Source organism: Vanessa tameamea, chromosome 12 (genome assembly GCF_037043105.1).
Source record: "Vanessa tameamea isolate UH-Manoa-2023 chromosome 12, ilVanTame1 primary haplotype, whole genome shotgun sequence".
Taxonomy (NCBI): Eukaryota; Metazoa; Arthropoda; class Insecta; order Lepidoptera; family Nymphalidae; genus Vanessa; species Vanessa tameamea.
The window spans coordinates 12,258,223-12,546,580 of NC_087320.1; the positions used below are offsets into that span (position 1 = coordinate 12,258,223).

At 32.2% G+C, this 288,358-nt stretch overlaps 7 protein-coding genes and 1 long non-coding RNA gene across 13 annotated transcripts in view; 2 read left to right on the forward strand and 6 right to left on the reverse strand.

The window, feature by feature from the left end:
• The first annotated feature begins 275 nt into the window (after positions 1-275).
• Positions 276-147,277, forward strand: LOC113402344 (neuropeptide SIFamide receptor-like). The gene is made up of 3 exons (XM_026642566.2): positions 276-950; positions 64,069-64,168; positions 146,218-147,277. The coding sequence occupies exons 1-3, from the start codon at positions 434-436 to the stop codon at positions 146,984-146,986; spliced, it is 1,386 nt and encodes a 461-aa protein (XP_026498351.1). The 5' UTR covers positions 276-433; the 3' UTR covers positions 146,987-147,277.
• On the reverse strand, positions 85,662-88,037 carry LOC135193549 (uncharacterized). Its single transcript, XR_010309295.1, has 2 exons — positions 87,907-88,037; positions 85,662-85,909 (listed from the first exon to the last, which is right to left on the reverse strand). It is a non-coding gene; the product is annotated as an uncharacterized LOC135193549 (long non-coding RNA).
• LOC113402345 (cuticle protein 38-like) lies at positions 96,442-97,702 on the reverse strand. The gene is made up of 2 exons (XM_026642567.2): positions 97,611-97,702; positions 96,442-96,963 (listed from the first exon to the last, which is right to left on the reverse strand). Exons 1-2 carry the CDS (start codon positions 97,620-97,622, stop codon positions 96,493-96,495), a joined length of 483 nt encoding a protein of 160 aa, XP_026498352.2. The 5' UTR covers positions 97,623-97,702; the 3' UTR covers positions 96,442-96,492.
• LOC113397797 (uncharacterized) lies at positions 121,750-122,445 on the reverse strand. Its single transcript, XM_064216510.1, has 2 exons — positions 122,414-122,445; positions 121,750-122,225 (listed from the first exon to the last, which is right to left on the reverse strand). The coding sequence occupies exons 1-2, from the start codon at positions 122,423-122,425 to the stop codon at positions 121,779-121,781; spliced, it is 459 nt and encodes a 152-aa protein (XP_064072580.1). The 5' UTR covers positions 122,426-122,445; the 3' UTR covers positions 121,750-121,778.
• LOC135193537 (uncharacterized) lies at positions 125,136-125,836 on the reverse strand. Its single transcript, XM_064216443.1, has 2 exons — positions 125,778-125,836; positions 125,136-125,615 (listed from the first exon to the last, which is right to left on the reverse strand). The coding sequence occupies exons 1-2, from the start codon at positions 125,787-125,789 to the stop codon at positions 125,169-125,171; spliced, it is 459 nt and encodes a 152-aa protein (XP_064072513.1). The 5' UTR covers positions 125,790-125,836; the 3' UTR covers positions 125,136-125,168.
• On the reverse strand, positions 128,537-129,261 carry LOC113402347 (uncharacterized). Its single transcript, XM_026642570.2, has 2 exons — positions 129,221-129,261; positions 128,537-129,016 (listed from the first exon to the last, which is right to left on the reverse strand). Exons 1-2 carry the CDS (start codon positions 129,230-129,232, stop codon positions 128,570-128,572), a joined length of 459 nt encoding a protein of 152 aa, XP_026498355.2. The 5' UTR covers positions 129,233-129,261; the 3' UTR covers positions 128,537-128,569.
• Positions 147,278-191,860: 44,583 nt separating the features above from the next.
• Positions 191,861-288,358, reverse strand: part of LOC113402342 (cadherin-89D) — a 113,904-nt gene continuing 17,406 nt past the window's right edge. Inside the window, exons 1-22 of one of the 6 annotated variants that reach the window (XM_026642561.2) lie at positions 237,319-237,452; positions 229,485-229,635; positions 213,681-213,780; positions 205,732-205,918; positions 201,302-201,410; positions 200,706-200,908; positions 200,218-200,346; positions 199,812-200,004; positions 199,453-199,611; positions 199,202-199,335; positions 198,473-199,076; positions 198,182-198,340; positions 197,922-198,102; positions 197,691-197,851; positions 195,453-197,602; positions 195,173-195,382; positions 194,912-195,081; positions 194,502-194,570; positions 194,209-194,412; positions 193,356-193,667; positions 192,954-193,031; positions 191,862-192,732 (exon numbers count right to left, since the gene is read on the reverse strand). In XM_026642561.2, the coding sequence (XP_026498346.2) occupies positions 192,234-192,732; positions 192,954-193,031; positions 193,356-193,667; positions 194,209-194,412; positions 194,502-194,570; positions 194,912-195,081; positions 195,173-195,382; positions 195,453-197,602; positions 197,691-197,851; positions 197,922-198,102; positions 198,182-198,340; positions 198,473-199,076; positions 199,202-199,335; positions 199,453-199,611; positions 199,812-200,004; positions 200,218-200,346; positions 200,706-200,908; positions 201,302-201,410; positions 205,732-205,918; positions 213,681-213,780; positions 229,485-229,542 (6,069 nt within the window). In that variant the 5' untranslated portion in view covers positions 229,543-229,635; positions 237,319-237,452 and the 3' untranslated portion in view covers positions 191,862-192,233. Of the gene's footprint in view, positions 192,733-192,953; positions 193,071-193,355; positions 193,668-193,739; positions 193,949-194,208; positions 194,413-194,501; positions 194,571-194,911; positions 195,082-195,172; positions 195,383-195,452; positions 197,603-197,690; positions 197,852-197,921; positions 198,103-198,181; positions 198,341-198,472; positions 199,077-199,201; positions 199,336-199,452; positions 199,612-199,811; positions 200,005-200,217; positions 200,347-200,705; positions 200,909-201,301; positions 201,411-205,731; positions 205,919-213,680; positions 213,781-229,484; positions 229,637-237,318; positions 237,453-288,358 lie in introns of those variants that run through there. The other 5 variants (XM_026642560.2, XM_026642563.2, XM_026642562.2 and 2 more) reach the window with 5 other exon arrangements.
• On the forward strand, positions 259,433-261,142 carry LOC113402340 (uncharacterized). Its single transcript, XM_026642557.2, has 3 exons — positions 259,433-259,524; positions 259,991-260,276; positions 260,468-261,142. The coding sequence occupies exons 1-3, from the start codon at positions 259,495-259,497 to the stop codon at positions 261,139-261,141; spliced, it is 990 nt and encodes a 329-aa protein (XP_026498342.2). The 5' UTR covers positions 259,433-259,494; the 3' UTR covers position 261,142.

Below are 288,358 nucleotides of genomic sequence, written 5' to 3' on the forward strand. Positions count from 1 at the left end.
CGACTATCGTATAAATAAAATTAAAACTTAAATTTAATGAAACTTTGATTAAAATGCATGAAATGCTTACCTTTTCCCGGATGCATTTGACCTGACCTTCCCAATTGCCATTACCAATTTAACTATATGAAAATACACATTTTTGTATCTTATTTTCATCCGAATAAGGCTTTATAAAACGGCAACGGATTGCGTGGAATAGGCACCAAAAATGCACATGCGCCGGAACAGCGAGCCTACGCTGTAGAGGCTCTACGCTCAGACGGCGCGCGACCGCCACACTAGACACGCGTAGACCCGCTACGATCTAGCGCGATACAACTTCGGAACTTTTAATACTTTTCTAACTATCGAATTATTTTATGTGCTGTGTAAATTTATTTGCAAGCGTTTGATGTGATTAGAAGGTAGTTTAGAATGACTTAAAGTAACAATGGCTCCTTTAAGAGTATTAAGTGATTTTTCGGACGATTTTCAAAACTCTTCAACTCAACATCCAGGGGAGCGACATCATTTCAGGCACAGGAACCACTCGCGGGACCACGCAAGGAATCATTTCGTAGATGTCATATCGAACTCTATAATGGAGGTGATAAATACGAGGTTCGTGCCGGAGAACAGCGTACTGCCTGACATGGAGCCGCTGTCCACTCACATGGATGAAAGGCACCCGTTACGGATGAACATAACGATGAATAGATCTGACTTTGGCGCGATTGACAATGAATTTATGTATAGACACAGTGGTGCGATGACTGCAGTTTACTGTGTGGCATATCTTCTAGTGTTTATCGTCGGCCTAGTCGGGAACTGCTTCGTGATCGCTGTGGTGTACCGCTCCCCTCGGATGCGAACTGTGACCAATTTTTTCATAGTGAATCTGGCTGTTGCTGATATATTAGTGATCGTTTTCTGCTTACCCGCCACTCTAATGTCCAACATATTTGTCCGTGAGTACCTACTTTTTATATATTTAACAGGTTATGATAAGGTTCTAATGTAACACAAATCAACTTAACCTTATCATATCTTGCATAATTAGTATTTAATTTATTTGTATGAGCAGAGCTGATTGAGTTAAAAGGTAAGTAATAAAGTTATTTTATATTAACAATAATATAATGTCATTGAAAATCGTGTTTGATAATCAATATTAGTTTAAAGCTATTTTAGTTTGGAACCTTAAGTAAGACTTAGGGCATTTTATAATATAATATTCATCAACCTGTTACATTTACAAAAAAATCTGTCCAATTTTTAATAAGAGAGGTATTCACTCGTAAAAATTTAAATTAACTTTTAAATTTTCAAGAAAAAAAAAAATTAAATTAACATGGTTATTTTCATTACTATAAGTATTTAAAACGGGATATTTACCATGTTTTTTATTTTTATTTGGTCGAGCTCGATATTTCGACATTATCTACGAATGTTTGTTGTGTTCACGAGACTCGTGAACAAGACATTCGTAGAATAAAAAACACGGTAAATATCCCGTTATAAATACTGATAGTAAAAAAAATATTGTGATGAAGATTCGCTGTATTAAAATATTATGAATAATGTGTCACATAAATATTCATGTTCAATGTATAGTTTCATAAATTATAGCGATCATAACGTTCGCATTATATAAAAAAATGTGAAAAATAAGAACAGAAAGAGGAAAAAGATTATCGGGAATGATATCGATAAATCAGCGCAGTTTAGGGAAGGCTATAATTTTCACTAGACTACATACGAATGCTTATGTTAATCTGGTTGACTTGAAAATTATTTATTTTCTGTGTGGTTGATAACTGATTGTTGGTTGATTATTATAGAATAAAATTGTTTTGATAAAATAAGGGCATGTAAAGTATATTTTATGTCGAATAATCAATTTTAATTTCTGTCTGTGGGATATTTCCTAATAAAATCTCGCAAGTGTTCATACCTATTTATAACAACCTTTGGTCTGAGATATTTATTTCGCCGTTGGTATTTTTTTGACAAAAAGCAAGTGTTTTTTTTTTTCATTGAAGATATTAAAATTGATTATATATGTTTTCATAAATTTGTCTATTAAATGTGAGGGGAGGTTGAATGGAAGTTTTCTATTCTTATTGGCCAGTTGCTTATATTAGGTCCTTACATTTGAAATAAGCGTGTTGCGATATTATACATGTATAATGAGGAAAAAACAAATGAATGACTGTTTTCAGAATTCAAATGTACCAGCTCAAATGTCATACAATATGACGGATGTGACTATTTTGGGAGTCATGACCCCTATGACACCCACTTTTGGACCGCTCTTGGTCTCTTTGAATGTTAATGTTTGAAAATTCAATATATACTAATATAACATTTGGACTCTTTGTATGTTTAAACGTTATAGTACCAAGAATGATCATGTGAGTGTTTTACTTTATACAGAGAATGAAGATTCACTAATATTATAAACGCGAAAGTAACTCTGTCTTTTTTTTTCAATATATTATAGATAGATTGTAATACCACGCCAACATACATATAATATTGACACTGTAAGAAATATTACCGTTCCTTATATAGTCCATGAGCAACAAACTTTGGGCGTTAAGAAGCTATATCCCTTGTGGCTGTAGTTATACTGACTCACTACTGACACAAACCGGAACACAACAATTCTAAGTATTGCTGTTTGGCGGTAAAATATGTGATAAAGTAACCCAAGCGCACTTCTCTAAGGTCTTACCACCGAGTGAACGGGCGGACTTAAATATAGTAAAAGTGAATTGAAGTTCACCATTTTTGTTGAAACATCAGACATAAAATCACTCTACTGTCCGTTATTCGTAGCCGTCTAATCTGTAAGTAACTTCTGAATTACAAACATACTATCCGTAAGAATAACGACTCGTTTCTTAAATTAATAATAAGTCATAAGTAAGTGAGAGCCGAGATAGCCCAGTGGTTGAACTCGTGCATCTTAACCCATAATTGCGGGTTCGAACCCAGGCAAGTACCACTGAATTTTCATGTGCCTAATTTGTGTTTATAATTCATCTCGTATTAGGCGGTGAAGGAAAACATCGTGAGGAAGCCTACAGGCTGTTACTGTTGATAAGTAAGTACGTGATTGCGTCAGAGGATGTAATACAGTACGTGTATAATGTCCGTGGGCGACTGAAAGCGATCCGTAATTTAATAGCCAGTGTTGCCACGCACACTATTATGACTATTTGAAGTAATTTGTCCTCGTAGCTTACAATGTTTCAGGTATTAATAGAACCCACACAATGTATATGTAATTATACCCGTCACCCTTATCGACACGCAATAAAGAACATTAAACGATATAGACATTTTTGTTTATATGCGATTTATGACGGTCTAATTTATTGCTTTTAGATTTCTTTTAAATTTAATGATTATTATTAGAATCCATGTAATCAATTTGTAATAAATATATATTTATATTATTCTTTTTAAAAATGAAAAAGTAATACCGACTTCGATAGCAAATAGCAATAAAAACACCGCTATCGCAGTTGAATTGCTTGCATTTATTGAAGAGTTCCGTTGTCTGTCTCCGCAACTCATCACCAGATGAAATTTAAATGGAACCAAATATAAACATCCACATAGAGAACCTCCTTTTTTATTTGTTTGAAAATTTAAGTCGACGTGCTTTAAATAAAACTTAACACTATACTTATGAATACTGAACCAAAGTAAGAAAAATCAGTCAAAGTCGTTTCTTAACCGAATTAAGTTAAACGCAAACATAAATATATATGATTATTATATGAAGGTTATTATATATGATTCTACCTTTTGTTTTTTTTTTATTTACTAGTTACATTATAAATGTAATATTTTTTGTGTATATCTGTAAAAACGCCACCGCAGAAAAAAAATGTTCACCCGCTATCATGCATTTATATTTATAATAATTTATAAAAAATATACTTAAATAACTCAAATTCCTTTATTCAATATGCAAGTATTACACTTACTTATTGATAGTCAAATTAAACTCTACCACCGGTTCGGAAAAGAAAACACCCCGACCGGAGAAGAACCGGCGAAAGAAACTCAGACCCTCAAGAAAGTTATTCTTTATATCCTGGGAAAAAGAAAATTTTGGAGGGTTGAAGAAAACATTCTTGAAACCTACATCTATGGTGGTACCACAGCCTACTTGGTGGTATAGCTTTGTCACTTTGTGTCATACGTTTATAATAATTATATTCGATCGCCGAACAGCATTATTCAGTATCTTTGAGTCAGAATAACTCCTGTAGTTACCTGATTCACGAGGGACATAAAACTTTAGCTCCCAAAATTGGTGGCGCAGAAGGAATGGTTAATATTTCTTAGGTGGACATCAGGCGGCCCATATGCCCGTTCGCCTAAAAACTATTTTTACTTGTCCGTTTCATTCTTATACTGGTATAAGTTTTACTTTTATTGTTAGTTTAAGCAATACAGAAGGCGATGTCCTCATTATATGTAATATTTCATTTCATTTACTTTATATAGGTGTACAAGCTTTGAGTAGATCGCCGTCGAACATAAGGGTTGCCACATTTAGGCGTTAGCAATTCAACCTGAATAGTATTTCATACAATTACATTATTCCACAAATATGTTTTTTTTTTGTATTTCACAAATTTGTTACTGCCATCCTCGAGCATTCATTTTTTGATGGATCAGGGCGCAACCGTAGTTAGCGAAAGCGATCACGTGAGGCCTACCGAAAAGACGGAGAGGTTACCGCTGGTTTTTCAGTAGGTATTCCGGTGTACAAGGGCACACTAGGGCTAGTCAGCGAGACATAAATAAAGAAGGTATATTTTATGTGTCTTTCCTTGCAATCTGTGGGAATGATTTTTTGAAAAGAGACGGAAATATATAAAAAATAAACCAAGGAAGCGCGCGCTTTGATTTACCCATGGGTGCACCCGGTGCTAGAGATATTTGTCACATGGTACCAAACCATTTACGGAGAGCTTAAGATGTTAAAATGCTTATTATCAAGGTGATATACGACTGTAAGGTTAGTTCGCGTTTATTGTACCGATTTTGATTGAGTGTCACGTCTAATAAGTACAGACGAGAGTCGAATACCGTTAATTAAAGTGAACTTAGTACTCATCATTGAATTATAAAAAAAATACCAATTCAAATTCGTATTAAAATTACCACAATTTCAAAAAGAAACTGATGAATTTAATTTATCTATGGTAATTTTATTTTCCTTTCAATAGTTGAAAATATTTGTGTCAACCCTGTAAATATTTTGGCAGCATCACTTGTTACCATTTATAACAAGGGAAATTATTTGTTACTAAAACTTTTGCTCACGATATAGTTTCAGGAGCAGGATTCGATCGTAACAGAGTAATAGCACGTCGCACTTGCATACGTTACATTTGAATTATGTATACAGATATGTTAGAGCTAGAATATCTCTCTGTTTTTTGTAAAGATTATCTATTAAAAATTTTGTTGTAAAATTCCACTGGTGAGTCTCGACAGGAAGACCGATTCGTATGTCGTAACGGCAAACATAGGCAATGTGTAATATTATAATAATAATAAAACAATATTTATTCTAACAAAGAAAGTTTATTTTGGCGATATTTTAGTTTATAAATTTTGGTAAAGGCTCGCTTTGGATTTTTAAGAATTAATTTAAAAAGGTTTTAATCGTTAAAAAATAATTTTCTGAGAATCCTGAGAGGTCAGTTTTTAACTTGTAATATTCGGCATAATCCACGTGTTCTAGCCATTGCACTATCGTCTCATAGTGAAGATTAAAATTTAATTGTCACATAGTATAGGACATTGACATTACAAAATACACCGATGTACTTCTGCAATTGTTCCTATTAATAATTCTTCTGTTTCTGCAGGCACTAACGACCCGAAAAAGAAAGTTATCAGAATTTTTACATCGTAAATTTGTCGCATAATATTTGACCCATATACAAGAAAGTATTAATCGCCAAGGGACCGAAATATCTTTATTAAAAGTTTCAAAATGCGACGAGACATTTCCATTAATGATATCGTACTGAAACGAATTAAAAGAGCACGACTTTGAAACTAAATCTAAATATAACCTATTTGATAATTTAAGAGCCGTGGTGGCTAAGTGATTGGGATACGTGGTTTTAAATCTAAGATCACAGGTTTAAAATCTTCATGTATTTTATGTAAATTTTCCACCTGTTTCTACTGCTACGCAGCCCCAATGCGGGTGACATTAGAATGGCTTGTTGGATTGAGCTCCAAACCTTTTCAATAGGATAGAAGGTCTTAGGCCTTAGGCCAGCTGTGGAACGTTTACAAGCTGTAACTATAAAATATAAAGCTACTAATTCGCCGGCGTACAGTTATACTCTCCTTTTATTTTTAAATCTTAATATACCAGCAATTTTTCGAACTCTTAATCGTAGTGGTCTACAATTTAAATTTATCATATTGTAAAATATTTTATTGCAGATAGTAATATCAGATAGGTATATAAAATAAGTTAAAGATTTTTTTCCGTCTGTTTTATAAATAGAAATATCCTCAACGGTTACTATAAATACATTCCGTTTAAAACACTTAAAACAATTGAGCCGTACGAAATATTCAACATTAATTAGAGATACGTAACTACCAGTACCTCTAACTAAAACCACTTGGAATAGTTTACGATAGTTCAGTTTAGTTTCTTGTCTGTTTGGCAACTTCGTGTTTGTCGACAAATCGCTTTAACGATACCTGAGTCGAATTGTTTAACTTTCGATCGCGATTTCATGAAAATACGTCAGTAATTTACTGTAACATTAAATAAAACGTTTTCTAAGTGCGGTTACGCTTACGTATAAAATTAACAGTCTGATATTCCACTGAAAGACAGAGGACTCATCTTCTCTTAAGCAGTTTTCTAACACCAATTACTATTTTTTTTTTGTTGTCGCTGGAAAATGTAATTTCGAAACCCCAAATGAAATTGAGGGGTATGTGCCAAGAATAAATGGAACCTTAATCTCTGTGAGGATCGCATTTTCGCACCAAAGTATTATATTTCTTAAATCTTTGACAATAATAAATTTCGCAACAGGAAATCATTTTGAAAGGATATGTTTACCATTATGTGCCTTGTAATAATCGACGCGTATAATTTAGGTGAAACCGTATGTATATACATATATATATATGTTAGTATGTGCTTGAGTTTATTAGACTTCGTCACCGTAAGACGGTTCACCATTAAAAATGGCACATGATAAACGTACTATAACTATTGAACTGTTTTGTAGCTCAATGTTACTTGACGCTGTAGCACATCAGCTTCTATACCGTTGAACCAGTCATCCCAACACTGATTATCAGGTTTTAGTGGTACTTCAAAATAATATAAATCTATCCTGTTCTAATGTTTTAATAGTAGCATATATTTTCTTTCTTTCGGGTATTTGATAAGTTTCGGCAACGTGGCAAGAATACTAGGACCGAGTTATATTTAAAATATTACTTAATTTATCAGTCTGGCGCACTATCGTCATAGTAAGTTTATGTATTGTAACTTATCTTCTGTCACGCTCTGTAAGAAATATGCGAAGGAAAGAGATCCATCGCTTTACGTTTACGTGAGCGTCTGTGTCATATTTTAGTTTAGTTATTTTATTTTAGAATTAATTTCACTCGTTCTTTTATGATTTGTTGTAGTTATTTTTTTAACTCGCAAAAAGTGATGCTGCAGTATCATCTGTAATTAGCAGGATACCCAATTCCTCACTAACTTACAGAAGTATCGTGTCTTTGGTTGCATTGCAAATGTAATAAATATGCTATGATAGATTCCAGACCGATACAAATATATATAAATAAATAGTAAACAACAATTGTCGAAAAAAAATCCAAAAGAAATATCTCACTGATTTAATTTTGCTGGTTTTTCTCAGGTCTGTTACTTTCCAAACTTGAAGATTTTCACAACCAATATATTAGTGTAATGCTTTCTATGTAGAACAAAGATTTTGTTTTTTTTTTAATATTTAAAAATATACACGCTTCTGTTGATTTAAGCTCTGTTAACTCACTTAGAAACAATGTACGTAGACTTTCAGAAGATCTAGTAGCGATAGACGTTCTTTTCGTCTTTACGTTATCATTTTGTCTATCGCAGCAATATATTGCAGTTTTGCTATTAAATTCTGTAAAACTTAAGTTTGTTTCATTTCAGTATACGTTTGCAGTTTGGGAGGAAACATAAGGGTAGTGACCGCTGGTTTTGATAATAATCATCGTCTACGCAATGAAAATCTCTATTAAAGCTAGAAATTATCTTGTGTACTAAATTAAACTATTTTCGATAAATGTTTATATTTCAATTTGATATTATATTTGTTGAAATAAACTGAGATAAGTATCGTTTTTAATTCAAGTAAACATTAAGGTATAGAAAACTATAGAGTAATCTTCAATGTATACGCTTTTTCAATAGAATCCCAAATAAACCTTTTAAAATTATTTAATTGCTGAATTCAAGGAATAGTTAAGGGACTTTTTTATGATAAATATGCTAAAGGTAGGCGGACAGACATATGTGCCACCTGATGGTAAGCCGTAACCACCATCCGTAGACACAGGCGCTTTAAGCAATTAAAATTCCTTACATCAGCAATGGGCCACCAACGTTGGGAACTAACATGCTATGACCTAATGTGCCTGTTGTAAGAGGGGCTCGTTCACCCTTTAAACTGGAATACAAAAATACAAAGTATCGCTGTTTGGTGAAGGAATTTCCGAATAGTGAGTGGTACCTACCCTGCCTACGAGCCTGCACAAAGTCCTACCACCATTTAAAGATTGTAAGTTAGACGACATAAAATTAAATTTATGACTTCTTAGAGATAATAACACACCTTAGGAATGAAACGATCGCCTCCAGGCTGTTTCAAATATAAATATGAAACATTGATGGATAAAATTTCAAATTCTCGCAAGTGTGATTTACACTCGACCAAAGATGGACCAAAAGACTAACAACACTAACTAAACACCCATCTTATTGCTGTTAAAATGATTTTTACGAGCGATATCGTCTAGCCAACCACATCATCAATTTGACGGCAACATGCGGATTTATCAAATAAACCTTTAATTAAAACGTTTCGCGCTTTTCTGGAAACATTCAGAGTTTATCTTGTCTATAAATTTACAGACAGCAATAAGATAAAATTTTAAATAGCCTGTTAATATGATTGCGATGTTTTAATAAATTAAATGATATATACGTAAAATTTGTCCTATTATTGTTTGTGTAGCGTTTTTGTTACATTTCAAAAAAATCTTCATTGTTTTCTTTAAGAGCTGAATGCAATACATGGCATGGCATGGCATGTTGAAAATGTAAATAAAAAAGGGGTTCCCTTACCGATGAATGTCCATATAGCATTCTAAGTTCTACCTATGATAATAGACTATGGTGGTATGGGTTATGAGTTATCAGTAGTTGGCTTTATAGCCGTTTGGGTGGGACCCAATCATCATTTATTCTAGTCAGTGTCGAGAATTCACAAAATATTTTAGGTGTCGTTGTTCACAGCAAATCAACAGTAAAAGAATTAGCTTATATTTTATAGTGTCAGTGTCTATGAGCAAGAGTGAACACATAACATCAGGTGACAGGTTTGCTTCTGTCATCATAAAAAAATATCCAACAAGAAACCCAAAAATGTAACATATTTCTGGAATAGAAGATATATTTTGTCTTTATGAATTTTGAGTGAGGAGGGAGTCGTGATAATATGCAGGAAGTAGGATATGTGTTCAGGTTGAAATCACTCACCATGACGTACAAAACTAAGTCGTTTACCTTTCGAATGTCATAAAAATATTCGAAAACAAATATTTTATTTGTTCATCGACTTTTCGTCATAATAAACCCATAATTTTAATCTGGTATAAAGTAATTACTAATTAATACTCGTTTTTAAGTTCTTGCATTGAGATTAGCCAGATAAAACTTTAATGCTAGAATCTTTGTGCAACGTTTTAACAATTATTTTGTACTAGAAAACATAGGTTCAGTATAGTTCAGTATACTACGAGTATGTATTTTTCACCGATTACTTGTGTTTGCTCTTAAAGAGGTATATTTGATCAATTTTATTACGGAACCCATTACATGCACAAAGTGTTACGTCAGGTCGTTGACCTTAAATTCTGTTGATGTATACTTACACTTGACAGTAAATCTAGTAATGAACGAACTTTACTGATAATGAATTAAAACGACAAAAGTGTCAATAACCTCAGGTGTGTGAGATCTACGAACGGGAAAAGGAGCTTTATATGATTGCAATAAAAACAAAAATAGAACATTACCGTCTACAGTCTTAAGAAGTTATAGAACTGTTAAAGAAATAATTGAGTTTGGACAGTCTAAAACTTATTTATAGAGCGATGTTCTGTGCTTTATTGAATACATTGTTATCAATTTAAGTTTCCGTTCGATTAAAAAAAAAACTTACTTTGATTCAATTGTATGTTATATTGTTACTATTTTTTTAGGTATTTTAATTTTTGGTAGGCATTTTATTGCTAGCAGCTAGATAGCTGACTTAAAAAAAAATGCGTGAATTTGAACACAGATCGTAGTTTGATATTCAGTTAAAATTAACATTGTAAGGAAACATTAAAAATGGTCCATGCATGTTCGTTAAATTGAATTGGTAAAGTGCCATAAGCTTCGTTTTCTACTACTGTTGATAGGAGATGTTGATTTTACCTAGACACGACATTAAGACATAAAGTTATATATTATTGTTACAATGTTTATCAGATATTTAATCAATATAAAGGCGCAGCAGTGGGAAATTTAGAGGCTGCTAATGTATGTATGATTTTGAAATCTTCAAAATTGTGCTCTAAAATTCAGTGGTGCCTGCCTGGGTTTGAACCCGAAATTGTCGGTTAAGATCGGTTCTAACCACTGGGCCATCTCGGCTCTTTTTATTTATTAAATATATTGATCTCCATCTCTAGCGGGATTTATTTATTCTTTTCTTAAGAAATTACAGTAACACCCCACGTTACTTTACTTTGGTTGACTACCCCACAATAATGGCGGCGTTCAACATGACCGCCATCATCGATACGACGCTTCACCAGACCGACTAACTGTCAAATCTTGTTTCCCCGTAATTTAAAAGATTCCGCTTGCGATGCGCCGTCAAATATATTTCACACGATATATTTGAAAAAATTCGATTTAAAAGTACGAAGACGATTTATCCACATCATTATTTCTGTTTCGGTGAAGGTAGTTTTTAAGCTTATCCAGATATGTCAGGTTCGATTTAGGTAAAGTTTTTATACAGTCTAACTTTCATCAGACGAATCAATAATATTTATGTTGAATATATTTTGTATTCCAAATTTTTACATTTTGACGTGTAAGTTTTATGACGCCGTTGGATAAGTGTAACTTTGTTTTAAAACAGCTCAATTTAAAATGTTTAACAAAAAATATTTATTGATTAGTCATATTCAAAAAAATTATCACGACTTCAACTTGAAAGACATTATGGTATATCTATAATATAATTCAAGGTGCTTGAACTTATCAATTTATAAACTCGAAACTCGTAACTTTGATGTGTTATTTTTAGTTGAATACATATAATTGTTGAATTGGTTATGCATGAATATGAAACCAAATATTTTCGAACAATATATTTGAATATAATAACCATACATATATACTGTATATATATTTGATATAAAAGGTACTATTAGTTATTATTCGCTGAGATTAATCTAAAGTCCATAGACTTGAAGATTTAGGACCTACATTCGTAATTTTGAGGTGAAAGTGAGATGAAAAAAAGATTATTATAAATATTCCCTGTAACTTTCATCTTTAGGTTTACTCACAATATTCTTCTCCAACGCAGAACGATGATGAATGAAATACAAATGAACCAAATATAAAATTTGTGGTACTTGTCCTGAATTTGATCTGGGATCTTTGGTCAAAATACACATAATCCAAGAACTACTGACGAAATATTAAAGGTAACTTTAACTGTCCTTGGTTTATAAATAGACAATTTTTTTTAAATAAAATTAATTAAGTACTTGAAGATTTCAAAATCATACATACATTAGCAGCCTGTAAATTTCCCACTGCTGGACCTGGACCATCTCGGCTCTTTTTATTTATTTCAAAATCAACCTGTTCTATTCTGTAAGCCATTGTGACTCAAACATTTGTTTTTATTTGATTCTCCAATTCTCGCTTCAACACTTCGAAATTTGATATTATGTTTGTTTTAAGTTGATCCATTCCATACAGCTTTGAGTATAACACCATTATTTGCCAAAAAATATTGATTCGATATTCTACCTTGATGTATTTAGTTAAAGTTTAATTTAGTTTAGAATGTTTTGTGAACATACATATGTATATTTTAAGTTCTTTTAAGTATTGAATAACAATCAATTGGTTTCTGGATAACAATAACTGTAGCCATCGACGTATCTTTTCAACACAAACTTGCTATCACTGCTCTAAGAAACCATACGCATCGCATACGAAACCGGAAAATATAACCAATTTACCATTTAAAATATTGAAAAATGTTGTTGAGACAAAATTTATCAATAAGTCTTATTATTCATTAAAATAATACTTTTTGGATAAAGACGCCTTGATTTAGACTCGGGTTTCAACACAGAAATTACTAAACAATATTTATGAACACATCATTGTAAATCCAGTTATTTAAAAAAGGAATTATTCGAGTTTCGTTTCTTCGCGCTGAGGGCTGTTCTGAAACGGTGGTAGATATGAAATATTGACGATTCAAAAATGCTTTTCTATAAAGTTTACTGCCAAAAAAAAGGAAAGGAACTAAGCAGTAATGTCCTTTGTTGCTGTAATTAACTTTAAAACTTAACGATACCATGTAGGGTTGGCTAGCGGTATAGACTTTTGTCTTGCCTTGAAAAGAAAACCTCAGGACCAATGATAAACCAGTGATACAAAATTTAGCGGGGCATTTTTTTTTATTCAGTAACCGGAAGAAACACTTGACAGAGAAACACATTCGATTGAAAATAGTATGTATGTAGGTAGATATTGTATGTGTTTGTGCGCACACTTACGGGTATATCTTTTGCACAATGGGCGTGTTTGGCCACCGTGGCCGCAATCTGGTCTAAGGTCATCGTTATCACAGTAAGCTCGTAAATATCAACGGCTCGATGTGATTAGCATACATATAGTTTAGGGACTAACGTGACAAAGGAACCTTTTGTGCCAAAATAATAAACTGGAGCGAAGTTACGGTTTTGTACTAGTTAACAAAAAATGCAAATTCAATACCATAATTTTTTTATTGAGAACGTAAGATTTGAAACAATCGAATATTTTCAAGTTAAAAGTAATAATATCAATAAAAATTGGTTGAATTTTATTTTGAAAAACAAATTTCTAAAACAAACTCAATTGTCCAAAGGAAACAATAAATATATTCAATTATATCCTTCTACTTAAGTATTCTACGATTAATCAGAACAATTTGTCTTCTTGTTATCCTAGCAACAAATTGTTTCCGAAAACTGAGAGAGAAAAATAAGACTAGGGATAACTGCGAGTTATCAGCGCGGCGCAATCTTGGATACCTAATCCGTTGAATATTATCTCCAATTAGATTCTTAAATTAAATACTCTTTATATATGCGTTTTAATCATTGAACAAAATTCGTTGACAAACATAGCAGCAATTTTTTGAATATTTTTATTGATTCGATTACAAAATTTCGACATTTTGAAATTTAAAGTAGTTGATAGTTGCAATTTATACTAATATTATAAATGTGTAAATAACTCTGTCTGTCCGTAACGCTTTTACGGCCAAACCATTAAAATGATTTTGATGGAATTTGGTAAGAAGCAAGCTTGACTCCCGAGGAAGGACATCGGCTACTTATTTATCGCTAACACCTGACGACCAACTAAAACGCGAACGAAGCCGCGGTCGACCACAAGTACTACAGTACTTAACGATTCCGTTGGTCTGGTGGGAAAAAAGAGTGTAATGTGTTATCAAAGTTGGTAGCATTGCGTTGCCAATGTCTTCAGGCAGTGGAGACCAAATACCATCAGGTCAATTCCAGATTTAAACATTTATATAAAAAAATAGATTTTACCTGTTCTTTGGATGTGTGTTATCATATCAGACACATTATCATTATCTGGTATTATTAGGTGTTTGAAAAGCTAATTTAAAAGTCTTATTAATGTAATTGAAAATTGTAATCAGGATTGAAATAAATAATACCGGTTTTGTAATAGAAGCGATCTTGTGAATGGATATAGATAAAATAGATTGTTGGAACACAGGACAGCGTTTTATGCTCCAATCGAATCGCTTCCAAGAAATATCACACGTTATTCCCCTCTTTTATTGTTTCATTGAATGAGAATCTCTCGGACGATAACATATTTGTAAGCAAATGGTAATTTTTTTCGATATCATTAAGGGCAATTACACATAATAAACAAATGTGTCTTAATTATTTTATTTTTTAGAAAATCCGTCAATTAATTGGTCCATATTTATTTTTTTGTTTTCCCAGTAAATGTGACGTTGGTTTATTATGGAAAACTTAATTTTTTTTTTATTTTATAATATTGAAAATATCTCAATTTAACTTCAATAATTATAACATAACGTCTTCCTTCCCCTTTCCCTTAACTCTTCTGTGAAATATAATGCACAAGTGCGTGCACAAACGCTACATTATTGTCTAAGTCTGATATAATCCCATTAGACGGTATTTTAAATGACTTTAAGTGCTTTACGGGGGATGGGAGTATTACACAGAACTAATTAACTCAAGGTTGTTATTAAAAAATCTGTGATTCGAAAATCGAACCCGTTACATGAATATAAAATCTAAAACCTAAAAGTTAGGCGCAATTTTTTTTTCCGCTTGTAAATGCAATTGTGTGCTAAAGGATATTACAACACTAATGACTTTTTAGTTGACTGCACACCTTGGGAATGAAATGATCGCCTCCAGGCTGTTTCAAATAACTAAAATATAATTATTATTGTACATGCAAAATTGAAAAAAATATATCCCGCTGAGTTTCTTTCGCCGGTTCTTCTTAGGTCCGAGGTGTTAAATTCCGAAACGGTGGTAGATTTTTGACTATCAATAAGCAAGTGTAAACACTTCTAAATTGAATAAAGATTTTTGACTTTGACTTTGAAAAATCAGCCCTAGAGCTATGAGCAAATCTGTTCAGTGATGCTGTCATGCGAAGCGGCTGCCCATTGGAGGCACTACATCTGTTGCTCAGAGCTACTGCCGGTCTTCTATTTCTAAGATATGATGACGTTTTAGTTGTTTCACATATTTGTCCATGGTGATTTGGCGAGCGAGGTCGTTGGGGTGACGGATTAATCGCTCTTTGTATTTAGTTGCCAAACTTCGAATTTCAGCTTTAATTGTTTTCATTTCAAGGTGCTCGTGAACTTCACTGTTGGTGATGTACCATGGTACCCTTGCAATTGCTCTCAGAATCTTGTTCTGTTGGCGCTGAAGAATATTTATGTTGGATTCGCTTGCACTGCCCCATACTTGCAGACCATATGTCCAAATGGGCTTTAGGATTACTTTATATATAAGCAGTTTGTTGTCTGAAACTCCTGTTTCTTACATTTGATGTGGTGCCTCCAGGTTAGTCTGTGATTAATGTGTAAGCCAAGATATCTTACGTGGTCACTGTGGGTTAGAATACATTGGCCCAATTTAACAGGTGGGCAATCTCCTCCTCTCATGGAAATGTCATCTGTATTGACTTTGCAGCACTGGTCTTTATTTTCCATTTTTCGAGCCAACCGTTTACTTTGTTAAGGGCTTTCTGCAAGTTCTCTGATGCCAGTTTTGGATCTTTGTTACTTGCCAATATAGCAGTGTCGTCTGCGAATGTTGCTGTGGTTATCCCTAATGATAGCGATAGGTCAGCAGGGTATATTGTGTAGAGTATGGGGCGAGAACAGATCCTTGTGGTACCCCAGCATTAATTTCTTTGAAGCCAGAAGTGGCATCACCTTCTTTTACATAAAATATGCGATCATCGAGGTAAGATTTGAATAATGCAAAGTATGAGTGGGAAATATTTTGCTTAATCTTACATAACAGGCCATCGTGCCAAACCTTATCAAATGCCTGCTGGATGTCCAAAAATACTGACTAACAGTATTCCTTTTGTTCTAAGGACTTTCTTATTACGTCACATACTCTGTGGGCTTGTTCGACTGTACTATGGTGTTCTCTAAACCCGAATTGGTGATCTGGTATCACTTTGCGCTCCAAGAGGCTTGGCATTATTCTGCGAAGTATCATCTTCTCCAATACCATGGATAAAGTAGGCTGATTGGTCGATAGGATGTTTTTTCGGTCATTGGTTTTCCAGTCTTGTAAATCATGATGATTTTCGAGACTTTCCACGCACTCGGAAAGTATCCTACTCGTAGTATGGCATTGAAGATGATGGTGATGAAGAAAATAGAAAAACAGGCAAATTAATACAAAACAGTTATCAGAATGACTTATCAAAAGTAAGCACTTCAAGATGAAAAAGGATTTAAGAATATTTACTTACCTTAATTTAATTTATAAATGCGTAAGTTTATTTGAAACAATTTCACGGTTTAAGTTATCTACGGATTATCTTGAGATTTTGCATACACATTATCAGGGATACGGGTAGGGAGGAAGGATATAAGGTACCTAAAATGTGTCCTCCCTTACACGGTGTTGTCGTGGGCGGAAATTGCTTAAAAATAAAAACCTTCTCATAAAAGTACGGAAATTATCTACTGTTGGACTAAGGTTTTCACGATGTTTTTCTTCACCGCCGAAACCGTGATGAATTATAACCACAAATTCGTACTTTGTAAAATCATAACGCAGATATTTAACCCACGGTCTTTGCTTAAAATCCACGTTTTTTATCCACTCCGCAATCTCGATTGAGCTTCTTATAAACAGTGGCAATAATCAGAAAAAAACGTCGTAAAGATAACGCGGTCGCTAGCCCTCCGACGCATACAATTACACCCTGGAAGCCTTTTTAACGTTTCAACTGAATATTTAAGTAAATTGAAATTGGAAAATTTCGTGGCCTTTGTTTTGATTAGTTAATTGAGAAATTGAAGGAGATTATTGAATCTTATAATATTGAGCTTTTATAAACATCTTACCGTTTCTACGTTGGGTTATCGTGTAACGTTACAAAGTCTTGTCATGGAAATTACCGTGTACTTTGTGCAAAGACTTTCTTTCCTCCGAGAGGAGGCTCTTGGAGGAGGAGCTTGTCTTCGTGCAAGCTCGTCCGTCCGTAGGTACCAGACACTTAACATATATTCTACCGCCAAGCAGCAAACAAGACCACAACAATTAAGTAGAGTATTGATGTGTTCTAATTAAAAGGGACCAATTTAACAGCCTTGGAGACGCAGTAACGATGTAAAGAATGATTAATTTATTACAATGACAATATCTATAGGGGGTGGCGACTATTTACCATAAGGTGGCCCATTTGAAAGACCACCCTGTTTCAATAACAATGAAGCATTCGAATATTACTCTTTATGTGAATGCTAAGCTCCTCCGTTATAAGTCATAATATAAATTTGAATCGATTTAATGTAAGTGTTACTTTAAGTGTTACGAGATATATAAAAAACCTCTTTGTATCATAATCAGTTACAAATAATACAAGAACTATCCTCGGCTATTTCTTATCGACGCGTCATAATCGAACGGTTCGGAGCGCTTATGGATATTTAAATCAGCTATTTATCTTAAATGCAATATATCTTAGACGGCGATCGTCTGCACTTTATGGAGGAGCACCAAATGTGGAAGTGAAATTTTGAGTATGGAAGAAAAATAATTTATCGTAAGTGGTGGTTTAATATGAAAATATTTAAGTTGTCTGTTTCATTTTATTTAAGCAAATCACAAAGATTATCACTGATCTGCTTACTGGGCCACCAAGTCGAAATCACGAGAAACTAAAATAGTTTCATTAATTTACTACAAACACCAGATTACGAACCATATTTGTGTATAAGTAGATTATAACCCACTAAAACGGTAACCCAAGTGAAATCTTACAATTGTCAATTTTGATTCCATTTCCGTTAATTTTATCGCAAAAAAACAACAATATTAATCAAAATTAAATGTTTTATCTATATCTACTAATAAAATAAATGTGAAAGTTACTGTGTCCGAGCTACACAAACGATTTAATAGATAGAAGAAACTTTAATTTACAGACAAATACACGTCCCTAGATACTAATCAAAATCCTCAATGTCACTTCATTTAAATTAACTGTTCAACTAGTTTTAATTACTTGTTATAGTTACTTTAGTAACGTAATTCGTAGTGCTACTTGTAGATCCTAATGTCCATTTGATGGGATTCAATTAATTACCGCTGTTACAAAAACGGTCACATTCTTGACACACTTATCAAATTTATCATTACCGAAGTTTCTTCATGTAATGTGTGTTATGTACGATTGTATTTTACTATAATGTATAGTCTTTCTTTGATTTGGTGTGATCTTATTTTGCCAAGACTTACATAGTTATTGTTAATGTGTTTGGTATTCTGACCACAACTGTTTATCAGGGTAGACGTAATAGATGACGTCCATATATATCTGATGGCAGTTTGAAAATAAAATATTTTAAAGAAATTTGTAATGATTATGATGGTGATCATCAAAATTTGATGATTAATAGTTTTGATGATGATGATGTTCAGCATGATGATTATCGTGATACTGCAAAGGAAAATGATAATAATCATTTTTGTATAGAAGAGTATTTTGTATTCATGTGAATGTAAGACGATGACCGACAAAAATTGAGAATTATGTGAAAAATGAAATGTTGTAAAACATAGCGATAGAAATTGATAATTGGATAATTGGAATAGAAAAACATACTGTACACACTCAAGACTATAAATTACCTGCTACGTGAGCCCAAAATTTATCTTTTAATCTTAGGCGGAAATCATTCTAAATTGCTATAAACATTACCATTGGATACATTACAATTGGATTGTGTAGAAATGTCAAAGTTCAAACATAATCATTCTATGCATAAAAAAATATATTTTAATAAAGTTTACAAAGGCCATAAAGGTTTCGTGGATAAATTGTTATTGCTTTTTAATCTATTTTTTTATTGTATAGGTAGATGGACGGGTAAATGGGCCACCTGATGTTAAGTGATGATAAGTCATGGGTGCCGTAAGAAAAGTTAACGATTTCTTACAATGCCAATGCGCCATCAAACTGAGATGTTATGTTCCCTGTGTCTGTTACACTGGCTCAATCATACTTCAAACGGAAACGCAACAATACTAAGTATTAATGTTGGATGGTACATCAATAATAAATATTGGACAACATCACATGCATGTGTTATGAAAAATCAGAAGTAACGACGGTACCACTAACACCCAGACCCAAGACAACATAGAAAACTAATGAACTTTTTCTACATCGACTCGGGCGGGAATCGAACCCATGAAAACTGGTGTAAACACTACTCGACCACGGAGGTCATGCTTGCAAAACCCTCTACCAAGAAGTAAAGCAATTTGAAACTATTAACATGTTTTTTTCAAATATCTATAAATGGTATCTGTCTTTTTTTTGGAAGAAAAACATTAGTAATAATCTTAATCACTGACCTTTATGAAATCCTATCTAATATTTTTCCCATCAAGGGACAGAAACTTTGTAAATTGACACAGTTCCCAAGACACTAGATTCTGTTAACGTCTCTTTTGTGGTTCGTCGATACTTGAGAAAGAAGGCGCAGTTTCTATGAGACTTTTTCTTAAATATTTGATCAATCGGACAATTCACAAAGAACGTACCACTGGGTTAATCGAGCTGAAGTATTTGTTTTGTTACCTTCAACTGCTTCGTCCGCGTACGGGTGGGGTCACGTAATGTACTTGGTATCTTATCCTTTCCTGTATCCTTGAAAATGATTGACGTGACATTAAAGCGTTACAAATTAGCCAACTCTATTCTTCTAGCTATTTACTATTCAAAAATATTTTATAATGATTTGATCAACTATTGTTATGGGTTATATTCAGGAACAAAATTTATCTATCTATGCCATCTACTGGTACCAATAGATGGTATATGGTTTATTATTTCGCCGGTTATTCTGATGTCGGGTGTTTATCCGACCAATCGATAAGTGTAATAATATAGAATATTAATCAAAGCTTTGACTTTGACTGTTACAAACATAATTGATTGCTTAAAGGACATCCATTTGGGAGATGCTACCAACACCGCGGACATCGATAACCGCATTGGGTTGTCGAGACAGTAGGACAACATTATTTTCACTAGATCGATACCATTTCAAATATAAAATGTAGTTATACTTCAAAAAACATTTTCCAGATCTATTTTGCCAATGATCACAAGATATTTTCTAAAATCCCGGCAATTGATATTTTTGAATAAGAAATACTAATGATGCAAATTTCTGAAGATCCAACACACTAGCTTTGCAAATTTAACATATCCAATTTACTAGAGACAGTAGAATAAGTGATATTAAGCGGTGTCCCGAAAGAAAGATCTAAATCACAAAATTTACCATATCTAGCGCAAGACACGTAATTAATTTTCGGTGAATTGTGTTTTATTACATTATTTCCCGGAAGTGTTTCATACATGACCCGCATGACGCTTTCCAGGACGTTATTTTAGGTTACCTTAATAACTTAGTGGGACAAGTTTGATGGGCATTTGTTGCGAAAATATTAATAGTTTCTCCCTAACAAATCGAGGGTGTTGTGACCTAGAAATAAAAATATTAAATGTCTTTTGTGGTGAATGAACTCGGTAATAAGGTTTTGTGTATTTACCGAGTGACCAAGGAACGTATAATATTTGTTATATCATAGACATTTATTTAAAAAGTCAATTTTAATTTCACTAAATGATCACAAAAGATATTTTTGAATCAGACATCCATCATGCTGAACATAAATTTGCCCCCAAGCTAATCGTAAACCCAAACCTAAAGGTACAGGTCCTCTAAAAATTAAATTAATCATTGCTTTATATAATAAGTAATACGTTTAGTTTTAGACATTTTTTAACCCAAGCAATAAAAATAAATATTGTTATCAGTGAGAAAATGTTTTTTTTTTCATGGATTAGGGCATTATTTTACCAATTAAATTATGTATAAAAATAATGAGCGCCGTTATTTGAAGAGATGTAACGATTAAGATACAAAGGAAAATAAGGTGCGGTATTGACAATTCAGATAATAGCCGGCATATAACACCTAACTTAATTAGTCAAACTGCTCGTATTACGGCTACAGATTATGAGGTCGCATTGGTTCAAATCTTGGCTCAAGCTAATAAAAGTTTATAGAATGATTCTGTCAACAAATATTTAAGCTAGCAGGCGTTATTACGTTTGCTCGACATTTTGTATTTAAATAACTATGAGTACTCTTGAATGAGCCACTGAAGATGGTAGGTGGTCACCATCGCCTTTATATAGACATCGACACTTTAAAAATGTTAAGCAATGCTTACATATTATCATTAAGCCTCCAAGCCAAAATATGTCAATACTAATTCTTCGAATGAGGCCGTAGAATATATTATGAGAGGATACCCTAACAATAATAACGATTCACTATAATATTTCGTGTACAGTTGGCTCATTAGGGTTGTCCGCTCGGTCAAAATTCGATTAAAAAGAAATTTAATACTCTTAAAAATAGTATTCTTAAAAAAATCTTACGTTCCAAATTCAAATCTGTGTCAAAACTTAACGGACACTCTCTAAATATAAACTGCTCTGAATATATTCAGTGTAATTTATATCTATTGTAATGTTATGTGAATAAATGTTATTCTATAATTTGACGACCTCCGTGGTCGAGTAGTGTGTACACCGGTTTTCATGGGTACGCCGCTCCGAGGTCCCGGGTTCGATTCCCGGCCGAGTCGATGTAGAAAAAGTTCATTGGTTTTCTATGTTGCCTCGGGTCTGGGTGTTTGTGGTACCGTCGTTACTTCTGATTTTCCATAACACGAGTGCTTTACCTACTTACATTGGGATCAGAGTAATGTATGTGATGTTGTCCAATATTTAAAAAAAAAAAAAAGAGTACATTTTATGTTGAGCTTAACAAAATTATAAGACTTGATAAATGCTTTTATTCAAATAGTGCTAGAATATATATATGAATTTATTAGATATATTAGAACTGTCGTGTAAAGAAGAAATTTTATTAACATTGTGTATTTCCTTATCAAAGATATATTTAACCCTTTGACACATCGACCACACAATTCATCAATCTAATCGAGTAAATGAATCTTATCAGTCGTGAATCCTTTATTAACGACATTACGTAGCAAGTCCCAAAACTACAGACTTATATAGTTTGATCTATTAATATATAACTGTACTCTGTTATATATGTATATAACTTTGATGTAGAAATGTAGACTTAATATCGATGAGATCGTTTATACCAAATTGTATCATTTATTGCGGATTCTTTTTTTTTATTTTATTACCTAAGTTTTTTTTTTTTTTATTATTTATTACATTTTTTTTAGCAACTAATGGATAAAATGAAGTATATTTTACATAGATATATAGTAATACATATATTAATATAGAATATGATTTTGATGATGATGAGTCCTCCCTGACCGATTTTGATCACTGTGTATGCGCACGAGACATTATTAAAATATTTATATAAGCGCTGTGTACTCTAGAATTCCTCATTCTCACATACCCAATGGAACGGCAAATCTGGCAAAGATCCTCTTACACTGACTAAAAAAATAACTTGATCTTCTTGTCTTAAAATAACTTTTGAACTATAATCCACCACACGGTTTCACTCCAATTTTGGTTATATATTTATATGGCAGAGTTTCAACTGACTCATGCGAGCTTCATAAAAATAATCTTAACAGACAAATGATGAATTATACCACACAAATATTACATTAAATTTGAACTGGAACGGTTGGATCCCTGATCTTTAGTTAAGATTTACTTGTTCTTTTCTTTGAGACATCACGTATTAACTTCAAACAGTTCCAAATATTTATAAAATATAATTAAGTTTCCTAATATTAATTAAAGAATTCGTTGCAACGACAGCCTCGAGTCTGCGCTGCCTTTAATTGTATTATACTAAATCATCTGCGGGAAGACGAGATAAATAATTAAACCAGATAGTACACACACGTGTGTGACTCGGGAGATTACTTTTTAGGGTTTCTGTAGTCAAAATGCGACCCCAAAACTATTATAATTCCGTCCTTTCGCTTAAGCTGTCGTTGAACCAAGATGGCGATGCTGTTGCCAACCTTTTTTTTGTATTATAATTAAAATTAAAGTATCCTTAATTTTCACCTTCCCAAGACTATTTTTTAGAAACATTTTTAATTTTGAAAAGTCAATTTAGTGTCTAATTATTATAACCGAATCGTTTAAAAGAATATCACGACGTGAACTAATAATTTTACTGTAATAAAAAAAAAATCTCTCGCGTTTTTTTCCAGAAAAACTAGGAAAAATATGTTTTTTAAAGTAGGCATATAAAACAATAGTTGATGTCTTTTATTTATTTTATGATATTTATTATATTTAGTCTGCGATGTATCGACGTCTCGATTGTGAAGCAAAACATTACGAAATCTTAACCCTCAGAGTAAATTCTGAAACATTTTTATGCGCCATAAATTTTTTTATACATTATCACATCAAGGTCTTTGACAATCAACTAAAATATTGTATTATATTTTTGTATATATTTTATGACATAAAGTTAATTATATTAAAGCGATGAGAAAATCGTCGGTCGCTTTTGTAAAGCAAAAGCAAAAGGACTAACAATAATTAGTAAAATGAATCAGAATTAACTTAGTTCCATATAAAACAGTTATTAATGTATCTTCAAAATGAGCCAGATAGACTTTTTATTAACTGTTACCTTATGTAAAAGATGCCGTAGATTTTATATTCTGTAAACCATATTTATTATAAATTTAAAATCTTAAATAATATTTTATAAGATAACAAAAATAACTAGGCAACAATGATTCAATGCATTTTTAATAAAGGACAATATTGAGATAACGGTTAAAGTACAGTTAGCCTCAAAATTTTTGTAGTCCTGTCACCAAGTAAATCCATAATCGAATTTAAGCAGTGTCATATTATAAGGTAGAGGTTCTCACTCGGCTATATTTCCAGACGAGTTCTTTTTAAAATAATAAAAACACCATGTTTTTGTTATGAATGATATTTATTTGTGAAAAACTGAAACGTAGGAATACTTCGTAGTAGCTATTAGTCGTTGATCGGGAGTTTCAAACTTGGCACATACGTACATATCAATTATAATGTTGGTGAAATTAGATGGACATCATCATCAATAAACTGATGATAAACCAAAAATTGCGGTTTATTTTATGGTATAGCTTGGACGGATGAGCAAATGGGCCACCTGATGGTTAAGTGGTCATCACGTCCACAAAAAATGGTACTATAAGAAATATTAATCATACCTCGCCAAAGCGCCACCAACCTTGGAAACTGTTATGCTCAGATGATGCTCACTCATTCTTCAAGCCGGAACATAACAATATTGAGTACTGTTGTTTGGCGGTAGAATATCTGATATCTGGTACATACCCAGACGGGCTTGCACAAAGACCTACCACCAAGTAGTATTATTAAATATATATGTAGTTTTAAGGCCGAGTGTACCATTTTATCTACATAATTGAGTTCACCAGTCTCGAGATTATAAAGCCAGACTTAAAAAGAGTTCGAATCACAACAGTACACAGGTTCGCATTCCCGTTCAAGTGGACGAGGCTATCTCGAACTCTGAAACACGATTCATTTAATCTCTGAACCCTTTTGAATAAGCTTTATTGAAAATTCGCTTTTAACACCGAGTTCTTTCAGAGAACAATATTGATTTTATTGTTACGTCTACGTGAATGGACGGAGTGTATGATACAAATTATTTCTTGCGACTTCGCTTGGATTGAATTAAGTTGAAACTATAAGTAGCATATTGTAATATCAAGGAGTCTTGTGAGTTAAAATATGAATTTTTCATTGTATTTATAACTACAGTCACAAGGGACATACCATCTCAGTTCCCGAGGTTGGTGGCGCATTGGTGACGTAAGGAATGGTTATTTGTTTTACGGCGCTAATGTCTATGTGCAGTGGTGATTACTTACCACCGGCTGGCCTACTTGCCAATCCGCCAAACTATGCCATAAGTAAAATAGATAAATTATGAAGATTCCTGTAAATCCTCAATAAAATGCTCATAAACACAAACATATATTTAAAGGAGCGTCAAAAGGGGCCCCATTGAGGTCCCGGGCTTCGCCATCCATAGTGGGCGTTGTAACGGCAGGACTTTGATAATAAAAAAAGGCACACTCGTATTGTATAGTCTTATTATTTCACCGTTTTACAATTTCACACAAAAGGTACACAATCAACACTTTACTATAACTAGATTAGAGCCAATAGTTTAGCACGTGTGCACCTCGTGCGGCAGCTGTCAAACGAATGCCGGCCGCTATTCCTCGAGGCGACACCCACTACTCTATTCGGAGTTACCCGCTCATATTTTTAATAACATCACATAATCAACTAAAACTAAAACATTATTAAAAAAATCGTAAATAATAATTTCGTAATTTTTATCATGAAAATTAATCAAAAATCAGCGCGCCGTCACGGCCGTCCTGCATTATCACACGTCCTCGTGTGTCCCATCTGTAAGCCAAAGACATAGTTTTGTTTTTTTTTTTTATTATTATTTTTTTTTATAGCACACTCCGTTCGGTCACCCTGACTCTTCAAGTAACTTCCTTTGTTAATCTTATACAACAACTCACAGTGATTACAAATATTTGCGTCCAGATACAACAAAATCTTTCGTAAATTAAATAAAAAGTACACATAGCATAGGGACCTACAAATGTCTCATACGTTATTCAATGCCACACAGGCCATTTGCTGCCACACAGGCTAGTCGTTGCCACACAGGCTAGTCGTTGCCACACAGGCTAGTCGTTGCCACACAGGCTAGTCGTTGCCACACAGGCTAGTCGTTGCCACACAGGCTAGTCGTTGCCACACAGGCTAGTCGTTGCCACACAGGCTAGTCTTTGCCACACAGGCTAGTCAATGTCACATAGATCAAAAATACAATTGAAAGAAAATGTAATTACTTACTATGGCCGTCATCGGCACATTCTGTCTCAATTTGGTTGGTTGGGATTTCTAGTCCGCCACTTAACTCTAATGGAACATAACATTCAGGCATTGCACGCACACGATCGTGCGCATACTTATACGTCCTATTAGAGTTAAGGGCCCGCAGTAAATACCGGTCACCATCCAACAGCTCAACTACCTTATAGGGGCCTTTAAATTTTGGGTCAAGCTTGGTTTGGTTACGCTCGTGATTTTCAAGAAGCACATAATCACCTACTTGAAATTTTTTTAAAATAGCTTTACTTTTATCAAACCTTACTTTCTCCGAGGAAGCGTTAATTTCTATTGCTTGTGCCGATTGCTCTCTAATATGATTTAAATCTATTTCTATGTCATCGGTTTCTAATGACATTAAATTTAGGGGCCTAGCAACCTTTCCTATTAACAATTCCAAAGGACTTGCCTTTGTAACCCTATTTATAGTACAGTTAATGGCCAGCTGAATTTCAGGCAACGCATCTTGCCATGACTTATTATTATCTACCTCAACAGCAGTTAACATATTCTTTAATGTGGACATGACTCGCTCTACCTGCCCGTTTGCGCGGCTTGTGGCGGTAGCTATAAGATGTAGGTTAATGTTATGTGTATTGCAAAAGTCCCTAAACTCTTTTCCAGCAAAGCATCGACCCTGATCAGCTATGACGCGTGTAGGAGCACCAAACAAGGAGACATTGTATTTTAATGCCGAAATGGCACTGTTTGCGTCTATGTTGCGTGTATGATGTAATATCACGTACTTGGTAAAAGCATCTACTGATACAAAAACATACTCTTTTGCGTCTTTCTTACCGCTTAATTTACCCGTTGCATCCATGTGAATGGTATGCCATGGGATTGGAGTTTTAGGGATTGGATGTAGTTCAGCTTGAACTTTTCCCGAGTTAGACTTTGCAATTCTGCAAGTTATACAGTTTTCTACAAATTTTCGTACGTACTTGTTCATATTTGGGAACCAATAGTGGCAATAGGCCTTTTCCAATGTTTTCTCCCACCCTAGGTGCATGATATTTTCGTGAACATGATTAATTATAGCCCACTGAAATTCCCTAGGCACTATTGGCAACCAATAGCTCTTGTTATTCCTGTCAATTTTGCGATAAAGAAGACCGCGCCTAATTTCGTACGTTTTAGCGATATCACTACTAAGCTCATTTGCTTGAAGTTTTGTCATTATAGAATTAATTTCATTATCCTTTTGTTGTTCAGCCTGTAACCAATGGTCTGAAATCACAGTCAAATGGATACGTTTTTGTTCAGCTTTGACGGCTGAACGCACTGTGTTTGGCAACGGGTTACGGGAAAAGAAATCTACGTGACTCATTTGTTTCCCCAGTCTATATTCGACATCAAAGTCAAACGCTTGCAGGAAACACCACCATCTATGAACACGAGGTGTAAGGTCAACCTTCGACTTAGAAGCCTTGACAGCATTGCAATCAGTAACAACAATAAACCTTCTACCCTGCAAATAGTGACGGAAATGCTTGACAGCGTTCACCACTGCAAGCGTTTCCAGCTCGTATGAGTGGTATTTCGATTCAGCGCTGGAGGTTCGGCGACTGTAGTATTCGACTACATGCAGCTTGCCATCAACTCGCTGCATAAGTATTGCACCATAGCCTTCAGCGCTGGCATCTGTATGTAGCTCCGTTGGGAGTTTAGGATCAAAGATCATCAATACAGGTTTATCAGTCAAAATGTCTATTATATCCTGACGAACCTTCTCGAGTTGGGGATTCCAATTGATTTTACCTTTTCCCGAGGTAAGCCCATAAAGAGGAGCTGCCTTTTGAGAGAACCCAGGTACGAATTGCCTAAAGTAGGAAGCTAAACCAATGAATTGTCGAAGTTGAGTGACATTTTGAGGTGGTGGTAGCTCAGTAAGGGCTCGAATTTTACGAGGATTTGGTCTTATTTCACCGGCCGACACCTCATAACCCAAAAATTCAACCCTGGTTTTAAGAAAACTACATTTTTTTATATTTAGCGAAAATCCAGAATCAGTTAACGCTTTAAGAACTAGCTGTAATCGTTCGATGCCCTCGCCTACTGTTCGTGATGGAATGATGACGTCATCAATGTATACTACAGCAAATGACTCAGTTAATGCCCCAAGGGCTTTATTAATGGCACGTTGATACACTGAAGGTGCATTGCGAAGCCCAAAAGGCATTGACAGATACTCAAACTGGCCATCCGGTGTAACAAACGCGGTACGTTCTATGGAATTTTCTTGGACAGGAATTTGATGGTAGCCGCTAGCCATATCTAAAGAAGTAAAATAGTTTGCACCCACTAAACGCTGTATTTGATCCAAAATAAGTGGCAGAGGATATCTATCAGGCACCGTATTGCTGTTCAGTTCCCTATAATCTACGCAGAGCCTATCGCTCCCGTCCTTCTTCTTAACTAGGATAATTGGACTCGCGAAGGGGGAAGAACTCTCGCGTATGATACCAGCTGATAAAAGTTCTTTGACTTGACGGCGTACTTCCTGTCTTTCGTCTGGACTCAACCTATAGGGTCTACGTTGAACCGTGAGATTAGGGTCAATTAGTTTAATGACCAGCTGACCAGTACTAACCCTACCAGTGGGTGTACCCTCAACTAAATAACTAGAATGATTTTTCAGTAAGATTATTAATTGCTCTTTCTCACGATCGGATACGTCGCACTCTATAGTCTCGAATTTGTCTACCTTTTTACCTATGTCACAAATAGAAACTACCCTGTTCTTTTTAAGAATAAGATTGTTTTCAGAAATCTCTATTGAAAACCCTAATGCAAGCAGATCCCTTCCAATCATTATATCGTTGGAAATACACGAATCGGGCACCACGTGAAACAGTATCTGCACTGAATAACCCTGAATTGAAACTGTAGCGAGAATTTGGATATTGCAATTAAGGCAAGCGTTACCTATACCCAATAATGTTACTGCATTATATTGTCTTTTACCTGGAAACCTATCTGACAGAACTTGTTTTATCAAAGAGCATTCGGCACCCGAGTCAAAATAAAATGAAAACATCTCACCGGTTTCATCTATGAGCTTATCCATAGCTGGTTGGATGGAACAGACATTCACTCGCCGTTCGGTCCGTACATCGCTGCCCTTAACATCCACACTGGGACAGCGCGGCGCGATGTGGCCTCGTTCACCACACTTGAAGCAGGTCGGAGTGATTGTCTTCTTCTGCGCGCCAGCTTCCTTCGACTGTTGGGAGGAGGTTGTATCTGATATCTCAAGTCGCGTATTAGTATTACTGTCACGACTACTGTTGCCTCTACAATCACTAGACACGTGACCCATCTTGCCACAATTTTAGCATCGCCGCGTATTCTCCATACGTGGCTTCTTCGCTTCTACAGGCGTAGTAGTCTTCTCATTAGGCGGAGGCCCTCTTTTTCTAAAGCTAAAAGCCATGAGCTCTTGTTGTAATTTATTACGAGTGTCAATCTCAGTAGTAAATGTTATTCTTTGCAATCGCGGCTCAATTTTTGAAGCATGTGCTAGAGTAATCGCGATCGCAATCTGCTCTTTCGACAAAGACTTCCACTGCGCTAATAAAGTACTCATAAATCGTCCGGCATATGCAGACAAACACTCGCCTTCCTTTGGAGTACTATTCAGTAATCGCCATAAACTCGCAGCTGGAGTCTCAACAGTGTCAAATCTTGCCAAGAACAGATTTTTTAATTGCGGCCATGTAATTCCCGAAAAACTAGATTGGGCTAGCCATGGTGACGCCGATCCCTTGAGTGCCTTGCTCATAGTGATTATCAAATCACTGCCAGAAATAGGTTTTTCTTGTAAACATATGTCCACCGTCTCACACCAAGCGCGAGCGTCGTGCTCTGGAGTATCAGGATTAAACTCAGGCAACGTAATCATGCTGGATACACGTGGTTCTCGTATAGCACGAATTAACTCCATCATGTTTTGTTGCTGCATTTCAAAAAGACTTTTCCAACGTTCACACTCATTTACTTGTGAAATATTATTGCACTGGCCTGTATTCTGTTCCTGATTCGTCACAGGTAATCCCACTTCTGATAAAGGAGCGTCAAAAGGGGCCCCATTGAGGTCCCGGGCTTCGCCATCCATAGTGGGCGTTGTAACGGCAGGACTTTGATAATAAAAAAAGGCACACTCGTATTGTATAGTCTTATTATTTCACCGTTTTACAATTTCACACAAAAGGTACACAATCAACACTTTACTATAACTAGATTAGAGCCAATAGTTTAGCACGTGTGCACCTCGTGCGGCAGCTGTCAAACGAATGCCGGCCGCTATTCCTCGAGGCGACACCCACTACTCTATTCGGAGTTACCCGCTCATATTTTTAATAACATCACATAATCAACTAAAACTAAAACATTATTAAAAAAATCGTAAATAATAATTTCGTAATTTTTATCATGAAAATTAATCAAAAATCAGCGCGCCGTCATATTTATAATGCATACGTGTGAATAAAGCCTAGTATACTTGTTAAGAAGTTTCAGAAACTACTGGCCCGATTTGAAGAATTCGGAGTTAGTTAGCCCATTTATTGAGGAAGGCTATAGCCATAGTTTCCACACTACTTACACGCTACAATCAATCGGAGGGAGATTTAGAGATCAATAGGAGGAGGGTATCAATGAAAAATGTTGCAAAAAAGAGAAAAAAATAATCCGTTTGAGAGTTTTCGTTGCGTGCGTTGCTGCTGGTTAAAGTTTCATAAATTTTATGTATGGCAGAATTGTTCTCCTTTAATGTAATTTGATTTTGTAATAATTAATTAAACTAAACAATTATAGTTACCTACATAATAAGATTATAAGACCAGCTGGGTCTACTTTTACGTAACTTTCTAAAGTCCCACTCTACTGATAGCGTGATATACCTGAAACAGATCCTTAATTTACTTAGACCTTACAAACATTTTTAACATCTCCGCGAAAGAAGTCGCTGGCAAAAGTTAGTAGTTTCATATTATAACTTCTTTCGTACGACAAATTATATGCGCATACTTCAGTAACGCACGCAAACAGATTCATATTTACATAATTCATGCATGTATAAACGCTTATTATTTAACACAAAAGGAACTTTCAACTAATACATAAACTAGGTGTATTCATACGACATATCACAAGTAGTTTAACCCTAACCCTCTCGCAGCACTCGACTTGTCACACGAGCGTGGGTGACGATTGTTACGAAGTTTTAATTCGTTTTAAAATTGAATTCAGCCTTCTACTGTGGACTAAAAGCCTTCGTTTTTGTACATCACTTTGAACTTCACGTTGTTTTGTTAACTGAGGTCAAATATAATTTTGTTTTGAAGATAATTAGCGTAAAGAAATGTTTGCGTATAATATAATCTAAAAATATAAAACAGTATTTAATGGACCCACTGCTGGGCAAAAGCCTCTTTTCCTATTGAGCTGGTGGGATATCTCTCGACGCTGCTCCAATAAAATATTTTGTCGTTTGGGTCGATACATGCAGGCACCATCGCGATGTTTTTTTTGCGCATGAGATGATTTATTACCACAAATTAAATAAAGCAAAACTCAGTTCAGTTTGTGGTAAGGCTTTATCTTGCACAAATCTACCCATCTGGTACCACTCATCATACTGTAACTAACTAACAAATCGTCACAAAATTTTGCAAACATGTTATAGTACGAGACAACTTAGATGTAGCATCGGTAAAATTCGTAAAACCGATCACATCCGAATTAAGAGCGCTATAATCTTTATTTTTTTTTGTTGTGTAAATATTTTTTTTGGCAAACGTAATAATTTTTAATGTTCATATAACTAAAAAAATTTGTCAAATTGTCGATTGATTTTTTTTTTATTTTTCGATGCTACCTATAAATTGTGTTGTACCATACCAGGGGTATAGAGAAGAGTACCTAAAATATGACCCTTCTCCCCCCTATATGCGGGCAAAGGCGCGGGCGATTAGTTGTGTATTGTTTGAACCTTATCATTATCTTAACTATATTTATATATAGGGTATTCCTGGAAAAAGTTTAGGTGCTACTAAATCACTATGAGTCAAAAAGAGAAATTTCATTTGTTTATAAAAAAAAACCTAAGAATCAATTTTCATAATGGTATCGTGTAATATTAATTCCAGAAGTTAATAACGAATATTTTGTACGGTGTTAGTATCTCCAGATTAATCTGCAAGTTCTCAATGCCAAGTATTATTTTTTCTTTTCTCACTCTACCCTTTGTTGTGGCGACTTTTAGACAGCAATTCGTAAGCAAGATGCTGGCTAGCTTGGACGATTGTTTGTTTTTACTATACAATAACTTGGGTAGTTCTTGTGAATTTTAAAGGTCATGATTATATTAGCGTGTTCTATGTTTCTGTTCTCAAAAACAATGATGGAATTTTGTTTTTAAAACTAGCTTCAATTAACATTTTTCATTTGTTAGTATTCGGTCAAATTTTGATTTTTTTACCAGTTGAGTACCAAATAACCTGTTGTAATTTAGGATACGTATATGACTACAACGAAATTTCAATAATATGGTACCATGGAGGTGACTGCTTCGTTGGTCTAGGGGTTTGATATAAGGTCACAGATAACGAGGTTCTGTGTTCAAAGCCAGGCCTATAAAAAATCTTGGATTTAAATGTTAATAAATGTTAGTTTGATAAAATTATTAATATAATATAAATGTGTTTATTATCCATACATATTCATAATTCAGGGCAGCATGTGACGTAAACTTTGTGTTGGTTAAGGTCGAAAACTTTTAAGGAAATTTGGGTCAGTAGGCAGTTACCAGTAATTCTACTAACAAACCACAATCCTTTGAATAGTGTTTTGTTTTGCAGTGAGTGGAACCAGTGTAGATATAAACACGGTTTAGGTTGTACCTTATTTACTTTTGAAAGGCCTTTGTACTTTTTTTATGTCAAATTTACCATATTTGAGTAGTGACAGCCCGGTTACAATCCGTGAGTCTTAACCGATGATTTTGGGTTCAAATACGGGGCTAGCACCAGAATTTATGTATTTAATTTATAAAACATCCCGTGCTTAGAAATGAATGAAAACCTCGTCAGGAAACCTGCATGTGGTGGATGCGAATCTGCAACGTGTATCCACCGACCTGCATTGGACTAGCGTGGTGGAGTAGCTCAAAACTTTCTCTTCAAAAAGGCAGAGAAGACCTTTGGCCACAGTGGGATAGAACTTTTTTTATTATTTTTTTCATTTTAATGAATCAATCATATTTTGTAACAGTCATTCAAACAAATAAACGTTCGCAATAATATTACAAAGAAAACAATGCGTACGAAACAAAATCCATAAAACCGTAATATAAGAAATTATCATGAATTCACACACGCGTAACAATTCCGAAAGAAACCGAGTCGTTCAGTGAACAGCTGTTATGTGGGAAGGGAAAACATGAAGAGAAATTTAAATTCTATTCAAGTTGATAAAACGAAATATTGCTTGTGTAATACAAGCGCAAGACTGGTAACGCGGCCGCTAAGAGCCACGCCGTCTGCTGAGCTAGGAAGACATACAAACATCTAGACAGGTCAACTATAGTACTATTAAAACATTTACGTAGTAAATAATTTACGCCGATCCTAAAAAGAATTATACGACTCTGTAACTATTATACAATCTAGTACTATTAGCAAATTATTTATTTTGCACATATGCTTTCGCAATCAATGTATTTGAACGGCTATTCTACTCATCACATAACTCTTTATCGATAGCCCACTCTGTATTCAGGGGCGCGGTAGACGTCGCGTCGCTTTGACGTAGAGATTTTTTTTACCTTTTGAAACCTGCGCTTTTGATTCACAGAGAGTATTTCATAGCGGGAGGTAGTTTTAACAAATATACTAACCAAGGCCGTCGGTTTAAGGTCGAGTTTACACTTCAGACTTTCAATGAAAATATGCTATTTTTCATTATTTTTAATAAGTCTAGATTGGGTGACATGACATAGTAGACAAAACACGTGGATAATAATAATGTAGGTAACAGGTTGAAATCTGGCATGCGATATATTTTTTAATTAGACCTGTGTATGGAAATATATATTTCTATAGATTATTTAACTTTAAAGTACTGTTGTGTTTTACGTCATTTTAGGGTCTGCAATCAGAAAAAAAAAAGTTTGGTAATGTCTATGGGCCCAACTACGTACAGCTTAGTAGCTAGTATTTGAGGTGAGTTAGTATTTGAGGTAGTCCTCAAATACTAACTTTAATTATATAGGGGGAAATTGCCAAGTCTGGCGGTTTTTTTTTTTTAAACAAAATGTAATAACATGTCTTAGCGAGTTATTGATAAGTTCATAAAAATAAGGCCCTAAGTCGTATATTAAACGTAGAAGGATTTAATAATACTGATAGATTTGCTACTAATACAATATTTGCCAAAACCATAGATAATTTGACGTATTGGGTATTTTGTTGCAAATTTGCAAAAAATTTTGCGTATTTTTTATCTCGTTAATCAATATCACACACACACGCACACACACTAAAACTAATAATATAGTTAAAAGACTCGATCATCCGAAGGTAAATTAAAAACGTTATTGAATAATATTGCTTTGTGAAATGCATAATGTTCTTTAATCGAAAAAAATGCAACCACCTTCCTTCCTCCTCGCCGGGTATTGAATATCGTTGACTTATTGAGAACAAGGACTTCCATTCGCTTTTCAAAGGATTGTTTATTGAATTTGTTTTCTTGTTTTATTCACAATAATACAAGTATTCTCTTTCTTGTTTAGTTTAAATAACAAAACGTCTATTGAACATAATATCACTTACCTTATAAAGTCATCTGAGCATTGATTGCACCACGATTTAAACCTAAGATTTGACATTTAAGGGTTGACATTTTAGTAAGTACCACTTAATAATTATGTGGTTTAATTCATCTCGTGCTTCATGATGAACGAAAGTATCACTAAGAAAAATGAATGGATGTATGTTATGTTGGATGAATTTTCGCCATTATATTCACCAACTCGCATTAGTATGTTTGAATACGCTCAAAATTGTGTCCTTGTAAGAGACTAGGGCTATTCTTACCACAATTATATGGCTTGTATTGTAGAAGATATCTTAAAAATATTGGATTGAATTCCCAGGATCAGCAAACAGGTTAATGAGTTGATGATAATCGTACACATAGATAATGCCAAACTGTCCCAACCATAACCAATCAAGATGTTATGCTCCATGTGCCAACCGTTAAGTTGTGTTGTTTGGTAGTAGAATATAGGATGTACCTGGTACCTGTCATCTTCTAATTTTTTTTACTAATCCATCATGTCATTTATATATATATATATATATTTATATATACAGTAGTTATACAAAATCGTTGCTACAAATAAATCCCCAATGGTAAAAACAAAACAATAAACCCAATCAAAGTTGTGATCAAACATATATTGGTATTAGTTTGTTTCCAACTAACCAACATTGGTGGCCCCAACTGCATAGCTGGGTCGGTTGAATGACCCCATGCCCTACTTATAGTAACATCGACCGTTGCAGTTGCAAATAAAATCGATTTAACGAGATATAATTTTGATGATTCAAATGTTCGTTGCATGGCGACACACTGATTTAGTATTATTAGGTCAAATTATTTATATTCGAAGGTTTTGCTTAATCGATGATCTATATTATTCGATTTTGTTAGCTTCACTAAGACAGTATTAGTAATACGTATACCATTTTTAAATTTAAAAATCTTGTTATTCTTAAATCAGTTTTCTCTGAAGATTAAAAAAATATTGGCAACTTGTGCTAAACATAAGTGTATTTAATTGTTATATCTGTTCTAAGTGATAAATTAATCCTCTCTTCAAACGTTTTTTGTTAATTTGCGGTTTTATAAAAGGGACAAATTTAACGCTACCCGGCTTATATTGATTGCAAAATGTTTATTGGGGATAATACTTTTATTTTGCAAAGTATTTATTTATTTCAATAATAATATTTCGTAGTTTTACTGTTGTTGTCAATAAGGTATTTAAAACATGTATAGTAGGGTACACATGTTTTAAATACCTTATTGACAACTTCTACCTATTATTGTTATCCTAGGAGATATTTTGTAATTTACAGAGTAATATGCTAATCGGTTATATTAACGGCTGTTGTTTAGTTTCTGTGATTATATATCCAGCGCAGATACATACTATTTTTTACGTAAAACTACTTTAAATTCGTTAAATAAGAGTGAAATTTCAAGGTAATTATGGTGCAAGGTTCCACTTTGAAATGCACTCTATTTTGTATATATTATAACTTTCATAAAGCGTTATCATAGAATAATTTTAATGTATAAAGTTAAAATTTATACAAAAACTTTTCTACTCGAGCTGATGGAAAAATATTTTTTTGACTGATTGACTATTTAAGGAGTTATGTACGAAATGCTTGAAGTGAATACTCGCTATATGGAAAATGTTTTCTCTTTAACAAATGTTTTTAGAACCTTTCGCTCTCCGGTGGTTTAATCCGAATGGATTTAAAGTAGCGTGATCATCCATCTACCAAATGTGTAAACTCGTCGAAAGTAGAAATATATTCGTATTGAAATTGTGGAAACATTTCGATCCTCTTCAGCAACTTCAAGCATTATTCGATGTTTTTTGTTTTATTTTATATACGCAGGTGGACTGTCAAATAGGCCATCTGATGGTAAGTGGTCACCACTGCCCATATACATTGGTATTGTAAGAGACATTAATCATTCCTGATATCATTAATGCGCCGCCAACCTTAGAAACTACGATATAGCTTCTTAGTTTCTAAGGTTGGTATATTATGCCTGTAGCTACACTGGCTCTGCCACTCTTGAAACTGGAACACAAAAGTAATAATTATTACTGTGATGGTCCCGGATTAGAATAGGATCTCCCCAACTCTACCCGTGGGTGTCGTAAGAGGCGACTAAGGGTATTTAAGGCCCACTGCATATCACCTGCACTTTGGGCTACCCGCACGGTGGCGGGTAAACCACCACGACAGCATTCCCAGGGAGGGTTGGTGTCAGGCAGGCGGCCGACCGTAAAATTTAAAAAAACCATACGAGTGATAGGACTAGGGCGTACCCCACAGGCGACGCGCAGGGGCAGCACCCGGCTCCTGTGGGAAATGGACAAGGGTTGTCGAAACGGAACGGGCGGGTGCGATGGAAGAAGCGAGCTGGAAGTGTGAGATAGTTAACTAACACTCTTGCACTATAATATTTTCTATGGCGTTGATCTATCCTACCCATTGGGCCTCTTGGTCGAAATATAGTGAAAAGATATATATATTTATTTATGCATCAAAATTAGCAAGTATTGTAACTGATAATAGAATAATTTTATCGACAGACACAATCGTGTCAAGCCCGTCTGTTCTTCTTGGTAGCGCATGACCGATATACACGTATAACCACTGATACGACTTGGGAACCTTCAAGAAAAGAGCGTACTCCTTCTTGAAAGGCCGGCAACGCACCTGCAAGCCCCCCGGTGTCGCAGATGTCCATGGGCGGTGGTAGTCACTTTCCATCGGATGAGCCTTCTGCTCGTCTGCAACCTATCACATAACAAAAGAAAATAAGTTTATTTAACTTATCCTATACTTTTATTTTACCGTGAAATTCTAGTAGAGGTCTGAATAATTTAACCGAAATTCAAACGACAATTTTTTTTTCACTTGTATTATTTTTAGGTGAAAAGTACTGAGGCTTCAATATAATATTTTTAGGTGAAAAGTACTGAGGCTTCAATTTAATATTTATGGAACTGTGTCGATTATTTTTAGGTTTCTTTTAGTTATTTTCAATTTATATTACTATAATAACATTGAATATATGACTCAGTGGGTCGTACAAAAAAGTCTATATCGAAGAATGTAGATTCAAATCCGGGTAAGCACCAGTAAATGTTTAAGTACCTTTTTAATGTTTGTGATTGATATTGTGCTTGGTTTTGAAGGAAAACTGCATTTTTTGCAAAAATTATCTGCCATAGAGGTGATTTTTAAAATGTGACGTAAATTTGATATATTTTTTAAAAGTATACGATAAAAAATATTCTTACATATATAGATTTTTCTTGGCAGTAGGGCTTAGGAGTGAGCCAGTGTTACTACAGGCAAACGAGACTTAACATCATAGTTTCCACGGCTGGTGGCGGATTGTCCAAAGTCTGATGGCAGTGGTGATCATTTATCAGCAGATGGCAAAAGAAACTAAGTTTTATATATTATATAAAACTTTTTTGATCGTTTTTCAACCTTTTCATGACAAAAACATGATTCAACCCTATTATTATCAGTCATCTAATCACAATACAATAATAGCGGAAAAAAGTATATAGCCATTTATACTCTTATACTTTTCCGGTGACGGATGGGTAGATTTTCCGCTCAAAGGATTGCAATTTCGTAACACGGAAGTTCTGCTAGAATTCTTGAAAACATTCCACGCGATCATAATATGAAAATTAAATTGTAAAATATTTCATGAAGTACTACCAGCTCTTAATCGTACAAGTAAAATTTATAAAACGTACTCAATTAACGAAAAAATCTAAAAATTCTTATTCTTTCTTCTATTAGCTGTCCGTTGGTCTGTCGAGACAAACGATTTTAACAATATAGATTTTACCAAAGTAAATTTAAGTGTATAATAATTATTTTTTAATTAATATCTCCGATGGGATTTCTAAAATTTATGATGATAACGTAAAAAAAAATCCCTGGCACTATTTTGCATCAAGCTGATCTCAAGATGGTATCCATAACCCGGTCATTCTCGTAGATAAGAATCATCGGTCAGCGGGTTAAGAGGATCTTATGTTATCGTTGCTAAGGGTGTAAGACGACAAGGTATTGGAGGCAGTATTTTGTTTTCAGTCGATAATTTTAACATGAGATTTAAAGTCGAGTTTAAATCTAACCTCATCCCGTGTCTTTAAATATGACTAAGATATTTTATTAAACTTGTTTTAAAGTATTTCCAAGGAATGGTAAAAAGGTTTTCGTTAGGTTATGCTGCTATCGCAAGAGTCTGCCAAAAAAGTTTATTCTTGCTGCGTGTTCAATGGAACAATGATAGACAGATAGAGTAAATAATCTTAGGGACTATATAAATGCAAAGTATGTTTGGATTTTAGTAGATAAACATGCAAAAGGGCTGAAGCTATTCGAATGAAACTTATCAAGAAGTTAGAGTATGGTCTCAAATTAGACATTCTTCGACTTCTACTAAAAGCCTGTAAATGTATATTGCTGGTCTTTTTGAGAAAAGACGAAAGAGGAAACGCTGCTCTAATGCGAGTTGGTTGATACATTTATGACAGAATTTCATCCTAGATGAAGCGAATCATAAATATAAATTAAGCCCATTGAAACCAAGTGATTTTTGGCCGGAATTGAAGTCAAAATCTTTGATTTTTTAAATTAATAAGTAGGCGGACCGGCAAATGGGCCACCTGATGTTAAGTGGTCACCACCGCCCATAGACATCGGCGCTGTTAGAAATATTAACCATCTCTTACTTCGCCAATGCGCCACAAAACCTTGGGAATTACATGTTATGTCCCCGATACAAGGGATAGTTGTATTCTACTTATAATATTGTCGATTTTGTGATAAATACATTTTAAAAGTCACTAGATAGTTGATGAGTAAGATATTATGAAGATAATTATATTATACGATTTGATTGTTACCTGAACGTTGTCGTCTCAACGATTCTTATTGTTCTCATTTTAACAACGTGTTTTATTACAGAAAGCATTATTGTTATTTATTTCCAAATATGATATTAATGTATTAAATCGTTTTTGAAACAATATTTTATACATTTCCTAAATAGCTTCGGAATTGTATAAGATTTGTATACAATTCCTAGATTTAATACATTTCCGGTAACATATATATATATTTAAAGCATTTTACATGAAATAATAACAATGTTTGAATTATATTTTCAACGAAAATGCGAACCTATCTAGTCATTTTATCTAATAAATAATGATATGAAATCTTCCCTGTCTCGATATAAATATACTCGTATATAAAAGTATGGACATTGGCCAATAAAAATATCTCTGCCATTACGCGACATCCTCGGTTGCGTATTTTTTATTTAATGGGTGTTTTTATTATATTTTTCAATTTAGCTTTTACTGACAAACAGATCAATGACCTTTATATAACAATAATTGAGATCGAATAATAATAGCTATTTTGATCATAAGTTTTCATTCACAATTAAAATAAACAACTATTTAAAGTTTATTTTGTTCTAACTTAATTGTTATTTTGATATATTTTTATTTATTCAAGTTTTCAATGTAAATAAATCATACAACGGTGTTTTTGAACTGTGTGAAATGTAAGTATTACTATTATAATTAATTAATTGCCTGTTCACTAGTAGTTAGCAGTCGAAAAAATCTAGTGGATAGTATTACACATACGAGTATCAGAAATACGTTAACCCATTGGTCCTGCGTTTGAACTCTCTATTGTGAGACTAGAGGGATCACTTGTGTTTGAGTACACACTTGAGTACTGCAGTAATATTGTCCTGCGGTTGAGAATTAGCTGCCACAGCCGAAACAAGTCAGAAAGAGATCATAATTTTTATAAACAAGATATTTTGTTTTAATTGTTCGTCCATTTCAATCTGTACCACCCTATTTTTGTAATTTGGTGAGTCATAAAATTGAAAATTGCAAGGAAAAATATTTAATGCTTCATGTTACGTACTCTGCGAGCCGAGATGGCCAAGTGTTTAGAACAGGTGCATCTTAACCGATGATTGTGGTTTCAAACCCAGGCAAACACCACTGAATTTTCATGTGCTTAATTCATCTCGTGCTCGGCGGTAAAGGAAAATATCATAAGGAAACCTGCATGTATCTAATTTCAACGAAATTCTAATACATGTGTATCCACCAACCCGTATGGGAGCAAAGTGGTGGAATATGGTCAAATCCTTCTCTTCGAAGGGAGAGGAGGCCTTAGCCCAGCGATGGGAAATTTACAGGCTGTTGCTGTAAATTACCCTCTGCTGTATATACTCTGTTTTTTGTTTACATATTGTTTAATTTTAATATTACATAAAATATATAAAGATGCACAGGTGCTCTTTAAAATATTATAATCTGTAAGAGTATTTTTTCACAACTAATCTTTTAAAACATTTCATACAAGAGCCCGTTTCATTTTTTAAATGTATAGAAATTCAGTCTATTGATTTCAGCTTTCACAAAATATCTATTGACGTTTCATTCATCAAACGTTTGTTATTCTACTTTACAAATATAACTGGCAGCTGTAGATCTGTTTGTTCATTAAATATGGCGTCGTTTTGTAAGATTTGTTTTATAAACTCTGTATCAATAAAAATAATTATTCATAACTCGCAATTTCGCAAATGACGAAAATGTTTTACAAAAAATTAAATTAGTGAAGCTTTCCGTAGGTTAAGCGCTAATTAAAAATAAATTAAAAAAGTATAATATCTTTGCTCTTTTTCTTCAGTTTTTTGTTTTATTTCATGTAATTAGGTAGACTGGAAAATAATCCACCTGTGGTCACCACTGCCCATAGACAATAGCTGTAAGAAACATTTGTTAAACCTGATATCATCGATGCGCTACCAACCTTAGAAACTAAGATGTTATCATCATAATGTCTGTAGCTATACTGGCTCACTCCTCCTTGAAACCGGAACACGATCATATCAAGTATTGCTGCGTTGCGGTAGAGTATGTGATGATTGGGTTTAAGTTCAACTCTTTTGTTGGTGATTTGTGATGATTGTAAACATATTTTTTTTTTTTTTTACTTTTCAAAATTGATTGAGGCAACAGTATAATCAAAGCGAATAAAAATAAATGAAGTGTGCTTAATATGTGGCTTCGTGGGACTCCCGGCAGATGTGGAACATCGAAATTGGTGTTATGACAATTTGTAATTGTAGAAAACTAATAGACCATTAATTACGAGGTAAAAAAATTGTTTCGTTTGTAAATTATTATTGTATATTTTTTTCTTGTTATTATAATTGTATATGCAACAAAATATTTATTATACGGAGAGCGAGCATGATGGCATAAAATCAGTCATGCAGTTTGTTGTCACGGTGTAAAATAGAGGATTATTATTTTTAAGCCATTAAAATTAAATCGAATCAAATCAGAAAAAAACGTCGTAATATAAATAAATAAAAATATTTAATCTAATTTCGTAATTACATCGGATCTCTCATCACACGTGCTTCAGTACATATTTTTTTACACTGTTTGACGAACGTTCAAGCCGATCGTAATTTTATTCGGAAAAATAAGGGTTTAAAAAGGCTTTGATAATGAGTCTAACTCACGTCCAGTGCTTATCTACTAAAGAATGACGTAAGTGTGTATCACTACTGATCCCCGTGAATGATTTGGGTGGGACCTTAGGATATTTTTGAAAACATACGCGGTAAAATTACGGTCGGTGTTTTTTTTCATATTACTATAATGTTGGGCTTAGCATTATAGTATTATAAATTTTTTACCCGTGATGTTAAAATGTCGAATCTAAAGCTTGCGAGCTGAGACCTGATGTCAGAATTTTTATGTGCTTAATTCGTGTTTAAAATTCATCTCGTTATCAACGGTGAAGCAAAATGTCTTGAGGTAAACTCCATATGGTAGATGATGTCAGATGCATGTACGTACATATATCCACATCAAGCCAGTCTGAATGCCTTCCCATGGTGATAATGACGGAACACTGAGTGCATATGTGTTTGTCCCCACTTGTACACTTGTCAATTTTTTGGGTAACTGTCATTTCCTTGAACTTAGACACCGTTGGCATAATTCCATTGGATGACAACATATACTACTTAATTAATTATTTATCAAATTTAAATATTTTGCAATATAAGTTAAGGTATAAAAATATCATTTTTATGGAAAATCTTATGAGATTTATTAACATAGTACTGTCCTGTGTGTTTTCAAATTATCTATGGTTCAAAGAACGCACCTATGTCGCTCGGTCAGGCCCCGGACATTAAGTATAATCTAGGTATAATCAGGGCCCTAGATACATTTACATAGGCGTCCATTATAGGCTGTAAGTGTAAAGAAATCCTTTTATATAAATATAAATAAAAATACAGATATCGTTCAATATTGCTTTTAATTTTTTAATTCAATTTTTTTATAAATACCTCTTAACATGTTACGTAGAAGAGAAAGAAGGAAAAAGTAGTTATTAGATATAAACTTAATAGAAAGTTTTATTATTTATTTTCAAAAAACTTATATCTAAGATTACTGTAAAGCAATGCGTTAGCTAAGTTGACTACCAAAACATTATTGTAATAATACCTCAGTTTACATTTAAATTTAACAATATAAATCAATTTATAAAATCCCATAACAAATTAAAAATAATATCAATAATTCAAAGTGAAAATAATAAAAAATTAAAATACACAAAATAACATTCAATGACGACTTCCGTGGTCGAGTAGTGCGTACACCGGTTTTTATGGGTACGCCACTCCGGGGTTCGATTCCCGGCCGAGTCGACGTATAAAAAAGTTCATTAGTTTTCTATGTTGTCGTGGGTCTGGGTGTTTGTGGTACCATCGTTACTTCTGATTTTCCATAACACAAGTGCTTTAGCTACTTACATTGGGATCAGAGTAATGTATGTGATGTTGTCCAATATTTATTATTATTAGAACATTCAATAAACAATAACAATATAAAATATTTATATTGTATTTAAAAAAAATGTGTGTTGATGAATTTCCGAAATATAATATTAGTGGAGTTACAAGCACGCTTTTTTTATATTATTTTAACCATTCGTTCAACGGTGTTCGTCATTTTCCATCAGGTGAGCCCGAACCAGCCCGTGTATATGTTTTTTTTATTGTACATATTTTTGTTACCAGGCAGCCTCAAAATTTAAATTTAAGGATGTTTTTATCATTTCAATATAAATTTCTGCCTGCAAAGAAGTTGTATGATCCCAGATATCTTAATTATTTCGGAATGTCTTCAAGATAGGGTGCTATTTGTGTATTTGGGATTCTGGATTCCTTTATCGGTCTGATTGCTATTCGGCCAGTCTCTTCATTATCGGATCATCAATATTGATTGCCATTTTCAGGCTGCAATCCAAAATATCCTTGGTAGATGCCATTTGTGCCCATTTCACCAGTGTACTTTTTATAAACAAACACAAAGACAAAATCCATTGCAGGCACAATAACAAATTAGCACCAAATATTTGCAGCCGATGTCTATGTAATAAGCTATGTAAATCGAATTTATATAAACTACACACTCGTAAACATCTCAGTCCACACCTAAAGTCTGACCTATATCAATTCGTCTAGAAAAAGGTTATGGCTTCTTAGAACTTAAGTGCCATTTTACTGTCGGTCGAATGGCACACGCGTGTTTTTTATACAGATTTTCTTTCTAAAATTTTTGTCCAGCTAAGAGAGACCTTATTTAAGAATGAAAATTTAGTAGATGGCATATATTTTTTTAACAAAGCTTAAAGCCTCAACTCGAAAATTTTACCTAATTTTATAAGAAGATTTTATTACTCGGTAACTTCGAGATCTTTCGAATTATGACCATACCATATCAAATTGCAAGTAAAAGTAGAACTTAGAGTTTAGGCTTCCAGTCTGTTTAAGAAGTTTTGGAGATTATCCTGCTAAAATACGTCATGTCGTAGTTTTCCTTAACCTTTGCCAAAGAGATATTTTATAAACAACTAACATAAATATTTCATCAAGTGTTTATGATTCCCGTATTCTATTAACAATTAAAACACGTCACTAATGTCAGTCCTGGAATACCTTTTTTGTATTTCATGTACGTATTGTATTGTCCCTGTTATTACACCGTATGTACATATGTAATGTAAATTAAGAACAGACTACGAACAGAATAATGTTATTAATAATCTCCAAGAGATTTTTCCTGTCCTTTCTGCCTTAATTCTGGAATTACTGTGAGCTTAACTGTCCCTTTCATGCTTTACGTAATAATAACCATTGTTACAATTATAAGCCAACCAGTTTCCATCCGCAGTTTCATTTGCCTGAGGGAGAGAGACCTAGATATCCTATGTCCTTTTCTGTACGATGGAACTTTGATTTTACAAACAAACTCATTTGTTTTTCAAATATATATTAGTAAAATATTAAAATACACAGACGGAAAATAAATAACCTTTTTAAAAATGACATAAAAATACCCTTGAACCTTTAAACGATCTAAATTAATACAAAACAGCCATAAACACACTCTTTCTTAAACACACACATACATAGCTACACACATACAGTACACACTAGCTTCACACGCATGTAATTCTATAAAATAAGTTATACCTATCATTGATCTACCTGTTATTTTATATTTTTTCTTTTACTAAAATTATGTTATCTGCCTATAATTATATGACTTTTTATTAACTTATCTAACTCTAAACATAGTCTTGTATATGCTGTTGTTTGTAAATTAGAAATAAATAAATAACTAGAATCTAAAATTAATTCGGTACTTAATTATATTATTGTCATAACAATTATTGAAATAAATAATCTTGTAAGAGATATACAGTCGATAATAATAATAATTCTACCGACAGCTAGCTGAGTTGGCGTCGCTGGCAATAAATCAGATGGCTGTCTCAAAATTATAGTGATTGCTGAATTTCATTCACTTAAGATCTACACTTTCTTAGAATCAGACACGGGTCTGAATGCAGACGATTTATAAACACTCTTGTAACTATTTAATATATATCTATTAAAACGAATAAAAAAATATCGTACACATGAAACTTATATCAACCGAAAAATATAGCGGATTTATGGCGAAATTTGTCGAATTGACCCAAACAAAAAATGGGCAATTCTTTCGATTGGGGAATACCATCAACTTATTATTTAAGTTAAATACTTATTCATTTCATAAGAATAAAAAGTATACAACACCTCGCCTTATGGCCTTCCCTGGTGAGGCCTGCTTCACATTTGTGCCCAGAGGATCGGAATTGCGATTCAACGGGGAAATGCTACTGGCATTCGACGCGGTCATTATTTGTGACAGTAACTATTTTTAATTCTTATTTATAGATAGAAGTTAATATTAATAATTCTTATGTAAATAAAAAAAAAACAAAATAGTATTTATCAATTACGTGACCAAATCATAGTAAAGAACAAATTTTATATTGTAATATAACGATTTATTTCAGGCAACGTTTGCGATGAAATGAACGTAAACTTCGACAAAAAAACTAATATACTTCTTGTTCAGTTAGATTGTGTTCATTATCACCCAAAGAAAAAAAAAGAGTTTTCCAGTACAGTTGTGTAATGGAAGAAATGTTTAAAATAATAATAATGAAATAGAAACGAATACATAAATACATACATATATACATATCATATAGACATATATTTATTTTTTAAGAATATTTTTAATACTAAATGCTATCGTTTGAGATACAGTGTACACGATATAGATATAGATATAGTGTACACGAAATTGTACGTAATATCGATTACACAAGTTTAGACAAGTAACAGTCGCTCGCCTTATTAAAATATTATCTGCTTAGTTAGGTACTTAAAACAATGTAGGTAGGCCCTTATAAAAACTATGCTTACATTTTTGCTCTTTACTATCAAAAGCAGATAAATTTTCGTGGACCCCCATTAACATCTTATGGACCCCCATTTTTTATTCACGCCTACGTAGACCCCCACCACGTCTACCGTGGACCCCTGGGGGTCCACTTTGGGAATCACTGGCTTAGACAATGTAGGTCTTCTTAATTTCATCTTTTATTTTCAGTAAGAATCTTAATCGGATAATATTTGTTTTGTTTCATCGTACGTTTAATGCAGACGTCGTAAAAAAATCATAACGTTAAACTTACGCTGTTTTAATATGATTTTCTTCGTCTGTGCATGTAAGTTGTTTTATATTGGATTTTTATGCAAAATTTATCATAAAATACGAATACTTTTGGTAATCATCGAGATTTCGACATTTGAAACTTTCACTGGTTAAATTATTACACTAGTAAAATACCACGATACATATTTATAAATTATATTTTGATGAAAGAAACCTAAGTGATAAATAAAAAAAAATGCAAAATTATAAACTTTCTTTAACAACATAATTAAATGACTTATTTAGCAACACTTAAAGTAGCATCAATGTAGGTGGGTATATATTTGTATCAAAAACTGACAGATTTTAATAATAGAATACATATCTATAATTATTTGCAATTTAAAATAAACGTGTTTATACACGTAAGAGCTTAAGAAACTCCTATCGATAAATTAAAAAAAAAAATAACGAGATATAATATAGAATCAAGAAGATTGCTCTTTGTAATCAACATTTTAAAATTTAAAATTGTTCTTCATATTTTAAGAAAACCTAGAAGTATCTTAAATTGTTGAATATCACATAAAACATTAAAATGTCATTATTATAACCCTATTCGTGTATTCGGCACACATCAGTAAAGCTTCCAGTCAGCGAGAGTTTTTCCGACATCTCGTAATATTTCTGCCTATTTAAAAAACCCTAATAAATTATACATCTGAACCTTTCTCATGAATCACTGCGTCCATTGGTAAAAACCTTATAAAATCCATTTGGTTTAACGGGTTCAAACAGACTGATAGACGGACTTTATTTTATAATGTAGTGATATTCATTAATTTCATTTGTTTTTTTATTATTATTATTAAATATTTGTTAACCGTTGTGATACCTTGAATTAGAGTTAGCTGAATGACATCATGACATGCTTACAGTGTAAAGTCATTGTTCAGCGTTATACGGATGGAGGCTGAGACTGACACGGCTTAATTCACTTTATTGTGTCCGCAAATCCTTGACAAATTAATATCAAGTAATATTACAGGATCGTTTCTGTTTATAAGTCATTGTGTAATTAAAGTGGAACATTTGTTTATAAAAGCGGAATCAGTTATTGTTTATTTTAAAAACTTTTTTAAATTCATCCGTAGTATGAGAGCGTTAAATATTGCATTTGCATTTTGGGCGGTTTCACCAAGCCGATTGAGCTGATTTGTCCATCTATTCTTTACAGATGATATGACAATTAATTATTCATACCATAATAAATAGACTCGTTAAATTAAAAAAAAAAATACTCTTTGGAAAGGTATAAATTGAGTGCAGTATAATAGTTTTTAAGAAATCCTTATTTATAAATAAAATAAATCAGTTCAGGTAAAACAGTGTTTACAAACGCGTGCTTTAAGTTATTGCAACCAATATAGTAAATAGAAGAGCAAGAAGAGGAATATTTATGGGCTGGTATTGACATTGCTTTATAGCTTGTCTGTCTGCAGCTTAACAATAATAAATCATCGCTGCCATCTCCGCCAAATCTCACAAGCATGTTCGATCTAAAAGTCTGAAACCTAAAAAATATGAAAAGTCAGATAGACGTCAAGTTAAATCTCGTAGATAATGATTCTGAAACCGAGGCAATAACTCTCCGAGCACTCACATTGAAATCTCGTCGTAAAAACTGTTTTGTAAACAATAAAACGAAATAAGGGGCTCATAACTCTAAAAATACTTTATTAAGATCCCTCTGAATCTGCCCCTTATAATGAGAGATGCTGCAGTACCCATCATAAATGTATTTTCAATGAAGCTTTGCTGATATTGGATCGGTTATAAATAATATTGTCTTTATGATAAAAAACGGAGATCAATAGATTGCCGATCGTCTGGGGTAGGCTATATTATTATTAGTTTGGTTCCAATCAGGATTCACTATTTGTTTCGTAAAAAATTTAAAACTCATAAAAAATACCTTTGATAGATATTACACAATAAAAGATTTTATTAAAAATAAAAAATTGTGGACTTAGTATTAATTGACTTCTAGGCAGGATATATAAAAAAATAATTGCTTACTGACATGCTCTGTAATTAAAATGGTGGAAAAGAGTAACTACTGAGTTTCTTGCCGGTTCTTTTCAGGGTAACTTTTTATCGACCGATGAAATTAAAAAATGAGAGGTGTTGTGGTACACCCGGTTGGAACGTTGCTTTTGCTATATATTATGTATTGTTAAAAAAACAGACACAATAAAAAAAAATACAACTCGGGAGAATAATTAAATCAGTATAACAAAATCTGAAATTAATAAAAAAGAGGTTCAAATAATATTATATAAAACTGAATACAATAGAAATAGACGAAGATAAAGAGAAAGAGAGGAAAAGGCTACCTAGAGTGGCTCATTTCCACCAGTTGAGTGAACTGTAACCCAAATTAAAGAACTCCGATCCAAAAATAGGCAACAAGCTATGTATCGTATAATAAATGCTAAACATGAATAAGGTCCAGGCGAACGAAGACAAGAGAAAATTCCAAACGGACAAACAATTATACGGAACTTAACCACGAGTACTTTATCTCTTCTCAAATCTAAGCGCGAAGGACACGTTATTTAGTACAAACATAAAAAAACCCTTTCGATAGTAAACAGGATGTCTATAAAGACGCGTGTTTTATTGGAACGACGTACGTAAAGCAGCATATCGTCTAAATATATCCATGTTTGGAGCTATTTCGGTCTCTGGGACGATTTAGCGAGATAATATGAAACGTTAGAATAATAAAAGCAATATACAGCTAGTATGTTACTGGTTATAAAGGCTTTGGTTAATGAGATGAGGCGGTGAAAAGGAATAATCTTACAGAATATATTCTTTATATTGAATAGAAATGTATAGCGTCAGAGCCGAGATTTGTTGCCCATTTGTTAGAATACGTCTTTAACACATATTGCAAGTTCATATGCTTGATTTTCATTTATCGTGATCGGTTTTGAAGGAGAACATCGTGAGGAAACCTGCGTGCATAATCTGCTTAAGATCTATGCATCAAATTTTATCAACTTTGTCTTAAAATATACGTGGAAAAAAGGCCACCACAATATGCATTATGGTAAGTCACCACAACACTTAGACATTTCTATAATAAAGGCAGGTGTCCACCTGTCTTTATTAGACGGGCAAATCGGCTAGAGATTGGCGCTGTAAGAACCATTTTTTTCATTGAGCATGCATCACCAACCTTGAGAATTTTGATGTTATGTTCCTTGTGAACTGAGCCGACTCCAAATAAAATTGGGATAAGAGTTCCTTGAGCTTATAGTTACATTGACTCGCTTACCTTTTCAATTGGAACATAACAGTTACGTATTGCTGCTTTGTCGAGAATATGTGATCAGTTGGTGGTACTTTACTACATGGATAAGTCTCACCACCAAGTAAAATTTGGAGTAAAGTGGTGTTATAAGCTATAAACTCTGTCCTCAAAGTCGAGGCCTTAGCACAGCTCTGACATTTACTGGTCGTTACTTTACTACATAGAAATAGGTTAAGAACATACATAAAAAATCCGTATTTGGAAATCGGTTACGGAATTTAAATGGAAAAAATGCCTACATTGAAAATGTTTGACGTAAATAATTATGATGATATTAAACATTTTAAAACGGTTATTATATTTTGTTGGTTTTTTTAAAAGAAAGAAGTTATTTGAAAGTAAAAATACATATTAAAAATATACATATGTTTGAGATATAGAGAAGGCCAAGACAAAGAAATTAAAATTAGCTTATTAAATGATAATAATCATTTACAGAGCATGCTGATATATTTGGGTACGGTAGTTCCCCCGCAAAGACGAGCCAAGCAAAGTCACATATTTTTAGTAACGTTAAGAGTTTCTGAAGTTAGGCCTTGAGGAGTTTTGACGTGTAGAGTTAGAAGCTTGGCTCTACACGAGATCTGATATATTTTTGACAGTGTGAGTTATATGGTTTCGTTTTGGCAACATTTTACATGACAATGATTTCGTTAGGATTACATTGGTAGATAACAACTACTGAGAGAAACAAAGATGATCCCTGGTTGTTGGTTGGACCCTTTACCATAATACAATATATGACCACAACTAAAAAATACATTTTATATTATTATATTCCACTATTAATGATAACATAAATTATTCCTGATCGCTTTATAAGTTTAATTACTTTATTATTTGAAATCTGTGTCTTTTAATTTACCCCACAATCTTATGCACGTTATTTCCAAGTCATTAGAAGAGAATTCGAACAGATTGAACCGCAATGTAGAATTCCTGAAATAATACGAGATCGAGATTCCAATCACTGCACACGACCTTCATAATGCATTAATTGATGCGAAATAGAAAAGCCGAGCGTATCTGACAAAATACCAATTATTTTTTATAACCTAACTAATATTATTAATATTAGTAATTATGTTTATTTGTTTAGTATATTAAATTTATTACCTGACTCCCTCTCTTACTAATTCGGAAACTAGTATTTCATCAATGTTTATTTGACATGAGCTTTAAATTTTTTAAATAGGCCGAGTTAATAATAACTCTGGAATGTATTACAGACCCAAAACCGTGCCCCAAGAAGGATATTTCAACCTTTTCTCCTCGTGTCTATACAATGTTTATCTAGAGATCTACATTATTGTGAATATACATAATATAGTTGTAAACATACTGTGTACCAACTGTAAGTATACCCAATTTATTAAAAACATCCCGAAGGGACTCTCGAGCTCCAAGATTATAAATTGATTACAGGCTCACATTAGTAACGGTTGAAACGAAATAACGTAAATGGAAATTACATTTGACGATAACAACGACAAAATCGCTTAAGTTACATCCGCCACGATTATAAACCTGTGCGTATATAATTAATCTAATATCCTCTATAAAATGACGCAGAATCCCTTCAAAGGTTTATTATCATAGGATGGCACGCAACCTTCGGAATACTTAACAGTCCCGTCCATGCGGAAGGGTCTATCCCAACATATTTCCTATCAAGGACACTGTGTAATTTATCACGAACTTCAAGGATTCGCATTCAATCGGTGCATATTATATGACCTTGGTTATTGCTGGGTCATTCTGGTTATTGAAAGTTAATCGAGTGAATATAATATTTTAGAATTTCTGCTAAACTAGTCTTAGAACTGAGATAGTCCAGTGGCTGGAGGTTGCGGATACAAGTCCAGGCAAGCACCACCGAATTATCATTTGATTCATTTGTGTTTTTATATTGTACTATTTGAAGCCTATGTGTATCAATGATGGCAGATCACATACACATCCACGAAACCGAATTGGTGCAATGTGTTGGAATAAACTCCAAGCCTTCTCCTCAAGGTGGCCCAGAAGTGATAACATATTTTTTTATTTATTAGGATTCGTATTAAATTGTTTGTTTTTGATGAAATTAGGAATTGATTAAGTTGCTTTATAATGAAAAAACATGGAATTGCTGTTTGTAAATTTCCATGCAGAATATACATATAAATAATTAGTTTATGTTAATACGTTTAATAGAGTATCTTCTGAGTTTCTTGGCGGTTCGTCTCGGTGTAATCTACATATCAAACGGGTGGTACCTTTTCGTTTAATTAATCTTGTAAATTATTCAGAAGTGTTTTTAAGAAGCGATTTAAATAAATAATATTGAGATTTCAATATCTTTACGCGAATAGGAAAAGATAAATGAGTTTAGTACTTTTTCTCTTCTGTTTGTTGACCGATTCATTTTGTTGGTTTATTTGGTAAAATTATTGACAAGTTACAAAAATCTATTCTGTATAATCGTGCTAATTCATATAATTATATAATTCTCAAGTATTTTTCAAGCCTAGCATTATTAATACTGTACTAATCTCTTTATTTCTGTACAAAAAGTTCAAGTAAAATACAAATATATTTTAAAAATTTAACATTACTTATTTTAGTTTCACTTGAATTGCTTGCGCATAGAAACATGATAAATAAATACGTATTGGTATTTCTGATTCCAACATGTGTAACACAAATCAAAAATATTATTGCGATATGAGTCAATTGAATAATTAAGTATTTTACAAATCTATTTTGTCTGTCTGGAAAATTTTATCCATTAGTACAGCGATCACTCAACAAGTTTCCTAGATAAAATAAATGAAGATCTAAATGCAGAATTCGCTTACTCAGCCATGATACATCTGTACTTTGTAAAGATTCATTAAAGATTACGAAGTCTTCTTAAGACCGAAATAATTAATTCTGTCTAAGTGAAGTCCTCTCGGGGACTTTTGTGACGTACAATTTGACAATCGTTGAAAGAAAAAGTTGTCGAGCTTAATAACTACCTTGATAACATTTTAGTGTTTAAGTCGAAAAGTGAAATTTAATTATTTAGATAAAATATGAATTGGTAACTTTTTTAATCGAATTATTTAAATGTTATGTATTAAATTTAAAGAAAATTGTTTAAGATTGTTCATTATCAACAGAACATCGTATCAAAAACCTAATCTTAGTATATTTTTTTATTTATTAATAGCATGGTGTGGTATACACATTTAGCACATAGTTTTAATTATGGAATGAACATTTTATTTTTTTAACATTTAAAAGTTGTATTGGTTGGTACATTGTTCCTTTTTTTAAAAAGTTATGAGCTATAAAAGAAAAAAATGGCAATGAAATTAATTATACAACCATCAACTTTAATTTTTGATTTAATCTTATAACAAGCTTTACTTTAAGAGGAAAGAAGAAATATTATTAAATCCTCAAAGATGCATTATTAATAAAAAAACATTATTGTTTTAAAAAAAAATCATAATATAAGCTTTATTTGAAACAAAACGATACTAACTTACAATATTTTATAGATTTCTTTCAAGAAATATTATATGTACTATTCGCTACAAGAAAACGGTTGCAATTAAAAAACAACTTTAAACTTTTGTTTCTACGCTCATTTTTACACGAACATCTGTGATATCAAAACAATGAAATTGATATTTGATCTCGTTTATTGCATTTCTATCTAGATATGATATTTTATTTTTTATATTTATAGTTTCTCTGCATCAACGTGTTCATGTGTTTGTCTCTTGTACTATACGAGTATATAAGAATTAATATTTATTTTAATATATTAATATGAAGACTATGCTTTATATACCATTTAAGCATCATATTATATTCTAAAGCGCGAGTGAGCCAGTGTAACTGTAGGCGCAAGAGACATAACATCTTAGCTCCTAAGGTTGGTGGTGCATTGGTGTGATGTAAAGATTGGTTGATATTTTGACAGTACTAATTTCTATGAACGGTGTAACCCCTTACCGACATATAGCCTTAATGCCCGTTTGTCTACTTATTACGTATACATGACAAGTACACAGTACTTACGTTTGTTCATTGGATACGAAGATAATACTTATATTGACGTGGCAAATACTAGGAGGTTGCCTCGAAATTTAAGACGAATTGTTCTTAATGTATCTCACGTTCGACCTAAAGGCGCGACCAATTTGGTAGACCTTTGATTTAGGATAAAGTTTAAGTCAGGAAATTGTTAAATTACATTTCTGACATCTGGAATTGAGCTTCTGTAAACGTGTTCGTCATTTTTCATACGTTAACAAGTTGGACCCCTATCATTTGGTATTACATAATCAGCCTGTAAATTTCCCACTGCTCCTCTCCCGTTGAGGAGAAGGTATGGAGCATATTCCACCACGCTGCTCCAATGCGGGTTGGTGGAATGCATATGTGGCAGAATTTCGTTGAAATTAGACACATGCAGGTTTCCTCACGATGTTTTCCTTCACCGCCGAACACGAGATGAATTATAAACAAATTAAGCACATGTAAATTCAGTGGTGCCTGCCTGGGTTTGAACCCGAAATCATCGGTTAAGATGCACGCATTTGGTATTTATGAGTAAAATAACTGACCTCTAAATGTTCCTTTACCAGGCAAAGGAGGCCTCTTCTGTCAAAGAAAGGGTTTGGAGTGTTTTTTGTACTACACTATAGTTCTATTCACTTACGAAGGCGTTTAATTAAATTATTATCGGCGTGCATATTTAGTATTAGTGAGTGATGCTCGTGCTAACAAGATGTCGTAGTGTGCCTAAGACGAATAACAGTAAAGCAAAGATAAGAGCAAAACAATCAAATTAGATTATATTTGTTAAGTTTATTATATTAAAATTGCCGATAATTTGACGTGGCTCCTCCACGTTCAATTTGACGGTGAGGGACATGACTTCATTAGTGAATAAATCTGTAGTGTATTTTGACTATTTAAGACTTTTGAAGGATTTAATTCATTTTGTATAATATGTTCGGAGATGTTTTGGAATTAAATTTGGATTTGTTCAAAATAGGAAATCCAAATAGATTAAGCCTTGACTTCTTTTAAAAGACGCTGACTTCAATATTTTTTTTAAATAAATTTATAATTTGAGTATATACAGCTACACTACAACATCAGATTTTACATCCATGACTGATATTTATTTAATTTTAGAACGCAACGTTGGACTCCGTTTTATTTGTCTCAATTTATTTTACAACTGTTCATATTTGAGAGCTTCTCTTGTAATAACTTGCGATTTCTTTATATTAGAATCTTCATTCGTGCTGGGCGTGTCCGTCTGTTCAGACTGCTTTATCGGTTTCGACAACCGTCTGCAAAGTTGTACGTATTTTAAACTTTGTCGAGTGTAGATTATTTTATTGCGGGAAATCTGTTGCGAGAATTTCATCTAGTGATTTAATTGATGATCTTGAAGTGTTTTAATGTTTGATGAAATATTAATATAAAAAATAATAAATGTAGGAACTTGCTGCAAATGTTCTCCTCTTGCCGGCTTGCTAGAACGACGCTCCTCCAAATGGTAGTATATGGTATGCGACACAGGCTAAGTTCCTTGCGATGGTATTCTACACAACCGAACAAGATATGCATAAAATTTAAGTACGAAGATTCAGTGGCGCTCGGTCGCGTTTAAATACTTCGATTGATATTCAAAATTAACTTGTACTTTTTGGTAACTTCTAGTAATCTATAAATTTTCCTCTTAAAACATATTTATCTGATAATGACTTCTATGATCTATCTGATGATGATTGGACCACCAATTAATAAAAGACGTTTTTTCCACGTGACTACTATTTCCTTAAAATGGAAATGATATTTATGAAAGCGAAAAAAGATTATACGACATATTTCAATATAGCTAACATTATAGTTCATTATGTTTCTTGTGACAAATGATCTCGACGTGATAAGCACATATTACAAGAGGAGCCCTTAATTTGACATAATAGAATCTGCTTACTGTCCTGATTTTATCATAAATATATAACCGATGATGGGGCTGATCCAGTTAATATTTAAATAATCTTTGATATTTTGTTGAGTGTGTGTAATTAATGTACATTTTGGTTAAAATTTTTTTTGTCTTACTCTCAATTTAGCCCTTTCGTATATAGAAAAATGTATTACGTATTAAATATATTTTTTTTAAATAATATATGTAAAATTACTTATTATTTGTCCTGTTAACAAAATGTTTAAACATCAGAGAGTAGAGATACCTTTGGTTGCTTAAATATCTTGTGCTTGTTTAAATGCCAAATGTGACCAAAATTGATCCAATGATGAAAATAGAAACTGTGCATCCTCTATATTACAAAATCACCTAAACCTTATTCTGTAAAGTATTGCATGCATTATTACAAAAGTAGAATATAACGCTTGAAGCTACGCATAGAATGCATCCATGAGAGAGCTAGAGGACTCTCATATGCGTTGAATATAAAAGAGGAATAAAATAATATAAAATTCGTTTTCTCACATTTAATCGCTGTCAATAAGAACGTACAACAATTTTCCCGTTGACCTTGTACACGGAGAATCCTTGCAGTGACTGACAAGCTTGCATTGTTACGGAACGGGAACATATTGGATTTTTCGGTCCATTTGCCGACGGGAATGAGGTCTACTTTGAATGTACTTGTATTTTCTTTTATTACATTTTAACTCAAACGTTGTGTGAATTTATTTTACTTATTCGTTTCTATTTTTGAGTTGTTGGTTTATTTAAGATTATATTTAATGGCGTCGGTAGGCGGACTTATTGGCCACCCGATGGTCACCATTTCCCAGATCAGCGCCGTAGGCAATTTCAACCATTTCTTGCATAATCAATGCGCCACCAAACTTGAGAATTGAGATTTTACATCCCATCCCATTTTACGTCCCATGGGCCTGTAATTATACTGGTTTACTAGCTACTTATGAGTGGTATCTACTTAAATAGGTTTGCAAAAAGCCCTACCTCTAAGTAAAAACCTCTAAGTATAGGTAACAATGACAAGAATATAAGAAATGTTAGTGTAGCATAAGCCTGATGGCTAGCTTGGAAGTGGCCAGGAAAACTGAGTTTTAAGACTAGATACCTAATACCGTGGCAGATCTTGCATGCCAAAGCATGTATTAGTACGTACTCGAAACTTATTCCTTTAAACAGTCACATGATATTTGAATACTATATGTGCGAGTAGACGAAATGTTGAGATGTTAGAGAACTTTTTGTTTTTTATGATATCGGTAGGCGGACGAGCAAATAGGTCACCTGATGGTAAGTGGTCACTACCGCCCATAGACAATGGCGCTGTAAGAAATATTAACCATTCCTTACATCATCAATGCGCCACTGACCTCGGAAACTAAGATGTTATGTCCCTTGTGCCTGTAGTTACACTGGCTGGCTCACCCTTCAAGCCGGAACACAACAATACTAAGTACTACTGTTTGGCGGTAGAATATGTGATGTGTGGGTGGTACCTACCAAGACGGGCTGGCCCAAATCCCTACCAACAAATGTCGATACAAATCATCCAAAGAATTGTATTTATAATACATATTATTTAAGTGAACAACTGAATTGTAGGTATCAATACATATTATTTAAGTGAACAACTGAATTGTATGTATCAATACACATTATTTAAGTAATCAACCAACTTAGAACATTGTTGCTGTAAGTTTTTCAGTTGAGAACATTTGTCATAAAAGGAAAGGTTCGATATTAATATTTTCAATCTTACATTTGTTATCTGCGTGATTTAGCAAAAAATATCTCCAAGGAAACCGGGTTACATGATTTTAATTTTAGATCAGTATTTATTTATTAGCTAATTTGAATAGAGCGATCCATCTCACCCGAATACAGATGCTGGTCATTCAAAGAATATGCTTAACACGGTGACGTAGTCATTATTTATATTGAATTTAAGATATGTGTGTCAGTACATTCTTGAAGGTGGATGAGATAATATCGTGAATAGATTTATTATTTAAGGTCTACTTAACAATAAAACAAAACAAAAGAAAAAATATTTACAACACCTTTAATCCAGTAAACCATACATTTAATGGAAATATTACCTTCAAAGTAACAATCTCGAAACTTTATGAGCTATTTCAGTAACATCAAAGGTTCGTTATAACGATTTGATAGGCTTTGTAACTTTATCAACCACTTATCGCTCTGGTAACGATCATCTAATACCTGATAATAATACCTGATGTGGTAGGTAGTGTGGTAGGTACTAATCTTAATATATATGCCGTATTAGTATTAGTAATGTTTGCAATATATTTTTTTAAGTATAAAATATGTTGCGGATTTTCAAATGGGACATCTGATTATTGTCTGATGACTGATCGTGTTGTCAATGCCTTACAAATATTGGGAACTATGATGTAAGATTAAAAAAAATCTGTCAAAAACGTGTGTATCCTAAAAAATATTAGAATATTAACGAATTAATAGAAAACGGTCGCCTGTACTGTTAACATTTATATCTGTAAAAGAAATCCTGTATAGTTCCTTTCGCTAGTTCTCCTCAAGTCTGAGATGTTTCTTTCCAAGTCAGTGGTAGAATTTAGATAATTTAGAAAGTGTTATCTTTCTTCTTATAAATAAAGAATATTAAATTCTGTATTCCAATTATTATTTTTTTCATGATATTGTACTAATATTTTAAAGAGGTAAATTTTATTGTTTTGTTTTTCTTATTCTGAATCTGATTAATCTGACTTTATACTTTTATATGCGACGTAAGTTATTAAATAGGTTAGAAAACTTACTAACATGTTGTAGGTACATATATGATTTGAGATATTACTTAATATGCTGATTCGGGAAGTAAATTTTCGGTCCAGTCACTTTTGGAACAGAGGTTTTCTGTAATAATAAACTCGAAACTGACCGCAGAACACGTGCGAGAAATGTTAGAATTATATATGCGACATTATGATAGATGTATTAATTATTAAATGTATAGAATACAAGTATCAAAATGGCGATATTTTGAAAAATTCTTACAATGTTGCACTGCTGATACAAAAATTACATGTCTCTAAAATATCAACTAAAAAGTCAACTCAAGTATCTCATGATAGTGACCCTGTTCCTTGTTCATGTTCATCCATTATTATTCTCATCAATAATACTCAAGCGATAGCTTAAAGCAATTATATTATATCTTCAGACATAATTCAGCTACCGAGTCATGTCTTACGAATGTTTAAAACACAACAAGTACATCGTAACAATCTGTCTTGTATAAACAGCGCTGCCCTAATTCCTCTGACCCACTTTCCTACACCTGGACCAGGCAGGACTTCTATCTAGACTATAATATAACTTGTTTTCAAAACTATAACTAAATTTATGCTTTATTATATTGAATAACAGTGAAGTATATTGTTCTACAGTCTCGTTATAGAATCTGAAGTTCTTCAATTAATAGATCATTATTATTTGTAATTATTAAAATTATTATTGTAAAGTTAAATGGTCTTAGGAGGCATATTATTCAACATAAGATTGATATAGATGATAAAAAGCGTGGAGCTAATACTTGTTGACTTTCGGGCAGGATATATTATATAAATCTGATAGCATAATTTTGTATTTTAAATGTGAAAAATGTGACTTTTTCTTGCCGGTTGATTCCGTAGAATCAATATTCCGTACCAGTGATAACTTTACGTTTAAAATTCTATAAAGTGACGATTTAAAAGTGCCTGTAAGATCCTGCTTGAACAAAGTATAATTTGATTTTGATGTAAATAGAGATTTAGGTTTACTAAAGTATTTTTCAACGAGTAAAGGTTGTAGTTAACATCAATGACCTAAATAATATTAACGGCGAGTGGTCACCGTTGCTAGCTGCGATTGGTGTGGTATTAAATATCTCCAATAACTTACATAAGCTTAAAGCTTAGTGCTTAAATATTTGGTTTATATTTACTAGTTTATAAAACTGTTTTATTATACTAATGTTTATTTTATCGTTTTTATTGTAAGTACTTACCATGTCAAGTATATATACTTTTAACACAATTTTCTGACATAAAAAGGAATAGCCTATAAATTTCCCACTGTTGGGCAAAGTCTTGAAACTTATTTCACCACGCTGCTCCTATGGACTCGCACTATACCACAAGAAACTCAAATAAGACACATGTATACGTCTGTACGGGCTTGAACCCATAATCTTCGGTCACGATTCACGAGTTCTATCCATTGGACCATATTTACGTATTCTATAAAAGAGATATAGATTATAAGATGCTAGAGGTAAATCAAACATTCTTCATTTAAGAAACTGCTGTAAAATATTATAAGAAAGTTTAAAAATATGATAAACTATTAATTATCAAAGTATTCGTTTTGTAAGACTCGTTTAGATATATCATTTTCCTCATTATAAATATAATTTGCAGATTTATTTTGTAATATTAATAATATATTGTTTTATTATCAATATATAAAAATCTTATCAAAATATCTTATCAGAATACATAAGAGAATCAAATATCAAACGAGAATTTCATCAATACGGATACTTGGGAGAATCTTAAAAAATGTAAAGTACTTTCGGAGGGTTCTTTCATGGCGTCCTTGGATTTTTCCCATGCCTTTAGCAGGTGGATGCTTCATTAAAATTCGCCCTAAAAACCCGGAGATCCAACCTTCGATCCCGGTTCAAGTTATACTGGTGAAGTGATAAGATTTATATAAATTGGGTTGCTTTGATAAAACTGCAAAGAGATGACGTGAAGTTTTAAGAAAATCAACGCCAACATATGTTTTTGATAAAAAATCTATTAGCAAGACGCAAACGAGACTACGTCATTAGCCTGTATGCTCATCACGAGACTTTAACAATTGAAAGTTATGCAAAATATATGTAACTTAAACCGATAGCCGTCATTGCATTCAAAATTACATACTCTGAAATAACAAACTATTTTATTATCTGGTAAAATATATTTGAAGTAATCGGTTCGGTTTGGTGCTGTTCAAATAAAGTATATATTAAGATTTAGATTTTTTGGAATCTAGAAATGTGACGTAGTGGTATTGGTCTATTAACAAATTTATAATAATCACACGTACATAGCTAAACATAAGTTACACAGCCCAATTTGAGTTAAGTGAACAATCTTGTGCTCCGTTCTCATTTACTTTCTGTACACATACGTTAGTGAATATTAATTATTTAAAACTACCCTCAAAAGGTACGAGGTTCCTATTTTAATAATTTACGTAGGTTTTGTTACGTTCTTATTAAAATATTTACATGAAACGTTTTTAGAATTGTGCGTTCTTACGGGTCGGAATTATTGGAAAACTTTCGTTATATGTATTAAACGAAAATCGTTGCAATTTGAATTATTTTCGGAACAATCACAGATCAAAACTCTTACCTATTTCGAAATTATAACAGTCTAATAAAATTATCTCCACCTCTAAAATGAGATAGACTACATGTAAAATATTTTTACTTTATAGAAAATAGAATACAAAAAAAATCTATTCCAAAAGAGAAAATGGATTTGGAAAGCATTCGCGAAATATTTTCTAATTCATAATTCCATACATTTCCATGCACCTTAGCATAATCGTGAGCGGGTCAAGGACTGATTATGTGGGTTATGAAGAAGCCGAGTCAAAAACAGAGTTCATTAATGTAAAATCAGTTCCTTCCTAAACGTCTAAATCGATACACTAAGCCGATGCAACACTTCCTCGACCCGCACCAAGCGATACGAGACTCTAACCCAAGACGTTAAAATTCATTTTTAATTGGTCATAGCGCTGTCATTTCCGTCTTTCGTATTGTAATGCGTTTTATACCAGGACAAGGTTAGGTGGGAATGAGATGGAGCTATAAAAATTCGTATCGGTGTGAAAGAGAGCGAGATGTAGGAATGCAAGGCTGAAGGTTCGCAGGTACAGTGACCTGACCTAGTTCGAGGTGCAGGGCATGGTGTAAATATTGATTCAGCGGTACAACCTGTTGCTAAGGTGGAGTCTTTGGGATCTTTTTGGTGCTGCAGGACTTTACGTCTCATTTCATACAAATATAGAATAATAAAGCATATTTACGATCAGTATCTGAAAAACAAAATTAAAATTTGACTCAGTATCTTAATTTTAAAATGTAATGGTCTTAACTTTGTACTTCTTATTTGACTTTGAGGACATTTAAATACTGAATCAATAATATGAAACTTGTTCAGCTTACGACGGTAATTAGATATATTTTCCTTTTAAAATTAGTGGGCAGATAGGATAACTAATCCCGTATTATAACCGTGGTTTCGTTAATTAATAAACTTTAACTTTGCGAACAAACTACTAATATTAACATTGCGTTTTGTATCTTTTATTTATATTTAGCAGAGGACATAGTCATTGTGTTATTTGTGTTGTATAATATAGGTAAATGATAAAAGTATATTTATGATATATATATTTTTTTATAATTCCTCCTTTCCCTTTCATAAACTAGTTGTCTTGCTTTTCAGCGAAAGCCTGTCTTATATTTTCTTTTCCAAGTTATTTCCGCAATGTTTCATCTATCGTCCATCCCATCTCTGACCTTGAGTCTTGTTCCTTTTTTCTCTTTCCATCGGATCCTTAACTCACGTATCTCTGTCTTTTTTATAAATGATCCACTTACTTCTATTTGAGTTTTTTATTGATACAATATGAGAAAACTCCAGTATTATTTATCATTTTCGTTTAGTCGTACGAAGTTGGGAAAACATTTATCATAATTTTAAAATATCTTATAAATTCAATCAAAATATTCTATATTTAAGTAGGCTCATAAGAACTCTTTTGAGTGGTCATGTTAAGTGTTGAATTAAATGAAAAGATACAACTGGTTCGGAAAGTAGTTTCTACGAAAAGAACCGGCTAGAAACTCAGTATATAGGGATATATACGTGCATTGTGTATTGGATTATTTTTTTTCAATAATATGTAGACTCTGCTTAGTCATAATTTATTCGAATGCTAAACATAAATACTTTGTATCAATCGTATTCCTGCTTGAAGTATCAGTTAGCCAGTGTCTACAAGGAACATAACATCTTATATCTCAAATATACTAAGGGCGTCAATAATATCACCATCAACCCTGTCCTTTTGTTAAACTACGTACCAATAAAATATATATTGTGGTATTTAAAAAAACAATTGAATGTTTACACTGTAGCTAGAATAGCTGATATTATTGAATGTGTAAATGATACGATTCTATTTTACAGCATGGGTGCTCGGCTGGCTGATGTGCAAGACAGTGCCCTACGTGCAAGGACTGTCCGTGGCGGCGTCCGTCTATAGTTTGGTCGCAGTATCACTTGATAGGTGAGTTTAGTTAATAATTTGCTCTAATTAATTTATTAATGTGAAAGATAATATTGACGCTTAATTTAGCCTCATATACATTGGGAGCGTAGTGATTCTGGTAGTATTCGTGCCAATATTTTACTTATTGATTGAGTTTGTTTATATATGTATGTCAATCTTTATATATAGTTCTACTATGGCAGAGTGGTTAGAAAACGTGCATAGTAACTGATGATTATCAGTTCAGATCCGGGAAAGCGGAAAATTTTCATGTGTGATTTATCGATTTGTGTTTTTGTGTTTATTATTCATCTCGTGCTTGACGGCGTAGGAAAATATCGTGAGGAAACCTACATGTGGCATACGAAAATCTGCCTCGTATATCAAACAATTCCCAATGTTAATAGAACTTGTCTATATACATACATATATTATATTCGTTGTTCAACACTTTAGTGGATTCTGTAACAGATGGAAAATAATTGATGTCAAATTGTTCAGGTAGCGAGAATTGTAATGTCATTAAACTTCTTTACCTCGTTCCACCTTAAGGTTAATGAGACAGTAACCCTTTATTGGACATCTATACTGTTTTCGTTAACTTAAAAGTTTTTAAGCATTAAGTTTCTGGTTGGCTTAAATAAAGTTGAAATATATGAAGGAATAAAGTTCGTCTGTGACCGGGTCAGTGCTAAACACCGACCTCCCCGGGCTAGACTGGAATAGTAAAGCTTTCCTCTGGGTAGGTGGTGGTTCTACTTTTCATAAACTTTAATTTCATAGTTGCGCTTATCCAGATAACTTGTGATCTTTGGTTTAAAAGTAGCATTAAAATTAATGTCTTCGGTCGATATAATTGAATACGTACATGGACTTGTGCAATATACAGTTATCGATAACATAATTGTATCAAATTGTAAAATCAATTGTAGCAAATAGTAACAAATAATTACAAATGAAAAAATACCGAACGTTGAAAAATTGAGCAATTGCTAGGCAGTAGTGTTGCGGCCAATGTTCACTAAGCAGCCGAACCGAACCCACGACATGCTCACCCAGGCCAGACCACTCTACCCCGCGCCACCAGATGGCCGTGTGTTTCGCTTCCGGTGATAAAATACCGAGGACTCCTAACAATGTCCGTATAACAGTTGAGATATTAATTGGAAACAATAACTATATTTACATTATTGTTTTCAGTACATTTATTATTACATATAAATTACTCCAAAGGGTAAAAACCAGAGCTAACAAATTTAATATATTCACGACCTTTCGGGAACCAAGCGTAACGTAACCTTTTAGTCCCTAACCATTTTGAACTTGACCTACATATATACAGAAATCCAGTAATTTTTGGCAAGAGGCTCAAACGTTCATTCGGGACGGTTTAATTGGAGTGGTATTTTATTTATAAGGCTGTGTTGCGAGAGGTTGGAAGATATATAAAATACTACTGTGTTGTGTGTGTTATATTTTGTTTAATAATAACACGTAAAAGGTAAAACTGCTTTTAAAGTAGTGGTCGTTATATTATATTGTTTATCGACAAACGCTTGACATGTTTCGACGTGATCGAGGCGTCCGCATCATAAGTACAGGAATTGTATTCTTCCTGAATGATGTCAAATATTACTCGATAAGGAACGTTAGTAAAATTTGAATATATAATTATAATACAAACAAGAATTCATAAATTAATTCTTTAACAATTTCATATTTGAAAATGGAACAGAATATTTACTAAGTGCAATTCTGTAAGAATTCACTTCTTATCTCACTCCTGAAATGTTGAAAACCTATTTACGGTAATACGAGATTTTGATACGTGTGTCCTATAAATGTTATCATTATAGTCAATGTCACATATCACATTCTGACATTCCACGCCCGTGTTCTGCGGTGAGTTTCGAGTCTCCTCTTAAATAATAGCTCTACTATACACAGTTCATTTTACTTGTGAAATATTTACAAACAGTGTATAGGTAAGATGCGCTATAAGGAATCGATCGCTTATATATTTCTTAAAAAAAAAATTATACCTCGGAAAATCTGGCAAGAGTACATAGTTACATACTTTCAAAACCAAAATTAATGTATGCACACATTTTTACTTATGAATGGCGTTATGTCAAATCGTAGACATTCCTACATCGCGATGGCAAGATTCGCTAATTTATTTATATAGCACTATGGAAAGATTCAAATAGTTTTATTCGTAAACATTAGTGTCTTGCAGCATCCTTAGGATCGAGTGAACTAGTTGTTCATTTATTTTATTCAAGTAGGCTTTTACAAGCACTTTTGAATCGTCATTTTAGAAACTACATTAAGTGAAGCTACCGCCGGTTCGGAATGTAGATCCGAGAAGATCCGGCAAGAAACTCAGTAGTTACTCTTTTCCAACATTTAAAATACAAAGGTATGTTAGTTAAATTCAATTACATATGTATAAAATATATCCTGCCTGGAAGTCAACAAGTATTAGTTTCATAAATTAAATATAATCAACTATACATCATTGTATATATCAAAAGGTAATATACAAACTCTTAAAACGTAGAATTCGAACTCCATAATTTTACATATATTTTGTAATAGTTCACTTCAATGTGTCAAATACTTAAGCAGAACATTAATAGTCCTAGTTTATCTTACTAAGTCTTACCTGTACCTCTTCAAGGCTGTCCTGTTTCATCCCGCCTTGACCCGTGTGATGGGACCTCATTATATTAAAAACCCCATAATGCGATGAAGCCTCGCCGAAGGTCTTGCGTGCCAAAAATTTATCAATTCTGTTGTGAGAATGGTGACAAATTGCTATGGTGGTCGTAATTTATAAATTACTGGCTACGTTACGTTAGAAACTTACCAAAATATAACTATAACTGTTGTACAAATTTACTTTGTGTTTAATATTTTGAGAATTAAATAATTAGGCTTTAATCTGAATGATCATAAGTCGGTGACAGGCGACTGCATATCTGATGATGATGAAGAATTTCTGATGAGTGGGTGGTACATACACAGACGGGTTTGCACAGAGCCTTTCCCACAAGTGAAGCTATTTAATTAGTAACATCACTTTAGTTCCGCGTGGGAGATAATTAACTTATCATTAAACACTCTCACGCGAGTTAAAATGAGTCCCGAGAACGACAATTTACTACGTACTTATAAGCATTGCCTATTCGCTTCATATTGACGTTGGAATATAAATGTTATTTCTTTACAACTTGAAATAAAATTGCTCCTTGAAGAACTCCCGATGTATTTGTCTTGGATGAAAATCCGTATCGTTTTCTGTAATTAAAGCCTCGTTTATAAATACTTTATTTACTAATATTGCTATACTGATATCGAGTTTCAGACATGGTTTGTTTGTTTAAATGAGCTGATTTTCGAAATCTAAAAGATCTGAAAACAAATGTATTTCATATGAGAATAATAATTGTATTACAAGTTGTCACCTGCGACTTCACTCGTTTTAAGGGGTCGGTCGTCTGGTATTCGTCTAAAAAATTTCATGCTTCCTTCGTACAAAATATCATCAAATACGGTTAAGTGGTCAAGTCGTCAAAGATTGACAGACAGACAGACAGACAGAAACGCTTTCGCAATTATAATATTTGTATAGATTATTTATTCACAGACGTGCTGTCCATGCTGTTGTTACAGCACGTTATTAATAATTGTTGTTGTTATTTAAAATCTTATTTTAACGTGCCATTTACTTAGCATGTGAATTTTATTGACTGGTTGCATCAAAATCTGTATTGAGAATGCTTATAAACAATATAACGTCACGCTATGGTCGATGGGAAGCTGAGCAAAATACCCCTCTAACCGAAGATTAGACAAAGAAATCTTAATACAATCAAATCAATTTTATTCAAGTAAACTTCACAATGAAGTGATTTGGAATCGTCGATATTAAAATACTACCACCGTTTCGGAAAGCAGCCTTCAGCGAGAAGAAACGGCAAGAAACTCGCATAGTTGCTCTTTTCAAATAAACAGATTTACAATGCTGTTTTTTTACAATAATTGGTGTCCTGTGATGGAACCCGAGCCTAAATCCAGGCGTTTTTTTTCTAAAAAGTACTCTTTTAATGAATAATAAGACTTATTTATTAATTTAGTCTTAATAAACTTTTTAAATTTCGTAAATGGTAAATTGCTTACATTTCCCGGTATCTTATTATATATGCGTATACTATTGCCCAAAAACGTTCTCTGTACCGTATGCAAACGGAAAGTAGGGGTTACAAGTTTATTCTTATTTCTTGTATTAATAGTATGTATATCAGCTTTTATGGAATACTTTTGTATATTCTTCTGTATAAACATTATATTATCATAAATATATTGTGAAGCAGCCGTTAATACACCTATTTCTTTAAATTTTTCGCGTATCTCAATCAAAAATGGTTTTAAATTTAATGATTACACAATAAGAAATTAATTTAATTATAAATAATATTGTTTTTTTTTTTAATAAAATAGGACCAATATTATTATATTTTTAGTGAGTAGGAATATTTTAATCTTACCACGTTGAATGTATATTATATGTTTATTTAACGTCTTTAATAAGTTGACTACTTAGTTATGAAAAATGATGTGTAAAATTATTTCTTCCATAAAACAAGGGGGAGTAATGAAAATCTGTCGACGTGATGTGAATTAATTTCGAACTTCAATCTTGCAGAGTGCATTAAGCTTTATGTTAATACTATATCTTCTAGACTAGACTGCAAGTGTAATAATCTGCTGCAATCATGTTTTTTTTAACTCTCCCGTTTTTATATCTATTAAATTTATTTATTTAGTTATATAAGTCGGTTGTTTCGCCCGTATGCGTGGACGGCCGTCGACGTGTGTTTGGATATTGAAAATTTCATTTAAATCCGTGCGAACTAGATATATAAAAACTTTCACATTTGCAATATTAGTGGGTCGTGAATAAGCATATTATATAATACATACTACAATTCAATCACCACAATATATCGCCATGACGCGACGGTTGCTGATAAATAATCTCTAGACATCTTCACACCTACAATTGTACAGGTTTAAAAAAGACATTTAAGCAATTTTTTTACTATATACTTAATAGTTTCTTTTTTCTGAGTAAATCCTAATCGTTACAATTTTTCAATTACTAGCATTATATATGTATGTTTTAAGTAAACGTAACTAATACTATCTAATTAGCCTTTTATAAGCATAAAACTATGATCTATTTTTAATGTTATATTGCTTTTACCATTATTATGAGCGCCAGATAAATAAATAAACAAAAATAACAAACACCGTAATATTATATCTATGACGAGGAAACCTTTAATGAATATAGTCGTAGTATACAAAGTTATTAAAAATATATATAAACACTCATACATCATACACGTGACTCCTATGGTTAATAAATCATTGACTGTGTACTCCTTTAGCTATAGTGATCACTAGGCTAAAAAAATAAATAAGAATATCATGTAAACTTTTATAGTATAAGGGTCACGTGCATTCAAATTGTCAAAATTGGTTGTATTGTATTGTCAATACAGCTACTGTTGACATCAAAGTAATTAGGTTTTTTTTAAAGTTAAATTGTTTTATTTTTTATTTTAGTTAGATATTAAATCATAATTATAATATTATAACAATAGTTATTAGGCGCTTAAACATTAATAGAAAAATTTCGCAGCCAACGAGTAAACTCATCGCTTTGCTTTTCTGTCAAATTTTATAATATCTAGGCAGCAATCATTTCATTCTCAATGTGTCTTATATGATTGCATTATATAATACAATTTATTTTTTAATATAGCAACAGAGGCATGCTGGGAACCTTTTGTTAAGACGTACACATGGCCCCACAAGACTTACTCAATACAATTCTGTACTTCGATCGGTATCTATTAAAAGTTAAAACACAATGACAGCCTTATAAGGACGTCAAATGACTGTTTTACTCGAAGCTTATCATCGTCGTGTTCGTCCTGCTTGATTGTAGGTCAAGCCGGGTACTGGCCTCGAGGTTTCACTCCTTGCCCGGGCCTTTCTTACTTTACTTAAGTATAAACTAGATGGCATTAGTAGTATATTTTCTCACTACAGGTAAGTCAATCGGATTGATAAGATTTCAACAGGCTATTGCGTGTATCAGACACTGTTCCCAGTTTACTAATCTTCTTCTAAACTACATACAATACAATATCACGATTGGATAAATGAGTTAAGACATATGTACAATCAATCAATATGGCGTATTCTATACGAGCACATTTCGATATTCAGATCATTTCAAATATATATATAAATAACGCTCACTTGCTGCTGTCGTTTGCATCAATTATTCGTTAAGTAGGTATTTTAAATACTACCCTCTTTAAGGAGAATAAACCTAACTTGACACATTCGTAAAAACAATTATTAAAAGCTTATAAAGTGTTCGTGAATAAGGTAAAATTTTATTACAAATGCATTGACGAACTTTGTTGAATTATTAATTTGTATAAATGTCCCAGCACTAATCATATATAGCAATGTAGTAGTATTAATTAATTCTCTTTGAAAAACAATATCATTTCGAATTCAAAGCACACTGTAATCAACTATTTATCCAAAGTAAATATTCAACTTCAATTCTCGCCACGTATGCGATTAAATCGTTTTCTCCAAATTATTTGGCTATTTACTTTTCAATATATTGAAACTATTGTGTGTCTGATTGTCCACGGTCTTCGTTGTATCGGTAATAGTTTCGGTAATAATTAATTTAGATTCCAAGTCGAAGGGTGAGAGTTTTAATAGTAGTATTAAAAACGGTACTTTTTTATGAAATAAAGAGGAAGTTTGAAAGTGGCACCGATAACTGAGAAGTTATGTGGAAGCCGGCTGTCATTTTTTGGGCATGTTATGCGGATGAATAAGGACCATGTTGTGAGGAAGGTCTTGAGCATGGACGGGGATGGATGTAGAAGAAGGGGACGACCAAAGAAACGATTGATGGATTGTGTGAAAGACGATATGGCTGGTAAAATGTTACTTGTGAGATGACGTCAGACAGAGACGTATGGAAGAAGAAGACATGCTGCGACAAGGGCAGGAGGATGATGATGATTATGATGCCTTAAAAATGTTACAGTATAAATTACAATGTTACCATATAATTTATCATACATAACAAATCTACCCAGAATGGTTTTATATAACGGGCTATTGTGTTTTCTTAGTGGTAGCTTTGTGTAAGCCCGTCGGTGTAGTACCTACCACACAGTTAGTATTGTTGTGTTCTGGTTTTAACGGCTTAATTTAAGCTTACAGCTACATATGGAACATCACTTCTTCGCTTCGATGTTTGGTGGAGCATCGATGTAAGTAATGGTTAATATTTTTTACAGTTCTGATGTCTAAGGGCAGTGTCTATTTACCCTTAGAAAAAAGGAACAAACAGAAAATATATATTTAATTCAATGTTATTACTAAATAAACTATAAATGTTATTTACCGTCATTATAATGGTTATAAATGATACCGTTTCCGATACATATAGAAATTTCTGCGACAAATAACTTAAATGTGACTGTGAACACAGAAAATTAGCTCCCTCTTGAGGCTTCGACTTTATATCCTCCACACTGATTCAATGATGGTATGTTATATGTATCCACACATATAGATGAAATGGCTCAGTGGTTTGAACGCGAGCACCTGAACCGATTATTGCGGGTCCAAACCCAGGCAAGCACCACTCAATTTTCATGTGCTTAATTTTTTTTATAATTCATCTCGTGCTCGGCGTTGAAGGAAAACATCGTGAATGAACTTGCATGTGTCTAATTTCAACGAAATTCTCGGAGCAGCGTCGTGGAATATACTCCACACCTTCTCCTCAAAGGGTGATGAGGCCTTAGCCCAGCAGTGGGAAATATACAGGCTGTTAATGTATATAGATAAATTATGCAATACTACGTGAGTTCGTGGTTCAAAGACGATTTAAACACACACTAATCACATAATAAAATGCAACAATTAAATTGTTTTGTTTGTTTACATAATAAAAAATGACATGATTAAAACCTAATATTTATGTTAGGCTAGTAATATTTATGCGTGTGTTTCGTACATGTTTACATGAGATGTTTTCATATTAACGTCGGTATTTTGATACAAATTCTCGGCGTTGTTTCGATCAAAATTCCTGAGCATAGAGTAATTGTATGCATAAATTGATTCTGGTTTATAACTACGCATGTTGAATAGTTTAAAAATTTGTGTTGACAACATTTTCAACATTATTTTAGATCACTTATGTGTGGTGGTAGGACTCTATACAAGCCCGTCTGGGTAGGTACCACTTATTATCAGATATTTTGCCAAACAGCAATACTGTTGTCCCGGTTTGAAGGGACATTAAGTCTTATTTCCCAAGATTACTTATCACATTGACTATGTAAGGGAGGGTTGTTAGATTTTAGTGGTTAGTTCAGATCCTAAATATTTTCCTGGAATCCTGAAAATTCTCACTAGCATCCATGAGCTTTGTAATTGACAGTGCTATCAGATCCTCACCTTGAAAAAGGAGGGACAGACAATAACAAGTAATTTTAGATATAAAGTTTTGAATAAATAATAAAACTAATTTAGCTGTAGTAATAGTATTATACCGAGCAATACCACCGGAACGGCTATTCCAGCTATTTTCTTTCAAAATTACTCAAAATCTTGACAGTATTTTTAATTGTAACACGTTGCAACGTTTTAAATATAGCAAATAACTTGATAGCTAATTTACGAAATGTTCGTGCGAATCTTCATAAAAGGCGTGTTTTGTAAAAGATCATAAAATTAATGCATTGATTGTAATTTAAATGGTTTATATGCAATACGATCTATATATATAAAAAGGAAATACCGCTCACTGGTTAATTACTAAATCTCAGAATCTGTAACACCTAAAAACTTGAAAGTTATGGTATAAAAACGGATTTTACGAAACTCCACCCCTAAGGAGGTAAAAAGGGGCTTGGAAGATTGTGTTTTATAATATACGCGCGGGTAAAGCCGCAGGTTCATCTAGTATACTAATAATATATTTAATTTTAAATAAACGTTTACCTATAACATGGCCTCACTCAATTCATGTTAATTCCTTCGAGGCTCAAAAATATCTCAAATATTTTTTTATTTTTGTTTTAAAAGTTATTCGGGTAAAACAAAAACTTTTAGAACTTACCAAAACAACCCTACTTAAGAAACTTTAAATTGTCTGTAAGCAATAACATCATATCCAATTCTAATTTTATCAAAATCTTCCGACCTAAATATATTCCGAATTGCTACCTGTTTTCCATAAGCAAACAGGTTGCTCCAATTGTTAATAGTAGCGTTTGTGGGAAGAAATAACATTGTTTCAATTTGGCCTTGAATTCGTTGATATTGAATATAAGGCATATATTAATATAAATAAACCTGAACTGAGAAGGCACGGCTATTAGAGCGAGTGATCCCTAAGCGGAGTTTTCGGGTTAAAAAAAGGGCGGAAACCGCAAATCACGTGACACCAATTATGTGTATTTAATCTCGAGATAAAAATACATCTCATTTGTGATAAATGCGGCTTGCATTGAAGCAGTGCTGTGGAATAAACTCTAAGATTCAGAATTTTTATTTTTTATGTTAATTAGTTAGACAAACTGGCAGGTGGGCGTCATGAATTTGAGACTGACAAATAACTTTTATTTCTAGTAATATTGTACATTTTTTTAACTAAATAATTTATTTCATCTTACAAATAAGAAACAAAGTTTTCCTGTAAATATCTGGTAAAGAAATACGAGCAATATTTTTAAACATTTTGAGTCATAAAATAATTCAAATCTGAATGATGTTGTTTTGTTTCGTTGTTAGAAACTTAAAATTACCTAAATCAAGATGAAAAAGGATATAAAAATTACAGCTTCCTGCGACTTTCCAGACGGTTTGGTCCTTTCTAAGTTTTCGTAAGATATTTTTTTGTTATATATGTTACTGTAAAATCTCGAACTACAGTAAATCTTAAGATTTTCCAGTAAAACCTAAGAACTTTGGGATTCGAACTTTTACCATCATTCACTTGGTAAATCTTAGGATTTACATGTTAGGTTAGGTTAGGTTGGAATGTTGAAAGTCCGAAAAAAGTCCCTTTATAATAAATACTTACATTTACCAACTCCTGTCGGTAAATCTTAGGTTTCACTGGAAAATCTTAAGATTTACCTTAGTTCGAGCTTTTACAGTAACATATATACGGATACGAATACAAAATACTCATTTAGTTTTTCGTTGAGGTAAACCTTTATTTAGATTAAGTCGCGCAAACTCATATATACTCCTCTAGGCAAAAATTACACAATAATTGACGCATTTAAATTATAAAAAACACGAATTAAGATTGAATTATGCGAAATTGTCTCGACCAGTCCGAGAACCAAGAAAAAGATTAGAGTAGATAAATTTTAATGAATGCCTTTTCATCTCAATTCAATCAGAGTCTTTTGATGGCAAAAGACAATTTTAAGTGAGATGTTTCCTTATTTACAATCGAAAGCGCCTGTTACTTTTCTGACTCTAAGTTGCGTAATTATATTATTGCTTTTAAAATCTTTATTAACGATCGTTATTGTTATTATTCATGTGACCAAACATTTTAATTTCTATTAAATGATGTTACAATAGACTAAGATTAAAATAGTTGCATTTTATTAACTTTAGCTCACAAAACAAACATCGTATTCATACGATAACTATACTACAATAATATCCGATTGATATTATGAAATTTCCAAAATAAAATTATTAAAAAAAAACTATCTATTTTATTTAATAATGTAATCTATTTTTCTTATTTCCTCAGATATAAAACCTAATTGTTAGATTAATTCGTATATGCAGCTATCATTCAATCATACACCCATTAAATTAAATTGTAGGTGGGGCGTTTGCAAGCTCCACTTGCAACGTGACCGACATATGAGTTACTGATATTCGAGTACACCATAAGTGACACTTGAGTCATGAACTTATAAACTTGAGGGTTAACTTCATAAGTCACGAACATTTGAGATAAGAACATATTTATTGGTACATCAAACGGTCCACGTGAATCTATGTATATAACCCGCTGGCATAAAATAAAAGAATTATCAAACATTTATCAAAATTCAATCACTTGTCAAAATTTCTATATTAATTTAAATTCATTATACTTTGTACGGGGATTGTGGCAAGATCTTCAACTGATTATATTATATATCAATTGAAAGAAATATAGGTACAACCCACTCATATCTCTCCATCACAAAACATCAATCAAACTCAAAAATATAGTTCATTAAAATATCTCCCAAACACTTTTGATTTGCCATTTTACAAGTCAAATTGTTAAAACTACCAATAGTACTGCTGAAAGGATATTCTTCTCATATACTTCGCTAGAAAATTTAAATAATCCTTACATCGACGACAATGATATCGACAATGTTAAGGCATCGGCTAACGCGGTTATAAAACGGATTATCTTTGTATTTTAGTGTCTTTTAAAACTTCATTTCCCTTTTAATTTATATAATGAAATGAATATTTGATACAATATTGAGATTCATCCGAGAAACAGAAAGAAACTCAGTAATTACTCTCATCAATTATAATTCTAAATGTAATAATCGTACTTTGTACTGTTGTGTTTCAGATTAAAGGCTGAGTGATAATGTAATTACAGACACAAGAAACATAAATAGTTAAACATTTTAACGATGCTCTTACATACAAATCACCTTGAAGCGTTTAAACGAAAAACATTCCCATCAATGTTTTCTCGAAATATTGATGGAATACATAAAATTGTTTAAATTGTGCGTATTTTCCTAAATGGAATTGAAACGCCTTACATATTTATCTACATTTGCAAGAATTTATCTTCCGAGCTTATGTTAATTGATTTATTTATTTGTGCCAAGCGTGTTTACTTTGTCGAATTCAAGGTTTCTTGGATTGAATACGTTTGGGTATTGTTATTACCCCCATTATCCCTGAGATAGCTTTTGTTACATCCTACCCCAACCTTGGACCAAGACGGTCAGTATTGTTTGTCTGATTTGGTTAGTATTGAAAGTCATTTATCTGGATCAGGTCAGCCAATTGAATAATTTCAGATATAGCCAATAATACGCCATTAATATATGAAGGTGCAGATATATGGTTCAGTATATATATTTAAATATATATACCTCAGCAATCAGTACATTGTTAATCACTTAACTATTGTTTTTCGAGCGTAAGTTTATGTTTTTAAAAAATGATCAATTCGACTCGAAAACTAAGAGTAAGATATTTAGTTAATTAAGATATTTCAGTCTTGGCTTTTCACTAATATAAAATATAATAAAGATAATGGTATTCTATTTTCTAAATATCCAGCTTTCCATAGACAAACTATGTAGGCTAATGTAAGTCCATTATTTGAGTGAAGAACCCTTGAGAAACCTAGACCAAACAGAAAATAAGGATAATTTTATGATATACTAATAATTTTCTCATATAAATCAAAGCGATGTCATTGACATCGCTCAGCTGTGCCCGGAATATGAAATGGGGCAGAATGCAAGCGAGATAAATCTTGTCTAATGTGACTTGTGATGTATTACCAGAAATATTTAATTCGTATTTCTTGTAACATGTCGTGTCGTGTATTAATATCCTCCACAGTTCACTTTTTCAATGATTTATCTGTGATAGAATATTGTTACAAATTGGTATAGTTTTATAATTTTATAAAATGAAAAATTAACCTCAAGACTCTGTTCTCACTCTCATTACGAAACAAAGGTCTCAAACTAATAATTAAGCTATTATTTCTTCATTTTTACTTAAGATACGTAGAAGTATAAATGACGACAATTTTGAAAGAGTCGATTCATTGCTGGTTAAAGATGAAAACGTACAGTGCCCCATTTTTAATAACAAACCGAGAAATGCAGTGTACATTAGGAAATAAATGTCTCCTCTAAATTTCAAGTCGCTATGGGCGTTGATAGACAGTAATTTAAAGATTGCCTTATATATAGATGACATAATGAATTCAATTACAACATATTTGTTTAGAAAATAAATCACATTTATTTATCAATCAACAAACATACGCCATGCACACATTTCCCATATAATTTAATGATGATGGACAGCGATCAAGGGCGCGTGTTTCACGATGGGCACTATTGGTGCGTGTTTTATGACGGGTACAATTGGTGCGGCGTGCACGATGGGCGCAGCGTGCACGATTGGTGCGTGGTGTACGATTGGTGCATGGTGCACAACCGCGGAGTGGGATACCGCGGCCACGGGATGAGCGATAACCGGATGTGCGATCGGCACAATTGGCGCGATCACGCCGCCGTATGCGACCGCAATGGTTGCGAGGAAGACTGTCTGTAGAAAAATATTAATTATGTAAAACACTGGTAATAATAAACTTCTACTATTAAGATACAAATTTACCCCAAAATAGCAGAATGTTTATTTAAAATTACAAATATTGACACTTTTAAAATAAATTAAGGATTTCAGTTGACATAGTTACGTCTCGGTATAATATTTTGTGAGAATCATAGTCCTTTTACGTAAAAAGTATATTGGCTATATGACAACTGTTCCTAAAAGTAATTACATAACGATGTATGTCAAACATTATGTGATTTGATTCGACCAAGTTAGATAAAGTATAATTTGAAGTATTTCATTAAATTTGATAATTAATTATTCAATTTACTCGAAATTAACGAAGTTGATTAGCATACATGCATTATTTTTTACTTATCAACTCAAAATAAACGAAGGTGATTAGCATACATACGTTTTAGTATGTAAAAACAAGTTAGTTGAAATATCTACATTGGATCTGGATTAAAATATTAGTGATTCATTTCATAACTAACTTTAAAAAAGTCGTCCTTGAAAAAAAATGTAAGCATCACATATTTATTGTTAAAATAATAATATCTATAATTATATTATATACAAAATAAAATAATGATCAAGTAAAATTAAAAATCAATAATAATAGTCGTAATAAAGTATCGACGTTCAACTTACCAGTTTAAGCATTTTGTATTGTTTATCAAAAGCAACTGTACCGCCGAAGTGAGTCGACTGTGTGTATAGATCGCTTAGGTTTTAGTCCTTTTATAGGTCCTAGACTGTATTCTCTAGGCTAAATACCTACTTGTAATAAATCCTTACACCGTTGTTAAGCAACTTGCAACCTGAGTGTGGGACTGAAAACACTTTATACAGACTGATCAAATTCAAACGATATATATATTTTATTAAATTTAATAAGTGGAGTATATTTAATTTTTGTTTACTATATTTCGTATATTTTATTTTAATTTAGTATATGTTATAGTATAGCGAATATCATCATCATTAACTGTAAGATGTACATATAAGGGAATATTTCATAGCACACTATGTCAAATTGTTATGATTTTTAAATGATTTCATATTTCATAATAATAATTCGATCAATTAAATTTCATAGTAAAACACTATTAAAATGTTATTTAGATTTATATAAAAATCTTAGTCAAAAGGCTTTCGATAGTATAGCAAAAAGTGAGTGTTGATTCAATAAGTAGTGAGTATTGAAAAAAAAATAAGCCTTATACAATCGTAGTAATTCAATTGACCCTCGTGCCTTCTTACAATGGCTCACTCAATCATACCGTATATAAAACACATTCGTTTTTGACGGTGGAATAATTGATGAATACGTGATACTAAGACGAGAGCATGTATACCGCAAGCTTTACATAACGCAATCAAGCTGTGACTATTCAGCTGTACAGCCATGCAAAGCTGGGGCGGGTCAATAGTGTATACATGAATATCGTATTTTGTGCAAAGGTTCATTCGCCCGGTTAAATCTTCTTATCGTAAATACGTTTTAGTCTGACGATGTATCACGTCAAATCCAAAAAAAATGTATAATGTCATTGATGTTGCCTTTAAGAAAAAATTCTTTATTTAAACTATAAAAAAAAAACAATATTTAGAACATGAATTTATTAAAAATAAATAGAATTTATCTAATACTTTTTAACTAATGCTTTAAAACGTATTTCATTACTTTTTTTGTCAAACAATTGTTAAAATAAGCACGCTGTATACACAGAGACGATTTGGTCCGAGATCGAATCGCATTGTTTTGAAACTTAATGGTTTTCCTATTTTTATTAGGTATGTTCTATTTAATAAGAATTTTATCGAAATGTTCTTATATTTTTAATAATTGTCAAATAACCTATATCTTTAAAAAAAAACTTAGATACATAAACATTGAGAGCAATATTTCTACGAAGATTTTTATTGTAAGCACGTTTCTCTAGAATCGAACGATTGACGTTACAAACGAAAATTTTATTAACCAGAACTCAATTCATAGAATTTATAATAAACACGCTGTATAAAGTAACTTAAAAGAATAAGTCAATTCTAAGATCAGATCGTCGTACAAATAAATTGTTACCGATAGACATTACCGTCGCCTTCTCCGAGGTTAAGTCTAATCTAAGTATCATTGTTAATGATAGAATAGCTGGAGTTACTTTCAAACCAATTTGTACCGAAATGCAGGAAAACTACCGATTCTGTTGAACATGTATTATTATTTGCTTGTTTATCCCAGTTTTTGAAAAATACTATGACTGTATTTTATTCCTTGGGCATTTGTCAGATTAATATATTTTACCACCACAATAGACATGAATTGAGAAGGTCAAGTTGGCTTAGCGGCTGGAACGGAAAAACGAGGATTCCGTTGTGAGCACCATTGAATTTTCTTGTGCTACTGTTTTAGATCAAAGAGTAAAGTTAGAGTAGCCACCAATTCGCGCAAGCCAGACAAGCGCAATGGAAGTGTCCATTGCGCGACTCTAGTGCGAGTTGACCAAACTAAACTACCTTTTCCATAAAAGAAGAGGGGGCTTCTTCAATGCTTTTTACTTATACGTGGATAGTTGGGCGCTTAAATGCTGTAACAATACCCGCGTATTGATATAAGTTATTCTACTTTGCTGGAAGCATATGCGTTAAAATCACGAAACAAATGCTAGAACACTATTAGGAATAGGGCTGCCATTTTGCAGGTATCATCTCCGTCTTATTTCATCATAAAAATAAACTAAATACGAAGATCTTAATAAAATTCCTAACAAGGTTACGTGGTATTACAAGTTAGCAGTAATTATCTCTACGAAGTCTCAGAGCCTTCACCTTGCATAGTTCATCTTATTAAGATCAAGTAAGGAAGTCAGGAATTGACTGTTCCACATAGATGGTCATTGTGACCTTATTGCCTTAGTATATTTTTACAACCAATGTCGTTGATTATCTTTTTGTTTATATATTTTTGGAAGGTAGACGGAAAAATGAGTTAGGTGGAAAATGCTCATCTTTGACCATAGACAAAGACACTGAGAAATATAAGCCCCTAGTAACACTACTAATGTGCAGCCATCCGTTGGATATAAGATGTTTCATCATAAGAGCCTGTAATCAAACTAACCTACTGGCTCACTGATAGCTTTTGTTATACGAAGTAATAACTTCAATAAATCCACCAAAATGCGAAAAATTCTACACATAAAAACCCAATTTTTTTTTTTCAATTCTTACAATCTGACATCTGGAAAACTCGAACCTTATAGTATGCAGCCGGAGAAGCCATCAAAGCAATTACATTTTTTTTATGTAACATTGTCGCTGTAAGAATTGTTAATCTTCCCTTACATCTCCTATGCGCTACCAACCTTGAGAGCTAAATGTTAAGTTTCTTGTGCCAGTAGTTGCATTGGCTCATTCCCTGTCGTATTATTGTTTGGTGCCAATAGTTGCACTGGCTCATTCACTCATTAAACCGAATTGCTGTTTGGTAGCAGAATATGTGACATATGGATGACCTACCCAGATAGGCCCGAACGCAAAGTAAATAACTAATCTATGTAGAAAATTCTTAAAAATTTACACAAATCTTAAGCTTTAACTTAAACCAATATTTTTATACTTTGTTAAGTTATCAAAATGTATTCGTTTACGAAATTTTAATACATTTATTTGCTAATAAAAATACAAGATACGATGAGCTGGACGATACATCATCACAACAAGAAAACCTAATGAAATGTCAGTGTACATAATACTTGATCGAAGTTATGAATTTTCTTTTATTTAATATATTTTATTAGGCGTCTTATGTGTCAATTCTAGCCTTTTGCACTCCTTCCTTGTATTATCAACATATATCAACTAATATTTCTTGCTGCGAATAAAATTATATAATATTCTTAAAATAGCATTCATCGGAAAATCTAAGAAGGATCAGTGTTAAGGCTGTTAGAACATGATTAAAGTGTGGTGGAGTTATAAAATGATCTCTAACTTATGGATAATTATCCTCATTTTAATAATGATTTAAAAATATATATAAAAATAGAAACGTTTTACCATTTAAGATTAATGATAAGGTTTTAAGTGCCTTATTATTTTTTTTATTTAATAAACTGTCTTGACTAAAATATTAATGGAAAAAATATACTTTATAAAAAAAATACCATGATCGGTTCATTTCTTTTAAATGAAATTCGATGATTTAACTTTGAGTAGAGTATTAAATATGTATTTTTTTTAGATAAGATAATAATATTTTAATGATTTCTATCTTTTTGTTGTTAAATTTTTATTTGAAAATATCAATAGAACTTTTAATTCGCCACGCAAGTTTCTATATACAATAATTAATAAGATCACTCAATAGTGTTGCCGTTGAAATTTATGAACACGATAGAAATCATAACATCAATAGCTTAATTAATAAATATGTCCTCTTAAATATTTTCAGCGAATCTTGACAATTTTGCGACGGTTTAATAGCTATTTTACGCCGCGTTTAATCGTGTTAAACGCACTGGCTAAGCAACTGTGTCACTTATAGCCGCAAAAAAGTTAGAAAGGCTTAGATATTGAATGATATATTGAAGACCTTGTCTTTAATCAAACCAAGACTGAGATAATAAAAGCTATATTTTTAGGCTACGTTTCCACTAATTTTGTGTATATGCGTTGGAAAATTGGCCGTAGAGCTTTGCATATTCTACCTCTAAACAGCAAAGCTTAGTTTTGTTGTACTCCTGTTTGAAGATTGAGTGAGAGGTACGAAGGACATATTCTTTTAGTTTCTAAGATTGAAGGTGCCTTGGTGATGTAAGGAATGGTTAATATTTCTTACAGCGCCAATGTCTAAGGGCCACTTACTATCAAAATCAAAATGTCCTCTAATTGAAGTATATTTTAACAAGTACTTTTGAATCGTGATTTTACAAAACGCTAGTAAACGTAAAGCTACCACTGTTTCGGAATGTAGATTCTACCGAGAAAAACCGCCAAGAAACTCAGTACTTTCTCCCCCTGTATTTAAAATACAAAATTATGTCAGTTAAACACAATTATGTACAGATCAAGGGCCGCTTTTGCTCGTCTGTTAATAGATATCAATTTTAACTATACTTATATATACAATGTACATACACGTTTACGTAAACACAAACACATATATTAAGGTAGATGCTTTGAGGTAGGATAGTGGCCAACAAAACATGGACAGATAGACCACGCTCCAATGCAGTTTGTTGACACATGTGATAGAATTTCATTGAAATTAGACACGTGAAAATTTTCTCATGATGTATGCCTGCATCGCTGAGCATTAAATTTATTAAAGACACAAATTAAGTACAACATTCACATGTCCTAACCCTTGGGCCGTCTCGGCTCTTATATATTTAATATTCAGTTCTTGAAACCAACTAAAACAAAATATCGAATATTATTTTATGTTATACTCGTTTATACTTGTTGTAAATTTTAGAAGCAACAGTTTACGAAACCGCTATGCAGAAGTGGTAAATCTCAAAATTTGATTTGAAAGGATTCCATTAGACAGCGTGTACTTGCCTAATTGTTTGAGGGCATCGAACTTTTGCGTTTAACGGTCTAAATGCGTTTCAGATGTTGACAGGGATCCTAGGGTATGATCACACTAAAATATTATCATGATATCTGTCTTAACGCAATCAGTACCGTTCATTTTTTTTTATTATATTCTAGAAAGACAATCAGTAACTTGAAAACTTCTAATAGATAATATTGTGATATATTAGAATTTATTAACGTTAACAATGCACAGTCAGTCATCCTATGATGGGAGTCATCTCGTCTCTGATACTTTATAATGGATAACTTGGTGTAAGCTCGAGTAAGTATAACCCAATAATTATATATTCTATCACCAAACAGCAATGGTTAGCATTGCTCTGTTCCAGTTTCGAGGGTGAGTGAGCCAAACACTATTGGCATAAGAGACATAACATCTTAGTTCCCATAGTTCGTGATATGAAAAATGATGAATATTTCTTATATATGGACAATGGTGACTATTTATTATGATGTGAATCATTTGATATATGACATAAAAAATTATGGTTGGCTTAGATAAAACCAGCCAGGAGTAAATTGAAAAATTAAATTATACAAACTTGTAATAACTACATTCGAATCTCATATAGTATATTATGATGGTAAGTTTATTTTGTTATCAAAGTCTTGGGCAAGTAACTAAATTTGTCCTATGTGAATCAAGCTTTATCGTATTCAAATGAATCCTTTCCCGAATGCAACTGTACTGTTAACAATCTCCGAATGGTGGTTAGGTACTAGTAGCTATATATTTATCGTGTTAATGTAATTATTTGTCTGTAAACATACACATATAGTATATTTGAAATATTTTATTTGATATATATTAACAGACAAGATTTAACAACTTTATAAAGCAGTATTTTCAACTAACCATAAACAATAGAGTAAAGGATTAAAAGATATCATCATTATAAACACATTGATCATCATCATCATCATTGGCATCATCATAAATAGTATAAAGACTAAACACAGCTTTGGATCAGCAGAATAAAAAGTATTTATCAAATGTTTCACCTGACGCTATGGTAAAGTTTTTATAAATACTTAGAATAAATATACAAAAAAAATACTTCAGTTTTTTGGCTTTTCATTTGCTTATTTGAAACTACTAATATTTCATATAATAGTCAACATATAACTTTATGTTAATAATTAAGAACTACATAAAATACCTACTGTATCTATATACGATTGAAACATTTCTCTCATATTGAACGGAAAACTAATTCGAAGTGTTCACGTTATTTTAATGTTGAAAAGTTTAATAACATTTTGAACTGGAATTAGTAACTTATTTGCAGCTCTGAATGTTACTCGTTCGGATGAATGGACGATACAAAGTGAATGTGTAAACAGAATGCTTCCGCATTCATTCTAACTCTGTGAACTAATTTAACTTTTGTCCTTTCACAATTATAACCGGGTAATTATTTACACAGGACTGGATTTAGGGATGGATACGCTGGGCTTAAGCCACGGGGTCTAGTTAATAATGCTATTCTGTAAAAAGAAACTCGATACTCACTGCAGAACATGGACATGAAATGTCAGAATTTTTGACTGAATTGAAACGGGAATTGTATGAAATAAATAAACGCATCAACACGGCGTATCATCGTGCGTCGATCGAGATTTAACGAATGAGATATGAAAATAATTGTTACAGAATCGCGCTGCTGATACGTATACCAATTTAATTTTAGTTTTCATCTCGTTCAAAAATAATTCAAGTGATTCCAATTTCGTTGCCTCCAGACGTATAAACCTTCAAATCGAACCCTGTATTACAAAAACTATACGATGCCGAAATTCTTGTATTCAAATCAATTACAAATAGGAAGACCACCTCTTCTGTAAATAAAAGTTGAACATACTTAAAATGGACTACTAGTTTAAATCAAAATATTTTTTTCAAATCCAACTGGTAATACCTGACTTTAGTACGTACAAACAAACAAAGACACACTTTAACATGTAACCTATTTTCGTTTCCTTTATGTAAAGATGTATATTGTGCATATGAATGAGCAATAACTAAACAGTTCATCACTATTTTCTCCTCTGCCTGTCAACTGATTTTTGTTTGTTTGGAAGGTAAAGACAAGTTTTAGCGTTGTTAATAAAAAAACTGACAATAACAGTAGAAAATTTATATACAAAAATAATTATCGTTATTTATTTTAAATATGAGATAAATACAACACAGTTTTTCTTAACACTAATTTTACTCAGTTATTAAGGCATCTGCAGCTGAATTAGAACTGTGCCTCAGCTGTCAGCGCCTCATGACACACACAGTAATTTATCAGAATTAGTGAATCAAAAACAGCTATATAATTTTCAAATACGGGTCGAATTTTGACCGTTATAAGCATAGAAAATAAAACTTTCACATTAATTATAATATATAAGAAAAAAAAAAAACAAATTTAATTAACATTTTTATTAACCATGTACATGATAGTGAGATTTTAATTTATAATGTACCACGGGACTGTGGACGATCGGCACCGTGTGTACTTGGTGGTACGCGTGTACCGGGACACTGTGCACCACTGGTACTGGATGTACATAGGGATGGTGGATTACAGGACTGTGCACAAGTGGCGCCGAGTGCACCGAGAAGTGGAGTCCAGGTGACGGTGCTGCCAGTGCTAAGGAAATTGTGACGATTATCTGTAAATCAAATAAATAAATATATTTTACTAACTAACTACTTGTTTAAATAGATATGATTGTGTGTTTGATTGCATGTTACTAAATTACTCAATGTGTATATATTTATCTAAATAATAATTAAAAAAAAACACAAAGCTATCTGTTACGAGATAGGGTACTTTTGTAATTACTAATATATTATATGTATTACCACAGCTTGTAACAGCTGTATATACGAGTATAATGCTTGTATTACACAAGTATACTAATACTCAAAAAAAAAAATCAAAGTCAAAATATACTTTATTCGAGTAGGCTTTTACAAGCACTTTTAAATCATTCATTCATTTAACAAACTATATTACGTAAAGCTGCCACCGGTTCAGAATGTAGATTCTATCGAGAAAAACCGGCAAGAAACTCAGTAGTTACTCTTTTTCAACATTTAAGAATACAGTCTTGTTAGTTAAATACAATTATGTATGTATGTATGTAGTAATACTATGCCAGAAAAAAATACACGATTTCCAATAATTTACAATAAACTGTGCAAAATCGGCTCAATCGGAATCGATTCGTAAACGCATAGAATACCACTAACCGGACTGTATAAAAAAAAAATTTGAACACGTAGAGAATCATTCTGGTATTGCCTGGAATTGCTGATTTAAATGTAATATAAATTCAATTAAAACAAATTTTAATTTACTGAAGTAAAGTCTTACACTAATTATTGAAATGTCTTATTATTACGAGATTCTATTCATTGTAAATCTACCATTGGTTAATTAGCACCACGTGGGGACGTTTTATAAAGTAACGAAATGAGGACTTATTTTAAATTTACATAGAATTTTTTTATAATAAAAAAATGAAATCTGCTGTCTAAGTTTTCTACGTATTCATAGTTTTATATGCGTAGTGTTTTTTTGTCACATTTTAAATTAATTTAAGGATAAAAATGATTTGTCTCATGCTCTGAAAATATTTTATTTAAGATAAGTATTCTTGACCGAATTTTTGCTCATGGCGGTCAATCTCAAAGTCTAGACATCAGAGTTGGAGATATTATATTGTAAGTTTGTGCGTAAACACAGATTCGCTTTATATTCCCTGATTGTTATCTGATAGGTTTCTACACGACCGGGAGATCAGGCGCAGGACTGACGGCTTTAATTGCTTTCCGAGGCACAGAAAATCTTAAAACTTCTTTACTCAGGGTTGTTATTGTAAAATACAGGATAAAATAATGAAAAAATAAATTTTTGACGGAAAAACTTAAAATTCATTAGTCTTAGTCCGTATTCGAACCCAGGTTTCACCATAGTTTATTTTAGTTACTTCCGCAATATGACGTCCTATAGCATTCTACTCTGGGTATATACTACGAGTATTATGAACAAGCATAAGCTGGTTACGAATGTTACCGAGATAGGGTTAAGAATTCTTTTGTTGAGCAAAGTTTACGATTTTACAAAATGATCCCGGAAAATTAAAAATAAATATATTTAGGAACAATTGTTTGGTAAAGGATATTATTAAAACTAATTACTTCTTATATAATAACACACATCGGAAAACGCAATCGCCTTGAGGCGCTTTTCAAACAGCAGTACGAAAAGTGACATTGAAAATACATTTGTTAAAAAAAATAATCTTAAAAAAAGAAAAGTCCCGTTGAGTTTCTTTTGCCCTTTTTTCTCGCTTCTGAGGACTTTCCGTACCGGTAGATTATTTTCTTAACAATCGATAAGTAGATATTGAATAAAGATTTTTGCCTTTGACTTTTATAAGCTAGGCTTTTTTGGACCTCGCTGGAAATACATCATAACCTATCTACTAGACTTAGAGACCGACAATATATTTTACATAGAGTTAAAACAATTGTAATGTGCTCTATATTAAAAGGGAAAAATATTAATTGATTATCGTGTTTCCATATTTATTTATTATATTTAGACAGTATTATGTTAAATTATTAGTACTGTGAATATAAAGTGAAATCTTTGACTTACGATGAAAAGATGTCGCGACATCTTGAAGGGTCAGCTTCGTATAAGCATGCTAGGTGCAAACGAGTTATATATACTGCCCTTATTGTTTTAAAACGTAGAGTTGCGAAAACGAGATGCTTTTTATATTTACCATAGACCTACAAACTAAAAGAAATGGATAATGTAAAAAATTAGCTATTATTATTATTTTTTATCATGTGTCGTCGTATTATTTTATTTTATAATACTTTCTGTACATTTAAATGTATGTGTTTCTTCAATGTTTAACTAATCACGTGATGATTTCGCCGTAATAGTTTGCTCCGTGTGGAATCATTAGTGTTATTATTATTTAAAAACTGATAAATTAAAATAGAATATTATGACTCTAATAAAAATACAATTACAATAATTAAATTAAATTTATCAAAATATATTTGTTAAAAGCCCGTCCGTAGGTTTCGCACAGGTAAAGATCATATGTTAAGTAGCGAATAAGGCTGTGTTTACAACAAAGTGATTTTAAATGGAAACTTAAATTAATAAAAAGTACCCACCATGACTAATTTTAATATAAAATATATTGTTCAAAGGGATTTTTTTTTTTAAATTATTTTTATTATATAATACATCGATATATATAGTTTGTTAATAAGCTAAAAAATAAAATAAAAATACCCAACATAACAGAATCTTATCGATTAGTAGCGATATTTCTTCGAGACAGCATTTGTGATCGTAAATTGAAATCCACCATCACCCTGGTGATACATTTATTTATATAGGATAGTCATAATAAACCAATAATAATACCAAATATACAAAATACACAGGCAATAACATTGAGTTCGCTCACTATGACGTCACTTACTATTACAAATAAATACGGATATCAAAGCAATTGGCAATAATTGTTTACGTAAAAGGATAAATAGTTTAACATAATTAATTAATTATTTGCTTATTACCTTATAGTATTAGGTTTCGTAAGCGATGAATTGAATTTATTGATTGTTCTTGTAAGCTTTATCGGATTTCGAATACATGTAATATATTTGCAATTATTGATATTCGAATGTTAATGATGTAGTTACTACAGTATAGTATACCTAGTATATATATATATTAAATTATTATCATAATACGAATATTGTATGGGCTTTTTAAATATAATTAACTAAGAAACTATTTTCACTGTCAGTATTAAAATAAACATCTAAATAGGTTGGCGGATAAGAAAATTAAACGCCTGGTTATGAAATATTAACCATTTCTTACATCGTCAATACACTGCCAATCCTGGGAACTAAGATGTGATGTTCCTTACGTCTTGTGCGGTGAGTGGGTGGTACCTATTTAGGCGAGCTTGCACAAAGCCCTATCACCAATTTCAAAAATAACCGTAAAGTCTAAATGGGCCAATATGGCTCGAATAGATAAAGTCGCAGATTTCAATCAGACTGGGCAATCGTCGTCTTAATGTTACGCCTACTTGTAAACATATGATTTCGTGGTAGCTTTGAAACGAGGTATATTTATTTTAAATTTCATATTATTCGATTTTTATTTAAAAATCATTCACATTTAATAGCGTCATTGTGATCCTAGACCTGAGTCCTTTCCTAAGTGTAATATTTTAAATATACGTTTATAATTGTATCCTTAACTTTGAAAATACTGTATAAAAAAACCAGCCTAGCCTAAGTACTTTTCCATGACTCAAACTATGTCCAAAACAAATTTCGTCTAAATCAGATCAGCGTTTTTAGCGTGAAGAGGTAACAGACAGGGCTACTTTCGAATTGATAACTGTATAGATTATATTAAAACCTCCGAAATGCGCTCCGTTTTTTAGTATAAGTTTTTTATATACTGATTAAAAAATATCAGTGTGATATTACCAAACATCCTTTTATTACTTACTTTACTTTATTCGATTATAAGTGAGATTCGAGATGACTTAGCGGATGATGATATATTTCACATAAAAAAAAATATATATTCAAGCATATTATAACAATTACCACAACTTTCATCCCTGCTTATTACGTCAAATAATGTTTAACGTCAAATTGACGTATTTTATATTATATTAATCAACAGTAAGAGATTACATCAATGATCTAAGACAAGATAGAGTTATGGTGTCACACGCTAAAGTCAATGTCAGATAAGGTTAGTTAGAATGCGGTCACGATCGCGTTTAATAAATTGACATTTCATTTTATAACTGGTAATATTGATTAAACTAATGCATAGATATGTCATCGTTATAAAGTAAATTTATTTATTGCAATATTGATTTCGTGAGTGCACTTTGATATGTGTATAAATATAAATTTGTTTGATAGTAAACAATTTAGTTCTGTAAGAATTTCATAAGGAAAAAATCATTAAATTATATAGTGGAATTTGGGTTAGCGACATATTATACGGTTGTAATACCCTAGTTTGGGGGCTCGGATTTCTTACAATGTAATGCTGAGTTTCACCAATAAATATTTATCATTGTTATTCTATGTAATATTATATCTAACAGTACAACGAATAGGATTGGTCTTATTGTTGTATGTTACAAAGGATTTGTTTACATACTGTGTGTTTATACCAGTAGCGTTGTACCTTAATATAATTAAACGTTGTTCTCTAACCTAAATGATTCGTGTATCGATATACTTATGGAACGAAAATACCGGAATGCCGTGAGATGTAGCATCTGAGCTCTCTCGGTCGGCTACCTTTCCATCGGATTACGAGAATGATATTATAAAGTGTGAACTGTGCTTGCGCATACCTTAAAGGGCTATCGAGGATAACATCATCATCGACATATTATCAGCGCAATGATGTTGGATTAGTAATATGATTTAACTATAATGAATTACAAATCGTTTGAACCATTTAATAGTTTCTTAGACTAATCCTTATTCGCCATTTACTCTATACTGTTACAAGGTGTTTACACGTATCTATATATGATCAAAACTATTTATATCTGTAATAATGTCAAAGACAAGGTCCAATTCGTTTCATTTATGGTAATCGATAATGGTACATGGTTAAATTACGCCTGCCACTTTGTGGATACATTTATACGTAACAAAATATTTGCTTTAATTTTGTTTCAGGCGCTAACTACAAGCTTACGCATACAAATTTATATTCATATTATTTTATGTTCAATTGAATTGACTATAAAATGTTTATAATTGTATATATATTTTAAATTGTAAAATTAAAATAAAACTCTTGTATATATTCGTTGAATTAGTAGATATAAATAAAAAAAGTGTGATTAATTAAAAAAAAAGCTATCTAATTTTATTGATAGATAAGAGTAACTATCGATGGTAAATTAAAATTTATTGTATATACGTATAATTGGAGGTTAAAATTGAGAAGTGCTTGTGATTATTACTGAATTGGATGAAATATTATAATTGACGTCGAAGTGACGAAATATGGAATATATGAATTAATATAAGACTTAAATATATCGAATACAAGAGATCCATAATGTTGTAGCAGATATATATAATAGCGCGAAACTTTTCACTGTAATTGAATCCATTGGGATACTTAATATATAGGTCAGGAATATTTTACAAACCCAAGGGAATCTCTAATCAGGCTCGGTTAGTTTGCCCAATAACCTAAATTCGCAGGATTAGAATTCTAGGTCAGATGAAATCTAGACTATGAGAGAAACAAGTAAAGATAGGAACACACTTAAAAATATTTATTTATTCATGAATAGACTCAAAAATACTGATATATTAAGTATAATTATTAAAAATGTTTTGTTAAATATTGTTAAATGGTAACACAAAGTTTACTGGAATACTAAGAGCGTAAGTAATGAAACAATGCAGTTGATGGAAAGCAATAAACGTATAAGTGTAAAATAAATAAAAACATAGAGTTTCATTGTTAAAATATAATGTCTTTTAATTACTATAATAATATAGTGTACACGCCTCGTACTCATAAGGGGGGCAAAGAGGGTATTACGCCGTTCCCCGTCACGGCACACAAGGCGGTCTTACACCCAGAGCACACCAGTAAAGTGTTCACATCAAAAAGGCAAAGAAACTTAAAATCAACGAGTAATCATAACGATAGATCATTTATGTAACAACATAGAGTTATTAAAACATAGATAGTTCTTTATTAACTTGCAATATAATATGTCGAATACAAATAAGCAAAAATTCGACGTAAGAGTTAATTAAGTATTACAGCTAATTACCTGCCTTTGCTAACATTTAAGTATATGTTAGTGTCTATCTTATGCATGTTAATAAATCTAACATAAGAATTGATAACATCAAGTGCTTAAATATATACAAATATGAATTAAAAATGGTTACTGTATAAATCTTGACAGCGTGGAATTGTGGCAAGAATGCTATCAGCATTTCCCCGTTGAATCGCAATACCGATATTCTGGGCCAAAAACGCACCAGCCCTCCTGTCACCAGTGGAGGCAATAAGGCGAGGTGTTATACTTTTGATGAAGCGTTTTCCACCACTACTCCAAGGGCCAAATGTTTCGACAGCAAATGGGATAAAGAATATGCATGTACATTGGTTCAGTCACGAGGCATAATATATTATAGTTTATGGTTATCACTTGAAAATCACTCGTGCATGACGTCATATTTTGAAACATTAATCACATCATTAGGTCAAAGATTTAATCGCTGTTATTCATATTGAGGTGCTGATTAGACCTTATTCTTTTTATTAATCTGTGCACGTTCAATTCGCAATACATCTTAAGCGCCATTGTTACTTTTTAAGCAGTAAAGGTGTATGTAGTAGATAAGGGGGATGATAAAAGCCCACGTGCGATACGGCCAAGGGGGAGTGGTGCAATATTGGCGCTGGATGGATGATCGGTGTGTGGTGTATGATCGGTGTGTGGATCTTGAGAAGCGGCGTATGATGGAACCACAGTCCATAGTGCGCGTAGTGTACGGGAGCTGCATTCGCCGCCGTCAAAAGTGACAAAATAGCCACCTGTTAAAATACATAGAATATAAGTTAAGTTTTATACATATTATTATTATAATAGCAAAGTTAAGTGGTCTGCACTTCCTCTGTTGATCTTTGTACTTAATATTCATCTAATTTCAACATATAGTCATATTTCATTATCTTGTGATAATTTGGCGTTGTAAGAAATATTTAACATTAGCTACAACAGTATTGCGCGAACCTGTTATGTTTCTTGTGTCTGTCGTTACATAGGCTCCCTCGCCCATCAAAGCGGAACACAACAACAACAACAACAACATACAACATGTGCAGCGTGTAAATTTCCCAATTCTAGGTTGAGGCCTCCTCTCCGTTTTCAGGAGAATGTTAGGTGGATTCACATGTAGCAGAATTTCGTTGAAATTAGACACATGCAGGTTTCCTCACGATGTTTTCCTTCACCGCCGAGCACGAGACGAATTATAAACACAAATTAAGCACATGAAAATTCAGTGGTGCTTCCCTGCGTTTGAACCCGCACTCATCGGTTAAGATGTACGCGTTCTAACCGCTGGGCTATCTTGGCTCACTGGACCATCTTGGCTCTAAACACGGAACGCTCTAAACGCAGAACACAACAATACTGAGTATTACTGTTTGCCGGTAGAATATGTCCTGGTGTCTACCCACGCGTGCATACACATAGCCCTACCTACTTACAAGGAAAATATTATTCTTATATATAAATATATATAGATACATTTTCTCTTAAAAATAAATAGATAGATTTGCTTACCAAGCGATACATTTTTGATGTCGTAAAAATTATTCGACTGATAAAATCAACGGATTTTCCTCCAATTTATATTCACGCTGGAACATTCGTAAATTTTATCTGTACACCCCAAATGGTAAGGTATGGCTTTTGAATTAACGTGGACTGTGTCACGTCAAGCATTTCGTTTCGAATTTAAGGGCCTTTTCATACTAGCGACTTGACAATACGGTATTATTAATTAGTAATTGTCGAAAACAAAATAATTGATATATTTTAGTTTGAGTTGCCTTTAAATTACTTGAGTATGTTTTTTAACATATTATGAAGGAAGACTTGCTACAGAATACAGAAATAAATTATTACTAACAAATACGTAATATATCAACGAATCAGATTTAATGCTTTAAACGACAGATGAAGATCAAAATATTTTATGCTTTTTTAAAATAGATTTCATTCGATATTATGAGGTGATATGGAATTTAAGGTATTTTTATAATTTTAGAAAGTCTTAGTCCGAAACCAGTCAGCTTACTCTGTTTTAAGTGGAGATCTCAATCCATCAACGGTAGATTGTGAAAGAAAAATATTATTTATTTCGTCACGTATGCTTCATAACATAAGTTAACACATTTAAAATAAGAATATCCTTAAGAATATTGTTCAACTTTTTTTAAATAACATAACCTTATGAATTCAATAACAAACAATAAAATAAGTTTTAAATCGTGACTTCATTTATTTATTTATTTATTTATTCATAGGTACACAAACAGAATACAATCAGAACATACATTAAAATTACGGAATTACACAATTTTGAGCCAGATTACATTCCTAAGCATGTGTACACGGCATGCTCGTATCAATTATATATCAATGCAGTCTGATACTATTTTATGTAATAATCAAAAATTAATAAATTACAGCAATTAATTATCTAAATAACATTGAATATTCATTACTATTAAACTAATAACAATACATCCATTTGAATTAGTGAAAAAACATGCCGCAAGTCCTATAATATCTGTCGAACAGTGTGACATAAGCCTTTATTTTTCCGTGTATCACACCACAATCCAATAAAGGTATGATGTATACTTTTCTTAATTAAAAAGCGACGGAAAATTTTATACAAATGGTGTTTTCACCTAGATTCATTTTATGTATAAATATAATCATGATTCATGTACACAGGTGCACGAAAACGTTGATAAACTTGCACATAAATGAAAGTAGATTGTAAAGGTCCCGCAGCTGGGATAAGATACTTTTTAAGGTTCAATGATTCTACCCTCACTCTACTCCAATGCCAGTATCTGTCGTCTGTATAATATCTGTGCGTGAACAGTCTATACTCTATTCCAACCAAAAGAGGAGAAAAGCGAAATAAACAACATTTGACAGCAAATTGACGTGATATCATTGGTCGAGAGTTCAATTAATCTATGATATTCATTATGGATTTGCGAAAAAATGGCGTTTTGAACGTAAGCGAAACTGTTATCGGATTTTTGGAAGTAAAATTAAAGTGGAAATAAGTATTTGAGTGCAATAGTGTTGTATTATAAATAAAGATATATTAGTCATAAACTCTTAGTAGTGCACAATATAGCGGAGTTACAAGCAAATTGCATGAAATGCGTAAATGTAAGATTTGTTTATCTTTTTTCCTACTTCCATTGGTATAGGCTATGTACTTATTACTAAAAAAAGGTTATATAATGTATTTCAAAGTATGAAATGATTAATGATTGTCGCATAGTCCCTGGAAAGTCGTGAGCAAATACTCAAAAATATTATATATATATATATATATATATATGTATATATTATAGCTGGTTATAAATAGCGAGTTATAGCTTCATCAAGAGATTCACCCTTAAATTCACCAACATACTATGGGCACGGTTTACGTAAACATCGAATCAGCAGAAGTGTAATCAATTAATTATGTCCTTTGAGGGAAAAGTTAACATACTCATATGACGTGTTGGATTTTTACCAATATTTTAATGAAATTTTATTACTTAACTATGCTATCTCCTAGAAGAAACTCTTTAGAATCAAATTTTTTTTTAAAAATGTGTAACTGTTAAAAAATAATAATCCTTACTACTTCAAATATTTGTATTTGTGGATGTTTGTATGTATGTTTGATAGTCTTTCAAGCAAAAACTACTGAATGGATTTTAATGAAACTTTACAATAATATAGCCTATACATTAGAATAACACATAGGCTAAAGGCATTATTTATAAAGATATTGTGTGAATAATGGAAACCAACACCTAGAACGTGAGCGAAACCCCGGTCGAAATATGTATAATTTTTATCTTATTTTTTTTTTAATAAAAACAAATAATCAGTAATTAAAAAGGATTATTTATATCTTACGATTTGACGTCTGGAGTGATCAGACATTTAAATTAACAGTGAATTAAAATATTTCTAATTAACGTTTAATAAATGAAATCATTGTATAAATTTTCGTAGTTCGATTTAGTTTGTTATTTTTATAATTGTATTTTACTCCGAGCAATCGTTACGCCAAGCTGTATACGAAGAAAATTCATGTTCGACTTCTTTGAAGTGTAGTTAAGGTATACATTAATTAATTACGCTTGAATCGCAATTAGAAGTTATATTTGTAGATTTATTCAGTCTATCATTACATTTGTATAATTATATTTTCTATGAGGTATTTATTTATTTAATGATGAATATTGTTTTGTTGATTACAATTTGACAAATAATAAAATAAGCTGTTATCTTGCGGAATGAAAGAAAATATCTCGGAGGTAATCAGTTTATTCTAAGGTATCGTTATAAAAGATATATCACATTTAATGGAGAGCCACAACTGGGATAGCCTTGATGGCGGAGTGATGGACGACAGAGCTGCTGTGAGCGACCGCGGAAGGAGCGGTCTTGACAACAACAGGGGCAACAGCGTGGACGACTGGTGCAGCGTGGACCACTGGGGTAGCGTGGACGATTGGGGCAGCGTGGACAACTGGGGCATGGATCACGGGGGTAGCGTGAACAACAGCGGTCTTCACAACGGGAACAGTAGCGACCACTGGGGTGTGGACGGCGTGGACAGCGTGTACGACGGGAGATCCATGGTTGACGAGTTGGCTGCTCTTAGTGATGGTAGTCTTGGAACCGATGACCGGTACTGCGGCATGGACCACTGGAGCAGCATGGACCACGGGGGTTGCGTGGACCGCAGCGACTACTGGGGTCGCATGAGACAGCAGAAGTCCAGGAGCGGGAGCGGCAACAGCGCAGGCGAGGAAAGCAACGAAAGCTACCTGTGAAATAAATTAAGTTATATTTAATCTGAATAAAATATATTCCTTATAGCTTTGTGAACTAAATCTGTTTGAACTTGTTTTCTAACAGGGATAACTAGAAATATGACAATACATTCTTGAATTCAAAGGAACACTAAACTTGAAAGTATTCGTAATAGTTGAATTGAATCGTTTCAAACATTTATTTGATATTGAACTTTCTGTGTATGGGAAATGCGAAACAATTTTTCATTTTGCCGAAATTTGTTCGAATATACATATTATATATAATATATATCGTATATAAGTTTAAATATAAGCGATTTGTAATTTTAAGTCATATTTATCTACCTTGAACCTATTTTCTTGATTTGGGTTAAGATAATATCTGTGTTATTGCGACATTGAAGAATTAATGTTTTAAATATATTCATAAAATAATTACACGATCAACAAATTATTAGAGATTATTGCCGAACGAAGAAAGTTGAAATAAATACTAAAAAATTAGCCGAACATATTTCGATAAAAGTTCCGAATTTGCCCAAATTTTTGGCAACACTTTTAAAACACAAAATACGTATTTGAAAAGTTGAAAACAATTCTGATTAAAGCTCCAATACCCCAAGTTTTGATCCAACCCCTTTAGTCAAAATTTAACTTACGAATCTCTGCATGTTGGTGATTTGGGGTTTTGTTGTTTGGTAGATTGGTGTTTTCAAGTCAAGCTTGCCGAATTATCTAACAACCGTATCGCTGGACGCCGTATTTATACCGCCAAAATTCTACAATGCTTGCAGGCCGCGTACTTGAAATTAAATTGCCTGAGGCTATACAGTGCGAGCTTTAATGGATAAGGCATTTAGTAAGATTGCTGCTAGGGTATAAAAATTTATAATTTTTATATAATTGTGCGTACTTGTTTTTTTGGTACAACTATAATATATCAATTTTAATAAATAAAAGTTCATTTCGACGATGAAATTAACTTTTATCTCGTACAATTGGCTCGAAATCAGCAAGCCAAAAGTTGTAAGATTGGATCTCGAATCAAACAGTTGCTTTGTATATTTGAGAATACTATTATCGTTTATATAGCATATTGACATAAGAAGATTTTAAATTCGGCATCCGATTCAGTTGCGTCTGATCAATATACATACATATAATCACTATCTACTCCGCGAGGTTTCATCTTTGATAAACTATACTACTCCGACCCTTGTTATTAGTAACGTGATGTTATACAGTCATATAACCTTCCTCAAACAATACCCTCAAATTAATCAAGTAGATCCTGAAATTAGCTGCTAAAACAAACGAACTAACAAAATCTTTAATTTTATATATAAATAATTATTAGTAAAGATTTTTTACCGCATCCACGTCGACTTTCTTATTTATTCATTCGTAGCCTTAAAGTGTTACACGCCGGGAGTTATGCATATATCAATGTAAACAGAACATGATTTTCGTTCAAGTAGGCTGATGCCAAGTTCACTCTGTCAAGTTGAAATTGCGTAACTTTTGCTTGAAGCGAGTCCAAATGTTTACGACTTGTAATATTACTATTGTGATTATGTATCCTGTAATTAAATATTTCATTGAGTTGATTCCTTCATATTATCAGTAAATGAGCACTTTGGCTGGTTTTATACGTTGCTTAGGATTTGTTTATATTTAAAATAGCATGGTCAGGCAATTGCCATATTTATGTTATAAATTGGAATGGATATATCCTGACTTAACACATAAGACATACACCAGACCCGCCCATCATCACACGCAAGAGAAGATGGAAGCTAGTCATGAACTTTAGTTATTTAACGTCAATTTCCTTTTTATACATTACAATTAAAATAACAGAACGCTAATGTACCTATAACGAATGTATAACGAATAAAATTACAGGCACAAGGAAGATTACGTTAGGTATCATGACAGGTTACGAATCGATGGTGATCTTCTAGTTTACCTGACTCATAAATGGGCGGAAGCAGTTGAGAGCAAGGGGGAGGCATTAGCAGCCATTCTGGACATAGCGAAGGCCTTCGATCGCGTGTGGCACAAAGCGCTTCTTTCGACGCTTCCTTCCTATGGGCTTCCCGGGAAATTATGCAATTGGATTACCAGCTTTTCGGATCGGAGCATCAAGGTCGTTGTGGACGGTGCATGCTCCGACTTAAAATTCGTCAATGCTGGTGTTCCACAAGGCTGCGTTCTATCACCCACGCTGTTTCTTCTGCATATCAATGACTTGTTGCAAATCAGTAACATTCACTGCTATGCAGACGACAGTACCGTAGACACCTCATACACCGGCCGTGCTAATATTTCTCGGGAAAACGTCGAAGAAAACCGGAACAAACTTGTGTCTGAAATCGAGTCTTCGTTAAACAAAGTCTCGAACTGGGGCCGGCTAAACCTAGTGCATTTCAACCCCAAAAAGACGCAAGTTTGCGCGTTAACCGCCAAAAAAACATCATTCGTCATATCTCCACGATTTGAGAACATTCCGATAGCCGCCACAGCTAGTATCGGAATACTTGGCGTTGATATTACGAGTCTCGTTCGGTTCCGCGGTCAATTGGAAGGCAAAGCCAAATTGGCATCAAAAAAGCTCGGTGTGCTCAGCAAGGCAAGACAGTATTTCACGTCGGCCCATCGCCTAAGACTATACAAGGCGCAAATTCGACCTCACATGGAATGCTGCTCTCACCTCTGGGCGGGTGCTCCCCAGTACCAGCTCCTTCCATTTGACCGTATCCAACGTAGAGCAGCTCGAATTATCGACGATCAAGCCCTTTCTGATCTGCTCGATCCTTTGGCTCTGCGTAGAGATGTTGGATCACTCTGCGTCTTCTACCGAATCTTCCATGGGGAATGTTCCGAAGAATTGTTTGGATTAATCCCGGCAGCTGAATTTCACCTTCGGACATTCCGTCAAAATTCTAAATTTCACCCGCATCACCTAGATGTACGAAAATCCACAACAGCGCGAAATTTAAGACATTTTCTGCCTCGCACAACCACTCTGTGGAACCAGCTTTCGCCGGCGGATTTTCCGAACCGATACGACTTGGGAACCTTAAAAAAAAGAGCGTACTCCGTCCTAAAAGGCCGGCAACGCACCTGCAACCCCCCTGGTGTTGCAGATGTCCATGGGCGGTGGTAATCACTTTCCATCAGGTGAGCCTCCTGCTCGTTTGCCCCTATAACATAAAAAATAAGGAATGATTTGTATTTCTTGAATGGTTCGAGTTTATGGGTAATGCGGAATTTATAAATACATAGCAATTTTTCTTCTACTTTCTAAAATAAATTAAATAAAGAATATGCAATAAATACGATGAATCAGCAGATTTTTTTTGTAACTTCGATATCTTAATATCAATAGTTTCGCCACGAAACGCAATTGGTTACTAAATTAATTGATAGAACCTTGGACAGATAAACCGAGGACCTACTCAACTGCTGATGTGTTGTAACTTCACAGTTTTAAATGAAACTACTGTAAGTTCATAGTTTTAATAATAAAATTAGACAATGACGCTGCAAGATACACAAACTGCTCCTGACGCCGTCCCTTCACGAGTGTTGGCGTAAATAAGCCAATGCTCGTAATTTAAATTATAAAAGAGTTTTGTTTTATAATAGAATATTAGTGACGTATTTTTATATTTTATAAATATTCTAACTAATATAATAAATTAAATTTTGCAAACACGTTGTCAATGGTACAAAAAAGTACATCAGGTTGGTAAAACTACATAGCATTTGAGACGAGATGAGAAGGGGAGGCCTTCTCATCTGTGTGAGTAGCCGCAGGCGGAATTAGTTTTTAGTATAAAATGTGTTTCACTCATTTATATCTTAAAATTTGATTCCCGATGATGAGAAGGATTGCGACCACGACAGTTATTATCAAGAGCGACCAATTACGCAGGACATTTTATAGTGCGCAAATACATCCGTATTTGTATTTTCCGTTTACCTTTTATATTCCATTAATGACAAAATCCGCTGCGACGGAATAAACAGCAAAACTGGATAAAGTTTAGGCGAAAAACATTATGCGTTTTCCGAGGCATGGGATTGTAAATTCTGCCAACTTCCAAACTCCAGGCTGCTGCTGAAAATGTGGTTACTGAAAAATCAAATAACTTTCTTTAAGCCAACTCGGCATTGAACTTAATAAATATATCTTTTTATTCTTAGTCTGGTCTTAATAATTGCAAAAGTAGCATAAGTAATTCAATTGATAAATAAATATTTTTGTTTACTGAATATAAAAAACGCGTCACCGACTGCAAGATCATTTTTTATAGCATGGATTGGCGGAAGTGCGAATGGGCTATCGGGTAGTACGAGGTAACTACCCCTTATATTTTGACGACGAAATAATTTTTAACCTACTCAGATGGACTGGTACTCAGCCTTACTCCAAGTGGTCTGAAACTATACTTCCATTGCGTATTTAATATTACTGTCTTGCTTCCTCTTTAACTTGGAAGACAGGTATTTAGGTCTGCTTGTTCCAGCTTATGATGTGTAAATAGATAGTAGCCATCCAGATGGACACGAAGTTCTAATAGTTGCTATCCTTGTCTATATATACGGAACCATAGCGAAAGACATACTGGCTTTTCCTTTATCAAGAGAAGCCAAGATGCTGTATAAAATTGCACAATTAGTATTAAATTTAAGAATTTATTTTGTGTTGAAGCTATAAATGTGATACGTACACTATATGATCAAACTCTTTAAATAAATCCATATCAGTACATTGCCAACTGCTATGTACAATTTGTATAAATATTATCATAAATACAAAGACGTTTCATCTCAGGAAAATGCATCCCTATTATTGTAACTCACAAATAGACGACACTGAAGCAACTTAACTTCTATGCCGTTCAAAATGATCGCTATAACAATTGGTACAGAAAAAAATCAAAAAGAAACACTATGCTTTACTTTAGCTAGTAATTGAAGTAAAAAAAAAAATCGTTGATTATCTTAATATTTAAACTCAAAATAAAATAGATCTGTATCTACTTAAGCAAGGAGGTTAAAAAAATGTTATCGTCTTTTATTTAATTTCGCTATACAAGTATAAGTAGGTTGTATATCGAAATAAGAGGAGTTCTGAGCAGCGATTTCAACATGATTGCAAGTTCGCATGTTATCGGACACTGCGTTTTTTTAGTTTTGGATAATTTTATGTGAAATACCGTTGGAATTGAAAATCTCGTATTTACTTTAGTAAGGACAACGTCGCTCGTTGATTTTGCCCCTCACTTTGGCACAGACAAATAATAATTACGAAAAAATATTTTTAGGAATTATATTCAAGAGATTGATTTCCATTTGATAATACTATTGAAACTGTTTAATTCAGAGACATAGCTCGACTCGATAATATGAAATTCAAAGTTGAATTAAAATTGAAATTGGAAGTTTATTATATCGTTAATTTTGTCATTGTCATCATTATAATCATTATCATCTTCATCATAAGCACCAACGATCACCATCGTCATCAGCATTATGCTATTAATTCTATCCTCATTTTAAGAAAAAGTAATAGACAGTTACTGCCGCAGTTCTGCCTCATGCGGATATTCCTTGTGATTGATTCTGTAGGAAGGTTAGTTTCTTATAATTATTCGGGTTGTTAACGTACTCATTTATTAAATGAATGATGGACACATCCTTTCATCTCTCACAAGTTAAGATGGTGTGGTTCTATAACGGATTCGATATAAAATATATTTTTTGTATTTCAATGCTATACACTTAGAATCTATAACGTGCTCTTTTTTATGTATGTTATTTTTTAATTAATAAAATCATGTGCTAAAATATCCATTTTAATTTGTGTCACGATTTTTTATCTGTAGTTATAATCGCAATTTCTTATCTCGTTTATTTTACACGTAATTAAAAATTTTATCAGTGATTTAGTAGGCTTGTTGAAACATATGTTTAACGGTTATTGGTTTTGTATAAGAAATCCTACAATAAAAATATTAAATAGTTTGTATAGACAAGGATTTAAAAAAAAATCTAATTATAATTTTCTCTTTTCGTCAAAATTGGATTCAATACTCCTTTAAGTAAATTCATAAATTAATTATGTTTAAAGTTTATGGCAAATCTAATATATTCTTATTAAACATTGCTTTGAACATCTAATAATTACCAGATTTCTTTCAAATTTGGTGGTCAGTTATCTTAGAATGGTATATTCACTAACTAAAATTGAATAACCGTTAAAACTTTCTTCTAATCGTTCAATAAAAAAAAAGTTAAAGGAAATATTGAAAAAAGCTGTTAGAAATTTGTCATTAAAATTTTTTTTTTATTTTCAAAAGGACAACCAACAGTAGATACAACATCACATCAAAACAAAAAAAATACATTTCAAAATTATCTTGACAAATGTTCTACTATTTACAGGAGTATATTACCTAGCACAATATGCATAAAACATAATCAATATAATCTTTTTATTCTATAGTATAGCGTACCAAAAATTATTTTCTCTTACAAGAAGCACTGACTTGGGAAATAAACGTTTTTATTAACAGTCTTATCTATACTAATCTTTTAAATGCAAAATTAATTTTGTCCGTCTTTCAGTTACGCAATCGTGACTACGCAACTGACACAACATTTAATATGGTATACAGGAAGCTACGAGAGAGGACATAAGTTTCTTTTTTTAAAAATAAGATCCTCTCAACCCAATTACCTTAGCACTGGGACGAAACCACAGGCGAAAACTAATGAGGAACTGTATTTTAAAAGGCGCATTGACGGTGTAACGAATGGTTATCATTTCTTACAGCAACAATGTCTAAGAGTGATGGTCAAGTTACCATCAGAAGGCTCGTCCTCTATAAAAATCGGTCATGTATATTTTTAATTACTCGTAATTTGTTACAGCAAGTTATACCTCCGCTCAAAAGTGTAACTGAAACGCATACAATTAAAATATTAATAAAATAAACGAGAAAACACGACATCCAATTAAATAGCTCTTACTTAAGTATCGATTTTAAATAACGATTATTTTCTCACCACGAAATTATCTTGTTAAGATGTGTAACGAATAATTTGTTTTAAGATTTCGATAACGAGTCGAGATCAGAGATAAGCGGCCGCCAATTCGATACGATTACGATCAGTTCGTTTTTATTGATATCCTTTCGCTTTCGTCCGTCATCGGGTATATGTGTAGCAAAGGATTTAATAGTGATTTCAATATCATTTTTAATTTTTTATCTGTGCCACTTCATGCAGTTACTTCAAATTGCAATAGTTTGATCTTTAATAATGCGTTTATAATAATTAAAAAAAAAAAGTATCGATACTGATGCCAGCAGCAGACAGTTATATAGCAGGGGAATTTAAAACTTAATAATTTTTAGTGATAGTATTACCTACAGTATATAAATAAAGAAAGCGTTAAGAATTTGTACGTCTTTAAGTTGTTATAAATCTTGATAGACTCAATCTGTTATGTTTTCGGACGTCAATTAAAATCATTGTATATTTCCTTTTTATTCCAATTTTAATTATATTATTGCGTATTAAGATACGCAATAATATAATTAAAATTGAATTCGAGATACAATTTATGTGACATGAAAACAATTACATGTGTTTTGTATATTAAAAATATTTTATTATTATTATAAAAATAAATTATTATTAAAAATATACAAAACACATTCGAAGTTGAGTAAAAACAATCGATATTTTGGAAAAAAATAAAATATATGTAAAATTTTCAAGGTTGTAATGATGAATGATGATGCTTAACTTCATGACCTTCGAAGCTAGCTCATTATAATATGTAAGCGTCAATCTGGAATAAGATGCATTTTGATTGGTCTTGTGAGAATTGCTGGTCTTGTGAGAATGCTGTAATCAATTAAATCAGCAGAAGCACAAGAAGAAGGCAGAAGTAATTGTGCAAGCCCGCCTGACTAGGTTAGGTTAGGCAATACTTAGCATTGTTGTGTTCTGGTTTGAATGGTGAGTGAGCCAGTGTAACTACAGGCACAAGGGACATAACACCTTAGATCACAAGATTGTTGACGCATTGGCTATGTAAGGTATGGTTAAAATATCTTACAGCGGCAATTCCTTGTGGTGACCTATCATCATAAGGTGATCCATTTTACACGTAAGCTTATCTAAATCATAAAAAAAGTTAAATACCTTTGAATAGTCATTATACAAGAGAAAAAAAATGTTAGCACCGGTTCGGAAATTATACTACCGAGAAGGACCTACAAGAAAATATACAATAAGTTACATAGCGACGTTAATTAATAAATTATTGAAAGTACAGTAAGAAAACCTTCGACAGTTTTCAAATTCATTCCTTTATCAAGTCGTAAACTCTTAGTACATTTTGAAACTAAAGCATTAAACAGAAAACTGCACATAAAATTAAACTAACATAGTATCATAAATGATGGTGACGAACCTTTTCTAACTCAATATGTCATACTCAATCGGTAAAGCAGACTATCGCGCATACTGAGCACACGAAAATAGACCTTAAGGTGTCGAACGTTTTCTTACCCCGACTGTACATATACAGAACATATTTAAAAATGTATCTGTGTACATTTAGATATTAGATTGTTTCTATAAACCGGTGTGACCTTAAATAAGAAATATAATAATCATTTTGATTAATGATGTGTATAGTAATGATAATATATATATACTATTATGAAAGCCGAGATGGCCCAGTGATTAGAACGCTTAACCGATGATTTCGGGTTCGAACCCAGGCAGGCACCGCTGAATTTTCATGTGTTTAATTTGTGTTTATAATTGATCTCGTGCTCGGCGGTGAAGGAAAACATCATGAGGAAACCTGCATGTGTCTAATTTCAACGAAATTCTGCCACATGTGTATTCCACCAACCCGCATTGGAGCAGCGTGGTGGAATAGGCTCCAAACCCTTTCCTCAAAGGTAGAGGAGGCCTTAGCCCAGCAGTGGGAAATTTACAGGCTGCTAATGTGATGTAATATACTATTATATATAAACAATAATATTTAACGCGACCCTGGATTTGCAAATGACGGGTGCATTTTATTAATAAAGAAAATGATATAATTATAGCCGATAGTACTCAAAAATATGTTCCATTATATCACTGACAAACTTTGGAGTTGGACTATTAGTTCCAGCGATTACTCCCTACATATAAACAAACACGTAGATTTGGATGGCAATATTTAAAAAAACAAAAAGAGTCCCTCGCTACAATATCGTATGGACGTAAAAGGGATACTATAATGACACTTAACATTCTTATCCATCGTTTAAACGAACAAAGTCACGGACCGAGAATTGAATCGTATGTGATTATTCTCATTACCGCAGCAGATGTCGGTAGTAAATATCATTCATCCACGCAACATCTCACTTATCATGAATAGCCGTCTCATGTCTCACAAGTTGATTTAACGTTTCGAAACACGATAACGCAGTCGACTGTAATTATTCTTTTGTAGTTATGAAATGAATTATTCGACGGGTCATTTGCTGGGCATCTGCTACTATGACACGGATTGCGAAATCATTATCAGATGGCGGGTCTTGCGGCTTTTTTTTATGATATCGGTAGACGGACGAGCAAATGGGCCACCTGATGGTAAGTGGTCATCACCGCCCATATATAATGGCGTTGTAAGAAATATTAACCATTCCTTACATCACCAATGCGCCAGCAACCTCGGGAACTAAGATGTTACGTCCCTTGTGCCTGTAGTTACACTGGCTCACTCACCCTTCAAACCGGAACACAACAATATTGAGTACTGCTGTTTGACGGTAGAATATCTGATGAGTGGGTGGTACCTACCCAGACGGGCTTGCACAAAGTCCTACCACCAAGTTATATTTATAAGATAATTGATGGCTTCCAAGGCAGTTAAAGATGTTCTTTAAACTAATTTTATTTGCTCAAAGCTCGTTTGAAGTTTTCGGAGTTTAAATTTTTTTCATTATTTAATATCAGAATACAAACGGATAAGTAGATAATTTGATGGTTTGGTGTTGCTATCTCCCATATATATGGTACACCGACAATTTTTTTTAATAAATTTAAGAAATCGTTCATACAAGTTTGCAATCCAAAAGAAAATCACACTTAACTCAACCCATGATAAAATTTAAATATATTTTTCAAATTTCGAAAAGGAAGTTTTGATTTAAATTGCAGGCCGATAGGCTTCCTACTCACATCAACTTCATAAGAAAAAAAAAAAAAAACTATGATTAAATATTGTGAATTATTAACAACTACTTCAGGTTCATGCATCAGGTTGATTTTAAAATAATTCTTCCACTAGATTTTGTGTAAATAAATTTGGGACGTGTTATTTTATAGAAATTGTTTTAAATATATGAAAAAATAATGAAAGACATTGTTTAGTAACGGAACAGTTTATTTATAAAACAAATCAATGGTATGAAGCGTACAGCGGCAATGAGTTAACAACTGGGACAGTTTCGTGCACAGTTGAACTCTGATGAGTTATAGCTGAGTCGCCAGTTTTGTAAGAGACTATCGGAGACGAGTAAGACGTGTAATAAGATGCAGCATGGACTACTGGAGCATGGACCACGGGGGCGTGGACCACTGGGGCATGGACCACTGGGGTGTGGATCACTGCGGTGCTACCATGGTTTACAACTTGGTTACTCTTTGTGACTGTTGTTTTTCCTAATGGCACGTGGTATTCCAATTCATGGGTCGCCAACACAGGCGTGTGTAGGACATGGGTGCTTCCATGGTCAATAGACTGGCTGCTCGTCGTGAGAGTCGACTTGCCAAGAGGTACATAGGAATTGTACCCCAGGTAGCCTGGTGCGGCGAGGGTTACTGCCAAAATGGCGCTGAAGATGATCTGAAAATTGTACATTACAAGTTCATTATCATTTACAAAACAGAGGTGGTTTAGCTAATTAAACAGTCTTATATAAAATTTAAAAATATATATATTTTATATAAATCTCTTTTGTATAATTTAAAATCGATAAAAATCAAATCAAATCAAATCAAAAATCTTTATTCAATATAGAAGTGTTTACACTTGCTTATTGATTGTCAAAAATCTACCACCGGTTCGGAATTTAGCACCTCGGACCTGAGAAGAACCGGCGAAAGAAACTCAGCGGGATATTTTTTTTTTTTTTTTTTTCATTTTGCATGTACAATAATTATTATATTTTTGTTATTTGAAACAGCCTGGAGGCGATCATTTCATTCCCAAGGTGTGCAGTCAACTAAAAAGTCATTAGTGTTGTAATATCCTTTAGCACACAAACGCTCTTTAACGATTCTTTTGAATTTTATAATTGAATAATTTTGAACGTTTTCTGGGATCCTGTTGTAAAAACGTATACATTGCCCCAAAAAAGAGTTACTAACCCTGTGTAATCGGGTACTTGGAGTAACAAGTTTATTCTTGTTCCTAGTGTTAATAGAATGTACGTCACAATTTCTGGGAAAATCGTTTATGTTTTTGCGTACATACATAACATTATCAAAAACAAATTGAGAAGCGACAGTCATTATTTTAATTTCTTTAAATTTATCTCTCAACGAATCTTTTGGGCCCAGGTTATAAATTGCACGAATAGCCCTCTTCTGCAATACAAAAATAGTATTAATGTCAGCTGCATTACCCCAGAGTAGGATGCCATACGACATTATACTGTGGAAATAACTGAAGTACACAAGGCGAGCCGTATCCACATCAGTCAAAAGTCTAATTTTTTTTACCGCATAGGCTGCAGAGCTGAGTCTACTCGCCAACTTATTTATATGGGGGCCCCATTGGAGCTTAGAGTCTATTGTCATACCAAGGAACTCTGTTGATTCTAAAACATCTAATGCTTCCCCGTTTAAGCATACACTCGTTTTGACACATCTTACATTGGGAGTAGTGAATTTAATACATTTAGTCTTTTTACTATTTAACATTAAATTATTAACACTAAACCAAAGAATTTATGATCGCGTAAATGTCAGTAAAAATAACTTACAATTTGTTGCATTTTGCTTGTAACGTCTGGTGTTCAACTGATGGGTCGTAGGCCCGACATGATCTTTTTATATGCAGTTTTAAAATATATGCCCCAATTTATAACCGGTGTGTACTTGAGAATTTCTTCTGATAAAAAATCGCCTTCATTTTTATTACATCACATCCGAATCTATCTGTATATACATTTAAAATTTAGAGGTCATTTTTGTGGACATCTGAAAAATGTTAACGTTTGATATGCTTTTGATAAATTCAATTTATCGTGAATAAAAAGACATTTTTAAATTCTCTTCTCTGTTAACAATTTTTTTAATTGCTTACGTAATAAGTTAAGCCGTTTTTTTCACAATATATCGCAATAGTAAGTTTAGTCTAGTGTTACACTTTTATGGTTTTGATTTGTTTAAGGATTTACAATTGCTTGAATTACATATAATACAATATACTGTAATATATACATGGATTGGTTCCCAAATTATTTTTTATTTACAATTGAAGAATCAAATGCTAACAATGACTGTGACAAATTTTAAGGTGAAATACATACAATATTTTAAATAAGTTTTGACATACATTATCTTGACATACGTTTTGACATCATACAATATTTTGAATATCAAACAGAACTGCAGGCAATCACTTTTGTTAATTATTGTCAAGAAAGATTTTTCGTGTAACGCCAATAGGCTTATTTGCATAATCATTTCTATTTTGCAAAATCTGAACAAACAAAACTGTGTAACCATATAATTCGTACTGACAATTGGTACGTAATTGTCGTTTCAACACATACAATTACTGTTTAGGAGTCAGTAATAACAGTTGAATGGTACCGAAGTATTATTTATAAGCTATTATGATAATTGTCTTACTTATATTTGGATTCGGTAATTGTGATTCGATAATAACCAATTTATCATTGTTGTGCTTGTATTTTAATCAATGTGTTTATTTTGCTATGTCAAGATCAACTAATTTTCGTGAAATGCTACTGACTAAAATAATTATGAAATTTATGAAATACACGTATCAAAATAGTATCTCGTTGCTTGTAAGGTACACATTTCACGAATAAAATATGAAGTGAATTCTAACAGAATCATACTACAGGGAGAGATATTCAAAAATTTCAAGTAATTTGTTAATGATTATGACTAAACGCCTATTAAGGAATACGCTCTTTTAATTATAAATGTTATTACATCAAAGCTAAGTACAATAAATTGATTTATCTATATTTAAATTATAAAGAGCTAAAATTTGTTTGTTTGCATGTAGTAACTCTGGAACTAATGATCTATTTCTAAAAAAAATGTATGGCAAAAAGCTACGTTATTCCTGAGTACTATAGGGTTATAAGTTATTTCATAGAGGCGTTTTGTATAATATATTATTGTAATATTTTAGAAAAAATAAATAAAAACAAATGAAATCACCTTCCATTGGTATTTATCTCTTACAAACGAACAGATTGTCGAATTAGTTGTGACGTCACATATGTTGAATATATTTTTAAGAATATATATTATAAAACATTTTTAAATCAATTATGAATGATCACGTTATCATAACATTGGTTCATAACAAAACGCGTATTTAAAATTTATATTTCATCTTACAAGCTCAACCAGAAGATGAACACGTGCTACGGTGACAAGAATAGCATCATTGCACCTTTGAATCGCAAATTCGATGTTCTGGTCGAAAAAAAACCAGCCCAACTATCACCCGTATAGGCAGTGAGGCGAAGGTGATATATTTATAAATGCATAATTAAGTATGTAACGTCGAGAAAAAGTAATATCAGAAAAAATAGTCGATATTATCGACACGTACTTACGAAAGTTTTAACTCGATGTATAATTAAGAAATTTTCCTTGTTTCATAATCACAATTAGTTAAAAATTCTGGTTAATAGTTGATGTTTTACTTTTTTTAAATCGTTTAACCTTAAAAACAAGATCGCCTTATAAGTATTTTATAAAATTAGTTTAGAACATAATTATTGCAGTTGATTTTTTCTATGATAGGATGGGATGGGTGATCTACATTAACAGCCTGTAAATTTCCCACTGCTGGGCCTCCTATTCCTTTGAGGAGAAGGTTTGGAGCATATTCCACCATGCTTCTCCAATGCGCGTTGGTGGATACACATGTGGCAGAATTTAGTTGAAATTAGACACATGGAGGTTTCCTCACGATGTGTTCCTTCACTACCGAAATTAAGTACATGAAAATTTACTGGTGCTTGCAAACAAAAGCACCACTAAATTTTTGTAGGTTAGCCTAGGTTTGAACCCGCAATCTTCGGTTAAAATGCATGCGTTCTAACCATTGGGTCATCTCGGCTCAAGGGTGATCTAATCATTGTCAATCATATTTTTTATAAAATATTAAATAAATACGTAGTCAAATTGATTCAAATATAAAAATTATTTATTGTATTGAATTTCCGATTAAGTATACAAAATTCGACACTGCGGCACTAAATAATTTCGTTACTATTTTTAGTTAACATAATTATGTAATAATAATAATAACGCTACTAAAATTGTGATTCTGCCTGGTAAAAAAACACACATACACTAAAATAAGAATTGTAGAGACCAACTGTAGAGACCAAGTAATATGCTGCTGATAATAATTGCTGCTGAGGCTCTGTTAAGAAAATCTTTCTTTCATTCCTATTACGGCATTAATGTTGGTTAATACTTGAATATTGACAGGAAATCAATCAACCAAGAAAAGTATTCCCAGATTATTTCTGTTAAATGTTATCAAATATTAATTCCATTGCGCGAATAAATAAAACGCAAGAGAATCAAGAAATTCGAACCAAGATTTTAAGTCTTGAATAGTAAAGATATGGCTAATTCAAAAATGGTATCGGGTTTATGACTACCCGCCGAAAATGTAGGTATGGTAGGGTTTAGTAAGTATAAAAAAAAATAATTCATGAGAAAAATAATTTATTTATAAAATAATTTAATATCAATGGTATGAAGCGTACAGCGGTAATGAGTTAACAATTGGGACGGTTTCGTGCACAGTTGAACTCTGATGAGTTATAGCGGAGTCGCCAGTTTTGTACGAGACTAGTGGAGAGGAGTGAGACGTGTAGTAAGTTGGAGCGTGGAAAACTGGGGCATGGACCACTGGAGCGTGGACCACTGGAGCGTGGACCACTGGGGTGTGGATCACTGCGGTGCTGCCGTGGTTCACAACTTGGTTGCTCTTTGTGACTGTTGTCTTTCCTAATGGCACGTGGTATTCAACTTCATGGGTCGCCAACACAGGCGTGTGTAGGACGTGGGTGCTTCCATGGTCGATAGATTGGCTACTGGTTGTGATGGTTGATTTGCCAAAAGGTACATGGGAGTTGTATCCTAGGTAACCTGGTGCGGCGAGGGTGACTGCCAGAATGGCGCTGAAGATGATCTGAAAATTAACAATAATTATATTTAATGTAATTTGAAATACTTGTTTCGAAGTGGAAAAAATCAGTTTTTTTATATCATTTGGTATATGAAATAACATACGGGAAAATTGCTATTTAAATTTGAGTTATTTAAAAACCAAAATGAATTATCCTTCCTTCAGGATAATTTACAGTTTTTGCACCGGTCCAATGCACTTTGCTTCCACCGGTTAAGAATGTAGATTCTACTCGAAATAAAAATAGTCACGAATTTAAAACTTACAAATTGTTGCATTTTATCTTTTGACGTCTGGAGTTCAACTGATAGTTGGTAGGCTCAGATCGATCTTTATATATGCGGCATAATAATATACACCCAGATGTAAATTTTCGTGTTCTTGACAATTTCTCTAGCAAACATATTACCTTCACTTATAATTTCAACACATCCGGAACTATATAATCAATTTAATGATTTTTTCTTATCTAGGTCAAGAAACTCTAAGTCTGTAACCAAAGTCAAGTATTACGTCATATTTAAGAAAATATTTAATTATTATTCTAATTGATATATGTATCTTTTTAAGCCTGTATTGAATATCACAAATATATACGCTAAAAGCATTCTCTACCAGCCAACCTTAGCAAGCACAGGAAAGAACAGTTTGTAGGTGTGCAACGGAGGAATTAATTATATTACAGAAAGAGACTTGTAAATTCTCATACATATAAAAACATCAACATACTTGAATAGGAATATATATGTTGTACATTTAAATACGACCGTATATTTTACTTCATAAAATAAGTTCATAACTTATCTGGAACAATAAGACTATTATCCGTATATTTTTATTGAAATATGTCGTTTTAAGTATTTTTTAGATAACTAAAATATATTTTTAAATTGGTAAATGACAGATTTTAAAGACGATCGCTGGTTAAAAATATTTCTAACAAATTGCATTAAAGTAATATTTGCAGACACTTAAAATTTTGCTCTGATGGAATTGAATGGAAGGATGGTAACATAAGGTAAAGCTTTCCAACAACAACTGAATTTCCATGTGCTTAATTTGTGTTTGTAATTCATGTGTCTAATTTCAATGAAATTCTGGCTCATGTGTATCTACTAACCTGCGTTGAGAAAAGCTCTTTGTCCAGCAGTGGGATATTAATAGACTGTAATAGTAGTAGCAGAAGATATTTTTAGCACTAAATTAATAATTAAGATTTATTAAACGATACAATGACCTGTATTGATAAAAAGGCGTGGAGTTCGTATGCTCGGTAACAGCTTAACATGATTCAAAAGTGCTTAGGTATATGAACCTACTTGACTATATGTATATCTATATCATAATACCTGCCTATGGGTAGGCGGACTGGCAAATTAAACACCTGATGGTTAATGATCTCCACTACCCATAATTATGGGCGCCGTAAGAAATTCAAAAGATTACTTTCCAATGCGCCACCAACCTTCGGAACTAAGTTGTGATGTTCGTTTGTGCCTGTAGTTACACTGGCCACCACGTAAGCATGGTTTTTAGTTGGTAAGATTCTAGAGTATAAAAAGTAATAACTTTTTATTAGTCCGATCTGGGGTTGAACCCATTGTATATATTCGATATCTGTAACCTTTTACGTTAGCCATAGGATCATTGAGATTGTCAATATATATTCAGATACTTTATTGATAATATTGCCTTTTAATAAACACTTCTAAATTAGTATGAAGGCGAGAAGTAAGGATAAATTTATAACGCCGAGTTTCCGACTTCACAAAGTAATAAAAACTTGGGGCAAAGTATTCGTTTCTATAATAAAATTCCACAAATATTTTTAACCGTTTGATAAATTCAAATCGTTTGCTAAAATAATATAAATAAATAAGGCATATTATTTAACACAAGATTATATAGATGCTAAAAAAAGCGTAGAGCTAATACTTGTTGACTTTCAGGCAGAATATATTATTTATATAATTGTGTCTTACTGACATAATAATAATTTGTATTTCAAATTTTGGCAGAGAGTAACTACTCAGTTTCTTGCCGGCGTTTCTTCTTTATTCTACATGCCAAACCGGTTACGTTTAATACAGTTGTGTACAATGACGATTCAAAAGTAACTGCGAAAGTATATTTGAAAAAAGTATATTTTTATTTTGATTTTTGATGATCAAAATTGATAAAATCGATATATTTTTTTATATCTCAATATCTTACCCATCTATTTGAATATTTAGAAAAAAATATATACTTCACGTGACACGATCACGTGTCATCTATCTACTTAACGTATTAGCAACGTTAACTATGACCAATCAACGTAAAATAGTTCGTAGATGATTGTATAGTCGATCATTCTAATGTTTGAATTCCGTTCATCGCTTACTTATTTTTTTATTTTAGAATTTGATGTTGTATTAAAACAAGTTCTATTCCACCCAATAGATTAGGCAGAAAAAACAGGAAGTTCACTATAAAGCATTTACAAAGCGTTCTACAAATTCTTTTTTAAAATTATGGACTGATTTTTTAAATTAATATTTCAGACTATTATGAATAGTTTCTCTTTTAAATATTGTAATGAAGCAAATTAAAACTTTGATTTACGTCTCAGCTACTTACTATAGAAGGATTTATTTAATTCAGATGAATGAGTTAAATATATTTGGTTCAAAGTTAACAGTTGAAGTTACAGGCGATGTTCAATGAAAACTTTTATAAAGTAAAGAGTTACAGTCGGCAAAAGTTTTACACATAAGAGCAAATATAAAAGTACAACCTTAAATAAATTTTGAGACGAAATAAATACAAATTCTTTAAAAATATAGGTAATTATTTATTCACAAGACAATATCAATGGTATGAAGCGTACAGCGGTAATGAGTTAACGACTGGGACAGTTTCGTGCACAGTTGAGCTTTGATGAGTTATAGCAGAGTCACCAGTTTTGTAAGAGACTAGAGGAGACGAGTATGAGGTATAGTAAGATGGAGCGTGGAACACTGGTGCATGTACCACTGGAGTGTGGACTACTGGAGCATGGACCACTGGGGCGTGAACCACTGGAGCATAAACCACTGGGGCGTGGATCACTGCGGTGCTACCATGGTTCACAACTTGGTTGCTCTTTGTGACTGTTGTCTTTCCTAATGGCACATGGTATTCAACTTCATGGGTCGCCAACACAGGCGTGTGTAGGACGTGGGTGCTTCCATGGTCAATAGACTGGCTGCTCGTTGTGAGAGTCGACTTGCCAAGAGGTACATAGGAATTGTACCCCAGGTAGCCTGGTGCGGCGAGGGTGACTGCCAAAACGGCGCTGAAGATGATCTGAAAATAAAGGAACAGGTTATTAATTATTGAATCTCTATTAATAGATAAATAATTATTTTATTATAATGTTAATAATTAAATAATTTATTGAATATTTTCATAATTAACGTACAATTTGTTGCATTTTGGAATCGCTACTGATACCTTCCGTAGCCAACTCGATCTTTTTATATGCTCTTTAAAAATATACTCCCCCGTTTGCAACTAGACCGACCTTGGAGATTTCTCGTGATAAGGAATAGCCTTCGTTTATATTTCATCACATCCAAATATGTCTAGTTATTAAATTTTTGAGGTCAAATCTGTGATTACGTTTTGTAGAATAAAGGTTTCTTACATTATTATTATTGCAAGCATACGTGATATTGCCTAAGCGTTAAAATAGCTATTCGTACTTTGCACAAATTATGGATGTCCTTTCAAAAATAATAAAAACAATTTATTTAAATCATGTCATGTCAAATATCGCGGTCAGTCCCCTGCACAGCAATAATTCTATCGCCTGTCATCACAACGCTGTATTCCGTTTCGGTTTAAAATTTAAGTGAGTCAGTGTAATTAAATGTTTAAAGGATATGTCATATTAGATCATAGGTTATAGAATCTACGATAAGTTCATAGCTAAAGCTTTACTTGCATATATTTGCAAAATTAAAGAGACTGAGAGATTAGTAATCATGTAGTGATATATGTTCATGATTTCTAAAATAAATATATTTATATTTTTATTAGATGATCTATATTGGTAAGTTTATTGTAACTTAGAATGTCAGTATGGAAACGAATCTAGAGTGCCGTTTTTAACCACCTTTAAAAAATATTGTATCGACTTGAAGTTTTAAAAAGTTCATGTATTTCGGATAGAAGTGTAATAATTTGGCATCATTAAACTGATTTATCGATGGAACCAGGAGGTTGATATTAAAGCTCATTAATAGCTAAGCGTAAGGGCTTTTCAGATTAGATTTATTTTTGATGAGTCCACGTGTTGTTTTTTTGTAAACTGTGAATTATACTATGTGCGCTATAATATAGACATCAACTTAACAACTACGGACAAAAGTAATAGTATATGTTTTGATGAAATAGATGACCTCGTTACGCATGTTTTAGGTATATTTGCATAATTGCGTTAATATTACAAAGTCTAAACAAACAACTTTGGTAGGATACATTTCGCACATACTTGGTTATACAAAATTACGACGTGAATTATATACTCAGCTAAGCACAGCTCTACCACATAAGAGGCTCGATAATCATTTTATGGTAGAACATGTATTTATTATATTACGATTCATGATTAGAGTTTGTAATATTTTTGTATGTTTGGACAAAAACAAAGTGTCTAAACTGATATTATAAATGCCTAAGTAACTATCTGTTACCCCACGCATAATCCGCTTAACCAATTTAGGTGAAACTTGCTATGAATATAGGTTCAGTTTGAGTTAGGAGTAAAGGTTTATGCTTTATAGGTAAAGTTTTACAAATTTCGTGAGGGTAAAGCCGCAGATTCAGCTAGTACTTAAGAAACAACCTCAATTATTATTGACTGTCACTTTTACTTGATTGCTTATGCTGGGGAACTAAGTCTACTTGTAACGAATCATAATGCGTATTTAATGTAATTCCTCTTCCTTTTTATTCCATGTCTATATTTATAAAGTTTTGTCCGTTCTAAGCATAACACCCATTTATTTATTAACCACTGGTCATGTAAAGAAAATATCCCGACCTGAGAAGTAGTGACCGAAGAAATTCAGCGGGACTTCTATTTTATTTTTTACTTTGAATAAAGTGAATACAATACATTAGTTTTATAGTAATCAAAATCAGATAATTTGATGTTAACCAATCAGTGGCAATGTGTCATATTTCGCGTAATAATGAGCCTATTGAAGCAATTAAATATCAACAACTCCATAAACGAAAAAGAACGTATGATATACAAATTAAACTTTGAAAAATGCCCGATTACAGAAGGTCACAGTAAGTACATATACTGTACTAAGTATAGCAATAGCGTTTTGTGATATTTGAAATACGTCCAATTTTTATTTAAGAAACGCCATATCCACACCAGTCTTAAAGCGTTGTCTGGTAGAACCACACTCCTTAATCTCACTAGAAATGATCAAGAAATTATCCCAATATTTTAATTAACGATTCATTAATATGAAGCTCTCGTTTTGTAGTAAATTATTGCCATATCTTAATAAATAAGACAATAGCTCCTGTGTTTAAAAATATAATCAGGAGTGATTATATATGTAATAAATAATATTATAACGACAGCAGCATAAAAAATAATAAGATGATAAAGTAATAAACATCGTTAAGTTCCTTTTGAAAGAGGACTTTTTTTAATCTTTTGTCTAATATTTTGTATAAAATCAAGTCGAACAGGTTTACCGTAACAACAGAAAAATCTTCAACGTCATGTTCTATATGCCAATTTATAATTAATCACGTGATATCTTTATTTTATAATAGCATACTATTTTAATTTAAATAAAAACCTAAACAAAAAAAACAATATATTATGTTTCAAATCTTCTTTTTAAATTGTTTATCCGATGCTCACGTGCTACTTAAATTGTAAACAATGGCCAAAATCAACTTAACACTAACTCACGATTAGTTAGACTTAATAATATAATTCCACTTAGAATATTATTATTGAAAGCGTAATTTAAAAAATATTCATATTTTTTTCAGTAACGTCGACGATATAAAAGACACGAGTATGTACCATAAGATAAGACGATCGAATTTAACATACGTCAATTATTGATATTGTAATATCAATATATAAATTAAAAAAAAAGAGTTCAATGAAACAAATATGGATTTTTTTAATAATAGAACAATTTATTCATAAAATATCAATGGTATGAAGCGTACAGCGGTAATGAGTTTACAACTGGGACGGTTTCGTGCACAGTTGAGCTTTGGTGAGTTATGGCGGAGTCGCCAGTTTTGTAAGAGACTAGTGGAGAGGAGTGAGACGTGTAGTAAGTTGGAGCGTGGAAAACTGGAGCATGGACTACTGGGGCGTGGACCACTGGAGCATGTACCACTGGGGCGTGGATCACTGCGGTGCTGCCGTGGTTCACAACTTGGTTGCTCTTTGTGACTGTTGTCTTTCCTAATGGCACGTGGTATTCCACTTCATGGGTCGCCAGCACAGGCGTGTGTAGGACGTGGGTGCTTCCATGGTCGATAGATTGGCTGCTTGTTGTGACGGTCGATTTGCCAAGAGGTACATAGGAGTTGTATCCTAGGTAGCCCGGTGCGGCGAGGGTGACTGCCAAAATGGCGCTGAAGATGATCTAGAAAAAAATAGTCAAATAAATAATTAATTACATCTTTAAAATTATTCCGGATAACACTAAAATTAAGATGAGTTTTTGATGTTCCAAAAAACTTTTTATTTGTAAATTAATACTTTTAAGTATGGAGTACTACTATTTTATCTATTTTCTATTGCAATTATTTAATTTAGCATTACTTAGAAAATTATTATAATGAACTTCGACCCAACGAATAACTTACGATTTGCTGCATTTTTCTTTGTAACGTCTGGTGCACAACTGATAACTTGTTGGTCCAGCAAGCTCTTTTATATGCAATATTAAAATAGCCGCCCCAGCCCGGAGCCCACGATTTGAGTGTACTTGACAATTTATTTCGGCAAGAAATCGCCCTCGTTTCTATTTCGTTACCTTCGAATAAACATAGACTGAAATTGTAAAGTCATATCGAAAGGTGTTTTAAGGTAATGTGTTTATATAATAAAATCTCAGTAGCGATGAGATTTTATTTTTCATCCTAGTAGAATCGACATTCCAAGCAGTTAGAATCCTTATTCAATTAAATCCCAAATACGGGATGTCATGATTTATACAGTACCTTTTAATTAATACTTAGATCATTTCTGTTTATAGTTGAGGACGGTTATTTATGAGATTTAAAAGTGCCTACTTCAATATATATATTTTTATAATATGGATAGGAGGACAGCAAAGGGACCATTTGATGATAAGTTATCGTCTTAGCTCATAGACATTGATGCTGTAAGAAATATTAACCAATTTTTGATTCACCAATACACCATCGATCTTGGGAATTAAGATATTATATACCTTTTGTTTGCAGTTACACTAACTAACTACTCCCTTAAACGGAAACAGAACAATACTTTGTAACAAAGTACTACTTACGAGTACCGCTAAGTATAATTATTATATTTTATTTGTTTGAGTAATTTAAAAAGAAACGGTACCAGTATTGGAAAAAGGTAATCAAAGAATTATTAATATTTATGTTTTGAATTACAATTAAACGCATAACTTGTGGTAGGAGTTGGTAAGAACTATGTCAAACGTGCAACTTTACATTGCTAGTCGTCTTAATGAATAAAGCTCAAACAAGATATTTTGTTGATTGAATAGAGGCGAGATGGCCTAGTGACTAGAACACGTAAAATAAACCGATGACTATGGGTTCAAACCCGGGCAAGCTGAGTTTTCAAGTGCTTCATTTGTATTTATAATTCATCTCGTGCTCCGCTTTGTAGGAAAACATCGTAAGGAAACTTGCATTTGTCAAATGAAAATTTTCTTCAATGGGAAAGAAGGCTATTGTCCAGAAATGGAACATTTACAAGCTGTTACTTTTAATTTAATTAATTTATTTATTTGTTTTCTTATTGATTTTTGTTTTTGGTCATATTAGTGTTAGTAACTATGACACGTGCATATCGAATGATAGAATTATCGCAATGCTAATATTTATAATGTCTTATTTACGAACTTTACTTGGTGGTAGGGCTTTGCGCAAGCCCGTCTGGGTAGGTACCACCCACTCATCAGATATTCTACCGCCAAACAGCAGTACTCAGTATTGTTGTGTTCCGGTTTGAAGGGTGAGTGAGCCAGTGTAACTACAGGCACAGGGGACGTAACATCTTAATTCCCAAGGTTGGTGGCGCATTGTTGATGTAAGAAATGGTTAATATTGCTTACATCGCCATTGTCTATAGGCGGTGGTGACCACATACCATCACGCCCATTTGCTCGTCCGCCTACCGATATCATAAAAAAAACGAAGCGATTTTAAGCAATATAGCATTCATCCTTATCCAATTAATTCAATTAAGTACCTTAAACACATTGTGCATTTAATATAGATCAATGTTGTCCTTGACAGCTTGTAATTTAAATGAATATTTACGAAGATATTGCGGATTTAAAATGCAAGGTCATAGCGGTTTGTATTGTCTAATGACAAAAAAACATTGCACCCGGGCGAAGCCGATGCGTGTCGCTAGTTTCTTATTAGCTGCATTATACGTCAAACTTATTTTATAAAGATGATTATAGATAATTATGCATAATTAAATCGTTTTAAAGTTATACACAAAGAGACCGAATTAATTGTTGTTTTGTTGGGCACATTTAGGGTAACATAAAAAAGGCCGGACAATATTTAATATATTCTCAATAGGTCCTGGCCACCCATATCACATTAGGTAATTAAAAAAAGGAATGACATATTCATAAATATTATTTAAAAATGAACGTACGAAATAAAACAAAGTGCGCTTTAAGCGCTGAATAATAATTAATCAGCTGAAGAAACTTTGACTACATTTTTTTATATATTTTTATGAATGGAAGATTGAATACAGGACGTTTATTATTATTAAAAGATAAGAGTCTCATGTATTTATTTTAAAGTTGCTAGCATTTCGGTCACTTTTCTAATGAAAATATCAAAAACAAATGAAATAAAGCGCTTAGACGATTGCAGTGTGTAAAATGTTTTTTTTTTTATGATGAATAAAAATATTATTTGAAAATAATAGTAAAAAATTATATTTTTAATTACGTCATATTGTTTTTGAATATAATTATTATAGGGATAATTAATAAATTGTAAATAGGATACAGAATAATTTATTCATAAAACAAATTCAATGGTATGAAGGGTACAGCGGTAATGAGTTAACAACTGGGACGGTTTCGTGCACAGTTGAACTCTGGTGAGTTATAGCGGAGTCGCCAGTTTTGTACGAGACTAGTGGAGAGGAGTGAGACGTGTAGTAAGTTGGAGCGTGGAAAACTGGGGCATGGAGCACTGGAGCGTGTACCACTGGAGCATGTACCACTGGGGTGTGGACTACTGCGGTGCTGCCGTGGTTCACAACTTGGTTGCTCTTTGTGACTGTTGTCTTTCCTAATGGCACGTGGTATTCCACTTCATGGGTCGCCAGCACAGGCGTGTGTAAGACGTGGGTGCTTCCATGGTCGATAGATTGGCTGCTTGTTGTGATGGTTGATTTGCCAAGAGGTACATAGGAGTTGTACCCTAGGTAGCCTGGTGCGGCGACGGTGACTGCCAAAATGGCGCTGAAGATGATCTGAAATAAAAATATATCTACTTTTTAAACCTGTACATATAACATATCATTAACAATAAAATTTTGTACAATATTTTTGAAAATTTTGTGAACACTTGTACATTTAAGTACATTTAGGAGAAGAATCATAATTACTTGTGTTATTTCTGGACCATACGCTTTTCAGATATACTATAAAAATAACTTACAATTTGTTGCATTATGTTGTTACGTCTACGTCTGGTGCTCAACTGATGATTAGCAAGCCGAGCTTAAACTTTTTATACGCTGCATTAAAATATATCCCAAAATCAATAGTCGGTATGATATTGATTATTTATTTTAATAGCAATTCGCCTTTTGCTAATATTTCTTCACATCCGATTAAGTAGAGGTCACATTTGTTGATATTAAATTTGAAATGAATGAAATTTTAGACATACCTTTAAAGGATCTTTTAATTATATATATATTTTTGTAGTATTTGCATACATCTTAAAATGAGTTATTAAATTTGTATAGTGATTAGTTATTATTAATATTTAATTATTAAACTTTTCTATATCTAAAATTTTTATCGATTAAATCGTAAATATTATTTAAGAGTTTTTCTTTAAAATGTTCATTCAGGTAATTGCTTCAATATTATATTAATCTTAGTGTCATTATAAGTTTGGATGGATCGATAAATAAGTGTGACAGTGACGCTTGAGAAAATTAATTAATTAATTAATTAGCGAACTATCAATGAAATGGATCGGTAATTATGATAGTCGTCGGGTATATATCGGGGATAGTATGTCGGGTTAAATACTTAAACACACCGAGTTAGCCCAGTGGATAGGACACGTGCATCTTATAATGATTGCTGACTTAAACACCAAATTTTCATTTTCTTAATTTATATTTAAAACATTTCCTGAAGGAAAACATCGTGAGGAAACTTGTATGAGTATAATTTCATTCTGGTATATGTGCATCCACCATGCCGCATTGGAGCAATGTGGTGGAATAAACTCCAAACATTCTCCACCAAAGGAGAGGAGGTCTTAGCCAACCAAAGGGTTATATATACATATAATAGAGGCTTTTAAGTACAAGTAAAGACGTATACTTTACCTCAACACGTGGGTGGCTGATTACTGATCAAGAAGAAATTAATTTATGTATAAAATTCAAATACGCTTTTATAAGCACTTTTGAGTTCTTTCTTTAAAAACATAAATAAAATTCAATATCCTGTTTAAATTCAATGAATATTAACCCCATGTCTTTTTAATACGTATAATCTCGTACACAATAAAAACTATGCTTTAATTATTATCTTTTTCAAAATTAGCTTTATATTTATTCATTGTTCTTATAAATGTATTACTGTAATTAAAACGACGTTATCCGAACAGTCGTTTAATACTACGAGATCTCTCGTCGACCACTTGGAGAAAGTGTTTTTTTTTTTAATTTAAAATATTGAAACGTTTTTGTACTATCTCAGAACAATAAGGCATATGAAAAAATAATGTCTATAAAGTAATATGACAAATTCTTTTCCCGCCGTCTGATCCCTTAGACCTTTAAGCTACGCAACGAATTTTAGTATGTTTTTAATCAATAAACACAATGATTAAAGATGAATGATTTACTAGAAAAAGCCGAAAATTTCAACTTTCGCCGCCGAAACAAAACAAGACTCTTCAATACAAAAGTTATGTTATCTTATTGTACCCGTATGAAGCTGGGACGGGGAGCTAGTATATTTATAAGTATGATTTTACCCATACAATCAATAAGCCGGTAAGGTTCTGTTATGGATATTTTGGTGTTATGCAATATTATATGGATCCAAGAGTCTATTTTTAGAATAAGCATTTTGTATCGTCTAAGTGTTTGCGATTGTTGTGTCGTATTGATAAGAAGGAGTTTGGGTTTACAGTCATATTTTCAGACCTGATAATGTTATTACGCATATTATCATAGTTCATAAATATTCTAAAAATCTTTTGTTTGTACATTTCTCTGATTGATTACAAATTGATTCTAAAATAATCCTTTGAAGAGCTTACGCTTAAAATATACCTTAGATTAAAAATTAAATAAAATGATGTATTTTTAATTAACTGAATATATTTGCATGTTCAATCGGTTAGGTATAAAATATCACCAAGCGTTAGTTTATAACAATTACTGTTATTCTGTTATTGCTAATTATAATTGTGTAATTTATAATAGCTTAGTTATTTTATAATTATAAATTCGCAAACTAGTCTAACAATGGCGCACTGCTGGACAAATGCCTCCTCTTCTCTTAAATAAAACATTCGACAATGTATTTAAGCAGTAATATACATGGTTTTCCCGCGATATTTTCCATCACCACATAGCAAGAGACGGAAGTGCTTTTTCTTGTGTTCGGGTTTGATTTTGGGATCTTTGGTTAACCTTTTCTCATTCTGACTACTCGGCTATCGTATTTGGGCAAATATATAAATAGTCTTTCATCAATATTACCTTAAGAAATTAACTCTAATGAGGTATAACAATAATTCTAAAATTCATACATAAAATAGTAAATTATTTTTCCTAGAATCAATGTCAAACTGGAAAAACACTTAAAAAGGTAATTTTTATTCAAGTAGGCTCATAAGAACACTTAGTTACAGTTTTTGATTAAATGTAATATTCACGTTTTTCCTGTTCATTATTTGGTGAGATTGAATTTCAAAAGAAAAATCTGTTACTTATAAAAATTCTGCCAAATTAATATTTGGTTGAAACATAACTCTTTAAATACAACATGTCGAGAGAGTAGAAGAATAGTATTTTAAAACAAGTGTACGTTAATGTACAAGTACTTAAATAGTTGAAAAGAAGTACTAGGTTACGGCTTAAATTTTATAAGCCACACTGAGAGGAGGCGAATAAAACATATAATTAAGTAACGGAAACATTTATTCATAAAACAATTCAATGGTATGAAGCGTACAGCGGCAATGAGTTAACAACTGGGACAGTTTCGTGCACAGTTGAACTTTGATGAGTTATAGCGGAGTCGTCAGTTTTGTAAGAGACTAGTGGAGAGGAGTGAGACGTGTAGTAAGTTGGAGCGTGGAAAACTGGGGCATGGACCACTGCAGCGTGGACCACTGGAGCGTGGACCACTGGGGTGTGGATCACTGCGGTGCTGCCGTGGTTTACAACTTGGTTGCTCTTTGTGACTGTTGTCTTCCCTAATGGCACGTGGTATTCGACTTCATGGGTCGCCAGCACAGGCGTGTGTAAGACGTGGGTGCTTCCATGGTCGATAGATTGGCTGCTTGTTGTGATGGTTGATTTGCCAAGAGGTACATAGGAGTTGTACCCTAGGTAGCCTGGTGCGGCGACGGTGACTGCCAAAATGGCGCTGAAGATGATCTGAAATAAAAATATACTTTTTAAACCTGTACATATAACATATTTCATTTTTGAAAATTTAGTGAACACTTGTACATTTAAGTACATTTAGGAGAAGAATCATAATTACTTGTGATATTTCTGGACCATACGCTTTTCAGATATACTATAAAAATATCTTACAATTTGTTGCATTATGTTGTTACGTCTACGTCTGGTGCTCAACTGATGATTAGCAAGCCGAGCTTAAACTTTTTATACGCTGCATTAAAATATATCCCAAAATCAATAGTCGGTATGATATTGATTATTTATTTTAATAGCAATTCGCCTTTTGCTAATATTTCTTCACATCCGATTAAGTAGAGGTCACATTTGTTGATATTAAATTTGAAATGAATGAAATTTTAGACATACCTTTAAAGGATCTTTTAATTATATATATATTTTTGTAGTATTTGCATACATCTTAAAATGAGTTATTAAATTTGTATAGTGTTTAGTTATTATTAATATTTAATTCTTAAACTTTTCTATACCTAAAATTTTTATCGATTAAATCGTAAATATTATTCAAAAGTTTTTCTTTAAAATGTTCATTCAGGTAATTGCTTTAATATTATATTAATATTAGTGTCATTATAAGTTTGGATGGATCGATAAATAAGTGTGACAGTGACGCTTGAGAAAATTAATTAATTAATTAATTAATTAGCGAACTATCAATGAAATGGATCGGTAATTATGATAGTCTGTGATATTAGTATATATATATATATATATAAGATATATAAAAAAACATCGTATGTCGGGTTAAATACTTAAACACACCGAGTTAGCCCAGTGGATAGAACACGTGCATCTTATAATGATTGCGGACTTAAACCCTTAAACATCAAATTTTCATTTTCTTAATTTATATTTAAAACATTTCCTGAAGGAAAACATCGTGAGAAAACTTGTATGGGTATAATTTCATTCTGCCATATGTGCATCCACCATGCCGCATTGGAGCAATGCGGTGGAATAAACTCCAAACATTCTCCACCAAAGGAGAGGAGGTCTTAGCCAACCAAAGGGTTATATATATAATAGAGGCTTTTAAGTACAAGTAAAGACGTATACTTTACCTCAACACGTGGGTGGCTGATTACTGATCAAGAAGAAATTAATTTATGTATAAAATTCAAATACGCTTTTATAAGCACTTTTGAGTTCTTTCTTTAAAAACATAAATAAAATTCAATATCCTGTTTAAATTCAATGAATATTAACCCCATGTCTTTTTAATACGTATAATCTCGTACACAATAAAAACTATGCTTTAATTATTATCTTTTTCAAAATTAGCTTTATATTTATTCATTGTTCTTATAAATGTATTACTGTAATTAAAACGACGTTATCCGAACAGTCGTTTAATACTACGAGATCTCTCGTCGACCACTTGGAGAAAGTGTTTTTTTTTTTAATTTAAAATATTGAAACGTTTTTGTACTATCTCAGAACAATAAGGCATATGAAAAAATAATGTCTATAAAGTAATATGACAAATTCTTTTCCCGCCGTCTGATCCCTTAGACCTTTAAGCTACGCAACGAATTTTAGTATGTTTTTAATCAATAAACACAATGATTAAAGATGAATGATTTACTAGAAAAAGCCGAAAATTTCAACTTTCGCCGCCGAAACAAAACAAGACTCTTCAATACAAAAGTTATGTTATCTTATTGTACCCGTATGAAGCTGGGACGGGGAGCTAGTATATTTATAAGTATGATTTTACCCATACAATCAATAAGCCGGTAAGGTTCTGTTATGGATATTTTGGTGTTATGCAATATTATATGGATCCAAGAGTCTATTTTTAGAATAAGCATTTTGTATCGTCTAAGTGTTTGCGATTGTTGTGTCGTATTGATAAGAAGGAGTTTGGGTTTACAGTCATATTTTCAGACCTGATAATGTTATTACGCATATTATCATAGTTCATAAATATTCTAAAAATCTTTTGTTTGTACATTTCTCTGATTGATTACAAATTGATTCTAAAATAATCCTTTGAAGAGCTTACGCTTAAAATATACCTTAGATTAAAAATTAAATAAAATGATGTATTTTTAATTAACTGAATATATTTGCATGTTCAATCGGTTAGGTATAAAATATCACCAAGCGTTAGTTTATAACAATTACTGTTATTCTGTTATTGCTAATTATAATTGTGTAATTTATAATAGCTTAGTTATTTTATAATTATAAATTCGCAAACTAGTCTAACAATGGCGCACTGCTGGACAAATGCCTCCTCTTCTCTTAAATAAAACATTCGACAATGTATTTAAGCAGTAATATACATGGTTTTCCCGCGATATTTTCCATCACCACATAGCAAGAGACGGAAGTGCTTTTTCTTGTGTTCGGGTTTGATTTTGGGATCTTTGGTTAACCTTTTCTCATTCTGACTACTCGGCTATCGTATTTGGGCAAATATATAAATAGTCTTTCATCAATATTACCTTAAGAAATTAACTCTAATGAGGTATAACAATAATTCTAAAATTCATACATAAAATAGTAAATTATTTTTCCTAGAATCAATGTCAAACTGGAAAAACACTTAAAAAGGTAATTTTTATTCAAGTAGGCTCATAAGAACACTTAGTTACAGTTTTTGATTAAATGTAATATTCACGTTTTTCCTGTTCATTATTTGGTGAGATTGAATTTCAAAAGAAAAATCTGTTACTTATAAAAATTCTGCCAAATTAATATTTGGTTGAAACATAACTCTTTAAATACAACATGTCGAGAGAGTAGAAGAATAGTATTTTAAAACAAGTGTACGTTAATGTACAAGTACTTAAATAGTTGAAAAGAAGTACTAGGTTACGGCTTAAATTTTATAAGCCACACTGAGAGGAGGCGAATAAAACATATAATTAAGTAACGGAAACATTTATTCATAAAACAAATCAATGGTATGAAGCGTACAGCGGCAATGAGTTAACAACTGGGACAGTTTCGTGCACAGTTGAACTTTGATGAGTTATAGCGGAGTCGCCAGTTTTGTAAGAGACTAGTGGAGAGGAGTGAGACGTGTAGTAAGTTGGAGCGTGGAAAACTGGGGCATGGACCACTGCAGCGTGGACCACTGGAGCGTGGACCACTGGGGTGTGGATCACTGCGGTGCTGCCGTGGTTTACAACTTGGTTGCTCTTTGTGACTGTTGTCTTCCCTAATGGCACGTGGTATTCAACTTCATGGGTCGCCAGCACAGGAGTGTGTAGGACGTGGGTGCTTCCATGGTCGATAGATTGGCTGCTTGTTGTGACAGTCGACTTGCCAAGAGGTACATAGGCGTTGTACCCTAGGTAGCCTGGTGCGGCGACGGTGACTGCCAAAATGGCGCTGAAGATGATCTGGAACAAACGGTTATATTGAAAATATCTGATACATTTATGCAATCTGAAATACTTTATTTTCGAATATTTAACTTTTATAGTGGAAAAATCTTTTTTTTTAAATAAAATAACCACTTCTAATAACACCAATTTAATATAATTATTTTCGGTGACTGTTTTCTAAATTTATTTTATATTCCTGTTAATTTTAAATGAACTTACGATTTGTTGCATTTTGCTTGTAACGTCTGCTGGTCAACTGCTAGTTTGTAAATCCAGCCCGATGTTTTTATATGCTGCAAAAAATATACGCCCCAGTCTATAACCGGTGTGGACTTGATAATTTCTTCTGATAACAAATCGCCTTCGTATTTATGACATCACATCCGAATCTATTTTAAATAAAATTTTGGAGGTCATACTTGTGTACTTTTTAGCTGATCGGTGTTCTTTTGCTTTTGTTTTCGGTGTAATTAGTTGTTGCTAAAATTTTTAGTTTCTAGCCAAGACACAATTTCAAACTTTTAAAAATATTCAATTGTAAAATTTTAAACGAATTGCCCAAAATTGCTTGCGTGCTGAATGTTATTACAAAATTAATGACTTTTTGATGACCTTGGGAATGAAAAGATGGCCTTCAGACCATTTCCGATAAAATACAATTTTAGTAAATTTACTGTGGAACATCATTGTTATATTTAAGGTTTAAAAAATCACTAGTATTTCTTTGGTCTGAGGTGTGTATTTTTGAAATGCAAATCATTTCAAATTCAAATCATCATGGTAAATTTTTGACAATTAATAAACAATGCTTCTATTGAAAAAACATGTTGTTATAGTTCTGGGAGGGGTACTAGTAGCATTAATAATTCATCAGAATCGCTTTCTAAATCTCTTATAGTCCATAAATATGGAGACCTATTGTTCGGAGAGTTATCATAATGGTTTACACGTTTGGGATCCAGCGGATAAATCGTAATCTCTTATACTAAAATGAAACGAGACGAAATATGGTACCATTTATTTTTATTTTCATGTAATAAGTATTGATGGCGGGTAATCGGGCCATCTGATGGCAAGTGATCATCCCTGTCCTTAGAGGTGCCCTATGTGCCACCAACTAAGTTGTTATGTTCCTTGTGCCTGGTACCCTGGCTTACTCATCTTTCAAATCGGAAGACAATAATACTAACAACAGTAACATGGTTTGGCATGGCTTTCCTCTTAAGAAGAATGCTTTTTTTTATATTATACGCGTAGACATATGACTCCACACCACCTGATGGTACGTGGAAGTAGAGTCAAAACGCGAAGACGACTAGTACAGTCAGCAAGAATGAGCTGCACTAGTCACCCTCGAAATGCCCGCAAGATGCATCTTCACACCTCGTTTGAAGGCACCCAGTTTATAAGAGGAGGGGAACACGTGTGCTGGTAAAGAGTTCCATTTTTATATTATAGCTTTCGGATTATTTCATGCAGGTTTCCTCACCATAATTACTTATTGAGCTGCTAAGAACAAAAACAAAAGGCGAATTTGTAATATTAACAAGTTAATCTCTATTAGACAAAAATTCGGTGAATTTTGTAACCTAGCCCTACTCTGCAGAGTAGGAAATACGCAAGTCATAACGTTGGCTTAAGGCGACTTTACACTTACCTTAATATATATTTATTGAATATTTACGTAGAAGTGGAGTTTCTTCTTAAAGAATACTACAGTTTAACTTTCAAATTATATTAAAGTAACATTATAATTTGAATTCTGTAAACTAATACATTAAAATAATTAGAGATTATCTCAATACTGATGAGTTTTTATTGACGTTGGCCTAAGAACTTTCCTTCCATTTCTTACATCGTTAATGTGCCACCAACCTCGTTAACTATGATTATATATCAATTGGGTATTAAACACAACGATATTAAGTATTATATTTTCTTGGTATAATATGTATATGATGACTCGGACGTATGTACCCAGTTAAAGCCCTACTTACCTAATTAAAACTTTATGTATACGCTTCTTTAAAGAAATATCATTTCTATCATCTGATTGTAATCTCTTACTTCATTGTATTTATAACGACCTTCGATTTAAATTAAGATTTTATAAATTGTGAAGTAATATCTAATGAAATTAGCGAACAATTGAAAGTCGATAATATTCAGTGACGTGCTCCGTGTTCAGAAGAGCATGTTTAATTCCACGTGTCTTACACTAATTATAATAGCTTTAAGCAATACAGATTTATTTTAATGATCTTGGAATTGTGAATAGTTTTTTTTTATCACTCGAAGTGACTAATGTAAGTTTCAATATATATGTATATGATTTATGAGCTATTTAAAGATGAGGTCACAGGTTCGACTCTAACTCCTATAAACGACCCTGTTCTAAAATACAATTAATATTATAAGGGATGATTAGGATTACGAGTAATTCCTTAAGAAACTATTAAACAAAAACCCATGTAATGAAAATCCTTTTAATTTATTCTTTAATTGCAAGCAAACTTAATACTATAATTACTTACTTAAGACGTAAAAATAAAATCAGGTGATTGTTGAAATATTGTGATTTAATTATTAAATCAAAATAATTCGTAAACTTAACCGTTCGGTTATTAAATACTTATGAGTCAATAAACATTGATGAAATGGACGCTGTTTCAATAACTGTATCATGATGTAACCGGTTTGCAAATCAAGTATCGTATCGTAAGTACTAATTATAATTAATATCAATATGCTAATTTAGATAATCTACTTTTATATATAACGTATAATATATTATGTGACGAAAAATAAATAAAAATAAATTATACGGATTTATCTGTAATTAAAAACTGTAAGTTGATAGCATTTTTATTGGTGTACGTGTATTTTGTTGCTATTAATATGGCTAAGATTCTATATCCATAGCGTGACGTACAAACGGCTGTAAGAAATCGAACTAAAATTACCTTGGATATGGGTATAATTAAGAAAATGTACAAATGTTTTTGTTTAACATTAAACTTAACATTTACTTGGTGGTAGGGCTTTGTGCAAACCCGTCTGGGTAGGTACCACCCACTCATCAGATATTCTAATGCCAAACACCAGTACTCAGTATTGTTGTGTACCGGTTTGAAGGGTGAGTGAGTGAAGCCAATGTAACTACTCGGTGAAAGCATTTCAGGACAAGCACGACGTTCAGTAATGATGCACACGAAGAAGAAGAGAGAAGAGAATTACACTAGCTCACTCATCATTCAAACCGAATTACAATACCTGGAATTGCTGTTTGGATATTGTAGGGTTAATGTAGGTTTTGTACAAAACCAAACCACCAAGTTTTGCACGAAGTAAATGCAATGAAAACAATTCATGTGATGTTTCCTCACATAATTGGTAATTTCATACGTTCATATAATTATAAAACCGACAGCTATAGAAGTCCCTGATAATTTATATTATCTTATCATCATAAATATACAAAAAAACCATTACAATTATACATAATATATTCGAATTAATGTCCTTGGTTTCGACCGCATTAAGTATCTTTTATAATTTAAAGCAAATACATTTTATATAACATAAATGCAATTTATATATACATTAACACGCAATTGGCAAAGTGACCATCGCTGGTAGATATACGTCAACTATCATCGTCATCGTCATTACATAAACAGCCTGTAAATTTCCCACTGCTGGGCTAAGGCCTCCTCTCCCTCTGAGGAGAAGGTTTGGAGCATATTCCACCACTATGGCAGAATTTCGTTGAAATTAGACACATGCAGGTTTCCTCACGATGTTTTCCTTCAACGCCGAGCACGAGATGAATTATAAATACAAATTATGCACATGAAAATTCAGCGGTGCCTGCTTGGGTTTGAACCCGAAATCATCGGTTAAGATGCACGCTTAGACCGCACTGGGCCATCTCGGCTCGGTTCATAATATATTTATCAATATTCCTCGTTTACTTTCATCATTGGTCTAATGACAAATTTATACGACAATACATTATAAGGTCCCGAATTTAAATTTATATTCAAGTTATGAATGTGTTTTTTAAATATAGCTCTACAACGAGAATATGATTGTATATATCAGAAAGTTAAATTGTACTTAATCGACATAAACTCTGTCATTAAAATTCTGGAAAAGAGAAATAACTTAATTTCTTGCTGGTTCTCCTTGTTTGAATCTGTTTTCCGTTCCGGTTTTAGCTTATTTTAATTATATGTTGTAACATGAAGATGCCGGTTTAAAGGTATTTTTTTAGCATACATCAATAAATACTTAGTTTGTATCAAATATATTATAATAATTTATTAAAAATACTTTCGAGTCATACAAGTTAACTCGAAATCGAATTCTTGACATATTGTCACATTTAAATCGAAATATAAAAAATCCTTTATTGTAAATAAAACGGCTACTTGTAAAACGCATGTAAAAATGCAAATTAAGAAGAAACGCGTCAAAATAAAAACTTGTAATTTGACAAAAATTACAGTTATCGTGTAATTTATTACTGGTCTTTCTTGCACGTCACAATGTTACAACATCAAAACGAATTGTACTATGAACGTTATTCATCGGCGTACGTGATATTTTTAAACATATAATATATATATATATATATATATATATATATATATATATATATATATTTAACGGTAAAAAGAACGATACATTTGAAGGTCGTATAATTATGTGTTATAATTAAACTTCTGTTAAATTCTAATTCAAAAATGCTTCGAGCTAAATCCGTTATAGCGTTCAATGATTGCAAATATTAATAAATTATACAATATTTACAAAATTTATATAATTGTATTTTTTAATTTCAACAAATGATTAGTTCAATTATATATGTATCACCGTAACATATTAAATACCGTTAGATTATAATCTATCTTGCGATTTTGTAAGCTATCGAGAGATTGTGAACGGTGATTTAACTTGCAATAAAACTTATAAAAATTAGATAGCTTATAATATTTCAGTTTGTTTAGAGTTTATTGATTTAATTGAAATTCCCTTTGGCTCACTATTTAATCGGAAAAATAGTGCATTAATAATAAGCTATAAGGCCGCTAGATAGGTTATAAATTAACCGTATTTACAGTTTTACGGTGACATATAAAAGATATTTCTTTTTTATATATAATATGTAGGATGGGTTAATATCACCACCGGCTAAAGACATAGGCGCCGTGAGAGATTTAATTATTCCTTATATCTCAAGTATTTGCAAGTAATTGGTATTTAACTTTATCAAAATAAGTTATATATAGTTTATTTATAAAGACGTTAAAATATTTCTCCATTGTCTTATTAAATTGGCTTAAAACAAGTCATAAGACGAAAGACACGCCCCTAGATTTAAAGACGCCGATAAACTCAGAATTCTCGTAAACAAGCCTCTCTTACCGAGAAAAGAAACGCAATTATAATAATTATGCCACCGTAATATAATCACTTAAAAAAATCATGATTTATTATTTATAATCTTATCTACGTACATTTAATTCCATTACACGGTATACCTCAAATAATTTCGCAGACCTTTGACCTCCTTTCCGTAACACAAAAGGTGTTATGACTGTGACTTTTAAGGAGGACTGATGAAAGATTGATTAATGTTTATAAATATTATTTAACTTAATATACCGCGTTTTGTAATTTTGATATTTTTAAAGGTTCTGCCAGAAGTCATATATCAATTTTTGTATCATTTATCGTGTGTCGTTAAATATAAAAAAAGTGGGTATTTTTTCCTGTTCTCCTTGAATGAGGCTTTATATATTGCTCTGATCTTTTGCAAAATATTGAGAGTCGATAAATTTCAATAATCAACAGTAAAGTTAATTTGGTTCATTTTACGTAAACAAAACTATATAACACACATAAAAAAAAATTGATCATCTTAATCTTAAAGAGACGCAAAGTTTTATTTTTTCAACTCACGTGTGCCTTTAACATACAGAGAATGGGGGTTATCCGGGCGTTTACCCGGACACTCAGATTTTATAATATTATTTAATGTAATGTAACAGAATTTGATATAATTAGATTTCATCTATCTGGTGCTAATTATTTGTAAGGTATTTTTTTTGAGCTTCTTTAAAATAATATTCAAATCCTTTCTAATATATTTTGTACAGATGCGTCTGTTACCACGTTAACGTTTATCAATGATCTGTGATGATCTGTCCATTCTAGATTTATCTGAGAAACAACATCACAAACTATAAAATCATTGCATTGTGTACAAGATACGTTTCTTTTCGCATTTCTTTAAATGCAAAATGCTTATTTAATATTAAAATACTTTTAGACTATTTCTAAAGCTCGTGTTTCTCAGTTCGGACGCAAAAGTACAATCTTCTTAAACTATCTTCCTGACTTTATCAGCATCAATAGCAAATGTTTGTTCAATTGCTCTAGATAACAAAAGTCTCAGATCTCTTTTCTTGAGGAAAATTTCAGAGCTTATTCTAGCAGCTATGTTAATGAGGTTTGCATATAAATATGTTTCTGATTATTTCCGTTACTACATGTTACGGAATGTTTGCTTGAGATATATTATTAGAGGATTTATACGTACTTATTCTGCACACGAAACTAATCTTGGATCTTGTCAGGATTCAAACGCATCATCTTCGTTTAAGATGTACCTGTCCTAGCTGGACCATCTCATTACAAAATATAGTGGCAAAAGAAGGATGAATTGAAAAAAAATATCTTCATTCAACGTCGTCCTTCAGGAAACGTCATTCGTGTTACGCAAAACGATGATTCATATCACTTATACGCTCAGAAAAGGGACGGAAAAATGGGGCTCTTTATGACTGCGATACTCTAAAACATTTCACAACAGACGCTTGAATCTTTTATTATCTCCAAGATTATCTTAAATGCTCAACTCCCTCATAACTACCTCATTTGGATCTCGAAAATTCTTTGTAATAAGACAATAAGACTGTTGAATGTGATATATCTCCTGCTTCATGGAATGGGTCCTAATTGGGTATTGTAAAACAGATGATGTTTCGTAATTGGCGTCAATATGGTCCAAACACAGCTACGCGAAGATCAGATTTACTTATCGCATCAGCTATGAATGAGTTCATATGAATTATACTCATCGTGTTTCAAACTAACATGAAAAAAAAGCTTTTTATTAGAACTTTCATATATTAAATGAGCAACTGTTTATAATATATAAATATTAATATTTGGTGATGGATTCTGGGGTTTGTAATATTTTTTATGAATAAAGTATGATGTTTTTCTGACCACCAACAAATTTTAAGAAAGTATGAATTTGCACAAATATTTGCACAAACTTAGACTTAAAATCATAATACGAAGGTACTTCAGTTTGAGACTAGTGGAGAGTGTTCAGATGAAGGACTGCTTTGCTTGGCTTCCGATGTGCGGCCTTATTAAAATGGCCAACTTACTAACTCAATCCTGTAATCGTATTTCTTGCATAAATTTTATTTTGATTGATGAATTTGTTTTCATCATATTATATTTAGCAATATTTGGATTATAAGATTATAAGCGGAATATATATAGTCTGATTTAAAATGAGCTATAACTGAGCTGGATTTGTACAGTTGTTTAGTGGCAGAATAAAGAGAAACTAACCGAATAGCGCCGTAAGCACTGTATTCTTTTATGTATGACATTTGTGTTCGTAATTCTTCTAGCGTTCAGCGCTGGTTGAGAACATTTTAAGAAAAATTTTTAAAACAAATCTAAAATATTTTTTGAGTTAGTTTTATGATCAAAATAAATTATTTCTTAAAAAAAAAAATAACTCAATAAGCGTCAAAAAAGGTTAACTTATTTTTTTAACCTTTGTTTTATTATCTCTGAAACGAGTTGGGTCCAAAAATACTTAGAAAATCCTACAAAAATATAAAACCAAGTTAAGAAATAGTATTTAGAAATCTAAAGTTCTCTTAGCTAATAAATCTTTATTCTACTCAATAAAGTATAAATAAAGATTATTATAACTAGTTCGTAATTAAAATTAATAATTATAAAACGTGTCACGACTCTGATTTAGAGTTCGTTATCGTACATATATTAACTTCACATCGATATATCATTAAAAATGTCGATAATAAATGTACTTTGCATATTTTGAAAGTAAAATTTTACATTTTTAATAAGCGTTTACTTCGATACGATTTCTCCCATAATAGGTACGGATAGCCTACAAATCGATTAGCAAACTGCTACTTGAATCATAAACAAAATAAAAATAATTCAATCAATCATTATAAGCCGTTATCGACTTTATTACTATTCTATAAGGGTTATTTTAATTAAATACGTATTGGCGAATTGCACACATGTTTAATTATGCTATTTTTTATGTCAATGTCGCAGTCAAACAGCCCAGACTGCTGTCAAGCGTGACTGATTTTAGGGCGCCAAAATTTTTTATCAACGCAATAAATATCGAATTATTGACACTATACATTATATTGATTAATCTAAAAGAAAATTTAAAGGATTTTATTTGCAATATGCTGTGAACGATTTTCGTTTTTATATTTCGGTAAATTGTCGAAACTACGTTTTGACGGTAAAGATCGCGTGAATTGTCATTTCGCGTCATTATGATTGGGTCGAAGCGTGTTATTGACTGTTAACTGCAATAAATGGGCTAATAAAATGTTGTGTTTATGGTAAGTTCTGTTTTAATAAAATAAATTTTGAAATAAATATATTTTCTGAGCAATTTGTAAACTCACGCGTAAGTACAGGTCACTGTTATTTTACACGAACATTTTTCATTTTGTATTTAATATAATTAATCAAATATAATAAGTATTTGATTCATTTTATTCGATTGACTTTTTTTATTTGACCTTACCATCCTTAGATAGCTGATAAAATCACCGAATCTGGGGTTCAAGGATCAAATCTCGGAATGGACAAATAAAAAAAAACTATAATTTTGGCAAAAAAATTTCAGCAACCCGGAGTTTGGAAGCACGATGTCCTGCATCTCAACTGTTTCCAATCGTGTCAGGAAAAGAAATAGAAAGTACACTCAGTGTATTTGCACACACATTTATTCACAACAATATGTTCTGTGTAGTTTAACACTACCTTAAGAATCGCTGCCGTGGTACTGATTATATGTTAATTCATTATAATTTTAATCTTATTTAACATTTTAAAAATATATTAATTTTAAATGGTGGTACGGCTTTGTACAATCCCGTATTCATTCCATATTCTACAGTCAAATAATAATACTTAGTATTGTTATGTTCTGGTTTGAAGGGTGAGTGAACCAGTGTAACTTTAGGCACAAGGAACATCTTACCAATCTGGGGTAGGTTAGTATTGAGTCAGTCCGCCTACCTATTTCATAAAAAAAAAACATTCTGGTTTTCTCAATAGAAATATAATAAATTATTCAAAGAGTAAAACGTTTCTATTTAAAAGTATAAATATTCATTTTAAAATGAATAAATTAAATTGAAAGTTATCTGCGGTTGTAAGTTTTGTTCCTTCTGAGAACTGATAATAAACTCAGTTACATTTACGCCAATTATATAAAAATATACACAGGTATGTTAATTAAATACAATTAAATTATATTTTATTCTGTTTTAATATCAACGGATACTAACTTTTATCATCTTTATTAAACTTTTATCGCGTAATACGCTCATGTTTATTAATGGTTTTTATAATAAAATTTTAAATTTATTAATTGGCAATGATAAAAATATTTGCGGTATTTTATCATAGATATAAAGAATAATATAAACTGCTCGGGGTTTGTTTCTTCCGTTATAAATAAACAGTTTCTAGCCAGTATCTTGCCGATCTACATAAGTAACAGTGAACTCTCTCGATAAAATAAGTAATGATACATCTCAAAATCAACTTTTTTTAACCCCATAAACAACATACTTAGTATTGTTATGTTCGGGCTTAAAAGATTAGTGAGCCAGTGTAATTACAGGCACTAGGGACATACATAATATTTGCGTCAAAGGTTGGTGGTGTGTTGGTGATATGAGGGATGATTGACACTTCTTAAAGTACTGGACCACTTACCAGTAGATGCACCATTTGTCCATCCGCCAATATATATAAAAAAAAATTTTTAATGTATATATATTTATTATATATACATTATATTATATTCGGCAATCAATCGCAAGACTATGAGCAGATATAACAGTACAGAGAGTATAATTTTTGGTGAGATGGAACATTGCCCTATCTCCCCTTATTCCTGCAGCACATCTGCTCTCTCCAGTCGATAGACTGATGTTTGTTCGTCTCTTCGTCGTAGCGGGTGAACCAGAGTGTTGATGATATGACCCTGAGAAAAATCTATTTTACTCAGACTTAAAAAAATATATTATAAAGGCTTACTCGCTGTTTAGCACTGTTTTCTCTCGTTCTGCCGTGATTAATTTGACATTCGAAAGAAAATAAATGGATATAGTAATTATTTTAACCAATGAACAAGCCACTGTCGGTTTCATTATGCATCCATGGCACCATTCGTTATTCAATAAATCAAGGTGTATTTTTTCACATAATTATAGCATTTGCGTCATACGCTTTTGTGCCATAAGCTTTTGTGTTCGTTATTTAAGATGTCTTAAGTGAAAAGGGCGTACGTCATCTTACATCACCGACGATATAATGTCAATCGTTTGACGAGATTAATAGTTTGGTTATTAGGGTTCCTTGAACACTATGAAATTCAAACTTCACGTCATAAGTCTAAATTTAAAGCGCTTGAAATTACGCAGCACATTGTAATACTGTACAATTAAACTAATGCAAGTGAAACTAAAACGACGACAGTTTTATTTTCACTTGCAATTTTTGGCTTATTTTCCATAAAAGTTTTTAAAAATCAAAAACATGTAATGTACCTAATATTGGATGGATGAAATATTTTTTTAATCCTATTTTTTAATAATGTGCTCACGGCCGAATTTTAGTCAGTCAACCTTACGGTACAGGAGCAAGCGATCCCGCAACGTACCACGACGTGACGAAAAGTAGTCTTGCACATAGCCACAAGTCCTACATACCTTTAAACCCAAGAATAATTTCAAAGAGTAACAGAGTACTCTTTATTTCCTCATAGTCTGATAGGTTTTTTGAAGAAATGGAGTCAAGCTGATATTAAGAATTCCTCGACAGAAAAACTTCATATCTGTTTTATTTATTCATGCTGGGATTCCACCCAAAGACCTCGAAGTCTACAGCCTTTTATTTACCCAATAGGCCAACGAGGTAATCGAACAAAAATAATTAGATGAAGCAAGCAAGCGCAAGCAAGCGGAAGCCGCAGGCAAATGATAATTATAACATAAAATAAAATATGTCTAAAATATTAAATCAATTGATCAATATCATTGCAAAATATTAAGGACTTCAATTACATTTTTTTAGTAAATTTGAAGGAAATGGTCATAAATTCTAATCAGACAAATTAATCGGATATATTTAGAGAACACGGGAAACAAAAGCCTTGACATGATAAACAAATTTTTAAATATTTGAAAGCTGTCAGTTTAACGTTATCTCGTATTCATCGACAATTCGCAATACATTTTAATTAGAAAAAAAAATAAATGCATCCGAGCAAATACGCTAAAAGATTATTTGTAAGAAAATTTGTAAATGTTGTAATAATTTCTAAATATCATATTGATCTTCGATCCTTTTAAAAGAAGTAAAAGTTTTTTGATGTCTCATAGCTAGACTTCCTCGCCTAAAGAGCTTACTTACCAATACGCGCTGTTGAATATACGTGGCAGATTCTCATCCACATCTGACGATGTTTTTCTTAACTGTCGAACACGATATACAGATATATAAACACATCCGTTCAGTACTCAGAATTATCGGGTAATACTCACGCCTTGTCCACGGCCATTGGCAGATCATGGCTCCTATCGTTAGATATAGCTTTTTACATCCTCAGAGACGAAAAGCATCGTGTCATTTTACCACGTGTTTACGTATAACTGTAGAGCAGCCTATTGTAATATGCTCAGAGGAAGCATTAGTCAAGTAGTTTTTAATTCAAAAGAACTCAGTTATTAACAAAATAAAATTATAATAAATTAATGAGCAATTTATATTATTATAAAATAAAAAAAACACACAAAATATAATATATATGAAAAACATTAATAATAACAATAAAAAAATACCAGCACTAATCAAAGATATGTATTTTGGTTCTATATTAATATACAATTTTTGCGACAATTTTGTAGTAACGAGACACTCGAACTTCCTTCTTATAAAATATTATTTTAATATACCAATGATTGTGTAGCATAAATTATAATCCTAACAAATAAAAAGTCACCCACCAAAGTATCACACATTCAAATTTATTAGTAAAAAACAATCTACTGGACCCAGTGACGATGAAGTCGAATGCCTCTTCACCTTTTTTGAATATTAAGTAATTTATTCGTTAACTTCGTGAATTATGACTGCGTTTAACCCAAATCGTTGATCGGGTTTATGAGTTCAGCTAACATAAGTGCACGGCTTACGACTGGAAACTGCTGAAATTTTGATTTATGCGAAATTTTAATTGTTATTTTAAGATATTTATTGCCTTTTTATACAAGAACAAGTTTTTGGTTTTTAATGCAATATACGCTCCATCGAAATTGCGTGATCTTTTTTATTTTTTATTTTTACTTCGATAGATACCTCCCACTCATCTAATATACTACTACCAAATATAAATACTTGGTATTGTTGTGTTCCGGTTTTCCGATGAGTGAGTCAGTGTAACTATGTACAAGCACAAGGGCATATAACATCTTAGTTCCCAAGTTTGGTGGCAAATTGGTTATGTAAGGAACAGTGAATAACAAAACTCTAAAAAGACAGTCTTTAGTTCAAATATTAGTTTTCTACTTAAGTTTTATCTTTATTTCAATGACAAATTTAATAAGAAACCTACATAATCTATACATCTTCTAAGGATATATTATATCGTACTCATTCTCACATATAATAATTATATACCATTAAATGTATGTTATATATCCTGTATGGAAATCAACGAATACTAATTGCAAGATTTTTATCATCTATGTAATCTTGTTCAGTATGACGGCTTTTTTTTTTGTGATTTAAATTGATTGTTAAATGTTATATTTATAAGCTGTTATCCAACGGATTTCTACAGCGTTGATTTTGGTTGTACGTAATTTGGAAACATGATATCTTGTTTTAAGAGGTATTTGTTTCTGATTTTCTAGCAATAAAAATTGTATTAGCTCGACCAGTATGAATGATATATATATTAATTCCTTATAGCACTCAGGATAATGTAGCGTTTTACAAGTTTAAATTATTTTTGGAATCGTATCAGTAGGTCCGAACATACATATAAACTAACAAATTTTACCTCATTATTATCTTTGCAAACATATAAATACAACAGCACAAAAATCGACTAGCATCCGACAAACGAAACATTCAACCCCTTTAGAACATATGATCTCCTTCAAAAGCGTTTGTAATAGAAGCCTTCGGTCATTGAACCTGAAAACAATAAAATGCATAGGGTCAATATTCTTTGGGCCTAACAACATGACAGGTCATTTGTCAAGCCGTCAGCTGCCTTTTCTCCGGTTGTTTTTTGTTTTAGATCATCTATTTCTGAGTGGTGTTGGTTAGTTATTTGAGAAGATTTTAGCTCTTATTCTTGTGAGAAAACACACGCAAAAGGTTTTTTATTTTGTTTAATATAGATTATATACTTAGATAAAATATTTTATAATAAATTGCTAAGTATATTTTAAAATCTACTTTTTTTTTTAAATTAAAACCTTCTGAATCTAATAGGCAATCAAACTTTAATATCAGATAAAATTCTTCCACATGTGTATCTATGAACGGATCCAACATCAAAAGAAGGTTTTATTTTACTTAAAGCAATAATAACATTATCACGACACGAATTATTAAAACACATAAAAAACGATACAATCATTAATAAATTATACAAACATGACCTTCGGATAGTTGATATAATAACGTTACGCTTCCTTCCGCCTTGCAGCGTTTGTATTGTCACATCTTACAATAACGGGGAAGCTTCTTCAAATTCAATTGCAATTAATTAATTAACATACACATAAACAATCAGTGTAAATACATTACCCTACTTTGTAGGAGATAAGATTACATAAATTGTTTACGCGACACAATTACACGTTAATATTGGCCTAGATTCAATTGAAAATCATTGATTGAATGCTGTTACGAACTTGTATAATAATTATGACATTTGAAGGTCGATATATATTAAAGCCTGTGGTACAATGCATTTGATTTAAATTAAATATTGTAACCGGTTTAAGTGACAACTAGTCAGAGCCTAAACTAAGAAAACCTTCTTAGTGATGCTAATCATCCTACCACTTGAATTGGTGTGATAGCCGGTGTCTATTAATCGTGGCAGAATTTTATAATACTTCTGCTGGCTTACTCACGGCTTGTTCGGAATAATTATATATTTTTTTTCTACATTTAATTTAGACTGTGCGGTTTTCTATATATCATATACATTGATATATCTTATAATAATTATATCGTAAGTATACTTACTTATATCATGTGGTCAGTAAAGATACTGGAAGAACGTTACTTAGGTAACTTCTAACTAAATTATTGTAATTTATTCAAATACAAATATATAAGTAAGCATTTATGAAATAGATAAACAAAATTTATCTCATTGAGATATCAGTATTTTTACATTAATTGAATTCGTACTTAGTGTGCCACCAACTTTGACGTAAAATTTCATACGTGCAAAAGCATACGTCTAATACTATAGACGTAAGACGTGTTTGTTAATCATTTTATCGAATGTCAATCGATATTGATCAGAATTATAATTCAACGAAGCCTCTAATGTTTGGTTGTAATGTCACTTAACGTTTATTTAAAATAAGTCTAGTTATCTCGTAAATGGTTAAAACGCGTGACTTTTAATCGAAAATTATATTAATTTCGAATATTATTATTTTATTTAATATAATAATGATGACGGATATTTGATGATAAGTTTGGTGGTCATCACTACCCATTACGTAAAGTTAGACATATGTCATGTTATTTCATTTACTCGGTGATAAGGCTTTACAAGCCCGTCTGGGTAGGTGCATTCTCATAATATATTGTACTGCCAAGCAGCATACATAGTGAGCCAATTACAGGCACAAGGTACTTCTCAAAACATCTCAGTTTTCAATGTTGATAGTTGGTTATGTGACCACTAACTGACCACTTTCCAACAGGTGACCCAGGTGAATAATAATTTAAAAACCATCGCAGTTTTCAAATTATACACAACGTATTTTTCTCTCCTTGCGTATTAACATGTACTCAATGAGTTTAAGGTAACGGTAAACTGGGTATGACACCTGATATGTTTTAGTGTTAGTTTATTCGATACGATAATGTGTTTACGATGGCATTGAACTATTAATATATAATAATAAATAGAATAATTTTCTGTTGTTTTTTCGCGTTTACATTTCCCAAGTTAATAACTCTTTTAAACCCTAAAAGGATAGAGAGTTCAAATCCATATAAGTACTAATTTTTCAGGTGTTTGCAAAATATCTTTCATCGCGACTTTTAGAACTATAAGTTCGATCGACGTAACATTTGTCATAGTCACTCGTTTGACGTAGGTGCTGAGTGAGATTGGATTTTTGGAAATCTCAACCTCAAAGAGGTAAATAAGATATATTTGTGTAAATTTATTCGGTACGAAGTTGGAATAGTCTATCTAGTTTCTACATAAACGCAGTCATCAAGTGCGTATATTATTTTATATTTAAGCCCCTCATTATGGATTTTGAAATTATATTATATACTAAATAAATAATAATTTTGTTTATTCTAGCAAATTATTAGGAAGTCGGTTTTACTGCAAGGCCCTTGGTAACTATTCTTTTGGTACCGATAAATAAGATCTTATTAAGCGTAATTATTGAAAATGACTCCGTCGAAAGAAATGTTTCAAAACATCTTTAAGACGGGGTCTATATCCTCGTAGTCTGAGACCCATCAATTTGCATCTTCATAATTTCCTTGTTTTTTACGAGAGCCAATTACCCTCGCAGACTGTATAAGCCGGTTGAGTGAATTTACGTCTTCCGAGCAATATCGGCGGTCGATTTCAGTAAATTTAGTACTTTAATCTCGGCTGCAACTGCAGCGGTTGCAATTAATGGGTAATTAAAAATGCTTATAAATTTATAGCATTGTTTCCGTCAAGAAGTACAACTTTACTTTACTTGGTGGTACGGCTTTGAGCAAGCCCGTCTGGGTAGGTACCATCCATTCATTAGATATTCTACCGCCAAGCAGCAGTACTGTTGTGTTCCGGTTTGAAGGGTGAGTGAGCCAGTGTAACTACAGGCACGGGACAATAACATCTTAGTTCCCAAGATTGGTGGCTCATTGGTGATGTAAGGAATGGTTAATATTTCTCACAACGCCATTGTCTATGGGCGGTGGTGACCACTTACCATCAGGGGGCCTAGATATATATAGTAGATATCATAAAAAAAAAACTTAAGAACAGATCTTGTCCAATCAATTATATTACAAGTTTATGTTATTTTGTTTCAGTTTTTAAATAAATCTCTCTTACTTCATTTGATTTAGAATTTAGTGGTAATTTTTAATGGTTTTGGGTGCTGTAATGGCTGCGATATTTGATAATCAGATATGACAATGATAATATAATTACTGACTCATATTTTCTGAGTTTTTTTTTTATATATAAGATAGATCAATAGTTTTAGATTAAGTTTAAATTTAGCTGTTTTTCAATTTATCATAATTATAGTAAAAATGCACGATAATTCTTTCTATATATTTTATTAACAAAGTTAACTTACAGCAGTAAATATAATTTATGTATTTAAACTTGACTCATAAAAGTTAAATAAACTCGACCTTATTTGAATCCTCTGAATCAGTGATTAGGCCTTTTCTTCGTTTAAACATGAATTATACTTGATATACCCAAGAACCTGAGCAAACAAAAGTTTCGATCCTAATTATGACCTTTAAAGCAAAGATAATGTTTTCTTAAGCAGAAGAGTTACAAATTTCGAAATTCAAATAACAGTTTGTATTTGTTTCAGATTCTTGGCCATCTGGTGGCCCTTGAAATGCCAGATCACGAAACGCCGAGCCAGAATGATGATCGTCTTCATATGGATCTTCGCTATACTCGTCACTACGCCTTGGGTGTTTTTCTTCGACTTGGTTGTTGTGTTCGACGACAACCCTCACGTTCGTCTCTGCCTGGACGTCTGGCCTAACCCCATCAGCGAAGTTCTGTACTTTGTCATCGGAAACCTCATATTCTGCTACATTCTACCCATGGTACTGATAACAATGTGCTATATTTTGATCTGGATTAAGGTGTGGCGTCGGTCCATTCCCACGGATACCCAAGACGCCCAAATGGAAAGAATGCAACAGAAGTCCAAAGTCAAAGTTGTAAAAATGTTGGTAGCAGTTGTGATTCTCTTCGTGCTGTCCTGGTTTCCACTTTACCTAATCTTCGCAAGGATAAAATTAGGCGGACCGGTTCAAAAGTGGGAGGAAGAAATGTTCCCAGTAGTAACGCCTCTAGCCCAATGGCTCGGAGCATCAAATTCTTGCATTAATCCGATCCTATACGCATTCTTCAATAAGAAATATAGGAAGGGATTCGTTGCGATTATTAAAAGCAGGAAATGTTGCGGCAGGCTGCGTTATTATGAAACGATCGCATTACAATCGTCAAGTACGTCTACGCGGAAATCGTGGCATTACAATAACAACAACCACGCTTCGATGACACGACGGTCACCACCGGTTGATAAGAATGCGGTGTCTTTCATATTCAATAACACGGGTGTCTAAGATATCCGTCTAGAATATTTGGTGTTAAAATATGACCTTTGGTCCAGAGTCTCGTATGATTTGCAAAGCAAATAGAGACGTTATTCTGCATATCGACATAACAGTTTTGTGCTTGAATTTAAGTTCGTCAGTTTGGTGTCGTCCTGTGTCATAATCGATTACTCGACTCGCGTGACAATTCAATAATCTAGTGAAGTAAATTATTGTATCATGTTTTAATGTAATTATATGTACTTTTATACGTAATTCGATAAAATGTATATAAATAAATAACTATGGAGTGAAAACGCACAGAGAGCACGATAATTTCATTGTTATTGTATCCATGATTTTTTGTTACTTTTTCTCGTAATATTCTACAGAAACGGATATTTTTAAGCATATTTCAAATAGGATACTATCTTGTGAAAAATGTCATAGAGTTGCATATAATTTACGCTGAAACATATCGTTTTTTTACAGATTTAATTGTAATAGAATATATTACATGTATTTCTTAGATTTCTCAAACTGAAATAATAAAATGCATGTACCTGTTCATGCATAATATTTCTATAATAGTTAGAATAATTCTTTTGTATTTCCATGCATATTATAAGATGTAAGATTTGTAAACTGGTTGAAGTAGAAAATAGTTTTTTATAAAATCTAAGCGAAATTATCGTCAAGTACTTGACATTTTTATAATCTAAATAAGTACAAAATATAAAAAGAATATAAATTTGGTATTTGTAGCGAAAATAGATTTATTTCCTTAACAGTACATTTATACATGTATCTTCTAGCACTTAATCAGAAATAATATTATATATACATACTTACCTGCGGGCTATTAGACCATTTTATATTTTATGGACTATATATAATACCAAAAATCTCCCACTTAATAAAATAATTTATTCGTTGATATAAAAAGTCATCATAATTATGTATGTTTTACTAAAATTTATTGTTCCTTTAAATAATTCTAAAATAAAAAAAAAAATTGTTTTCGTGAATCCTTAACTGTTATATTCTCTCTTAGTAATTGATACAAACTATTAATATATAATAAAATACTTGGGTACATAAGCCCTTTACGCAATAAATAATATGATCGATCGTATTTATCGACCAGAGTTTTCGCACAAAATTAATTTGTAGCTTTATGTATCGTATATATATATATATATATATCCTTTTTATATATAAGGGCCATTGGGAGTTACTGTGTTGAAATCACAATAAAAATAAATATAGCATAATAGGGATAATTTTAGCAGAAGTTTGTAAAAATGATATTCTAATACAAGAATCATATAGCATTTTTACAAATTACAAATTGACGCCTTCATTGGCGTGGAGCCGCTTCGGATGCACAAAATGTTATTAAATATAATCTAATTTCGTAAGATTAATATAAGAAAAATAAATAAAAAATAGCATTATAATATTTAAGAAAGAACAAGATATCTATTTAACTATTATATTTTCTTGTACGTCATTGTAACCTACTGGTAAATAATAACCTTAGTAAGAATAAATAAAATTTGAATAATACACAGTCACAGCACATACAAATAAATTTATATAAAATGAAAACAAAAAAAAAAAAACAAATTCTATATTTAAATATAAATGTATTTTTCTACTAGGAATGCGGCATCGTGTGTATAATGCGTTAGAAATGATTTCATTTTCGAAATACTTTTAGCTTTTATTTTAATTTCCTCTGTCGATTGTTTTCTTATTCAAAATTGTGTTATTTTTTTTCATTTTCGAAATATTCTTATAGGATAGATTGTGGTAGACATAAAAATGAGCTTTCAGATTTTCATTGTATTTGTAATATTCAGTGGAAGGTCAAAGCTTGCAAGACTGATGTTAAAGCATAGGTCCTTCTAAAGGAGTAAAATTTTCGTGATAAATATTTTCAGCTATTTTTATATGCTTACTAACTATTATATTTTTTTTTAATAACGGATTGCAATGGAAAGTTACGAAGTTCGAATACGAGTGTAGATAAAGATTTATAGTTTTATACGTTACCGAACGGAAATGAATGTTTTAATAATTGTGTTTTTTATCAATGAATGTAATTATATATTTATACAATGATTCATAATCACATATAATCACTTTATGTAAATAATCTCTATGATAAGGTTAGTTTAATGATTGTTTTGGATAGACGCATTTATGTATGATATTGCTTATATAATTTGCTGTTTTTGGTGTTAGATGTAAGTTAAGGTATATTATCGAAGAGTATTGTGCCATTGCGATAAGCGAAAACGTTGGCAATTTAATTCTATAAAGTACAATACAGCTGCCGCCACATATGCGATTAAGCGATTGTAAAGTTTCTATGTCGCAGTTAGTCGCACGAGTGTGGCTAAAACTTTACAAGTGAAATCTCCTTGCGGTCGTTTTGATGGCGCTTCTCTTAAATGTGAGATCCTTATTCGATATCAAATTCAAATTCTATTTTAAAACTTATTTATTGAACACTGTCTCATTCTAGTATTATTTATTAAAATGTGTGAAAGAGAAAGATATATAACACATCATAAACATATGACCTTTGTAATATTATGCAGTTTTGTATAATACTTAGAATGAGATGTTTGTAAGTAAACATGAATAAATAGAACTTATATAAAGAAAATTCGTAACGTTCGTAATTTTTGATACATATGTTTCATTTTGGGTATAAACTGACTAAGGAGTAACCTAAACGTTTGTACATAAAGGAATGTATGTATTTGAATGACGGAATGGAACACGAGTTCCCTTTACGATCCCTACATTGGATCACCTATTGAAGTCTGTGTTATTTTATTGAAAACAACCCTTTTTTTTTAATAATTATTAATGATTAACATAATAATATATTATATAAAATATTTATCAAATAAATTTAAGTACAATTTAGTAATTTGCTTTTAGTGTAAAATTAAGAATTTTATTAGAGAAATATGTAATATAGTTATATATAGTTTGTAAAAATTAACGTAGTTGATGTTTAAAGCAATGTTAGTTGATTATTAGAGGGTCTTAATAAAATTTTAGTATGCTTTTTAGTGGCAAGTATTGTAGCGACGTCTGACACGATTATGTAATATTTATTTCATTTATTATTATTAACAATGATAATTGTTCTAAATATTTATTCGAAATTCAAATATAATAATTACATATTGACAGTTAAGTAAAAATAATTTTATGTCTTGTAACGAAAAAAAGAACGGATTTATAAGTCGTAACCAAATTACCTACAATATGTTTGTAAGGCTTTAGGCACAAGGTTAATATGATCATTTTTATTTAGCATTTAAATATAGAATATTCGTTTAAAATTTAACATGATCGAGTCAGTCGCGTTGAATTAATGCAATATATAAAAATATATTTACAGACTAAATCGAAAATCATAAGCAATCAAAACATATAATTGTGTTTAAAATTTTCTACATATCAATCGAATAAAGCCCTCTATCCCCTCTTTTTGATGTACGTATTGATTTTTAAAAAAATACAAAAAAAAAATATATAACGAAAAAATCTTTCGAAAGGTTGACTCAGACTGAGGTCACATTAGATTTTCTACCAAATTATCATTCAATTAACGTAATCTTATTAAACGTCAACTTATAAGTTGGAATTTGATTTATTTGAAGGATTTTCACTTGATTTTAATCTATTGTATTTATAATTTATCTTATAATATATTATTTTTAAAGTTATTAAGTTAATATCTATAGGTATAAATTAAATTTTGAAATAACGATTGTCTGTTAAATGAGGATATTTATTAATAGGGTTAGTAAATCTCAGTCTGTTTCTACTTTTATTAAACTTTGATTACCCTTTGTTTGAATGTATCTGAACTTTCACACTGCCGTATATTTTATTGACTAATGTTAACTTATTTAAGTTAAGCTTATTATTGTGTCTTTATTAATGATTTAATTATTAGGGAAGCACAGTCGATTGTTTTAGTATCTTTATATAGTTTTTAATTTGCCAAATATGATCTAATCTTTATATATAATAAACTCTCTCGTATTTTGCGGTGGGGTGGGGGGTATTGAAGGACACTTCCTCCCTTGGGATTCAAGCTTATCTATATGAAATTTCATAAAATTCGGTTCAGTGATTTACCCATGAAAATGTAACAGACATACAGACAAATATGAAATTTTAAGTAGTGTTAACATCGTAAATGTGACCTTTATGTATTTAAATAAATACCCATTATACAGTGTTATTCGTAGAAGTGTGCGTTATCAAATTTTTCAATTGGACGAGTATTAACGTCATTACATTCCGGCAATTAGCCGAATTAATATATTATATGGACTACTTGCAAATGTTGAAAAACCCTTATAAGTACTAGCCTGTGGTTGACACGTTATCTCTCTGTGACGCTACAATCATGTATTCAACTAGCCGACTAACCCGCCCCGGCTTCGCACGGATGCAACGCTGATACTAAATATACCACAGAATGTCTTACAACGTTCACAGTTTTTCAAACATTAAACAATACAAACCGTATCTCGTAGGGTTCAGCCAACGTTTGCAATGTTAGCGCAAAAAATGTGTTTATTTACGACATCACTTCGGAAATCTATAAAACGATCAGTGTTTCTGTACTATATTGTGCTTGTATTATACATATAAATCTTCCTCTTGAATCAAATCATCTATTAAAAAAAACCGCATCAAAATCCGTTGTTTAATTTTAAAGATCTAAGCATACATAGGGACAGACAGCGGTAAGCGACTTTGATTTATCAAACAAATCGACTGTGCTAAATCCCTCATAAGAGATGATATAATAAATATGATTTAACGTTGTTTAGTTAAACATACATTTATCTCTTTCTGTCTTGATTGATTTGATATTCGAAAGAAAAAGACACATTATTACTAACCATGAACATTTATAGATAAATTCTCAAATTAAAACAAAAGTCAGACAGTTTAGCTATTTAAATCTACTATTAAAAATACTTTTTGAGTTCTATAAACATAGGAAGGTAAAATTTGAGTTTACCGTTATTAAATATAAAATGTTTGTGCAATGAGTTTCCGCACACAGATTGTTTTTACAACAACAAATATCGGTCTAAATACATATTTTGCTTATGTTATGTTACTATATTTATATTTTATATTATAATTATAGGCATCGTATTAAGACAACGAAAAGTTTGTTTTATAAAATTTTCTATATCATTTTTTTTTTATAATTTTATGAAGTTATTGTAATTATTTATATAAATTTTATCACGTTTTTTAAAATTGAAGCACAGCTTTTTAAACTTTTATATGAAAACTATTTTAATATTTTATAAAAAATAAAAATTATTTAACTTTTAGCGGAACTTTTGTTTAAATTTAATTCTATTGTAAACTGGGTAACTAAATAATACATATTATTAATTAAATTCAATGAAAAAAATTATAATATTGTAAAGATTCTGTCATACACAATATTTAAACTAAACTCATTTATAAAAATAATATCCATCTTCTTTAACACCTACGAAATACGTGACGTAAGAAAGAGATGACATTATACCAAAGTCAACATTTAGTTTACTGAAATAGAGATTGTATGGGATGGAATCGGCACAATTAAATTGCAAATAAATCGAAGTCCGTTATTAGATCATCACTATTTGTAATGACATTTAATTTATAGACACAGTATGTTTATAAAAAAAGCAAAATCCGGCCGGCCGTGTCCAGTCTGTGTTGTATATGAACCAAATTGTGTAATTTGAAATTAGAGGAGTACTCCAATTCGTAATGAAGAGGCGCACTTAGAATGGATTTCGCGAGTCCTGCTAATGGTATTACGTTAACAAATAAATCGGCTTGAATTATTTATTAACAATCTGAAACAAATCAATTTTGAGACATGATTTCCAGCTAAAAGTAATGTTTTTTTTATTTCTACGGCCAAGGCGCCTTAGTTGAGGTGCACTGAAAATCGATTTGCATAAGTTATGACAATTACTTCTTTTTTTAATATCGTACTTACTATTTGCTCCTATTATTATAGCAATAAATAAATTAAAAAAATATGTAAGTATAATACTACATATGTTTCTGAAATGATATGTGACACAAATACTATATTAACATAAAACGCAGATTATAAAATAAAAATAAATATTTTTTTAATTAATTACTGAATTATATTGTTATTTGCATGAATATAAAACCTCAGATGTCATAACATGGCGCATTACCAGCGCTGGTTTACATCACCACTGGCTGACTGGCTGGCCCCATGCCCATCGTCCTGCTATAAATAAAAAAATCATGTATTAATTCTGAGTGTGTCTTTGCAATGTACTCCTTAGCATACATTTTCTACTTTTTTTTAACATGTAAATGCCCATTGCTGGGCTAAGCCCTCCTCTTCCTTTGATGAGAAGGTTTGGTTTGTCTATAACTGATATGAATAATGACGTGTCTAAAAATTAAATCTTGATAATGATGTCCTTTATATTAAACGTTTCCATTGTACTTACGTTATATTTCGTAAAAAATAGAATACTCTGAGAGGTCGACTATTATTATAAAAGAACGGACGCATCGAAATCACGACGTCCTTCCATCGATAAACAGCCTAAGTCCTATGGGAACATTTATTTATGATATTATGAATACGGCTCATTCAGCAGCATATAAAATTGATATAAAATGTATAATTTAAATTTTATTTATAGTTTAAAATTAAATTGTTATTAGTCTATTCGTTCTGAGGGCGCCGATGTTTTTATAAAATAAGTCACTGTGTGAATTCAATACGAAATAGTTGTTTTCCATATGGTAAATGCTTATAAGAGAACACAATGCAACTATGAAATATATTTGAATAAATTAATTTGATGTAAAAAGCAAATATATGGTTTTATTCTGAATTATTCAGGAACCCTTTTTGATTATGTATTTTAGCTTCACTCGCATGTACAATTATAAGGGCAAGTGTTTCAACAAATCTAGAAAGTCCTAATTCTTCTTAGAAGAAAGACGCTGGTTGAAATTGTAATCTTCCATGATGGGTCCAAAATCGATAGCAATAAATAAATATTTTATTGCTCGATAATACAATAGCAATGATTTATTAAGCCGACATCACTACGCCATAGCAACAATATAACAGCACCGCGGTTGATTTGCTGGTATTTATTGAACAGTTTCGTTGTCTGTCTCCGCAACTCACTATCAGATCTTTATGAACTCTAAATGGGACCATGTCGAAATAAAAAATAAATTTTAAAATCCCTCTATATATGAAAGAGTTATGCTATGTATATAAACATCCAAATTGAGAGGCTCATGATTTTGTAAAGTTTGTTAAAAATAAACTATTAAAATATACGCTTAAAAGTACGTCTGAGTCTAACACTGGATTAAATTCAATGCAAAGCTACCGTCGGCTCGGAAAGTATATTCTTGCGGGAAGTATACCGACAAGAAACTCATAAGTTGGAGATCAACGAATGCTGCGCTCCTCACTTTACGTGCGATGAGTTTATTATTCAAATTTTTGTTTTTGGAGCAAAAGACATAAATGAAAAATAGCTACTTATTTTTTCGAAACTTTTTTTTTAGACTTAATTTTTCTTATTTAAATATTTATTACGTTGGTGGTTGATTTCGACTAAGTTGAACTGTTATATTAAATAATGTCTTTCTAATACTAGCAAATACGTTTTCTCCCATCGATAACAATGAATTCGTGACAATACAATAATTTTAGCTGATGTAATGATGAAGGTGGAAACTGGATCTCTTCAACGTCTACAAATAAACACGTGTCGGTTTTTACAGTCTTAATTTACTTTTTACCTATCAGTACTAAATGTATAAATGACAGAGCTTATACAACATGAAGTAAGCTAGATTATTAGCATTCCTGGGTTTCCCGTCAAAATTATTCTAGAAAATCATTTCAAATAGCGTTAAGGATCGTGAGAAAACCTACATCTGTAAAAAAAAACTTTTCAGACGCAGTGCATTTCCTTAAATCACAGTGACGTGTAAGTATATAATATAAAATACTACTACTAAGCACTCGTCTCCGCAGATCCGACTTACTTCACCGCGCCAGGATTTCAAGAGAGCACACATAAATGTTCATGAAGTGTTCTTGTATGTATTTATTTACGCCAGCTTTAATATAAGCTACTTTAATATATAACCAAGAAACTACGGATGTAAGTTCGATTAGGAAAATACGTGATTCTGTTAGTGATATCAATAAATATATACGCGCCTTCAGCAGTTGAAATCATTGTCATATTATTTAAAATATAAAACAAGAACCGTCAGAAGCATACATTCAAGGTTTTATACGATTTTCTGAAAAACTGTATGTAATACATCGGAATTCGATTCTATAATAATATACGACAGATATTTTTAACTTTGCCTTTTAAAAAATTAAAGCGCATGTCAAAATAACATTGATAAATAAAGCACATTACTCAATACAAGATTGTGTTAAAGATAAAAAAAGCTTGGATTTAGTTTTAAGAATATCTTGATTCTGATTTTTTTGATCGAATAAAAGTATATATCTTAATATGATGTACAATAAATTATTCAAATCGATCAAACCGCTTACACGAAATCGATAAAACTAAAAGTATCGACGATAGAACCTCTATTTACGAAGTCTGTTTAAAAAGTTTGATAGTTATATTTTTATATCCATTTATTTTTACTAGTGTTCGTCCAAGAGTTGAAATTCGACCATATTCATTATTACGAATTCGAGGAAAATTTATCGACCATATTTTTCAACCTAATTTAAAAAAAAAACTCTATTGATTTTAGTGTAAATTTTAGTGTAAATTTCTCAATCCGATCAAAAGAAAAGATTAACGGAGAAGAAAAAACTGTACTGAATTGCACCTTTTTATATTTCACTATCGAGTTTGCATATTAGACAAAGAAAACAACCTAACCATCAATGTATCGCAAAATACTTTAATATCTGACAAATGACTGCAATTACTCGTAATTTGATAACGGCGGACAATTGTTACGCGAACTGTTACCCGTGTTATCTTTTCAGCACTTAGCCGATTGGGACCCGGATCAGTGGAGTGCTTATTGCCGTTATAGTCTTGAGAATTATTAATATTTCATTTTATAAAATAATAAATTTGATCAAAGAATTATGTGTTTTTATAACAAAATTTAATACAGATCAGTATCTGGAGTGAGGGAGAGAGATAGAATGAGTCAATGGTTTCATGTTTGATTATTTTTGTATTTGTATCTCGTGCACAGTGTTAAGGAGTCTAATCAAATTCCGTCCCATATGTAGCCACTAACCCAGACAGAAATACACTTCCTTGTGGAGAGGCCTCGGACCAGCATTGTGACTTCTGCTGAATGTTACTTTACTTTTGAATTGTTATAATACATAAAGTCAATTTTAATCGAAATTTTAGGAATAAAGATAAATAATATTAAAAAGAATGTAGTCGCGATAAGTATTTGTAAATGTAGTTTTTAATTAAATATTATTTTAAATTCCAAATTCAAATAATCGGACTAATAAAATATATTTTTAGATAATACGGATGTAACTTTTAACTTAAACGTTATTTAGCGTGACTTTGCACTATCTTTTGGTTACTAGTTGTCGCCCGCGGCTTTGCCCCCCTTTTAGACGTTGGTCGTCAGGCGTTAAGCAGTCCTTAGACAGGTTGCTTTATACCAAATTTCGTGAAATTTGTCTTAGTGGTTAGGCAGTGAAAGAGTAACAAACAAACAGACAGAACTTTCGCGTTTATAATATTGGTATACACACCGTAAATGTTCTACAGTTGACCAAACACCTCTTTGGCTTGGAGCCTATTCCAAAACGCTGCCCCTACAAGGCTTGGCGTATGTACAACGAGATGAAAATTATAAGAATAAATTCAGATCACGATAACTATTTTTTTCTCAGTTTTAAAACGAAAATCTTCGGTTCAGATTTATGGGTATAAACGTACTTAGATAACTAAGTAGGTAGGACATGCTAATGTCCTACCTACTTACTATAAATGTACTTTATTCTCTCTTAGATAATGATTAAAGTAACAGATTAATACAATTTCTTCACATAAAAAAAATAGTCTTGATGTTATTGTAAGCGAATAATATAGTATTAATTATTTACAACTGATGTTTATAGAAATGGTGAAGTGCAACAGGGACGTGACCTTGAACTGGCATCGTATATTGGGTCACGCTGGGGCCACGGCCGGCTCCGCTGTGGAGTACCTGACTCCGGAGGTGCTGGAGATTTATCGTCGTATATGTAGAATTAATTATGTTTAATGTTTAAATAACATATACGAAACGTTTTACGTAGAATTGATTAAGTCGTCTCGTCTTTAAGTCAACAGTCGTAACTGATGTAAGTTTATTTAATTTTATCCGATTTCAAAAAGGATGTTCTTTTATGTATGTTTGGGTAAATATCCGTAATATGTAAACGTATTTAGTAAAGATCCGTCGATGAGTGATGAGATCCGTGAATAAATAAATAAATCTTGGACAACATCCTATACATTACTCTGATCCCAATGTTAGTAGCTAAAGCAGTTGTGTTATGGAAAATCAGAAGTAACGACGGTACCACATACACCCAGACCCAAGACAACATAGAAAACTAATGAACTTTTTCTACGTCGACTCGGCCGGGAATCGAACCCGGGGCCTCGGAGTGGCGTATCCATGAAAACCGGTGTACACACAACTCGACCACGGAGGTCATCAAAAGTTAAAGGCAGTATGTACGGAAGACAAATAAATCAATAAGTACGATGATGATTTTTTTTGTTCTTTTGTGATGATTTATAAATTGAAAGTAGCAGTTATTTCTAAGAAGGCTCGTAAAAACACTTCATTAGAGGGAACGGAATAAAGATTCTTCTAAGAAGAACTGAGAAGAACCTCAGCAAGTAATTTCATAATGAATAATGTACGAGTAAGTTAATTACTGCTGTATGTAAATTAATGAGTTGTCAAGAACGTATAGATTCATATAAATATTTATTTTAACTCTAATCACAAATTATATACAAAGTCTTACTATAAGCAAGTGTAAATTGTTTCGTATGAAATAATGTTCGTTCATAGTAAATTGTTTCGAGACAGAAATTTAAAAGGTCGTTATAGTTATCTAAACGACATTATTCACATTTCGCCCTAACGATACGCTTGTCCCTGAAATCCTGGACAAATAAAACGCCTACCTCGCTGCAACCTTGCACCAGTGACCCAAAATCGGGTTCACGGCCGCTTGCAGCGCTTGCAACCGCTTCCACGCTACTTTTTAACGTTATTTACATTTAATTTTAAAGCGAATTTTACATACATCTTTAAAAGTCATATGATAAAAAGGTAACTTAGTCATTTTCTCGGGAATCATCATTAAAATATTCTTAATCTGCTTGTAGTGTCGCTGTATATAAAAGTTCCTTTTTATAAAGTCGGTAGGTAGACTGTCAAATGGTAAGTGGTCTCCACTGTAAGAAATATGTATTAATGCAATATATCACCAATGCACCGAAAACCTTGAGGACTAAGATGTTATGTCCCGTATGCCCATTCTTATCAAGCAAGCTTAACAAGCACTTTTGAATCGTCATTTAACAGACTATATTAAGTGAAGCTACCACCGGTTCGGAATGTAGATTCTATCGCGAAGAACCGACAAGAAACTCAGTTACTCTTTTTCAACATTTAAAAATACAATTATATATGTACGTAATATATCCTGCCTGGAAGTCAACAAGTATTAACTCCACGCTTTTTTATCATCTGTATGGTCTTGTATTGAAAAATATGCTTTATTTACCAATGTATTTATTACAAATTTATGAAACGGCAAAGTAAAAATTATACTGGCTCACTCACATTGTAATCGGCAACACAATAGTACACAGAAGGATATGTGATAATTGGAAGGTATCTACCCAGACCGGTTTGCACAAAGGCCTACAACCAAGTGAAGTTGTATAGTTGCTAATGTAATGTAATGTCTGTATATTAAAATCATGTATAATACTTATTTTATTTTTTTTACATTTTACTTTTAGACATTTTGGCGTTTTATATTTTATATTTTTACTGAACATCAGCAGATCTTCGCTGGACTTCGAGCTTGTCGTCTTCTTGGAAGACGTGGCCCACATTGATTTTTTTTTCATTTTGAAATAATATATAAGTATTTCTTTTAATTTTATTAATAATACATGTATAATAATGTCACTTAGTACTAAAAGGCTTTCCACAAGCCAATGCTGGTATTGGGCAGATTTTATTCGAGGCTATTAGAGTTCCCATGGGAGAGTTCTTAGTGACCAATTTTCTCCAAGCCGTAATCTCAGTCACATTACGGATAAATTTATATCATGCTATTACAGTTCACGCTATTAGTTCATGTATTCCTAGGTAAGCTCTAATGTGTGATTCATCTGTTAAGATTAGCTGGAATTAATTCTTGCATAAGAATGTCATACGACGACTTTTAATAGAGATATTTTGTGGAATATTAAACTTCAAAATGATAAAATAAACCTAAACAGGAAAGAGTCTTTTGAACAAAAGTATGTGTTTTGTTCAAATACTACATAATACGTTGTGGTTGATAAAATTAAGGCCGCAGATCACGACGATTAGGTTAAACTCTACGGATATTTTTTTGTCGAAAATTTCGCAGTAACATTCCGGAATCCGGAAGTTTGAAGGTTTGAAGGTTGGTCCTGCGCCAGAACGCCTTTCAGTCAAGTCGGATTTACCTTGTCATCGGATTATAAGAGTGACAAATTAGAGCACCGTTTGGTTCCGCACACATTTGTGCAATAAAACTATTGAATTTCTTGGTGATTCTTCTTGATAGAATCTGTCTTCCAAACCAGTGTTAACTTTATATTTATTTAATTGTAAAATTTCGACTCAAAATGTTTTAACTTCATTTGATTTAATATGTGCTGCGTAGCTGTATAGTCTCTCTTGAGTTTGCCGCCATGGCTGAAATCAGCAAAGACGACATCACATCGTGAAAGCTGTCACCGAATTTACTTTAGACACTTTCATGATGTACAAGGTTTATATACTGACGAAGTTTTATGCTCTCTGTTTTACTCTAAAGGAGAAAACAAAACTAATTTTGAAGCGATTTTTTTTATTATATATTTAAAAAGCTTCGACGATATACTTATATCGATTAGTATAAAGCCCAAATGAGAAACATAATTTAATCAAATCTTTCAATGAATTTTATTGCTCTTATTTCAAGTACAAAATATATCGATTACTAAGTCCGCGGCCCGGGCGTGACCCAATATCGGTAGTTCAAGGCCTCGCTCCTGTTGCATTCCAACATTATCAAAACATAATAATATTGTTTTTAACATAACATTCGTTTTGAGAGATATAATGCTGCTTTATAAAAATACAAGTAATTTTATTCGGATTCTCGTGCAATTAGCTCTACTTTCGAGAAGGCTATGCAGAACAGGTTAGACTTTTTGTGGTAGTACGTCATATGAAGTAAGTTTACTGACGATGCTAACCATCACAATGATCACGAGATGAATGATAAAATAAAATGAAGTACATAAAAAACCTTCGGTTAAAATTCAGGTCTATCCCCTGAGCGATCTTGGTTCAACTGAATAGCGAATAGTTAAACAAAATATTAAGTTTAAAGTAGGGAATCTAGTTGAACGATGACTTTTATTAGTTTCCGATTCTATTTAAGAAACTTCTAAAGGTTCCGATACAGCTTTTCCGATTCGAACAGAAATAGTTCGGATTTTCTGATAAGTTATTATGAACGATACGCAAGACTTCGCTTGGACATCGAAGTAGTTTCTTCACTGAGCAATGAAATTAAAAAAGTATCGTGAAATTCTATAACGCTACTACTAGGTTAAATTAACATCGAAATTTTGGGATTTAAATTGAATAGAACATATTCAAATCCGTGTAATAAAAATTGCATTTTTTTAAATATAGTCGGATTGTAAATGATTATTATATATATTGGCATTGTAAGAAATATTAACCTTTCCAAACATCGCCAATACAGTTAAAATACCAATAACAATAATAACCCAAGTTAACTAACATATGATTTACTTGAATAAGGATTTGAATCAAATCAAATCCTTTATTAAGTATAAAAGTATTACAATTACTTGTTGATTGTCAAATTCAAAATACCCTGACATGAGAAGAATCGGCGAAAAAAACTCACAATTAATTGGAGAAAATGGCATCGTAAGTAACCTATAATTTTCAATTAATCTTTTATAGATAGATGTACCTTAGAACTAGAGACACATGTTCTCGCGGAATTTTCTCTAGGGTTTTTTAAGACATTGTTTCGAAGTACATATGTATGTCCTAAGGTTTAGTCCAATTTTTAAGTTTTTCTTCTACCGTACGTGAATTATTGACACATATTTATTAATTATAAAGTAGACGATTTTTTTCTGTACAAACAATAAACTTAATTTACATTTCTAATCTTCTATTTACTTGATAATAAAATGATAAAGATTAGAAAGCAATTAAGATGAATTTAATTATTTTACAAATCGTAAATATATTTTCGAGATTCCTCATCGTTCCGATCGTTCCGACATTTCAACGCAGGTTACGTTCCCCGGCCCACAACCAACGCGACCTACTTCCGTATCTGGTTCAAGGGCGCTGCACTGAAATCCATAACGTTTTAAATTCAATGTACCGCTATCACGGAACTAAAGACGGGGAACATCCTGGCTGCTAAAGTTCATTTATTGATTTAATGTTAAATCTATTTAATTGAAAGACGTGTTTCTTCATTTTTGTATAGTAACACGACCCAGTTGAGAAGCATTTAATTGTTTTTTTTTTACTTTTCTTTTATAGCATAAGTACGCGGGCACGCAAATGGGCCGTCTGATGGTAAGTGGTCATAGCTCCCAACAGACGTTGGTGCGTTACATCACCAACTTAGCCAATTGAGATGTATTGTCCCTTGTACCTGTAGTTACATTGGCTTACTCACCTTTCAAATCTGAACACACCAATACTAATTATTTATTGCTGCTAGGCAGCAGGATATATGATAAGTGTACCAGTAAACTTTAATAAGGGTAACATACATATACTCAGCTATTATTACAGCCTTTCAATTTCACAGTCAAATGTGTGGGACAATTATTGAAACTAAATTTTAAGCTCAAAATTTGCTTGCAAGCAATGCTTGATGTTTAAATTATCATACAAAGTCATTCATCGTTTCTTCAGTTTTTGATAATTTTTGACAGAACTAAGTAGTCCAATTGAGGTCTCCAAAATTTTCATAAAATATTTTCCTATTTTTGTTTTATTTATTTGACTTTAATTTATTCTTATGTATACAAACTTATAAATAAATATGACTTACAATAATTGATTTTTTTTTAATGTTACTAAACACTTTTAAATATAAATATATATATACTGATTTATTATGTGTCGAATGACATAATACGATGAAAATATAATCATCATATTAGTTGAGTTCAAAATTGCTTAATCGCACTACAATAATTAAATAACATACGCAAGGCAGAAAGAAACGAAGCGTAACATCATCTCTCTCCAAAGCCTCAGCCGATACTAATATCTGCAAGATATTTTACATTAATTTTTAATTTTTGTTTTAAATAGGTACGCGAACTGATCGATGGATCATCTGATGGTAAGTGAACGCCATCGTCTTATTCATTGACAGTGTAAGAAATATTTTGTCCGTTGCGCCTGTAGTTCAGCTCAGTCCTGTTTCAAATCGAAAAACAACAATAGTATGATGATGAGCCGTCACATGTTCTAACGCGATACCTATTCAATGAGGCTTGCGAAGAGTTCAATCACAAGGACAAAATTAATTTGTATTATTGCAGCCAAATCGTAATAATAATGGCATTCCTTTTTCGTAGGTTACCGTTTGGGACGTAATCTATTTGCCGGATTGTGATTAAAATAACAAAATGGGTTTCGTGAAAGTGGTGAAGAATAAGCAGTACTTTAAGTGTTACCAAGTCAAGTTCAAGAGGCGTCGTGAAGGAAAAACTGATTAGTATGCACGTAAACGCCTTGTCATGCAGGATAAGAATAAAAATACAATACGCTTAAATATCATCTGATCGTCCGTCTTTCGAACAAAGATGTGACACGTCAAGTTGCCTATTCTAGAATCGAAGGGGACCACATTGTTTGTGCTGCCTACTCACACGAATTACCGAACTATGGTATCAAAGTTGGCCTTACCAACTATGCCGCTGCTTACTGCACTGGTCTTTTGTTAGCCAGACGCTTACTCCAAAGGCTGGGCCTTGACTCTTTCTATGCTGGAGCTACAGAAGTTACTGGTGATGAATGCAATGTTTAACCTTCATCAAGAGGTTGCAAGCAGAAGCTTAAAGGCTCAAAAATAAAGCCATTTATAATCATTATAATTTATTTATTATTATAATTTGTATGACTTTGATCTTTAGTAACTTTTTACAGCATGATGACGTAATTCTATTTGGTATTTGCTTGACATCAACGAAACGAAATAAAAAATATAATTTGAAGTCAGTTTCATTTCATTTTCTTTAAAATCAAATAAGTTACAGCTTGTAAATGTCCCAAATTCTCTACATCTGAGGATAACATCCAACACAACTTTAGGAAGTTTTTCTTCATCGCCGAGTACGATATATTGAACCGACGGTAGCTTTTATTCTAATTAAATCTCTGAAAATTACGACTAAAAAGTACTCGTAAAAGTATACAAAGAATTATATTTCGTCTTTTTTTGTGCGATATTCATTTCAATTGCTTGTTATAGCAATCTCGACAAGACAAGACTAAATCTGCTAGGTTTTACTATTATAATATTTGAAAATTATAACAATTGAGTAATCTACATTATATTTTCAAGAGTACCAGCCTACCAAAGTTCCGCTGTTATAAAGCAGGATATGAAGGTTTCCTCAAGATGTTTCTTTCAACCCCGAGTGCGAGATGAATATTAAAAAAATCAGCGATTGGATAAGCCCGGAATTGATCGCATAATCATCGGTTAAGATTAACATGTTCTAACCTCAGGACTATCATAATAATAATATCAATAATTAATAAGTTATCATGACGAACAATTACCGGAAGTATATTGTGAGGGATGGCACGGTGGACATATGTCGGGCGTGTCACACTCCGGGCGAATCCCTTAGACATATTATTTCCGGTTGTTCTCGTCTTGCTAACGGAGAGTATTTGCACAGACATAATCAAGTGGCCAAGATTATCCATCAACAACTTGCACTTCGATACGGTCTTGTGGTATCAGAGGTACCCTACTACAGGTATGTGCCCGACCCAGTTCTCGAGAATGGTTGTATCACACTGTACTGGGACCGATCTATAATCACTGACAGGACTGTTGTCGCCAACAAGCCTGATATAGTGGTGATAGATCGGTCAGAGCGCCGCACGATAATTGTTGACGTCACCATCCCTCATGACGAGAATCTCGTGAAGGCTGAGAAGGATAAGCAAATAAAATATCTTGACTTAGCTCACGAGGTTGTCGACATGTGGGATGTGGATACAGCAGTTATTGTGCCGATAGTCGTTTCAGCGAATGGCCTAATGGCCAAGAGCCTTGACCAACACCTTAAGAGGCTCTCGTTAGGCAGCTGGGTCAAGGGTCTGATGCAGAAGGCAGTACTCCTCGGCACGGCGCGTATTGTGAGGAAGTTCCTCTCTCTGGGGCCCTGACCACTGGTGGCTTGGGCCTTGTTCCCGCCACTGGTTGGCCTCTGTATTTTATATTTTTAAATATATTTTGTATTTTATATTTAAAAATCTATTATGCATGAGTGTAAATAAATAAAGAGAATATCAATAATATTGGTTATTTTTTCATATTAAAAGCCCCTTTAACCCTTCACTGCGCTGGAACCGGAAGGTTTGGGATCGCAGCTAATTGGAGTTTGATGGCCAATTTGCAAACTTCCGCTAGTAGTTAGTTAGGCAGGGATTAGTTTAATTATCTTATTTTGCAATTAATTTGAATCGTGGGTTAATCATAGGGTGTGTGGGGGAAGTGAAAACAAATCGTTTTGTAGCAATTAACACAAAGTTTTATTCTGATAATTACTGAAAAAAAAAAACAAGTATATTAGGAAATTATAACATATACTTAATGTATCTTTAATAAAATCAAAATTAGTCGAAGTTAGAAAATTGTTAGTTTTGTTACTTTTTTCTCTCCGTCCATATTTTTTCTGATCTTCCCAGAGAAAATGTGTGGAAGATGGTTTTGAAAATATGGGTGCCAGCGTGGAGGTAACAATTAATCAGAACGATAGAATATATATTATTCTGAATCTGATACAAAATAGCACAGTTAAGTCGGTTTTCTCCATTACACGAGAGAAATATGAAGTGAGTTTTTACAGCACATCACTGGTGGCATAGCAATACATATTGCGTTCATAAAATTAGAATATTTGTTGATACTAAATAAAAAAATTCAAAATTGTACCGCGATTTTGATTAATTGATTTGATTGATTGAAATAATGTCCTGGTTGGTATGGCTTTGTTCAAGCCCGTCTATGTTGACACCACACACTCATGAGATATTCTACCGCCAATCAGCAATACTCAGTATTGTTGTGTTCCGGTTTGAAAGGTGAGTGAGCCAGTACAACACAAGGGGCATAACATCTTAGTTCCCAAGTTTAGTGGGGAATTATGATGTATTGCATCGTTAATATTTCTTACAGCAACTTTGTCTAAGGGCGATGGTGACCATTTAAAATCAGGTAGTCTATTTTCCCATTCATTATATCATTATATCATCCATTATATGGGACATAACGTCTTAGTTTTCAAGACTGGTGGTGTATTTGTGATACGAGAAATGATTAATATTTTTCATTGAATATGTTATGTGTTATATGTTATGTAATATATTTGTATTATAATAATCATTTTATTAAACATTAGTTTCTACCATTGCTTTTGTCTCGTGTTTTTGAAGAGGAAGGTGCAGGTGATAGAGGCATTTTTCAAGAATAAAATGCTAAGTGCTAAGCTAGACTATAATATTTTCCCGTGCCAAATTTCATTCAGATCCGTTCAGCCGTTCTAGTGCAATTCAGTGTCAAACGTCCACTCCTCCATCAGAACTTTCGCATTTATACTGTTAGTAAGATTTAAAAAGTATATTCGTCAACAAAACCACAGTAACCTCTAAATAAAATATATAAATTTAAAATTCGAACATAATTTTAACGTACGACTTTAACGTAACATTCTTAAATAATTTGGAAAAACCCTGGGAATAAAATATTGTATAAATTAAAAGAAACAAATGCAATATTCAATGAATTGTTCATTACCAAACGAAATATTATATTATTTGTAATTTATTTAAGCGAAGCTGTCTTTCTACGTATACTCGTACCTGTGTCTGGGGTTACAGGTATTGTGATACAAACTACGTCGAATCCGAGTGTTGTATCTGCACTCTCAACGTATTTCCGTTGTCCGAACGATTTACTGCGGCTCGGTGCAGTCGAAGGAAATTAAAGCCTATATTCGTTATTTGATAGCTGAAGCTTTATGAAAATAGTGTAAAATACAAGAATGTATTTTCAAAGAATCACTGTTCCATTCAAGCCTGTTCAGGAGTGGGGATGGTAATTAAGCCTAAGTGGGTAGATTGAAGCTGCGACTTCTATATAAATTATGAATGAAATAGCGAATAAGAGAGGAATTTACAAAAAAGTTAGGAAAACTGGACCTACTTATATATATAATTATGACAATGTTTCTGTATAATCTTTCACTGAAAACTTTTTCACGCAACCGGCTCGCACTTGATTTGTATATGTGTATTTTTTTCGTAATAAATAAAATTATTACACATATTTAGAGAATTAAAATGAATAAAATAATACATTATCATCAGAACATGTAAAATTTCTCTACTATATAATAACTCGATAGTTCTTAGGTAGGAAATGGTTCCAAATCTGCTTACAAAATTTTACCTGAACATCAAACCAACAAACATTGCTAGTTAAATTAAACTTCAACAATATTGACTTAAAACCATATCAAAGGGCTGATGGTCTGTTTTATCTCGCCAAAATGTGTTTATGTACTCCGCCGTAAGTGGGGTTCGGGACTCCTGGACTAGTGCCAAACTGACTACTAAAATTATCCTCAACATAGTAATGGGACTCATATCCCTTCTACCGTGTCGTCTCGACGGCGGCCCTATCACAGCAGGTCCCTTGAGGGTGTCTCAGAATACCGAGAACCAACTTTAGCCGAGACCGAGCCCTCCTGTTGCCAGTAATTAATTATTAAATATCATAATATTCTTTAAAAATAATTTTTAATAATAAGCTCTATGGTTCATTTGGAATTCACTTGATTTTTGAGACAATATATAATTAAATAAAAAAATATGACAGAAAACAACTTATTATTGATCAGATTCGGAATTCGAATCTTGAAACTTGACTCTATATGCTATAATCTAGCCAATACATGAACGAAGACTGTTGCTTAATTACAACATCACTCAAATATCGCCTCGTTGGCCTGGTTATTCGCAGATCTCGAGTTGAAACCCACGATGACGGATTTTTTGTCAAAACTTTCTGCGTATTAGTCCAGAGTAGAGTAGAGTTAGAGTAGAGCCCAGTACTCTCGTACCTTGGTACGTAAAGCGTACTTTATTATGAGAGTAAGGTAATAGAGAGTGACCCTGAGTTTGACATACCCTTGGGCACTTTAATATATCCTGTGTAGTTAGCTGGTCTCTCTTGATATTGACCGGCGTGGACGAAATCGGTTTGGTTATTAAATTATTTGATGTAAAGATCAAATAATAATAAACTATTTATATATAACTATTATAAAATATAATAGAAATTTGTCATTTTCTGCTTCACTAAGTGAGTCCATTATTCAATCGTACAACTTCTTCTAGTGTACGAGAAGTCAGCTGTTTTATATGTGATTGATATGTTTGTGAGTTAGAGTCAATGATATATTTATACAAAATTGATGGATAGACCACTTACGATAGGTCTACTGTTTTCTTAAAACGTTGACTAAGAAACATATTATATGTAATATTTATAAGAATACAAAAAATTGCAGGATTGTTTTTCAGTTAGTTGTAGACTTGACCTTGGCAATGATAGAAAAAACTGCTAAGATATGATTAGTGTTTATTACTGTACATTACCTTAGACTATACCGATCCTTCATCAAAAGGAGAGGAGCCCTTAGCTCACTGGGACATTACAGACTTTGACCTTGGACTACACCATAGAGCAGTAACGGTCTAGAAATGGACAACATACTTAATATATGTAATAGGTAGCGTGATAAGATATATAACTGAGATTGTAGTAGCACTATGTATTAACATATTTCCAGTCAAATCTAAATAAAAATGATCAGGATTTTTCTGAAACTATAGTTACAAATTATTAACTACTAGACGTTTACTGAGAAAGATTGTTTGTAAATTTAATTTAAATGGTGAAAAGCGATACGTAACATTTAACAGTACAAAGTCGGGACGAGCAGCTAGTTTATATACAGGGTTATTGGTAATTCGACGTATTCCCGTTAGGAGGTGATAGGGGTGACTATTTGCGATAATTTTAACCCTATGCATCATGCAAAATAAAATCTACTTTTTTCTTCTGATTTATAAAAACGATTAAACACTGGATATTTTTCATTTAAACAATCGGTCCAAATTTAAAAATGCGAGACGGAAAACGATATTATTTCAATATTTTTTTATTTTGTTCCATCAAATATGCCTGAAAAACAAAAAAAATCATTATGAAACTTGTTCTGCAGATTATTTTAAAAACATTATCGTTTACTTAGCTTTCCGAAAATGTATAAAAACTAGGAATTTATTTCAAAGCAACCGAAATAAAATGATCAGAAAGGACGCTGGTGGAAATTCGTATTCGAAAATAACCGAATTCGTACTAAAGGTCGCTGTTTAAAATTCCCACAAAATTTATTTAAAATAATAACCAATGTAAAAAAACTTAGTTATTTACTTAACTTACTTACTTAATACAAAATAAAATAAAATTTAGATACATAAACAGTTCAGTACTGTGTAAACATATCAAAATTTATAACTTTACAAAATAAAATAGAGCCCGTAATTGGGACTCGATGGTGGCCGGCTTTGCAGTGGGGAATGTTGTTGGGACCTCGAGTTTCAGGAAACTCAGGTCTTTTCCCTCTGTCCTCATATGCGATAACCTGATGTTTTTTCGAGGCTAACAGGCAGCCAAAGCGGACAGCAATGTCACCTGTTTCAAAGCCGACTCTCATTATTGTTCAATATTATTTTCTCATTATTCTCAGTATTGTTTGAGGGTAAGTGAGCCAGTATAACTACAGGCACAAGGGATATGACCTCTTAGTTCCCAAGGTTGGTGAATGGTGGCGCATTGGCGACGGTCTTATTATATAGGTACTTATCATACCATTAAGTGGCCTATTTGCTTATCTGGCAAATTAAACCAAATTAAAATCCGGTCAATAAATGACAAAGTTCTGCGATAGCAAACATAAGAGAACCGCATTGAGAACCTTTTTGAAGTCGGTTAACAAGTAACATGGTTATATGAAAAAAATAGGCTTTGATCGAGTACGGTTTATATAAATTATTATTAACCCCTAATACAAATTGAATCACAGTTCCTTCAGGAATCTATACTTCACCGACACGTAGACATTTCAATATACAATTTCCCTGACTCAATAGTAAACGTTAATACCGGTACGCCGACAAACAAATAAGCTGTACAGTCAGCCCCAAATAAAACGCTTTCAATATTGAATTTAACAGATCTTTATCAACCATTGAAAATAAAAGACTTTCAATCTTTGATAAAGATCTGTTATTCTATTATCGAAAGATTGACAAAGTGTTATTGTAAAGAGTTTTTATCTTATATATATTTTATTATATACTTTGTATGATTCGACATTGTTATTCAACTACGTTAGACGACGAAATACGAATGGTTGAAGGAATTTTATTGTAAATTGCTCTAGTCTATTACACATCGGGTAAATAATATATTAGATCAGAATAACAAACCATTAATTGAATAAGAAATAAAATGGTGCTCAAAGGTGTCTTATCACTGATAACCATCTTTCACATATGACCTTCGATAAAAGAAGTATGGTGAAATAACGTGTATGTGCAGTCAGAGAAAGAAAAATAATAAACTATTGTATATGAGCACATTAATAATGATATAAAATATAGCTATAAGCATTGTGTACACCCATAGTAAATAAATCGTCTAAATGACTGTTACGCGAATGCTTCTTTGAATAGAAGGCTTGGAGCACATGCAGGTTTTCTCACAATGTTTTCCTTCACAGTCATATCCATAGTATCCGTAGTACCTAATAAATATTATATAAAGTATATTTTCTTAACTGGATGTAAATATGCATGCAATAAACGTGTAATATAACTAAACAAATGTATGCAATACCTTAAAAAATATCCTCTATTCAAGTAGGTTTTTCGAATCGTCGTGTTACAGTATTGAATTCAATGTAAAGCAGGCAGTAGCTTTACATTGCCTGTGTTTAATTAAATACCACATGCATTATTAGAAATGTACACTTGATACCTTTCCAAATTAATTTTAAATTATTTAACGATTTCGTGTCTCGAACATCGGTGCATGCAATCCCAAAGCAGATTTTATTACAATTATAAAAAGCCAATCACTTTTTATCGTACCGACCTGGGATATATTAATATATATTATATACCGTAGACCGTTGACGCTGCTTCGAACTTGAAGGTACGAACTTAACAAAAAAATATAACCGGCAGTGTAATGCGATCCGGACATTATCTAGTATTCAACATATACATACATATTATTATATTTAGTAGCCTTAGTAGTATATATTTAGTTTTAATCTGTAGATAATAACATTTGACAGTGTTTATTTTATTTGAGGCTGACTGTATATTCAAGGCTATGACCTAGATGCGGCAGGTCGCCTAGGGCTTGCCTTAGATCTCCTCCAGGGAGTAAGCATTGTTTAAACAGTATTTCACTCCGTGTTAGGTAATCGACCTGTAATTATTTTATATTGGCACATATACATAACGGGCTTATTTTAAACAAATATTATAGTTTTATTAGTTTGCGTTTGTTTGGTTTCGAAACAGTTAAAGGCGTTATTGTTCTTGTATATGTTGCCTATTATGGAATGTCGTTAGTTATGAACTTTGTTCACGTGACTAAATACCGTCATTTGTGAGGCAAATTATAAATAATGACAGAATAATTTTAAATATAACGAAATTATTATATGTATTGTGCCTATAATTTAAATATAATCTCGTTATCAGTCGTGACCACTGGACTGGATACAAAGGTAACTTTCATCTCAGCAACTTCACATATTGTACTAAAATACTACGCGGAGTATTACCACTTGACATGACACACTCATCATATATTCTACCGCCAAACAGTAATATTTAGTATTGTTGTGTTTCGACTCGAAGGGTGAGTGGGCTAGTGTTACTGCAGGCACATCAGACATAACATCTTAGTCCGATGGTTCAACAGTCTTATAGCGCCAATGTCTATAAGTACTGTTGACCACCTGCAACCTATGGCATTTTTTTCTACGAAATATTATTATTCTACATATATCCTCGAAGCAGACCACAACTTTTGCAAAGTTTTTTTTACTTGAAAATAATTTGAACATATTACAAAAGAATACTAACAACTACGAACTAACTACTTTGTGTAGTAGGCTTATAGAGTTTATAAGTGTGCTTGTTCCTTGTATCATTAATGTAATAATTAATCTCTCGTTACGTCAATAGCAGGTCATCCTTCAGATCGACCTTCACACAGATTAGTTTTCCGCTAACTTTTATGACAAAAAAATACTTTTAGTACTTTCTTTCAGTACGGGCACAATCCAGTTACAGAGCTAAGATATTAAAATATCAATTCCGAGGAATAGTAGTTGTATCCAGGATGATGAACGTTGACATGGTGTCTGGAAAATAAATTATTCTTAAAAGTAAGTACTGTATAGATTCAATCATGAAAGCACGCTCCGAACTGTGAAACGTAAGTCTGGACTGTGTGAAACTCAAAAAGTACCAAATGTTTATGCAGTCTTCACTAATGGACGACGTGATTCACGAAGAAGGTTTAGGTGCATGAGTCATTGTGATTTTGTATAAATTGACTGTGTGGCTTGTCAAATATGATGATAATTGCTGAAATTGTCAGAGAAAATTATGCCGAGCAATAGAAATGTATAATATTAACATTCTATGTAGATTCTTACTCTACTCGTGAAAAATCGGGTCTGATAGCTAGTAATAAAATAAAACAAATATAATCGTAGTTTCAACTCTCTTGCTTCTATAACGCAAGAGAATAATATCTTAAAAGTGGATAGTTGCTTTTATGGTACTCACTAAGAAGGTATAACTTTTAATCCATTAACTGCCCAAAAGATTTGGTTCAAGGACACAAAATATAAATGGCTCTTAAAGGAAATAAGCCGAAATGACCCATTAGTTAGAAAACATGAATCTTCAAGAAAATTGCGGTTTAAAACCTTAGGGAGCACCACTGATTTGCATAATTGGTGCACAGTTCAGTAGCTAAGTTACAATTAAGATATTATTTGCGCATTTTTAAATTTGGACCGATAATTATTGTTTAAATATTGAAAAATATCCAGTGTTTAATTGTTTCTATAAATCAGAAGAAAAAAATAGATTTTAATTGATACTTTTTTTTTTAAATAAATTTTTGAAGTTGCAATTTTGACTTATTTTGAAAAAATCTAAAAAACGTGATAACCCAAAAATGGTTCACTTTTGCATCATGCATATGGGGGTTAAAATTATCGCAAATAATCACCCCAATCACCTCCTAACGGGAATACGTCGAATTACCAATAACCCTGTATATACAAATTGTCAAGACTACTACCAATCTTACTAAAACAAGCGATTACTGAAACCCAAGAAAAAAAAAAACAAAATTCAAAATATACTTAATTCTTTCCAGACTTTTAGTCGTCATTATTCGAAATTGAATCAAATTAAGTTTTCACTGTTTCGATGTATAGTTTTCACTGAAAACACTTTTCCAATATTTAATAAAATGGGTATTTTTTAGTCTTATTTATTTATGTTTTTCGATACTTTCAAGGATATTGCTAAGCACAATAGTTAAGTAATTGTCGTGGCGTCTGTATACTACATAGACCACTGACCTAGAAAGTGTTAATCATAATAAGAAGGTAGGTTCTTATTAAGAGTTTGCGATACAATAATATGTCTTTACGAATCTATTGTATTGACTCATATTGTTCGACAAAGGAACGTTTATATGTCACATTCATGGTCTAATAATTTGTTAATCTATATAATATAATTGTGTGAACATCGCACCCTCATTCCTTACTTTGAAGCTATCGGTGTCACATCTGTGAAGAAAATATGCTTATTCGTTATAATAATATTATTTGGTATATAATAAATGATCCAAGTTAATCTATCGTAATAGCCTATTTGATTATTATGTAAATGGATTTTTACTTGCAAAAATGAGATATCATTATGGCATTTGCAAGCAAATGGGTCGTCTGGTGGTTGTCATCACTACACCAATACGATACGAAGAAATTTTAACTATTCCTTATGGCCAATGTGCTATCAAACTTGGATGCTAAGATGTTATATCCCTTGCGCCTGGTCAGTGTCATTCACCCTTCAAAACGGAACACAAAAATAAGTATTGCTGTTAGGAAGAATATATGAGTGGGTAGCACTAATATATTTGATCATACTATTATACATAAGATTATAAAAATAAAATGTTATTTTGCTCGTATGTATCCCCAAGGAAACAAATAAGCATGTTCAGCCGAGTGAAAGGAAATCGTAGAAAGTAAAGTTGTGGCCACATCTTTCTATAGTTACAGTTCTAGATTCCCTTCTTCTTGACCGACTTCGACCACGACCGATATCAATGAAGACCAGACAACTGCGCAGGAATACAATCCATACTAATACTATAGATGCGAAAATAACTCTGTCCGTCTGTCTGATACGAATGAAAGCGTATCTAAATCACTGAACCAAATTTGGTAAAATTTGGTATGAATCAATCTTGAACGCCAAAGAAGAACACAGGCTACTTTATTGTGCCTATACTTGACTTCGAATCCCAGAAGTGCATTTTTTATTACTATATTCTGTCTACTTATAGTCCGATACAACGAAAATCCGTTACAACTGTAAAAGTAACAGACGCAGGATCACGGACTCTATTTGGCATGCATCAAGCGCCAGTGGCGAAAATAAGGAGCAGAGGTACGAAAAAAAAAAAAAATTTTACTAACCCGACATCATGATCTAAATTCGTACTAACTAGCCACATAATCAACTATGTATTTCCAAACGTATAAAATTGAGACAACCAAACGATACTTCGGACGCACTTCGTCATACAAATGTGTCAGGAGCTTAACAGATGTATAACGCGAAGGTTTGTCGGTCCTTTGTAATATCTCCGCCATTAATCTTATGAACTGACATAACACGTTACGAAGCTGAGCGAAATTTTAACGCTCGAGAAGAACGTTATTAGTGTAAATCAGAAATTTAAAACTCTTTATACTTTATATTTTAGTTTTAAATTTATGATGATATTGTATTTTAAGTTTTTGAAGTGAAACCTCTTTTTAAGCAATGTTTAATTATAAGGATAACGCCTACATGACTTAGACAAAATGTGAGTCCGTTGGGTCACTTATTGGGATTGGATCCCGAGTGCCAAGGTTCAAACCGAGGGTAGAGACAATAAAAAATATTGGGTTCGTCTTTCATAAATGGAGAATATGTTTTGGAGCACGAATCTGTTTAATAACATTTTTGAACTTTTGCTGTACGCACTTTTATTTTTATACAAACTTAGTTAACACTGGCCTGGCGAACAGTGTTTTAAATTATTAAATAAATAAAACTTTAAATCCTCAGTGGCGCCTAAAATTATTTTAAGTCATAATACTTTGACTTTTCAAACGATCTTTTATCCCAAATGACCCCCACGCTGAGTCTAGCTGGCATTATTTTTAGTTTTAGAATAATTGAACAACTGTGACTAAATTTAGTAACTGTATAAGTAATTTAAGACCTGAAATTGTTTAGGTATAAAACACCAATATACTTGTTACTTAAATTAAATAGTTATATAAACTAAATTGCATTCTTCTTCCTCCATCCCCACGTTATAAAAGTAACAGTATAAAAACAAGAAAAAAACTTTGAGACCTTAAAGCATTATTACATAGATGTCTTTTAACTTTTGACAATGTTCTTAAAGTTGACTATATTGAAGCAATTTGCGTTCAATACCCTATCAAATCGATTTAAAGAAAAAGTTGTTTAATTGATTCGATAAGCCGTGGAGTTGCTTGATTGTAAAAAAGTTAAAAGATAAATGACAGTACTTGTAAATTCAAGTCGTTGTTAAGTTTTATCTGAAAGAAACTTGGGGACATAGAACCGAGGGTCGGGTGTAGCCTTAATTATTCGATTACCAATTAAACGTTAAAGAAATATTTTAGGTAATATTTAGAGAAAATAATGAATAGTCAGTATAATATAATATATATTATAATTATAATTACAATCAGTAACAATATAACCTTATCCCATCAAAAACATAAATGTAAAAATGAGAGCCAAGTCCAATATTATGATATATACCTTGGTTGTTGACTTCAACGACAAAAGAAGTGAGATAGAATATGCTAAGCACATAGAGAATTGTTTCCTTTGAACATATACATTACTTAATATCTGAAACTTGGTTTTGACTTCTAGTTCGCAAATTAAATTATGTATAAATTGAATTGTTATTTTACATGCGCTATTGCTGTTGTCGACGTTCCAATGTACCTTCTCTATTTTTCCATTGGACCCATTCACCAGTCCTATGCTAACATCAGCATGCTTGCTCGATACTGTTCTTCCAAGCAATAAGGATCCCCACATACATACTTAAATCATCCCAGTTACGATATACATACTCTACTACAGTCCCACGAAACCTATTTTTTTGTTGTATACTCAAACAAAGAATATGCAATCGAATAGACTAGGCAGCTTCCATCGGAAGACATTGGAATAATTCTTATAAGCGTGGTTGCCACTCGCTCGGACATGATCCGCGTCAAGGTTTTATCGCAACGCTCCTATCCCGCTGCTCCGGAGTCGCGTCGCGCGCCGTGTACCGAAATGCCTATTATTATTATTTTTTAAAGTATAATGATTTTGCACCATTGATGTGCGCTAAATGCCAGTTAATAACGTAATAAATACGAAAGTCGACTATACTCATAAGTACTAAAACGGAAATATTTGGATTTAAAAAAATTAAGGGTGGTATTCAACTCGTTATATATTCACGTGAAGACCTTAAAATCGATATTAAGACCGGCTGTCATAAGTTTTGATTGCTGGTTCTTACATAATTTTTTTTACAGTTATTACAGGAACTAAGTATATAAGTGTTTCTAATAGACCCAATAAAATGAAAAATTATAATAAAATGATAAAAATTTACCAGTTTCAATTTCATTTTTTCCTTTGTATTGGCCTAATTATCTACCTGCATGCCAAATTTGAACTTCCTAGGTCACCTGGAAGTAGGTTATAGTTTTGATCTATAGGTCAGTCAGTGATAAAAATGACGATTTTTAGACGTTAATATCTAAATAGCGGTTTGAGAAGCGTTTATGAAATTTGGAACACATATGTATCTCGCGAGTCTCAATATATGTTTATGTCAAATAGTTTTTGAGTTATGAGGAGATCAAAAGTGGCTCCAAATGGTTCGTGTAATATTACACACGGTGCTGCTCGCCAGTTCTGTTACTTGAACTTGGCTGACAGGCTACCGCGTGTCTAGATACCTGATCGGAGTTTCGGTCAGAAGAGCGTTAAGAAGCGACTGTTGTATACGATAAATCTCTAACATGTCTACAGACGTTAGAGACTATATACTATAATTTCTCTAGTCAACTTTGGCTTAATATTATCGAATAAATTACAAAACACAGCAATTACACAAGTATTGTAGTTTTATATTATGAGTAATGAGTGGTGTATGTGTGCCACTGAATGGTAACAACCGACTACTTGGTAAAACTCCGTCGTAGTTGTTAAATTTGCGAACGATCGAAATAAAACGAAAGGAGAATAATATCAAGATGTTTTAATTGATTCGACTTTCTATCAAACTTTCGACCAATCAAAATCCATCTTAATGACAACATGGAAACCTATTACATTAATATAAAACTTCTGACAGACTTCGACCAATCACTTAAGACGTACGAAGTTGTAGTTTTTCTTATAAAAATCATATTCGAAGTAATGTCAATCAGACTGTTTTATTTACTTTGTATAATCTTTCTAGCAAGGTCACGACTTTTTAAATTTTGATGTATAATTTACATTTAAGAGGCTGCAATGAAAGCTCACTGGAAAGTTAGCTTTCATTACAGCCTCTATTTCTTCGTAGGGAATATTTTATATTAAAAATAAATTATGTAAGCTCAATTCAATTTCTGCTTTATTAAATAAGTTATCCGATTTAATGCTACCTTACCGCTGGGTAAGCAAAAAAATCCTTTATTAGCATCTATTCATAATCACCTTCAAAATACAGTTATAAATATCAGTCCACAGTTAGAAATGTTTTCTTTAGATATATGGATTAGTGGAATTAATTTACAGAGTGTTATTAAATCGAGTATTAAAGATATATCTAAACCAAAAAGGGCTTACACAAATTTTCAACTAAATTCATTTTATTTCGATCTATGTTCAGAGAACTATGCAGGGTTTTATAAGATATTCACGGATGGATCAAAAGATAGAAAAGGAAGTGGTTCTACGATCATCAAGTTAACTTTAAAGCTAAATTTCAAATTAATTGTACATTGTCTATAATGCATATAGAATTAATAGCCATAGCAAAGTTTCTTTCGCTGGTTCTTCTCAGGTCCGAGGTGTTAAATTCCGAACCGGTGGTAGATTTTTGACTATCAATAAGCAAGTGCAAACACTTCTATATTGAATAAAGATTTTTGACTTTGACTTTGTCTTATATTAAGTCGATCAATGGGAATAAGTTTGTCATATTTACAGACGCTAAAAGTGCTTTGCAACATCTAGCTCGGTGTACCTCGAATTTTCGAGGAATCCCCTAGCTTATGAAATAATAAAGTTAAGCTTGGAACTAAACGCCTCACCTAAATGCCTATATTTACAATGGATCCCATCTCTTAATGGCATAATGGAAAACGATACAGTAGATGAGCTTGCTAAACAAGCATGTTCAGATGGCTTAACAGTAAGGACAAAACCATTCTATAGCGAGTGTTTATTTATTTCTAAGAATCGTTGCTTGGATTTATGGAAAACATATTTCTATGAAAGGTCCACCAAGAAGGGTATTTGGTACAAGACTATTCAGCCGGAACCGATGTTCTCCTTGAATCAACAATAGCTTAAATATATATGATATAGTAATAGCTTTAAGAATACGATCTGGACACATTCCATTGAACAAGTTTGCTTATATGATGAATAAGACTGATTCCCCTTATTGCGCGGAATGTGATAAAATCGAGGATGTGTATCATATAGTAATGGAATATTTGACGTTCTGAAATATTTATGTCTCATGGGGTTATTAGAGAAGTCGGGGGATTAAACTGCGTCCTGGCATATCCTTTGTCCGCGGCTGCCAGGGTTCTTTATAAACTGGTAAGATTGGGTTTGAGGGTAAGTTGATCAAGATCATCATGTCTCAAACCCAGTTTTTCTGGTAAAGGAAGACGTATAGAGCGTCATAGTATTTTGTGTGACCAAGCTCTTTAAATAAAGAAAAAAAATATATATTTAGATTTAAGAGAATTTGAAGACACTCAATATTTGTTTAAGTTAGTCCTTCTGATAGGGCTTCAGACCGTCTGGGTCACACCTATCGTGTTTTATCGTCAAACGCCAATATTTTGTATAACTTTGTTTTGATGTTTTTTTATTAAATATAGAAGCATTACAGTTTCTAATTGATTGTCAAAAATATATCACTGGTTCGGAAAGAGAAACCTGAGAAGAAGCGGCGAAAGAAACTCATAAATATTTGTTTACATGACAATTTTTTTTAATACGAATAGTTGTCTTTAATATTAGCTCAGATAATCATTAAAAGGTTGATATTCTACTACGCCTAACTGCTGGTTCAAACTCAGGCAAGCATCACTAAATTTTCATGTGCTTTCAAGAAAAACATCGTGAGGATACCAGTATGTGTCTTATTTCAACGAAATTCAGCCATATGTGTATTCACCAATCCGCATTGGAGCAGCGTGATGGAATATGCTCCAAACCTTCTCCTCAAAGAGAGAATAGGAGACCTTAGGCCAGCTGTGGGAAATTTACAGGCTGTTACTGTGGTAAGCTACCACAAACATATTGAATATTTATAACACGTTATTTTTGTTTTTTTTTACGTAATAAAGAACAAAATCACCGTAGTTATAGTATATGATATCCAGTGTAAGATTTGGAACGTAGGTTATTAATATCTAAAGCATTAAAAATATCATTTTAGGCTAATTTATCTATAAAAAGCTTGATATAATGTCTGAAAACAATAGATGATTAACTACCTAAGACAGAGCTTTCAATAGAGCTTTTATAGTGTATTTACACTTTCATTTTTCTTGATATATAATATATAATAAAATTGTAGTGACTTAGTATCAATGCACACTTAAAACTATAAGAAAAAACATAATACTTTATTTTGAAATACCTCTAAGTCACACTAGCAGAAAAAGCTTTTAACTTTAATTAAACTATATTTTTTACTGATATACATGTTTTAGAAGAGATAAAGTAAAGCGAGTAAATTTGAGGGCTGAGAGCTTCTCTTGTTTTAGAGGAGAAAGTTTGGAGCATACTCCGCGATGCTGCTCTAATACAGGTTAATGGGTACTTACATATTACAGATTTTCATCTGCCACATGCGATTTTCCTTACGACGTTTTTTCAAAACACACCTTAGTCGTCGCGAGTTGATTTATAAATATAGATTAACCATAGAAAAAATAACTGGTGCTTGTTTAGGTTTAAAGTTGAAATAATCTAAGATTCACGATTCTAAACGTTGAGCCAACACGGCTTAAAACTGAAATTGACGACAGACAAAGTAGTTACGTCATCTATACATATAATAAAATTAGAGTGTCTATTTGTAATATTAAAATAACCTCTTATTACTGTATGCATATGGGACATATACCAAAATAAAATTTTCTACAATTTTAGTCTGACTGTCTGTTTGTTCCGGCTAATCTCTGGAACGGATGGACCAATTTTGACGGGACTTTCATTGGCAGATAGATGATGCTTTTTGTTAATTGATGAATTGAACTTTTTTGTTAAATAAAAAAATAAAAATGATAATTCGAACGCGCACGAAGTCGCGGGCACAACTAGTATATCTATAATATATATATGCTCGTTCAGATTCCCGGAAGCAATGTTTAAATATAACTAAGATTATGAATATATGTTTTCATGAAACATATTTTACGATATCCTCCTACTGATTCCGGTTAATACGGTCAATCTCAACAAATATATATATATATAGAGTTTATCTAATAGTCAGGTGGACGGACAAATGGGCAACCTAATGGTAAGTGGTCACCACCGCCCATAGACATTGACGCTGTAAGAAATAATAACCATTCCTTACATTACACTTAGTTACACTGGCTCACTCACCCTTTAAACCGAAACACAACAGTACTAAATGTAGTTGATTAGCGGGAGAATGTCTGATGAGTACCTACCCAGACCAAGTAAATAATAACATAAAGAATATTTAATACAAGTTATTACACACAGATTCAAAATGTGAATCACGAGCTTGTCAAATATGAAACCTCGGAATAATATAATAGCGGTTGTTCAAATAAATCATTATAGAAGAAAATAAATATGAAGTAAAAAAAAGAGCCAAGATAGCCTAGTGGTAAGTACGCGTACATCTTAACTGATGATTACGGGTACAAATTCAGGCAAGCACCACTGAATTTTCATGTGCTTAATTTGTGTTTATAATTAGAAATTCTGTCACATGTGAATCCACCAACCCGCTTTGGGACAGCGTGGACCCAATATGCTCCTCACCTTCTCCTCAAAGGGAGAGGAGGCCTTAGTCCAGCAGTGGGAAATTTGCAGGCTGTTACTATTATATTATAAAAAAAGAAAGACAGAGACAAGAGAGTAAAATTCAAGGACAGAAAGAAGACAGAACGATATAAGAGAACGTCGTGACGTTCGCCGTCACGGCAGACGACGTCGCTCTTTCTCCCTAAGGGCGCCACTAGATGTTTGACATCAAAATCAAATGTCACTTCATAAGCTATCTCAAATATAAAAATATAAAAATTCAGTTGATCTGTTGTTGAGTGAAATTATAAACTAACAAACACACGCATATTGGTACATTAATATTAGGTGTGGGGAGTTATATATTAAATTCCCTAAATCATATACTTCAAAAACATCCTGTTAACTTAACGTAGATTAGCTTAGCGTTAATTACAAACCATTTATTATTTTTAATGATGAATTAACTTAATTTATAAGTCAATGACCGCGACACTCGCGAAAACTCCACTTGAAACGAAATAGTAATTAATTAAATGATAAGTTGTATCATAAACTTCGTTCGTGTTTCTTCGAAATACTTTGCGTTATTTTTCTTAGTCTATTAATGGAAGAGATTTTACTAAAGTTATTATCACTTGGAAATATTTACTTGTACAATTTTTGGTCGCCAAGGCGATTTTTTTTTAGATTCCCAAAAAGAAAACATTTAAGTGACAATAGTGCACTGGTTTAAGCTTCGCCTAGCGATGTAAGGACGCAGGATCGATTGTGACCCCTTGGGCTATTTTCGTCGTCGTTGTCCTAACAAAAGCTTTAAGCTTAATTGAAGGGGTGAATAGGAATATCAATAATTCATTACAGTGTTGCATTGCTACTATATTTTTATAAGGCGGTATACCTATGTTTAAATTGTGATGTGAAGTGATCACTACCACCCACAGAAATTGGCACTGTAGAAATATTAACCATCCCTTATTAATCATAATTGTAATTTTATACATCGCCACTTACCTTGGAAACGAAAATTTTATGTCCCTGTCCCTGAAGCTGGCTCACTCATCCTTCAAACACACTAAGCAGTGCTGTACTTCTATCACAGAGAGCTTATAGGCCGAGCAGTAACGGCAGCGTAAAAAGTTGCAAATGTATATTTCATTCCTTTAATAGATTTGTAATTTATCTTGAATCGATGGAAAGCTAAGATGAGATTATGAAGCAAGTAATGCCCTCAACCCGCATTATCAAGAACCGGGCACCCTATCTCATTACAGAGAGGTGTTTGCCCTTAGCTTAACATGAGACGAACCTTCACAAAAAATATACTAGAAAATGAGAAACACCGACAAATGTCACAACAAATCCACATCACATTATGTTTATGTGCATACAATGTAATAATAATATGTATATTGACTTTAGTAGTTTTTTTATCGTGAAGTAAAAAAAGTAAAGTAAATTAGCTCTTAGTACACGTCCCACTTGGGCTAAAGTCTCTTCTGCTTTTTGAGGGTTTGGTGCTTTCATCACGCTGCTCCAATATGGGTGGCATAATATGGCAGATTTTCAACCGACATAGTTAACAACAACCACATTATAGTACAGCGGTGATTGAACCCGAAGCCTTCGGTTGAATTTCACGTGTGCTGAGACATCTCAGCTTTTGGTTATGATTGAAGGCTTTAATTTGTTTTGTATTCTATAGGTTATGTTTTGACAAAGCAATATATTTAAATTGATTAATATGAATAGAATTTAGTTTTTAATTTTTTTGAGTTTCAAAAACCAAAATAATTTTTCCTGCACTAAATTCGAAATATTATTCATTCAAGCAGGGTCATAACAGCAATTTAGAATCTTCATGATACAGTGTTATAAATTCAACCACGAAATGCTTACTTATAAAAATCAAACGGCTGCGTATCCATATTATTTCATCACATCGATATAATTTAACGTTCAAAAATAAATATCAAATTATTTAATTATTTTAGTTCAACACTTTAAAGTCGACCGGACTATACCAAAAATAATAAGTGGAAAATATATATAACTATTTTTGTACATAATAACATAACATAATCAGCCTGTAAATTTCCCACTGCTGGGCTAAGGCCTCCTCTCCCGTTGAGGAGAAGGTATGGAGCATATTCCACCACGCTGCTCCAATGCGGGTTGGTGGAATACACATGTGGCAGAATTTCGTTGAAATTAGACACATGCAGGTTTCCTCACGATGTTTTCCTTCACCGCCGAGCACGAGATGAATTATAAACACAAATTAAGCACATGTAAATTCAGTGGTGCCTGCCTGGGTTTGAACCCGAAATCATCGGTTAAGATGCACGCGTTCTAACCACTGGGCCATCTCGGCTCACTATTTTTGTAAAGTCGTTCAAATATTAAGTGTAGACGACGAGATTGTAAGCTTATAATGAAATGCATGCCAACGAAATATATTGATTGTATCGTTTCTGATGACCTGTCACATTCACTGGAATTTACTATGGACCAATATAAATTGTCAAATATAATTATTCTTGGTAACATAATGAATTCGACTGTTCGATTTAGTCAAATATATTTTCGGATTATAAATGAAAAAAAAAATACGTCATTCAAGAGCTATCAAGGCGAACGCATGTTCCCTTAAAATATTTAAAAAGAAGAGTTCACGAGATCATCCTATCTACTGAGTATCAGTGCAGTGCAATATGCGGGATGAGTCAAGAGTTAAAAATTTGTAGTACATTAAATTTTTTAGTAGTCTTTCAATGTGAAACTACCTCCGAGTGGGATATCTTCAAAAAGTTTCGAGATCGCTGTTGGTTCGTTAGTTTCGAGTAAATATTGAAACTGAGTGTGGAACTGCTGGCAGTGATCTTTAAACGAAGTGAGGTTTTACGTATAGATAATTTGCTGTCGCAATTTTTTTAAATATATAAAATATAATTTAAATATTGATTTTTTATGATATTAATATACGGGGCATCTAAATATAGGTGCTACGCACAACACGAAAAAGAGCATCGACGGAGAGGAAGCGTGACGGTGTAAGAGACTTGATCATGCTGTTTGCCGGCACGGCATACGAGTTGGTCTTCATCGGCGCCTATAGATGTTGTGATGATATTATAAAAATTAAATAAATTTGATGTCAATCAATCAATAAATCTCAAGGAAGGCTAATTAACTACGCAGTACATAGTATAGTAGATAAGGGTGTGCTAAACACAGGTGCACCTCCCCCCTCACTCTCATAATTCGATGGAGCGGCAAATTCGAAACGATTGGAAAGAGTTCACGGGTGTGTACACTGTCCAGACTCTTGTCTGTTACTAATTATTTTCAACACATACTTAAAAAAAAATATCGGGCTGATTTTTGAACTAAGGACCTCAGGATCGCAGGATCGGCGGTCCTATATATATACAGGGTTATTGGTAATTCGACATATTCCCGTTAGGAGGTGATAGGGGTGATTATTTACAATAATTTTAATCCCCATATTCATAATGCAAAAGTGAACCATTTTTGAGTTATCACGTTTTTTAGATTTTTACAAAATAAGTCAAAAACGCAACTTCAAAAATTTTTTTAAAAAAACGTATCAATTAAAATGTATTTTTTTCTTCTGATTTATAAAAACGAATGAACACTGGTTATTTGTCAATAATAAAACAATAATTATCGGTCCAAATTTAAAAATGCGACACGGAAAAAGATATTATTTCAATATTTTTTTGATTTTCTTTCCACAAAAATCCCTTAAAACAAAAAAAAAACATTATGAAACTTGTCCTGCAGGTTATTTTAAAAATATAACTGTTTTCTTAGCTCTCCAAAAATGTATAACAACTAGGAACTTATTTCAAAACAACCGAAAAAAAAATGACCACAAAGGACGCTGATGGAAATTCGTATTCGAACATGAACAAATTCGGACTAAAGTTCGCTCTTTAAAATTCACACAAAATTAATAATTAACAAATACCCAATGTAAATAAAACTAAAATACAAAATTAAAATAAAATTTAGAAACAGAAACAGTTCAATAGCTAAGTTATAAGTAAGACATTTTGGAATTCAGCCTAATTAAAGTCCTTGCTCGTAGTGACTTCCCCTAATACGCTCGCATTATTTTCCTAATTTGTGACTCAACTATATATATATAGTAACTAGACATGACAGTCAAAAAAGAAACTATTGTATGCAATTAAATTATTATAATTACTTGGTGGTAGGGCTTAATGCAAACCCGTCTGAGAGGGTACCACCCGCTTATCAAATATTCTAGCGTTTAGTTTGTAGGTTTGAAAGGCGAGTGAACCAGTGTAACTACAGGCTCAAGAGACACAACAACTTAGCTCCTAAGGTTGGTAGCGCATTGGTTTTATATAAGGAATGGTTATTATTTCTTACAACGTCAATTTCTATGGACGGTAAAGACCACTTACCATTAGATGGTCCACTTGCCCATCCACCAATTACATAAAAAAAAATAGTGTATAATCGTTACTAGGTAGAAGATGTTATTATCATTAAAATCTATCTGTACATACATTTACTTTATATAAATGTAATTTTAAAATAAGATACAATAATATAGAATAAAAACATCCCCAACCCAATAAAAGTTTCAGAAAAGACCATCCATTAATGTGAAAGTTGAACATTTAACAATAGACGGTCTTATCACTGTCACGCTGAGTTCGCACGTCGGTGTTAACGACCGCTCTGCCTTCAAATTGATTTCTCATTTTTTAGATGCCTCAAGCAAGGCTTTGTAGTAAAAAATCAAAAGGGGCTAATTACTACTTAAGGGTTTTATTTGCTGGGAAAATGAAAAAAAAGTGATCGGTCATTTAAAATTGAGCAAAATACGAGGAAGTGCAAATGCTATTTTATTCGAATGACTAAAACCAGTAACATACTGGTTACAGCCGGCTATAACCGGATTTAACCGGCATGAGCCGAGATAGCCCAGTGGTTAGAACGCGTGCATCTTAACCGATGATTTCGTGTTCAAACCCAGGCAAGCACCACTGAATTCTCATGTGCTTAATTTGTGTTTCTCTCGGCGATGAAGGAAAACATCCTGAGGAAATCTGCATGTGTCTAATTTCAACGAAATTCTGCCACGTTTGTATTCCACCAACCCGCATTGGAGAAGCGTAGTGGAATATGCTTATAAAACCTTCTCCTCAAAGGGAGAGGAGGCTGCTAATATAACCGGCATGATTCTCTATTAAAAAGGCTGTTTAGACAGACAGTTCTGTAATCTAATTGCTATAAGTACTCCCATCTATCTCAGGATTTGAACCTCGGAGGATATGTGGCATTATATTCAAAGTATTTATATATTGAAAACGTCTAGGTCTATTTTCAATGATATGAAGGTTTTTAGTTAGTTTGTAAATTATTAAAAGTCACAGAGCTGTCAACCTTACGATGTACATTAAACTAATTGCTTCTGTATTTGCTTACAATAAAAATTATTAATATAGATTCCTTAAAATCATGTCTTATATTTTAAAACGGTCAGATACCTTTTATCTTCCTATTGTTTATGAGTCAATGCCCGATCCTCGTTATAAATTCAAGAGCTTGATTAATCAGAGCATCCTGTTTGTGTTTGTATCATTCAATGGTTTTACGAATCATTTCAATTCGCTTTCTGTAATCTTTAATTAGAAATAAAATATTTTGACTAAAAATAAATTTATATTTGAACTTCTTTTGAACTTCTTATACCTGCGGGTAACAGGGTTGTTTGGGAAGCAATCAATAAAGTAAGTTACACTCACTTGTGCAAAGTTTTTTTTACACTAACAGTTATTGTCGAGGTTATGCGTATGTAAAAAACGTATGCAAATAAATACACGACTTTCGGTTAGCTTGATATTATCGCCAAGCTATGAATAGAATTACGTTATATTGGAATAAAAAAAATATTCAACCATCTTCCTCGGACAGACTCAACCACTTTTATTTCCGGTGCGGGGGTAATGAACCATGCTTTAAGCCTGGGATGTCGATGGGCCTGTGAGTGAGCTGAAATGATGACTCTATCCAGCACAGCAAGGGTGATACAAGAGCGCTACAAAAGGTCTTATCCAATCGCAAGGACTCAGTCTTTCAATAAAGCATATAATCTTGCACCACAATTCGTGCGTAAACTTATGTTCCTGTTACTTTAATGCTCCACTTGCATTCACTTCCGAGATACTATTATCCTTATTGGTACTAAGTACTTCTTTAAATATGAGGTACTTTATATATCTAGTATGCGAAGCCATTGATTCAATGACCAGAACGTATTAGGTGGACATTTCTACTACTTGGCAATTTGGAGAACCATAACGACAAGAAATGTTTGCTTTACATTATGTTTGAATTCTGAAATAATCAAAATGTCTACTAGCTTACACACATAAAAATATGTAAATCACATTATGGTTGATAATCAACGTACAAACAACAGGCAAACACAACTACCACTAGAAAATCCCTTTAATAGATTATTATATTATACGTCTTGTTTGCAACAAGATGTCAATGTATCTTCTTGATGTCTTCGTATCATAACCGACGGTTGTTGACCTTTTAAGCGTTTTCCTGTGATGGTAATTTGTATTTAGATTTTTACTTTTGCTTTGTAGATTTTTATATAATTTTCATGGAGCACTTACGTAAATTTACGCTTCTTGAAACGAATTCTTCGAAAGAAATCTTCGTTCGCTTTTTGAAGTTTATTTGTTAGAAATAAAAGAATAATAGCTAATTTATAAAGTTCACTTTTTTTATTCCTTGTTATTTTGAAGTAAATATGCTCTTTATTCTAAAATAAATTTCGTTAAAGTTTAACTGAAAATATTCGACAATTGTTCTCATAGAAAACAGTTCTCTTTGAAATAAGTTATATTTATTTATTAGTGATTCTGAGTTGAAACCCTGACCAGCTCTGCTGATGACTCGATGTTTTATTTGTGTTTATAATTTATCTCGAAGGAAAGAAAACAGACTTAGCCCAGCAGTGGGAAATTTACAAGCTGTTACTTTACCTTAAAGGTAGGAACATGATATTAAATGCATTTTTAAATACCGACATTGAATATACTTTCAATATCATTACAATATTTATTTAAAATTCAATTTACAATTCACTCTTTCAATGAATTCATTGAACCACAGTTCCTCAAACTTTGCGCCGAAGATATCCATTTTGGTTCATCGAACTTTCAAATAAATACAACTTTAGATTGAAAACGTGGATATTTCGTTATGCAGAATTTCCTCCGTGTTGATATAATAGGCAGAATAATTAAAGTTTACAGAAATTATATGTGGTCTGATATAGGACGATATTTTGTTACGTAGATATTAGACAAGCATATTACTTTCAAAATGAGCAGATGCTTTTTGAGTTTGCCTCTAATATAATATACTATACTTAGTTATATTATACTGTTAAAATTTTTAGTAACAATTCATAGCTTCTCCTCTTTTACTTTATTCCACGTAAAATTCCTTTAATTTTATTTTTCTACAAATGTAACCTGTGATATTAAAATACTATAATCATACATTAATTCAAACACACATATATAAACACATACATATGAACATATATATATCAACGTGCTTATTAATTTTTTAAAGTTATTTGATATGTTGTTTAAAGGATGTTCATTATTTTTTTTGGTTTATTAATATACAAACAAGCCGACTGATAAAAAGTCATTATAGGTATATCTAATATGTCCTGTTTACATTATTATGTTTACAATGATATTTAACTATTTCGTACTAAAACACTTTCTAGAAACTTAGATATTTTTGTTTTGAGCATTATTTCTATATTTGTTTTTTTTTGTTTAATCCTATGATTTCTGTAATTTCGTTTGTGTACAATAAAGTATATTAACATTAATATTATTTGTCGAAGTAAGTACAATTTTATGAAACACATGAATGGGAAATATTGATGAGTACTAAAGTGGTGATTCCATACAATAAGTGTATGATCGTAAACAGTTGGTTTAGAGACGCTAAAAATTAATGGACAATAATGCAACGGTCCGCCCCGTCGGTAATTTATGGCAAGTTTTTTAGGTTTATGTCGGTTTTATGACGCTCAAGGAAAACAAACAGCTTTGACTCGTGATTTCCTTATGTCAATAATAATAATAGTTAAAATTGGTTAGAACCTCTATTATATTGACTTATCTTACAACATCTATGTGAACTAATGTAACTGCTGGCATGAGGGACATTACATATTTGCTTCCAAGGTTGGTGGCGCATTGGTGTAAGGGTTGGTTAGTATTTCTCACACTACCAATGTCAGTCCTCAAACCTAACATATATTACATAAAAAAACAGTATCCTTGAAATCCTCCCCTTTTCCGTTGGTTTTCCTCAAATCTAACACTAAGGTTTTTAAATGTTTTTTTGACATAGTGCAGATGCATGTTATTTTTTTTTAAATAATACCAATAATAACATTAGGGCTGGTTAAAGTTTAGACTTTAAGAGGACCTTGGAAAGACTATGCTACGCGCATAAGCATAAGCTTGATCCGAAATATAATATACCCTTAACTAAGCTATATTTTATCATTAGATGTATGTAATTTTGCTACGTACGAGCCCTTTCACCGGTCGTCAAACTCTGTTTAGTGATTTAAAAACGGAAAATATTTTTTATTGGATTATTAAGCCTCCGTAAAACGGATAAACAAACAGGCAAATAAATTAAACAAGGAGTGGGTATCCAGAAATTGTAATTTCAGTAGTGACGTAGTTAAAAGGTTCGTTGACTCATCTACGTTGTAACCCGCATCAATGGCGTAGGGATACCACCATTCAGAAAGTCCTGAAACCGGCTATATCATGTTATGATCATTATTCAAGTTACTTCCTTCTCGAGAATTGGGACGCATTTAAGCATACGTAAATAAATATATACTTTGTGATTATATATTATGGTATATAAGGTTTTCATTGCTTTTTCTAATTTAGATAATTTTGGTTTAAGTATTTAAATTTATAAACTATAGCTTGATTTTGGTGTGGTAAAATTGGTCCCACTAGTGGTTTAGATCTGTTAATTCAAGAAGGCGCCCTCCACCTTAAATTATCGGTGTTTATTAAAACATATATTCTAATTTAAATTTTTTTTGGTGTATAATTGTGAATAGGTTTTATAAATTAAATTCATTTCTGTTATGTTTTATGCTCATAGTATACATTATTCAATAATTTTCTCTTTATTTAGGACAGATCAACGGAATTTGCCTTATGCAATAGAGACAATCATATTTTCATTTTAAGCGTTAATTTACTAAACGTTGTGTCAAATGTAAATCGTGGGTGGGAAAAGATATATTTGTGCGACCTTTATCGCAGCTATCAACAACCACGTGTATTCTTTATCATTCTTCACATTGGCTAAATAATCTCTGCACTGTTCGCACACCTAAATCGATTAAATTTATTTTGGGAAAATCCATTCAAATTTCTAGAACCATGGTCACCACAATCATACGCAACTCATATTGTTAGCGTTGAACAAACACATGGAACAGTGTCCTATAACTGTTATTTATGTTACACAATAACTCAGTCACATCTCCTCAATTGCTCTATTTCTTCGCAAATGTTTGCTTTCGTTTCTATTTGGTTATCGACATTGGAGAAATCGATTGGAAAATCTTTGTGACAAATGATTTATTTCTAATTGGGCTCTTTCTGTTGCCTTTTTTTAAATCATTTTAACATTTTGTTTCATATCATCATCATAGTTTTTTTTTTTTACATAATATTGTTTAATTGTATATTATAATTGACGAATTATTTTTTTTTTCTTATTTTTCTACTTGTTAATTAAATTTTAACGGTCGGTCGTTTTAAATTGAATTACTCTTACAAAATTATAATTAATAATGTTTTAAGGGGTTACTTCATTCTATTAATAATATTACAATGGCGTAAATTTTTTTTTTGTGTTTAGGGTGTTATTCCGGAACTAACAATATAATTATAAATATTTATTCACAGAAGGTTACATTATAGTTATTAGAGTGTTATAGGGTATAAATGATATCACTTAATTTTCTTTATTAATTCATTGCACGCGTTCGTATTTGGTGCAAGACATTAGTAAAATATATTTTTTGAAATTTAATTGTTTTATTGAAAAAGTTGCACATCACTATTCACCAGATTTCGTGTTTTCACAAATTAATTAAAATCTTGTATTCAATCTTTAGCATTTGATGTAAGGATAATCCAGGTAGGATTTTTTTATGTTGGATTGGTGTTAAAACAAAAAGGATCCAAATCGTACTTAAAAAAATTCTATTTGACCTCGATATTTTTATCAAAATATTGAAATAAATAAATTATTAATTTTGAATAAGATGAGATCGAAAAACGATTTTTAATTGTTATAACATTGTTTATTTTTACACTCACAGTTAATTTACATTTAAGAAATAAAATAGGCTTTATTGAATAATTTAAACTACGAAGATGGTAATGTCTCGATGATAAAAAAGCATTTCCGAATGGCACAACTGCAACATATAATAACATATCATCGGGCGAAGTATTACCAAAACGTAGACAATCAATACGTATTATTATATAACTTTCTAAAGCCTCGTGAGTATATACATCGAATTAATTTATAATTATTTACATAAATACATTCATCATAACTAATTATTATATCACAAATTATTTACATTTTTAATAAGACCATATTAAACTAAATATGTATTTACATCGGTAGGTACGTATCTAGATTAAAAAATTAAATCATTAATAAACTCAATTTGTGTTCGGTGCTATAAAGGTCTCGCGAACATAATCCGTTCACTTCCTTGTCTTCTTATTATTTCAGCAGTGGCCGGAGTCGCAACGAAAACTGCCGTTTGGCCCAAATCCATGAAACTTCCTTTTCTATTATTTTTACCACTCAATCTTCTATCTAGTCTTGTATCAAAAACATCATCAACTTCACTGTGATCATAATCGACCATCGGTTCATTGATCACTTCCTTTTTTCTATAGTTTTTCTTACCATTTAAGAAGTATGACGGTTGTGTACTCACATTTGGTGTAGAAATCTGTCTAGATATTCTTCCACCTGATCCGATTCTTTCAAAGGATGGGAAATGTCTTTGTAAATTTTCTGAGAAAGATTGTCGCCGGTGGTTATATCTTCTTGTGTCTACGGGCTGGTGATTGAATGATGCTCGACGAATGAATCTGTTATCTTGATCAGCATGGAAGGATTTTCTATCCTGATTATTATTGGATTTTAATGAGTCTTCGTAGCTACATCTGTAATTTCACAAAACAATTTGAAAGTTTTCTACGAAACACAAATAAAAGAAAAGACTGGAATTATTTATATTTAAACTGTCTGTTTTAAAGTAAATTCTAATAAAATTAGGTTATTTACTAAAGTATCTAACTTTTATTACTAGATTTATTGTCTTTTGACTATTTATTCAAACTTGTTATATAAAGTTTAATATTTTATAAGATAATATCATTCATACCCGCTGCTCTCCTCCGAGGTGTGGGTGGTGGACTGCCCACAAGGACACCTCGCTTCAGCGATTCCCGAGTCCTGGCCACTGGAATTCACTGACGTTATCGATGTGTCTTGACCTTTCCTATGTTTGATGTACGTGTGTTAAATTGTAGTTCTTGTGAGATAATTGTATTTGGGTTATGAACATGATGGATGTTTGTTCAAACTTGATTTATTGAATTGGTCGAAGTAAATTTTGTTAATATTATTGATTAATGATTTTTATCAGAATAATGTGATATTGTATAATTTTTAAATTAATAGAACAGTAAAGTGATAGGAAACATGTACCATTCAGATGTCACTACAAATAATAATAGTAGTATCGTTTGCAAACTTATTCGATGTTTACATCGTATGTTCTTACCTTTTCTGCATAGAACGTTGATTAAATTTAATACACATTCGCTCATGCTTTTCTTTTCCATTAATGTCTGTAAACTGCCCCTTTACACATTTCTGATGGGCCTTCCCAAATTCTTCCACGGCATTTCCATGAGGACACGTTTTCTTCAGCGTACTTTGATTTATAACATCGACGTACGAATCGGCTTCGCTAAACGACTGGTTGAGTTCTTGACACTGATTGTTTCCAGATGGAAACAGACCTCCGTATTTAGTAAGGTGCTCAGTTGAGAAAGCATTAAGACGTTGTTGGGAAAATGGTTTGTGGCGGTTTCTGTTAGGGCAAAGATAGAAAAGAATTCAGTCAATAGAAGCAAAGGGTTATTAAACAATTCATGAGTGATCTGAAGATATGGAAAGAAATAAGCATTTAGAAATAGAAATTTGAGGAAACATTTATATTTACACAATAATAAAATCATTAATCAATTTTATAATATTTTTATTTCAATGAAATGACAAAATTTTTAAGATTAGTAATAAATTATTGCGTAAAATTCTAGTATCTAGTTGAAATAATGATGTGCGTGCTTTCTTTTGTGATGGTGATGATGTCTGAAATGTGTAAGAAAATAAAATCGCTTACCTTTTGGAGGTTTCTATAAAGGATCTTAATTATTCATAAGCGCCTATGTAATTAATATAAACAAATATTGTTTGGCGATTACTACTCTTATAATTATCAATTGACAGTTTACATCTATTCTTTTAGCTTTATAACTTTCTTAAAATCCATGACTTTTAATTATTATAATAAAAGTCAACTATATCTAATTCTTACTTTATTACTTAAATTAGTATGTCCTATTATTTACCTTCTCGTTTTCTTAACACATAATATGCAGATGGCAGTCGTACAGGCTCCAATAAATACAATACATCCTAAAGCCACCACACTTATTTCCATAGTGCTCAACATCTGACCGCTTCTAGCTTGAACCATAGCAGTGTCTCCGACTTCCAAAACCTTAAAACCAGCTAGATTGTGACGTAGAAACACTTCTCTTTTTGTTAAAGATCTGTAATAAGAGTCCAATTATATATTTACTATTTGTATAAGATAATCGATCGAAAAAATATTTATATTAATTTAAAAAAAAACACTCACTTTTGTAGTACTTCCATATCAATAATCGCATTAGATATGGGATCAACGGCATAAATGTACATATTTGTCCTGGAACAAAACACTTCAAATAAAAAAAAACAATTTTACACATTCTATAAGTTGTTCCTCTCTTCTTCAATTAGAATATTAATTTTGTTAGGCCCTTGATATGTATACAATAAAAATAAATCTGCAATATTTATAAAATAAATTTGATCAAAATTTGATTGATTTCGATTGAGGTTACGTAGTAATTGGAATTTCCGTTTAATTTCCTTAATATCACCTTTCACAAAATATTCATTTTGTTCGTTAAGTAGATGATATTGGTTTTAAATCAAAGTTTTATGGAGTTGCCTTCTTATGTTCAATATATTTAGCTTATATTCGATTTTTAACTTTCAACTTACGCGTAACCATCCATGGCTCCCTTAGGGCTGGTCTCAATTCTTCGCACACGAATATCAAAACCTGTCATGTTTGAAAGATGTTTCGTAATATTATCCATTTCTTTTTCCACCTCTACTGGTTTACCTCCCAATACCATAACTAATTGCTTGTTCTCATTTAGAACATATACCTATAGAAACGATATAAATATCATTTGGAAAAATATTATAAAATCAAAATTTTAATTAAGTCTTGTTTGTTGTAGTCAAAAATTAACTTACAAATACATTGACAATAGCCGAACGACCATCATCGGCGCCACGTCGATCTGTAGCTTTAACATCAAATCCAATAACTCGTCCAGCATCCCTTTGAAAACTGCCGGCAACTCTGACTCTTCCACTGATCGAGTCTACGCTAAACCGAGCTCCTTCAGAGTTAATCACTTGGTAACGAATGTCTGAGTTTATACCAATATCAGCATCTGATGCCTACAATTAAAAAAGTAATTTAGTGTCTTAAATAAAAAAAGGAGTTATAAGTAGAAAAAAATGCACTCACCTGTAACTGTATAACTTCATACCCAAATGGTGCAGTGGTAGGTATAGCTGTTACCATTGGCCGCCCACCATTCATGAATTTAGGAGGGTTGTCATTAACGTCCTTGATCCTGACTACTACCTTAACATCGTATTTTGACATTCCTTCAAGAACATCGTCTGCAACGGGATAAATCATATGCGGAAGTTCTCTACTTATTTTTTGTCTTTCTACTCGAACAATTATTTCATACGTGTCTCTTATCTCTCGATCAGGACTTCTTATTAAATACAGTGTTCCGTTCCGAGGATCGATTACGAATGATTTCTTGATATCTGTATCATTATCATTTAAAACAAAATATTTCATTTTGAAATTTTCATAGTGTTCTGTCAAATTGAGAGTGACTAGTTCAACTGGCGTGTGCACGTTTTCTTCAATTTCTAATTCATAATAGCGTGAAATAAATACTGGCTTATCAGATACTTCTACTTCATCAGGGATGTCTTTGACACTTAACATAACTATAGCAGTGGAACTTAAGCTTGGAGACCCTAAGTCTGAGGCTACTACTGTGACATTATGTACCTTTTGACTTTCATAATCTAATCGTGTTGTTGTAGTTAGTATGCCTTCCTTGGAGTCGATAGTAAACATATTCATTTGATTTTTTCTTTGAGGTAAACTATAAAGAATTAATCCATTTCCATTTCCAACAAAATCTGAATCGTTTGCATAAACTCTTGTCACAGTTGTACCAATAGGAGCATTTTCTTCCAATGTCGCCTTGTAAACTGGCATCATCATGACTGATTCAAAATTGTGATTTGAAAGTTCATCTGCTTCTGGGTGTTTCCATTCTAATAAGTCATCATAAGCAAAAAACTTAGGAGCAATATCATTAACATCAAGTACCTGAATTTCCACACTCACGGAGGAAGATAATTTTTTGTCCTGTCCATTGTCTCGCGCTACAACAGTTAAAGTATATTTATCTTCTTTTTCTCTATCAAGAACACCATTGACACTCAATACACCATTCAACGAAGATATTTCAAACGGAATATCTTTACTTGATGGTTGAAGAAAATATGTTAAGTTTGAATTTTGACCAAAATCAGCATCTGTTGCATCGACCTTTCCTAAAACTCTTCGGCTGTACTGAGCTTCTTCTACATTAAAGTTATACCATGCTTTTTTGAACATTGGAAAATGGTCGTTAACGTCTTTTACAAACAATCTAATTGTTATATGATCGCTTAAATCTCCACCATCCAATGCCGAAATATTTAAACGAAACTCTGATTCTGGCGGCAACGCTCTCGCTACAACAATATGACCATGTCTTTCATCGATGACGAAATATCTTTTCACTTGCAATGCATTAGCAGGCAGAGCGTAAGGAGGCATAAATACTTCAGACACAAATTCATAGCGTAGTTGTCCATTTACCCCGCTATCCATATCAATAGCATTTAACTTTAATATAGTTGTCCCTACCGCAATATTTTCGGGTACTAAAAATAATGGAGCATTTTCAGTCACAGGAAATTTATTTTTTGGTTTGGCTTCCAATTTAGATACATTCCCAGTAATGTTATTAATTTTTTCTTTATATATTTTTAGCGATGTTTGTTCATCAACTTCTAATAAGTCTACTGGCTCTCCGAATGGAATTATAATTTTCTTATATTTAGGCTTATTGTCATTTTCATCTAAAATGTTAATGGTTAACTTTGCTTCTGACTTCAAACTGCCCTTATCTCTAGCAACCAATTTTAATAAATAAACACTTTTTTCTTCTCGATCCAATTTACTTCCAACGTATGTTAGAACTCCTGTTTCGTCATTGACATTGAATAAATCATGTCCATCGCCAAATAAAGTGTACATAAAGACCGCGTTTTGACCTATGTCAGAATCTTTAGCTTGTATTCTATTACTCATTTTTACTTCTGTTCCAGTTTTGGCATTTTCTGTGATAAAACCTTCATAAACTGACATATCAAATATAGGTGGGTTATCATTTTCATCGTCAACGTGTATTAAAATTTGATACAATCCGGCACCGGATATTACGCCTTTGTTGAATTCAGCAATGACTGTCATTCTATAAACATCTCTTTTTTCTCTATCCAAGGACTTTTGTGCATAAATAGTTCCATCTGGACCTAAAAAAAAACAATAACAATTTAATTGAATAAACTTAAAAAACTTATACATATTTATGTGATTTATGCATATCAACTGTAATTTTACCAATTGCAATTTCATCAGCGACATCTAGTTGATTTGCAATAATGAAATTGATATTTCCACTATTGTTTGAAAAAGAACTTGAATTTACAGGGAAAATATGACCAATTATAGCCCCAGCTACATTTTCTTTGACATGAAATACAAACGGTGAATGCGTTCCCCTGAAAATATAAAACATTGTTATTGAGAATCTAAAGGTTAACTTAGACATCTAAAATATAATATATTTACTTCAAAAAGACACCTCTCTCGTCATTAACATCAACAACATGTACTGTGGCATTTGTTGATATTGTGATGTTGAGCTTTTCTTGTATTGCCACAGCTTCGAAATCGAACAAGGGTCTATCAAACTTAGAGAGCTCATTTATAACAGTGATTACCCCCGATCTCTCTTCAACTGCAAATGGCACTATAAAAAAAACAGACATTATTTTATATTTCAGTTAGAGTAACTACTTTAAAAATACAAAAAAAATATTTTAATTAACCTCCTTCTTCATATCCATGCAACAAATCGTATGTAACATCACTCTTTTTCATAGCATCATTTACTTTGATTTGTCCAACACTCGTTCCAATACCAACATTAGAACCAACCCAAAATTCATACGGAGATCCTATAAAATCTGGTTTGTCTGCTTTTGAACCTATAATATGATATATTATTCATTAAAATATTTATAACAATAATTTATTGAATTTCAAACAAACAAACAGTTAGTAGTAAAACTTAAACTTAGAAATAAATATGCATTATTTTTTATTTACAAAAATGTTACCTTTATGATCTCCGATTACATCGATCGTGACTACAGCCAATGAATATCTTCGTTCACTAGGATTAGCTGGACGGTCAGATGCTTCTATAAACAAAGCATGTCTTCCTTCTAATATTGGTGACTCTACCAAAATTATCATTCCAGTTTCAGCATCCACTTGAAAAGGAGACGTAATAGTTAAGTTGCTCGTTCTCTGTAAATCATAAAGAACCATTCCGTTTCTTCCTAAGTCTGGATCCACTGCTTTAACTTTACCAATTTCAGTACCAACAAATGCATCATATTTGACTGTGAACTCATACAAATTGCTTGGTATAAATACAGGATTATTATCATTTGCATCTAGTAATGTTACTTCAACAGTAACAAACGACATCAGTTGACGTGATTCTTCAAAATACTCTACGTTTTCACTACTGGAGCCAGTTTTGTCTGGAAAAACGTAGGTTGTTTTGTCTTTTAAAGGTGTTCTAGAGGTGGAAGGTGATCGGTGCCATTTCGGTAGTCTTTGCTTATCTAAAAAAGTGCCAACCACGCTAGGATTTTTTTCATTTGCGTATACTTTCATTCTTAATGAGGAATGTTGTTCACGATCCAATTCAGTCTGGAATAAAAATATCATAAATATGTAATTAAGGGATAATAATTATATTATACAAGCTGTATATACTTATGTACTCATACAATATTTGTATGTTATTATACACATAATACAATAGTTTTACTAACTTGATTCCTAACAGTAAGCCAACCGGTCCGTGGGTCTATTGAAAATGCGCCCTTTGGATCATTTAATTGATATGTAAATTCGCCGTTATCCCCTTGATCTTTGTCAGTTGCCATAACTTGCAAAACACTGAAACCTAGTTAAATAACAAAATAATATTTAAAATATTTTTACATACTAGTATGGCTTTATGAGATATTTTAAGAAAATATATACAATAAGTTTATTTGAACAAAAACACTTTAAATATTACCGTTTGGCAAATTCTCCACAATACTGATATTGTAGAAATCCACCTCAAAATCTGGAAGATTGTCATTCAAATCCATTATCTCAATTTCGACTCTAGCTTGCGCCACTTTGAGAGGATTGTCCACTTGAGATGCTTGAATTTGTAATACGAAGGTGTTGCCTTTAAAAAAATAAATAATTATATCAAAATAGATAATAACAATAAAAAGGCTAAAAATTTAGTTGTTTTTTATTTTGATGTTAATAAATCTTTCCACTCATTATCCTTTTTTTATTACTATTTAATTTTGAAACTTAGCTTATACGTTAATCAGTAAATGTATTCATCTTAAATAGTTTACGTTCATAATATAGTTTTACCAGGTAAAGCTGTCTCAGCATCTAAGTCCACCTCTTTCTCCAAAAATAAGCTACCATTGAGTGCGCTGAGTAAAAACAATCGGCGATCGTTCCCGGAGACTAACTCGTATCGAACAGGCGCCGCGACACCTGCGTCCTGGTCAAACGCTCGGATTGGGTGAGCGAACACGAGTTCCTTGTGAATCCTTTTGCCCTGGTAACGTTTACAAATGAGGTTGTAATTAAAAAATAAAAGACCTATTAAAATTTCAAATTTGACTTGTTTTTACAAAAAATACATTAATAAAAACAATAAGTTTAATTCCGAGAAATGAGGTCCCAAAAATTATTGAGTTAGTAGGACGTGCTCTTTCTTTTCACATTTAGATAAACTAAAGTACTCTTTTAAATCATTATCGCTACTTACGAGAATTGGATAAAATTCAGGAATTTTAGTCCTGTAGACATCAAAAGTAAATTTTGGAGGAAGATCATCATTATCCTGTACCACGATGTGAACAGTGGCGTTGGAGCTGCGAGGCGGTGAACCACGATCCTGGAACCCATTTTAAGTATTTGTTAAACATATGCTTTTCTTTTGTTGGACGATTTTAAAAATTAATAATTACTACAGATTTTTAATAGGACTAACAAACGAACCAACAGGCGAATTTTTATGTATAAAATGTTTAAAAAACATCAAAATTATTAATTAATGATTGACGAACGAAAAATGACGTAGAACATTTTATTGTTTGCTTATAAACAATGAGGCTATTCGCCATTATTTCTTAAGATGAGGACCTTACGCAAAATACTGTTTTAAAAAGCAATTTCTGTCGCTTTGTTGATATTTTTGACCGCCAATTATTCGCGCTATGCTAACTAATATAATACACAATAACGAATAATTACCGATGCGGTTATAGCAAGAACGAACTCTTTATCTCCGGTATCGAAATCCAACGGTTTGTTTAATATAAGATATGGTTTATGAGAACTTTCAAGTACAAAACGGCCATTATCATCGCCAGAGGTGATGGTGTATTGGACGTCAGAGTTGGGCGTGTTAGGTTTATCACGGTCAAAGGCACGGATACCTTTGAAGATCGTTAAACCTGCGAAAGAGAATATCATTTATCGTAATTTCTATTTAGACTTTACTTAGATTATACCTAATGTTTTAATTGAGTAGTAAATTAACGTTTATTAATAGTTTAATTTTTATATCTTACTATGATATAAATTTGTTTTGTAATTTTTATATAGATATGTTTGGTTTTTATTTTTGATGGTCAATATTGTTTACACTTTTGAAGATCACTAATTTTAAGTGACAAACTGATGGTGTAACTATTTCTATAAATAAATAATTAAATGAAAGACACGATTCACAAACAAACGAAAATGTAATCAAAAATAAGATAATAAGTACTCAGACAAGTTAATGATATCAGCAACCATTATTTTTATAGATTGTATTTGAATTAATGCCTTTAATCTTAACTTACCTGGTGGAGTAAGTTCATCTACCGTGATTCGGTATGGCGTATCCAGAAACATAGGTACGTTGTCATTTATATCTTCTATGTATACTGTCACCGACAAATATGCGGATATCTGAAACAAAGTACATTTTGGTTTAAAATATTTTAAGAACAGATTTATTTCATACAGACTATGATCTTGATTAATTAAAACATCGATTCGATATTGTAAAATCTGTGCGATAATAATTTCACGTCATTATTATCATTGAACAATTTTAGCGAAATTATAATATCTCTATACAAAATCTGTGACATTTCGAGTACTCTGCTACTTTTAATTAATTATATATTATAAGTATTAGTAACATTGGAAATTCATACAACATCATACATTAAGTTCCGAAGACTTTTATGGTTTGTATACGTTACGGTACATAATATTAAAATATTTCTAGGAATTACTAATTACTTCCTAAAACGAGAGAAATTTCATGCTAAGATTAGGGACGCCAATTCCTTGGTGATAGGGCTTTGTACACACCCGTTTAGGCAGGTACCACCCACTCATCTGATATTTGAAGGCTGAGTGAGCCTGTGTAACTACAGGCAAAATGGACGTAACACCTTTATTCCCAAGGAAGGTGGCGGATTGGGGATGTAAGAAATATTTAATACTTTTGACAGCGCCAATATCTGTGGTGGCCACTTATCATCAGGTAGCCTATATGCTCGTCCGCAAAGCTATACTATAATATATTTTTTTAATAACAATCCAGAAGATCAGAATCGAACCTGCGATTTCTATATCGTTAGGAAATTTCTAGCCGTTGCGCTATTTACGCTCCGTGGACTAAACACTACGTAAAAAGTATAACAATTTAAAAGTCAGCTGCACAAATTAAAAAGAGGAAATGGCCGATATTAAAATATCTTAAGAAAGTTTTCTTCGTCGAACGAGCGCAAAAACTCTTAGCAGTTCAATGTTGCCTCCAGTATTGTTATGAATTTGCGGTCAGAAGTTCATGCTTAAGATTGAAATTCTTGATAGCCGGACAAAATTATGAGAATTTCTTAAACTGGGTGAAGGTTTTCAATATCCCTTGTGACTTTCCAATGCCTTGTTTGAAAAATAATTTTACTGTAGCCCTTTTTGTGTTGTACTTCGTTTAATGACGGTTTTATAAAAAAAATATATGTTTAGTAATTATTGTGATCACTGATATTTAGAAAGATAGCCAGATTTAAACTTGAACCTTATAGGTATCACATTGGAGTCTGTTAACGGTATGAGTTTTATAAATTATATAAGTAGTACGATTAAATTAGTTGAAATTAACAACTACGAGTACCTTGGCTAGTACAGCGTGTAGCTGAAGGAGATTTTCGAGGAATATTTAAGGATATCTGTCAAATATAATTTCTGAAAAGGCAGACCCAAAAAATGATTTCATGGAACACCTGGATAACTAAAGCCGACCCAAAATTTTATTAAATAAATTCACGATGCGATACATGAATTTGATATTAATATTGAAGAAAAAATTCTTGAATGTTCACTACATAAAACGCTTTTGAGAGTTCATATTAAATACGTAGTAAGCATTAATAATGATTAAAGTTTTGACGTTTAAAAATCGTTTTCAATGAATATGTTTATGTGAAATGCCTTTAAAAATAAATATTCTAATTAATTAACAGGATCATTATTAGAATTTTAATATACATATCATGTATAGTATCAATTTTTGATAAAATAATGTTCTATTTTTGAAATCTGATACAGTTTAGTTCCTTCAATAAATCTTGGTGTCAGTTCTTGGTGAATAAACTATTCCGTCCCTTCTAAAAATACCTCAGTGATTTATCATTTGAGTTTGTGGTTAAAAGGACATTTTCCATTTTCCTAGAGTTTCTTCAACCGGATGTAATGTCTGTTTTATCAGCAGTTTAGATTTAAATAAGATTTTCTATTTGTTTTTCATACAAAATTCATACAATACAGTGTGACATCTGCTTATTCAATGAAATCTATTTTTCACTCAGCTTTTTTCATTTAAGAAACCCGTTCGAAAAGTATTTATTTATAATTTAGTTCAAACTCTTTTCCTCTTAACTTTTATATACTACTTTGTATATTTAAATATTTAGTAAAACGTTTAAAATATTTTCCGTTTAACATTACATTATTTCAAATCCACTTACTTTTCAAAACTTTTAATTAAATATACCAAAAGTTGAGTCGAGTTAAAAGTGAATCTTTGTCAAAGATTGCAATCTTAAAATCCAGACAAGTCACAGAGTTTTTAGGAACTTAGATTGATAATAATAACTCCCCTTGTGTTTGGTGGTATGGCAAAACATCGTGAGGAATGTATCCGACGAATCCTGTCATATTGTAACGCCTCCAATTCACATTGGAGCGATGTGGGGAAATCAACTCAAAAACATAAATAAACGCAAAAACCTTCATCCGAAGAGACGAGATGTCAGTAGAATATACATATGTTCGTGGGTTGTAACACAAAGTATTCAAAATTTCATAAATTTTACTCACAAATATAAATATATTTATCGCTAATATTATATTAACGCGAACAACCTGCATTAAATGCTATATTCAAATATTTAATCAATCTCTTAATAAAATCTTTTAAATCACTTTTTATCGTACTTTTTTAAAATTATTATATTTTTGTGAATTTAACTTATTCAAAGTAACCTGTCACTCAATCATAATTGAATTAATTACTTCGACACATTGTTTCCTAAGTGATAACGGCTGTTTTAAGAGCAATTATGCAAATTGGCAAAGTATTTACGTAAACATACGCCGAAGGAGTCTGATGACAGCTATAATTTTGTACTGGATGAGTCATGAAAATATGTTAAATGTTAAATACAATATTAAATGAAGTATATTTTGATATATTGTGTATAATCTATTGGGCCACTGACAAAGTTAATTAAATTTTTACATTAAGTCCCTTTTAATTTAAAGATAAAAAAAATGTATCGGTAGGGTTGGCATTCAGGCGAGGAATCCTGCTTAATTTGGAATATAAAATACACATGCAGGATAATGTTATCTTCTCCTCAGAAGTGGAAATCTCTACCCAACACTTGCTCATTACGGACTATTACTTTCTAATAAAAAATACCATTAGTAGTACAGGTAGGTGACGTCACATTCCAATAGTACGCTCGACGTACGCTGTGTGACTAATCCATAACATTTAATTCCTAGCACGCTATCCGCGGGGTTCCTGTCCTAAGGTTCAATGAACTTCATCTAAAAGGCGTTTTTATACTTTTTACGCCTCAAGTTGTAAAAGTAAACGTAAACCTTATTGGGTTCATAATATTTATAGATATTCATTGTTTCCTACATGTTATTTTTACGATTATGTATTTTGTAAATAAAAACGTTTTTTGCATAAATTATATCGCTGTTTACATGAACAAAACATTCTCGGAAAACATTAATCAATTAAATTAAAACAGTGTATATGGAAAAATTTTAACATCCTTAACAAAAATATTTCTATAATTAATTAACTGACTGATTATAACATGAAATATAAGTAATGCAGCGGGTAGGAATTGTAGAAGGAGAGCTGGAGATCGAACTCAGTGGCGTGCCATTAGAAAAGCTAACTCCAGCACCATTACTGGAGTTAGCCTTTCTGACATGAGTTGATGAGGATGATGAAAATAAATTTTAAGATTCGTATGGTATTATAATGTTAAATTAAGTTGGTATTTAAATCCAATAAACGATTAGACAAGCTTTGTAATTTTAAATTTCGTATCTATTAGATTATCTAGATAATCCCGTACATTCAATAGAATTTATTTTAAGCTTATAGTTCAAGGATAAAAATAACCAGAGTTTATTCACCGCGCTACTGTTAAATGTAGGCGGAATTTATATCACATTCAAGATCATCATTTTTCCGCTGAACATGAGAATATACGTCATCTGATATGGAATTGAAATTCTTGAACCTATCAAAATTCTGTCAATATTTTAAATCCTAAAACGAAATCATCACAGGTTTTATATTAATTTCTGTATAACTGCCTCGTAGTATAGAGGCTGTAGATACCGTACTTAAGTTCCATAGATAAGTTCCGGCTTCAAATCAGGTAAAAAATACATATATCTTTGGATTTTTCTATCAAGTAGTTCTCAGTTTTCAGCTAAAGGTTTTGAATAATATAGCCGTAACTCGTAATGCAAGTACAACCAGCGAGTTAAGCAGCTTCTTAGCTCTTTTGTTGTTGTTAGTACTTACGTGAAGGTTTTTTATATGATACCTGGCATAGTTTATTAAGATCTATTAAGGTCTCATTGTTCCGACCGACAATAAATTATTGGTATATATTGGATTAATGAATAATCTATCAAAAAATATTCTTAAGTAAATTAGAAATGTAATTATATGACGTACCAGATCATCTCCAGTATCGAAGTCGCAACCAAGCCTGAACTTGACGACATTCTGAGGAGAATCATTGTCCACTAATGAGTCCACGCTCTGGGCCAGCACAACTGAGACATGGGTTCTGTTAATGTCTCTGTAGGTGAACAGGTTAGAGTCATCTTCTCTGTCCACGGGCTGTAGTACCAGGTTCTTTCTGAAATTATTTAAGACGTAATTAATAGCTGGTTAAATATTCTAGTTCTTGATTACCTACCTCTCATACATCTGATTTACTATACATTACTGATTACCTATCTTACTGTTACCACGCATAAAGTTATATATATATATATATACATATATATATATACAAATATATACACGTTCACATACATACATCATATCACATCACACACACAAACACACACTCATTCATGCTTTCAACCGTGGCGCTGTTTTGTATTCTCCCTCATATAAAATTATATTATGTTTTTGTTTAGTTATTTATTTCTTAAATTTGTTTTTACCTCTTCAAATGACTCTGCTATGTATGTATTTATTGTGACTTTTAATTTTCCATTAGGGGTTGGGCTAATTATCCTTAACACAGGTTATGTAAATAACCCACAAAGGATAATAAGTTTTACTCTTTTTAAAGTGCCAAGCCACACGTAAATAGAGTACTTACCTAATAGTAATATTCAATAGTCATACTTATTTTGTAAACTCATATATATAAGGTTATTTTGTAATATTTACTTTTGCACCAATAAATTATTATTGTTATTAATAATAATACAATAATATTCCTTTTCTGCTAATATTAGCACAGCTGAATAATATTATTCACTGACATCTATAGTCATTTACATGAACTTTATCTGAAGGTTGTTTCGTGTACTTGAAAAGAAGGTTAGGTAGGCTTCTGTTAAGTTTCGAATAACTCAACTAGATGGCGGTACAAGTCAACTTCAATTAAATGTTATATATTTTTGAGACTGGATTATGTATATACGTTACAACAATTTACAAAATAATACACTTTTTTTATATCATTTTATTCGAAACGTAACCGATCCGCCTTGAATTTTTATGTAGTAGAGTCTACTTCAATAAAATGTACTTTAGTTTTTTCTCCTTTTTTTTTTTAAATTTGAAATCTCCTAAGAATAACTAAAATATACAAAATGTATTACAATTAAAATTTAATGAAATCAATTTATAAACGCGACCATAGAGTATATCTCTTTTTTTTATATCTACATATATTCTATCTCTTTCTTTTATTCAATATAGCTTATTTAATTATCTTACAAAGTACTGACTAATAACTAGTAGTTGAACAATATATTATTTAAAAACTTTCAATCATTAAAATTTCTACCAAATTAGCATTATCATTTTCTCTATAACATTCCCATAAAGTCCATAAAACCACTTTCTATGAATCATCTCGGCATTTAATAATCTCAATCATTAACATAATATAAAAACATAATCAGCCTGTAAATTTCCCACTGCTGGGCTAAGGCCTCCTCTCCCGTTGAGGAGAAGGTATGGAGCATATTCCACCACGCTGCTCCAATGCCGGTTGGTGGAATACACATGTGGCAGAATTTCGTTGAAATTTGACACATGCAGGTTTCCTCACGATGTTTTCCTTCACCGCCGAGCACGAGATGAATTATAAACACAAATTAAGCACATGAAAATTCAGTGGTGCCTGCCTGGGTTTGAACCCGAAATCATCGGTTAAGATGCACGCGTTCTAACCACTGGGCCATCTCGGCTCAATCAATAACAGTAAAGTAAAACTGTGACATGATACGTCCATTCGCAACTGTTAGAGAAATTACATGAACCTGTTTATATTTACTGGTCATCGCTCATTGGTCGAAATTCGATGTAAACAAAAATGTAAGTGACATTGATTCGCAAGATAGGAAGGATGAGGCTCAGCTGGATGATCCATTGCCATTATCGCCATAAAAGAACCCAAATGACAAAACAACGTCATTGCTTTTAAACTTGACATGTATTGTCATTGCTATTATGAACGTAAACTATATATTTTTTTACATTAAACGTACACATATTATTATCTATGTGTGTGTTAAACGTATGGTAGTGTGTTTTATATTTGTTATTATTTTATATATATTTTTTTAGTAATTGAATGTATATTACAAATAAATATTAGCTGCTCTTCTTTTTAATATAAACTTTAACTGTGACAAATCACGTGTACCTCCGTCCGCGTAATTGTTTAAATTAAAATAATTTTCGTAAAAACACATTTTAAGGTTTTAATGTATATCAGATTAGGGCGTCAATTCTTCTCACAAAAAGTCAATTGTCGAATCGAAATCGAATAGAAACGTAAAATTTACCGTGTAGCCGTTTTTTATTCTCCTAGCACAACGATCCGGTTACGATTCGTTCCAAATTAGAATATAACTAGAAACGTATAATAACGTTACGTATTTCTGCTATATTATGCACTACAAACAGTTCTTGATTCATATGTATATATATTATAATGCACTCGACGTAACTACTTTGGTTCTCCCTTGCAAGTATAGATCATAATTTTGTTGACTATCAAAAAGATTTATTGTTTATGATTTCATAATAAATATAATATATAACGTAAGGACTTGACCATTTATATAACGTCAATGCAATGTCGAAGTTGTTAATTTATCGTTACTCCAAAACAAAGCTATTTATTGATATAGTTTGACAAACTAATCTTTGGTTTTATAGTCTAGATAGATGTCAAACGGAAGAAGGCGTCAAAAAATATTGGCCAACAACTGACTACTAAGTACAGGCATACTAGTAAAGTAGTATTAGTCCAGTCGTTATAGAGAAAAAAAAGACGAGAAATGCAAATGGTTCATTTGCATTTCCAAATGTAGATAATGACTGGACTATATGGCGTTTGTCGAGAGTCACGCACACCAAGATAATAACGTTGGCTCGTCCGTTTTAGTTCTTTTGTTATACAACACTTACTTAACACTCTTTAAAAAATTCTCAAGTGGGTCTCCCGCAAAACTTCGCGTTTATTCAAAAGATTTCTAGGAATTTCGAAACAGGTTACAAATAGTATATATTAGTTCATTTAGAATTGGAGTTTGTCTGAAACAGTTATTTTGTTTACGTTTTTTAATTTTTTTCTTATACATCCATAACGCCGCTCTCTTTTCTCTTCTTTTCAGTAACTTTTTCAAAACAAATTATTTGTTAATTCGTAACAATTTAGTAAAATGCCATCAATAATCAAAGATGGAGCTCTTCAAAATGAGACCATAACCGATTTTTTATATGCAAGTATCGCCCCATAATCACTGGGACGAACATCGGCTTACGCTATGAATATATAAGATTTTTGGACATAATATTATTGAAAGAGAGTAATTAGAAATGTTGAAAACTAGAACGTTGACGTCACAACTTCGCGTTGATAACTATCGACACTGAAACTGTGGATCATTGGTGCTATTTTATTATCTGTTCTAATGACGGTAACCGCTCTATTAATATTCCCAAATATATAATTTGTCAACAACATTAAGCAATCTTATAAGCTTAATGACATAGTTATAATATTTGATTTGTTTATATATAAATGAATGTAATAGATGAATTACAATGCAATGTAAGACTCGAGTGGGTATTTAAAGAGCTTTTTGCGAGCTGTTGTCAATTGTCGCAATTATTTAATGTTTGAAATGTCAAGTCATATTCTATATAGTACTTGTATAAATGTCAGACGTTACTTTTGTTTTTTCAGACGGACGTTTTTAACGCCGCGTTTATTAATATTTTATTATACGTGTGTTACGATCTGAATTTTGACAATAAATTAATAATGATACTGTATGTTTGGATATTCTTATAAAAAGGCCTTTGCCCTAATGGAACATTTAAATGTTATTTTATACAAATGTGCTCTAAAGTGCAGTTCAGGTTACGGCTACCTACTTAAATTAAATGTATATCACATAATTAAAATAATAAATACCGTTACGAAAATTATATTCATTTTTTGTTTAAATGATAACATACGTAATAATCCTTCTAATTATAGCAGTCAAAGTTGTAGTTATACGTAGACTTGTATTTGTTACAGCATTTAAGGGACAGGAATAAATAAAAAAATAAGTGTAATTAAGAAATCATGTTTTGATAACATGGTCATAAGTCACATCATAATTTATAGTTCGAATGAATAACAGCGTTTATTACACGATTATTTCAGTTGGCGGTTAAAAAAACGCCGAACTACACTGACCCAAACTATGTAACATACGAATATAACTACACACTTTTACTCTCACCGTATTGAGCAATAAGTATGTCATTATGTCTGTAAGAGGAAAATTAGACGGCTATCGTTTCGTGTGGTTCGTTCTATAAAAAAAGTATTTTAACAAAATGTAGGAGTGTTCTGTGTAACAAATGTACTTTTTCTTTTTGAAACGTATTGTGGTCTATTCCTTTCGCTTCGTAATTATTTAAAGTTGCCATTGACAAAAATGACGATTCGAAACTAACAAACACATAAAGCGAAATAAAATGACTACATATGAACGTTAATAAATATATGAAAATATTCTATTAATTATTATTATTAGTAATTGTTTGTATATCTTTTTTTACTGTAACGTTTTTACTGTAATACTCTTTTAGAGCTACCAAGTTATTTTATTATAATTAAAATTTATTCAATTAAAAAAAAATAATATCTGTTTACGTATGCAAATCTCCAAATCATTAAAAGGGGGAAAGTGGCTAAAGATTGAATAATATTACCATGATAGATTATTCTAGATAGAAGATCGTGGCGCTGCACCGAGCATTCGTTCCAAATCATAAATTAGATAATTACATCACAGCACGTTGTTACTCATAGCATTACGGGCAAATTTTAATTCATAAGAACACGCAAAGATGTTTTTATTTACGTGATATTTTATGATAAACTGTCAAGTTCTTTCATAAATTTTGATTATTCTAGATTTATTTATAGATAAGCTGGTCCAGGATAACATTTAACTCACCAATACTTTACCGGTCCGATCCGGTATAAGCTATGTGGTGATACTCAGTAGTCAAATATCACCTTAGGCTTAGAGTTTACACAAGCAAACAATACAATATTTGGGTGATAATATGTTTTTCTTTGATACAAATTGTAAATCGCGGCTTCATTCGCATTTAGGGGTGAGTCGTCCGCTGCTAACAGCGACTCACCCCATCGACTCATCCCTAATGATACCTAAGTATAAAAATAATAGCGTATGTCCTTTAATGGGGTTCAAGCTTACTACATAGCAAAATTCATCAAATTCAGTCCAGTAGTTTGGTCGTGATAGAGTAACAGACAGATAGACAGACCGAGTTACTTTCGCATTTATAATAACAGTGTCGACTATTTTGGTACACGCACTCAACCATAATACAGTCCAATGAAATCAAAGCAAATCAAATCATAATTCAACTCTACCACTCAGTGAAAACCAAGGTCTAGACTATTAAACGATACTCTTTTTTTATGTCAAGAAATTATTGGCCCTGCGCCTGAACTCATGGTGTGTGATTGTTTGTTAAACTATAAGTGTGAATTAAGTGAGCTTGTGTTTATACTATTCTTGTGCTGTATTCTGTGTTGCACTGGCTAGTTCCTTCAGTTGGCTAGCAAAAGCGGTTGGGAGATCATAATTTTTATAATTGGTAATAAGTTTAATATTAAAGAAATAAGGAGAAAATATTTGTAAGTCAGTTCATTCAGTCTGTCCCCTAATTCTTTGAATATATTTCTATTCTTGTGGAAATCAGCCGATTGATAATAATAAAATTGATTTAAAGTAGGGTTCCAACCGTAGAACAAGAATGTCTAGGGAATCAATCATGTTGACACGATTGTGTAACACGAATTAACATGTGAACTAGGGCGCGAACATCGCGCAACATTTGCGTTACACGTCCAATGCGTAACGCGTTATCGAGATATGTTATCAAACTATAACCGGTTCAACGTTCATGTTTATTTTACTTAATAAGTGTATAAACGACTGTTTGTTTAGTAAATACTGAGGTACATCACTCAGTCAGGCAACCTGCCCACGATGTAAATATTTAAATCTAGACCTAGTAAATGGTCTGCCACCATCATCGACTGCGGTTTTTTTATAATATAGTTACGCCGACAGGCAAATCGGCTACCTGATTGTAAGTGGTCACCACCCCCATATACAATGGAGCTGTAAGAAATGTTAACCATTCTTTACATCGCCATTGCATAGTTAAATTGGGATCTAAGATGCTATGTCCTTTGCGCCTGTAGTTACACTGGCTCACTCACCCTTCGAGCCGGAGCACAACAATATTGAGTACTGCTGTTAGCCTTACTTATTGACTCTCAAAAATCTACCTCAAATTCGCAGTGGTTCGTGAAAGGATTTTTCAGCGATTCATATAGAGTATACCTTATGAGCCGATGTGATGTACTATCAGGAGGCTAATAATTTTGCCGGACTTCCTATTATAATATATAATAAAACAATTCGCCACGTCTGTCTATTTGCAACTATTTAATAGAATAATTCAAAAACAAGGTTTAGGTATCATTATAGTGTGGTGCCCGCGACTCCGTTCGCGTGACTTTACGCCGATTTTAATAAAAAAAACGTTAATTACTCCAAGGTTACTACAGTTTATCAGTGAAAACCGCATTGAAATCGGTTAGGAAGTTTTCGAGATTAGATAAATAAACAAAAAATCATAATTTTGTCATCTATTGCTTTAATAAATATTTTTTTCTCAAACATCTTTCATTTACAGATTTAGATCGGTTACGATTTTATTGTATGTATAGATAGACAATATTAAGTTTTATGTGGATCCTTACGATGCTGAGACGAGTACCTAGTTACAAAATTAAATTAAAAAACCCTTATAAGTTTAATAACGTCGTCATATTCATTTAATTACTCTTGCATAAGTATCTAATAAGTATCTATTTTCTATTTTTTATTACTAAATCTCGATATATATGTATGTATCCTAAGAATGTTAATGTTAAATAGTTTTTACTTGAACATGTATTTTCATATCATCAGAATACAATAATAGGGTTTCAAAATAGTCTTGGAATAAACGAACTTCGTGATAGACGACCTGTGTCCTCGTTCACATGATCGTGGTTTTCTTTTAGGCCACACGAGGTAACGACTTGATCCTAGATAAGGTCTGACGAAATATTTTTGTTTTGAAAAATATGACGTGAAGTCATTAAATGCACGATGAGGACGAGTAGTCAGCGTTTTTTTTCCGTCGTGTGTGTGTGTGTATTTGTATGAGTACGTGTGCTACCGAGCACACTAGGTGAGACTAGTCTAAGACTAGGTAACTAATCTTGAAACAGTAATTCAACCTACGTATCGTAATTATTATTTAATATTTTTTACACTGCTTTTAATTTTTTCAGGACTAGTACTCTTGCTATACGTTTTTAACCTATCAAACGAAAAAGAGATAACAATAAATTTGATGTTAAATTAGTTTTTATCTACATCCAATTTTATACATGTTTCATAATAAAATTTTCCTTGATATATACAGTAGATCCATATTTAGAGTTTATGATACTGTGATACAGGAAATCCATATATCGGGCTAATTCAAATGGCATGGACCTTATTGAGTCATGATGAAATTGAGAACATATTTTTCAAGTAAATCGTTCTTTTTCTTAAATGTTACTCTTTCACAGAGACTTAAAATATTATTTTTAGACGTACATAGAGGATCGTATTAACCACGTATTATACAATATTTATCATTCAAGCAATAATTATATTATAATTGAAAGGCAATACTACCGAGTGGTATTATAATGTTCAATCAGAAGAAGTATCAATTTTTTAACATGGCGATCTTATAAGTCTTTTGTAAAATATTCATACCTCGGATGTACTTCAACTTGTAAGACTTCTTCTCCAACGCTGAGGTTTTCTGGTATTCTCACGAACTTGAGATACTCGCCCGATGGGTAAAAATTACAACCTGTGATAATAAAAAAAAAATAAGTATATTTAAAAAAAAACATAAACAAAACTTAAATCAATGAAACCATAATATATATATTTAGTAATATGCATTTTATAATGATATTCATGTGCAAACTTATGCAAAAAAAAATTATCACTAACTCAAGGGCACAGTTCAATGCACAAGTTTACTTCTTGCAAAAAGAGTTTCTTGCTAATGAGTTTCAGCCCGGTTCTTTTCGCTAGAAAAGATCCTAGTATTACATTTCATTTAATTCTATAGCATGACAATTCAAAATAATTATAACTAGAATAAACAATCAGACTATAAACGTTATTAAACGTATCTGTCTCAGAACTGTACCACATTTCCACAGATTCTTACTACATACAGTTACAATGGTTGCATGAATCTAATTGTCCTACAACTTGTTTGAATCAATATAATTCTGTACTTATAAAAAATGTCTGATAAATTGCCGCAATCCATGCATGGGAAACGAATTGAAAGTGTACCGTTCATTGATAACATACATTCTGTTGGGAAATCTCTGGTACTTGGATTGAGAAAGTTCGTCTCAAAGTTGTGTTCTGCGAGTGATTTAGCAAACATTTTTCCTGAGTCAAATGTATTTATTTATGTTTTAGGTTTTTATGTTATTAACAGCAGCTTAATTGCTTCAATGATCAAGAGATTCCGGGTTCTAATCCTGGGTTGAACAAAAACCTTTAAAAAAATCCAGCAGCAGCCCAACGTTAGGTTTAGGCTGGCAATGCACCTTCAGATACACTTAATACTATTAGTCTTGCCCTCGATCTCTCTTCTTCCCTTAATTTTTTTAGGCTTACTAACCTACGGCTTACGTTGAATCGTCAAAGTCAATTTGAAAATCACTATATAATATAGAAGCATTACACTCTCTTATCGATCCTCATAAATCTATAACCGATTCGGAAAGAAGTACCTCATACCTGAGAAGGAGCTCATCAAGATTTTTCCTTTTCTATCTTCAAATGTACATTTGTGTTTGAAACGACCTGGAGGTGACCGATTGTTTTTAGAAATTTTGTAGTTTTTGTTTTTGGAAGTTAATTTGGTTTATTCCTATAGTATGTTAGTACCTTTGAAATTGTCCACCGAGGTTGAAGATCACTGTCAATGTTCAGGTCTTTAATAAAATATATTTTTTAAAATACAATTGCTTAACAAATTATAGGAAAAAAATGGTTTCATAATAATCATCTCATTGGTGAATTACGGTTCACGACTCGCTCCACTGATCAGCTTTTTACTTTCAATCAAATATTTGTTGACGCTGATGGACCGTGAAATTTTTAACCGCAGAGATATCTTGAAGATTCACCGTAAAATGTAATAGCGTGTTTTTTGTTAACAATTGTAGCATTGTTGTAGAATTAAGTTAATTTTTCAGTACTAAATAATAAAAATAAAATGAGAAATTTATAAATTAACTTGATGGTACGGTTGGGCAAGCCTACGGGCTTGTCCAATCGTACGTATAGGGATCAGAGATTAGTTATACATTCTACCGCCAAAAAACAGTACCTGGTATTGTTGTGTTGTGATTCCAAATATAAGTAAGCCAGTGTAACTACAGGCACTCTTTGATTTTTGGTACTATTTGAATTTTACCCAAGTAACTTGGTACCAAATTAAGAATTTGAATTTAGAACAGGATATTTCGAAATATTAGAAGTAATATTCCCAGCGAAAGTCCAAGCAGATTACACATATCACAATACCATACTATTACGATGACAAGAGGCTAAGTTGTTTTGAATTTCGTATTGAGTAATACAAATCTATGGGAAACTTCGAACATCTTGCAAGACCATTAGTTACGGCTGTTCGTAATTTGAAAATTGTGAACTCAATAAGGAACTTTAGGCTCCGATGATCACTGATTCGCTGGACAAAAATTATTTAACATTCCGCAGCGAATTGATGTAACTTTTTTACTTTTTTAACTCAATAAATATGCAAGCAAGTTAACGGACCAACACTGTTCGTCACGGCAATAAGGCACCTTTGTAATTTTTATACAAAAAATAGCTTAGGCTGAATTAATACGGGTGGTCGTTCACTCTGTCTTCCGAATTTTAGCTTCTGGTTTTATACACAAGGCTGGTTTAGAGCAAGTTAATATAAATAGATACTAATTAGTTCTAAATCATGGACGAAACTTATATTCTCCTTTACAAAATCCTTTGGACTAAGCTTTGCATAGATATATGTATTTATTTATCATATTAGATCTATCTTGGTATCTCTTACCACTTGAATACGTATACCGTCAATATATTTTAAGATTGCCTGAAATAATTGTCCCTTTTCGGATGAGAACAGCAAAACAACTCTTGTAATATCTGCTATTTTATTTTATTTTATTTGTTTTTCTATGACTCTATTGTCTCGCTTGCAATGGCGTACATTGTTATTGTTATTATTGATTAAATTTGTTGTCGTTTTTAATAATCATAAGACATCATTGTTGATATAAATATTGTTGTTGTGGACATACATAAACAAACATTCGCGTAGGTACCTTTGAAGTAAGAATCAGTCATCAGATAGGAGAGGAGATATCACATTGACCTTCATGCAAATTTCCTCAAACAATACGCAATATTTATCTGATCTCAACAACAATGACTGTTGTTACATAATAAAGATTCCCCATCGGTACCTTTCAATCGGAACGATGTATCTTTTCCCATAAATTAAGATGCCTAAAACACAAGCATTTGAAACGTTTATCGTTTATCTTATTTGAAGTTGATTTGGTGATAACTTTATTGTGTTTTTTTATGATTGGTAGAAAAAAATTATCTTCGTAATAGCGAGACTCGTTGAAGACTTCTCGTCTGTGTTAGTTATATCTTTCATAGCATCTATATGACTGATCGCAATATTATTATTCGATTATCAAACATTTACATTAACATTAGCAGCCTGTAAATTTCCCACTGCTGGGCTAAGGCCTCCTCTCCCTTTGAGGAGAAGGTTTGGAGCATATTCCACCACGCTGCTCCAATGCGGGTCGGTGGAATACACATGTGGCTGAATTTCGTTGAAATTAGACACATGCAGGTTACCTCACGATGTTTTCCTTCACCGCCGAGCACGAGATGAATTATAAACACAAATTAAGCACATGAAAATTCAGTGGTGCTTGCCTGGGTTTGAACCAGAAATCATCGGTTAAGATGTACTAATTCTGACCACTGGACCATCTCGGCTTTACATTATCAAAAGAATATTAAAATTTTATTACTAAATGGTAGCTCGCAATCACTGACGTGATTTTTACGAATTCGTACCACAATGAGACGAACATATCAAGAATTCCTAGACAAAAAATCCCTCATAGCCTGAGCTGTCTCCTTTTGACTGCACACAAGTTCATATTCATTATATTTATTTATTTATTTTTTTTCTTTATTATTATATCTTTCTTTGTTTCTATTGTTCTTATATCCATTTTTGTATATATATTTTTTCTTTATATGTGTGTATGTCAATAAATGTTTTTTTCTTTCTTTTCTTTCTAAATTGTGTCAGTTTGTAAATGTCCCATTGTTGGGCTTTCTAATCCTCTCCCTTTGAGAAGTTTTTTGGAGCATTGGGTTCCCGACGCTGCTCCACTGCGGTTTGGTATCTACCAAACATATGCGGTAAAAATTCATTGAAATTGGACACATGCAGATTTCTTCACAACGATTTCCTTCAACGCCAAGTACGAAATTAATTAAGCAAATGAACGTTCAGTGATCCTTGTCTGGCTTTGAACCCGTAATCATCGAAAATCGAATCAATAACAAATGTGCTAAAAATAAATCGGAAACAGTGTATAATAACAAAGTTGTGAGTTTATGTTTATAAAAAAAAAGAAAGCTTTTATTATTGAACGCGACGAGATAGAATCATGATTTTTCACTGCAATTTCACGAGATGTAAGTAAGATCTTACCGTGTGAAAATTAAGGGTATAATTTCACACTTTTGATAGCGTACATAGTTATGAGGTGAGAAACCAAATGTTGACCGCTCATTGCTACTTTAGAGTGGCCCCTCACTGACAGCACTCGCCTGTAATGTAACAATATAAAATTCTATTTTGTAGTCGATTCTGTTTTTATAAAACTGTTATGTTCGATTATCCTTTCTCACCAACATAGTGTTACGAAACGTATCGTTATAGGTTGCGCACATTAATCCTTAGCTCACTCACTTATTCATAGCTCGTATCTTAACTGTTACATTAGATTAGTGAGGATAAGCCCTTAAACTTCTGTATGAAATAATTGGAACAAACATATTTTTATTTCAAACTAGATACTCTTAGTAGTTTCACTGGTGTTAACTATTACAGTTCTGCTCTTGTGGGTTCTTAGCTTGTGGGTTTATAAAATTTCTAAATAAACAGGCTGTGTTATGCAAACATATATTTTTTTTAATCTAAATGAATTTCAAAATACAAACAAATAAATTCTACAGGACTTTTTATAATAGTTAATATTTGTATCTTTTAAACTGCAATACTAAGTATCGTGTTCTGGTTTGAACCGCGAGTGAGCCAGTGTAACTACAGGAGCAAGGAACTTAGCTCCCAATGTCGCCTTAGAAATGTAAAATATGTTTAATATCACTTACAGCACCAAAATTTCTAGGGTGGCAGTGGTTACTCTCAAGGGAATACATTTGCCAGCTTTTGTACCTACTTTATCTAACCTACAACGTCTTTTTCATTGCATCTAATCTCAGAGAACAAAAGCTGTTTTTATTCAAACATTTCTGTCAAATAATTCTAGTCTTCGCTCACGATGCCTTCAGACATCACTGAAAGGGCATCAATTTCTAAATCTATAATAACCAATAATAAAGATGCTTCGAGATACCTTCACAGTTTCACATTTTATCGCAACGTCAAATACTATCATCGTTTAAACTACTAGTAAAGCTTACTATCCAGTGTTTATTTGGACATAGCATCTAGTAGCATGACTCGAAATTGATCAGAGGTTAGGACACGTGAATCTGCCCAAGAAGTAAGTATAAGACGGAAAAGGCAAGTATAAATAACTTACTTCTTTATTAAATAAGACTTAATGTTTTTATTTATTTATACCAAACTACTATCATTTAAAATAGTTTTTAAAACATCTTGTATCTCGGTCGTAGTTTTATATTCCATTCGACCCTGTAACATGACTCAAAGGTACCTATTTAAATAAAAACATTTTTCCTGCAAACGTGATTTTGCCACAGATTCTAGCATCTGTAGATAGTATTTTTTATCTGTGGACGATAAGTATTATCTTATGAATCAAGTCATAACGGTGTTCCAAGTGAAGGACGTACGTACTCGACCTCTACGAACTTACTTTTGAATCAAATTTAGTATACAATAGAAATTAAAACTTCCAGCTAAATTTTTGTAATTATATGATGTTCAAATTGTAAATTCAGATTAACAGTGTCTTGTTAGCAATTAGTATTTTTTTGGACACAGGAATACACAAATAATTTATAACACTGCTTAAATTTCAATAAACCGTTGTTTCTTGGTTAACAAAGTATTGTACAGTAAAATACAACTAAAATATTCGAAATCTTATCTATAATCAGTTCCAACAACTAATTCACGAAACTTTCTGTTAAGCCTGCCATTAAAAACTTTACATAATTATTACTTTCCTCAGTTCTCAGCAAACCCGTTCTATGATTACCATATTATTGAAGTAGTACAACTCGATACAGTCAAGTGGAAATATTAGAATCCCGCATTCTAGGAAGCAATTAAAACGATATAAGACAGACCAGGAAGCTTAGGGAGTGTCAATTATCTGAATAGGAGAAAGTGAGAGATTTAAAGTAAGAAAAGACGTAAGCACCTCGCAATTGGTGAATTGATACCTAGAATGATATGTTGACAATGATTGTTTCAATTTCGAATCGGCAAATGGACCAAATTATGGACATTGGTCCCCATCACCCATAGCCATATCACAGTAAGAAATATTAATTATCCCTTACAACACCAATGCGCCAACAAAATTGGGACCAAAGATGATATATCTCTTAATGATAATGACAATGACTTCCTTTTTTTTCTCGCTATAAAAACGGCCTTACACGTTTCCCTCACGAGAAGTGGGGGGGTATGTTCGGCTCACCGGCGTTGAAGAAACTGGAATACCCACTAAAAAAGAGCTGTACCCAATTTTTTTAGGGGGGCATTATGGGATCGCTTGTGCATGCTACCGTTACGCTTCGACGGTAGGCTCACCGTTGTGAGCCTCCAAGCTAGGGGAGTTCCTGGTATGACAATGGCTTCCAATTTCTAGCACGACGGTCACTGTTAACGGAGAGTAGCTACCATTTTAATATAGAAGATATTATAGTACACCAATGTTTTGATACTTGGGTAGATACTTATTATGATTATAGTTAATCCGAATAAAAATACTATAAAACTTGTGTCTATATCAGTAGGAGTTGTTTTGAAATTGCTGACATTCCTGTTGTCAGACCTTCATACGACTGTGGTAAGAAAGCGGGAAAGTGCAGTGAAAAGCGACTCGTGGGCAGCGAAATGGAACGAGCAAAGTTAGGCAAGGTCGAGATCACATCACGTTTGCATCTGAAGATAGGATTTATTTCCTGGACTTGTAGATATTTAAATTATGTAAATTGGATTATGAAGATCTGATAATTGAAGTTGTACACTCGTTTGTTGGATTTTAGTAATTGTATATGTTAATTTTTATGTTTAAATTGTTTACTGTCGTACTTGTTGGGTTTAGTTGTTATTCTTGTCGGCAGTTCATTTGTGAACATTTTTATTTAAATAACTACCTACATGTTTAGTAAAAAAAAATATGAACAGATGTTATATATAAAACCTTTACAGATACTTTTCGTTATTAAAAAGTTTTAAAATAAGATGTAATTTAATTTTCATTCTAATCCTAACTTATACGTGCGAATGTGAGTTGCGTTCACGTCTTAATAACTCAACCGATCATTATTACGTAGGTTTATACGTTATCAGGTATACAGAGAATATAGAATATTACTTATACATAGAGTGTCTAACATTTTCCCGCCTTACACGTGGACGGAGTCGTGGATGGAAACGAGTATATACTTAAGATTCCATGTTTAAATCGCAATTAATATTGTGTTATCTGTACTATAAAGAACATTCGATACAAAATTATACAGATGTAAAAAATCATGGAGTTAACACTTGTTGACTTCCAGGCAGGAGACATAACATATATATATATAATTGTATTTAACTAACACGACTGTATTTTTAAATGATGAAAAATAGTAACTACTGAGTTTCTCTGTGATGTGATAGTCTGTCTGTCTATCTGCTGCTCTTTCACAACCTAACCTAACCACAAATCCCAATTTGATGAAAATTGGGACGAAGCAAGGATTAACCCCCAAAAAGTCTTTTTACACCTAACACGTGACGACTAACCCTTAAAACGTGATTGAAACCGAGGGCGACAACTAGTCTTAAATAAACGTATTATTAGCCATCATGTTCCTTGTACTGCAATACAATTTTATTAGTACTAAAGCTTTTATCAACTGCATTTATATAATAAAGTGTAATATAAATTTACAAGTATCTTAAAATTTAATTATGTATAATTCATCTAATACTTCTAGGTCATATAACTTACAACCATCTTCTCTCCGTCGACATTCCTTATTATTAACTCATCGCTGCACTCATGCCTACTACTAAAATACCATTGCATTTGTTTCGTTCAACTAAAATTTAGTCCCACATATTTTACCACGCCATAAATAATTTATAATATAGTCAACTAATACTCCATTATTGTACTGATCACGCTTCTCACTGGATTAATAAAACTTCCATGCTCTTGAAAATCTCTTTTTATTGACATGAATAAAATATTTATATATGTAAATCATTTGTGCAAAACGTCAGCACGATTTAAAAGACATACAATTTTACTCAAAGCTTAATCATTGAGGACGTTTCAATTTCGCTTTTAATTTATGTAACCGATTACACATATTATGTTTAAAAGTAAGTCTTATTTTGTTTGCTTTTAAAAAACGAAAGTTGTTAGACAGGTTTTGCATTCAATGTGAAGGCATTACACGTCCATAACAGTCTTCACTACATAAAAACATGCTCTTGGCTGTGTGTGGCTACCCTGGAATTCTGCCTTTTTGGGTCATAGCTTTAAACTTTCTAAAAAGATAGTTTTTGTGGACGATTAGTGTTGTATTGAAAAATATCGATATTATTTTATCCTGATTTCGATCGAATTATAATAATATAAAATAAAATTCATAATTTGACCTTATATGACCGCCCTCGTTGATCTAGTGGCTATATGGCTGCTAGTCCTGAGATATTTGAAGCAAGCCCATTGCACATAAAATACAAAAATAGTTTCTGTCAAGAAACGTGTAGTCGCTCGTAGTGTAAAATTAGAAGCGAGAACTTATATGCCTCTGAAAATAAGTATAGTATTGAGAATAACCGCCGTAACTTAAATCGGTAAAGAGGTCGACATATTTTTTTCCCGTTAATCATAGAACGTGTTAACGTTAACGCGTAAAAATATATTTAAATCCTTCAAAATTATCGTCTACTATTTGGAATTAAACACACGAACATTTCATATACGTGCTATAAACACATAACTATCTCTACACTATAGTTCAATCAAAATCACGTATAGATAGAAAATGTTAAATTATAAAAATTAAATTTAAGCGTTTTTGAATTACCAAGTAATAGCTATAATATCATATAAGATTGATGTATGTATAAATAAAATATATTTACGTACATTATCTTGTTAAACGACACATAAACGAGGAAAAAATGATCTCGTTACATAGAGAGTCAGCCTGCAAATTTCTGACTGCCTCACACCACTCCTTAACTTCACTGCGGTTTGGTGGTTTCATACTTAAAGTTTTATTTTCAAATTAAGCACATATAAACTCTAATGCTTGCTCAGGTTCGAACCCGCCATATTTGGTTAAGATCTACGTAGACCTCGGCTTGTTTAATATCTACTTATGTACTGCGTTCGTGGTGTACGCATTGCTGTGTTCTGGTTTTAAATGGTGAGTGAGCCAGTTTAATTAAAGGCACAACACCTTTATTGATTCGCAACTCAAGATTGGTAGTGGATTCACGATGTAAGAAATGGTTAATTTTTTCTTGTGGTGGCAATGTATATGGGCAGTGGTGAGCACTTATCTTGTAGCCAATATATATAACCCGTAGCCAGTCCAACCATATACTTTATATAAAAAAATATATCGTTACTTACTAATTAATTATTACTCGTAAGTTCGAATAAAAATGGCAACCGTTACACGAACATATATTGAACAAATTTCCTGATTCTTATCCAAGTGGAACCGAGTTAAGCAACTAGTAAAAAAATGACGAATTTAAATCAAAAGATTGAAGATAGTGAAGGGATACACTTCGCGTCGGTTGCGCAATAAATGTAATTGTATTTGAAAAAAATGCTTTTGTTCTGTGCGTCTTACTGTACTCATTTCCGGCGTTCAATCAAAATTATAATAGTTACAGATATTACATAATTACACTTTTGTCTAAGTACAGTGAGCAGCGAATTGTGATATGTATAATTATTGTTACTAAGTCACGGGCTTGGTTTTGCTAATGGATTATACTTTTTATTATTTATTACATTAAGCAAGTACTATAGTGTTTTATTATTTACAATTCGTATCGCATTGGTGGTGATGAAAAACATCTAAAGCAAACCGCCATGAGGCAGATGAAAAATCTTTAAATGTTTGCCCTGAGTATGAGTTAAACTTCAACTGAGTAGGTTTATTATAAGCAAGAGAGTCTTAAGACGAGAGAAGTCCTATAGGTTTTAGCGAGACTTTACTTGGTAGGGTTTTGTGTAAAACCGTCTGGGTAGGTACTACCCATTCATCGGGTATTCAACCGCCAAACAGCAGTACTTAGTATTGTTGTGTTCCGGTTTGAAGGTAGGGTGAGTCAGTGTAACTACAGGCACAAGACATTACATCTTAGTTCCCAAAGTAGGTGGCGCATTATATTATTATAGGATGTAGAGATTGGTTAATATTTCTTACAGCGCTATTGTCTATGGACGGTAGTGACCCTTAACCATCAGGTGACCCATTTACTCGTCCGCCTACCTATATCATAGAAATGTTATTATCAATTATTTAGTAACAGATTTTAAATATATAAACATTAAATATCAATATAAATACAATTTGTAATTGTTCATAAATATACATATTGTGGAAAATGTAACTAACAGTATCCACATTGCTATCTAATGGGTACCATTAGGCTAGTTAGTAATCTAACATTAGTTTTACGTTATAGTTAAGTCGAAATTATGGTCATTATACCATACATCGCAAGACATTTCCGTTTAGTGGAAGAGAAAATTGAAAAGAAACTAACATATGGTACACTGTTGCGCGCGAAACTTATGAAACCGGAATAAGGGTTTAATACGAAATGAAATTGAGCCGAGTCGTGAAATGTCATACATTTTATGCTGAAATTATGTTTATAATTCAATTTGCGTTCGTAGCTGAAGGATAATATCATCCAACAAATGCGGCCTGCATTGAATATTGATGTTCCTCGCTATATTTTTGCACACCCGTCTGGATAGGTACTGATCCCTTATCACATATTCTACGCTGAGTGAGCCAGTGTAACCACAGGTACATGGAATATAACGTCTTAATTCCCAAGATAATATTTTTTACAGTTCCAATGTCTATGTGCGATGATGACTACTTACCATAAGGTGGATTATCCACCCGTCCAACTAACAATATAAAAATCCACCAATTCACAATAAAGCAGGTTGCTAGAATGAGCTCCAAGCTCAGTAGTACTACTTTACTTACAAAATGATTCGTTACAAGAACGACGTACTCATGACAAAACAAAACGTTTTCAAAGAGACTAACAATCAGCAGATTGTTGACTATGATGGAATGCGGAACATCGTATCCGATCACCAGCAATGTTCTCACAAACTTACGCCTTCGATTTTCCTTGTTTTTGCTGCGAGTCAACGACCGGGTAGCGATGCGAGCCCACGGGAATGCTATCCTAATGAATTAAAAATTCTTTCGTTGCAAATCTAAACCGAGTACGAGATTAATTATAAACAAATTGAAATGTTAAATATATAACAAGAATATTCAATGGTTTTTGTCCGAATTAGAAGCTGCAATCGTCGGTTAAGATGCAGGCGGTCTAACCGCTTAAGCTCATATATATATATATATATATATATATATATATATATATATATATATATATATATATATATTACTTATATATATATACATATCACTTGGCAGTTATGTCTGTAATATTCGAAGTGATTACAGAAAATGCGTAACTCAGCCATAATTGTATAGTATTTGAATCTAGTATCCAGTGTTACCACAGATATTATTGTGTGGCCGCATGTCACGAATGAGGAGTGTCGTGCAGTAGGGTTGTTATGGGGGAATTTATAACATAGCTTATCTTATAACGGTGGTTGAATTCTTCCTTACTTAATTAAAAATCAGTTATATTTACATACAACCGTTAAGTTAAGTTATTACTAAGGAATTCGAAACTTTTGAGAGGTTGAAATTTCTTGCAAATTTATTTTAAACAAATTCAATAAATATTTTGTTCAAGTAGATTTTTGCAAGCATTTAAATTTATTATTTAACTTTTCTTACTAAATGGTGTCGTATGTAAAATTTTTGCGAGATTTTATTATAATACCATTTCCTTGAAGTATGTTTTGACTTCGTAGGAACTGTAACAAGGATGTTATAAAATATTCTTTATTTTAATACAATGTTTGTATGTTTGTTATGAAAACAAATGTAAATATTGTAACCTGTTAATATCTTTTAATTTGAATAAACAGATGAGGTATACAAATATTCATTTGCATTATTTAAAACATATGCAATAGTATTTAACATATGTATCGAAACTATTACAATAAATAATAAACTTATTTAAATAAATATATTAAAATTACAGTCCCAATAAAGATTAATTGAATCCGTAGAGAACGTGAAGGTATCTATCGAGTAATTAAATTAAATTCGCTCAAAGAACAGGAAACTGTCCGTTGGTGCACTAAATAGAAAGCAGATAAATCACTTCCTAAGATATTAATATAGATAACATATATGTAATTGCAAACTCATATTATATTTATTTACAGCGATCCATTTGTATTCGACGAGTATCGAATTTTTGTAACTTTCTTTCCCCTCTTTTACGCTTCCGACTAATAATAATAATACCATTAATTTTATTGCCGATTTCGACTAGACTACTGAACTATGTAAAAAATATTTTATAGAACTACTATATTTGAAAGTACAAGCGCACTGTCAGAATCCGATGGGAGGGAAATTCGAACCATTGAGAAATGTTCAGGCAGAGGATTGATATGACGACACATGACGCACGAATGTGGCGATAACTCCCAAACTCTTAACAATTTATAATAATTTCTTGACATTAAAACGTTAAACGTTTCTTGACATTAAAAAGCTTATTATTTAATAATATATTTTTTTTTTGTTTAAAATTATTCAAACCTAGCTCTTAGATCAAGTATTAGTAACAAAATAAAGTTTATCTAATGATTGTTCAAATGCTGACTAAATTAATTTCCATTGAATGTGTTACAAACTAGAAGAATAACATCAAAATGCTTAAATACAAAAATAGTTCTGTAGTATGTAGCAGAACGACAAAAGACAATCTAGATATACGACAATTACGTATTTAATACATCGGAAAAAAAACCTACGACAAAGTAAATACCATTATTACACCGTTCATTTCCCGGACATACTTCCAACAATACGAAACATACTCAACCAAAGAAATCACATAACGAACTGAATATGAGAAAAATACTTCTTAATATTGTATAGGCGCTAAGTAAGGCGGGTCCCACGACCGATATCAGAACAATTGCAATCAAATTTAACACTTCGCATAAGCTACTAGAGTTTAATTTCATTTGTCATATTATATTATAATACAAATAAATACGTTCAGCTTTCATAGATCTTATTACGTATACATTAGGTGCAAAATTGCATAATGAAGGGCTAAAAATTCAGCAATAATACTCCAGTCTTCTCGGACTAATTAATTCGGTTGGCTTAGAAATTCATGGGAGCTATAGATTTGTTTTATTGAATGGGAGTGAAGCAAAGTAACTAAATTGAGGTCGTTATTACGTGCTTAACAAGTGATCCTTCGTGACCTCGGTTTAAACTAGAACTGTTATGAATGATATGAATGAACTGTTAATGAAACTTTTTGTAAAGTAATAACTTTGGTGGATTATCACAACATATAAACCGAGTATGGTAAAATCCAACATTAGTTGATCTACAATAAATTTAAATAAGTGTTAATTGAAAAATGTCACAATAGAGACGGAGAAATCACTGCCAATCTATTTAACTCGGCTTTACACCCAAATACGTAACGATGAAGAGATATTATGATAAAGTTATTAAGATTATATAAGTATAGACTACACGGACAGACGCTGAATTAAACGACTGACAGACAGTATTAAATTAATCTAGAATTACATAATAGAAGAATTAAATAAACTGGTCTAACATTAATTTTGACTTGGAAAATGCTGTTCAAAAAGCATATTAACACTTAAATCGTTTTAGTTCTAATACAATTTTACACTTATATATATTTTTTTATTGTTATTAAAATTAAAACGAAAGCCTACGAAGTTATAGTTTGTATTCATTCAGATGCAAATGATCTTCAAAAGAGTGAGAGCGGTGCCGCCTTTAAAATCGATTTAAATTTTTTATGTTCATAAACATTTCCTTCGAATTTTCTCTACCGTATATTTCAATATTTTTGCCGTTAAGCTTTAATATTACATAATGTAATATTTATGTTTGGAGACTTTCGCGTTTAAAATTAATTGACCACAATTTAAATTTTTGATTAATATATTAATGAATAATCTAACTAGATGTTTACATGTATAATATCGTCAGTTTTATTTTTTTTATCACACCGTTTACAATTGGAAACTTTTAAACGTTACATAAAGTATATTTTGCGTTTAGGTTTACTTTTATAACGAAGTAACTGTCCTGAATATGCACTTTCAAGGCAGTTACTGCGTTATACATCCCAACTGGTGATGAACCGTTGGCCGCAGTGACTACCAGCATTAAGTTAATATAATTTTCCAAGAACCAGTTATAACATGTGTACAAAGTTAGTTCAAATTAACCTACTATGGTCACAGTGCTTACGACGCACGTCCCAGACATTACGAGATTGGATCTCTTCGCTCCACATAATGCAGATCTGTGTCGCTAGATGACTCGCTTGTAACAAGGGAGCTTGGGATTATTGTGAGTTTTCTCATCATCTTCAGTATGATAGAACTTTTTATCTAGCTGTTTTTCGCGGTTTCGCCCGAATCAACTTTAAATTATAAATATACTCGTGCCCGTACCGGCTGCACATGAGTACATATACAATTTATAGATTGCAGGACAGATACGACATAAAAATGATTTAAAATACATTTAAATATATTATATATATATATATATAAAAGACACATTCATTACAAAATGAACGCAATAAACGTCTAGTTATAGCTGCCTATCTCGATATTGAAATGATTGCAGGTATATTATAATACAAAATTGTTTGCCAATACAAATGCACTCTTTAACTTGATACGAAGAGAAATCGGGACAAAAGCTTCGTATACCTTACAACGCACGGAAGTGTATCAATGCTAATTTTATAAATCCTAAGCAGCACAATAATATTTATCGATCGTAAGATCGGATTTTACGGTTAGGTATTAACCATGGAGACAGTATTAAGACGGAACATAATATTAAAAATTATATATTTCTTTATATACTTATCAAAGCAAAAAAGGCCACAACTCATTTTTTTAATAAAAAAACAAAATCTTAAATATTTTAACGTTCGATTTTGAGTACTATCAGTAATATGATATTTATTATTGAAACATATCAAGTCTTTATATTTTATTGCGTAAATAATACTTTAATTAAATTAAAGAAAAGAACATTGTATTCGCTTTGATTCAATTATCATGTCGGAATTCCGTGACACGTAATAATTAAAATAAAACTTTATCAACAAAACAAAGGATAGATGATCTCGAAACGAATCGTTCATTTTTCCACAAATAAGTTCCGCCAGAGAAAGTTGGAAAGTTGATCTTGTGAACCCCTGGCCATAATTAACTCTTTTAATAGACTTGTAACATTAAGGACAGTCAGTACGCGGTCTGCAGTTATTTAATAATGCTATTAAGTAAGTTTTAAACTAATTATCTTAATTATTATTACAAGTGAAACTTTGTGTTGCTTGGTTTAACATTTTTGTGGAGAGGTTAAATCGGGATAAAGAGAGTTTATATAGATTTTGTAGCTCCAATGGTTTTTTTATTAAGACTCCTCTCATACTGTGTGGAAGGATCTACGTGAGGCAACATGTATGCTTTATAAAATTGTCGTGATTTCATTTAAATTCATATTAAATACATAAGAAAAATATTATATTATACTCACATATCGCCGTCTCAACAAGTGCGAATAGCACTAAAACAACTCTAGCGCACATCGTCATAGTACATTAGATTTCAACGCGCTCGCATCCACTTCACACAACACAACACTATAATCCATTGGGAAGTCTTCATTAAATGGTTCTACTGGTAATCTGCAAAAAAGAGAAAAACGCATTTTTTAATTTATCAGTTTAAACTTTACATTATAAAAATGTAACAATAATATTATACATATAATATAAATTTCATGATTGGATAAATTATATATTGATCATATGACGGTCTACAATCATTACAATATTTATAGATCCTAAATTAAAAATGAGAGCACGTCAGTACCAAAACCTTAGTATAAATGATCAGTTATTCATTAATTATTAAATAATAATTGCGGAACGCTAGACAAGACTTTAAGATAAGGTGATGAGTCAGATTTGATTGTCTTTTCGACTGTAGTATTTCGACAAATATATTATTATTGTTGAAAATATCGACTATGAAGTATATTATGTATTTACTTATCAATATAATGCAACCCTTAATAGCCGATTTGGTGATTGGACACTTAATGATAATAAGACTATTATGTATTATGTTAGAGTCATTTATATAAAAAGAACTACATACATAACTTATTGTAAACATAGCATATAAAATTAAATATGAATTGTGATCAAGGCGATTAACTCACATGATCATTACATGATCTACATATTATCTAGATCGATTTATCATTGAATAATATTAAATACTAAGTTTAATTGAAAACGATAGAGCAGATTTTGAAAAATCTTTAATTAAATTGCTTTGGAAAATTGTGTCAAATTGTGAAATACCCAAGTTTTTTACAATTCTTACTATAATTTCTGTAAATCCATTTCTATGATTTATGTTAATCTAGATGACTTACATTTGGTTATAAATCGTTTTTTTATAAATTACTTGCATAATAAAATGAAATGGTGTTTATCATTTCAATTTAGAATATTATGTAATATATTTATATTTTATTCGTATTCAATATGAAAACGTAGCTACGTAAGCGGATCGAAATAATTAAGCACCCCAATGAACCGTGGCAGATAAACGTGTAACGGGAATCAAACCCGTTACACGCCGCCGCCTCCCTCGGGCAACTGCGTGTAATGATCCTTTGTAGCGCGCGAGTATTATAATTTTCTGTAGTACATTTAAAGTCTGAATAAGAATGATTTTATGTTGCGAAGTTTTCTACTTCCTAGATTTGTTTGCTGAAGAAGAGAAATGTTGTTTCAAAGTAAACCAATTTTGTTAGTCTAATTTTATAAGTCAGTTAAGTAATATACAGAAATTAATAAGAATATTTTGGCGCTTATTTCTTTTAATAAAGTAATATAATACAGTTGTCTCGTGTACACTAGTCAAAGAATAGTATCTAACGTCAGGTTACCTATCTAGGATAGTCTAAAGTAAGATATCAGAAACGTTTACCGACGGACAAGTTAATTAGCGATTATCAAATTCGTTCATGGAATGTACCACATTTTGAAAGGACATAATTATTTCATGTATTACATGATCAAAGTTAGACAACATGACAAATGGCTAATGCTTTGAAATTACATTAATCTCAAATCGTTGTTGTCGTAATAGCGAATTATATTATAACGTACGTAAAAAATCAATAGTTGTACGATTATCAAATTTAAGGCAAGTTTTTATTTTAGAAATGCTTATCAAATCAATTCATACATTATTTAAGGAGACTCCTAAAATCACTCTTGAATCAAACTAAAATGAATGAAGTAAAATGTCGGATTATAGATTATATCGAAAGAAAAAGTCTCGAGAAAAAATTCTCAACGTGATACAATTTTATTTACATATCTTGAATCAAAAATCAGAATCAAAATACTTACTTCATACTTTATTCAAGTAGGCTCTTCCAAGCAACTTTGAATCGTCATTTAACAAACTATTTAAACTTAAGCTACCACCGGTTCGGAATGTAGATTCTACCGAGAAGAACCGGCAAGAAACTCAGTAGTTACTCTTTTTCAATATCTAAAAATACAGTCATGTTAGACAAATACAATTATATTATATGTACGTTATGTCTCCCGCCTGGAAGTCAACAAGAATTAACTCCATGCTTTTTTATCATTAATATAATCTTGTATCGAATAATATGCCTTCTTTATCAATGAATAAAATTGATCTTACTACAAACATTTGTTAACTTTGTAAATTTGCAAAAGCAAGTCTAGCAAATTAACAAGCAACCGTTGGATGGACTACCTTCTCACTTATATACTGCGAGAAGTACAAATAACTCCTTATAACGTCAATGCGCCAACAACCATGGGATCTAATCACATCCGAGCTAGGTATATACACTGTCTCTCCCCAACGAAAAACAGAACAGATACAGAGTAACTTTTTTATTGACGTATATTGGGCATTGGAATGAATTATATGTTCCTCGCTAAGCTGTTCAAAACCAAAACTTACAAGTGTATTTACAGCTATGATAAATTCTAAACATTATTGGATAAAAATATGAAATTCAACGTCACGACAAAAGTTTAAATTGGAAGCGGCGCAGTTCAACAATAGTTTAATTATACAAAATGTTTGCTTCGTCTGGTATAGTTTTATTTAAAATGCTTTAGTGCTTTTATATAGTCGTTATAAAATACGTCTCAATATTTATCAGTATAAGTTATTATATTTATTAGTATTTTTAGAATAATATGTAATGACACGTCGGTTGCAGTTTGCAGTCAAAGCGCTTTCTAACATCGAATGCATTACCGATAACGGAACGGTTCATTGATCTGCGTTACAACTAGTAACTTCCCGCAGATTCACACGCTATTATATGTTAACATAATATGCGTACATAAATAAGTATGATATCATTCGTACGTTGCTTCTTGGTAAACTTAGAACTTGTATTGAAAAATTAAAAGGCTATCTCTACACAAGATTATATAGATTATATGGACCGAGTTAGTCCAGTAGTTAGAACGTGTGACTCTCAACCGCCGACTGTGTGTCCTAACCGGGAAGTACCGCTTATTTTTTGTTTATAATTCTTTATGTATGTGTCGCCAAAGCGAATTAGAGCAGTGTAGAGAAATAATTATTATCCTCAATTAAAAAAATAAAAAAATTTTAGCCCAATAGTGGTACAATTACAGGAGTTGATATAAAAGCTTGGATTTAGCAATTAATAATATAGCAAGATATACAAATTTAAATATAAATAATTAAATAAAAAAATATTTTAAATACATGCAAAACAATAATCACATTTATTGTAATATTAATTATTGTATATACTAATGTATATTCTTCTTTCTTCACCACGGCTCTAATACCCCCTCACTAATTTAAACATTCATAATTTTTGTAATATTATAAAGGAATATAAAATATTATGACAAGATATGAAGTTGTCTATTTTAAGCGACTTGAGACTTAATTCGCAGTTTAGCGAGCAACCTTATAATGTACTTTTCATACCAACCTGTATGCACATCATGAAAATCTCTCTCATAGTTTTTTTCATAAGTTGTAAAAAAAAATGTTTATTATTATTTTTTTTACATTTTATTCGTTCATTCTTCATCTGAATGAGTTCAAAGTTTGTCGAGTCATTTATGATACTCGCGTTAATGTTTTTGTTTCGATTACATTTCAATACTAATAGGATAATTATAGTGATGATGCATTAAAAAATATATAAGTACGAATTTAAAATTATTCTTTTATTATACTAAATTAATTTTAAGATTGCATAACATTCATTAAAATCATCGAAAATACACGGACGAAGTAACATATACTTCTGACATCGTCAAAGCGCCACCGATCATGGGAACTAAAATGTTATGTTTCTCTGTACCTGCACTCACTCAATTACCCTTGATACCAGAAACCATCATTACAGAGCTTCACTATTTGATAAGCTGCCCGGAAGAAATCTGATCAAATCGTAAAAATGTTAAACCGGAAAAAATAATAATATCATCTTCGTGGTAATATTTTCGTACACAGTCTTCCTTATAATACGATGTAGAGTGAAATCATTCTTATTTATTTACTAATCGTATCGCTTGTTACGAAGTGTATTACGATTACAATTATTGAATAATTCGAAGCGGAAAAGATTGTCCAATTTGCAAGTCAGACTTACATTGCGATATTTCTATATATACTGTTATAAATATGTATACGTATTGTGTTAATAAATACTAGAAAATACGGTAACAGGTTGCATTTTCATTAATGATATTATAATTAATGATTGATTTGATTCTCGGACTATTTATAGTCTGCGCTTATATAAAAAAATGTGCTGATGTTATTTTTATTTTATATTTGCAATTTGATATGCTTTGAAAGTTAGTACGAATTTATTGTAGAGTTTTATAAAATTGATTATTTTTTATGCAAGAACAAAATGTAGAGACAGTAAAAAGGTAAGGTGGTGGACTAACAAATGGGCCATTTGATAGTAAGTGGTCATCAGTATGAGCTTAGCTAATGTAAATATTAATAAATCCTCATAGCACCAATGCCTCAACAATGTTGAGAACTAAGATGCTATGTCATTAACTCACCCTTTAAACCAGAACACAACAATACTAAGAATTGGTGTTTGGAGTTAGAATATAAGATGAGTGGGTCGTCACATGGTCACGTGGTGGTTTAAATCTCTCTAATATATTACCGCTAGTTATGAAAGAATACCCAGACAGAGAACATTTCTTGTACACCATTTTATGCTCTACATTTATTTTTAAAACTAACTTTGCTACTCTTATGGGCTTGTTTGAATAAAAAAAAAATTATTTCTATACTTACATCTTTAGCTGCTGGAAATTGTTCTTTACTTGTCCACATTTACGTTATTTCAATAAACATTAATGATATCCTGGATATTGACTTTCATTTGTTAAGAAAGTAAATATTATTTATTTTGTATGTTATAATAATATATTGTATAGGATACAAGGTTATGTTTTATTAAAATTAATCTACTTACTTGGTAGTATATTACATATATCCAGATTCAAGTAAAACGGTTTGCACAACTATAATCATTATTTCTGAATCGATATTATGTCAATGATTAATAGAATTTTTTTAGTAGTCTAGACAAGATTTTATAACAGTTTTGTTATACATAATTTATGCAGAGACAATTAAAAATAACATTAATTATTCATTAGTCGTTGACTCGTGTCAATACATAGCTTGATAAATAATTAATTATTATATGAATATATATAAAAGATAAATACATAATAATAAAATAAATATAAAAAACTTATATATGTACATATTTTTGTTATAAATTTTATATAATATTCACAATATACTACGTCACATTTTAAAAATAATAAAATATGTAAAGATATTCTAGAATTAAAAAGTAATAAAATCTGATTCGATTTTCAAACAGCCTAGACGGTTGAAATACAAATATATAAAGGAATATATTTCGATTTTGAATGGATTGTTACAGACTTAGTCGTACGATTTGTGCAGGTAGGTATCACACACATATCAGATATCCTACGGCTAACTGTTGTGTTACAGTTTGAAAGGTGAACGATTTAATGTAACTGCAAGCACAAGGGACATAACATCATAGCTCCCAGGGTTGGTGGCGCATTGGTGCGAAAACAAATGGTTAATATTTCTTAAAGCACTAATGTCTATGAGCAGTGGTGACCACTTACCATCAGGTTGCCCATCGCTCACGGCTTACTTAACATCATATATTCCAGTTTTATTTAAAAAGCAAAATACAAACGCAAAACGAAAAACTACTATAGTATTATAATATTTATATGTGCGTTAATACTATGTAATGCCGTTATGATTACAAAAAAGTGATAAACCTAGATTTTTGACGCGAGCTAAGTTCTTAATATATGTAACTGGTTTTGAACTGTATTTATTATAGGTTAATGATTATATATAAATCTTTTTAATATGTAAATATTGTATGTGCGACCACTTAAAAGTTATCCATGTATCTCGGTTTGTTTCGTTAAATATATGAATATATCCTAGATTGTCTAGACAAATAACTAAACCAAGACATAGTCTAGATATAAAAATAACCAAAATAACATATATATATATAACAAGCGAAACCATCGGCAAAAGTTGTTTGTCATATCTTATATATTAAAATCGATTCGCGCTGCATCTAACAGTATGTTGGTTTGGTTATTTCCATTAAACAATAGAAAAAAAAATACTCCTCATTTATTTATAAAGATAAACTAACTGCCCGACGTGACTTAGTCCGGTCCTATCTAAGCCATCAAGGACTCAATCAAATTCACACAAAAAAATCATGAAAATTGATCCAGTCGTTTAGGAGAAATTAACTTATATGCACACGTACAGAAGGTTAATAAATGTATAGAAAGATGTTAAATATTTATATATTTTGCATATTTTACATTAATTTACGGCTTTACCTTTAACTAGGGAATAATAAGTTAGTGCTGTCTTCTTCTTTCATATTAAATCAATCGCGTTAGAAAGAGACACGACCGTGCAAAACATCCGCTATGCATTTTTTACAAGAAAAACAGTAAATATTTATATGATTTTTTTATCGTTTCTATAATGTATTATTCAAGTATACGGATGGCTAGTTGTGTTATATGAAAGTATATTTTATTAAAATAATATATCACGTTTACAATTGGAAAAGAAAGTCAATAAAAGTTATTCTTTATACAGCTCTAATTGTCTCATAAAATTATATTGAAAATATATTTAAATTATAGAATAGAAAATTTATATTTAACGACAATCAAGTTTAACAGCGAAGTTTAGCTTTCAAATTATATTGATAGTTTATATGTATAGTATTCTATTTTAAACATATTATATAGCTACTCGTCCCGGCTTAAGGTAATATTAGGAAAAACAAAGAACGTGCGTATTTCTTTTATGGAAGGCCTCTTCGCAGGTTTCTCACCTTAAAATAGAGGACAACGATACACAAAAAAAAAGTTCTGATTGCAATATTAATTCTTTCATCTTAATATTCTTTCTATACCAGATATTGAAGATCTTAAAAACGATTATAAAATAATGCAAATTCTTGATCATGTAAAATTGATGGTCAATTGAAAGAAATGGTAATACAAGTATTCTTAAATTTTGATACTGGACTTAGTATAATATAATAATTTAAAAAGAGTAGCGGCAAAATTACAGTCAAGAAATAAAGATGGGAAAATGTTTGGTTGGTGAATATTGAATAACTGTATTGAGATCCATTTCTTTGATTAGAAAATCTGCTAATCGTTGTAGAATTGGTTTGCCTGGTTAAGTTTTAGCGCGACGATATCAAAGCAAATGTCAATAGACGGTAGTGGATACATAAAAACTTGGGTTGTCGTATATCCTGAACGGGTAGAGAAAAATTCACGCAGTCGTCTGTCTCTATTAGATAAGGTAGAGACGAATTAAAAAAAAAAACTCATTCAAGATTTTCATTTTGGACTGGGAGTTTTAAAAGTTTTACAACAAAATTTTAAATACTGATACTTGATACTGACGGTATACAAATATCTGCAACGTTATAAGTCACACTTTAACAACCATAAACAAGGGTAGGCCCTGACTTTGTAGCTATCAGTGGATTGCAGATTTTTTTTTTCAGAATATTAATTGAGTAATAAAATTTTAAAGATTGGAGAAATTTTGAAACTATCGAAACACAGTAATTTTTTTTTGTTATATTGCTAAATACTAATTATAAAACTACTTAAATCATAGCTTTACTTATCAAAATTAATAATTTTGAAACTTACCAAATATAAATAAATCCACACACAAACACTGAGCACGCTTCACAAAATTTGACATCAAGTTTCTTCCAAGAAAGCGTCAAATTCGCTAACTACATAGAGCGCGTGGCGTGCGCACCTCTGCGGGTCCCGGTGCGACTGCGCGTGCGCCGACAGTGTCCGTTGCATCTGCTTACGTATCAGATATGGTGGTCATTTCTTATTGCGAACTTCTGTAGAACAAACAATTAAAATAACATAAATACTCATTTTTATTTTATTTGAAAACGGAAATATGTTAACGTTAAAACAAAATATACTATATTTATATATTTATTGGGGCTATTTTATATACCAAACACATCACGTGTATTTGTAACATATATATGGCACTAGAGAAACAAAACAACGCAAATAATAAATAAACACAATACAATCTTGATCATAAACATTAAAGTATTAATATAAAAAGCTCTTTTAAACTTAAAGGAACGACGAGCATGGTGCTGTATATTTCCGTTTATTGCTAATATTATTTAATAATCAATAATTTATGAACATAAATTATAACATTTATTACATAATAACATTAAAGAAAATAGACAGAATTTAAATATATCAGTGTTAGGTAAAAGTTGCCTCTTTAGGTTTGGAATTAGGCATTCCATTCTCTATGTCTAAAAGTGCAATCATTGTCACCACTTACTAGTAACAACTTCAATTAATATATTATACGATAAACGACTGAAAGGTTAATACTTCATCTTCTACAATAAATGGCTCACAGGCACTAAAACAATAACTTTTGGCATGTTAAATGAATTTACAATATTCAACACCAAACGTATTTCCGAATGTGCTATTATTTTTTGTAATTTTACAAATAACCTTTCGCGATCGTGTGAAAGTTCTGACTCGTGGTCACGACCGACACAACCCGCTTACGCTCTGGTTCGCATCACGACATGTGTTTTGGTAAAATTTCTATAGAAACGATTTGAGTAATCTTCAACATTCGTTATGCTAATCTTGATTTGAATTTAGAATTCTACGTCGACTTTGTTTTCATTATAAAAAGGCTGATTGAAATTTAACGTTGTGCATATTTCCGTTCACAATATTAAGATAATAAAAAGTTACACCAAAAATTTGTTTGCATGTGGAATTACACTAAAATGTTATAATAAATATTTTTCACCTACGTATATATTAATACACACAAACATACAACATTATTTTACTACCAATGATATGTTCACCGGTTCCTCTCGGTAAAATGTACATTCTGAAACAACGGTGGCGTTATATTTATTTCACGGAAATTCAAAAGTGCTTTAGTCTTAAATGATTAGAATTTAGATTTTTCCAACATCATTTCAAATATTTATAGTTATTACCTAATTATTTGATTATATTGATTTGAGGCAGAATATGTGATAAATCGAATACCAAACCAGACAGGCTGACAAACTGAACTACAAACTTTATCATCATTATATAAATTAGAAATTTAATCCAATTATTATTAATAAAATATCGGTCGACGGAATTACTAATGACTCTAGCGACGCTACTTCATTGGACGGAAGTAATTCTCGGTCACGTAATACAGTTCCTCGTCTTCCTTCCTTCTAAATAAACATAAATTAACTAAAATTTTCATAATATTATGATGTAATTTCTATCGTATTGAATGATATAAACATAGTAATAAAGGTCATCTGATCCTACTGTTTCACTTTTAACTCGTCAAACGGGTTTCAGTTTTCTAGTATCGCGTTGAATCAAATGTCAATGATATTAGTTAAGCTATTTTATAATAGGAAAAGTTTAGATTATGACGTGTTCAACCGCTTATAAAAAATGAGTAGCAAATTGTGTTTGTAAGTATAAATATACTTCCTCATCACTTTAAGGGAGTCTCTAACATAAATATCTAACATACATATGATATTATTCACTATTGTCTATTATGTTCCTCTTCATGTATATAAAATGATAGTAACCGTTATTTCAAAAAGATCTATATTCTTATGAATATACATAATATTGTTGTGAACATGTTGTGAAGTAACTGTACGTATACTCACTTTATTAAAATCACCCCGAAAGGAGTCTCGGGCTCCAAGATTATAAATAGACCGGACAGCTCTTTTTTCCAGTATTTTTAGCATACCCTAAAGAGAAATTCCATAAGACATATTACTATGAAAGAATCTAAAGTATACTAATCGTCTAAAAGTTAGTTGTCTTGCTTTTCTGATCGCGCATGCTGCGTAGCTGTGTCTCACGATGTGATGTTTTCGCATGAGAGAATTGAAAATTGAACTAGAGATAATTCAGCAGTGCTTACTCGAAATCGAACGTAATCTTCGATATAGGTTCACGTGTTCTAACTACTGGGTGACTCGACTATTTGCTACTTACACAAAAATTAAGTAAAATGCCTTTATTGAAAGATGACTTTTACTTTGTAAGTTAATAAAAAAATTAAGTTTTTGGGTATTGGCATTGATATAATATCATAACCAAATACGTATTTTCTTTCACATACAGCCAAGTCCAAGTATATTAATGTAACGTGTACTCCATATATTAAATATTCGTCTTATATAACATATTGAATCCAACGTCAATTTATAGGTTTCGTTTTATATAATGCCAACTAGCGAGTGACTTGTAAAAAAAAGGTTAATTAAAAAAAATGATTCGTTCTAGAAATAACAATGGTCATGTAAATAGCAGATTATATCTGCTAAAAGAGAGATTTTACAACAATTAAAATCTATTACGGACATTTTTTTAAAACTTGTTTATGAATTGATTGGTATCACAATGTATTATGCATAATTACGACAAACGAGTTAATTAAATTTGTACAAATCATAATTTTAAGTTTATAAACATCTTGATCGTGTTGAGTTGTTTTTTAAATTGTAGCAAGAATGCATTGCCATTTTACAGATATTAAAATGTTGGTTAGCTGCTGATTCCACTTGTAAGTGGAATATTAGATAACTGCACAGGTATTACTTTTGTTAACTTGACGTATTGGGCACAACGAAAATAATCATTTCTTAATTACATCAATTTGTTATAAGTGTTATAATTGAATAGATAGAGATTTATCAATGAAAAAAAAATGTGTTAATTATAATGTAAAATGTAAAAATATATATATATATATTTATTAGTATTTTTTGTCTGTGGCGAAATTTGTATGTGACGTGTTTTTGATCGGGACTATCAGTTGAACTTAAATTATCCTCTAGATAGTTAAACACAGCGTGCTCTCTGTCATCTATACCGAGAACTATGGAAGGTATAAAAAATGTTAAAAACAAAAGTTGTGGATAATTTTATCCTCTACAATATTAATAATGTATACAAGCGTAAACAGGAAACGAGATATTTGTAATCGATGGATATATATTTCCTTTGAACTTAGTTAAGGGCAATCGGATGCTCTACCATATGTAGGTTAACAAGTTAGAGACTATGAAAATAAAAGTCTGTACGAGTTTATACCCGGGTATCGCAAATTCTGAGGTGAAACTACAAAGATGATAAAGATGTTGTATGTCATATAATATATATCCAGACAAATGAGAACCTCCTACTTTGTTCAAGGAGGTTTAAATGTGTGTAAATTAAATAACGAGATTAAAAGTAAGGCCACGAGCAAATGTCGAATATTACTTTCTGACAGTCTAGTTCTACGTCGAGTTTTATTTGTCCTTTCAGAATAGTTCTAACTGTTCATTTCAAAACACTTCAAATTGTCCTATTATTTATGTTGAGCAAGAATAAATTATACTAGCAATAACATATTAACTAACGGTATGCTACTCTGAGGTCCCAGGTTCGATTCCCGGCCGAGTTGATGTAGAAAATGTTCATTAATTTTCTGTTGTCTTGGGTCTGGGTATTTGTGGTACCGTCGTTACTTCTGATTTTCCATAACACAAGTGCTTTAGCTACTTACATCTGGATCAGAGTAATGTATGTGATGTTGCCCAATATTTATTTATTTATTTAAATGATGTCCACGCAACGTTAGCATAAAATAAATTATAGTGCCGTTATAGCTCAGTGGATAGAATATGCGAAGATATCGAGTTCAAATACAACCGAGAAAAACATCATGGGAATTCTTGCTAATATAAAGTGAAAGTATGTTTTATATGTCTTTCCAATCTGTATAATCTACACATATAATAAAATTGGAGTGTCTATTTGTTATCTTAAATAACCGCTTTTTACTAAATACCTATGTATATACACGGTACATAAACCAAAATAGCATTTATTCAAAAGCAGTTTACGTTTTGTCCGTCTGTTTGTGCCGGCTAATCTCTGGAACGGCTGGAACGATTTTGACGAGACGTTGCTAAATTCAAATGCGCACGAAGTCGCGGGCACAGCTAATCAAGAGTAAGTTTGAAAATAACCTCAAAATCTCCTTAGCTTTATCCAAATGTCGGATAGGTTATAAATAACAAAAAAACAGAATCATCATTTCAGTTTATTACATAGTTTTGAGCAATGTTGTTGATTCATGCGTTTGTATAAGTGTAGCGTAACCCCGATATTTATGTAAGTACGCGATGTAATAATATACTCGCTACTAAACGTACACGACTTGAACAACGTTAAGCAAATGAGAGAATGTTAAGAATGTTATAATTAGTCAAATTTAAGCATTTTGTGTTAAATAACTCTAAACATTTATGCTTAAATATCTTAAATGGTTTTTAAAAGTTGTTATATATATCATTTGAATGGATTTACTGTACATTATATAAAACTAAATATTGTTTTGTAAACATATTATAATAATTATTATGGATTAAGTTCAGTGAAGCTAGTCATTTTTTTACTAGAAAAATTCGCGTCATTAAAGACTTATTTTAATAACCGGTTATTAAAATAACATTGTAAAAAAAACAACTGCAATAACATTCATTGCTTCATCTTAATCTCTATTCAAAGTTATCATCGAACTAACTCAGTAATGGATGCTTTATTAATTCACAATACAATTTCACACACTAATGTGAACGTCTTTATACAATGATGTTATCTTTAAGCGGCATTTGCATAGTTCCGGTTTTTGGCGATTCCGTTCTCACTTTCGCAGGCCGGGTCACAGGTTATGTCAGCTTACGCAAGAACAGCGGGCGCTTTGTTATTATTTCCATCTTTGTGATAATTTATCAAGATTATCAAATATGCGACAATATATATTACGTAATTATATTTTATTGTCGCTTTCAAAATTTTACTTTCAATGATTCCTTCAGAGAAAGAAAGAGACGACACTACTTTTAACAATAGCTAATTATTATGGGTTATACCCTTGTAGGTTAATTGAGTAAGCTCTCAGTACTTGATTGAAGTCTTCGGAAAACTGTTCAAGAGCTGAAGGATTTTCCGTAATAGATAATTTGAACTCAAAATGAAGAATTCAATCAATCAATCAAACAAAATTGGTTCGAACCTCAGATATTTTTTTTCACCAATTAAATAATGAATGCGATTAAATTTACATATCTTATGTAAAGATCAACAAATACTGAGTCTACGATTTTTGTCATCTTTATAATAATTATTGACTTAAATACTTCATGTTATTTTGTGAATGTATATGTGTCTATAACACATTTTAATAAGGACATACCGTGAATTCTGAAATAAAAAATGGGCTGCATTTTTTGTTTTGAATTCCAAAGCTACTGTGGATATTTTCTACAAAATTTTTTCAAGGAACATATTTTGTCAGATAAGGACAATATAAAAATAAAAATAAGTCAATTAAAAAAAAACACTTTTAAGTGTCCATGATACCTACTGTGTAAATCAATGAAGTAATATAAAAATAATATGTGATAGAAAGATTTATGTCAAAAAGTTCGTAGCATTACATACATGCTTGGTGCCAAGTTACTTGATAAAATATAATTATAGGTTTTATAAAATACAAGGCAGTAAACGTCTAAATGAACGAACTTAACCGTTACGTAATTGTACAATTCACATCTGCCTAAATGTCATGTTTTTAATGAGAAGAAATTTCGAAAGGATTTAATGCCCACATCACACGTATACTTCCACAAGAAACAGTTTTCTCGTAGAAATCTTTTTCGATAATATAATTTAAATATAGCAAATGTTCTTAATGAGAGCCGAGATGGCCCAGTGGTTAGAACGCGTGCATCTTAACCGATGATTTCGGGTTCAAACCCAGGCAGGCACCACTGAATCTTCATGTGCTTAATTTGTGTTTATAATTCATCTCGTGCTCGGCGGTGAAGGAAAACATCGTGAGGAAACCTGCATGTGTGTAATTTCAACGAAATTATGCCACATGTTTATTCCACCAACCCGCATTGGAGCAGCGTGGTGGAATATGCTCCATACCTTCTCCTCAACGGGAGAGGAGGCCTTAGCCCAGCAGTGGGAAATTTACAGGCTGATTATGTTATTATGTTTATAAATGTTCTTGATAATTCTTCTATGATTTCGATCACTCGTATATTTGGAGAATGTTTAAATACATGGTTGAAACATCAAACCGATTTGCAATTGATTATTTAAGCAAACATCGATCGTTTCAACAGAGAAGTGCGATCCGTGACCTCATCTCAATATTTGGCAACATTCATTACGAATTATAATTCTTACAAATAATTTGCTCTATTTTTATTTGCGGTTCTGCGCAATCATCAATGCTGTTGGATTATGCAAATTAATAGAATTTAACTTTTAATAGGCTCTTGATTTGGTTCAACACTAACATTAATAAGATGAAGCAAGCAGCACGAAGCAAGCAAGAAGCATAAACATTAATTAACCGACTTCAAAAAGGAGGAGGTTATCAATTCGTCTGTATTTTTTTTTTATGTTTGTTAACTCAGAACTTTTGACTGGGTGAAGCTTATTTGAAAGCTAGTGCTTCCCGTGTGGTCCCATTTTAATTTGGTCCAGTTCTGATGATGGTATCCCTAAGAAAACCATATAAGTCTTAAATTTGCATTAAGTATGTGCGCGACAAATGGGTGAATAACTCAATATCACGTCAACCAATCACGTCAAGATTCTTTTTTTATTGGAAAGCTTATAGTTCAAAGATAGTTTGGTGTCAGTTTGGTTAGGTTCGGATCATGGGATCCATGACAAAGTAACCGAACTCTTCAATTCTGAGGAGCAAATTAATGATACTCGATCGAATCTTTTGTTGCATCAAATCTAAAGTTGTTTTTAAAATTGTAACATATAATAAAAATTATTAAGTATTTATTTTTTGTAAATCAGCTTCAAGTAGCTTAGAAACATAACATAATTTGAAAAAATTATATTCCGCTTGACTGGCAAGTGCTGTTTAGTCCGCGTATTTTAACTCGTTATATAAAAATGTCAAAACTAAATAAAAAAATAATATAGTTACAATTATTGTTATTTTTGGAGTCGGTGTCAGCCAAGGTAACGCTACAATATACCTAGCAAATTTTATACGAACAACCGCATTAACACAAACACATTAAACATAAGCAAACCGTGAAACGAAACTTAGCCGATATTTAACACAAGAAATTGATTATCGATCGATTTTACCATTATGGGTATGGCGCAGTCTACAACACAGCATGAGCATAAGAGCACAAAATACATCTCCTCCAAAACATACAAAACCTTCAACAGGAAACATATTAGTAAATCTGAATTAATTTTTCTCTGTCTGGGATCAGGAGAAAAGTTCATGAATTTTATTACCGCAGTGTACTCCAGACGGTAGACATGGCTGCAGAAACAATCAATTTTGATTGCGATTTTCCACTTGTTTCTAATTCTAGTTTTCCAATTTGTTTCTTTTGAAGTCGGTTTTTTTTGTCAAAATTTTTGTTTATTTTATAATAAGTATGATATATTTACGTAATTATATATTATTTTAAAGAAATTAACTTAGGCTTTATCCAAGTTATGCATTTTTTTATAAAGCTGCTTGGCGGTCGGTTGAATTCTTACATCAGGTGATGTAAGAACCACCTGATGTAAGAGTTCACCACTCCCTATATCGCCAATACACAACCGACGATGGTAGCTAAAATGCTACGTCCCTTTTTTCTATAATTACACTGACTCACATATACTTAAAAACGAAACAGCCATACGACGTACTGTTGCTTGGCGGTAGAATATATGATGAGGGGGTGGTACCTACCGAGACGAGCTTGCAGAAAGCCCTACCACCAAGTAAAATTTGGTGTTTTATCAATATATATTTGGAATTGGGTAAAAACCCAAAGTAGCACAGCCTAAAAAATTTTCAGATTTGGGACCTACGCCTCCGATCCTCTCGAAGAACATAACTTCTTCGACCACGTCAAATGCATGACGGTTGATATAGATATGGTACTCGTAGAGTCATCCGTAACAACGAAGAGCTCAAATTAAAAAAGCAAAGCATAGTCTTAAACTATAATACATAAAATTAAAAAAAAAAACCTTTGAGTTCATAATGTAGAGTCGCATTACGGAAAATTTTTCTGACAAAGCTGTTCAAGATGTCATCTTTTGTAGAAAAATAAATATAAACTTTTGGATACAACCTTGTGATTCTGAAAACGTAGGTTTTTTGACTTTCCACAGACGAACTAAATAGTTTAATATGAAAACCAACTATCACAACCCGTCAAGCGTCAGCGATATACACAAAAACCGCAAGGATAATAATTTATTGCATCACAGCGCTGTAATCAAAAATAATTGATTTTTTACTACAAAACCGATCGATCTTCCTAACGTATTATTTAATATCAACGAAGGAACACCAAGGTTTCTTGCAACGTTTCCTATTAATAATAAACAATTTTTTATTTAACATTAACGGCCTGTAAATTTCCCACTGCTGGGCTAAGGCCTTTCGCCCTTCGAGGAGAAGGTATGGAGCATATTCCATCACGCTGCTCCAATGCGGGTTGGTGGAATACACATGTGGCCGAATTTCGTTGAAATTAGACACATGCAGGTTTCGTCACGATGTTTTCCTTCACCGCCGAGCACGAGATGAATTATAAACACAAATTAAGCACATGAAAATTCAGTGGTACTTGCTTAGGTTTGAACCCGAAATCATCGGTTAAGATGCACGCGTTGTATTGCACGAGCCGAGATGGCCCAGTGGTTAGAACGCGTGCATCTTAACCGATGATTTCGGGTTCAAACCCAGGCAGGCACCACTGAATTTACATGTGCTTAATTTGTTTATAATTCATCTCCTGCTCGGCGGTGAAGGAAAACATCGTGAGGAAACCTGCATGTGTCTAATTTCAACGAAATTCTGCCACATGTGTATTCCACCAACCCGCATTGGAGCAGCGTGGTGGAATATGCTCCATACCTTCTCGTCAACGGGAGAGGAGGCCTTAGCCCAGCAGTGGGAAATTTACAGGCTGATTATGTTATGTTTATGTTATGTTGTAACCACTGGGCCATCTCGGCTCAATCGGGCAAAATTTACATCATGATATTTATTCGTTAATACTATTTTACGTTATTAACAAGACTAGCTATTTCCTGGCCTTTGACGAATACCAACTATATTATCTTAAAATGATGCTATTGAATCTATTTTATCTAAATGTAAACAAAACTTGACATGATTTACTCGGTGCAAACTCGTTTGGGTGATACCTCTCACTCATCAGATATTCTACCGCCAAACAGCATTACTCAATATTGTTGGGTTCCAGTTTGCAGGGTGAGTGAGCCATTGTAGTTACCAAGGTTAGTGGTACATTTGCGAGGCAAGGAATGGTTACTATTTCTTACCGCGACGTTGTCTGTGGGCATTGGCAACCGTTAACTACCAGGTAGCCCAAATGCTCGTCGGCCTACCTAAATCTTAAAAAAAAGATGAAGACTCAAAATGCCAATGTGTTATCTCATAATTATATTCCCAACTCATTTATTTAGCACAATTCGTCTTCAAGTACTCGTTGAGACCATAAATTAAAACAATACAAAAATATATGACTCGATAACTTTTGCTAACGGTACTGATAGACGGTAGCTATAAATGGTATCATAACGCGCTCCTATTAAAAATCCTATCCTTCCATTTGGAATGAATAATATAATGTACCTATTTAAATAGTATAAAGTAAATAGATTCTCTTATCTTGTCTGATCTGAACTTTCTCTTATCTGATCTTGTATCGAATAATATGCCTTCTTTACCAATGTATTTTTCACAATAGGTTAGAATTGAAAATTATGAAACAGCGAAGTTAAAAATGTCTATGGGATTTTATTATAGAAAAGTTATATATATTACATTTATATAAGATTTTTTTTTAATTTTATTTTATAATAATAATTGTATGTATGTCCAATAAGACGTTAACGTTTTCCTACATCACCGATGAAATAGAAACACAAATTAATTATATGAAAATTCAGTTTCACTTGATTGAATCAAACTATCGTATAAGATTCTCGTGTAACGTTTAGAGTCATTTAAATAGTATAGAGTATAAAATGAGGAAATATGTGAAAATTTCGATTTCCAAATTGTTAGATATTTCAAATCGTTTTGTCCATAACTCCCGGAAGGACCGGCCCGAGATCGACGCATCACCGTAATCATCGCATTAGATGATAGTCGCCCTGGACATCTGTTAACTTATATACTACGAGTAGTTATTACCACCGCAGCCTACATGTGAATGCCTTATCTATGAGGCTTTTTTTAATATAAAAACGCTAGGCGGTCGGGCGATTTGTCCATCTGATTCACGCCATTAGAAATATTTACCATTCCTTACAATATAAACGGTCTATCAACCTTAGGAAAAGAGATGTTGTCTTGTGCCTGTAGTTACACTGGTTCTATCATCCTTCTTATAGTCGGAATACAACAAAAATGATTATTGATGTTTGGCGATAGAATTTGTGATGAAAGGATGGTACTTTACCAAATTTAGTATAATAGACTAATTTTAATGATTTTACGTCAACGTCCTTTAGTTAATAATTTGTTATTTATCAAGAGATATTTAGCAGGTAAAAATATAGTTATATTCCATACGTAAGTACATTCTCAAATGAAAATATGATAAGATACCGCTGTCACTCTAAAATGGTCACTGTCACACCTGCAGCGCCTTTGAGTAAATCTACAAAAGTTAATTTAATACGGAATACGATAAACATAGAACTAAAACATGTTTTACAAATTACGACTTACTGTACCGTTCAATTTTAATTGAGTATCCGATTCTGCCGTCTGCGGTAAAATCTCCGAAAACAATTCACCGAATCACAATCGATTCTACAAGTATACTAGTTGTTATATTATGTGATAAATAATACTTGTAAGCTGAGATGGTCCAGTAGTTAGAACGTATGAATTTAAGCCATTGATCCGGCTTAAAACCCTGGAAGAACAAAACAAACAAAAGATATCGCTTTATAATACAGGCTGGCAACTAGGTAGGTAGGCTGGAAAATAGGTCATCTGATGGCAAGTTAACATCATCCATATATATTGGTGCTCTAAGAAATATAAACCACTCCTAACAAAGCCAACGCGCCATCAAACTTTGGAACTGACATCTTATATCCTTGGCTCACTCATATTTCAAACCAGAACATCACATTACTAAGTAGAGCTGTTAGGCGGTGGAATAACTGATGAATGATACCTACCCAGACGAATTTGCTCAAAGCTTTACATGTCCTGGCCGTTCCTTGGTTACCGTGCCCCAAATCGCTTAGGAGTACATCGTTGCATGTTCCAAACAATATTTGTTTTTGTTTAATATTAAGAAATTAGAAGAAAATATAAATTTATGACAATCATTTTTATTTGACATTTTATTTCATACATCAATTTGTTATCATCAATTACGACATCAAACGAAAAAACTTGTGTTTGATATGATTTCATAAACAAATTTCATTTCCAGAACACTCAGCTCTATGGATGTAACTATTGTGTGTTACGACAGAAAATATAGAGTATTGTAAGTTTCATTGCGTGAAATTGTCTGACCGTAGCGACGCTCCTTCCTGCACCTGCGACCGATTTACTGTCATGTGACATACTGTTTACGGTGCAATCATGTAACATGGCTCTGCGGTGCACACAACATTTTTATAGAAAACGAAAACTGTTTGTTAAAAAAAATATATAAAATTAAAATATACGTATTCAACTAAGCTTATACAAGCACTTGTGAGTCGATTTGTTTATTGTTAAAGTACATAAGTTCAAAATGTATGTTCTAGCGAGAACAACTTGGAACAAGCTCAATACTTTTTCATCAAGTATATCAAGTAATGATCATAAATACATGCATTCTGTACGAGAATCATCATCATCAAGATATTCTTTATTCAAGGAGGCTTTTAAATATGTATATATATATATATATATATATATATATATATATATATATATATATATATATGTATGTATGTATACTTCTCCTTAACGTGTGTTTGTCATTGAACCTCAGGGGCTGGGCAGATTTTAATAAAAAAAAATCTGTGTATTTAAGTGAGGTCTGTATTATAACTGTCGGTGATACGAAGTTCTACGAATCAAAATGACTATTTTTATACGTCCTTAAGACAAGTAAATAGAACACTTAATGTTACGTTGTCGCCCCATCCTATAAGTGCCGGTATTCCAATAATTATTATTATTTTTATCTTTATTAACAATAAAGAATACATCATACCAATCTACTATACGAGTCTAAAAGAAATAACTTCGTAATTCAGAGTCAGGTTCGTTACTTTAACGTAACACTAGACTCCCCCTTTGCTATACAGTTATTGCGATTGACTATTTATTAAACATCCTAAATTTTGAATACATTAAAAAGCAACTTTGCAGATGAGCTATTTGTGTGCGTGTGGTCAGTGGTCACCGTTATGTGGTGCCGTCACACTGAACATTAGTTGCCAATGATATAGTACCTAACTTGTTAACTGAGCTATGCGTAACTGTACTAGTTCCTCGGCGAGATCTTCAGCTAGAGGCAAATTCTTAAGTAGTTTATTTTATTAAATGTGGAATATAAAATAAGTTAATTTAACAGCCTGTAAATATCCCAGGGCTATGACCTCCTCCACCTATGAGGAGAAATGAGGAGAAGATTCGGAGTTTATTCCACTGCGCTGCTCCAATGAGAGTTGGTCGTCGATTAAAGCAGATAAACTTTTGTATGAATTTCATTGAAATTAGCCACATGCAGGTTTCCTCGCGATTTTTTCCTTTGACGCCAAGCACGAGATGAAGTAAACACAGCTAGGTTTAAACCCGCAATAATCGGTTAAGATGCACGCGGTCTCACGAATATGCTGTCTGGGCTCGTCAAATAGGCATCCTGTTGATTAGTGGCCACATCCGATGATTGACGGTAGAAACATTAATCAATATGAACTAAGATGTTATGTCTGTTATTATAGTTAATCAAAATATAAACCGTAACATAGTGATATTAATCATTCCATTCGAATTAAATTGTATAGTTGTGGTTATAAAACTAAATTAAAGATTATATTTAAAAAAAAACATCTATTCTAACGATAAATTAAAAATTGAACACACTTTTACAAATATTACTCGTTCAATATGAAACGATTATGAATTCCATTGTCGTGCGTTATCGACCTAGAAACCTAAATCGTTTTGTATTTACACTGGCTCACTCATTGTTTATACCGGAACTAACCAAGACATAGTACTTGTTTGGACGTGTCTTTAAGGAAAGTTAAGATAGCTATGTAGTTGGATTTACGAATTTATAGTTTATGCTAATAATAATTACTTTCACTAAATGATTGTGAAATTTGATATGATAACTCCGCGTATAATGAATGACCTACGCATTCGTTCAACTCGCTCGAAATCCGATCTCCAGGAAATCTATGATATGTATAATATATTACCTATTTTTTCTATAAAGAGGTATATGCTGTAGGTATAAGCTTCTTCAACAACCTTAGGGTAATGTCTAACTGGATTTTTTGTTATTTTTTTAATCCAATTAAGTAGGCAAATATATCGAGTAGCTCATTTACTAGATAGCCGTTCGTTGACATTAGCATTATCTTCATATACTAAGACGTATTTGACGACGCTTAAAAAGAGCAAAAATGCAGCAGTTTCCAGAAAAGATTTTAGTATATTATATAAGAAGCTACGCTTAGCAGTTTGACTTGCTTTAAATTTAGACTGTTGACGTGACAAGCGTCTTTTTCATGTAAATAAAAATTAACAATTTCCAATACGCCACCAACCTTGGCACCTTACATCCCACACTGCTTTATAAACACAAAGAACATGAAAAAAGATTGCAATGGATTTGAACCCGCGACCTTCAGCAAAGTACTTCTATCAATAGGCAATCTCGAAATACTACCATTAAACTTATATACTCGTTAGTTTAAAAGTAATGAAACATGTGCACTAAGGAGTGATGTACATATGTTTGCATCACATAAGCCCACTAATGCGTTTAATATAACAAAGATTTGTCTCCATAGACACGCTGCGTTTAGATCCAATATAAGATTTACGTCACACTCGAGCTATCACACTGGCGTACGATAAACGTCGAGATCTTTAACGCGAGTGTATATTGTCTGTTTTGAAACTGAATCACAGAGATGCAGTTTTTGATTTCAATTGCTGATAAATCGGAGGTACCCAGATTGACTTGTTCATAAATCAACCAAAAATAAGTTTTGTTGGGTTTATATTCATATATAACATATGTATATATGTATATAATTAAGTGTTTAATAATAAGATGTATTTTTATATGTTATTTGGCACCTGATCTCCGACTAGTTGTAACAGATTTCTAATAAATCAGATTATGAATAGAGTTTTGCGTTATAATTTATCCTAAGCAAATTTCGGAGGAAATTACGGATTTCTTAGATGAGGCTTTGTGCTATCACAACTGGGTAGGTATCACCTACTGGTCACATATACTAACATCAAACAGCAGTATTTTGTGATATACCGGCTTGAAGGGTGGATGAGGCATTTTAGCTGCATGCACAAGGGACCTAACGTTGTAGTCGTAATTCCCAAGGTTGGTGTATTGGCGATGTAAGTTGTTTATATTTTTTACACTGTCTATGTCTGTAACCATTTAGCATAAAATGCACCATTAGCCAATTTGCCTATCTATATCAAATAAAAAAAGATAAATCATCAATTCTGTCTTTTAAAATTTGCTCAAGATTTGCATCAATCTCACCACGAATCGCTTAAATTACTATTTTACATAATTTAGAAGATTATATAATTTCAAGCAAATGAAAAATGAAAACTTCGCTGTTACATAAGTAACGTTAAATCGATATGAGTCAGTGTGATAGACACCCACTAAATGAGGTTCGACGTCGATTTGCGAGGCTTTCGTTTTTAATATACCACCTAATGCATGTGGTAATGAAGCGGCAACAGTAATCTCGCTACCATCAGCTTAATTTACAACCAATTTTTTGACGAAACTGTTACGTCAAAATAAAGTTTAGTCGATGTTCTTATAACACCGTTTTGTTTAAGGGGGAAACGATTACTGAGTGTTTAATATCTAGTTTATCCCGTGAAGCTAACTAACTTTGTAAACCTTTTTACGAAAATTATGATGAGTTTGAAATGTAACATAGTTGACTTAGAGTAGGAGTGCAAAAAGCTAATATTTTTTGTGTATATTAAAATACATTATTTTAATATACATAAAAAAGTAAATTGCACACGTAAGTTGCGTTTAACACACACATGTATGTATTATGAATATCTAAAATGAAATATTATACATTATTATAGATTAACCTTTGTATGTAACACAATAAACATTATTTTACACTATAGTTTATAAAAACTAATTTATTTTGGTAGTATATGTGCCTACATCATTGCCACTATCGCGTTCCCGATTACTGTATAACGTTTTTTGTTTTCAATAAATGCTTTTTCTTAATAATCTCTTGAGATAGACAGACAGACAGATATAATGCATGGTGTAAACAACACGTTTTATAATTATTATTAAATAAGACTAATTGAGCAACAAGAATGTGTAGGTAAGTGAAAATTAAAAAAAAATTAAGTTGATTCTGATCTTCTGTAATAATTCAACAATAATTTAAAGATCGCAATCTTTTATGCTTTATTTTGTATAAAGTTAAAGTCTATTCATACAATTCAATTACTTTTCATTTAGCAGTTGACCGATTAAAATCGACTCGTGCGTACGCACCTTAAATAATTCGCTTCAACAATTATTTTTGAACGCTTTTAGTTTAGTTTGTAATTTACTTATTTATTAGATATCTAGAATATAAACTTCAATTAAAATTTTATATCGAGGGTTAATCTTATTTCAATCATAACTTTCAACTCGCGTTATCAACGTTTCCCGGAAAGGCTGCCATTTTGAATCTAAGGTTTCACAACATGGCGATGCTTTGACCGTAACTTCCTTTAAGCATGGATTTTATAATGAGTTAGTGTGAAATTTGTCATGGTTGGAATCGTTTGCTTACTTATTTAGAAAATGTAATTTGATGGGAAAATATTTGATTGAATAATATCATGTACACGTACAGTGTAAAATAAAGTTGAATTTTTAATGGACCATCTAAAGGTAACTCTGGATACTTTAAAAAATAAATTACTGTGTTATTTTTCCTCATCAAGTATCATATTCTTAATAAGAAGATACTTAATTAAAATATACCAAACTTAAAAAAAGAAACAATAATTAATCAGATGAAGATAGTTTCGATAAATTCCCTGTTAGTTATAATGTCTCTACAAAACGGATATTCCAAGTCACTTCCAATTCTCCGTGTTCCATACATCGAAAACAATATGTCATAATATGATAAATCCTTTTAAATATAGTCATAATTATTGCGTTCTTGCTATTTAATTATATGTGAAAGGTTCTATAATCTTCTACCATATGATACCATTACAACGGTTGAGTACCCGGTGGTAATTTTAGACGCAACTTCTAAGTTTTCACGGTTGGCGGCGTTCTTTGCCACGAGTTTTAGGGTCAGTCAAATTCAATGTTCTTCGATATATAATCATAACATTTTTGTTGAATTAAATATTAGAGGATGAATTTTAAAATATGTAATGGAGATGTTGTATGCTCACGTGAATAATAAATAACGCCATAGCTCGATAATAGTATTTGATTTAAGTCACCCCTCCCTAAAATATATAAGTTCTTCTGAGAGATCTTAAAGTGCCCTTGATATTTATTATTCTAAATATAAATGTTAGCAAGCTATCTAAAGCAAAATAAGATGTGTTTTGTGTGTTTACTTTGGTAGAACCTACCCTCAACTGGGACAAGCGTCTCCTATACGACAGTCCTAGATCCGCCACTGCCTGATGGTCCTCCAACGTGATCCAAAAGCAGATATGAAAACTGTTTCTAATCCTAACGTGGTTTTGCAGATTCGCACTACAATTCAGGCGCATGACGATTGGTTACGACACATGGACGTGTTATACTGACACTGAGAATTTATATAATTTATACCTACAAAAAATATATTTTTCCAACACCTAATCTATACTAAAAATATGTTGACTAATTTCTGATTAATACGACCACATTAGAATATGGCGGTCAAATTTGCTATAAATGTATTGTTTATATAATAAAATCATTCTATTTACGTAATTATAACCGCGGTAGAAACTTATAGAATGAACGCATCCCTGACATCTAAGTTACGAAGATCACATTCGATATTTTTGTTTTTAAATTTCTGTATATTCGCAACTCGTGACTAATTTCTGACCGCTTAACTTATATCGTGCGTATTATACCGCATACATAACTGTCGTTGTCCTTTGTCAATAAAATCACTTTAAAGCTGAAACGAAGTAATGATATAATAACCTTTTAATACATGAATATTATAATTAATGTTACAGTTTCATCTGTCAACACACAGAAGCATGTTGAGACAGCAAAAAGTGCTAAAGATAATTCTTTAGACATGTGGAACGACAAGGAATTAATCGTTTAATGGGACCGGTTATTAAGTCAGTCGGTCTCCCATTCAAGAGTGCGTTGAGGTTTTTTCACTTTCACGCATTGCTTTAAGTGCAACGAATGTTGCCATTTATGAATTCGTTTATTTGCGCAATTTCAATTTCTTTAAACTTTTTGTTCAGTGTAAATTTTTAAATCAGAATAAAAGACTTATTGCAGTTCTTTTTAAAAAATACTCAGAACTATCTAACAGTTTAAACAGTTTAAAGTATCTATAACTATATTACAGTTAAAAGTATCCCTTTAGACCAGAAGTAACTCGTCTACATTATAGAGCTATAGTAGCTTTTTCACACGAAGATTTGCATTGGCGTTCAAGGAATGAGCTGATGGGTCTATTAACCATTATATACGCTACACAGCAGAATTAAAGAATCGACTTGATTCCAACTGTGTTGAAGGAATCTGAACTATTATGTTTCCATTTTTTACGTCGAATAAATAAATCTCTCTCGTATAAAACAAAGTCACTAACCGCCGTCTGTACACTTTCATCTTTTATACTATGCAACGGATTTTAATGCGGTTTATTAATAAACAGAGTACCTACTTTAAGAGGAGGATCTTAAAGTAATCAACTTTCCAAGTCGAAGAAAAAGGAAATTTTAATGTTGTGTTTTCATTCTAAAATTTGGATAATGATTATAGACCCTTATTTGCCTATTTTTTATAATTGTATAAATTATACCTTTGTTAAGCATTAATTACCTTTCGTTTTTTCTACAGTTGACATTTACCTTGTTGAATGAAAATGCCATCTAGCAGCTTTTCTAGACAGCGAGGATTATTAGTTTAACGCTCTTTTTAATTCTTAGTAAACTCACTAGATGGCGTTCTCTCACAGTTTACTTTTTAGTTATTGAATATGATAACAGATGTCACTGTTTTAATTTAAATCGCGCTATCGTTAGACATACTAGCATAAAGATAAACTAACGAAGCTTTAGGAACCACATACATACAATTTCTACTTCAATTCCAGTTGAAATTATAATTTTGTTTCGTTTTAGTCTTCCATACGATATAAAATTAACATGTCTACTAGAAAACATTTAATTGATTTAGGCACTCTTATTGATAGAAACTCCGGAAGGTAAAATATATAGAAAAATAAATATAGGATTATTGAAAAAAAAAAAAAAACAGAATTTACTGCATAAAAATAATTTAATGTTATTGCATTATGTTATTATATTTTAATTTTTATAAATAGAATAAAAAAAAAAAATTTTTACATAGAACTGATACATTTACCACTGGTATATATAGATATTATATTTTTCTTTTAGAAAACGCATCGCTATAATAAGGGAACATGATGACCAAAAAAAAGCTAAGAAAGAAATTGAACACCTTGAAACGAATTATTTTGAAACAAATAAAGTTGAAGGAAAAACGTTCCAAACGCTAAAGAAAATCAAAGATAAACAACAATTAGTTATAGACTTAAGTGACGATTCCGATTAAAAAACTAAAATGTTTCTTTTCTTTTACTTATAATGTAATATTTAGTCGGACTAGCAAATGGGCCACCTGATGGTAACTGACGATCACGATCACCACAAGCGTTGTAAGGAATATTAATCACTCAATACATCACCATTGCCCAACAAACTTGAAAACAAAACTCTTCCTCACCGATCAAAATAGACAACAATACTGAGAATTGCTGTTTAGTGGCAGAAGAAGCCTTAACATCAAGGAAAAATTGGTTTAATTTAGATATTCCAACATTAACTTGTAAAACATATTCCATATCGCATATCTTCCTGCTGTTGACTACGTCACGATTAACTCTAATGTACGCGTAATTATACCAAGACAAAGATTCAATGAAAAATTTAATTACTGTTTCCAAGAAACAATTCGTTTTGCTTACTGTAAAACTGTCTATTAAGCCTAATTCAGAGGTTACAACAACTGAACTTTTTGGCTTATTGTCAGAAAACTACGAATGACGGAAAGTAGAGTAAATGTTTGAAGATAGATACTATTGTTTCAACAAATAATTGTAAATTTAAATTAGACGATTTTAATATGCGTAAGCGAAAGCATTCATTTTTGATCACCTGAAACAGGTTTTAGTCACATAAGACTTAATATCAGATTAAACTTCATACGAATAGGCTCTTACAAGCAGTTTGTTAAAATAATTTTACAATATTAGATCTCCCGTTTGGAATATATATTGTACCGAAAATAAAAGTCAAGAAATAGAAGAATATTCTCTTAAGTTGCTCCTGAAAATGAACATAATTTAAAAATTGACGATAAACATATATCAAAATTAACGAATACTATTTCAAAATTATTTTATCATCGTTGTAATTATTTATCCAAAAATACATACATCTTAACATCGTGAGGAAACCTGCACGTATCGGATGAAATCCTCTCACTGTGTGTATTACACAGGGTTCGCGGATATATATCAATTGATTTTTATCTTGATATATATCAATTGATTTGTTCCTATCTTCTGAACAACACTCATAGATCTATGCTTAAGGCCTGACTCTGAATGATTACTTTTTATGATTAGTCGATTATAAATAAATATTAAAATAAAATTAGTTGATTTATCTCACAAACAAATGAAGATTAGTATAATAATAAAAGGTACTTGTTTTTTAAGTGTTCATTAAAAATTTATTTCTCAAACAGATAGAAAATAATTCCTTTGTTACTTTTTTTTAATAAAAAATGTGGTATCTCGACACTTGTATTATTTTACAAATTCCTTTCACATTTTGAAGTGTTTACAGATTGAAATTCGCTTCGTTTTCTTAGCCTGGATATATATCGGATATATATATAAAAAAATCGGATTTTTTCAAACCCTGGTGTAACATAAACTCGCACTGAAGCAGCATTGCAGAATAAAGTCCAATCCTTGTCCAAAAAGGATCGGAGGTCTTTCCAAGAGGAGGGAATAATATACAGACTAACAACATAACCTAACCAATATATACGTAATATTTTCCTTAATAGTCAAGTATATTTTCTTTAGGTCAGGCGTTTTTCCTAAATGTAAAAATGTCTGTTAAAATTTGCAGGAATGTAAAGTCTCATTCTTACTCTACACAATGTTATCTATTTAAAACTTAAATGAAATCTTAATAATAAAAACGTAAGTGTTAGGTTTAAAACGGAGTCAGTTTAGAGCGGTCGTTGTAACTAAAAGCAATCCCGTGTCTCGGAGTGTGAAGAGAAAAGCAATTAAGACATACAGACGGCGGTGCCCATATTGGCAGAAAATATATAAATTCTTTCATTACTTTTCTTAAAGCACTTTCTGCTGTTTGATTCAAATTAAAAAATAAAACTTAAATTACTACTAAATAACTCACTATGGTAATTAATATTTGATTTTGTTTCGATATCCCTATTTAGAAAGACAATAAGACAATACAATCAAAATAACTAGCTGTTTTAAAAAAGAGGAACAAATAAATAAGAACATTTTAAAAATCGAAATTATTTCAATAATTGATTATTAAGAGGTGCTTGATTGGGCGTTACCGATAAATGTACCGCTCGGAAATGTAGCCTCGTTCGTCTGTGACCTTTAATTCGAAGAAAAATATTACAGGTTCATTGTGAACTAATTTATTAGGAGATAGAGGTGTCGCATCACGATTTTCGTTTATTGATCACGCAAAAAAATCGCTAAAAAATAATAAAAAGATATTCTGCAATAATAAGCCGAAGGTTCCCTCAGTGTGATATTACTTAATATTCTAATATCAACGAAAATTTAAGGTCATCGGTAGAATAAGAAAAAAAATTCGTAAATCTACATATATGTTAAATATATGTATATGTTTTAACGCTCTACAAGTTGTTTAATTAATTTACAACTCATTTTTTTTATTTTCTGAAAAGTAAAGGATTGCTTCTTATGAGATTTTAAATCTCTACGGTTGATTTTGTTTTAATGGAAGTAAATAAAGCAAGAAGGAGGAATTTTGTCCAATATATTCTAAGCCTTACAACTATGGTCTGTCCAGTGACCCATAGCGACACTTACATCGGCTCATTTCATCGTACGACTCCACAGTGGACACTAGACCTGAGTGCTTTCAACATGCCCACAAGAGCTTTGATCTTACTTACTGTAAGTCGTCTTTCGTTATTAGTGCCTTCACGAGCTTCTATTTTTATATTATGTGATTTGTTTATTTTGCGTTTATTTCAGTCTTAAAACTTAATACCTTCATCAGTTTTTGCAAATCATGTATTTTGTGTAAAGTTAATTACAAACAACAATGTGAATGTCCTTCAGCTGGGCTTTGAGTTTTTTCTACCACGCTGCTCCAGTAAGGGTTGGTAGTCAATTTTCATCAGACACGTAGGTTGCCTCACGATGTTTCGCTTCAACATCGAAGACATATTATAGTGGGCCACCGCAGTAATTTACTAAAATACAAAAAATATCTGCGAATAATTGTTTTAAAATGCATTTTACTATAATTATTTCTGTAAAAAGTTTACATTCAAAAGTAACAATACAATGTATTAAATTGTCCCAAAGACACGAACAATTAAACACATTATATAATAATTAATTTCTATTCTTCTAGGTGACCTGTTTCTTTGTAAAGGCTGACTCAGATGAAAACATTTATTCGGACAATGGCTGGAGACCCATGTCAAATGAAAAAGTATTTGCATTACAAAGAAATTTCATTAAAACTCCGATACAAATACGCAATTTACCAGGAAATTCGGTGGATAATGTATTTCAAAGGAACGCTATAAAAATAGTAAAACCAAGTGTTGTTCATCTGAATAAGGAATCAATCAAAGAGCAAGAAGCCATTTTTTCTTTACGAAAAGAAATTGAAAAGAACGAGAGAGCTTTTGAAGGTACTTTCAATACGAAGGGTTGCATAATTTTATAATATATTCACAATATACTGCCACAAATAGTCAAATACGTCCAATGTATAAAAAATTTAGTTAATAAGTTTTTAAAAAAAAGAAACATAGCAAAAAATATTCAGGAGAAAAACATATGATTATTTAAAAAACTTTACATAACTTTATTTTTTATTTAGGTTCAACTAAATCACCAACCACAAACATGACACAGAAGACTTATTACGAAGAATTTAAATTAGCACGAAAAGCTAAAAATATTGCAGAATCAGATGTCATTTTACTAACAGAAAATGTATTAAGCAATCCGATCCAACATAATGCTGAGGAAAAAAATAAAACGAAGAAGAGGAAGATTTCGTCTTTACGTAACGGCACATATGACGTCCATGAAAGTTTAGAGCAAGATAATATAATAACAAACGAAAATAATTTCAAATCAAGCGTTAGGAATGGACACAGATACGAAAGACCTAAGCTTGAAGCGAAACAAAAAAAAAATTTAACATCTAACCTTTTTAATATTCTTGCGAATTACAATATTCGAACCGATGACAAATTGCCAAATTATGCCTTATCTTTAAGACAAAACAGTCGAAATTCAAATAACAACGAGTTCGTATATATGCATGTTCCTATAAAAATTCCGTTTAAGTACAATAGCCCGAATCATCTCCCTATTGATCCTTTGCTGGCCGTTTTTCTTTCTAACTATGGACATTACTTGCCAAGACAGTATGGATTTCAAAGAAGCTACGCAAATCTTTATGGATATTTAGCTTCTAACAATATTCATAATAATAATCCCTATGGTTCTTATAAAATATTTTCAGATACAGATTCATCACATTGACTTTAAAGCTCTTCGAGTTTTATAAACGTATAGATCATATTATAAAATTAATCAACATTCTTAGAATGAGTTTTCTGAGATAATAGGAAAATACCACATTTCAGCGAGTTTAATACCTCAAAATATGATATCGAGCCGACAACACAACGGAATAAGCATTTCTTAAGAGGGTTGACGTAAGGCCGACGTAAAACCGCTCGAAAACTTGACCGAAATCGTTTTTCAAAGAGTGGTATAAAACACACAGCATCGATCCCAGATAAATAATCTCAGGGCAACCGAATGATGACCTTTTAAGGAAAGCGTACATAACAAATTCACAGATTATTTGCATAAGGGCTTACTTAAACCGCAAAGATGAAAAGAAATCAACATTTAAATAAATTTATATAAATGCTTAGTACGCATGTACTCTTGGAACCCAGACTAAATTAAGGCTATACGCGACAGTTTCACGACCCGCAGTGAAAAGCAGCTATTGTATTCCTCGCTGTTTGTCGTAAAAATAAAACTTTTAAAAATCCTTTTGTTTACCATTCGTTGGTTCCGAACCGTTAACTAGACGGGCTGCGGTTTAAATGACATCTGCTTGTTTTACATATTTTTACTTAAATAAGGGTATTTCTATTGTATTGTATTTTTTTAAATAAGCACAGCTTTATATTGTTTCGACAATAAGCATGCTAGTTCATTAACTATATACACTACGAACGGTTTGATCTGTATATTTTAGTAAGTTTTTTTTTTTTCAAATATATTTTTTTTAATTTTTTTTATGTTGTATTAATTTCTGTTTCTTATTAGCATAAAACTTTTTTTACTAATAATAATATCATATACTGTTTATATGATCACAAATTAAAGACAATGTATTTTGAAGAAATTTTATTGTTTTTTTCCAACTTCTAAAGTTGGTACTGTAAATACATTTGTAACCTACATGAAATAAACAAAAACGCTATTGTCGCCAAAATAAACTTATAATTGCCGGAACTTTTTTGGAATAATTCCAAATGTTGTAAAACTGTACCATTTTTAATGGCCTGATACAATTTAGAACACTTATATTTTGCAAAGTCATTGTCCATTTATGTTACAAAACTTTACACCGCAATTTCGCTATGCTTTCATTATTTATGAAAGTGGTAGTTCGTTTATAAATTAGTTTTTGACGAAACCTTCGTTTCCATGCGTCAAAATATATATACTATGTTATGGGGCCTTAGTGTCTCGTCCATAACATACCTGTATAAAAAATATTATCCTATCGCTTACCCTTTAGTTGCATTAAAATAGCACAGACATTTATTTGGTGGTAGGGCTTTGTGCAAGTCCGTCTGAGTAGGTACCATCCACTCATCAGATATTCTACAAGCAAGTAATCCTTAGTATTGTTGTGTTCCGGTTTGAAGTATGAGTGAGTCAATGTAGCGACAGGTACGAATGTCATAACTCTAAATCTTAGGTTTACATTTCTTAAAGCGCCAATGTCTATATACGGTGGTGACCACTTACCATCAGCTGACCTAGTTGTTCGACCGCCTACCTACTTATTTCATTAAAAAACAGGCTTTTGCATTTATAATATTTATTCTTTAGGATCCATTCTCTAAAAGGTCTCCACTTTTATAAGCTTATTGCTCCCAATTGCTTCCTTTCGAACTTGGTACCTTCCCTAAAAGAGATAAATTACAGGCACATAAAAATCAAATGGTTCTTGCCCTATTGTGAAGCGATCACCTCTCAGATAAGATATACATATTCTATAATGCCCTGGATTATCTCTGTTTATATGTAATTTAAAAACAAACGAACTTGATGTTTTTTTAGTTTAATTAAAGTGCTTTTCAGTAAATCCTTGATCAGTAAGGCTTAATAAATAAAAATACTGTTTTCATTAAATAGTGAGTCTATAGACAATACCGAACGCAATAAACCTCAGACAAAAGATCGAAAAGTACCAAGGACCCAGCGGCAGGAGTAAGCGTTTTGTTTACGATTTTTTTTTTACAAAAACACTTTTTAAACTCCAGTAAACTCAATAACTTTTTTTATAATACAGGTAGTCACCACCACCCAAAGACAAGGGCGTTGTAAGAAATATAAACCATTCCTACCATCGCCAATGCGCCACCAATCTTGGGAACTAAGATGTAATGTCCAGTGTGTGGTTACACTGGCTCACTCACACTTGAGAGTGGAACATAACAATATTGATCATTGCTGCTTGGTGGTAGAATATCTAATGAGTGGGCCATCTCCTAAGACGGGTTGCATAATGCCCTACTACCAAGAAAATCTACAAGACATCGTATTTTCACGGTTAGTCAGTATCAAAAACATTTTTGAAATCGGTGAAGAGATGTTACCTGGAAGATTTATAAGACAAAGAAACTACTGGAATAATTCGTAGATGCGATAAGCCGAGGCCTTAGGCCAGCAGTAAAAAAAATCCAGGCTGTTGATCTGATTTGTACATTCAGATTATACCTATTGTTGAAAAGTTTGAGCAAAAAACTGTTCTGTTGTGGATAAAGTTGGTATAATATTATTTACAAAGTCCACATTATGTCTATCTAACCAGAACTACTCGACATTATGATTTGTGTATGGAAATGATAATTCCAAACTAGATAATGAGATTCCGAGGCTTTAAGTAAACCCTCCGTGTAACGATATTAGACTGTTCCTTTACGAAATCGCTCGGAGCGTAACACTCGATGGCATCCCAGAAGTTATTGGTTCAGTCGATGTGTAAACTTAAGATTTTCTTTCATTTCCGCCGTAGCAATAGTTCACTGAGTACGACTATAACGATCCGATAAATTAATCCGATGAGTTCTATTTGTTCTACATTGCAATTATAGATTAAAAATAAATACAGAATATTTGTCTTGTATTGCATTGTGTAGCCGTGACACTTATTTTTGCTATAAAATGTATGGGTATCACCCACTAGTTAGTTATTGTATGAAATATGTTGTATATTGCTATGTATTGATATATTTATGTGTTAGCCGATGTAATTAAAGGCACAAGGAACTATATTTGTTCAATTGTTTTGCGTCGCATTGAGTGTAAAAATTTGTATTTATGAGCAAGAGAATCTTTTATAGTTTTTTTCTTTCTAAATCAAATGTACGCTTTGACTTTTTTCTTCTTTTCAAGTTGACTATTGAAGAACTATTTTTAAAATAACATTTTATATTATTTTATTAGAAGGTTAAATTTAAGCAACCACTAGTCCGGAATATCGATTCTATCGCAGAGCATCGACTAGAAACAGACTGAATACTCTTTTATTTTTTATTGAATACTCTGAATGACTTTTTAATTTAATCTTTAGACTTATTAAGTGGTAAAGGCAAAATTTCGGTTAGTTTGTGGAAGAGATGTAGCTGCAGTACAACGCATGCTGTGTGATACGTGTGTAGCAGACCGAAAAATGCAGTTTGCCATGTCTGCCTTTTTGTGCTTTTTGCAACGCCGCATTCCGTTCACCCACTTAGTGCGGTGCTCGGAAGTTGTCAGTTATCTAGTTGAGGTATTTTCGTAAAGCATTGTGTACTTTAAACGTTCAAGTTTATCGTTTTAAACTAAAAAAGTTTTATGCCTACTACAAAAAGAGACGCAAAAATTTGTTAGACAGTTATTGCTATATTTTTTAATCAGGCGCAATTTAATAAATGCTCACAATGTTATTGTAAGCCAGCTGTATATGCAGCATTTGACAGCAGATACAGAAATGTGAAATTTTCAAAATTTTCATCTTATTGAACCCTAATTAGAAAAAAACCTTTCTAATCATTTCTCTCCTAGAATCCGTCTAGAATAGGTCTAGACTCTACCTTGTACGTCAGCCTGTCGGTCATTTTAAAATTTTATTAAGTAAGTAATTTTTTGATACATACATAGATAATGGCTGGAACATTATCTGTAGATACAAACATAAAATATATCATTAGTATAATTTGAAAATATTTAATATAAAATTTCTCACCTAGTTATTATTATTCCGAATATTCGTATTAGCCGTGGAATCGTATTTTTCAATCGTTAGCCGGCTTTATTATTTAGAGACGGAAGCTTCTGGATCAGCAGTCGTCTGCGGATAAAATGGTTCATAAAATTCAAATTCCAAATTAATTCCATCCGTATTTATTTTTCGTTTCGACATTCTCGTATTATATGCTTTATGTATGTTAATATGGCGGATTTATTGGGGAACTCATTTGACTTTTCGTTTATTTGTAAAATATACATTTATTTATTCTCATTGTAAAGTTGCAGACATTTAATATCACACTGCTGGGCACAGGTTGACTTACGCTGTGTGTCATCACCACCAACAAGAAGTAGTGCTTGTCCTGCTTTGAGTCTGAAATCTTCGGAAAAGGTCACATATCATCACTGGACCACATCCGCTGATTGCATTTTAAGTAAAGAAAAAATTACTTTCAGTATGTATTCAAAGCAATAATTAGGCATGTCAAATTATAGAACCAAGAAGTTAAATCATAGTAACTGAAATATTCTCAATGTTGTGTCTTGATTAAATAGAACGACAGACTCAAGGATAAATAAAAAAAAAATTAGCTGACCATTTTATACCGATACTATTAACATTATTAAGGATCTGTGTCCAATTCGAACCAGTTTTCGTAAGGAAGATGTATCGAATCTAAAAGTACGTGTCGTAAAACATTATTAATGTAAATTAGGAGACTTGAGAGAATTTAGAGCGTAATAATCGACTTAAAGACATGGAACCTTGTACGAAGAAAATTAACTAAGTGTAGATAATGTGATATGCTCTGTAATGCTTTTATCAACGTCTACTCGATTGGGTAATTAGTGAATTAATTGCTGGAGCGACGAAATTAGCCCCTGAAGATACAGCAAGCGACGCAGCACTAAATATTCGACGTAGTGTTCAGCTTTTGATTATGTAACTTGTCTGGTTCTCCATATTTCGAGACTAAATGACATCCATTTACTGAAAGCTCTGGATTATATGACGGCTTTCAGGAAATTTATCGGATATAAGAAGTGTGTCACAGATATTCTTAAATCAATGATTTTGTAATATGATAAGTCATTTAAATTTACAGTGTAAAAGTCAAAAGCCAACAAATATCCTTTAGTACAATTCGATAAAGAATCATTTCGTTTCTCACTCGGGAAATGATGAAAATACGCTATGAACAATTATGTGTGTTGTTTTAAATATTATAATTATTCCAGTCAGTCATCTTTTTCTGACGAGTCACGATCGTTGTCGGGGATGAGTTTCAATTTCGTCTTTACCGGATAGCTGTACTGACGTGACTTCGGATCCGATCTTGTTAAATAAAATCGAACTCTATTGATATGACTTTCTTTGTAATAAATTTGATAATCGCAACATGATAGCAATCAATGTATTATATCAATATAAATTACTTTCCTATTTACTATGAGATAAGGTATAATTAAAATAAATTCAACATTTATTATTGTTACTGTTAATGTTCTCTATATTATAATTGTTATATTCATTCATTGTTTTTTATTTAAATCTTCGATGACCAAGAACGATCAAATTCAAGCAAAATAAAAAAAAAAATATTGTAGCTTTTTTAAATTGTCTATGTCCTTTTATTATTCGGAGCTTCACTTTGTAAAAAATTAAGATTTTTCAATTAAACAGAAAACAAACGCAAAATTTTAACACGAAGATCTAACAAAATATTTCTCTGACAAATTCAACACTGCTGTTTTGACAAGTTTCATTGATATATACTTTTAAAAGTGTAAAAAGACAAGATTTATAATAGAAATCTTGAAATATTATGACAATACTTAGGAGTCTCGACCGAGGACTGGAAAATAAAAAAATATACGTTAAATTTATAATTTCTCTTTTACTACATTTATCATTGTACTGTTGGCTAATATGAATTAAAACCATATATTTTTACGTTTATTGGTATTTTGCTAACAGTGAATAATATTCATGATAATTGACGAGCGACTGCGGGTCCATTAGTTCGCAGTAAATATATATTAAAAGTGCGTTCCGCGACCGCTAAATGCAGCACATGATTTGTGGTAAGCATTTAAACTAAACACTATACAAAATTGATATTGGTTTCTCATTATAAGGATATAAAACAAACATGTAGTTAGTTTTCGTTGATTTTCAAGTGATATTTTTATGCTTATTTAATTTCATTGGTGGAAAATAGTAACTACGAAGCATCATGCTCAATGTTCTTCACTAAAACCGAGGGTAGTTCAATTCAGTTCTATAAAATGACGATTCAAAAGTGCTTGGGGTGGATTATAATAAATAAAACAATTAAAGAATACCCGCATCAAAATAATGTCATGTCATCTATTAAAAAAAAAAAGGAATATAAGTTAATTGAACATGTTTTCAATAAAACCACTAGACTTCATGTATGACCGAGTTGTTTTGTTATATTTCCCAAACGATAAACGTTAGATGTTGAAAATTAAACAAGTTTGTAATGCAATCTTGTTGCCTTGTCCCAGGTATCTCATAAATTAAGGGCACTTACCATTATCCGTATAATAATATCTACGAAAGACTCGATTGCTATGGACGACGTACATTGCCTCTTTTATGAGCAATTTTTTTTTGTGCTCCTGTTTGTTGCTGCAATGTAAATAAGCGTTGTTAATTTTGTGATAATAGATACGATATCAGTGTAGTTTAGGGTGACCCCACTATAAAATGGGTAAGGAATTTTAATTTACCCTCGTTAGAGACATGTTTGGGTTCGGGTGTCGTTTTGTAAAGCGGAATAATGGCGAAATTGGACAGACGTAAGAATGTTATTAGTTTTCTATTTTAGATTAAAATTACGATTTAGTTTTATCTTTAAAATGTTTAATGTCTTTAAAGGAAAAATTGGTAGAACTGAAAGGACTTAAGTGATAAAAAATATAACTCTTTTTTTCCGCATTAATTATGATAATGTAATAATTTTACATGCGATCAATTTCCATAAGGTTACTTTTTGTAGTAACACCCAACAACACGCATGGTGGAATATACTACAACTATGTTTTCTATTAAGATCTGTCCTTACCTATCTTTGCCCAGCTGTGGGTCTTTTACAAACTTATTTATTTAAAAGAATTCCTGTAAACTGCTTTATTACTTTATTAAAACAATGGAACCTTCAACCTATTTCAATAAATATAAGCACAAGTAATCAAATTAAAACGAAATTCAATTAAAAATCAAAATGGCGTGGTCGAGGGTAAATGAGTAACAAATACTAAGAGCAGAGCTCAAACGGGTAATTCGATTAAAAAAACGAGAATAGGCCTTAATCGGAATTACCCGGTCTACTGAACTAGGTACTGGATGTATAAAAATACATTGATTACAATAGCACTCTTATGACCAGAGCAAGAAAAGCTAAATTCGCTTACGTAAATTTAAAAATTGATTGTGATACAATTCATGGCATTATGAATCTTATTTGAAAACGATTAAGGTTGATATTTAAATTTATGTGCTATGGCGTACTTTATCTTTTTAGCAGACACCTCTTTGTGATGTAAAACTCTGGTCGCAGGTTTTTCGTCAAGTCGAGGTATGGGATATTGGAATTTTCGATTGAAACATTTTGTGACAAGTTGTAAAGTTTCGATATCCTTTTAAGAAAATATTTAAAGAAAGTGTACCAATTTTTTGCTACAGGCAATACATATTATTTTAAATTTGTATTTCCAAGAATCTCTTTTGAAGTATTTCTTTTGAAATGTATTTCAATATTAAATTAAGAGTTAGCTGGTCGTGGATTGGTGCGAGTAACTTGTACCATTCGCTTAATGCAAGAATTTAAATAATGTTTAGATTTGACAAAAATAGTGAGATGATGTCGTCACGCAGCTGACAATGCCAAAGAATATACTAAAATAATGATAGTTATAAAATACATTTAATAAACTATAAAATATTTTCATTTTGACATAAAGTTGAAACTTCAGCTCCAATTATGAAGTCACACACTGGCCCCAATCTCGACGTCTTGACGAGAGTGTGACCTGCCAAGTACAATGTCAATCCAATATGGCAGGCGTCGGGATGAGGAAATTCGATTCATTTCCGCCAGGAACTACGAGCGTAACGTACTTTCCGCTATTTCGCACGTAGAATTTATGCATGCTTTTATTACAAGGCCACGATTTAATGCAAGCAAAACATGACACGAAACATTATGAATTTAATATAATATATTAATTTTGATATTAAAATTGAAAATTTCGATTGTTTTGAAATAATTTCTTTATTTCGGCTATCTTCAAAATGAAAATGAGGAATTATTTTTAATCACAACCTCGCTGATCAATATCATTTTACGTCTTCTTCATCCCACGCACTACTGGCTCTTTGTCTTGATTAGTATTTAGAGCTTACATTGTTATAAAAAAAATTTAAATAAAATTTTCGGAGCGTAGTTTGAATAAAACAAGATTCAATTCACTCGTTACGTTTTTCTTTTAACCAACTTTTTGTATTTCATGGATTTACAATTCGGCTTGTTTTTGTTTACTAAATTCATCGACATTTTAACGTGTTCATCGAGTTCCACTAATGTGTTTATTCGCTGAAATTTGCCAAATTCTTATTCATATTTTAAATAATCTTGCAAGAGAAGTTATTTTTTAGTTCATGTTAAAAATGCAGACGAGCAAATGCTCTACCCAGTGGTAAGTATACATAAGAAAAACCTCTTTTAACACTGTCAATACGTCACTCACCATAGGCTTTAAAATGTATGTTATACAAAATAGAGCGTGAGCAAACAGTTAACTCATCCCAAGCTCTACTTTTACAATTTATAGGTAATCATTCCAAGCAGTGTTTTTTCATGTACTCTGGACAATTTCAATTTTGATAATATCACACAAACATATGTCTACAGATATGTCACTGCTACGAATAACACTACGTTTATGAATGCAACGTATGTATTTGTAATATATGATACAAATTAAAACGTTCGGTAGTTAGCATTTTAAGGTAATGTGTGTATGGTAAAGGATGAAGTGTATTTCATTATTTTTGTGTATGAGCTTGTACTTGCTTGTACGTGCGTGTGTGGTTGTGTATCTGAGGATTTTGTTTTTTTTTTCGTCTGTATCTGAGGGCCAAGTTTACCTGACCAATTTTTATTTTGTCCATTTAATACTCTACGTTAATAAGTTTAATAAAAATCACTTAATAGTCGATATTTACGAAGTGAAAATGCAATAAGGTACAATTTACGCCGACACCGACATGAAAAAAACCGTGGATGCAGAATCGAATTCAAATTCATCACGGTCCAAAGATCGTGTTATCGGGACAACAGAAATCCACAGCACGTCGACTAGATCAAGATTTATACTGGGGGAGACATTGTCCCGTAAACGGCCCGGAGGTTAACTCAACGCATTTGCATTTTTATCCCGGCTGTTTTAACCTTTCGTGATTAATGTGTATATTTAAAACGTATATTGCGTGAATTGTTTTTTCCTAATTAATATATTGCCACTTGTATTTAAAAAAAAGAAATAGGAACTATTGATTATCTTGCTGCTTCTTCTTGATATCTATGTCAGTTTCCGTAATCTCTGCACCGTTGCCAGCATAAAATACATTAAATTTGATCTTATAAAATGACGATTCAAAAGTTTTTTTTTTTGTTTGGTGGTAAGTAATGTGTGAAAGACGATATGGTTAGAAAGAATGTTACTTGTGAGATGACGTACGACAGAGGAGTATGGAAGAAGAAGACATACTGCGCCGACGCCAAGTAAAATTCAGATAAGGGCAGGAGGATGATGATGATGATGACTTGTAAGTAACAACTACTCATCATATATACAGCAAAAAATAATTATAAGTGTTGTGTTTCGGGTTGAAGAGTGAGTATACCGGTGAAACTACAGCCACGAGGGACATTAAATATTAGTTCCCGAGGTTGATTGTGTATTGACGATGTAAGAGATAGATAGACAATATGGACGGTGGTGATCGCTAACCACCAAGTGGCTATAAAACTGTGCTAAATACGCAAAACATGCTATGCTAACTACGCTTAACAGTCAGTATAAATGTGCTGCTGGTGAAAAAGCTTCCTGTTTTCCTTTGGACATGGCTCTTAACTTGCTAGAGCAACGTAGGAGTACGATGCCACAATCTACTTCGCTATGCTTTTCTTTACCAATTTTCTATTTAATATTAAGTACACAATTAAATTTCATTAGATATTTTCTTGAAAGGAAAGTATTAAAGTTTATACCACGCATATGTTTCAATACTCTTATAGCAGATTTTCAATCGATTCATGCAGTTTGGTATTTCGAAGTGAAGGTTAAGATTTAAGTGTTCCAACAATTGGGCCAGAGCAGTCCGAAAAAAAATCGCTGATGTTAAAGTTACGATTAAATTGACGATCCCTACAATTATATCTATGACATTAACATGGTCTTACTAAAATAGTGAATTAATATTTTCCTTTTTTTGTATTTTTATCTTTGAATGAACATGCCAACAAGACCCCAACGAAAGATTAATTTGTCAACTGTTCGCACCCTAAGATACTCGTATTATTCCTTATGGAACACAAGGAACACCATTAATTGCTGGCTCGATGAATGCTATGCACATAATACGTAATATATATGCAAATCACTCGTAGCGTCACACTAAGGGTCAATACATTGAGGGTTATAAATTAATTACTGTGATGTTAATGTTAAAAAAAAACGAACTATCTGGATGCACTTGCGGTGGTCGAAATATCTTCATCCAAAAAGAATTCACACAGTAGCTGGAAATTTATGTCTCATAAATATAACATTTAAGGTACGTAGAGTGTGTTTAAATATATTACGTGTGTTCAAACAAAGAACAAAACGAGGTTGACATAAAGTTACTTTCACAATTCTGAATAAAGTTGTCTATATTGGATTTTCATTATATGTTATATTGAATCTTAGACTAAAAGTTAAAGTTATAAATTTATAATATAAATTCCGAGTATGACACTAGTGATATTATAAATGCGCGCAGTTTTTCTTCTCAATTTCATACAACATCATAGGGCAATTTCAGAAACTTAAATCGAAATATACTTTTTTCAAGTACTTTTACATCGTCTTTTTACAGAATCGTGTTTAACGTAAAGCTACCACTGGTTCTGAATTTAATGTCTATCGAGAGGAACTGACGAGAAACTTTGTAGTTACTCTTTTCCAAAATGTGAAGTACAAAGTTAAATACAATTAAATTTATATTATATATTTTGGCTGAAAGTCAACTAGTATCCAATTCCACGCTTTTTTTCATCGATATAATCGTTCGTTCAATAATATGTCTTATTTATTAATGTTTTATTTTTAACAAACGATTTCAATGTAGGAACGGGTAAACTTAAAATTATCTGCCGAATTTTTATAATAGAAGCAAATACCTTACCCCGAGAAGAATTTATTGACTTTGTGGAGTCGGAAATTTAGCATTATAAGATTATTCTTACTTATCGTGCTACAATGACTATGACTGATTCTATCAAAGTGATCAATGTTATTATGAATATTTATAACAATATCCAAAATAAAGAGAAAAATATTCCATACAAAATCAAGGCTACTATAATATACACGTCAACGTTAAACAGTAAATATCCGCATCAATGTAACACGTCTATCAAAGTTCGGTACTCGACGACTAATTGACACAACTAGAAGGGCAGTTAGCGTTGGACAGGCGACTTCCTTTCCCGAGGGACCGCGGTACTACTTCGCTCACAGTGACTGTCTACCGTCTATCCAGACCACACGGTGGCCAAATAATATCAACTTTCACATAAAAGTGTTCAATAAGTTGAACGCGGTATGAACATCAAAAACATTTTCCAAAAGTTATCTACCGATCGTGATATAAACATTTGAATCGTATGAATGTTTTTCCTGAAACCGGTAGAAAATAAGTAAATTGTCCCAATTTTAATTCATCACTGGATGGATTGGACAGTGAAATGGTGCAGAAGAAGTAGGATCGATTTTGAAAATGGGAAATTCAAGTGAGAAAAGATCTTATTTAAGTGGTGTTGTGCAGTGGGGTGTATGTGTGTTCGTTTTGATGACATGTGGGTACAGTTTGGTAAGGCAGCAGAGGTTGGAACAGCGGCTGAAAGCACTAGAGGATTGGCATTTGCGAGTTGAGGACACACCTTTCACCTTCCACCAGTCAAAGGAAACAGCACTGAAGAGGGAAACCAGAGATGTAACCGACTGCATTTGTCCATCAGGTAGGTATTCATATTTTACTATTCATATGTGTTCAAAAGGTTATATACCCTAACGGCGTGAATACGAATATGATATCTATGTAGTAAGCTTCTTACTATTGAAACAAAATGAAAACCAATTTAATCATCATAAAATAGTCCATTTAAATTTTATCTTCCATGGGTCGTAATTTAATGGACTGAAATCCGCTCACTTGGAGCTTACGTCGACTGCTCCAGTAAACTCAATTTGGCAATTAATGAATTTAATTCCGGTTTACTTCCAAACACAATCGCCACCGCAATCCTGCCGCTGCCGGTCACATCAATGCCTCCCGACACATTGTGTAGTAAATGCGACCACTTTACAATATCCGGCTATAAGCTCAATTGGGACACCATCGAACTCTCTAGTACCCAAAAAAACACCTTCCATCGTTTAAAATAAGGGTCACATTGTCTTCTTTTGCGGAAGTCTTCTTTAAGTCGATACGCTTCTACGAAACGACGCGACGAGACAAATTGTAATGCTCTATTGTCGCAGCCATTAGACCTAATGGTTCAATAAGGAGTATTGAAAACGTTCTTTCAGATCGTGACCAGGCCTACAAATCAGCCTTTATTCAATTTAACACGGGCGAAGCAGGCTGCAGGGCCGTGTGAAGGGAAGGATGTTGACCCCGGGCGGATATTAAAAATGGCCCCTTAAATTGGTTCACAGATTTGTTATCGACGGCATATTGCGTGTTTCCGTCGAACTTCCAATTGGGCTGAAGCCGTCAATATGGCGTCATCAAACACTTCGTTCCGTTGTTAATAGATTTTTCTCAAGGGTCATCCTAAATCAGAATTTATTGAAATTTCGTTGAACAAAGGAACGGATGCGGAGGCACTCTTTTTTAAAATCACCAGACACCAACGCGTTCGCTAATTACTTTTCATTGTAGGGAACTTAATATAATGACTTAATTGTTAGAAGTTCGCCAGAGCGTTACTTCGGATCGTGTCATATCTGGAACTCGGTGAGCTCGACGGCCAATGGTTTTACCGTGTAAGTTTTCCAGAAGATGTAGCTACTGAAGGCCGACATGACTTTTGTTTATAAGGTTTGACGTATGTATTGCGTTAAAAAGTGCTGATTGTTTCATTTCAGCATTTTCGTTTCCAATTACATACCAAATACTGCAATACCATTATCAATCCACGTTAATGTTTGTTTAAACGTCTGACCAACTAAGCTCGTGTATTTTCTAGTGTGTAAGTCACATTATTCCATTTATTTAACAGTTTAAGAATCTATACTAATATTATAAATACGAAAGTAACCCTGTATGTTACGCATTCACAGCCAAAAATGATGAAATTTGGTATGAAGAAACTTTGAACCCCAAGGAAATACTTTTGTACATACCTTAAATCTAACAATTACGAACCTCTTGCACACACAGACCAATAAGTTATATGGTATATTATTACGAAAATAACAAAAATATAGTAATCGAACGTTATCAATATCGGTTAAATGTCTAACATTTAGCCGCAAACCATGAAATACTTCAATATTATATGATACAAATATCCTTAGCATACTTTAGCGAAATTCTTACGAATACAGCTCTCCGGGGAGCGATGTGCTTGTAATTGTTTCATTGAGTGCTGAAACTCGTCGTTATTACTTTACTTTTCTAACCAATTATTACTCTGTATTTGTTCAGAAACTTTTATATTACTTGAAGAATTCCTACGAGAACACGTGTGTAGGTACAATTATTAGATTTGAGGTTGATTTGACTTGAATGGAAATGCTTTTAATCAAATCTACTGCCAACTCTAATGCTTCAAACATCATCTGAATAAATTATGAATATAGTTTTAACAGTATTATTATAAATGTGTTTTAATTTTACTCATTTTAGTTTTTGATTACAAGTAAAATTTCAATTTACGTAAAACCTATTTTTTATAATTTTTAAAAATAATTATCAACCCATAAATCAGAGAGCCGTCTCAATTTCGCACGATATTATTAAGTTTTTTATAATGAAGCATATTATTAAAATTTTAAATATAAAAAATATAGAAATCATTATCGCGACAAGGGACTATGCTTCAGAAACACGCTCGATGTGTTTTTTAGTAATTCTTGTTATATTTCCTAATTGAAGAAAACGTGTGCTTTGGTACTTTATATTTTTGACTATATAAAACATGTTTGAAATACAGAAATACAAATATAATCAATTTACCACGTATGTTTATGTAAGTGGAAGTGATTTCACTTGTTGGTAGGTACCTCCGGTTTGAAGGGTGAGTGAGCCAGTGTAACTACAGGTACGACGAACATAATAACTCAGTTCTCAAGGTTGGTGGCGCATTGGTGATGTAAGGTTACATACAAATATGGTACGTTACGCATTTCGAAACATAACTGAATACACTATCAGACTGCAAAAAACAAACCTTCGCTTGAAACCTCAGGTCTGATCAATAAAAAGATAAGCTTATCTACTAATAAATTCTCAGTTGCAGCCCGGAGCTTAGAAGCGGCTAACTTCTAAGCTCCGTTTACAGTCCCGTAGCTCGGCCATCAACGAGAAGATGTTGGTCCTCGTTAATCAGTCCGGTCATGTCTGATTGCCTATATATAAACAAGAGAAGGCAAGGTGACCACGGCTATCCTCGGAACTTCACTATGTCTACCGACTTATTAAATTGAAATCTCTTTAATAATAATATGTGTATTTTTCACCACAAATTAAATTATACAAAAATTGCACATATAAGTTAACATAGATGAATTGTCTACTCGTTAGATGATAAATATGAAATAGATTATAGATCAGATGCAAATATTTTCTTGTTTCGGAAATTTTCTCCCTCGTCTGAATTTTGTTTTCGTATTTTTATATTTAACTCATATTTAACATTTATTTATATTTATTCAAAGAAATAAATTATACTATCATTAAACGCCAAATAAATAAAACACGTTATTTCTAAATTTCCTTTATTTTCTTTACATTGTATGATATTATTGTTTTTCTAAGCAACGCTACTTAATATAATATTTTGTTAAGCAAAGTTCGGGTTTTCGTTCGGGGTGTTTATTTATAAAACAAGTATTTGTTTATCATACATAATAATTGTATTTTCTACAGCCTGTATAAACATTTAAATTTGTAACGTCTGTGATGAAGTCATATTTTAAAGAGGTTTTATAACCGGCTTAAAGCAATAAGTGGATTTTCGATTCGACAGCATATATTCTTAAGTATGTACGGGTGTGACTGTTTTCTTTATTTTATTTTTGACTAGTTTCCACCCATGGCTTCGTCTTCGTGTGACGGGTGCAGATTGTAATCTAACTCTGTACCCAATTTATGTTCGATCGTTTCAGTCGTTTTGGTGTAATTCTGTAACAAACATCCATTCATCTAAAATTTCTCATTTATAATACTTGTGAGACTAGTAAGATTCTTTCAACTTTGGGTTCAGTCTACCTCAAAGGTTCCATCTTAGCGCAAATCGAGCAATTTGTATTGTATTTTCTTACATTCACGATTAACTATTATTTATTATTATTGTACAAGAAATTTTCACAAATGTAGTATAATATTTGTGAAAAAAAAAGTATCCCGCTGAGTTTATTTCGCCGGTTCTTCTCAGGTCCGTGGTGTTAGTTTCCGAACCGGTGGTACATTTTTGACTATCAATAAGCAAGTCTAAACACTTCTATATTGAATAAAGATTTTTGACTTTGACTTTGTGATCTCTTCTTTATTTATTATATCGAGATTAATAAATAATTAAGTTGTTGATATAATAAATATAATCTAAAAAAACTCAAGATTCCCAACGTTGATTTATTTTTAAACCAGGTCAAAGAATGAAAGCTCAAACAAAATTGTTTTGTCGTTAAACTTGGATTATCGCGAAATAATAACTTTCCTAATCCCTATTACAAATGGGAAATAACAAATCTACAGCATCTTAATGTTGTTTTCCTCGACAACGTTATAGTGGATTGTCGTAAAATTTAGATAGATATAGTTTATGTGTCGGAGAAAGACCTCAGTTTCTTTTAGTTTAACATTTTATCACGAACACATTGCGCTAGATCTTAAATCTTGAGGTCCTAGGTTCTATTCTAAGGCCAGGCCATCGTAAAGTTGCATTGATGCATTTTGTAATTTTACAGGTAGTATGCTTGTACTCCATACCCCTAAAGGATTTAAGCCATTAGTCGCTAGAACTCTGTTTCGTATGTACATCAGGTTACGAGGCTGTACCTGAGTCAGTGTACATCACAGATGAGTTCGTGTACTAGTGCCGTCATAAACTCATCTAGGGTAGTAAATAGATTCAATGGAGATATTACGCTATAATCGGTAATTTTATTGCTCAAGTGACTGTATTAATTGGTTGGTTGGTAATGGTTTTGAATTATAATTAAAGACATTTACTAATTTTATACTATAATTATTTATTTGCCTGCACACGTTTCTTACTCGGTATCTAGCAAACGAATGGCTGGTTACCAATTTTGATTATAAGTTCAATTTCGAGTCAAAGTAAAAACAATATTATTAATCAAAATAAATATTTTAGTCTAAACGGAAAGAATCAACTGAGATAGTAAATATTTGTATAACATATATTTGTGATTTATTAAAACAATGAAATATCTAAAGTCGGTAACAAAGGTGATCAAATATGGAAGGAGAAAATTTAACAAGAGTCTAATTTAAGTATGAGAGATATTCAACAAAATGTATAGCTTCATATATCAATGATGATTTGGTAAAATTATTCATCCAACAATGTAGTATCTTACTTTTATGGCTCATATCGAAAATAAAAACAATCATACTTGGAATTCAGCCAAACTCAGCGTATTCGATATTCTGATTGAGACGAAGGCTTACGATTCACTGATCATGTAGCTTTTATTGGCGTTCTTCTTCTGTGTCGTTATTTCAAGACTGAGTATTGGGATTAAGTGAAGCTTTTCTTTAAGAAAAATCTCAAATATAAGTCAGTGATACGCGATATCGGTAAGGACAATTATTATCGCAGTAAAATATCAAACCATTTCTTAAATCGCCAATGTGCTACCAAATTTGAGAACTAAGATTTTGTGTCCCTTGTGCCTGTAGTTACACTGGCTTACTCACCTTACAAACTAGACAACATTATTAAATATTGCTATTTGGCTGAAAAAAAAAGCGGACACACTAAAATTTCAATAAGGGTAATATTCGAGCTAATCTAATTCTAATAATTCTTATGTAAATAAAAACAACCCATTTGAGTGTTTAATTCTATAGCATGAAAATATCGTGTCCAATACACTTGAATCCTTGCGATAGTAGGTCGCGGTTGACAAACGAGCGATCAAGAATACGGGCTCTTATAAATTCATCTGTCAACGGAGGAATAATGAGTCGTCCGGAAGATTAGTCGACGTCATCTGAGTTTTTCATGTTGATCTCATTTGTTAGGCGTTTCGATGTTTAAGGTAAAAAATGTTTTACGTAAAAGCATTTTTTATATGATATAATAGATAATGACACAATGTTTTTATATACATATAATTATGTTGAGAGTGGACGTCGGTCTAGTGGTTAACTTATAAGATTGCATATTCTGAAGTCCTCGGTTCTTTTTATGTTATAGTTGCATGCTTCTGTTGCATGCTTCAAATTCTCCAGATTTATGATACAGATATATACTGTTCATAAGTGTTTCAATGAGATTTTATGTTCGTAGCTACAGCTCTGTAGAATCTAATCCATTATAATTATAAATAAATAAAATTAACAGAATAAAAACAAATAAATTTATTTAAAAAATCTTATTCTTTCATTCTTATCTTCTGAGATAATTATTCATATTACATAGACAATGTCGGACTACAAAATAACTAAAACACATGAGTCAACTTTACTGTCTTAGTGTGCGTGACAGCTACAATTGATACTCGCCAAACGTCATACTAGTTCACAAGTGTGCGCGTACTGAGTGCCAACTATTGGTCACTATTTTCTTTGACAATATAAATATAAATATTCAAATACCACAGACATAAAAACAGTTCAATCAAAAGTTGAAAAAGTAGTTGAAATAAAAGAATAATCCAGTAGACATTTCCTCAAAATTCATTCGCATATAAAACCTATTTATTCCGACTCAAAGTGCGCGGACCATAAACTACGAATAAATCTTGACAAATGTGAGTGTATCAGCGATTGTGTTATTTGTTTCCAACTCAGTCGATTCTGATAAAAGATGTACTAAACTTTATTACTCGATCCAAAATGAACCTTCAAAATAAATTGACTTTAGTTAATGTTCGACTTGTATTGTGAAATATTTATTATATTTAAAGTGATTCAATCAAAATCAAAATTATTTTTTATTCACGTGGGAACAGAAGTGTATTTTTGAATCGTCATGTTACATGATGTTGTAAGTGAGTTTGTTTGTTTGTTACGATCAACCGATCATCATGAATTTTTGCATTCTCCTGCTCCTCCTGCCATACCCGGGTGAGCCAGGAGCAGATACTATTTTAAGGTAACTACCAAAAAGTTAAATTAAATTTAAAAAACAAATATTATAGTTCCGCTATTTTCAAAGCCATTGATTGTAACAACAAGACTCCCTCTACACAAACTTCACGTAGTTTGCTGAAACTAACCGACCTCAGAGCTTGTTGATGGCGAACACATTATGCAAGTCGTTTAGAACTTAATTGTGACGTGAGCGAGTCAATTTTGACCAAAGATTGCGGATACAAATGCGGGCCAAACATCACTGAATGAACATGTCTTCAATAAGTGGGAACCTGCATGTGTTGTATGAGATACTGGCACGTGTAGCTAACCAACCCAACTCAAATAAGAGTAGAGGAGGCCAGTTAGGCATCTAGAGGCTGCTACTGAAATATTCCTACACACGCATATGCTACAGATACTAAGGTGTATTGTACAAGACACTTGTTAGGAATGGACATAGTTCAGCTCGACTCTATATTATTTACGTGAGTAATTTTCGTTTCTGAGATATAAATTCTTCGAAATGGGACATCGTAAGTAAGCATTCATGTAAAATAAAATATATAGCATCGCATCCATCATTCAAGCAAATAAGCGCCTCGTCCACATACCAACTAAATCACACCCATAGAGGGTTGGCTTTAGCAAAAAAACTGCTGAATCCAAATTAAATGGGATATGAGGAATGCTATATTCCATGGATTTAGAGTAGGCTAGTCAACCGAACCGAGCCGATTCGACCAAGAGTGCCTGAAGTTTATGATTTGCACCAACTTAACGAAGACGAAGAAGAGTTTTTCTAGGGTAGTAGATCGAGTACCTAATTTTGCTGCACAAATAGCTGTAATTAATTTTAAATTAATTTATTATGGTGTTTAAGTTGGACTGAATGACGTCAGAATAGGTATAAAATAGACGACACACTCTGTTTTCGTATTATCTAATGAACATGCAGTATCTTGCCTACTCTAAATCAGTGGTATGATCATGACCCTACCACCAAGTAAACTTCATTCCTGATAGTAATATTTTCTCTTACTAAAACACGAGACTTAACAAAACATCACTAGAGTTCTCCAAAAATATGTTTTATATCAAGAAAATTCATTGGTATTTTAATTCAATGGAAAAATTAAATAAATAGTAAATAGGAACAACTTCAAAGCCTATAAAAGATAGATTCAATTCGATAAGCAAGACAAATGAATAGTGTTAATTGTGTAGATCATCTTCTTGAATAGTACTTAGAAAAGTAAATAGAAATATTGTTATTCAGTTGCAACAATAACTTAAAAATAATTGTATCTGAAATAGCAGTTCATTGAACTAATTAGGAGGGCAGACGACGTTGCATCGCGAGTATCTCTATCTAATAGAGTTTGAAGTTTGCGATCCCTCTCTCGATCAATAAACTCATACAGAATAAACACAAGCTTAATGTGATTATGGGTTAAGAAGATAACACATAAAACATGAGCCGACTTTAACAAAGACACAACCTTGTCTCATGATATCACAAACGATGTATTTATATACAAATATATAAATATATGTTTATATTAACGTAAATAGTCTGTAAATAATGTTCGATAAAAGCCTTCTCATCCTTGATTTTGTGGATACACATATGTCAAAATGTCATTAAGCACACGAAGGTCTTTTGCTTTACTGTTAAGAGTGAGATGTTAAATTAAGCACTTGTAAAATTAGTTGTGCTTTCCAATGTTTAAAACCGCAATCTTTCTTTTCAAATCACTGATTAAGTACGCTACTAAACAGACAGATTTCGTTGAATTTGATATTACATACTGTAAAACTGGTGCGCTGGTTCATCAGGTCTAATTAACTTCGCTCAAAGATTAAGCTATGTTTTAAGAAAGGTAAAGGTAAGGCCTTTCTATTATTTTTTTGTTTGATTCCCATATATTTTTGTTGAAAATTATTTGTTATAACTTATATTAACAAAGTTTTAATCAATATATAATAAATACACAATTTGTTATTTTAACAACAACGAACAAGTATCAAGATGGTCTGTGGTGAGCATTTTTACATTCCATACATATTTTTGTTGTTATATATTAACACAAATCTAAAACTCGTCTAAAGTTATTTTCATATTACGAAAAGTTTTTTAACCCAAGAAAACTGAGTCCCTTTACTTGGGGGACGCTAAACGACCGTCCATTTACATAAATCAGAGGGTGCCAAGATATAAATCTCGGAAATAAACAGTTTCTAAAGAAGTCAAGTAATAACAAACTTATATTGTATCGAAGTGTCTGTATTCGGCTTTTGGCAACTTGCTACATAACGCGGACTATCAATATAAAACGATTTAAATTGCAAAAACATCCTTCAGAGTTTTTATTGCTTTGTATCCTTGGGTACTATTTATGAGTCCACGTTGTCTAGTGCTTGATTCTCGTTGCCGACAATTAATATAACAGACGCAATATTACTAATATAATCGTTGTTTTGTGAACACTTATATTTATTTTCGGACACCAAAAATATTATAAAGCTCACATTTTATTGTGCACATAGGTGTATGTACTTAGTACTCTACCTTCCTTAAGGGCCGGCAACGCACCTGCAAGCGCCCCGGTGTTGCAGATGTCCATGGGCTACTAGTAAGTTAGCTACTAAGAGGAGATCTACTTTTTCAATACAAAAAAATACAGTTTGATAATAATAATCTGCTTATTAAAAGCGAAATTATTATAATTATTATTCTCTTTTCTTTTTCATTAGTAGCCTGTAAATTTCCCACTGCTGGGCTAAGGCCTCCTCTCCCTTTAAGGAGATGTTTTGAAGCATATTCCACCACGCTGCTCCAATGCGGGTTGGTGGAATACACATGTGGCAGAATTTTGTTGAAATTAGACACATGCAGGTTTCCTCACGATGTTTTCCTTCACCGCCGAGCACGAGATGAATTATAAACACAAATTAGGCACATGAAAATTCAGTGGTGCCTGCCTCGGTTTGAACCTGAAATCATCGGTTAAGTTCTTACCACTGTGCCATCTTGGCTTAATATTTTTAACATTCTTAATTTAAATGTGTAATAATAAAAAAATGTGCAGCTGACTATTTCGAGCGATTTAATTGGCGGTTAAGCGAGCTAGCGTAATATATAACTCTCACCTTAACCACAAGGAGTATTACTTCAAAAATACAATAATCTCCGGACTATAATCGGCCGGACTGTGCTTATAAATCTCACCGCTTTCCAGGTATTTTTTGATGTAAAACATTTATTGACGCGCCTTGACACAGGCTCCCTCCGTGACGGCCTCCGTGACATTTATTTTATTTATCAAATCAAATAAAACTCAAAAAAAAATCTTCAGAATTTAAATGTGAAAATTTATAGAATAAAAAAAACGCCTGCATTTAATATTGTGCTATTTATTCTCATAACGATAAGTAAATGTTTTAAGTGTAATAGCGTCTTTTGATGCCTTATCTATTAAGAACTTCTATTGTAAGAATATAATAGAATGACTGATAACGTATTGAATTACTCGAATTCCACAGCCTTCAGCAAAGGCTGATCGTGGAATTTCTGTATTTTCTCCCGAGTCTCGATCCAAAGTAATTAAAACAAACAATCAGAAATGTTTCAGTAAATATTTTATAACTTTCATAACATTTTCTGGGGTTGGATGAAAAAGACGCCACCGACTCGAATAACTTGGGAATATTTACCAATGTTTAATTTGTAGTTGTGAATAGAGTTGTTGATTAAATTATTGGGGGGAACCTTTTTTTTTACATTTCACATAATAGAAGTTACCAAAGTTATTACAAAGGTAAGCCAACAATTCTTACAGAAGATAAATAAATTGAGTAATCAATTGTGAATGAATATATTTTGTATTTTAATATTTAAAAAAAAAAACAAATATTGAGAGGCTCTGGTACGTGGTGATTATACTCCGCAATGGAGCATAATTCAATCTCGTCAAATGACGGTTCAGTAGTGCTCATCCTCAAATAAAATACCTTAATATATTTATTTGTTTAATATTGTGTTGTAAACGAATAAATCTGTCTTTTTATATATTTACAATTGTGTCAAATAATATAACTATATCAAGAATGGTTATAGTAAAAATAGCGTATAATTCTGTATAAAATATCTGCAGTTTTAAATTTTTCTATTAAGTTGTCGGCTTTTGTGAAGCCACAAGCTGAGCAGTCCATTCCCCATACAAAGTAAGCTCAAGTTGTATGAGATGCTCAGATTTAGAGACTTCTCTGAGATACATGCTCTTTGCAACGACTTTACGCGTCTTTTAATTAATTAATAATAATAAATATCCGCGTTATAAATATTATTACATACATACATACGATACAAAAGATTACACACTTGTCCTTTGAACTAACCTTTGACTACTTATATACTTAGAGTGTCGCACTACAAATGCACTAAAATAAATTAGTCAAACTTTACTATCTTAGTGTGTGTGAAAGATACGCTTGCCACTCGTCAAATATTATACTACTTTTCTAGTGTGCGTATACTTAGTGGCCAATTGTTGGATACTATTTTTTTCGACACGTTCTCGGTTGAAATCTTTCTAGAAATATAAATAATCTATTTTTCTAAGAGCTATCCAATCTTTTAAAATAAATATAATAATAAATTCCCTAACAAAAAAATATATCATTTAAAAATACATTTAAACTTTTCAATTAATATACATTGGAAATAAATATTAAAGCAATATCAGAAGAATGAATCGTCCGTCTGCTGACAGCTGGTCTCAGTCAAAAGTTGCCGAGAAACAAAACAGAAAGTTCACAGCAATTTGACATTGCAACTTGATGTAAGTATTTAATTACATTAAAAAGAATATTTATCGTTTTAATTAATATTTTATCTGTGGTTACCGTATTCGAAATATTATATTCTATTCTAATAAATATTTTATTTTTATGTTCATTTTTAAAGATAATTTATTACATAATATCATTATTTTAAAAAGTTCGACAGATTTTTTAAGTTTATGATCATTGCTCCATTTCATAGACTCGAATCGTATCATAAATTATTATTTGGACCAATTGCTAAAGTCTTTTTTTAAAATACAATATAATTTGTTTTTCAACTTTTAATAGTAATTATAAAGTTATATATTAGAATTTTCATATAAAATAAAGGTCAAATCAAAAGTTTTAATGAGACTGCACCGTAAAAAGGTACAAGTAATGATTCTTAGTTTTCCATTCTAAGAAGAAGAAGTATTTATTTATGTGTTTTAAATGTAATAACAAAACTATAATTCGCCACAAACAAAACAACAAACGGACAAAACGTGATATATATATAAATGTAATTCGCTCATATCCAGTAGCAAAGAATTCCCTTTGAAATGCTCCTTTGGATTTCCGTTGGAAGTTTGGACGCGGAGAGATTTATACGCTCCAATTTAGTTTACGTATTACTTTTAAGAATCTAGTTTTGTAAGCACTCTGACAAATGTATCTGTAATCAATTTTATATTTAATTATAAGTAACAATTTAAATTTAAGCTTAAATTACCTGTTTCTGGGCAAGACCGCTTTTTCTGTCTAGGAGAAGTATTGAAGATTATTGAACCAGACAGTTGCAATGCAGGTTGGAGCTGGAAGTTTTATCTGACATTTTTTTTATAATATAGTTGGTCGGGCAAATAGTGCCCCTGATGGTAAGTGGTCACCACCGCTCATATACATGGCCGCTATAAAAAATATTATTAACCATTCCTTACATCGCCAATGCCCCACCAATCTTGGGAACATCGATGTAATGTTCCTTGTGCCTGTAGTTACATTCGCTCACTCACTTTTCAATCCAATACACGAATTGCTACTTGTGGTAGTGTATATAGTAATTGGGCGTTATCTATCTACCCAAACGGGCTTGCACAAAGTCCAAGCATCAATTAAACATAAAAAATGACATGCGAGTTACCTTATGTGCACTTAAAAAGGAATTATAAAGTACAAATGTCTATCTCAGCTCGCATCTCGGTCTTTTCGGTTAAATTCGAACAAAACATACTAAAACAATATAATAACATATTTCCTCAATAATGTATAACTTTGTTTTCAAATATATAAATAAATGTATTAAAAAATAAACATATCTGCAAAACCATACTGAAAATCAAATAAAAATTCTAACATTTCCTTTAACGTGACTCTTGAATAACCGTGACAAGTGTCAGAGGCATACCCTGCAACCTCATGGACACGAAACTTCCATACATCTATATTTATCCGTATAATATTTCTTATTACTCGCGCCATAGGGTTGAAGTACACCGCAAAAAATACAATTTCCACGTCTCGCCTGGAGTTCCAATATTTTAACGCAACATGCATTGCTCCGAACTTTTTGCGTCATCGTCTAAAAATAGACTTAAAAGTCAGAAGTAATAGTGTCGAAATTTCACTGACAGATTTAGGTATTGTTATACATGTTAAGCGTTAAGGAAATTGCTACTTACAAGGACTATTCACACGTGAAGTTTTTTGTTGCTGGATACAAATGTGTTAAAACGATTTTATTTTACTGATCCCCAACTTTTCTTCGTTTTAAGGCGATATTGAAAAGGGAAATAAGTTTTTCCAAAATATCTTTATATATACTGTCGCCTTTGTACAAGCCGGTCTGGGTTGGCACCACCCAATAATCACGTATGCTATAGGTAAATACGTAGTATTATTGTGTTCCATTTTGCGTTTATATAATATTGTAGTTATATTGGTGGCTCATTGACGATCCAAAGTATGGGTATTATTTCTAACAATGAACAAGTCTATTTACATATTTTTAATAAAAAAAAATATGCAAAAATAATAAAAATAGGAAAAAGCAATTTCTTCAAGCCACTATTACCTTTTGGGTAGCGACGCTGTTTTAATGTAACACCACAAAATTTAATGTAACACTTTTGCGGCTTGAGTCGTTATGTGGATGTTATACAATAAATATAAAACATAAAGTGAATAGGTTAAATAATACATATGTATTTATATATATTTCCATGAGCTATGTGTCAGTGAGAAGGAATATATTTAAATATTTTGAAACATTAAGCAATTTCTGAAAAATTATCTACCAAGCCCGATTTTATAAACCGACCGTTTTATGATAGTATCAAATTTTATTCACCCCGATGAGAAGAGAAAACATTTCAACTGAATAGCGTAACACTGTCTCTCGCTTTGTTCTTATGCAAATATGAACTTGTAGAAAAGCAATCCAATTTGACTCTAAACCCCATGAGATGCACAACACCACAGTTTTAAATTAAATTCCTTGAATTAATGAATTTATACTTTATTTAAAACATCGTTGGGTTCACTCTTAATTGTTTTGTTTTTGCAGAGATTGGAATGTTTTGTTTCATTTAGATTTTTTTAATAAAAAATTACATTAAATATAATGATGTATGTTCTTGCTATTATGATTTTTATGTACGTTAAATATATATTATATAAACATTACTATCGATGTTTCCTCAATATATTTCATCAAAGCTTTAATTATATAGTACACTAAACTAACAACAAAAGGCAAAGGTCTCCCCTCTTTTAGAGGAAAAGGTTTCGAGCTTATTCCACTACGCTGCCCTGGGATGGAGTCTATCCATGTAGCAGAATTTCAGAGACGCGTATTAAGCCTGTAAACTCGTCAGTACTTGTCCGAAATTGAACCCGCTATCTCCTGTATTTCAAAACACTGTGCCATCTCACATAAAATACAACCGTCTACTTTTGAAAATATAAAATGCATCGCTTTTCATTTTTAATTTCTCTGATGTACAATTATATTTTTAAGAGAAAAATGACTATGATTTGCATATGTAAAAGAATAACCCCTTAGCTTCGTTACCAGGGAATGCTCTTAAAAATACAAGCAAGTTCGTTTCAGACGTCCCTAGATAAGGTTCCGTAAGCATTATCGTGAACTTATAGTGATACTTTAATTGTTATATATATTCTCATTAAATTATATAAAATGTAAATTTAAACATGGCAGTTAAAATAAATACATTTTTTTTTAAGGAAGATTTTCTGTGCACAATCTTAGTTAAATTTTTAGGCCGTAATGTAACGGTTATATTGAAATGTCACATATAGCTATGTCGGTAGGGCTTTGTGCAATCCCGTCTGGGTAGGTACCACCCACTCATCAGATATTCTACATATACAAGTTCCGTTTTGAAGCCAGGATAACTACAGGCACAAGTTGTCACTTGTGTAACATCTTAGTTCCCAATTTTGGTTGTGCATTGGCGATGTAATAAATGGTTAATATTTCTTACAGTACCTTTTCTATAAGCAGTGGTGCACGCT

Excerpts from the sequence above, each read along its gene's own strand:
- LOC113402344 (XM_026642566.2), top strand. The coding sequence starts at position 434 with ATGGCTCCTTTAAGAGTATTAAGTGATTTTTCGGACGATTTTCAAAAC. Across the intron at positions 951-64,068 it reads AATGTCCAACATATTTGTCC|CATGGGTGCTCGGCTGGCTG; the intron begins GTGAGTACCTAC and ends TCTATTTTACAG. Across the intron at positions 64,169-146,217 it reads GTCGCAGTATCACTTGATAG|ATTCTTGGCCATCTGGTGGC; the intron begins GTGAGTTTAGTT and ends TATTTGTTTCAG.
- LOC113402340 (XM_026642557.2), top strand. The coding sequence starts at position 259,495 with ATGCCCACAAGAGCTTTGATCTTACTTACT. Across the intron at positions 259,525-259,990 it reads GAGCTTTGATCTTACTTACT|GTGACCTGTTTCTTTGTAAA; the intron begins GTAAGTCGTCTT and ends CTATTCTTCTAG. Across the intron at positions 260,277-260,467 it reads GAACGAGAGAGCTTTTGAAG|GTTCAACTAAATCACCAACC; the intron begins GTACTTTCAATA and ends TTTTTTATTTAG.